The sequence below is a fragment of the Pleurodeles waltl genome, chromosome 4_1 (assembly GCF_031143425.1).
Source record: "Pleurodeles waltl isolate 20211129_DDA chromosome 4_1, aPleWal1.hap1.20221129, whole genome shotgun sequence".
Taxonomy (NCBI): Eukaryota; Metazoa; Chordata; class Amphibia; order Caudata; family Salamandridae; genus Pleurodeles; species Pleurodeles waltl.
The window spans coordinates 59,169,343-59,457,700 of record NC_090442.1 but is presented as its reverse complement, the minus strand read 5'-3'; the positions used below and the strand labels follow the sequence as shown (position 1 = coordinate 59,457,700).

The window sequence follows — 288,358 nt, the reverse complement described above, 5'->3', positions numbered from 1 at the left end:
GCAGAGCAGGCTGGGTGCATTGTGTAAGGCCCTATCCTACCTCAAACGACCTTTCTACAACCGGCCACATCTCTTTCGTCATGTTCCCCAAGCACATGCCAGGGGGTAGGTGTGGCCGTGTGTGGGTAATGACAGCAGTCCTGCCCCACACTACCTATGGGAGGTGACTTATCCAGCCGCTCTGAGGGTCACCTGGCCAAGGGTGACACTGTGTGCCTGGCCGAGGAGGCCATTATTTAACTGATACGGTATGTGCACAACTTTTAATGACGCCAGAAAGATACTCCTAACCACTCCCTCTGCATTGCTGCATACAGAGCTGTGTAATAAATGTTCCAGGATCACACAGTGAGTCATAGGTTAACAGGAACCATTCCCAAAGACAAAAGACTCTATCCAAACCTCAGCCAATCAGCAGTCCTTCCTTGAAATGTTTTGAAATATTAACCCCTTGTGTCACTTCACAGGATGTGTGTTCGGCCTGTGTTTTGTCAAACCTGCCTTTCTTTAGGTCTGGCTTTAGCCAAGACCTTTGGGTTTCCCCTAATTCCTAAATAAACATCTGCATCCACACATGGAGGTGGTTCCAATCAGCCCCCTTCATCCATTGGTTTGTGTTGCTGTCATTCACACGTTGATCCTGCCCACCACAGCATACGTCACAGTGCATGGGATCAGCCCTCTTCACCTAATGGCTCTCTTCCCTGTCAGTGACTGCATTTGGTCTGTATTTGTGTGCACACTCGACGCCAGGGCCTTTTTTGTAGCAGTCACTTATGGGTCAACATCAAATAATGTCACCTTTAGTGCAGACAGTGCAGTTTGTGCACAGGAAGTCACACAGGAGTGGAATCAATGATTCTCTCGTAGCTATTCTTCTAGTAAACACTCGCACACCCTCTCATATTTAATCATTTAATTTACCAGCGTGTGTTTATTGTGATGTATCTGTTTATCTAATTTTGATCTTGCCATAGCTTAATCAAGTTTATGCAAAAGAGAACGCTGCAGCTGTTTGTTGTGAAACTGAATCCCTCTCAGTTATTGTGAAAGCACACAGATCCCTTATCCGGGCTTCCTTCCTGACCCCGCCTGTCAGGGTTAACATTTGCGATCACGTATTTCAAAGCCAACATGAGTGAATGTGCTAATTGGAAAGCTGTGCTGGAAGGCTTGATAAGTCCTCGTTGCGCTAGCATTGCATGCTTGCTTGCATTACACAGGCAGGGAGTTTGGACACAAACATGGCCTCTGTCTGCTCTCTCTCCACACCCACAGTGCCAGCTTCTCCTTAATATAAAATAGAAGGAGCTGTGATTCACAAAGTGCCACTGCTGAGAGCTTTCACTTCTTTGTAATGTGTCATCTCACTAATAGTCCAACTTGGAAGGTTATTTCACTAAAAAGGGAGTAAATGGCATGTCTGTTTCAGAGTGCACTGACAGGCCTTTAGAGTGCCCCTATGTTTACTTTTCTGCCCAGATTGTTTTCTTCTTTTCTGCTGCCATTGCTAGTTCAGCTTTTTATGGAATGGCAAGGAGGGTCATTTCACTCAGCTGAAAGATGGCCTTTTACAAGTCTCTTTTTACTTTTGCTTGGCTCATCAGTGTTTCTGTCGAATGCAACTTAGGTGGCACAGTGAAGCATTTTAGAAACTGGATCCCATGGCTGACATGTACTGACCCCCAGAACTCTGTGATTACCCTCATGGTTACAGGTTCAAATTCATGCGCGGCCACTTAGTCTTTCATCCTTCTGAGGTCAATAGTACCAATGAGTTTTATAACAATACATTTCTGTTATGGATTGCAGAGCAAATTCTCCAGTGTCTTTTTTCAGGCAGGCGAAGTACCACAAGGAAAACAAATAGATCTGGCTTCAATGTGCCAAAGCAGACAAACGCTGGTAAGTACAATGCTATTTATAGTCATTCACACATTAAACCCGGAGATATGGGTACTTCACAAACCATAAAAAGCACTGGCGAAACCACACAATGTGTGAGCTATTTAACATAATAAAAATGTGTATTTGTAAATCAAATGCTCATCGCATGGGGTATCTTACAGCTGAATAATCAGTAGTTACTGATTTCTAATTCATTTTACTGATCTCAGAATGATAGAATGCTGAGTAGACCCGCCTTCGCGCCATCAGAGCATCACTTTTTGCGATGCTTCGGGGCCCTAACCACTTCTCCCTAGCTACAAGGAGGTTGTAACGCCACCGCAACACCCATTGCTTTTGACGCGGCTCCAGATTTACAAGAATTCATAAATCTGAGGCAGGGGCAAAATCTAACACCACCCCGGAGGCGGGGGACACCTTCCTGCACATAAACAATCACACCCCTCAACACAGACAGCCTTGCACTATGGTACAAGGATGCCTGTGTTGGCGCAAGCTGCTTAATTTAGTGCTGGAGCAGGGGGAAATGCAGGGGTGCGCCGTATTTTTGTAAATACGGTGCATCCCTGCTTTTCGAAACTGGTGCAGCACTGCTAATTTCGGCACAGCACTGCGCTGCACCAGTTTCTTGTAAATCTGATTCTAAGTGTTATAAACCGTTCCAAGATGCCTTCCACTGTGTTTACATAACAAGTAATTTCGGGATGCTTTTGTCATTCTTTACACTTTCAGTGTGGCTGACACATTGCTTCCAAATGTATTGGGCATCTTGGAATTGTAAAGTAATCTTGAACTATAGGAAAATAAATGAGCACGGCCAAAGCAAAAAACTCTGGAGCCAAGGTCAGACCTATTGACTTTGACAGTGCTCACTGTTGGTAAGAAAAATGAATGACAGGGTTTAAGTGCAGTGCACATTGTACTCCACGCAGATGGGAACAGCATCTGTCCTGCCACTTGACATCTCTCTAAATCCTGTTAAGTGTTCTCTGTTGGGGGCCTCCGGTAAAATGTGGGTCTGTGATGCTCTATCTGGCCACTGGTCCTCAGGCAGGTGTGTGAGGCAGATCTGGATGGTTAAAAGCTCCACTTTCTCCTTCCAGAGGCAGTGTCAGGGAGGGTGATACAATGACAAGAGGTAACCGGATTAGATCATTTTTCAGCATTGGAAGCTAAATAAATAGCTTTTGTATGAGCCCTACATGCTTGTACTGTGGTATACTGGTGACCTCTTTGTACATTCTGTGACAGTAGGTTCTTGGAGAGACGTTTGTATGTGGTGATGCGAGAAGTTCCTGGAAAGCCTATTATCGTACGATTTTAGTTTTTTCTTGATAATGGCTGGGAAAGTGCTGTGGCTACTTTGAGGGGTGTGTACGCATGTAGGTGTATAAACACACTTGTGAAATAGTTTCTTGGACATGTCTATATGTGTGTTAAAAAAGTGGATTCATGCAGGCATGTGTACACGTACTTATAGTCCTCTGTTGGTGAGCCCTGTGTACATGAAGTTACAGTAGTTTCTTAGAGAAACCTGTGTACACGCTGTTACAGTAGTTTCTGGGTGAGACCTATGTACATGCTGTTACAGTAGTTTCTTGGAGAGGCCAGTGTACATGCAGTGTTGGTGAGCCCTGTGTACATGCAGTTACAGTCCTTTGTTGGTGAGGCTTGTGAACATGCAGTTACAGTAGTTTCTTGGAGAGGCCTGTGTACATGAAGTTACAGTAGCTTCTTGGAGAGGCCTGTGTGGATACTCTTAGAGTAGTTTCTTTGAGAGGCTTGTGTACATGCTGTTACAGTAGTTTCTTGGAGAGGCCAGTGTACATGCAGTGTTGGTGAGCCCTGTGTACATGCAGTTACAGTCCTTTGTTGGTGAGGCTTGTGAACATGCAGTTACAGTAGTTTCTTGGAGAGGCCTGTGTACATGAAGTTACAGTAGCTTCTTGGAGAGGCCTGTGTGGATACTCTAAGAGTAGTTTCTTTGAGAGGCTTGTGTACATGCTGTTACAGTAGTTTCTGGGTGAGACCTGTGTACATGCTGTTACAGAAGTTTCTGGGTGAGGCCTGTGTACATGCTGTTACAGAAGTTTCTGGGTGAGGCCTGTGTACATGCTGTTACAGAAGTTTCTGGGTGAGGCCTGTGTACATGCTGTTACAGTAGTTTCTGGGTGAGACCTGTGTACATGCTGTTACAGAAGTTTCTGTGTGAGACCTGTGTACATGCTGTTGGCTTCTTGTAGTAGTTTCTTGGAGAGGCGCATGTACATGTACTTACAGTCCTTTGGTGCTGAGGTTTGTGTACATGCAGTTACAGTAGTTTCTTGGAGAGGCCTGTGTACATGCAGTTACAGTAGTTTTTTTAGAGGCTTGTGTATATGCTGTTACAGTAGTTTCTGGGTGAGACCTGTGTACATGCTGTTGGCTTCTTGTAGTAGTTTCTTGGAGAGGCGAATGTACATGTACTTACAGTCCTTTGTTGCTGAGGTTTGTGTACATGCAATTACAGTAGTATTTTTAGAGGCTTGTGTACATGCTGTTACAGTAGTTTCTGGGTGAGACCTGTGTTCATGCTGTTGGCTTCTTGTAGTGGTTTCTTGGAGAGGCGTATGTACATGTACTTACAGTCCTTTGTTGGGGAGGCTTGTGTACATGCAATTACAGTGGTTTCTGGGTGAGACCTGTGTATATGCTGTTACAGTAGTTTCTGTGTGAGACCTGTGTACATGCTGTTGGCTTCTTGTAGTAGTTTCTTGGCGAGGTGTATGTTCATGTACTTACAGTCCTTTGTTGGTGAGGCTTGTGTACATGCTGTTAGAGTAGTTTCTGGGTGAGACCTGTGTACATGCAGTTACAGAAGTTTCTTGGAGAGGCCTGTGTATATGTTGTTACAGCAATGTATTGGTGAGGCCTGCGCACATGCTGTTACATTAGTTTCTGGGTGAGACCTGTGCACATGCTGTTAGAGTAGTTTCTTGGAGAAATGTGCGTCCATACTGCTAGAGTGCTTTTTACAACTAGCTTCTGCACATGCAATTATAATTGTTTGTGCAAGAGACCTAGCACATGCTGTCACCATTGCTTAAGTGCACCTACTTACAGCAGTTTCCTGGATAGGCCTCCACAGTGCTGTGCAGGTGGTAGTGATGAAATATCTGTTTGTGCTGGTCCCATGTTTTCTTGGAGTGGTCTGTGTAAGTGATCATACACTTGTTTCTTCGAGAGGCCAGCACATGTACCTTTACACAGTTCGAGGTGTGAGAGACCGATGTGCATGTCAGAGCCCCCCTGCATTGATCCTTTGGCAGGGGTACAGTTATGGTAAGTTTACAGAGTTGGGAATGTACCCTTCTCCGGAGAGCTTTCCCTTATGGGATGGAATAAAAGATCATGTTGACCTTAAAGCCCAGATTTGGAAATTTGCTTACAGGAAGAGATCCACAGGACACTGGGATGGACTGACAGCAGGGCAGACCTTGTAAATTATAGCATACACATATCCAACATCCCTGTCCTCAATTAGACTCAAATCATTATCCCTGGTCAATTCAGGTAAGTGAAATATGGTGTTTGGCATTTACGTTTCTCCAATGTGGCTACATAGCATCCCCAAAGTACCTTTTTAGTATTTGTTCACTCTAGTTATTCTGCATTATTTCTATAGAACATACGTATTATCACAATAGAAACATTACAGCTTCTCGGAAGCACCAGTTTGTCCCTCATTGCAGTGGTTCTGCCCCAAGTGTGGAAACTCGCCCATGACTGCGGGGCTTCTGCCACAAGTGCAGAGGCATTCGTGAATTAGGCCGATAGTGTTTCTATAGTGGCTATATAATAACTGTATTTTACCTATATCATGGGTATATTGCCTCTGTAGTACTTATATAGTAGCTCAAATATATTATATCATTTGAATCTTTTCACTTTAATCCTAATATAGTTTTAGTTACATCAGCACAGTACGCATAAGGTATCACTCTGCCATCAAAACAGGATTACTCCAATAGGTCTAGAATAATTTAAGCAATACAGTATCTCCATTTCACCTTCATATGATTGTTTTTATCTCTATATATAACCTTTAGATATTTCTGTGGTATATCAGTAGCATCCCTCCAAATCTCTGCATTACTTCCACATTATTTACAAAGAATATATTCAGTATGTTTGCATAGTACTGACAAAGTACCAATGAGGTAAGTCTATAGGAATGCTATTGTATATTAGAACATTGGAATGTTGGGCGCTCCATTGAAAACAATGGGGTTCTCCAGGCTTCTAATTGCTGGTAGAAGCCCAGAGCTCCAACATTCCAAGGTTGTTGCTCATTGCTGTTACTCTGAACAAAGGCCTCACGGAGCCATCCCCTCGGGCTCCGTGAGGACTTTGTCTAAGTCATTAGAACATTCTGCCCTCTAATGGCGGAATGCTCTAATACCCTTATAGCCCTCTGTAGTAATACGAAAATGATGTGGATGCTCAAAATTCTTAAATTATTACAGTTAAGTTGTGACGTCATAATGCCTGCTACCAGAGGCAGCAGCCGAGGTAAAAGACAGGTCACAAGCACCCTTATACAACAACAAAAAAGGACTGGATTTTTGTTCCTCTGACCTGATCAGTAGAAAGGAAATTTGTATGGCAATGTTTGTTTTATAGGTCATTAGAGAGAAGATTGTATCTCACTGCTTGTTTCCACAAATTCTAAGTTAGAACATTTTTTAATCTCACTAACGTTATATAATTTCTAATATCTTTGCTTGCAACAAATTAATTACTGCTTTTTGGTACATTTAATTTCATAATACAGATTCTGCTTGTATTCTTCATGTTTACAATAATTCTGTCTCTTTCATATGAAACAAGGATGTCACTGGTGTGACTCTGTAGTATGAGGGATGGCATAACCTCTGCTCTACATTAAAAAGATATTGCAAGGCACCTCAAAGTCCCACAACCTTAAAAAGGAACTCCCCAGTTATTTGCAATATCCTTACATATGGCTCGGGGTATGTAATAGAGCTGAAATATTTGTATAGGTTTCATGTTAGAATTCCTGGAGAGTTAATCTGGATGGTGTTGCCTTGAACTAGAGAATCTTGAATTCTTACTTCCTTTGTATTTCATTTGTATATGTGTTGAATCTTTCACTGTTGGTGGAAAATTCACTAAATCACTAATAAAGTATCTCTAAAGAAACCCAATAGTCTCCAGATTCAGTAGCTCTCTTAAGCGATGGGGCATTTTCAGGTGTGAAGCCTCACATGCAGAACTGATGACCACATCTGTCCTTGTCAGTGCAAGCCTCAATATATTCAGTAGGTCACTAAATAACTGCAAAACACATTTTTTCACCTTTAGTATATTTTATTTATGCAATTTTACACAACACAAGCTTGGCTCAAGAGCATTAGGCCACTTTACAAGAGAACCTGAGTATGAAAAATGTTGTGCCAAGACAGAATAAACAATAAGCGCCACACAATAAAAGCACATGTAGTAAATCGAGCCATCAGAATAAGGCAGTCTGGATAACCAAGTGAGATGTTGAGCAGATGCAAGAGGTAATCAGGCAGAGAGAGAGTGTCTTTGCAAGGGGAGGGAACAGAGACAAGGTAAAGATTTAAAAAAGAACTCACCTTGTCTCCGTCCCTGCCGCCTTGCGCTCCTCTTCGTCTGGTGTCCCAGCATTCACTGGGACAACAGCACAGGCACCCAAGCAATCCTGGAGCTGCTTTCATGCAAAATCTTGCATGAGGATTGGTCTGAGCTGCAGTGACTGCCACTCAGACACAGCCCTGGGGTCTGTGCAGTTTCTCCAGCCTGTCTGTTCGGCACAGCTGGGCTAGAGAAACCTAAGTGAGCATGTGTGTTTGGCCGGCCTCTGGCGGCCAGCCAAACACACATGCGCACTTCGGTGCATGATCCCACCTCCCTCCCACCTCTCATGGACCAGGCCCGCCCCTCCCTGCACTGCTGGCTGTTTTATTTGTCTGCTTCTGGCACAGCCAGTGGGGCGACGCTCCTTCACCATAGTGAAGGAGCCACCCATGAGATTTTCAGTTCTTTTTTGAAGGATGCAAGGGAGAGGGTCATGTGAAGAGCAGGTGGAAGAGTTCCATATCCTTACTGCAATTACCTGGAAGGTAGGAGGAACCAGGAGAAGGGATTCTGCATTCCTCGATTGTCAATAGGCACCAAAGATATTCAGTTTACCAGTCAGGTAGGAGTGAGTGAGCTTAGAGGGCTTTGTCAGTGGCACAGGCAACCTTGAACTGACCTCTTCTTCTTAGAGGGAGACATTGCAAAGTTAGAAGGACAGGAGTAACATAGTCAAATTTCTTTAGGCCTTTTCAAAGAATGGAGCGGAACCAGATGGATTTTTGTGATCCCGAACAGGAGTGTCAGTCAGTCAGAATTTGGTTGTTAAAACAATCACGCGTAGATTCCACCTAAAAGCTAAATATAATAAATGCAAATCATCATTACTCTATTATTTATTATAATTTGTGCTGATTGTTCATTACATTATGATTCTCAATAACATTACCTTATGAGAAAGATACAAACACAATATTATGATAAAATATGCATTTCTTTTAGTGCTGAAAATTAATTGCATAAATTGTATTTTAAACTTCCCTTTACTGCTATCAGAAACCTTCCAATTGCACCAATAACATCCAGATATTTCCTATCAAGAGATCAGATGCTTGTTCACATTCTACAGTTCTATAATTCCCCCCGAAAACATGCTGAAAAAACACTTGACAGTCCAATAAAACATGTGGGTAATCACACTTTGTATTCTGCGCACATGTACACTTTCCATTAGCTCCTGTGGGTGCAGATTTTACAACATTGTATTCATACCATGGATTTACACCGGATCTAAGAGCAAATGCACCAAAATATGGGAACCCATCAGCCCTTACCCATGGCTTTCTCAGAAACTGTATAAATGTTTTGCCACCTAGGTGCTAAATATCCTGTTCCCTAGCACAATATTTAGTCAACATACACAATGCAGCCTTGGAAATATTAATTTCTAGGTTCCTGTCATCTGGTTTTTTTTTGTTAGTTTTCTACATATTTTGTTCAATGTCTTTCTAACCTCTTTTTACCATTTCAATTCTCTGTGTGCGACCTTTTTTTTTACGGAGGCATCCTTCCCTCACCATTCCAGACCAAAATCTTACTACTCCGGCATATGCTAAGTAACTCCATGCAGAAAGCTGCTTCCAGGCCTGTATCATAGTTGATGGAGGTAAATATAGCTCTCTCTTTACACATTTCCCCTCCTCATAATTCCAATCTAGTTTACTTCTAAGGCTTAGGAGTTCCCTCTCCATACTCAAACTGAGGACTGATCATAGCGAGACAGGCTGACACTGTCTTCCCAGTACAGCATTCATAGAACACCTTCAATTTCCCTTGCATACCTATTTCTGTCATGGCCATTATAGCCAAATAGTCTGCACATAAAAGACATGGGACATGTGGGTTTAGGCTCAAGCCTGTGGCTCCTTTTACCATGGTATGTAAATCTGCTAGAACTATGGAGAATAACAGAGGGACCAAAATGCAACCTTAGCATGGACCACTCTCTAAATGTTATTTTCCAAGATGGCGTAGTTTGAGTATCCACTGTCACCCTTGCCCAGTTCTGCCTATGTAGTTCTTGGAGAATTAAAAGTAGATCCTTCAGAATGTTTCAGATTTACTAGGGTGTCCCATAAAAAATGACGGTACACCTAATAAAACACTGCACGAAAGTGTACAAAGCAGCAAATCAGTTTACCTTTTTGGTCTATAGACTTTCTTGCCAGCGCCCACAAACTAAAACAATAAACTAATGTTGAGTGGCCCTCTCGAAAGCCTCCTTGCTCTAGAGGGACTATGTTATTTGTTTGGAGAGGAGTGTGTACCCATATTCAACCTGGAGAGGATCATTGCCTGGACTACAGGCTTCAAATCCTGGTTTGGAATGAATTGTTTGATGTCCCAGAGTACTGTAGGTTGGAGGCAGGCACCAGCGGCATGACGAAACTGGTAGGGCCCTCCTGCAAAAAAACTGGATTCACTCAGACCAGGTGCTGTGCTTAGAGCTGGGAGGCAGTGGGGGGGCCTGGAGCCCAGTGTCCCCGCACCGTGGGAGCATTTGTTACGCCCCTTGCAGGCACTCTTGGCAGAAAGTTGGGTCAGCTGTTGAGGATGAATCCCAGAGATTTCGAGCAGAGGAAAGAACTCCAGGCACTCTTGAATACTTTTGTGGAATTAACAGGAATTATCTTTTCGTAGGGATAGGTTTCAGAAAATGGTGAGTCATTCACTTATGGATTCAGGTCAAGGTGTTTTAGAGTAGGAGGGTGAACTGTTAAATACAGGATGTTGTATGCAAAGGTCCTCAGAGATAGTTCCTACTGTGGTGAAGGAATATGGAACGCTTTGTGTTATATCCCATCATGGAATGGTTTGGGTGTGGAATGGGAGAGGGGAATGTTATTGTACCAGAGAAAGAAAGGGGGCGACTGATCTCTTCTCCCTGCTTTGTCCCTTGCGTAACCGCTGTGCATTCGCCAGGGTTGAATAAAGGAGTTACAACTTTTCACGTTGTTACGAATATCCTTGCGGCACCTACATTAACTAATAGTATGGGAAAAGAACCCTCTGAACCTATTTATTCTTCAATAGCTTGTTTCAAAATAACTCATACAGCAGTGATGAGTTATGAATGCTTTACTCAAAACTGTTATCAGTTAAGGCTATTTATATAAATAAACAATCATTCAGCTGGGAGAAACAAGAAAAATCCTATCATAGCAATCATTAATTAAGAATAGTGAAAGAGTCATGACAGGTTATGTGTGCAAAATAAAGAGCCATCACCAGTGATCATGGAAAGTATAACATGAAGGAATTACATGAAGTAGTTGAGTGAAAGTACCAAAATACATAAACAGTCATAGTCCTTGTAAGCATCAAATGTAAAACAAATGAAAAAGGCAGTCCATTAAGTTTAGCCATAATAGAGGGGAATTATAATAAAAGTTATTTGTGTGCCACTAGAAGGAGATAGTCAGAAATGTGCTGAATGGGCACATGGGGCTCGAAGGTCCAGGTTACGAGAGGCTCAAAGGACAAACCACCAAGTCTCCTGGCTCATGTAAACTTAACGTGTTTCAACCCTGTGAAGGTTTTTAAAAGAGTCTCACCATGACGTTGATTGACATAAGGCCATAATACTATGAAAAGGAATATATTCGTGGGGATGCGGTAAATAACATCCTAACGCCTTCCCTTTTGCGAATGGCTTATCATGGCATGTGGAACAGGCATTGGCAAAGCCAAGAGGTGTCATCTTTTGTCTTTGCTGATGGAGTTCTATTGTCTTTGAAAATGCTTTTTGCCACACTGATCATCACAGGCAAAAAGAAACAAATGTGCGTGCATGCATTATCACTCATGTACAGGTATGTATCAGATGTGGCCTGAGCGTGATGACAAATGCAAGCAAGCATCAATTCTCCTGTGCCTGCATATGACATAAAGGGGGCTCAATTTTTATTTTATTTTAGCGTCCCACCATGACAAATGCCCATCCTGGAGCAGTAAATGTTTAAAAAAATAAACATGCATGAAAGCACATTCTCAAAAAGGAGCTGCCTGGGAAGACATTGCAGCTACCAGAACCTCATAAAAAGTTAAAAAAATTAGGCTGGTAGGGAGCAGTGGAAGAGCAGTGGGTGCGTCTAGCAAGTAAATGCTCTTAAAGAGCAGTGATGGCAAGCACAGAGGGTAAAAAACGCCGAGGGGTGGAGATTAGTTTTTTTTAAAAATAGCAGAGGATGGGGAGTGGTGAAGGAAGCAAGAGTTGAGCTGGGGGTTTGAAGAGTAAAAAGTAGAATATGGGACCTGGGGGTGTGAAGAGGTAAGCAGCATCCAGGGGAAAGGGGTTACAGCAAGAAAACAAATGCACTTCCATAAAGTGATAAAAGTGGGAAAAAAGTATCTCCTTGAATGCAAGCAGTAGAAGGATGCAAGACATCCTATCATGAGATTGGCAAAGAAGCTATGCTCCAGGGAGGAGACAAGGAAGGAAAGCCATCAAATAAGCAGCAAGAAAATGAGATTGAGAATAAAGCCAACCAATGGTAATCAGTTAGCTGGCTCAAATACCTCTGTAACTATAGGCACTGTCCACAGTATGTTTTATGACAACAGCCAGGTAAAGCTGGCTAAGTGCCAGACCTAAAATGGGCATTGAAGTCTGGCTAGGAGCTGACCAGTGATACAAAGACCAAACAGAATATAAAACTGTTACTGGGCCAAGCTCTAAACCTTGATCAGTACCTTGATCTTGAAATGTGGTTATCTGTTTCTCTTTCCTGGTCCTTCATTTGCATGGGGTTCCTGGGAGAGACGTTTGAGGTTGGATCGGAGCACATGTAAATTGAGTGCTTGTGAGTGACAGCACGCGAGTGGGAGGTGGACATCTGCGGTGCATAAACAGGGAGGGGCTTTTGGAGATGGTGGCACCAGGCCCTTGGCTAGCCAAGGGTAGCACAGTACTAGCCACTCAAGGACAGACCGAGACGTCCTCCCCTGTCATGCACCAGAGGGCATAACTGAGGGCAGAGAGTATCATTGCAACTCAAACTCCTAATAAGACAATCAGTGTACAAAGAGTGTCGCACCATCACTACAGGGCCACCAACGCAGACGGTGAGACCTGAGTTAGGTAGAAATTCGGTCTATGATCCAAACATCTTGACACTTGGTGGACCCCTGAGGAACAATCGAGAGGATGCCCTTATACCAGCTCACCAGACTTTGGGCTTGATTTAGATCTTGAAGGACGAGTTACTCTGTCACAGAGAGATTTCTATTTCGTCAGACAGGATATCCGTCACCATTGTGATTGAGTAACTCATCCGCTAAGATCTAAATCAGGCCCAAAGTTTGGTGAGCTGGTATGAGGGCTTCCTCTCCATTGTTCCTCATGGGTCCACCAAGCAAGTGGATTTTTACCTACCTGGGGTCTCACCGTCCTCTAAGATCTAAATCAGGTCCTATGTGACGACCACAAGCACTTCCTCTCTGCTCACTAAAGCAGGTGACTGCACCACCTGGCTCTAACTGGGATCACAGATCTACCAAAGACTTGCATGGTGTAAAACAACCTTGCATGTTTATACTCTGTCTACTCTACACCACAGCAGCCTGCCCCATTACAGACCCAGTTTGCACAGCTCATTTTTGACACCAGGGGCTCAGCTTGTCCTTTATTTAGCCCCAGTCTACCCTGTACCCCATGACCAACTGCAAGCTTCTACAGTTTAGTCCACCACAATTAGAAACACAAAACTCTTTAAGTCATAAAGCATGCCATTTAATTACAAAGAGCATGACACATTAACTACACTATTATGAAAAATTATGTAGTTTTTTAGGTATTTATGTCATTTAGAAACACTTTCGTTCATGCCTGAATAAAAAGAGTAAGAAGGTTTTAAGCCTTCCCACGGAACACAGACCAAGTACTATATAAATACACTGGTCACCATTTTAAGATCTGTTGAGGGACTACTTTTATCTTCATCTGGAGCACTCAAGACGACTACTCATGGTTTACCGAGCTCTGCTGTAGAAGGCTGTAAATCTTGTTATCTGGTCACATTTGATATGCATTCAAAGACTGAGATAGTGCTGCTTGTTTTATATTCAGAACAAGCACTTCCCACTTAGAGCAGCACCTGATTCACGACCGTCGTGCTTCAATGTAATCACGCACTTCCCTCAAGTGTTTGTTGTGACAAAACTCTCTTAACGGTCCGCACTATGCACAATGTTCTTTTAATTTATGCATGTGCTTATGCTTTTTGGGGCATGCCGAGCTTAGCGTCATTGTGTTTTAATTCATGCATTCAAAGACTGTGATTGTGTTGCTTGTTTTACATTCAGAACGAGCACTTCCCATTAAGCGTGCACCGTATTCACAGCCACTGAGCTTCAATGTAATCAAGCACTTCCCTCGAGTATTTGTTGTGGCACATACCCCGCGGACGCTGCGCTTCGCGCGCTGTTCTTTTAATTTATGCACACACTTATGCTTTTTGGGGTACTGTGCGCTTCGCGTGATGGTCTTTTAATTTAGGCTTTTTGAGGCCCAAGCACTTCCCACTTAGCACCGGATTAATTTTTTGTATTTACATCAAGCACTCCTTAGAAGTTCCTGCACCTTTAAATCCTGGCTTCGGCACTCCGTCCGCTTTCCATGGAGCCCCTTTAATTTACAGCAGGGCTTGGGGCACTGCTTTCCTCCCCTCGCGACTCATTTTTTTCTTATGTTAATTTTCTATTCCCTTGATTTCTTCCCTCAAAATGTATTTAGACACAGCTTCTTTTATTTCATTCATTCCCTTTTCCCTGTTCAAGGTTTAGAAGCTTGTTCGCCTCTCAGCATATGCTTGAGCCATATCTTCTGTGCATGCGTACTTTTCCTAAATAGCAAGCACACACTTTCGCTATATAGTGAAATGCCACTGGAGAACAACATTACTTTTGTATGTAAAGTTCATCACAGCACATGCGCAGTTTATGCGGTAGCCAGGTCTAATGGGGGACCTGAACTTACTCAATCGGTATAATATGCTGCATTGCTAAATACTTATATGGTCCCAAAGGCGAAACCTATTGGCTATGGCAATGCTTGTTGTAGCATTATCACTGCTGCTTCAGTCTGTAAAATTGCTGCAGCTTGTCTGTGTCCACCCATGCTTTTCTTCTGTAACTTGTCTGCATCCCTCCACCCTTTCATCCAGCACTCTAACCACCTTTGCACTCATTAGTCAAACATTCACACATGCACTTAGCTAGCCATGCACTCGGTTGATCACTCACTCATTCATCTAGATATCAATCACTGATAACATACAAACTATGTTTTATTTTTCACATTCAAACAATCAAACAGCCACTCAACAACACACTTAAACTCGCCAATCAGTAAAGAAGCACCTTGACTTTTAAAACTGCCAGACCTATTGGCTTTTCCAAAGTTTGTTATACCATGTTCTACGTGTTTTATATTTTCCATGAGTTACCAATGAACTGGAACAGGGGTCTCCAATCTTTTTTTAACAAGAGCTAATTATGCTTAATGAAAATCATCCAGAGCTACTAATGTTATTAGTATTGTGAAAGTGACCACACCAGACACAAGTGGCCACCCGAAGTAAGATTACCATATGTAATCGCCTCAGTCCATCAGGCAAAGTTGCTAGCAGTAATGTAAATTACGCTTTGTCAAAGTAGAATGCCTTTACATGGGCAATACATATCAGCCAGAGCTATCATTTCCCTGTTACCAAGGTATATTATTTGTAATACATCTCCTCAGCGCTCCATGACTTACCTTCAAATTTCAGCTTTAAACACATTTTGGAAATTCAGCCATTTTTTCCCAAAACATCATCTTATAAGTTCTATAAAAATACAAATTTTTCAATATAATTCAGCAAATCAAAGCTTCCAATCTAGTAGGCTGATCTGTGCACAGGAGAGCTACTTACAGGTAGCTGGAGCCTGAACTAGAATTCAAAATCACGTGATGGCCACAGGGCAGTCGCGGCCCGCTTCGCTTGAAAGGAGCGGAGCAGGTGCAGCACACGGGGGGGGGGCAGGGCACCTAAAATGTAATTAAATTAAATAAAAAAATAAAAAAAGTACTTACCTTTTTGGCGCGGTCATGCGCTCCTCTTCCCTCCTTGCTGCACACACAGGCACAGGCTCCCAGCGTCAGGATATGTTGCCAGGCTGGAGAAAGCCTACCGCGCATGTGTGTTTGGCCAGCCCGAGCCGGACGGCCAAACATACATGCGCAGTGAAGGGGAGTGTTGAGCACTCCCCCTCACAGCTCCTGACCCCAGATGCTCCACCCCTTTCACAATGAGGGAATAATAAACTATCATAACAGCAATAAACATTGTGCAAAGTGCGTGGTCCGTGAAGAGAGTTTTGTCACAACAAACACTTGAGGGAAGAGCTTGATTACAATGAAGCACGATGGCTGTGAATCAGGTGCCGCTCTAAGTGGGAAGTGCTTGTTCTGAATGTAAAACAAGCAGCAGTATCTCAGTCTTTGAATGCATATGTATTATCCCCTCATTGTGAAGGTTTTGCAGCTTCTGCTGCTGGCGGGGGCGGGAGGCGATGCTCCTCCGCCCTAACGGAGGAGCCGCCCCTGCCACTGGGGAAGGACCGGACAGGCCTACAGCATCATAAAACAAAAGGAAACTAGAACAAAAGAAAACTAGAGATTAAAGACCACATTAACTTCAGGGACATTCTGTTTAATCTCTTTTATGGTTTGGGAACCCCCCTCACTTTACTAATATACTGGTCCCCTTCACCCCTAATCATTCTGCTCATCCCATTACTGTGGTGCAAGAAGTCACTGTAGAAAGGCACTAGCGACTGAAGGGGGAACATGTCCATCAGCTCTGGTACAGGGTTAATAACACACCCATGCACTAGCATCCCCAGGACCATCATGTGCTACCCCTTTCTGTGGTGCAGATGCACTCTGTGCACTAATTCAGTAGCATCTCTAGGACTATCATGTCCAACCCCCTGCTGTGGTGCAGAAATACTCCATGCACTCATGCACTTGCAACCCAGCACCCTCATGTCCAACCCCTGCTGTGATGTAGGAATTATCATTAGACTAATTCACTAACATCCCAAGAACCATCATGTCCAACCCCCTGCTGTGGTGCAGAATCACTCTGGGCATTAATGCACTAGCTTCCCCAAGACCACCATGCCCAAGACCCTGCTGTGATGTAGGAACTATTACTACACTGATGCACTAGCATTCCTAGGACCCTCATGCCCAACCCCCTGCTGCGGTGCAGAAGCACTCTGTGTCCTAATGCACTAACATCCCAAGGAGCAGAATATTCGACCCTCTGCTGTGGTGTAGGAACTATCACTACACTAATGCCCTAGCATTCCCAGGACCCTCATGCCTAACCCCTTGCTGTTGTGCAGAAGCACTCCATGGACTAATGCACTATCATCCCTAGTACCATCATGTGCTACCCCCTTTTGTGGTGGAGGAGCACTCTGTGCACTAATGCACTAGCATCACCAGGACCATCATGTTCAACCCCTCAAGGACACATGGACTGGCAGGGCAAGAGTCTAAGCAGAGAGTCCAGGGGCTGGCAGTGGAAGTCTTTGATGGCCCTGAGACTCGCAATTGGGAGGAATTTCGGCGCTGCAGTGTTCAACGTGGAGATTCCGTCCCGAGTGTGGAGATTCTGCCACAAGTGAGAAGACTCTGCACTCATAACTTTAAGAGTCATATGTCCCTTTGTGAATCAGGCCCATAATGTATTAATGCGGTTCACAAATGTCTTTGTGGGTCACAATGTACTCTTGGTGCCGCATTACGAATCACTGGGAAAAGGGCATCCTACATGCAAACAATTCACAGTGAGATGTAACAGTGGTCTCTGATTGTGCCAGTGGCTGCACACTATCACCAAAAAGAGGGTACTATCACCGAGAAAGTGGATGCTGTCCATGACAGAAAGCTTCTGCGTTGTGAATGTGGGCTGTGGGCACTGGGGGACACACAGTGGACCGCTGCATGATCCCCCACTGCCCTTCTCGTCACACCAATTGTTTTGTTTCTGAAGTGAATTAAAAAAGCATTGTCACTTTGCAATCTTACCTGTAGGGATGGCAGTCAGGTCTGTTGTCCCTCTCAGGAGCCAGTCCCTGCATTCAAATCCTTCCTGGTGGGTTTCACAAGTGGTATCCAGCCACATTAATATTAATGGGCCAGGAATCAGTGAATCCTGCAGAAAGCCCAGTTTGTGATCTGATGTGTTAGTGCATTCAGCACAGTGCAAAACCAGTAGCAGTGCAAAACCAATCACCAGTCACTTTGCAAAAACACTCACAGTGCAAAATCAATCACTGTGCAAAACCAATCGCTGTTCACAGTGCTAAACCTTTCACAGTGCAAAAGCAATCACAGTACAAAGCAAATCACAGTGCAAACCAATCACAGTGCAAAACTAATTATAGTGCAAAACCAATCACAGGCAAAACCAGAGTGCAAAAACAATTGCAGTGCAAAACCAATCTCAGTGAAAAACCAATCGCAGTTTAAAACCAATCACAGTGCAGACCCAATCACAGTGCAAAACGAATTATAGTGCAAAACCAATCACAAGGCAAAACCATAGTGCAAAAACAATCGCAATGCAAACAAATCACAGTGCAAAACAAATAGTGTAAAACAAAGTATAGTGTAAAACCAATCACAAGGCAAAACAAATAACAGTGCAAAACCATTTGCCAATCACAGTGCAAAACCTGTCGCAATGCAAACCGACAACAGTGCAAAACAAATAGTGAAAAACAAATTATAGTGCAAAACCAATCACAGGGCAAAACCAATCACAGTGCAAAAAATTATAGTGCAAAACCAATCTCAGAACAAAACCAATCACAGTGCAAATTCAATCACAGTGCAAAACCAATCGCCAATCACAGTACTAAACCAATCACAGTGCAAAAACAATCACACTGCAAAACCAATCACATTGCAAACTACTGACAGTGCAAAACAAATCATAGTGCAAAATGAATCACAGTTCAAAACACAGGGCAAACCCATTAACAGTGTAAAACCAATCACCAAATACAGTGCAAAATGAATCACAGTACAAACCAATCCACTGTGCTAAACCAATTGCAGTGCAAACCAATCACTGTGCAAAAAGAACCGCAGTACATGCCCATTACAGTTCATAACCAATCGCAGAGCAAATCAATCGTTGTGTGAAAATAATGACTGCTTAGTAACCCTAAGCACTGAACATCAGGCTGGAGGTGTTTTCAAGATTTGCACCCCGGGTGCCTACTTACGGTGCCACTGCACACACTTCTGCCAACACACTCTTTATCCAGCACAGTTCGAGGCTGTAGGGCTGAACATGCCAAGGGGATTGGAAGAGTGAAGCTCTGGGCTATCCTGCAGTTGCTGCTTCTGCCTGTGAAAGGGTACAAAGACTGAATGTTATTGTGCATTCCTGCTTGAGAAGAATCTCCAAGGGCTTGAACTGAGCTTGCCTCCTGTTGTTAAAGTATCAGGGCCATCAAAGACTTCCACTGCCAGCATCTGGACTCTCTGCTGAGACTCTTGCCCTACCAGTCCCTGTGTCCTTGAGAGGTGAAGCTGGCAGCTAAGAACTGAAAATCCACGCAAAGACCTCCATGTGGGGAAACTTTCGAAGCATCACCCACCTCACCGCTGATAAACGAAGAGCCACCGGCCTCGCGGCTAAAATCGACAAGCCACCTGCATCGCAGCTGGAAGATCAATGCAACTTGGCAAGAGAAAAGACACACAATACCCGCAGCGGCTGCTGTTAATGACGCAAGCCCCCATGCAGCGCAGTTTCTTGACACCGTGCAACATGATTTCAACGCAACATCGATGGAGAATCAAAGCAAAGCCTGCCCGGACCCGACGCATCGCTCTCTTGTAGGAGAGAAGAAACGATGCATGCTGACCCGACCGAAGGAGGAACGATGCACGTTCTTGCTTGGGGGTGAGAAATCGATGCATCGCTGGCCTTTTTCAATGCACACTCGCCCGTGCAGCTTTATTTTGACGCTACTCAGGTACTTTTGTGCGCTAACAGCGTTCCCACTCTTATTCTTTTAAATATTCATATCTTGGCGTGTGTATGTTGGATTTTTGTTGTTTTGGTCTCGTTTTGTTTAAATAAACAATACCTATTTTGCTAAACCTGTGTTGTGTCATTTTGTAATGTTTTCACTAATTACTGTGTGAGTTGGTACAAATACTTTACACATTGCTTCTGAAGTTAAGCCTGCCTGCTTGTGCCAAGCTACCAAGGGGGTGAGCGGCGGTTAGCTGAGGGTGATTCTACTTTACCCTGACTAGAATGACGGTCCTTGCTTGGACAGGGGGTAACCTGCCTGCCAACCAAAGACCTCATTTCTAAAAGGGACATGAGGTCAATGTTGATCAAACCGACACTACACAAACAACAGTTGATTACCTTATATGTAAAAAAGATAAACAGACCTTCCTGTCATATATGATCATTATCTGTTTATTAACAAATGTAGTGCAAATTCATAGTTCAGCAGCTGACATGTTACCATCCGCATCTGGACTTTATCAAGGCTGCAAAATTAAATGTGACTTGAATCAAAGAACTAAATTAAATACACAAGAACAATAGTACCTGCAACACCACAAAGCCAAGCCTGACACCACTGTTTGCCTTCAACCGGCATATAAAAGCCACAATTACTGTTACGTCAAAGGTGATCTTTATTTAACCATGAGAGCTCAGGAGTCTGAGATCACTTTTGTGGACATGGATGCTGGAGCTACCAGATCACATTTTGAAATTTAGTTCTTTGAGCTACAGAAATCCCTTATTTACAGAGCTTCCCATCTTTTACTATGAGGTCTATCACCAGAATCCACTTCAAGTTTCATTATAATTTTATTTGTATTTCACACTCCCTGTTCTTGCCTAAACTTCTTGCCTAAACTCTGTTCAGATGTTGGGAGGACCCCTTGGTAGCACCAAGAGATCACTTGCCACAATCTGTTCTTGCATCCCAGCAAAGGTGTTTCTTTCAGCTACTGAGCTTCCTCAACTACTTGGCCAAGCTGAAGGCTATTCCTTGAATATTACTAAGACTCACTCAACACCTGGCTTGCTACAAAACCATTACCCACCACATATAGCTCACTTCATGACCTATCACGTAGGACGTTTAGTTCTAAAGGAAAGCTCTGAACAATGAACTATCAATCATAGCCATTGTCATTAGAAGTGATGGGAAAACTTAACTTTGACTCTCTTCATGCATAGTCTTTTGCCTTTTTTTTTCTTTGGGTACTTTTCGTCTATCTGCTGAGAGCTTCTATTGGCTAGTTAAACTCAATTATTGTATTGTTCATAGGTGGCAAGAAAAATGCAGAGGATTAAAAGAGCTGCACTTTGGTATCTGTACACAAATGGTGCATGGGCTCCAAATGCTACCCTGCAATCACCTACCACAGCACAGCAAATTAAATATATAAGTAGAAGACATCTCATCCAGAGTTTCAAGTGGCATCATAGGTCCTTTCCTCTCACCCGTGTAGGTGTATAGCACTCCGTGGGGCTTAAACATTAATGGGGAGCTAGTGATAATATTTTATCAGGGATACGGAGCCCATGCACCTTTTTGTGTACAAGTCATTGGTGAATACTTCTCACACTCTCATTATGTCTCTTAATGTGCCTTGGTTATACCTGATACAGACTCAGACAACCAGACTTTATAATTCATCATTGGACTTCTTTCGGCATGAAGCTCGCCAGGGCTATGAACCCTGAATGCTAACTCTTTTCCACTGCTGCTTCTGTGTTCTGTGTTCTGTGTAAAGCTCACAAGTTTTTAAGATGCTTAAACTCTAAAACTATCAGACCGTCCTTTGTACATAGGGGGACTTCGGCAAGGAAGGTAGTGTTAGAAATGGGGTTTCTGGTTGGCTAGGTTATGCATCTAAACCAGGCAGAACACATCCACTCTTCACTGGTTGAGGGAGTTACACATCCAGGATAACCCCTGCTCACCCCCTTGATAGCTTGGCACGAGCAGTTAGGCCTAACCCAGAGGTAATGTGTAAAGCGATTGCACAACACACAAAACACCAAACTCCTTGGAGTAGTCAGGTGCCTTCAGCACAGGTGCTGTGCACATGGCAGCCTTCAGGGCATCAAAAGCGTTCTGGCAAGCCTCTGTCCAGACCACTTTCCTGGGTTGCTTCTTAGAAGTCAACTCAGTTAAGGGGGTAACAATGGTACCATATCCCTTAACAAACCTCCTGTAATATCCTGTGAGACCTAAAAAGGCTATCACTTCAGTCTGGGTCTTGGGAGGCTCCCAAGCCAGAATTGTGTCAATCGTAGGTTGTAGGGGTGCCACTTGGCCACTCCCCACCTGGTGTCCAAAGTACACCACCGAACCCTGCCCTTTCTGATGGATACAACTACCTGTGGATTCCTCACCTATTGAATACCCCCATTGCGCCAGCACTCGACGGAAATCTTCTTCCTAGCTTCTGCACGTCGACGAGGACGTCACAGTTGCCCACGCGACGCCGTCTGACGTCATACAGGCAATAAGAGGTCCTCGCCGACGTGCCTACGTCAGTTCCCTTTTTTCCGTGCCATTCGAAACGGTTATCTTCGAGGGAGCTACTGTTACTGTTCGACAGTTACAGTGTGTTTTTTGGATATATTTTTTCTTTGAGATTACAATGTCGCAAAGAAAGTCAGGATTCAAGCCCTGCCATGAGTGTGGGGGCAAAATGTCGGTAACGGACCCACATTCTGACTGCTTGTGGTGTCTTAGTTCCGATCATGATGTTGACAAGTGCGATTCTTGTCAGCATTTGAATCCTAAGGCCCTGAAAGAGCGCGAGGCCAAGCTTTTTCTGGCGAAGTCGAAAAAGAAGGAAAAGAGACGTCATCGAAAATCCTCGTCACTGAAGTCTCTTCGGCGTCATCGGGACTCCCGGCGTCGTCGAGAATCACGCGCCGGTCGAGTAGGGAGAGGTCTCGGTCGAGGTCACCATCAACTCGACGTCGGAAGACTTGGGAAGTCAGTCCCACTGTCACTCCCCAGCCGTCGACGCCGTTGCCTTCTGCAGCTTCACCGACTTCGCCCGTGTCATCGGGCCAACCACCTTCAGTGTTTGAGGTTCCGCAGCCTCAGATGTTTTCTCCGTCTTTGCAGACGTCGAAACCGGCGTCGGTGTCGCCTTCGAACCAGGCACCCCAGTACCCGGCTTTCCCGGCCCCTGGAGCTGATAGTACCGCATTTTTAAATGCAATGTTTTCCATCTTCCAACAGATGGCTCCAGGTGGTGGACCGGCTGGTACTTCGGGCTCTTTGGCCTTCAACATGGGTGCTCCAGCTCCACTTCGACCAGCACCCTTTATACCCTTTCTCCCCCTGGGGAACGTAGGCTCGGCGCCGGTATCGGCTCCGGTGGCTCCTGAGACTTTGGCTCCGACAGCTTCGGCTCCGGTGGCTTCGATGTTTCAGCCAGTGACGCCGTCTAGACCTACGACTCCGAGGCAGTCTTCACTCCATCCGGTTCCTCGTTCGGCGCCGAAGAGGCCTATGGTGCCTGTAGACCCGGCGTCGGACGGATCCGAGGATCGGCGTCGTTCTTCGATGTCCGCTGATGCCATGTCGACGCCGAGAATAGAGGAGAGGCTGCACTTGAGGAGGCTTGGTCTCCGCCTCCTTGAAGAGCAGGAGTACCAGAGACAAAACCTGGAGGAAGGAGAGATTGAGGACTCTCGTGAGGGTCTCCATGGACTGGACATTGCTAGTGGCCTAGATACCTCTCCCGAGTGGGACTTGTCATCTCCTGGGGAGTACACAGAAGAGGCGGCCACTTTTCATTCTGTTATCAGAAAGGCAGCTAGTTTCCTGGATCTCCCTTTGCCAGTGACTGAAGCCAAGCAGAATTTGTTGACAGAGATGTTGCACCCTGCCTCTACATCGGCAGAACCACTTTTGCCATTCAATGAGGCGCTACTGGACCCTATAATGGAAGTCTGGAAGAAGCCGGTGTCTTCTTCAGCTGTCAATAGATCTGTGGCTAGGAGGTATCGGGTTGCACCGGCTGACCCAGGTTTTCTTACCAGGCATCCAACACCTGAAAGCTTGGTGGTCCAGGCTTCCTGCTCGGCAAGGTCTGCTCCTGGGTCTTTTCCAACTGTGCCCTCGGATAGAGACTCCAAGAAGATGGACATGGCATCCAAAAAGGTGTTCACTTCATATAGCATGGCATTGAAGTCCACCAATTGCTACATGTATTTTAGGAAGGTACATTTATGCCCTGATGGACGAGATTGCATCAACGCATACGGAGGTTCCTCAGGGACTATTAAGCCTGGTATTGGACGCTCAGGCAGCTGCAACTCAGGTTATCCAATCTGGGTTGGATACAACTGACTAGGTTGCTAGGGCAATGGGCACTGCTGTAGTTACGAGGAGGCAGTGTAGGAGGCTGGACTGGCTTGTAGTGAGTACCAAGGGGTACTTGCACCTTGCACCAGGCCCAGTTATCCCTTATTAGTGTATAGGGTGTCTAGCAGCTTAGGCTGATAGATAATTGTAGCTTAGCAGAGCAGCTTAGGCTGAACTAGGAGACGTGTGAAGCTACTACAGTACCACTTAGTGTCATATGCACAATATCATAAGAAAACACAATACACAGTTATACTAAAAATAAAGGTACTTTATTTTTATGACAATATGCCAAAGTATCTTAGAGTGTACCCTCAGTGAGAGGATAGGAAATATACACAAGATATATACACACAATAGCAAAAATATGCAGTATAGTCTTAGAAAACAGTGCAAACAATGTATAGTTACAATAGGATGCAATGGGGAAACATAGGGATAGGGGCAACACAAACCATATACTCCAAAAGTGGAATGCGAACCACGAATGGACCCCAAACCTATGTGACCTTGTAGAGGGTCGCTGGGACTATTAGAAAATAGTGAGAGTTAGAAAAATAACCCTCCCCAAGACCCTGAAAAGTGAGTGCAAAGTGCACTAAAGTTCCCCTAAGGACAAAGTAATTGTGTTAGAGGAATAATGCAGGAAAGACACAAACCAGCAATGCAACAACTGTGGATTTCCAATCTAGGGTACCTGTGGAACAAGGGGACCAAGTCCAAAAGTCACAAGCAAGTCGGAGATGGGCAGATGCCCAGGAAATGCCAGCTGCGGGTGCAAAGAAGCTTTGACTGGACAGAAGAAGCTGAGGTTTCTGCAGGAACGAAAAGGGCTAGAGACTTTCCCTTTGGTGGACGCATCCCTCTCGCCTTGGAGAGTCGTGAAGAAGTATTTTCCCGCCGAAAGGACGCCAACAAGCCTTGCTAGTCGCAAATCGTGCGTTTGGCCTTTTTGGACGCTGCTGGGGCCCAGGAGGGACCAGGAGGTCGCAAATTAGACCTGAAGAGAGAGGGGACGTCGAGCAAGACAAAGAGCCTTCACTAAAGCAGGTAGCACCCGGAGAAGTGCCAGAAACAGGCACTATGAGGATGTGTGAAACGGTGCTCGCCGAAGTTGCACAAAGGAGTCCCACGTCGCCGGAGACCAACTTAGAAAGTCGTGCAATGCAGGTTAGAGTGCCGTGGACCCAGGCTTGGCTGTGCACAAAGGATTTCCGCCGGAAGTGCACAGGGGCCGGAGTAGCTGCAAAGTCGCGGTTCCCAGCAATGCAGCCCAGTGAGGTGAGGCAAGGACTTACCTCCACCAAACTTGGACTGAAGAGTCACTGGACTGTGGGGGTCACTTGGACAGAGTCGCTGGATTTGAGGGACCTCGCTCTTCGTGCTGAGAGGAGACCCAAGGGACCGGTAATGCAGCTTTTTGGTGCCTGCGGTTGCAGGGGGAAGATTCCTTCGACCCACGGGAGATTTCTTCGGAGCTTCTGGTGCAGAGAGGAGGCAGACTACCCCCACAGCATGCACAAGCAGGAAAACAGTCGAGAAGGCGGCAGGATCAGCGTCACAGAGTTGCAGTAGTCGTCTTTGCTACTATGTTGCAGGTTTGCAGGCTTCCAGCGCGGTCAGCAGTCGATTCCTTATCAGAAGGTGAAGAGAGAGATGCAGAGGAACTCGGATGAGCTCTTGTATTCGTTATCTAAAGTTTCCCCAGAGACAGAGACCCTAAATAGCCAGAAAAGAGGGTTTGGCTACCTAGGAGAGAGGATAGGCTACTAACACCTGAAGGAGCCTATCAGCAGGGGAGTCTCTGACGTCACCTGGTGGCACTGGCCACTCAGAGCAGTCCAGTGTGCCAGCAGCACCTCTGTTTCCAAGATGGCAGAGGTCTGGAGCACACTGGAGGAGCTCTGGACACCTCCCAGGGGAGGTGCAGGTCAGGGGAGTGGTCACTCCCCTTTCCTTTGTCCAGTTTCGCGCCAGAGCAGGGGCTAAGGGGTCCCTGAACCGGTGTAGACTGGCTTATGCAGAATTGGGCACATCTGTGCCCAAGAAAGCATTTCCAGAGGCTGGGGGAGGCTACTCCTCCCCTGCCTTCACACCATTTTCCAAAGGGAGAGGGTGTCACACCCTCTCTCAGAGGAAGTTCTTTGTTCTGCCATCCTGGGCCAGGCCTGGCTGGACCCCAGGAGGGCAGATGCCTGTCTGAGGGGTTGGCAGCAGCAGCAGCTGCAGTGAAACCCCAGGAAGGGCAGTTTGGCAGTACCAGGGTCTGTGCTACAGACCACTGGGATCATGGGATTGTGCCAACTATGCCAGGATGGCATAGAGGGGGCAATTCCATGATCATAGACATGTTACATGGCCATATTCGGAGTTACCATTGTGAAGCTACATATAGGTAGTGACCTATATGTAGTGCACGCGTGTAATGGTGTCCCCGCACTCACAAAGTTCAGGGAATTGGCTCTGAACAATGTGGGGGCACCTTGGCTAGTGCCAGGGTGCCCTCACACTAAGTAACTTTGCACCTAACCTTTACCAGGTAAAGGTTAGACATATAGGTGACTTATAAGTTACTTAAGTGCAGTGTAAAATGGCTGTGAAATAACGTGGACGTTATTTCACTCAGGCTGCAGTGGCAGGCCTGTGTAAGAATTGTCAGAGCTCCCTATGGGTGGCAAAAGAAATGCTGCAGCCCATAGGGATCTCCTGGAACCCCAATACCCTGGGTACCTCAGTACCATATACTAGGGAATTATAAGGGTGTTTCAGTAAGCCAATGTAAATTGGTAAAATTGGTCACTAGCCTGTTAGTGACAATTTGAAAGTAATGAGAGAGCATAACCACTGAGGTTCTGGTTAGCAGAGCCTCAGTGAGACAGTTAGGCACCACACAGGGAACATATACATGCACACCTATGAGCACTGGGGCCCTGTGTGACAGGGTCCCAGTGACACATACATATAGGCCACAAACCTATGAGCACTGGGGTCCTGACCAGCAGGATCCCAGTGACACATAACAAACATACTGAAAACATAGTGTTTTCACTATGAGCACTGAGGCCTGGCTATCAGGATCCCAGTGAGACAGTGAAAACAGTGACAAACACCCTGACATACACTCACAAACAGGCCAAAAGTGAGGGTAACAAGGCTAGAAAGAGGCTACCTTCTCACACAACCCTTCCCCAAACGAAGGACAATAAGGCTAACCTTGGCCAGTTGAGACTTTATTGTCTAAGTGGTGATAAGTAGAGAGTAGCTCTGCAATAGACTGGTTACTCCCTTTATCATCCACTATATGGTTACTTCCCTGTGGGGATGTAAACCACCCTGTTTGAAGTTTTTTAGCTAAGCAACAATGTGAAGATGTATTTTCAGAGTTTCTATCAGTAAGTTTTAGTTTAGAGCAGTGGGAATTGTCCACTGAACCTATTTGTAGTGATGGAAATGCCAGACAGGGATGCTGTCTCAGAAAAGCCATAGCTGGGCAAAAACTTTGTCCATCTGGCTGGAAGAGAGAACAGGGATGCTGTTTCTCTTGAGTTGGAGCAGGGCAGGGATGCTGTCCTATGAGCTCCACACTAGGGCAGGGATGCTGTCCTAAGTGTTGTGAGGTAGTGCAGGGTTTCTGCACTAAAGTTTCTCTGGGAGGGTTGGAGGGATGCTCCATGTTAACTAAAATGGTGCTGTTTTTCTCACCAATGTTAGTTATCCCACAGAGAGGTACTTTCGCCTCAGGGAGTCCAGCTTTGCCAGCTGATGATTCCCTTGGAACAGGTGCCACCCCAGGAGAGGTTTCTCCCACCACAGGAATAGTATCCTGAATGGTAGGGTGGTTAGGGGATACTGTGATACCCTTTTTACCTGTTGATGGAGAGGGATCCTGTGTTTTCAGGCCTTCTCTCCTTTGCTTTTTCATTTCACTTGAAATGAGAGGGAACAATTCCTCAGGGATGCCCAGCATGGCTGCATGGGCATAAAACTCTACATCAGCCCAACCTGAGGCCTCTAGGTCATTACCTAAGAGACAGTCTACAGGTAAGCTCGGTGATACCACCACCTGCTTAGGGCCAGTAACTCCACCCCAACTAAACTGAATTATAGCTAAGGAAAGAAACTTAGTGGAGTTATGGACATCAATAATCTTATACTGTTGTCCAATGATGTGTTGATCAGGGTGCACTAGGTTTTCAGTCACCAAAGTGAAACTGGCACCTGTGTCCCTGTAGGCCAAGGCCTCAACACCATTTATTGAAACTGTCTGCCTGTACTTATCCATTGTAAGGGGACAAGCAGCCAGTGTGGCAAGGCCAATGCCACTAGGTGTGACAGAAACTGTCTTGGGAGTGACTACCCCAGTTTCTACTATGGACCCAAAAGTGAACCCAACTACACCCTTTGCTTGACTGTTGCCAGCAGTCCCACCACTAGTACCACTACTGCTAGGGGCACTAGAGCTTGATGTATTAGTGGTGGTAGGCTCAGGGGGTTTACCTGGACAGGACTTATCCCCTGGCCTATGGCCTCTGTTTTTACACACAAAGCACCAAGGCTTTTTAATGTGTGCAGGTTGGGAAGAAGAGGAAGAATTTGTTTTATCCCCACCCTCTGAAGAGTGTTTAAGATTTGAAGTGGGATCTTTGGTTTTACCCTTATCCCCATGCTTATCTTGAGATTTTTCACCATCTTTCTTCTTATTGCCATCTTTGTCACCCCCTGTATGAACTTTTCTGTTCACCCTTGTTCTGACCCATTTGTCTGCCTTCTTTCCCAATTCTTGGGGAGAGGTCAGATCAGAGTCTACCAGGTACTGGTGCAACAAATCAGACACACAATTATTAAGTATATGCTCTCTCAGGATTGTGTTATACAGGCTTTCATAATCAGTAACTTTACTGCCATGTAACCACCCCTCCAAGGCCTTCACTGAATGGTCAATGAAATCAACCCAGTCTTGTGAAGACTCCTTTTTGGTCTCTCTGAACTTTATCCTGTACTGTTCAGTGGTTAAGCCATAACCATCCAGGAGTGCATTCTTAAGAACTTGGAAATTATTAGTATCATTTTCTTTCACAGTAAGGAGCCTATCCCTACCTTTTCCACTAAATGATAGCCATAGGATAGCAGCCCACTGCCTTTGAGGGACATCCTGTACAACACAGGCCCTCTCAAGTGCAGCAAACCACTTGTTAATGTCATCCCCCTCCTTATAAGGGGGAACTATCTTGTGCAGATTCCTGGAATCATGCTCTTTTGCAGGATGACTATGGGGAATACTGCTGCTGCCACCATGGGTATCTAAACCCAACTTCTGTCTTTCCTTCTCTAATTCAAAAGACTGTCTATCCAAATCCAGCTGTTGCTTTTTAAGCTTCAGTCTGGTTTGTTCCACCCTCAACTTATTGAGTTCCCTCTCTAACATTCTGTCATCAGGGTTGGTGGGAGGGACATTTCTAGAAACAGAGCTATGATGGGAATGAACAGAAGGAGACCTGTCCCTTACAGAAGCCACCCTAACAGCTTGGTTAACAGAAACATTACTACCAGTATGGTGAGAATAAATGCTTTTGCTATGATGTGAGACAACACTATTTGTATGGTGTGGTTCATCATCATTACCATCTATGCTAGACTGTCTAGTAATGGGCAGGCTAGGAAGTTTCTTTCCTGAATCTTTTCCTGGGGGAGTCCCTGAATCAGATTGGGAACTATTAGGTACTTTTTCAACAGATGGGGCACCTATGGCCTTATCCTGTTCTCTAAGCATATTAAGTAACAGTTCCAAGGAAGGATTTTTCCCTACACTCAAACCTCTCTCTATACAGAGACTCCTTGCTCTTTTCCAGCTAAGGTTGTCATATGCAAGTTTGGACAGATCAACACTTTGGCCTGTGCCAGACATTTTTAGAGAGAGTTAAAGTGATAGAAAAAGAGAAAAAAAAGTTTTCAGAACTTTTTGGAAAGACAGAAAAAACTTTTTAAACTTTTAAGAACTTTTTGAAAGTTTAGAAGTACTTTTCAGCACTTAGAAAAGAGTGAAAAGAGGAAATGCAAAACTTTTTGGCTATGTGTATATACACTGACCTTGTTTTGTATATTTTTCTCTTATGAAAAGTACAATGACAAGAGTGGTAAGTAGTCTCAAGCACTTATCCCACCACTGCACAACCAATGTAGGAGGCTGGACTGGCTTGTAGTGAGTACCAAGGGGTACTTGCACCTTGCACCAGGCCCAGTTATCCCTTATTAGTGTATAGGGTGTCTAGCAGCTTAGGCTGATAGATAATGGTAGCTTAGCAGAGCAGCTTAGGCTGAACTAGGAGACGTGTGAAGCTACTACAGTACCACTTAGTGTCATATGCACAATCTCATAAGAAAACACAATACACAGTTATACTAAAAATAAAGGTACTTTATTTTTATGACAATATGCCAAAGTATCTTAGAGTGTACCCTCAGTGAGAGGATAGGAAATATACACAAGATATATACACACAATAGCAAAAATATGCAGTATAGTCTTAGAAAACAGTGCAAACAATGTATAGTTACAATAGGATGCAATGGGGAAACAAAGGGATAGGGGCAACACAAACCATATACTCCAAAAGTGGAATGCGAACCACGAATGGACCCCAAACCTATGTGACCTTGTAGAGGGTCGCTGGGACTATTAGAAAATAGTGAGAGTTAGAAAAATAACCCTCCCCAAGACCCTGAAAAGTGAGTGCAAAATGCACTAAAGTTCCCCTAAGGACAAAGTAGTCGTGTTAGAGGAATAATGCAGGAAAGACACAAACCAGCAATGCAACAACTGTGGATTTCCAATCTAGGGTACCTGTGGAACAAGGGGACCAAGTCCAAAAGTCACAAGCAAGTCGGAGATGGGCAGATGCCCAGGAAATGCCAGCTGCGGGTGCAAAGAAGCTTCGACTGGACAGAAGAAGCTGAGGTTTCTGCAGGAACGAAAAGGGCTAGAGACTTCCTCTTTGGTGGACGGATCCCTCTCGCCTTGGAGAGTCGTGCAGAAGTGTTTTCCCGCCGAAAGGACGCCAACAAGCCTTGCTAGTTGCAAATCGTGCGTTTGGCGTTTTTGGACGCTGCTGGGGCCCAGGAGGGACCAGGAGGTCGCAAATTAGACCTGACGAGAGAGGGGATGTCGAGCAAGACAAAGAGCCCTCACTGAAGCAGGTAGCACCCGGAGAAGTGCCAGAAACAGGCACTACAAGGATGCATGAAACGGTGCTCGCCGAAGTTGCACAAAGGAGTCCCACGTCGCCGGAGACCAACTTAGAAAGTCGTGCAATGCAGGTTAGAGTGCCGTGGACCCAGGCTTGGCTGTGCACAAAGGATTTCCGCCGGAAGTGCACAGGGGCCGTAGTAGCTGCAAAGTCGCGGTTCCCAGCAATGCAGCCCAGCGAGGTGAGGCAAGGACTTACCTCCACCAAACTTGGACTGAAGAGTCACTGGACTGTGGGGGTCACTTGGACAGAGTCGCTGGATTCGAGGGACCTCGCTCGTTGTGCTGAGAGGAGACCCAAGGGACCGGTAATGCAGCTTTTTGGTGCCTGCGGTTGCAGGGGGAAGATTCCGTCGACCCACGGGAGATTTCTTCGGAGCTTCTGGTGCAGAGAGGAGGCAGACTACCCCCACAGCATGCACAAGCAGGAAAACAGTCGAGAAGGCGGCAGGATCAGCGTCACAGAGTTGCAGTAGTCGTCTTTGCTACTATGTTGCAGGTTTGCAGGCTTCCAGCGCGGTCAGCAGTCGATTCCTTATCAGAAGGTGAAGAGAGAGATGCAGAGGAACTCGGATGAGCTCTTGCATTCGTTATCTAAAGTTTCCCCAGAGACAGAGACCCTAAATAGCCAGAAAAGAGGGTTTGGCTACCTAGGAGAGAGGATAGGCTACTAACACCTGAAGGAGCCTATCAGCAGGAGTCTCTGACGTCACCTGGTGGCACTGGCCACTCAGAGCAGTCCAGTGTGCCAGCAGCACCTCTGTTTCCAAGATGGCAGAGGTCTGGAGCACACTGGAGGAGCTCTGGACACCTCCCAGGGGAGGTGCAGGTCAGGGGAGTGGTCACTCCCCTTTCCTTTGTCCAGTTTCGCGCCAGAGCAGGGGCTAAGGGGTCCCTGAACCGGTGTAGACTGGCTTATGCAGAATTGGGCACATCTGTGCCCAAGAAAGCATTTCCAGAGGCTGGGGGAGGCTACTCCTCCCCTGCCTTCACACCATTTTCCAAAGGGAGAGGGTGTCACACCCTCTCTCAGAGGAAGTTCTTTGTTCTGCCATCCTGGGCCAGGCCTGGCTGGACCCCAGGAGGGCAGATGCCTGTCTGAGGGGTTGGCAGCAGCAGCAGCTGCAGTGAAACCCCAGGAAGGGCAGTTTGGCAGTACCAGGGTCTGTGCTACAGACCACTGGGATCATGGGATTGTGCCAACTATGCCAGGATGGCATAGAGGGGGCAATTCCATGATCATAGACATGTTACATGGCCATATTCGGAGTTACCATTGTGAAGCTACATATAGGTAGTGACCTATATGTAGTGCACGCGTGTAATGGTGTCCCCGCACTCGCAAAGTTCAGGGAATTGGCTCTGAACAATGTGGGGGCACCTTGGCTAGTGCCAGGGTGCCCTCACACTAAGTAACTTTGCACCTAACCTTTACCAGGTAAAGGTTAGACATATAGGTGACTTATAAGTTACTTAAGTGCAGTGTAAAATGGCTGTGAAATAACGTGGACGTTATTTCACTCAGGCTGCAGTGGCAGGCCTGTGTAAGAATTGTCAGAGCTCCCTATGGGTGGCAAAAGAAATGCTGCAGCCCATAGGGATCTCCTTGAACCCCAATACCCTGGGTACCTCAGTACCATATACTAGGGAATTATAAGGGTGTTCCAGTAAGCCAATGTAAATTGGTAAAATTGGTCACTAGCCTGTTAGTGACAATTTGAAAGTAATGAGAGAGCATAACCACTGAGGTTCTGGTTAGCAGAGCCTCAGTGAGACAGTTAGGCACCACACAGGGAACATATACATGCACACCTATGAGCACTGGGGCCCTGTGTGACAGGGTCCCAGTGACACATACATATAGGCCACAAACCCATGAGCACTGGAGTCCTGACCAGCAGGATCCCAGTGACACATAACAAACATACTGAAAACATAGTGTTTTCACTATGAGCACTGAGGCCTGGCTATCAGGATCCCAGTGAGACAGTGAAAACAGTGACAAACACCCTGACATACACTCACAAACAGGCCGAAAGTGGGGGTAACAAGGCTAGAAAGAGGCTACCTTCTCACAGGCAGGCTTGGCTTCGTAACTCAGGATTTTCCTCGGATGTGCGGTCGACCCTACTGGACCTTCCTTTTGATGGGGACAAGCTCTTTGGTGCCAAGGTGGATTCGGCCTTAGAAAGGTTCAAAGAGAGCAGGGCCACGGCCAAGTTGCTGGGCTTGCAAGCCACTTCTTCTACTTCCTCCAGATTTTTTAGGAGGTTTCGAGGATTTGGTTGTGGTTCCTCCTCCTCCTCCTTTCGAGGGAAATTCCAGCAACCTACCTCTGCTCTCTCCTATAGATCTTTCAGAGGGAGGGGTATGGTCCGTTCCAGGGGAGCCACTCAGCAGCACTCTGCCTCTTCCTCTTCCTCTGGAGGGGTGCAGCAGGGGAAGCAGCCTTAGGCTTCCACCAATTCCCACTCACTCCACTCCTGTAGGGGGGAGGTTACTGAGTTTTCTCCACAAGTGGGAGGTCATAACTTCAGACTCCTGGGTTACCAGCATTGTGAGAAACGGCTATACCCTTCCCTTTCGGGAGTTTCCGCCCCCCATCTCGCCCCGCCCATCTTATTGTTCAGAAGAGCACCTCCTGTTGTTAGAACAGGAGGTTCAAGTCCTCCTTTCAAAGGGCGCAGTGGAGTTGGTCCCAGAGCAGGAAAGGGGTCAAGGTTGTTATTCAAGGTACTTCCTGAGTCCCAAGAAGGATGGTCGGTTGAGACCAATCCTGGACCTAAGGATCTTGAATTGGTTCCTCAAACAGGAAAAGTTCAAGATGCTGACCCTAGCTCAGGTGCTTTTAGCGCTGAACAATGGAGATTGGATGGTGTCTGTCGACTTGCAGGATGCTTACTTTCATATCCCGATACTCAAGTCGCACAGGAAGTATCTCCGTTTTGTGGTGGGGTCGCAGCACTATCAGTTTGCGGTCCTCCCGTTTGGTTTTACTTCAGCACCTCGAGTCTTCACGAAGGTGATGTTGGTGGTTGCGGCAGAGCTCAGAAGGAAGGGGAAAGCAGTATTTCCTTATCTAGACGACTGGTTAATCAAAGCCAGGTCTCCGGAGCTCGTGTTGCATCACCTGCAGTCGACAACCCAGTTGTTGTTCGACCTGGGCTTTTCGGTGAACGTGCCCAAACCTCACCTAGAGCCCTCCCAGCGCCTCCTGTTCATAGGTGCAGTACTGGATACAACATTGAATCGAGCCTTTCCTCCGCCTCAGCGGGTTCAGGACATTCAGGCGTTGGTTCCAATGTTTCAAAGTGGAGCGGTCATTCCAGTCCTCAAGGTCCTATGTCTGCTCGGTCTGTTCGCTTCTTGCATACTGTTGGTCACGCATGCTCGCTGGCACATGAGGGCTCTTCAGTGGTGCCTCCGAAGGCAGTGGTCTCAACACAAAGGGGATCTCGAAGGCTCAGTGAGAATCTCCAGAGATGCTGCCATGGATTTGAAATGGTGGATTGCGGACGGCAATCTTTCCAGAGGAAGGCCGTTTTCGCAAGCTCCGCCTGTGGCCACAGTAATAACGGATGCTTCCACTCCAGGGTAGGGAGCTCATCTGGGGGACCTGGAGATCAAGGGGCTTTGGTCTCCAGTGGAACAGGTGTTTCATATCAATCTGTTGGAGTTACGGGCTGTACGTGGATTTGAAATGGTGGATTGCGGACAGCAAACTTTCTCGAGGAAGCCCGTTTTCGCAAGCTCCGCCTGTGGCCACAGTAATAAAGGATGCTTCCACTCTATGGTGGGGAGCTCATCTGGGGGACCTGGAGATCAAGGGGCTTTGGTCTCCAGTGGAACAGGTGTTTCATATCAATCTGTTGGAGTTACAGGCTGTTCGTCTGGCTCTCAAGGCCTTCCTCCCATCCCTTCGCGGTCAGTCGGTTCAGGTCCTGACGGACAACACTACCGCGATGTGGTATGTAAACAAAAAGGGAGGGGTAGGGTCATACCTTCTCTGCAGAGAAGCTCTTCGGCTATGGTCCTGGGTAAAGGACCATCAGATTTGCTTGGTAGCAAATCATCTGGCCGGAGTCTTGAACGTACGTGCGGACAGTCTCAGTCGCCATTTCTCGGCCGATCACGAGTGACGTCTCCATCCAGATCAAGTCCGGCTAATCTTCCAGATGTGGGGGTTTCCTCCGATAGATCTGTTTGCCACCTGGGAGAACTTGCATTGCCCGTTATTCTGCAGCCTCCAGTATCCGGTACAAGGAGCTTTGGGGGACGCGTTTCAGATAACCTGGTGCGACCAGTTGCTTTACGCGTTTCCTCCAATACCCTTGATTCCTCGAGTGTTGAGGAAAATTTGCCAAGAGCGGGCCCAAGTCATCTTAATAGCTCCGGATTGGCCAAGGAGGGTGTGGTACTCGGACCTTCTCCAACTCTCACTGTGCTCTACGCTCCGTCTCCCTCTCAGGGCAGATCTCCTCTCGCAGTCGCAGGGGCAGGTTTTACACCCCCACTTCCAGAGCCTGCACCTTCATGCCTGGAGATTGAACGGGGCAACCTGAGTTCCTTTTCTCTCCCGCCTGATGTAGTGGATGTTATCTTAGCAGCCAGGCGACACTCCACTAAATCTATCTACGCTAATAGGTGGTCTAAATTTGTGGTTTGGTGTGGAGAGAGGCAGATTGATCCCTTACGTGCTCATTTGTCAGATGTCTTATCTTTTGCTTTGTCTTTAGCACAGAGGGGTTGTGCAGTAGCTACTGTTAAGGGTTACTTGTCTGCCTTGTCAGCCTTTATTTGTCTTCCAGACCAGCCTTCTTTGTTTAAATCTCCAATAGTGCTTAGATTCTTGAAGGGCCTTATGAATAAATTCCCTCCATCTCCTTTTCTTATGCCTCAATGGGATTTGACCTTGGTTTTAACTTTCCTAATGGGGTCCCCTTTTGAGCCTATGCATTCTTGCCCCATAAGATTATTGGTTCCTGGTTGCAATTACCTCTGCAAGATGAGTGAGTGAGTTGCAGGCTCTATCTGTAAAACCCCCTTATACATCTTTTTATGGGGATAAGGTGGTGTTGAGGACCAAGGCTGCTTTCCTTCCGAAGGTTGTTTCACCCTTTCAATTGGCCCAGACAATTACTCTATCCACGTTTTATCCTCCGCCTCATACTTCAAAGGAAGAAGAGAGACTCCACCGCTTGTACCCAAAGAGGGCGCTAAGCTTTTATATAGACAGAACAAAGGATTTCAGGCTGGAGGATCAGCTTTTCATCGGATACGTGGGAAAGAGGAGAGGAAAGGCAGTCCACAAGAGAACACTCTCCAGGTGGGTTGTTCTTTGCATTAAAATGTGTTACTCTTTAGCAAAGAAGGAACCCCCTGATGGTATAGAGCTCATTCCACCAGAGCTAAGTCGGCCTCTTCGGCCTTGGCTAGGGGTGTTCCTGTGGTCGACATCTGCAAGGCCGCAACTTGGTCATCCCTCCATACTTTTGCGAAGCATTACTGCTTGGACTCTGAGGTCAGAAGGGATGGCCATTTTGCACGGTCGGTGCTGCAGGATTTCTTGGTTTGACCATTCAGGCACCCTCCACCGAGTGTGGTACTGATTTGGGACTCTATTCAATAGGTGAGGAATCATCAGAAGAACGAGTTACTTACCTTCGGTAACGACTTTTCTGGTGGATACATTAGCTACCTGTGGATTCCTCACGGTCCCACGGACCTCCCCGTTGCCTGTCTGGTCTAACCAAGTAGTTCTTGAGTGTGCTCCTCTTGGTTTTGAGGACTTGTATATATTCTGTACATATGTTCATATTTATATGTATATTGTTCATATAATTATATATTTGTTTAAAAAAAAAAAAAAAAGGACTGAATTCTCAGAATGATGTGGTTGTTTGGAATATCATTAAATATTTCTATTGTTCTTTCATCTCAATGGCCTATTATTCTCAGGCACGTAAAAAATGTTGGTACTGACGTCGGCACGTCGGCGAGGACCTCTTATTGCCTGTATGACGTCAGACGGCGTCGCGTGGGCAACTGTGAGGTCCTCGTCAACGTGCAGAAGCTAGGAAGAAGATTTCCGTCGAGTGCTGGCGCAATGGGGGTATTCAATAGGTGAGGAATCCACAGGTAGCTAATGTATCCACCAGAAAAGTCGTTACTGAAGGTAAGTAACTCGCTCATTTGGCACTTGCTCGCCTTAATAGTGAGGCCTGCCTTCTGCAGGGCCTCTAACACTCTCCAGAGGTGTTGCAGGTGTTCCTCCCATGTGGAACTAAACACAGCAATGTCATCCAGGTAGGCGGCACTGAACTCATCCAGTCCTGCCAGCACCTGTTTGACCAACCTATGAAAGGTGGCAGGGGCATTCTTCATCCCAAATGGCATCACTTTAAATTGAAAGTGTCCATCTGGTGTAGAGAATGCTGACCTCTCCTTGGCCCCCTCAGTTAAGGCAATCTGCCAGTACCCAGATGTTAAATGAAGTACTGAGGTACTTGGCAGCTCCCAACCGGTCAATGAGCTCATCAGTTCGGGGGATGGGGTGTGCGTCAGTCTTGCTGACCGCATTGAGTCCCCGGTAGTCCACACAGAACCTGAGTTCTGGGGTGGCACCAGGTGCAGCAGCCTTTGGGACCACTACCACTGGGCTGGCCCAAGGACTGCTGGAGTGCTCAATAACCCCTAGGGTAAGCATTTTGGATACCTCATCCTTAATGCATGCCCTGACCCAGTCAGTCACCCTGTAAACCTTCTGTTTAATAGGGGTACTGTCCCCAGTGTCCACATCATGTGTGCACAAGTGTGTGACTCCTGGGATCAGTGAAAACAGTGAGGAAAACTGTCCCAACACGTGGCGACAGTCACCTTGCTGCTCCTCAATCGGGGGGGGAGAGGATCACTCCCTCCACTGACCCATCTTTTTCTCCTGCAGACAGGAGGTCAGGAAGAGGCTCACTCTCCTCCTCTACCCCATAATCTGTCGCAAGCAGCATGGACAGTTCAGTCCGCTCAAAGTGAAGTTTGAGGCGGTTGACATGCAGGACCCTTAAAGGGTTCCTTGGAGGCCGCAAGTCCACCAGGTAGGTGACTTCACTCTTGCGCTCCACCACCTCAAATGGCCCAGTCCACTTATCCTGGAGCGCCCTAGGCTCCACTGGTGCCATCACCCACACTTTTTGACAAGGTTGAAACTCGACCAGAGTGGCATTCTGGTCATACCACCATTTCATATCCTCCTGGCTTGCTTCCAGGTTCTCCTGAGTGAGACTCCTGAAGCGGGCAGTCTGGTTTCTCAAAGCCAGCATGTAACTGAATACATCCTGGGGGGGTTTACTAGGAGCTTTCTCCAAAGCTTCCTTAACCAGACTCAAGGGTCCCCTCACAGGGTGGCCATAAAGCAGCTCAAAGGGACTAAACCCAAGTCCCTTTTGAGGCACCTCCCTGTAAGCGAACAGAAGGCATGGCAAGAGGACGTCCCACTTCCGCCTCAAGGGCTCTGACAGGCCCATGATCATGCCTTTTAAGGTGCGGTTGAATCTCTCAACCAGACCATTACTTTGGGGGTGGTAAGGGGTGGTGAACTTGTAGGTTACCCCACACTCCTTCCACAGAGACTTCATATATGTGGATATGAAGTTGGTACCCGTATCAGATACCACTTCCTTGAGGAACCCCATGCGGGTAAAAACCCCCATCAAAGCACGACCCACCACAGGGGAAGTGATTGATCTCAAAGGAATGGCTTCTGGGTACCGGGTGGCATGGTCCACCAAGACCAGGATAAACCTGTTGCCGATGGCTGTCTTGGGATCCAGAGGCCCCACAATGTCAATGCCTACCCTCTCAAAGGGAGTACTGACAACAGGCAAAGGTTAGAGGGGGAGCCTTACATTTCCTCCCACTCTTGCCACTTGCCTGAAAAGTCTGACAAGACCTGCAATGTGCATCTGAGTACCTGCGCATTAGGGGCCAGTAAAAGTGGGTGACAAACCTCTCAAAGGTCTTGTCCTGCCCCAAATGTCCAGCTAAAGGCACATCATGAGCCAACCCAAGTAGGAAGGCCCTGAAGCACTGGGGTGCCACCAGCATACAGGCTGACCCAGGCTCAGGAACCTTATGCTCACTATACAGGAGGTCATCCTCCCAATAAATCAGGTGTGATCCTGGCTCCTTGCCAGCCGCCTGGTCTGCAGCCTGCTGCCGCAAACCCTCCAAAGTAGGGCATGACTTCTGTGCTGCACAGAATGCTTCCCTGGTGGCTCCCCCCTTCCTGCTGCCACTGCAACAGCTCAGGGACCTCCCCCAGTTCAGCCACCTGTTCCCCTGTAGGCTCCGGGGCGTCACCCTCAGACTCTGCCTCCTCCCGGACCGTGGGATCTTCTGGGGCCGGTTTCCCACGCCCCCTGCCCTTCCTCTTTTTGGCGGTCCCCTGGGCCACTGTTTCAGTCTCCAAGGGCTCTTGATTATCCTGACAGGCTGCTATTGACCGGGTGGATACGCATACCCACCCAGGCAGACCCAACATCTCCAAGTGAGACCTGTGTTTCACCTCCTTCCAAGGGGAATCCTCCAGGTCATTGCCTAGCAAACAACCAACAGGCATGGTTGGACTCACAGCTACCTTAAAGGAACCTGAGACCCCCCCCCCCCATTTAAAGGGAACCTGCGCCACTCTGCACTGGGGCTCTGAGTTGTCCACTGTAAATACTTGGTGAAGTACCCAGGGATCAATCTGCTCTTCAGACACCACCTGACTCCTCACTGTAGTCACACTGGCTCCTGTGTCTCTCAGAGCCTCCACCCTCTGTCCATTAATGGTCACCCTCTGCCTGTACTTCTTAGTGTTTTCAGGCACTAGGGTTCTCTGGACCATCTCACTGTCCTCTAGTGAGACAAGGGTCATCTCAGCTGGTTCCCACCCACCTGAAACCAACTCCTCCCTAAGCGCTACACTGGCCAAACCCTGGGACGGCGCACCAGTGGGTGCCGGTGTACTTTTGGGGCATTTGGGGTCCCTCTTCACATGACCCACCTGGTCACATACATAGCACTTACGTGGGGGACCACCTGCCACTGGCTTCCCTTTGGAGAACCATGGCTTCTTTTCACTGGGGGGGTGGGAATCCTTACCGTGGGAATCAGTTTGGGGCCCTTTAGAGAACTCCCCCTGTTTACCCTTACTTCTGAGAGGGACCCTGCCCACCCTTGGCGTGGTCTCCCCCATACCTCTTTTGGACCCTGGCGCTCTCCCAGAGGTCCGCTTCCTGTGCAAGCTTCCTGGGGTCAGTCAGCTTGCTGTCAATTAGGTGCTGGTGCAGCTCTTGAAAACATAAACTGTACAAGTGCTCCCAAGCAATCAGATTGTAAAGCCCCTCATATGTAGTTACCTTACTGCCCTTCACCCAACCATCCAGTGACCTGCAATAAGAATCAACACATTCCAACCATGTTTGGGATTCCTTCTTCTTGTAGGACCTAAACCTATCCTTGTACTGCTCAGGGGTGAGACCATACCTTGTAAGCAAGGCATCCTTCATATTAGATTAGGTGATATTCTGAGCATCCCCTAAGGCTGTCAGTGTATCCCTCCCCTCTGCCTCAAAGTGCTTCCACAGAGCCGCCCCCCAATGAGCTTCAGGGACCAGATTCATGTGGAGAGCAGACTCATACCCCTTGAACCACAAGTATATGTCATCCTCCCTCTTGTAATCTTTCCCAAGGTCTTTAGGAATGTGCACCCTCCTCTCAGGCTGCACTGTAGGGTTGCTGCCACCATCTCTACTGGACTGGCTTCTATGATCCATCTCTTTCAAATTAAGCTCATGAGCCATCTGTATCTTCCCCTCCTCAAGAGTTAGCCTTCTCTGCTCCAATTGGTACTCCATTTCTGCCTGTCTGTCCTGCAACTCTTCAGGTGTCAGACCCTTGGATGAGACACTGCTACCTGCCCTGGAGACCTTCTCCCTGGACAAAATAGGCCCACCCACAATACCATTGTGTACTGAACACTCTTCCTCTTCCTCCTCATCTCCCTCATCCTCTGTGTGCCCTTCAGTGCTCTTGGCTGTCAACCAGGCCCTCAGCACCTTTTGCAGCTCATCCTTCCTGGATGAGCTCTTAATGGGACAGTCAAAACTTTTACAGAACTGCTTCAACTGAGCCTTGGTATAACCCTCCAATTTCTCAAGGTCAAAGTCAGCTCCAACTGATGCATCTCCAGCTTGGGACATGATGAAGATTAAAAAAAAGTGCAAAGTTCCAAAGGCAGAAAAACAAGTTCCCAAAATCAAGGAATCAGCGATAAAAAAAAATGGAGTAGAATAAAAACAGTCCCAAAGAGAAAAATCAAAAGATCACCAAACAAGTAGTATGTGGTCACGTAGTGGTCTGAGATCACAACAGTAGTGTACACTTAATCACTGTATGTCAAGTACAAATACAAGTCCAAATCCCAACCGCTGATCACCAATGTTAGAAATGGGGTCTCTGGTTGACAGTCAGGTTACCCCCTGTTCAAGCAAGGACCCTTACTCTAGTCAGGGTAAAAGAGAATCACCCTCAGCTAACCCCTGCTTACCCCCTTGGTAGCTTGACAGAGCAGTAGGCTTAACTTCAGAATGCTAGGTGTAAAATATTTGTATCAACACACACAGTAACTTAATGAAAACACTACAAAATTACACAACACAGGTTTAGAAAAATAGGAAATATTTATCTAAACAAAATAAGACCAAAACGACAAAAATCCACCATACACAAGTCAAGTTATCAATAAAAATGCAAAAAGAGTCTTTAAGTAGTTTTAAACACACACTAGCGCTGCTAGTGTGAAAATGTACCTGGTGCGCGTCAAAAATAACCCGCACGGGCAGCTGTGCGTCAAAAATAACTCTGCACGGCGGTACATGAGTCGGAAATCCAGCTGCACAATGATCCAAACACCCCGCAGCGCAGGTTGTGATCTCCCAGCCTCCGTCAGCGATGCTGCACGTCGTTTCTCCTGCTCCGTGCGTCGATTCTTCGGTCACGTTTCCTGCGAGCATCGTTTCTCAGCTGCGGAGCCGGCGGCGCGTTGTTTTTTCAGCCGCAGATCGGATTTGCGTCAATCTTTTCCCCACAAGGCGCTCTGTGCGTGGATTTCCTTGTCTTTAGGCTGCCAGCTTCTCCTTTCAGGGTCGCAGGAACTGGATGTGCACCACAGGGCAGAGTAGGAGTCTCTCCAGAGACCCCAGATGCTGGCAGAGAGAAGTCTTTGCTGTCCCTGAGACTTCAAATAACAGGAGGCAAGCTCTAGATCAAGCCCTTGGAGATTTCTTCTCAAGATGGAAGGCACACAAAGTCTAGTCTTCGCCCTCTTACTCTGGCAGAAGCAGCAACTGCAGGATAGCTCCACAAAGCACAGTCACAGGCAGGGCAGCTCTTCTTCCTCAGCTATTCAGCTCTTCTCCAGGCAGAGGTTCCTCTTGGTTCCAGAAGTGTTTCTAAAGTCGGTGGTTTTGGGTGCACTTCTCATACCCAATTTCTCCTTTGAAGTAGGCATACTTCAAAGTGAAGTCTCTTTTGAATGTGAAATCCTGCCTTGCCCATGCCAGGCCCCAGACACTCACCCGGGGGTTGGAGACTGCATTGTGTGAGGGCACACACAGCCCTTTCAGGTGTGAGTGACTACTCCCTCCTAGCACAGATGGCTCATCAGGATATGCAGGCTACACACCAGCTCCCTTTGTGTCACTGTCTAGTGTGAGGTGCAACCAGCCCAACTGTCAAACTGACCCAGACAGGGAATCCACAAACTGGCAGAGTCACAGAAATGGTAAAAGCAAGAAAGTGGCATTTTCAAACACACAATCTTATAATCAACTTTACTAAAAGCTGTATTTTTAAATTGTGAGCTCAGAGACCCCAAACTCCATATGTCCATCCGCTCCCAAAGGGAATCTACACTTTAATCAGATTTAAAGGTAGCCCCCATGTTACCTATGAGAGGGACAGGCCTTGCAACAGTGAAAAACGAATTTAGCAATATTTCACTGTCAGGACATATAAAACCCATTACTATGGCCCTCATTCTGACCCTGGCGGTCGGTGATAAAGCGGCGGCCAAGCCGCCAACAGGCCGGCGGTCTAAAATATGCAATTCTGACCCTGGCGGGAACCGCCAACACAGCCCGCCAACTTAACACTCCGACCGCCACAGCGGTACAAACAAACAGCGCGGCGGTTCCCGCCAACAGCCCGGCGGCAGACAAAGTACCGCCCACCCTATTACGACCCACCAATCTGCCACCTTTTCCGGGGCGGGAGCACCGCCGATAAGAACACGGCGGAAACAGACTACGAACGGGAAAACGCTCACCTCTACGCACTCCACGCGAGATTCCGGCAGTATGGAGCCAGAGTTGCAGGTCATCCCCGCACTCCTATTCCTGCTCATATACCAGGAGCACGCCCGGCGGCGCGGAAGACATCGGTGAGTACGGCACCTACGACACAGGGGAGGGAAAAGATTACCGGCACACACCCACCCACCCACACCCACTACAACACACACATCAATGCATTCCCACAGATCACTGTCACAACCCACAAACCACCCCCCTCCGAAATAATGCAAAGACCAAAAGAAGAGATCATAAACGGGCAGATATATTGAAATATGGACACCAGTAATCCCAATAAATAAATAAACTATGTACAAAATATATACAGCTACTAAATGTAGTCCAACCACTGTCCGTGGACCACAGGGGTCCTGAGCAAAGGGGCAAGGCCCAGTCCCACGACAAGAACTCCACGGAGAGAACACTGCAGGGGCATCAGAACGAAAATAGGACAGGCACCTCAGGGGGAAGGGAAGGGGGGGCACCTCAGCCACTTGAGTACACGACGCCAGATCCACGAGGGGACTCCATGACCACTGGGCCATCCTGGGGAGAGCAAAGCCACAGTCCATACAGTCCATACAGTGGGTGGCCTGCCCACTGGGCCATCCTGGGGAGAGCAAAGCCACAGTCCAAACAGTCCATACAGTGGGTGGCCTGCCCACTGGCCCATCCTGGGGAGAGCAAAGCCACAGTCCATACAGTCCATACAGTGGGTGGCCTGCCCACTGGGCCATCCTGGGGAGAGCAAAGCCACAGTCCATACAGTCCATAACAGACCCCACTGCCACTGGAGGAGGCAAGTTGGCCAGAGGACATCCTGCAGCCCTTCCCGAGATAGATCCTGCCCTGCCACGTCTGCCAAAGGGCCAGCGGTTCTTGCCCTGAAGGGCCCAGTTCAGCGGTTCTTGAGACGGCGGGGCCCAGCGGAGCGGTGCTTGAGACGGCGGGGCCCAGCGGAGCGGTGCTTGAGACGGCGGGGCCCAGCGGAGCGGTGCTTGAGACGGCGGGGCCCAGCGGAGCGGTGCTTGAGACGGCGGGGCCCAGTTCAGCGGTTCTTGCCCTGAAGGGCCCAGTTCAGCGGTTCTTGAGACGGCGGGGCCCAGCGGAGCGGTGCTTGAGACGGCGGGGCCCAGTTCAGCGGTTCTTGCCCTGAAGGGCCCAGTTCAGCGGTGCTTGAGACGGCGGGGCCCAGCGGAGCGGTGCTTGAGACGGCGGGGCCCAGCGGAGCGGTTCTTGAGACGGCGGGGCCCAGCGGAGCGGTGCTTGAGACGGCGGGGCCCAGCGGAGCGGTTCTTGCCCTGAAGGGCCCAGTTCAGCGGTTCTTGAGACGGCGGGGCCCAGCGGAGCGGTGCTTGAGACGGCGGGGCCCAGCGGAGCGGTGCTTGAGACGGCGGGGCCCAGCGGAGCGGTGCTTGAGACGGCGGGGCCCAGCGGAGCGGTGCTTGAGACGGCGGGGCCCAGTTTAGCGGTTCTTGCCCTGAAGGGCCCAGTTCAGCGGTTCTTGAGACGGCGGGGCCCAGCGGAGCGGTGCTTGAGACGGCGGGGCCCAGTTCAGCGGTTCTTGCCCTGAAGGGCCCAGTTCAGCGGTGCTTGAGACGGCGGGGCCCAGCGGAGCTGTGCTTGAGACGGCGGGGCCCAGCGGAGCGGTTCTTGAGACAGCGGGGCCCAGCGGAGCGGTGCTTGAGACGGCGGGGCCCAGCGGAGCGGTGCTTGAGACGGCGGGGCCCAGCGGAGCGGTGCTTGAGACGGCGGGGCCCAGCGGAGCGGTGCTTGAGACGGCGGGGCCCAGTTCAGCGGTTCTTGCCCTGAAGGGCCCAGTTCAGCGGTTCTTGAGACGGCGGGGCCCAGCGGAGCGGTGCTTGAGACGGCGGGGCCCAGTTCAGCGGTTCTTGCCCTGAAGGGCCCAGTTCAGCGGTTCTTGAGACGGCGGCCGGTCTATGGCCAACTGCTAATTGCCTGGTGGTGCCCTCCTGGGCAGCGGGGATGGTGCTCCTTCACTGCCCACCTGGGCTGTGGGTGGTGGGGCCCTCCTGGCCAGCTGGGCTGGGTCCTCCCTGGGCAGCGGCTATGGGGGTGGTGGGCTCTCCCGGGGCAGCTGTGCCGGTTCCTCCAGGGGCAGCGGCTATGGGGGTTGTGGGCTCCTCCTGGGCAGCAGGCCTGCTGCCTGACCTCTCCGACTTGCTGCCCTTGCCCTCCTTAGTCGTCGGCCTGTGGCCCTTGCCTCCCTTTGGAGCTGTGGCTGGTGACTGTCTCTGGGTGGTGTCCGGGGGGGATGTAGAAGGCGGGCTCCTGCGGCGACCCTTCCGCCTTCTGCTCCTCTTCCCAGGGGGTGGGCTGGCTGTCCCCTTGCTGCTGGGCGAAGACCCAGACATGCGGGCTGGCGGGCTCCAATACCCCTGCACCCTTGTCAAGGGGGCTGCAGGGCTGGTGGTGGCTGAGGTGCTCTTCTTACCCCGACGAGAAGGAGGGGGGGGCTCAGGGTCAGGAAAGAAGTTAGTAGTGGCGAGGAAGAGCTTCTTGGGACAATGGAGAGTGGTAGGTATAGTGGGAATGGGAGTGGAGGGAGAGGATGTGGTTGTAGGTGAGTCACGTTTGCTGTCTTTGGGTGCAGGTGCAGGAGGGATAGGCTGTCGTGAGGTGGATGGCTGTTGGGTGGGTGGGTGGCTGCGTTTGTGTGGTGTGGAAGAGGGGGTGACAGACACAGTGGGAGAGGACACAGGGGACGTGTAAATGGCAGTGGGGGTGGTGACTGCACGTGTGCGGACTGGAGTGGAGGGTGTGCTGGTGATGGAAACACTGGCTGATGGTGAGGTGAATGGAGGTGTGAGTGTAGACGTCACAGGGAGGGAGGAGGGAGACGAGGAGGTGGGGGTCACAGAGGTGGTAGTGACTGTTGGCATGTCTGCATCGGAATGTTGCGTGTGTGAATGTCTGCGTGATCTGTGGTGCTTATGTTTGGATGAGCTTCTCTTGGGTGTTGAGGTGTGTGCAGGCTGGTCTGATGGTGTGGGTGGGACAGGCAGAGGAACAGGAGACTGGGAGGAGGGAGTTAGTAGAGGCAGGCAGGAGACAGGGACAATGGCTGCCGTCAGTGCTGAGGCCAGAGCCTGGAACGATCGCTGATGGGCAGCCTGACCCGAATGAATGCCCTCCAGGTACGCATTGCTGCGATGAACCTCCCTCTCCACCCCCTGGATGGCATTCAAAAGGGTAGTCTGCCCAACAATGAGCGTCCTCACGAGGTCAATGAGCTCCGCACTGAGGGCAGCGGGGGTAACAGGGGCAGGGCCTGAGGTGCCTGGGGCGAAGGAGATGCCTGGCTTCCTGGCAGAGCGGGCACGGGGCGAACGCTGAGGGGCTGCTGGGAGGGCGGAGATGGTGCGCTGGGTGGCGGCTGTACCTGTAATGGCGGGGGGCACGGATGGTGCCACCCCCGCAAGGGAGCCCCCTTCCGAGGACGTGTCCGTGTCGCTGCAGGCTCCAGTCGTCCCCGTCGTGGAGCTCCCCTCGCCCTCCGTCTCACTGGTCCAGTCTGACTCTGTGGCATGGCCCTCCTGGGCCATGTGAGATGCAGCTCCCTCCTGCCCCGATGCCACTTCTCCTCCGCCTGATGATGCTGATGCACACAAGCACAGAAAGACAAACAAAAAGGGGGGGGGAGAGAGAAATAAAGGGATGTTGAGTACATGGATCTCCGGTACAGTTAGCGGACATGACAGACACAGATGCCCCCTGCACTAAGTTGCGCACTTGGGGTCCGCTACGCATTCCGTGGAACATGCCCTACACGCCTAGAGTTGACAACTGCACCCATGGATGACACGGCCCAGGGATGGCTGTACTGACAAACTACTGAGGGTGGTGGCTGGGGACACAGGGGCTTACGGGGGTGCCCAGCCTACAGATATCGCCCTGGCCTAGGGGGACCCCCAGCCCTCCTCCCCCACCCAGACACCTCCACTGCGCGACAACAGAGTAGATAATGCTTGTACTCACCCCCTTGTGTCTGCTGTGCTGCCCTCACGCGCCCATCCAATTCAGGGTAGGCCACCGCCAGGATCCGGAACATCAAGGGGCTCAGTTGACGGCAGGCACCCCGCCTACGTTGGGAGGCCATCCCCAGCAGAGACTCGGCGGTCTTCTTGGTCCCGCGGCGGATGTCCTCCCACCTCTTGCGGCAGTGGGTGCCCCGTCGATGGTGGACCCCCAGGGTCCGGACTTCCTTGGCGATGGCACGCCAAATCCCGATCTTCTCATGGGCGCGGACCTATGTGACACGTACAGGGAGGGAGAAATACCACGTTCAAGTTTGTCAGCATTTTCCTTTCCAGTGGCCCAACGCCCCCCATCCCCGCCAGGCCCCCCGCCATGCCCCCCGCCAGGCCCAACATGCCCCCCATCCCCGCCAGGCCCCCCGCCATGCCCCCCGCCAGGCCCAACATGCCCCCCATCCCCGCCATGCCCCCCGCCAGGCCCAACATGCCCCCCATCCCCGCCAGGCCCCCCACCATGCCCCCCGCCAGGCCCAACATGCCCCCCATCCCCGCCATGCCCCCCGCCAGGCCCAACATGCCCCCCATCCCCGCCAGGCCCCCCGCCATGCCCCCCGCCAGGCCCAACATGCCCCCCATCCCCGCCAGGCCCCCCGCCAGGCCCCCAAGCCAGCCAGTGTCCCCAAATCCAGATTGAATTAAACTCACTTGTTGGTCTGGAGGACCGTAGAGTAGCGCATACTGGGGGAGGACCCCATCCAAGAGTTTCTCCAACTCCTCTCCAGTGAAGGCAGGGGCCCTTTCCCCAGGTGCAGCAGCCATTGTCCCTTCCAGACCGAGGTCACAGCAACACTTGCAGTATAGGTCCTCTCCTGTGAAAGTTCAAGTCGCAAGTGGATAAGTAGATAGAAAATGGCGGTGACGTCCGCGGCGGTGCGTACCGCGGCGGTGCGTCCCGCCACCGCCGGCGCCCTTCGCCATTGGCTCCTGAAACCCATAGGCTTCAATGTTAACCAATGCGGCTTTGCGCCGCGGTCTTCGCCCGCCGCCCGCCGCGGTGTGCCACGCCAGCGCATTGACCTCACATCCCATTGTCACACTTCACAGGTCAGGCAGCCGCCATTTCCAGGGCCCACATGGCTCAATTTCAACTGCGTCACACAGGCCTAGGCCTTGCATAGCCACTCAGACACGCCATTCACTGCATAGAGAATCGTTTACTGTGCTAGCTGTGAGTACGTACCTGTGGGTTGCTTGACTGTGTGCTCCATGTTGTCCTTCCTAGGCACCGTCCGCTGGGTTGGGCGAGGAGACGGATGAATCCTCCCGTGTACCGACCGCTGGTGGACCTGTCGACAATGGAAGAACGCCACATTATCCTGACCTACCGTCTTAACCGTGCCACTATCCATGAACTGTGTGCCCAGCTGGAGCCCGACCTGATGTCCCCCATCCGCCAACCCACAGGGATTCCCCCTCTGGTGCAGGTCATGTCAGTACTCCATTTCTTGGCAAGTGGGTCATTTCAGACAACCGTGGGAATTGCTTCCGGGATGTCTCAGCCCATGTTTTCGAAGGTGTTATCCAGAGTGTTGTCTGCCCTGATGAAATCCGTGAGGAACTACATCATTTTCCCTGAGGTGGGCGAATTGGCTACAGTGAAGGGTGATTTCTACGCCCTTGGACATATTCCCAACGTAATTGGTGCCATTGATGGGACCCATGTGGCTTTGGTTCCCCCAAGAGACAGGGAGCAGGTGTACAGGAACAGAAAAAATTACCATTCAATGAACATCCAGGTGGTGTGTTTGGCTGACCAGTACATCTCGCATGTAAATGCCAAATTCCCAGGGTCAGTGCATGACGCCTACATCCTCAGGAATAGCAGCATCCCTTACGTGATGGAACAGCTACAGAGACACCGTATATGGCTAGTGGGGGACTCTGGGTACCCCAACCTGTCGTGGCTACTGACCCCAGTAAGGAATCCCCGGACCAGGGCAGAGGAACGGTACAATGAGGCCCATGGGCGTACTAGGAGGGTGATCGAACGCACCTTTGGCCTCCTAAAGGCCAGGTTTAGGTGCCTGCATATGACAGGTGGATCCCTAATGTACTCACCTAAGAAGGTGTGTCACATCATCGTGGCCTGCTGCATGCTTCACAACCTGGCTTTGCGTCGCCAGGTGCCTTTCCTGCAGGAGGATGGTCGAGACGGTGGTGTTGTGGCAGCGGTGGAACCTGAGGAGAGTGACGAGGAGGAAGACGACGGGGCTGAAACAGACAACAGGGACAGAATCATTGAACAGTACTTCCAATAGGACACAGGTAACATTTCAAAGATAATTTAGTAAATGTTAACTACTCTCCTGCATCTCTGCTGCCTGTCTATTTGCCCCAGTGTATGATGACTGAGTTTTGGCTTTTCCCTCCCTATTTCAGATCTGGGGTCCCCACTACGAGTCCTGTGCTTCGTTTCCCCATGGACTACAGCTTTGTGGCAGCTGTTTGTTGACTTCACCATGTACAAGGACATATTTGCACTGTCATGTCAATTACAATCTATTGAAATCACAGCCAGACTCCAGATTTTTTGGTGCAAAATAGGTGTTTATTTAAGTGCTCAAAATGGGATGGGTGGTTTCAAGTGGGTGGGGGCTATGGTGAAGGAATGTCCATGGCAGAGTCCAGAGTAACAGTCACACAGGTGCATTGTCCAGAGGCCTGTGGAGAGATGGAGCATGGGCAGTTCAAGGATGGACAGGGTGACAATGTGGGACAGTGGGATGACATCAGGTGGTATCCATTGCTGGCGGGGGTCTTGACATCCTACTCTGTCTTCTTGCGAGATCTCAGGGCCCTCTTGCGGGGTGGTTCTTCTCCTGCAGGAGGTGGGGGTCTGGTGGGCTGCTGCTGTGCGGGGGCCTCCTGTCCACTAGCGCCGGCGGAGGTGGATGGCTGTTCTTGGTCCAGGCTAGTGGCAGGGGCCCTTGGGTGTTGTTCAGTGTCCGCCCTGCTGTTTACGAGGTCCTGCAGCAGCCCTACCATGGTAACCAGGGTGGTGTTGATGGCTCTGATGTCCTCCCTGTACCCCCGATAGTGTTCCTCCTGCAGCGCCTGGATCTCCTGGAACCGGGCCAGTACCGTCGCCATCGTCTCCTGGGAGCGGTTGTATGCTCCCATGATGGTGGTGAGGACCTCGTGGAGAGTGGGTTCCCTGGGCCTCTCCTCCCCCCCCTGTCGCACAGCTGCCCGCCGAGTTGCCCTGTTTCCCTGGGCCTCTGCCCCCTGGCCGGTGTGCCCACTACCACTGCCCCCAGGTCCCTGTTGTTGTTGGGGTGGTGGGTTATCCTGGGTGCCCTGTAGTGGTAGACACACCGCAGATTGACGCGCCCTGGAGACAGAGGCATGGGCCCGCTGGGTGGGAGCTGTGCTGGTGTTCCCAGAGGGGTTTGGGTCTGTAGTGGCCTGGGCCTGTGTGAGGGGAACCGACTGTCCAGAGGTCCCCGATGGTCCGGGCTGGTCATCGGTGTCCAGGTCGACAGAGCTGCTGTCATCGCTGACGGCCTCTTGGGTGGGGGGTGTGGAGAATTCTGGCCCCTCCGCCGCGGTGTGTTGACGGTCGGGTCCTGCAGGGGTATAGAGGTATGGTTATAGTTTCAATGTGTGGCATATGGGTGTATCTGTGGGTTCTCGTGTCCCCAAGTGCTGGCATTCGTGTGTGGGGGCTTTGGTGAGGGTGGCTTGTGGGGGGGATGTGTATATGCATTGGGCATGCTTTGGTGATGGGTGTCCATGCTTAGTGGACGCATGCAGGCCTAAGTTTTGGGATGTGTGGGTTGTGATGGTGAGACATTGGCGGGGAATAGGTGTGCTGGGGGTGGGGGTGAGGATGGTGGTGGGGGTGAGGATGGTGGTGGGGGTGAGGGTGGGGGTGAGGATGGTGGTGGGGGTGAGGGTGGGGGTGAGGATGGGGGTGGGGGTGAGGGTGGGGTTCGAGGATGGGGGTGAGGTTTGGGGTCTGATTTGGCATGCAGGTGGGGGGGAAGCAGCATTGAAGCTTCAACTTACCAGTATCCATTCCTCCGCCGACTCCTGCGAGGCCGTCAGGATGCAGGATGTTCAAGACTTCCTCCTCCCATGATGTGAATTGTGGGGGTTGAGGTGGGGGTCCTCCGCCAGTCTTCTGCACGGCGATGTTGTGCCTGGATACCATGGAACGCACCTTCCCCCGTAGGTCGTTCCATCGCTTCCTGATGTCTTCCCGATTTCTGGGGTGCTGTCCCACTGCGTTCACCCTGTCGACAATCCTCTGCCATAGCTCCGTCCTCCGGGCAATGCTGGTGTATTGTATCTGTGTGCCGAACAGCTGGGGCTCTACCCGAACGATTTCCTCCACCATGACCCTGAGTTCTTCGTCTGTGAAGCGGGGTTGTCTTTGGGGTGCCATGGGGTGGTGTGTATGATGTGTGGGGTGGAGTATGTGTATTTAAGTGAGTTGAGTGTGGTGGTGTGTGTTGTTTGGTGTGTGGATAGTGTGTGGGTGATGGTGTTGAGTGGCTGTGGCTGTTATTTTTTGGATGCTGGTGTCTCGCTCTTGCCTTCTTTCCGAATTTTTTAGCGTAGGGGTTTGTGGGTGATGTGTGTGTGTGTTTTATATTGTATTGTGTGTGTGGGAGTGGTGTGTGTATGTGTATCAGGTGTGTGGGATTCAAATCGTCCAATGTGGCTGAGTTTTGTTCGTTTGTGTGTATTCTGACCGCGGCGGTGTGTCCCGCCAATGGAATACCGCGTTTGAATGACCGCCGCGTGGATTCGTGGGTCGTAATGGGATGGGCGTATTTCTGTTGGCGTGGCGGTGGAGGTTTGGTCACCTCCACCTTTCCGCCGACCGCTGGTCTGGCGGTCTGTTGTGGCGGTCGGATTTTCGGAGGTTTGCCTTCTGCGGGTCAGAATGACCGTGGCGGGTTTCCGCGACCGCGGCGGGATTATGGAGGATTTCTGACCGGCGGTAGGCGCCTTTTACCGCCGAGGTCAGAATGACCACCTATATGTCCTACCTTAACCATACACTGCACCCTGCCCTTGGGGCTACCTAGGGCCTACCTTAGGGGTGCCTTACATGTAAGAAAAGGGAAGGTTGAGGACTGGCAAGTGGGTACACTTGCCAAGTCGAATTTACAGGTAAAACTGCGCACACAGACACTGCAGTGGCAGGTCTGAGACATGATTACAGAGCTACTTATGTGGGTGGCACAATCAGTGGTGCAGGCCCACTAGTAGCATTTGATTTACAGGCCCTGGGCACCTCTAGTGCACTGTACTAGGGACTTACTATCAAATATGCCAATCATGGAGAACCAATTATATACACATTTTGTAAAGGAGCACTTGCACTTTAGCACTGGTTAGCAGTGGTAAAGTGCCCAGAGTAACAAAAACAGCAAAAACAGAGTCCAGCACACATCAACAACCTGGGGAACAGAGGCAAAAAGTTAAGGGAGACCACGCCAAGGATGAAAAGTCTAACAACCTCTGTGACACCTCCACCCTCCCTGTGTACAGGCTGTCTGAAATGTATGCACAAAGCCCAACTGTCACTCTGCCCAGACGTGGATTGGAGTCAAGCTGCAAAAGTCCAGAGTCATAAGCACAGAGAAATGCTCACTTTCTAAAAGTGGCATTTCTATAATGGCAATAACAAATCCACTTACACTAGAAAGCAGCATTTCTCACTACCATTACAACCATACCAAACATGCCTCGCTACCCTTATAGATCAGACAATACCCCCTAGGCATAAGGTAGGGCATTTCCAATTCAATCCTATGAGTGAGCAGCACCCACAGCAGTGAAAAACCAAATAGGCTGTTTGTCACTGCCAGGACAGGCCACACAACCAGGCACATGTCCTGCCTTTTACCTACATAGCACCCTGCCCATAGGGCTAGCTAGGGCCCACCTTAGGGATGACTAACATGTAGTAAAAGGGAAGTTCCAGGCCTGGCAAGTAAATTTAGATGACAGGTCCCTGAGGCAGTAAACTGCGCACACAGGCCCTGCGCTAGCAGGCCTGAGACAGATTTGAAAGGCTACTTCTGTGAGTGGCACAAGCTGTGCTGCAGACCACTGGTATCATTTAATTTACAGGCCTTGGGTATGGGGATACCACTGTACAAGGGACTTCCAGGTAAATTAAATTTGCCAATTAGGTGTAAGCCAATCATACCAAATTTTGAAGGGTGAGCACATGCACTTTAGCACTGGTCAGTAGTCCTAGACATAGAGTCCTAGAGCCAACAAAAAGAGCTTAGAAAAAAGGAGGAAGGCAAAACGTTTGGGGATGACCCTGTAAAAAGGGCCAGGCCCAACAGGTAGCGTTACCTGCAGTGCCACGCCAGTAGACTACCGCCAGCCGTATTATGAAAAATAATACGGCCTGGCGGTGTTCTGCTGGCCGGCGCTGCTGGTGGTAGCAGCTCCCCGTCCCGTCCCCTGCCAGAAGACCCCCTTGATCCAGGTAAAACTTGGGTAAAACATGTGGTTTACCCCAGCATCCCTTGAATCTGACTTTATGATTTGCGTTGAAGGTTGCACAGTAGAAGGGATGGGGTACGCTTATTTTTGTGGGTATATTTGCGTCCGACTAACAATAGCAAGAGTGTTTTCGTAGATCGAAGCTGCCGCTACAGGCCAGTCGTATAGAGAGCTATTGCGCAGAGGACCGGTATAAAGTAAAAGTTTAAAGTAGTGTGTGGCATTAAGATCGAATATTTAGGATGCCAATGTGCAGAAAAGAGTAGAATGTACTTGACTAAGGGACTCATTTAGAGTTTGGTGGACCACAAGCCCTGCTGTAAATCTACAGGTACATTCACAGTTCCCCCACTATATATTTAAAGTCAAGTGAAGCACAGTGTTATCGTTGCTGGAATCTCTGTGTGCAAACCTCTAGGTGGGTGGCACATCCATGAAGGGGCCACCAGGTCACAGTTACAGTTATTCTGCCCTCTGGGGACGGGAGACCCCCACTCATTATCCCTGTGGACATTGGGAGATCAAATGTAGACTGATCCCCATGCAGAGGGAGAAAACAACCTGGCACATCAGGGACTCTAAATTCTCTTTTGAGGAAACACACTGCCACTTTAGGAGTTTATTTTCTCAATACAAAGACGTTTGCCCAGTGGGTGCTTCAAACATGGTGCCCGCTCAGCAAGCCTTTAGTGATGAGAATGCAGCTGTGGCAGCAGGGCTCCCGTGACAGAGCAAAGATCCCTGCCAGGCAGAAGGGGGTCTCTAAATGGGGGTGATGTTCTTGCACCTCCTTGGGAGACCCTCCGACCATCCACCAGCCTCTATGAGACGTTTTTTTGTCTCGTCTTGCACATTACCCAATGGAACATGCTCTTCTTTTTTAATGTGCGGAAAAGTTCCATTAAAAAAGGTGAAGATGAGGGCGTGGCTTCGGGCGTCAAGATGGCGGTCGCACTCTAAGAGTGCTCTGGACCCCTCCGTCATCCGCCCTACGAAGCTGCCGCTATTCACACTACTGGCGCTGCCCTGGGGGTGCCCATCGGCTCCTGGACCCCAGAAATCCCCCCTGGAACCACCTACGGCATATTTGAGCCGTAATAGCACCAGCTGCGGCTGACTCGAAAAATTCAAGATGGCGGCCGGGACCGCGGCGCTCGGCCGAACACGAGGTGGGAGGCTCCCCTGCTGAGGCGGCCGCTCGGTGGAGGACGCCGCAGACGCCGGCCCTGCGATCCGGGGCCCGGGCCCCTTGTGGGCCGATGTGAGGCGAAACGTGTCTGCGGGGAGGAGAGAGGCTCCTGGCGGCCTGGACCCCGCTACGCATCTGCGCGGGGGCCCGGGAGAAGTGGGGGATATCCCAAGACGCAAGGAGGTCTCCTCCGTCCGGATTGAACGAGGCCCGGGAGTCAAGGAGGGGCCGTGAACGCGACTCCGGCCGCGCTCCTGAGGGGAGCTGGCTTGCCCGGCGGCCGTCCCGAGTGGAGGGATTGGCGCCGGGGACACCGACGCTGTGCCCCGGGATCCGGGCCCCGGAGGACTGGACCATGAGCACACGAGCGGCGGCTGAAGGACTCTTGGGGGGTCGGACCCTCTGTGCAGGTATGCGGGGCCCCGAAAGATAAAACTGATCTCAACAAAGAGGCTGCCAAGTGAGACATTCCTGCTCCCAGTCATTGACTTTGAGCGCCTGGGGCGGAGTAGGTGGCCCCCCAGAGATCGCTGGCGTTGGGCCCTGGAAGGCGGGGGAGATCCCCCGCCTCTCGGAAGAAAACAAAGGCACCCCAGCACGAGCTTGGCAGGGAGGGAACTCCCGATCAATACAATACAATACAATACATCACAATGGGCGCTTGAATCCAGGAAAGGACTAACCCCACCATCCTGACTGATACCGAGAGACCTCTCAGGCCCCCTGGGGGCGCAGTGCAGGCAACACTTTTCGACTGGCCCCGGACGAGGGGGAGCCGCCGGAGACGCCCTGGACTGCAGGGAGGGCAAGGAGTCCTGCGAGCCCCCGATGACCTGGAGGCACGAGGCGAGACCCGACGCAATGCTGGGCAGTCGCCTGACGGTGTGAGTTAACGGAGTGGAGAGGATCGGTTCCCGTTGGACCCCGGGGGGGTGATTGGGCTGTGCCCACCAGCGTGTGCTCTGATACCCTGCCGGTAGACCCCCTCCGAGGCGGTCCCCTGTCGAAACGGCCCGGATGCAGGAACCTGGACGAGGTGGATCTGGGTGACAACCGGACACCCCCAACTTCCTGAGACAGAATGGGAAAGGACAAAGCAAACAAACAACCCCCGACCTCCCAGCAAAAGATTGACCAGTTCACGATGCCAGCGGGCCCCAGAAGAGAAGGGGAAACCGCCAGTGGAGGCCCAGCGCTTGACGGAGTGAGCGCCATCCTCCAAGCAATTCAATCGTCGCAATCGGCTGTGGAGACCAAAATTGGGGAAGTGCGTGAGGACATGGGCCTTATCAGACAGGACCTCAGAAATGCAGTGAGCCGAATTACTGAGGTGGAGGGCCGGGTCTCCCAGACCGAAGACGAGCTGGCCGATCTTAAAACGAAAGTGGCCCAGCTACAAACACGTACTAGCGAGCTACACCGCAGTGCCGAGGATGCAGAAAATCGATCGAGACGCAACAATCTGCGTTTTATCGGATTCCCGGAGGGCGCGGAGGAGGATAAAGTATCAGAATTTTTGGAGCGCTGGATCAAGACCTGGATACCAGACCAGGCCCTCTCACCCTGGTTTGCAATTGAACGCGCTCACAGAGCCCTTGCACCGCGCCCCCCTCCGGGCGGCCCGAAGCACCCAATGATCGCACGTTTTTTTAACTTTAAAGATCGAGACAACATCCTTAAAGAGGCGAGACGCTTGGAAGATCTTAAATGGGAGAACCACAAGATCCTGATATTCCCAGACTACACACGGGAGGTTCAGACCCGCCGCCGATCGTATGAGCAAGTCAAACAGAAACTCAGAGCAATGCAACTCTCATACATGCTCCTCTTCCCGGCACGGCTTAAGGTCATCATGGCTGGTAGGGCGTATTTCTTTGAATCTCCGGAGGAGGCATGGGACTGGCTGACCGAGGAGGGCGTTGGAGCCCGAAAGGGAGCCCTGAAACAAGGAGGAGAGCCCGCTCGGGATAGACCCCCCCTTTTGGGGGGACCTCGAAGGAGCCGGAGGCGCACCAGATCTTGGAAAGGGATGCAAGATGGTCTGGCCGCTCCTGGAGGTGGAGGGATGGCTGGAGACTCTGGCTCCCGGGTGGGGGAGATCTCCATCGAGTCCCCAGAAGGGCAGGAACAGATACAAGCCGAGGATGATAGACGTCTGAGCCAGTCCCCGGTGCTTGGCTGAACTGTTACACAGAGTTTTTGCTGTGACACATGGAGGGGATCGGGGAGAACGATCCGCCCTTGCGGGGCCCCTGGGGCGCGTCGTTGGATGACTCGGCGGCCCCCCGGGGTTCGCCAAACAAGATTTGAAGACTTTTCACTTATGATTGCAGAATGATCCGACTGAATGGAGGGGTCCACCACTCCACTCCCAAGACAGTCTTACTGGCTGTTATGTTCTGGTTGGGGTTAGGGGCGACAGATGCTTCCGGGGTGGGAGTATGGGGTGGGGGGCAGTTGGGGGGTGAGAAGTTTGAGTTGGGGTTAGATAGTAGCACTCGGTACAGGTTTAGTACCTCAATGTTATGTTTTAAGCGGTCATCCCTGTTTCCACTGACAGCCACCCAACAAGATATGATACCCGCGCAGCCCACGCCTGGTCCTCACTGACACAAATCATCTCCTGGAATGTAAACGGGCTCTTAGATAAGATCAAACGATCTGCAGTTTTTAACACCCTCCGCAGATACTCCCCCTCAGTGGTCCTACTGCAGGAAACTCATCTCCTGGGAACTAAATGCCCTATGCTCACACGTGGAGGATTTGATAGGGTTTACCACGCAGGTTTCTCCAGGGGATCCAGGGGAGTGGCCATTCTACTCAGCCGCTCTCTACCTATGGTGATAACATCTACGCTGTCTGACCCACAGGGCAGATTCGTAATTGCTTCAGGGATGCTTCACGGTACACCGCTGAACCTTGTATGCGCATACGCCCCCCCCCAGCGGGATTCGACGCCTTCCTACTCTCACTCCGCCAGGTGGTAGCGGGACTCCCCCAGGGAACCACATTGATAGGAGGGGATTTTAATGCTGTTCTGGACCCCAGACTGGATATATCCGGGGACATTACCACTGGTAGGGCCTCTCGGGCTGCGAGTCTTAACGGATGGGTGGAGAGCCTCGGCCTCTGCGAGGTATGGAGAACCTGGCACCCTAAAGAACGTCAATACACACACACATCAGCCGCCCACTGGACACATTCCAGAACTGATTTAATATTTATGCCTGCATTAGACGTCATCGGTGTCACGGGGGCTGATATACTGCCACGAGGGGTCTCAGACCACGCACCTGTACGAGTCCGACTGGGTGGGACGGACCCCACCAGGCACCCATTGTGGCGCCTGAATGCATGGTGCTTACAAGACAACGAATATACCCTTGAAATAAGAGACCGCCTTGCTCAATATTTTGAGTTGAATTTGGGAACGGTCCAGTCCCCAGGTATAATATGGGCTGCCGGCAAGGCCACACTAAGAGGGCATGCCAAGTGTCTTCTTCGTGCACGTGAACGCGCTCGGGACTCAAGAGTGTCTGAGTTGGAGGCTGAGGCGCTGAATCTGGAGCGCCAACAAACGACCTTATCCTCGGCCTCTATTCTGAGGCAACTTACTAGGACCCGAGAGGAAATCAGACATTTGGTCCTTGAGTCAGCAAAACACATTTGGAGAGCATCGGCCGCCCGAATATATGGCTGGGGGGACAAGAATGGAAAACTCTTGCATTGGCTAGCCACACGCCCCCTGGCCAATAGAATCATACCTGAGATTAGAGACGACTCAGGTGCTCTTTCCAAAGCGCCCATCGAGATAGCTCAGAGCTTTGCCTCTTACTATGCACGCCTATACGCAGAGCACCCTCGGCCCACCATTGAAAGGGAATCCCCCCTCCTGAACGACATAACTCTTTCCAGAGTCTCCCAGACGGCCAGGAGCAGTATGGATGAGGCAATTAGCCTCACAGAAATAACCAGCGCGATTGCCAACTTGGCATCAGGCAAGACCCCAGGTCCTGATGGATTCCCACCAGAGTTATATAAGAAATGCAGCGATATTCTGGCTCCACATCTGCTCAACATGTACGAAGAAGCTGAGCGGAAGGGCCACTTCCCTCCTGGGATTGACCTAGCGACAATAGTAGTGACCCCCAAGACACAACCCCCGTTGCAACACTGCTCGGCATACCGACCCATTTCACTCCTGAACACTGAAGTCAAGGTCCTAGCCTCAATCCTCGCCTCAAGACTAAGAGACGCCATACCCACACTGGTGCATCCTGACCAATGTGGCTTTATGCCTGCCCGTAGCACTAGACACTGTATTAGGAGATTACACCTAGCATTGGCACATCAAAAGACCCTGTCTCGAGCCCCTCTGGCTTTGCTTCTACTCGACTTCGAGAAAGCCTTTGACACGGTAGACTGGTCTTACCTCGAAAACGTCCTACAAAGCAACGGCCTTGGGCCCAGATTCCGAGGATTGGTGAAGCTACTTTATTGTAATCCCACAGCACATGTCCAAGTAAACGGAGTAATCTCAGACCCATTCCCTATCGGCCGTGGCACCAGGCAGGGATGTCCATTATCCCCCTTGCTTTTTGCATTAACAATAGAGCCTCTGGCGAAAATGTTAAGGGAAGATCCGCTGATAGAGGGCTGGTCCTGGCCCGTCTGCCAAGAGGACCACGTGGCACTGTACGCGGATGACGTCCTGCTGTACATCTCAAACCCAGCCAAAAGTGGCCCCCGCATTCTACAAATTCTAGATCTCTTCTCGGATGCCTCAGGACTGACCCTGAACCCTAGTAAGTCCTTGCTGGTCCCTCTCCATCAATCTCGAGACTGCATAGACTTGCAGCAAAACATTCCAATACGAAGAAATAGTTTTAAATACCTGGGCGTGCATGTCTCCTTGCTCCCTGAACTAACATGGGAGCTTAACATCACACCATTAACCAAAAGAATAAAAAATGACCTCCAACGTTGGAGTGACCTCCCCCTTAACTTGTATGGGAGAATCGCTCTTTACAAGATGATGGTTCTCCCCAGACTTCTTTACCTCCTCCAGAACTTCCCTTACCCTATCCCCATGAGATGGTTCAGGGAAATGGACTCACAGGCACGCCAATTTTTATGGAATGGCTCCCGTCCTCGATTGGCGCTTAAAACATGCCAGAGGGACGTTTCTGAGGGGGGATTGGGAATGTCCAACATCCATTACTACCACCTAGCAACGCAAATACTAGTGATAAATGATTGGGTAGGGGGTGGATGGACAGATCCGGCGTATCGATTAGAACTTCAGACCATGAGTTATCCAAAGATCTTTGATGCTCTGTATGGAGGCCCGATCTCGCGTGGGACCCCGGAGGTGACCGGGGTGGTGCTGCGGGGTTGGCGGACGGCCCAAAAGGTGACAGGGTGGTGGGGACACCTCACCCATCAGACTCCACTATGGCAGGGAATACACTTAAGAGAGATAGCGAGATTGGAGGGATTCCAGAAGTGGGACAACATTGGTATTTCTACACTAGGCGATGTATGGGATGGCTCACATATGCGCTCTTTTGAAGACCTCCAGAAAATGTTCTCACTAAATAAGACGCAATTCCATAAGTATCTCCAGATCTGCCGCGCCTTGCTGACAGAAATCCGGACAGGGGATAACATACCTGAATATAGCCCTATGGAGGCGAAAGCCCTGATGGGGAGCCTAGGTAGAGGAGGTGTCTCCCAGATATATCGCTCGTTGGTTGCCACCACTGGTGCTGCCATGGAGGGACTCCGTCAGAGATGGGAAGGGTGGGTGGGTCCTATGGAAGAGGTAGACTGGAACGAAGCATTGGCAGCTCCACACACTTTAACGATGACGACTCGTCTCCGTCTAATACAGACTTACTATCTCCATACTGCTTACCTAACACCCGTCGGGTTGTTCAGGGCAGGTCTCCGTGACGCAGCTGACTGTCCACGATGTGGGGACCCAGACGCTGACTTTTTCCACATGGTATGGTCCTGCCCAATTATTAAAGCTTACTGGGGGGCTGTTATCATGGAGATCTCAACGGCCTTACAATCTGACATCGAGTTGACGCCAATGCTGCTCCTATTGGGGATCATGGGTGACACTGGACTGAGGAGAGCGGAACGGACCTTTCTGGGGGTGGCATGCTTAGTGGCCAAAAGAGACATAATGACGGACTGGAAAGCCCAAAACGCACCAGCTTTGACTAAATGGAAAAGAGGAGTGGATTGGTGTGCTCAACGTGAAAAACTCGTTTACGAGGCCAGAGGGTGCCCGAATAAATATGATAAGGTTTGGGGGAAATGGGATGCCACTACACTCAACTTCCCTGCATTGTCGACTGGCCCAGCACCAGAAAGAACCTAAACGGGCTTCCCCCTCCCCCCTTTAAAGGGTGGTAACAAGCATGGGATACTTTACGGAGAGATGCATAATCTTCACACACAGTGTATTGTCTGAGACTAGGGATTGACCATTGTTTGGTGCACGTTGGCACCCAATTACATGTATGTATTTCGCCTTATTTTTTGCAAAACCAATAAAAATGTCTTTATCAAAAAAAAAAAAAATGGTGAAGATAACTACAGAAAGATAGTTATAAAGTAAAAAACCAGATTCCACAAATGCCTCCCAAGGTTTAACAGAATTCTACTTTTAATTATCTACGCATTGATTACGTTAGTTATTTCACAATTTTATGACACAGCTGCACCCAGTGGAATTAAAATGATTTACATAAACATCAAACACGCATATGAATTATTTAATTACACGGTGCAACCTCCAGGCATGAAGTAGAGATCACAGGCTGTGACTTGCAGAATGCTCAGAGAGGAGTTATTGTTGAGGTAGGCACCTGTTCATAGGATTTGGGGAGAGGATGTGACCTCAAGGAATCTAAGCTGCAGAATGGAGAGTTAGTTTAAATGTAAGATAAATTTGTAATTGCTTTCTTTTTTGTACTTCCATAAATATTTATGGATTTCATAGGACAGACAAAAAAGTCAAATCTTGATAACACTTCATGCGATACAATACAACAGAAGATACATGATAGGTCTGGAGGAATGGACGGGAGTACATAGACCAATATTCATAGCATCATTGAGTCGATTGCAGTATAACATAATTATCATATGAGATGAACTTCTAGAGCAAACATACAAAACATGGTCCGGTTGAAAAAGGTGGTACTCAGTGTTTTGCCAAAGAGGAGTTCAGTGCCTAACAAAGTACATAATATACATCTCATAGATGTATTGCAATAGATATCCATTGTTAGAGGAAGACAGGTGGGGGGTACCAAGGAAATCTAATGATCAGACTAGAGAAGTAGTTGAATGTCTCAATCAATCAAACATTTATAGAGCACGGAAAATCATCTGTGAGGGTCTCGATGCACTGTTACAGCAGATGAGAGGGAGAGAAGCTGTTGTTGCATTCCGTAAACCTAACCAGAGTTTGCCATACTCTCTGCAAGATCTTGGGGTTGGTCAGGGCCTCCTCTTGGGAGCTATGGGCCCATTTGAGGTTTGAAATCCAGGCCCAGGATAGGAGGGTAGGTTGTGTTCCAGCCATTGGATGTTGGTCCTCTATCACTGTTTCATGGCGTGCGAGGTTCTTAATTTCAACTTGCAATGAGTATTTACTCCGATCCCCCAGTTGCCCACCTGAGAAGGTAAGCAAACTGGCAACATGTTTAGATGAATGAATTTGTAAGCAAGGCAGCTGATTTTAACAATCATCATTGCTTTCACAGTTTTCATTAAAGAGATAGCAGTAGATGGATCAGAAACATTCCTGTAGAATCTTCTAGAATTAACAGAACATATAGAGAGAATCCGAGAGCAAGGATAGTAAGAAATGTATAAATAAATGTTCAATTAGCACCAACAACTTTAAAGTCAAGAAACCAAAACAGAATAATAAAATTCCCAAACCAATTAGGAGCAAAACAGAAATATGTAACCTGCAAAAAAGTCACCAAAACGATCAAAATTGCATGAGGGACCCGAACCGGAGACATGAATTTGTAATGTTATAAGGCAAAAGTCAACTAGAACAAAGTTCAGCGCCAGTATCAAGTATCCATTCGAAGCTGTGGAGCGCCTAGGGACGGTTTCAGGCAAAGCGCCATGGAGCCAGGGTCAGGTAAACCAAGCAGGGCACACAGTTTAAAGTGTTTACCTTGGGTTTTAGTCTGCTTTTTGGAGCCTTTCTAGCGTATAAGGATACACCTTTGGACTTATTCACTTTTTCAGTTCTCATTATCGACCAGCAGGATGAAGCTGGAAGCTGTACATGGGAAGGGCACCACCAGGCCAGACACCTTTTCAGCAAGGGCCACCTGACACAATGTTCAGCCTGGCATAAAGCTCTGAGCTGGAGAGCTTAGATTGCTTCCCACTCAGGGTTCAGACTTCCTGGGAAAACCTCAGCACTTTGTCCTGGAGCTGGGGAAAAATCCTAAGCCCAACTTTTCTCTAAATTATAGGAAAGTTCCTCCTGCACACTCCTGCAGCCCTCAGGTTTCATGGAAGGCAAATATGCACCAGATCTCTCTCCATCCAATTCTTCTGCAAGGTCCGGTCATCAGTGGTAAGCTGAACCCTCTTGGGGTTAGGAGTCTCCCCGCTTTTCATGTCCCTTTGACATGTAGCAGAGGCAAATCTCTTGAAAGCCGGAGAACAGATCCATTCCATGAACGCCACAAGAGTCAGAAGTCCTTGAGTAAGACCTTTTCTTCCAGCGAGAGCCAGGAGTTCCTGGGTCTTCTTTTTTCCAGCTCCCTTGCAGAGTCTTCTTTCTTCAAGATGTTTTCTTCCCAGGTCTAGGAATGTTGCTGAGGAGATGGTGGTGATGTGGCATTCTTACTGTGCAGCAGTCAGTGGTGGATCATTCCATAAAGTTTCCTGCCTACTTTCTCTCACTTCCTGTCTTGGTTTATTACAAACCTACCTATGAGGCCGAAAACAAGATGTCTGACTCCATACTCCACCTGGATATCTCTGTCCTTCCTCTAACCTCTCCTCTAGGGAGATGAGGTGCCCTCCTCTCTATCAGGTACAGAACTGTTTTTCCTCCACCTGGGGTTGGAGCAAGAATATCCAGGATGACCCTTGGAGTAAATTGTAACAATTCCTTACAGCCTTATTTGACATCTCCAATTTAAATTGTGAAAAATGTACTTTGTTCAGCCAACTGCTCATATCCCCCTTCCCAGATGGGTAGTTTCTACTAAGGGATCACTTGTTGACGTCGCCCCTGCATTTATTGGCTCAAAGGCTACACCAGGGTAAGTTTCCAGCAGGCAAAGATGTCTATAGGGCCTCTGGAGTAGGGCTGAGACGCAAATCAGTTCAAAAATGTTTTCTATGAGGCAGCACAATGTACTCTCTTGCAAAGTTACTTTTCCACAAAAAGTATCAAACACATACCTTCACCATTGAATCATATTTTTTGAAACACCTGTAGCATTCTCCAATGCAGAGATATGAAATAATGCTTTCATTCACAGCTAGGCCTCTTCCTGAAAAATGCAGCTTTACCTAAACAGTGAAAACAATGTTTTGGTAATTATTTGGTGCGAGGGCATAATATATAGGCCCTCAGTACGACTTCGGCAGTCTTGTAAAAAGACCGCCGAAGCAGTGTGAGCCAATATACCGCCAGTGCTGGCGGTATGCTTGGCCCCCTATTATGACATTTCCGCTGGGCTAGCTGTGTCCGTCCGCTGGCCCAGCAGAAAAGTCACATCAACATTGAAGCCGGCTCATAATAGAACCGGCGGCAATGTGGATGTGCAGCGGGTGCAGCAGCGTAATTCAGGCAGTGAAATGCGCGATGGGGCTGTGCCTGGGGGCCCCTGCACTGCCCATGCCAAGTACATGAGCAGTTCAGGGGCCCCCAGGGGCACCCCGAGTCCCCCTTACCGCCAGTCTTTCCATGGCGGTGTTTACCACCATGGACAGGCTGGCGGTTGGGGACTCATAATCCCCAGAGACCGCTGAAGCCTGCTGGTATACTGGAGGGACCGGCGGTATGACCCTGGCGAATGAGCCACGGTCATAATACGCTGGCGGTTTTTACCGCCAGTGGTCCGCCGACCGCCGGGGTCGTAATGAGGGCCATAGTGTGCTACTGTTTATAGTTCTTAGCCCAGTGGGCTTACAAGGGACACTTTAGGTGTGACTTAGCTAATATATATGTTTTTCTACAAGGCAAAGGAACCTTTATCTACCATGCTTCACTGCAGTGTTTTTAAACTGCAGCCCAGCTTGAGCATCATCCTGCTGCTGGCAGTCATATTTGTTTGTCACATGCGTGGGTGGTATACATTCACAATGCAGCCCACACATGACATGCAATTTCCACATTCCTGGTGCAATTTATAGACCAACATGTAATGACCTTACTGGAAAATTAAATGAACAAACTCAGTGAAACAAATTTTGCAGCACAGTTTAGGGTCAGAGCAGACAGTGTAGCACTGAAAAGCAGTGTTACAGTGCCCAGTCATAATACCAATAAAAATAGAGTCCAGAAAAAGAAGAAGAATCTTGGGCGATCATGCAGAAAACGTGACTTTACTTTAGTAATCTCGAAGAAGTGTCATCAAAGATATTTTGTGTCTCATAGGTTTGCAGAAAATGTAGATTTTCCTACAACGGAGTTTGTGCAGAAGGGAGTCATCCACAGAGGTGTAGATGCGCTCATGGTTTTCTACTTGAAACATATGAATATTTCTATTATTCTGCACAAAAAGACGATTGCATATCTCTTCACTTGGTAAATTATACTAGAATTCAACGCATCTGATGCAGCATCCGATGGAATATGCGTTGCTTGTTGATAGCAGCTAATCCTATTTAGCCTTCTAAAAAAAGGTCAGCTCTCTGAGGTTTTATGGTGCTGAAATTGTAACTACCAATCAGACTGAGAATCAGCAGAATGGAACAAGTACACCTTGAGGAGTTTTCCAACAGGGTCCAGACCTCCTCTAGTACAAAGTCTTCCAGACAGGTAGGTCCATCGTTTTGGAGCCTGGATGGAGAAGGACCTATTACCTTTCTGGTGGTCATTCTAGAGTGGGGTGACTAGTTAACATCTCCTATAGAGCAGAGATCATTTATATATCTCCTTCTCTCTCTCTCTCTCTCTCTCTCTCTCTCTCTCTCTCTCTCTCTCTCTCTCTCTCTCTCTCTCTCTCTCTCTCTCTCTCTCTCTCTCTCTCTCTCTCTCTCTCTCTCTCTCTCTCTCTCTCTCTCTCTCTCTCATTAAAAAAAGATCTGACATGTCCAGAAATCAACATTGTTGTGCTGCCCAAACCCCAAAAGATGATGTCCTTTTGTAAGGAGAGTGGTGTTCACAAGTAACCATTTCACATGTCCTTCCATTGCAGGGTTACATCCAGCCCCTCAGCAGGCAGCTGAGCCTTCGGTCTCACAATGAGGAAGCCGAAGCTTAGGAGCGCCTTGATTGCCCTCTTCTTGTCAGGTAAGCGCTTTATCTGATGGTGTAAATATTAACTAGCCTGTACTGCATTTGAGGACTGGATGGTGACAGAATAAGATGCAGGTGGGCTGTGGAAGGGGTGCAACCCTCTGGTTGAGTTTCTAAGTGCTTAGACACACCCAAAAAAGCGCTGGCTTGGGAGATATTGATCTGAGCCGAAAACCACAGTTTAATTATGAACCTTTCAAATTGTTAATTAGAAATAGGAGAAGTACTTATATAGGTGTGACAGCCCAAATGTATATTTAGGCAGATGCACTGGTGCCAGCTATGTCTTCTTCTGGCCCTACCCATGTCACTGCATTCAGTGTTCAATAGAGCTTCTCTTGTGATGCAGAAGGCATCCTCTTGATTCCAGAGTTAAAATTATAATCTAGTCCTCCCTCGCTGAGCACCTAAAGGTGCCCAGATGGGAACCCAGAGCTCTTAGACGCACCCTATCTCCTGCAGAGTACCCCACTGATCCATGCACCCCCCATCACCTTCAGTCTATACCTCTTGCGCCCATACTAACCAACAGCAGCATTAGGATGCAAAATGCACCACTAGCCGAAGACACACAAATCAAGAAAATCAAAATCACCTGAGGGGATGAGACCTGTCTCCATCTAAGCAGAACTGGATGCCCATCTCTTGTCCAAAGCTTCACCTGACAAAGAAAGGACTGAGGGCTTGATTTAGAGTTCCGCTGAGGGGTTACTCCATCACAACGGTGATGGATATGCCATCCGCTGAAATATAAATCCCGTTATATACTTATGGCATCCCTGTACTTTCCTAATGACACATCTCGGCGCTGCAAGATGGCTTGCTGTGCTGGTCTGCATCATTATTTTGTAAATATTCCCCTACGTTTGCCCCACCTGATGCCCAGGTCACCAGCTGCAGCGGCTACAAGGCCATCAGAAGCAGCACAGGCTGCACCTGTGGTGAGAAATTATCCACCTTAAGTGATCAGCAGCAGACCTCGAGCCAGGACATATCCAGACTGGAAATAAAGATATGCAAGCAAGAGACAACTAGAAAATAGACTTTATTCATCTAAGCACCCGGGATCTGATCCCTATCAACGTCAGAAGGGCTCCAACCCAAGAAACTGAAAACATCTCTTCCAAGAGTCCTACCTGCTCTCTCATCACACTATCCTGTTCACCTGCAGCCAGTTGTGAAACGCTCAGGCTCTCCCCTCTGGTCGGCCCTCCATTGTCCTCAGTCGGATCTGCGTTATATGTCACCTTGCGACACACTCTGCTCATCACAGGTGTGTCAGTGCAGAATGTAAATGAATGAAGGTTGCACATGCTCGCGCTGTGACACCTCAGGGCGGCTGGTGACTGTGAGTCAGGACTATAATATGCCTCTTGCATGTTGTTAGGTTTATAAACTCTTTATTGTTAGCAATTGTCATATTTTAAATGTTATTACTGTAAATTCTCTGATTCTTCATTGTGAATGGAGAGGGACAGGGCTGCTCTTTATGACATCACCAGGTGCTACGTCAGTGTGAGCTGGTTAGTTGAAATAATAGTGAGGCCGCACACACTTGCACACTCACTTCCACCTATCCAGAGAAGCACTTACTCACACCCATGAATTCACAAGCACACCCGCACGCACATAATTACACCCACCCATGCATTCACAAGCACACCCGCACGCACATACTTACACCCACCCATGCATTCACAAGCACACCCGCACGCACATACTTACACCCACCCACTCATTCACAAGCACACCCGCACGCACATACTTACACCCACCCATGCATTCACAAGCACACCCGCACGCACATACTTACACCCACCCACTCATTCACAAGCACACCCGCACGCACATACTTACAAACACCCATGCATTCACAAGCACACCCGCACGCACATACTTACACCCACCCATGCATTCACAAGCACACCCGCACGCACATACTTACACCCACCCACTCATTCACAAGCACACCCGCACGCACATACTTACACCCACCCATGCATTCACAAGCACACCCGCACGCACATACTTACACCCACCCACTCATTCACAAGCACACCCGCACGCACATACTTACACCCGCCCATGCATTCACAAGCACACCCGCACGCACATACTTACACCTACCCATGCATTCACAAGCACACCCGCACGCACATACTTACACCCACCCACGAATTCACAAGCACACCCGCACGCACATACTTACACCCACCCATGAATTCAGAAGCACACCCGCACGCACATACTTACACCCGCCCATGCATTCACAAGCACACCCGCACGCACATACTTACACCTACCCATGCATTCACAAGCACACCCGCACGCACATACTTACACCCACCCACTCATTCACAAGCACACCCGCACGCACATACTGACACCCACCCATGCATTCACAAGCACACCCGCACGCACATACTTACACCCACCCACGCATTCACAAGCACACCCGCACGCACATACTTACACCTACCCATGCATTCACAAGCACACCTGCACGCACATACTTACACCCACCCACGAATTCACAAGCACACCCGCACGCACATACTTACACCCACCCATGAATTCAGAAGCACACCCGCACGCACATACTTACACCCGCCCACGCATTCACAAGCACACCCGCACGCACATACTTACACCCACCCATTCATTCACAAGCACACCCGCACGCACATACTTACACCTACACATGCATTCACAAGCACACCTGCACGCGCATACTTACACCCACCCACGAATTCACAAGCACACCCGCACGCACATACTTACACCCGCCCACGAATTCACAAGCACACCCGCACGCACATACTTACACCCGCCCACGCATTCACAAGCACACCCGCCCATGCATTCACAAGCACACTCGCACGCACATACTTACACCCGCTCATGCATTCACAAGCACACCCGCAAGCACATACTTACACCCACTCATGCATTCACAAGCACACCCGCACGCACATATTTACACCCGCCGACGAATTCACAAGCACACCCGCACGCACATACTTACACCCGCCCACGCATTCACAAGCACACCCGCCCATGCATTCACAAGCACACCCGCACGCACATACTTACACCCGCCCACGCATTCACAAGGACACCCGCCCATGCATTCACAAGCACACCCGCACGCACATACTTACACCAGCCCACGAATTCACAAGCACACCCGCACGCACATACTTACACCCACCCACTCATTCACAAGCACACCCGCACGCACATACTTACACCCACTCATGCATTCACAAGCACACCCGCACGCACATACTGACACCCACCCATGCATTCACAAGCACACCCGCACGCACATACTTACACCCACCCATGCATTCACAAGCACACCCGCACGCACATACTTAGACCCACCCATGCATTCACAAGCACACCCGCACGCACATACTTACACCCACCCACTCATTCACAAGCACACCCGCACGCACATACTTACACCCACCCACTCATTCACAAGCACACCCGCACGCACATACTTACACCCACCCATGCATTCACAAGCACACCCGCACGCACATACTTACACCCACCCATGCATTCACAAGCACACCCGCACGCACATACTTACACCCGCCCACGCATTCACAAGCACACACGCACGCACAAACTTACACCCGCCCACGCATTCACAAGCACACCCGCACTCACATACTTACACCTACACATGCATTCACAAGCACACCCGCACGCACATACTTACACCCGCCCACGCATTCACAAGCACATACGCACGCACAAACTTACACCCACCCACGCATTCACAAGCACACCCGCACTCACATACTTACACCTACACATGCATTCACAAGCACACCCGCACGCACATACTCACAGAGTACTCCTGCAGAGTACCGGACAGATCCATGCACTCGCCATCATCTTCAGTCTATACATGGAACCTCTTGGACCCATAATAACCAACAGCAGCATTAAGATGCTAAATGCACCAATAGCTGAAGACACGCAAATACAAAAATCAAAATCTCCTGAGTGCAGGAGACCTGCCTCCATCTAAGCAGACCTGCATGTTTAACTCCTGTCTAAAGCTTCAACGGGCGAAGAAAAGCCAGAGATCTCGGCGGATGGAATACTCCATCACGAACGTGACAGATAGCCTGTGTGCTGCATTATGATCCCATAGGATATAATGGCATCGTAATACGGCAGATGGATAGCCGTTCCTCTCCACCAAGATCTAAATCAGGCCCAGAGTTTCTCATCTTCACGACTGTGGCCCTAGATGGACTCCTCCCCAGGGGGATTATCTGTATTATGGCCCCTGATGTCACTTACTTAGTGACACAGGCTTCAGCACCTGAGCCCATGTTTGTGGTGTTAAAAATAGTTCGAGCATCACTGCAGTTTCTCTGCAGCAAGTTTACTTTTCTTTTGAGACAGCAGAACACCTCTAGTTGTAAACTCTGCAAGGGGAGACAGTCTGGTCGGTTGGTTCAAGAGCCATGGTTTTCACACAAATAATGTTATTCATTTCTAACTTTACATCCTCAGATTGAATACTATCTCAAAAAATGTCTTTCCACTACATTTTGAAAAACCTGCATGAAAATGCTGCCCTTGACTTAAAATTAACAATAGTGTCTCTCTCCTTTCCTTCTGTCGACTGCCACCTCCTTTTACTCCATCCTCTGTATGCCTCTCCTCTCTCGGGGTATAGCCTGCTCCAAGTCATACGCCTGCCTGCTTTCTCCTCTATGAGGGGCACATTGATCACTATTTCATGCAGTGCAGTAAAGCACGACACCTTGCCACGCTGCATGAAGTGGAACTGGCAGGAATATATAGTATTTAACATGATACGGAGCATCCCTGTCCTTTCCTTGCGCTAGATCACAATGTGCTGCCTTGTGAAATGCAGGCCATGGTGCAAGGGTGCCTGCATTGAAGGCAGGATTGCTTTTTGTGCAGGAAGGAGCACTTTCCTGCACAAAAACAATCCTCTGAAGCCTTTTCCTCTATATCAAGAGGAAATAACTAGGAGAGATAAAGATATTTCTCCTAGTTGCGTCTCCCCTGCGAAGGCGTATTATTATGATGCATTCCCAGGAGGATTAGTTATGGTAAATCTGGGAATGCACTAAAATCCTTGCGGATGTGTGGGAACACCCACACTCCACTCATGCAACGCCTCCCTGTGGCACAGTAAAGCAAGGCAGCGGTTTGCATTGCCTTGCGTTATTCCAGATTTATCAAGCCACTCAGAGCCACGCAAGGTGGCCTTGCGTGGCTTGATAACTCTGACTTCGATTTTGCCTTGCCCTTTGTGTGGAGCAAGAGTGATGCAAAACTTTAGATAAAAATGCCCCGAATATATTTCTGCAAATTGCCTGCACTGATTGTCGAAGAGCACAACTCCTTTCTTCCCCGAACCCTAACAATACCTTACCTCCTCCAACCTACCTATTCATTCAACCACCCTTTTCATGAATTCAAAAAGCTCCCACTAATAATCACAGCGTGCTCCTCTTAATTTATTCTACCAGAAAGAAACTGGAGTAAATGCATGGAACGGTCTCCTTGGGAGCACACGCTTAATCCCAATAACCAGATACTACAAGATTAACCACCAACCTTGGTTTCCGGAGCAGTGTGATACTCACCATAAGCTCTTGAATGCTTCATCAGGGTTAGTAAGCACTATCTAAATGCAGTTAGAATACAATCACAAAACTAATGGTCACCAGTGGACATCACATCCAGGAACCCCATCAGCAGACACAGCTGCTGAGAAGAGATCAGCTGGACAGATTTACTAAGGTAGTTTTGGGGGTTAAGACTGTGTTAAAACTGACTTTAGCCAGACGAGCCAGGAAGGTAAGTATTAAGACTGTCCCTAGGCAGGGTAGGGCCTTTCATTCATCACTGTCTGGAACTGAAAGTCTTTTCCAGTCTTTTCCAGCCAGGAAGGACACTCTGTGCTGATACTGACATGAACCATTAAGCAAGAAGGTAAATCAGGCTCAAAGTGTTTTCACCCTACATGAGACCTTCTGTAGTAACTCCGCACACTACCATGTGACCATCAAATGCCTTGTTCCCATAGAAAGGAAATCTCTCTAGTGATGCTGTCAAGGTGCTGTGAGTTTACCTGATGCCCACCCTGTTCAGGTGGTCATTGCTTGGAATCGTCACATAAAATCTGGTCAATTCTTTGCCTCATGTGTCTTCCCTCTAACCCCCTACAGGGTTGCTCGCAGGAACGGAGGGCCGGGAGACAGGTGGAGATGCAACAGCAGCAGCAACAACATCCACAGGTAAAACCACTGTACAGGGCATAACAATGAAATAACTTCAGCACTAACAATAAAACTTGCATCAACTGCACCAAATAAAACAAGCATCCTATTAACTACCACTAGAGCACATGCAACAACTTTCACTGTAACTAATGGAGCAGGTCCATAAGAAGCTCCAACAGATGCTACAGTAGCCGAAACAGATACACTAGACGCAACAACAGCACATGCAACTACGCCGCATGAAAACAGGGCAGCAGGTGAACCACTTGTGATTGCTACCACTGCACCAGAAGCAACAGCATTGGCATTCACTGGATAAGTTTCAGTGACTACACCTACAATCACCTCTCAACAGCAAATGCAATAAGTGTACAAGCAACCACCACAGTAACAGATACAACAGCTGCCACCACTCCTAGTGGACCAGGTAATTCACAAGTCCAAATAACCTCACATGAGAACAATTGTACAGACAAGACAGTAACTAAACCATTGTTCCGTATGATGAGGGCATCTGCATCCACTACACCTGCAACCTCAGGACCAGTCCCTGCACTACCGTGCACAGCATCAGATTCAACAAATGCGCACCTAATAATCACCAACGCAGATACAACACCTGCACAGGCAACTGCAGAACCTACATCTGCAACCAATAAAGCAGCTACAACAGAAGGCGCAACAAGTGCTACTGATCCATCAACTGCACTTGCCATTGCAGCTGGTCATTAATAACATCTGCTGTGTACAGTGCTTAGACATGATAAAAGGGCAATATGAAGCACTATATAAAATCAAGGTTTCACAACGTCGATATGTTTCTTCTGTGACACTAGGAGTTGACCTATTAGATTTACCAATGCTTCCCTGTTTTTTGCCATTGTTTATGAAAACACGGTGACAAATTGAGTAGCCATAAGCGAAGATGCATGGAGGCTATCATTCATGATGATTTGCATTACACTTTATCACAAAAGCCACTCCAAGAGTGCAGTTGTATGTGTTTACTCATGTAAATATAGGTTGGCCATCTTGGAATGGTTTCTATGATAAAATATAACAAAAACCATTGGAAGATGACTGTCATGCAGGTGTGTCATATACACACAAGGGAGGCCACGTCTATTTGTTACGCTTTATTATTCATTTAGTGTATTGAATATGACTCAGCACTCCAAATGCATAAGGGAAGCCACATTGTATTATTGACCATGAAATACAAATAAATGTACCTCCTTCATTATCATTTTAAGTTGTCCAGACATGGTCCTGGATGAGGTTTGTAGCCACTTTGAATGGAAAAAAAATAATAAAGCAGGAGGGCACATTTAAATATCTAAAGAAATAAAAGACTCAAAATTGGACCATCGAGTGCTATATCCTTCCAGGCGTGGGCCTTGGGTTCATGACACACATTGTTGATCTCGGTCTGCTAAGCCATGGTCCTACTACCCTGGGGGTGAAGGGAGTGGGATCTTATAAAGGACAGTATGTTTTAAGCAAAAGTGTTATTGTTTTATTTCCCCTTGAATTGGCATGTGGGATAATGAGATAAAACTACACTACTCTTTGTATGGTACTGGTTTGCAGTCTCATTTTCTGCATGTCAGCACTGAAGAGGAAGCATGAAAGGGATGGTGTTTGACTTACTTCACATGACACTTTTAAGGTCCGAGAGTGGTGGCAACGATAAGATTATATTGGCCAGAAAGGCCTTTTCACCTGTCTCTGCCAGGAAGATTCGCTAGCCAGCCTCCGCTGCAGTTTTAATTTGGTCTTCTAGTTGTAATTTGGTCTTCCAGTTGCAGAGTTTGTGTGTAGATATATTAATCCTGTGTGTGGAGGGTGTGTGTGGAGCCTGTGTGACATGTGAAGCTGTGGCCACACTGGAATCCTTTACCTACATCCTGATCGTACCTGTGATGGAGGATGGAAGGGAGCCCCAGACAGCAATGTCAGCTGCGGAGCCCCTACAGGACATTCCAGGGATCTTTTCTAGTGGGGCAGAGTTTTTGGTGTGGAGGAGTGGAGACAGATGGCCCCCTTGGGGACTCTGCATTACAACTTCTTGCCCCATTGTTCATTAAAAAGCCACCCTACAGGTTAACAGGTAGTTAAGCGGTGCAGCCCCCTTCCTTTATATACATTTGTTAGGGTCTCTCATGACCTTCCTGTAACACCTTATAACAAAGACCATGGCTGAACCAGTTTGAGTAGAATTAGCAAAATTACAAGCTCTGTCGAGAACCAATCTCAGAGCTCACTGAATACACAATTATTGCCCGCACATTTTGTATAAAGATGGTACAGAAACATCCAGCCAGTGTGGCAAGTTTCTCTACCAGAATCTGGAGTCTCCACACCAGTGGTGACTGGGAACCTTCCTATGCTCCATGGCTGGGATACCTAGTGCTAGCTCACCTTGCCAGGTTCAGTACCAGAAATCTGAGGGTTTCGACCAAGACTGTCGGGAAGGGCTCTATGGAATCTGTCTGAGGGAGGGAGCTGACCAACTGCTCTGAAGGGGCAGTATAGGTGCCCTTGCATGAGAGAGACACTTCTTAGAAGGCCTTGAAGGAACCTTGGCAGGATGAGTCAAAATGTGTACTGCGACATCAGGCAACCCTGCCAAGTTTCCTAGGTGCGTGATGTGCTGCTCCATTCCAAGTTTTTAGGTCGAGCCTAGACAGCTCTTGTGTTGTCTCTTCAAGACGTGCTGTATTCAGTTTGTGGGCTTGGAGCCTGCCCACTGCTTCTCATTAGTTTGTTTTAGTGTCATTTTTTGAAAATCCTTGCTTTTAAGTAGATATTTGTTCCCATTTGTCCCACCTTTTCCTTATTTGTTCCCTCCCACGGAGCACACCCCCAGGACTTGTGGCTGTTCACTCGTGTGCATTTAGGCTACTGCTGCACACTATTTTCTTTTGTTTCTGCAGGCGGCATGGGAAGTCTCTTTGGTTGCATAGCTGCTCCTCCTGCGGGATTGAAAACAGGACTGTAAATCTGTTTATTGTTAGTTATACCTTCCCACTTTTACCACTGGCTGTGTATGGGGAAGGGCGGGGCAACAGGTCACATTGGCGGCTGAAAAATATCACAAAAAAACAAGTAGTGCCGTATGAGCTTACCCCTCTGAGCCCCAGTCTCTCTCCGTATCCGCTGATTATGTTTGGGGCAGGCGCAAGGATCCCAGGAAGCAGTTTTACATTAAGGCCAATGCGGCTGTTCCCTCCCCTGTTGTTAATTACCCCCACTTTCCATGTTGCCTTTAGCCTCTCCCTCCCCATGCTGTCTGCTCCCACCCACCTCCTGCTGTTTCACGACATCAGTGTGGGGACACATGTGGTTTCAGGTATACTCAAAACAAAACCCCATATGCAATATCTGCCCTAACACCTGTTCCTTGTATTTACTCTCCCCTTTATTTGGCAAGACTGCTGGAAGTTTCCCATGCTGCACCGGTAGGATTTTCTTAGCGATCAGGGTAAGCTCCTTGATTTAAACAGTGGAGGTCTGACCAGAGCCACAGCTGGGGGCTTATGCGAGTTGACTCTTAAAATTTGTGTTGCTCGTGAAAAATCCGCTAGAACAAGCTCTGCATGGGTATACAAGGAATGATCTCAGAGAGGGAAGAGACCTCACCAAGATGGCTTCTCGTTCACTCCGGAAAGAGTTCTTTTTCCAAGCTATGCTGCTTTGCAAGTAATGCTAATCAACCCTTCATTCTGATGCTGCACCTGCAGCCTTGTTTTGCGATGTTCGATTTTTTAGGGGCGGAGGATTCATATTTGTTTGTGTGATATCAAAAGCTTTGAGCTGAAGTGGTGTTAGGGGCGGCTTCAAATAAAAGTGTGGTGGTATTAGAAACAGAGCAGAACTTCTGCTGCCGAGCCTCTTCCAACCCTCTTTGGGGTGAACATTAGGGTGACTTGCCGGGACAGTCCCGGTTTTTCACCAGCTGTCCTGGCAGAGTTCTGCAAATTTGGCTCATGTCCCAGTTTATAGAGGGGGAAGACTGAAAACAGTGAGAGACACTTTTTTAGGTGTTCTAAAGCTGTGCTAGTTAGCAGCTGTTATACGTAAGCAATTCAACTAACAGGTATGATGCTGGTTTTAAAAGTTACCTCATATTTATTTTCTTAGTGCCTCCTCTGTCTTCCTATGATGATGAGAGCTGTCACTCCGAATAGCTCTGCTGATGTAAAATTTGAGTCCTTCTTCTATTTATGCAACATGTCCAGGTTTTTGGTTCTGAAGATCTGGTCACCACACTTAACATATGCTTGCTAATGCATGATTATTAACCAACATCATTGCAGACCTTCAATTCCCGGGATGCGTTGCAAGCGGGGTGTACACTTTTTCACCTGTTTCTTTACTCCAGCCCTACTAGTGAGGCGTATGTCTCAGCATGAATGTTACTGCTGCCATGTCAAGTAAGTGGTCTCGGTTAAAGTGCATGTGAATATGGATTGTTACTGTCAAAATACTCTCCATTCTTTGCGCCTGGAAGGAGCATGCGTGAAGATCAGTATCTGTGTGTCGCTGCATAAACAAATCCGGCTACAAAGCGTTGATTCCACAAACCATTGGCATGCGCAAGGCTTTAAGTGGGCCAGGTCCTGCCGGTGCGCAGCACCAGCAGTTCTGAAAAGCAGATGCCGAGGCAGATCCCTATCGGGCTCTCCATTTTTGCCCTCACCCTCGGGGAAAAACAAATTGTAGCTCAGCAGCAGTGCCACCATGAGCTGCCTTTGATGTAACTTCAAAGAGACTCGTATTGTTACTTCACAGTCTCATCATTTCAGAACAGAAGCATTTTCAATATTTTATACAACCAAGCCATTGAAGTGCCTTATTTAATTTATGCAACTAACGACCATTGACAAAGCCAATAGTCCTGGCTTGTTGTAGGTGTGATGTTAATTGCTATTTTATACATCTGGAAGCAATGCCAGAAAGAAGCATCAAAATTCCAGTTGGGAGGTGCACTATGCTACCCACAGATTTCTATTTCATGTGTTTTTAAGCCATGCGTTATGAAAGCAGTAAAGAGCTTTGAAGTACAGTATTTTCGGAAAATCAGCTCTTTGCATCATATTTTTAACAAATAAATACGTTCTGCATGGGTCACACATATTTGCTACCAGATGAAGTTTTTCACCTTGCCTCTCAAACCTTCCTTTGAAAACAGTCTCCATTGTCAACCCCCTCCAACCCCCACTAATCTGAGTCTGTCCTCTATGCACATAACCTGGCAAAATTATAAATGCTCTCAAACCCCTGCTCTCACTCTGCTCCTGCACTTTGCCAGCATCTTTGTGGCTTCTTTATCTCTGCGAAGCCCCCATACAGAGGCACCTGTCATTTCTCCTTCTTAAGGAGGCACTTTGGAGATCTCAGACTTGGAGAAATTGAGGTGCTGTTTAGCAGTTTGCTTCATACTTAAAGGCAAGGGTTTGAGCAGCTGCTGCAAGCTTATATCAACTAAAGCATTTCCTGTCAATATTAGAGACAGCTCAAATGGGCAGAGAAATGCAAACACTTTCACAAAAGTTTACTGAAAAAACACGTTAAAAACTGGTAAAATGTCTAAAATTCTACAGATATTAAATGAAACATTTATTAGACTCTCTTTATTTAATACCACTATTTAAAATAAGATACTAACCACATAGAACTTCAGCCTCTGTATACATTTATTTTCCATGTTGCTAATATTTAGAAATTCAAATGAATGCATATTTCTTCCTGAAACATTTAGGCCCTTATTGCGAACCTGGCGGTCTCATGACCACCGGGTTCGCGGTGGCGGTCGGCCCGCCGCCGATTCGACGTCATGCCGGGGGTCATCGCAGCACACAAGGTGATGACCTTCGAGTCTGAGGTGTCCGGGTATGGGAGGATAGAGCTGAAAAAAGGATGTCTATAGCGACACCTGCTGGTGGTTGAAGAGAAATACTCCTGTCTGACAACTTGGTGATTGATGGCTGGTGTTGGAGGCAGCAGAGCTGAACTAAATACCCATAAACATGAGTGTGGTGGAGGGATGGTGGGTCAGCAGAACACCATCTCTGTGTTAGCTTTTAAGATAGACCACCGAGTCACAAAATGGGGGTTGTACAAACAAAAAGGCTTTTTTTGCGGTTGCAAACGGACGATTCTGAGAATTGGGTCATTTGCAAGCATAAAAAAAGCTATGTACATCTGCCCGAAAATGTGTTGACACGGCTTGCTAGTAATCTGCAAACTTGATAGAAACCATTGGTTGACATCATGGGCTCCTTTAAATTAATTGGTTTAACCAGACATGAAGTGTGGATTTTCAGTGCTGCCTTCAGAAGCTATAGTAGTGTACATGCACTGCAGTATGGTGCTAGCTCAGATTAAACCCTGTCGCTCCTTTTATTGTGTTTTTAATTACTCTTCCATGTCCTTAGCCCAGTGCCCTACTCTGGGTGTGACGGGTGACCCCCAACACTGACACCTGAGGATCTAGGGGCAGTGACAGGGGTGTGGGAGTTCCAGAGATCTGCACAAATAGATTGTGATACAGGCATCCCTTATAAGGCTGCCTTTAGGGTACATCAAGCACAGAGATGTCTCTAGAGGCACTGCAACTGTGTCTGTGCCTTGAGGAGGGCAGACGAATGTGGGGTGAACAAGAATGGTGCATTTAAAAGTGCCATATTGCCGTAAGATGACACAGACATGACTGAGTTATCTGCTTAGAAAGAGACAGGTTTTTATAGCCCTTCTAAATTCAAGGTCAACATAGGTGGCCCTTTTCCTTACTGGAAGCAAGTGCCAGCACTGAGCTGCCTGCACAGAGAAGGAAATACCACCAGGAATGTTTTCTTGATGTCCAAACTGATCAGGAGAGGTTGGCCCATCTGGAAGTGTGGAATGGATTATCCTTCTTTAGTTACAACATTGAGGTCTGAGATGGAGGAAGGTGGGTCTGAGCCATTGATAGCTGGTGTGTGAGAAAGAAAGCATCGGATGAGCTGCGTCCTGCAGAGGTAACAAGCGGAGGGCTTTCACGGGTGGAGAGGTGTGTTAGTGTAAACATAGGCGCAGCAGATGTCTGCTGGCTGATTTTAAGATTCTCAGATTCTTATAGGCAAACTTTGTAAATTCAAACTACATGAAATCAACAATTTTGTAGCAATATTGCGATTATCATGTAGAACAAGAAGCCTTAATTTGCTGCTTTAATTGTCCACGACGTTTTGTCCCTGTTTATTCCATCATCAGGACCAAGAATGCACATAGACAAAGGGGTGAGTTCTATATAACTATTTATATTGATTATATAAGTCAAGATGGAAAGGAAATCCATAGAGGGGGCATCCAAGTCTGTCAACTTCATAAATAATTCAGCAATTATTACGTGTGATAATTGCCGAGTCAAGTGGTCGCGCCTATGAGGAGACGAACACGCTTCTTTCTATGGAGCTTTGATTTATTCGGTTCCCCCTGTAGAATTAATTAATTAAATGTGTGGTAAGATCTTGACTTGGCCATAATGAAGTTGATAGACCTGGAAGCCCCCTCTATAGATTTCGTTTCCTATGAATTTGGTCATTTAGGATTCCTCTAAGTGGGGTTTATTAATCTTCGCTCCTCATTCTATCATTGGGGGCCATTATTGTTTTGACCTTTCGAATTACTATTGTTAGAGCGGTCCGTACTAATAATTTACCTGTATTCGGACGCTCTTTAGGCCGATGAATCTTTTGGCTAAGTGGAACTCTCCGTACTCTATATCGATCAATTGCATCAAATCAATAATCAATAACGAACATAAGCAATACCCTGATCAACATAACACTTGACAATTAATCCAGAATACATTTGCGGCGAACCCTGACCTTTCAGTCAGGAATAACCACAGCAGTTTATTCAAAGTTAGTGAATTTATTTCCCTATATTAACAAAGCTAGCACAATATAAATGTGTCTCAACACCACATGATAAACATAAATGAACATTAATAGCTGTCCATAACGGCGAAACAGGTGCAACCTATGTAGCATTTGAATCACAAGGCATTCGATAATAGCAATGCAAATCACTAATACGATAATCTGTAACGAACTAATTGCATACATTTAGTCAGCATAACAAGGTCTCAAATTGCATCGTGCAACAAAAGGAATCCTCGTCTAACCTCAAATTAGCATCGGCATGTGGGACTTCATGCAAAAACAATTTAGCAACATTAATTTAGAAAACTCCTAACTAGGGCTCTTATCAAAATCAGCAGTTGGTTACCTAAAAGGAACACAATGCAATTGTACAATTCCCTTTCATATTTACCAATTACGATCAGCATACAAGGAAGTCTTCGTCTCACAGGTACCGTTTCTCGATCAGCATGGGTACCGTTTCGATCGGCATGGGACGGGGCAAAGGGGCAGGGGTGGACGGGGCAAATGCCTCACGGCGGCAAAGTAAAACTACTACTTCATGCAAAGGGATCAAAGTTAAAGTCTCTAGGGTAAGAATCATTTAAGTCTCTTTCTCTCGATTAGAGAAAGCATCAAAGTCTCTTTCAAAATGGCGTCGCAGCAAAGTGGGCCATAATAGCTACGAAGTCTGCAAAATGGCGGGATGTCCAATAATGGCTGTAATAGCTGCAATGGCAAATGGCTGTAATGTCCGTAATGGCTACCTTCTTCTCGTGCACCTGGTTTAAATAGACAACAGTTCAAATCCAGTAGGGTCTTCCATTGGAGGGTTCATAGGTTGACTTCAAATTGTCCAATCAAAAACAACAGTTCTCAAGCTTTTACTTAAGCATACATTATCCTTGGAGATGGGTACGCAAGTTGCAACATTTTATACCAATTAGCTCACTTTCAGAGCCTCCATTGTCCGCACCTGCAGATCGACCTTGGAGTAAAGAGAAAAATGCCAAGCTGGCACGAAACTTTAAGATAAGCATGTGAACGATCTCAGTGGAAAAGTACAGCTTCAAGCAAAAATACACGTTTATTAGCACATTGGAAAAATACGAGCATCTAAACCGTGAGACCAGGCAACTAGGCCAAAGCCTCCACTAAAGTAATGCTAAGCTAAAACATTTCGAACAAGCAAATCGTAGCATACGTTTATGATTATGTCGGATTAGTGCAATTCTAATACACCACGTTATATAAAGCACGCTTATAAATGTTGGTAAACTACTCTAAGGGCACATTTTGTCCCCGTACAATCTTTATTAGCTCGGTTAAAGTCACACATGATTATTTCAACACTACGTTTAAGCGTTAATAAATCAAAACCTTCATTTTCTGCTTCATCAATCCCTCCTCTGATGACTACTTGTCATCACACCAACCCATGCCCACAAATTTTATTCCATTAAAATTCTGTCAGTTCTCTTTTCCTTTTAATTCCCCTAGTTTTCGCTTTGTATTCTTCTGCCATTCTTTTCATTATTTTCTCTTCCTTTCTTCTTTTAATTCTTTCCATAATCATTATTATTCCCCTCTTTATTCCCCAAATTCCAAATATACAAATCAGTACAATTAATATTCCCTCTATTATTTTTAGCAATATTCCATTCCAAATTCCCCCAATCCAATTTCCCACTGAAGCAAGTCCTTTTCCAACCTTCTCCCACACTCCTGGTTCTTTCAATTCCTTCAAATCTGCACTCTCCTTTGTTAGATTAGCAAGCATAGTTTTAATCTTCACACTATTGTCGGGAATATACGTACAACAGTGTCGTGCACCAAGCATTTTGCAAACGCCGCCATCCTTTGCTAAAAGAATGTCTAAAGCAAGCCTATTTTGAAGCGTCATAGCTCTTTCCGCTGCAAGTTCAGCATCTATCAGGATTATAGCACCTGAAAACTTTGTCAACATGTTATCCACTATAGTAGACAACTTTCTTATTTTGATGGAATTCAACACAACTCCCAATGAAGGAATCATGGCTCCAAATATATCTCCTACCACAGTAGCTGCGGTCTCTCTTTTCTGGATACGATGGGATCCAGATGTCTTTTGAATCATCGATAGGTCATCCAGTTGATAAACCTTTGGGAACACTATACCCAAATAACATCTCCCCCACCATCCCTTTGGAAGACGATAATAGGCATTATACCCACAAATGTAATATACACCTGGAATGACAGGGTCAAGTCCGTTCATCATGAATGTCCATTTGGCCTTAAAGATAAACGTATGTTTACACTCACTCGCTCCTACAAAAATGTTATCATAATAAGATTCACCTCGATATATACAAAATTTCCCTACATGCCAAGCATCTAAAGCAATTCTCCCTTGTGTCTTTATTGCGGCAAAATCATAATTATGTACTGAAGTCCTTTTATGTAGCTCTTTTTCTAATTTCGCATTCATTTGTGCTCTTCTATCATCTGTGCGATCTAAAAAGCTTATTTCTACTGCAGAGAGCGAGCAGGTAAGATTTTCCCTATGAGCGTGAGCCGTTTCAAAAGGTAGCATTGGCTCGAAAAATTCCCTCATTATTTTAGCATCCCAATCTTTAGCAATCTGGCTTAGCTGCGCTATTATAGGAACATAAGCAAAGGTAACATCATAATTTGAGTAAAAATACTGTATGTTAGTTTGACCATAAAATCTAGACATTACTATACTACATGTAATCCCATATGTAAGAGGCATGTGGTGATATGTCACCCCTTCCTTTACTGATGTCGGTATCTGTGTACACACATAACAATCTTTCGCATCCATAGTCTCAACATATTCTGTTAGTAAGCGATAGAAAACGTTATACGAAAGTTCTTTCTTATCGTGCAAGAGTCTCTCATCCAATTCTAGCCTTTTCAATGCGGTTAGTTCAGTGACAGTAACAGGAGCAAGAGTAGAAGCATCAATTTTCTCATTCTCACCCTTACCATGCATTCCAAGTACAATTGCCATTATTATTAGTACACATGCAATTACTAAGCCTATACACACATATTTACAATACTTCTTTCTACTATTTTGCGTCATGATCTGTATAGAATCAGAGAGCTAGAAGCACCTATAAAGAAACTATTTAGCAATTCAGTTACAAAGCTGAATGAGCGCAATTTTCACACAGTTTTCTTCAGGAGCCAAGTCACTTTTCGGTTAGCAGCATTTGTCTCAATTCGGCAATAACTCAGTCTTTATCGGCTTAGCAAATGTCTCATCCGGTTTAGCAATATCTCAGCTGGTTTTATCACTTTAGATTGTAGCAGGCAATGTCATTTATCACCCTTTCAATCAACACTGTCCATAAAACTTTTCTTTTCTATTGGTATCTCTTCTTCTTCGTTCTCGATGCTTAGAGATACAAACTCGTCAGTCCAATCGTCATTGACTGTATATGCCCATTCTGGACCGGAATATCTCCTGTTTGGTATCCTTTTCCTTTTCAATTTTGCTTCTCTTTTCGATTCTGCCTCGCTGGTACTTTCTACTTTTGTCAAGTCTTTTTCTTCACTCGGGGATGGTACCACGACAGTTACTTCTTTTCTTTTCTCTTTCACTTTTGGTCTTCCTCCGTCGTTCAAACTTTCTTCAGTCCTTTGTTTTACTGGTGATATACTTAGTCTCCTCTTTGCACCATGTCCATTTGTTGGACCTGCGACCTTTTCTGTAGAAGTTTGAACTGTTTCGTTCTGTTCTGCCTTGTCCCCTCCTTCTGGGGAATTGATCACGTTCTCTTTTTCTTTTTCTGCTTCTGGGAAAGCCCTCCTCTGATCAGGCTCTCCTGCTTTTTCACCTTTTCCGAGCCCTTCGTCACCGTTACTTTCGTCAGGCTCTGTATCACTTTCAGCTGCTTCAGGTTCCTTGTCACCCTCAGCTGCTTCAGGCTTTTTGCTACCCTCAGCTGCTTCAAGTTCTTTGTCACCTTCAGCTGCTTCGTCGCTGTCTGAACTTTCTCCTTGGTCTTCCCCAAGTGAGTTAGTCTCTTCGTCCTCCAATAATATCTCTCTCTCTTCCGTTTGTGGCTGTTCGTTTTCAGTTCGGTGTTGTTCTGTCTCAGCACTCAGCACTGTTTTATCAGGCACTGGCAGTTTTAGCGCTTCAACTTCCTCATCTGTGGGACACAACACCTTCTTTGTGTGACTGGCGTGAATCCAGTTGGGAACCCCCGCACACTTCACAGCGGTAGTTGTCGTCAGGATCACTTGGAAAGGGCCTTTCCAACGGGGTTCCAGACACGACTTCCTCACGTGCTTCTTTACCACGACCCAATCACCTGCTTTCAGTGCGTGTCCTGGACCTTGGATTGGTGGTAAGGTGGTTGCTTCCACCTGGTGAGAGAAAGAGCGAACCACGTCAGCCAGACCCTTGCAGTAGTCTAACACTATATCATCTGTAATATTCAAAAGCGCGTTTGCGGGAACTGCAGGAAGTCTCATAGCCCTGCCCATGAGAATTTCGTGCGGAGACAATCCAGTCTTTCTATCAGGGGTGTTTCTCATTGACATTAGCGCCAAGGGCAATGCGTCAGGCCATTTCAAATTTGTCGATGCACATATTTTCGCCATTCTTGATTTCAGTGTACCATTCATCTGCTCCACCAATCCTGATGCTTCAGGGCGATAGCTACAATGCAGTTTCTGCTCAATGTTCAGCGCTTCGCAAAGTAACTTTATCACCTCGTTATTGAAGTGACTTCCCCTATCTGATTCTAAAGAGATCGGGAATCCGAAACGTGGTATTAACTCCCTCAACAATAGCTTTGCAACTGTAAGGCTGTCATTTCTACGTGTGGGGTATGCCTCAATCCAGTGACTAAAAATGCACACAATCACCAACACATACTTCAGACCTCCATGCACAGGCATCTCAATGAAGTCTATCTGCATTCGACTAAACGGGCCGCTGGCCCTGCCAATGTGGCTCGCGTTCACAACTGTTCCCTTTCCTGGGTTCATCTGCTGGCAAGTGACACATCGATGGCAAACTGCTTCTGCAGCTTGACGAAATCTGGGGTTAAACCAATCAGTTTTGAACAATCTTATCATGGCATCTCTCCCTAGGTGAGCTAGCCCATGATAGAACCGCGCAAGCTGTGATAAGAGACTGTTTGGCAAAACAAATTTTCCCTCATTCGAAACCCATAACTCGTCTGGTCTCTTTATACACTGTGATTTAATCCAGGAATCTCTCTCATCCTCCCTGACGTTATTCTGCAATGCTTTTAGTTCATCTATTGTATCTACGACCTTTAAGGCAAATGCTTCAGCTGGTTCGAGTTCTGGCTCACTTATCGAATTCCATTCATCCCTGAGTAATATACAGTTCAAGGCACAAAATCTTGCGACTTGATCCGCATATGCATTTCCCAGAGAAACATAGTCCTGTCCTTTTGTATGAGCACTGCACTTTACCACTGCAACTTCAGCTGGCATTTGAATGGCGTGTAACAATTCCCTTATTCTCTCCCCGTTTTTCACTGGGGATCCTGAAGAAGTCAGGAAACCTCTCTGTGACCATAGTTGTCCAAAGTCGTGCACAATTCCAAACCCGTACTGACTATCAGTGTAAATGGTGACTTTCATCAATGCAGACAGTTGACATGCTCTTGTAAGGGCTACAAGTTCTGCTACTTGTGCAGAATAGACTCCTTGGAGCCAGCCCGCTTCCAAGACACCTGTTACAGTACATACAGCATATCCTGCTTTCAAAATTCCCATCCCATCTCTTAGACATGAACCATCAACAAAAACAATTTGGTCATTTTCATCAAGCTTAGTATCCTTAATGTCAGGTCGAGGTTTTGTGCAAAATTCAGTCACCTGAAGGCAGTCATGCTCGACGTCTTCAGCGTTCTCAACTTCAGCATTTTCACCAGGAAGCAAGGTTGCTGGATTCAACGTAGTGCACCTTTTCAGCTGCACGTTCGGTGAGCCCAGAATTATCGTTTCATACCTTGTGAGTCTTGCTCCAGTCATGTGTTGCGTTCGGGAGCGGGTCAAAAGTATCTCAACTGAGTGAGGGACCATGACTGTTACTGGGTGTCCCATCACTATTCCTTCACTCTGAGTGAGGCTGATACCAACTGCTGCTACGGCGCGCAAACACCCTGGGAGTGCTGCTGCAACCGGATCCAAGGTAGCTGAAAAATATGCTACTGGTCTGTTTACGCCACCATGGGCTTGGGTCAAGACAGACAAAGAACATGCATCACGTTCATGGCAAAACAATGTGAAAGGCTTTGTGTAATCAGGCATACCTAAAGCTGGAGCCCTGCACATGCATTCTTTCAATTCAACAAAAGCATCCATTTCATCTCCTTTCAGCTCAATTTGATCCAAGGCATCCTTCTGGGTCAGCTTCAGTAAAGGCTTTGCTAGAGTCGAGAAGTTGGGAATCCACTGGCGACAGTAGCCCACCATTCCCAAAAACTTCCTCACCTCCCTCCTTGTCTTTGGTGGACTCATTTGAAGTACACTCGTTATTCTTTCCTTCATTATTTTCCTTGACCCTTTCTCTATCTGGTGACCCAAGTATTTCACTTTCTTCTGACAGAACTGTAATTTGGAAGGAGACACCTTGTGTCCATTCCTTCCCAAATGGTTCAACAGAGCAATGGTATCGGCTGTGCAGCCACTTTCTGTCTTTGATGCAACCAGTAAGTCATCAATGTACTGTACTAGGGTTGACTCGAATGGCAATTCTAATGCTTCCAAATCTTTCTTTAGAATCTGATTGAAGATTGACGGTGACTCAGAAAACCCTTGAGGAATTCGACACCAACTGTATACTCTGTCTAGGAATTTGAAACAAAAGAGGAATTGGCTGTCCTCATGAAGAGGCACAGAAAAGAATGCTTGTGACAAGTCGATGACTGAGAACTGTTAGACTTTTGCTTATGCAGGGTCATCCCCAGTTTTTTTTTTTTGCCTCCTGCCTCCTATTTTTTCTGACATGTTGCTGTTGGCTTTTCAACTCTGAGCACTTTACCACTGCTAACCAGTGCTAAAGTGCATATGCTCTCCTGTTTAAATTGTGTGTAAGTGGTTTATCCATGATTGGCATATTTGATTTACTAGTAAGTCCCTAGTAAGGTGCACTAGAGGTGCCAGGGCCTGTAAATCAAATGCTACTAGTGGGCCTGCAGCACTGGTTGTGCCACCCACATAAGTAGCTCTGTAATCATGTCTCAGACCTGCCACTGCAGTGTCTGTATGTGTAATTTTACACTGTAAATTCGACTTGGCAAGTGTACCCACTTGCCAGGTCTAAACCTTCCCTTTCCTTACATATAAGGCACCCCTAAGGTAGGCCCTAGGTAGCCCCAAGGGCAGGGTGCAGTGTATGGATAAGGTAGGACATATAGTAATGTGGTTTATATGTCCTAACAGTGAAATACTGCCAATTTCGTTTTCACTGTTGCAAGGTCTGTCTCTCTCATAGGATAATATGGGGGCTACCTTTAAATATGATTAAAGTGTAGATTCCCCTAGAGAGTAGATGGACATGTGGAGTTTGGGATCCCTGAACTCACAATTTAAAAATACATCTTTTAGTAAAGTTGATTTTAAGATTGTGAGTTTGGAAATGCCACTTTTAGAAAGTGAGCATTTTCTTGCTTAAACCATTCTGTGACTCTGCCTTGTTTGTGGATTCCCTGTCTGGGTCAGTTTGACAGTTGGGTTGTTTTTCACCTCACACCAGACAGTGACACAAAGGGAGCTGGGGTGTAATCTGCATTTCCTGATTAGCCATCTCTGCTAGGAGGGAGGGGTGGAGTGGTCACTCTCATCTGAAAGGACTGTGCCTGCCTCTGACAATGCTGTCTCCAACCCCCTGGTGTGTGTCTGAGGCCTTGCCTGGGCAAGGCAGGATTTCACAAGAAGGTGTGAGTCCCCTTTGAAGGAAGGTGACTTCAAAGACTAAAATGGGTATAAGAAGGGCACCCAAACTTACAAACTTTAGAAACACTTCTGGAACCAAGAGGAACCTCTGCCTGGAGAAGAGCTGATAGCTGAGGAAAACGTGCTGCCCTGCCTGTGACTGTGCTTTGTGGAGCTTTCCTGCAGTGCTGCTTCTGCCAGAGTAAGAGGGCAAAGACTGGACTTTGTGTGCCTTCCATCTTGAAGAAGAAATCTCCAAGGGCTTGATGTAAAGCTTGCCTCCTGTTGTTGAAGTCTCAGGGATAGCAAAGACTTCTTCCTGCCAGCACCTGGAGTCTCTGGAGAGACCCCTACTCTGCTCTGTGGTGCCCTTCCAGTTCCTGGGACCCTGAAAGGAGAGGCTGGCAGCCTAAGGACAAAAATACACGCACCGAGCGCCGTGCGGAGGAAAGATCGACGCGAATCCGATCGCGGCTGAGAAAACGACGCGACGCCGGTTCCGCAGCTGAGAAACGACGCCGCAGGAAACGCGACCGAAAAACCGACGCCCGGAGCAGGAGAAACGACGCGCAGCATCGCTGACGGAGGCTGAGATCGCACCCTGCGCCGCGGGACTTTCGGATCGTCGTGTGGCTGGCTTTTTCAACACGCACCGCCGTGCCGAGTTGTTTTCGACGCACACAGCCGTGCAGGGTTACTTTCGACGCACACCGCCCGTGCGGGGTTATTTTTGACGCAAACCAGGAACATTTTCACGCTATCAGCGCTAGTGTGGTGTTACAACTACCTAAAGACTCTTTTTATTTTAAACCTTTAAAAAATCATAACTTGACTTGTGTATGTTGGATTTTTGTCGTTTTGGTCTTGTTTTGTCTAGATAAATATTTCCTATTTTTCTAAACTGGTGTTGTGTCATTTTGTAGTGTTTTCATTAAGTTGCTGTGTGTGTTGGTACAAATACTTTACGCCCAGCACTCTGAGGTTAAGCCTACTGCTCTGCCAAGATACCAAGGGGGTAAGCAGGGGTTAGCTGAGGGTGATTCTCTTTTATCCTAACTAGAGTGAGGGTCCTTGCTTGAACAGGGGGTAACCTGACTGTCAACCAGAGACCCCATTTCTAACATTGGTGACCAGCGGTCGGGATTGGACTTGTATTTGTACTTGACATACAGTAATTAAGTGTACACTACTGTTTTGATCTCAGACCACTACGTGACCACATACTACTTGTTTGGTGATCTTTTGATTTTTCTCTTAAGGACTCTTTTTATTCTACTTCCATGATTTTGCTGATCCCTTGACTGATTCTTTTTACTTCATTGGGAAATTATTTTTTTCTGCCTTTTGGAACTTTGCACTTGTGACCATCATGTCTCAATCTGGAGATGCAACAGCTGGAGCTGTGTTTGAAATGGAGAAACTGAAGGAGTACTCAGTTGCTCAATTGAAACAGTTCCTTAAAGATCTTGACTGTCCCACTGAGAGCTCCACCAGGGAGGGGGAGCTGCAACAGGCACAGAGGGCCTGGGTGACAATCAAGAAGGCTGGAAGGCACACAGAGGAGGAGAATATGGGGGGGGAAGTGCAGAGGATACACAGTGGTGTAGTGGAGGAACCTGTTACGCCTGGGGGGAGGGTCCCCAGGAGGGATGGCAGGGTGTCACCCAAGGGTCTGACTCCTGAAGAGTTACAGGACAGACAGGCAGAGAGGGAGTACCAATGGGAGCTGAAAAAGCTCGATTGGGAGCTGGAAGAAAGGAGGAGGAACTTAGAGATTAAAAAAATGATTTATGCTTACGAGCTTAAATTGAAAGAGCTGGAAGTCATGAGGGCTGAGTCCAGCTGGAATGGTGGCAGCAACAATTGTATATCCAGTGATGCTGCAGAAGTGCACATGCCCAGAGAGGTGGTGCCCTACTTGAAGGAGGGAGTTAACACACGCCAGGAGGTTCAGGGGTATGAGGTAGCTCCAGTGATGCACAGGGTCCCTGAGGTGGATTGGGGAACTGGCATGGGGAGTCATATTCCTACTGGTGGGAGGGACACTCTACTGACTCTAGGTGAGAGTGACAGGGAGAGGGGTTCCCCCCAGGTAGAAGTCTTGGTTAGGGAGTGTGAAAACATCCCAGAAGAGTGTGGGTTGAGTGTCAGGGACAGTCAGGTACTGTCTCACCAGTCTCAGGAGGGTGATGTGGGGTGCTTTTTCAAAGCAGAGTCACTGGATGGTTGGGTGAAGGGTACTTTGGTTAATTCATGCGAGGGGCTGAGTGATGTAATTGCTGGAGAGCATATGTCTAGTCCTTATTTTCCAGAGCTATGCCAACACCAGGTGGAGTGTGAGTTCTCTGACCCCAGGGAGCTTACAATGGAGGCAGACTTCTGGGTGAGTACCAGAGAGTCTGAAGAGGCATTTGGGGGTGCTCCTGAGAGGAGTGGTCTAGGTAGTTCCCAACCAGGTGAGGTAGGGAAGGATTGTAGTGTCCCAGGTAGGTCCCAGTGTAGTGGGATGGGTGAGGGACCCCATGTCCAGTCTCAGAGGAGAGGGAATGGGGATGGGTTGAGGCCCAAGGTGCCCGAGATCCGGTCCCAGGTCCTGGAGGGCTCCATGAGGGAACACCAGGAGGGGAGCCTAGCCTGTACCATAGGGCCATCTGTTGAGGGAGACCCCACAGTGTCAGGAGAACTTGGGGGGGTGGCTGTAGCCAGCGTCCCACCAGTTCTGGTGTCTGGCAGTACCACTCCTAGTGAGGGGGTGCAGAAGTCCAGACAGAGGGTTGAGAGGGGGTTGCGGACCCCAGTGGAGAACCTGGAGGGTCAGGGGTCAGCTCTGAGAGCAGAGCCCCCCATGAATGACCTTGGTGAGACCATTTCTGGGTTGGGGGGAATCCAGACTCTGTCAGATGGGCAGAGGTCAGGGGACCTGCGCCAGCCAGACTCTTGTGTGGCCCTTCGGGACAGTGTGTCCCTTGAGGGGGGTAAGTGTGCCCCCCTGGAAGTCCTGGTGTGCCAGGCAATGGTTCAACCGCAGGGTGGTGACCCTAGGTTGGATGACCAGGTTCAGAGGGTAAACTCTGACCTGGTAGGGGGTAGGTATGCCCCCCAGGAAGTCCTGGTTTGCCAGGCAGTGATCCAGTCTGTGGGTACAGACCCTGGATTGGGAGGCCAGGTTAAGGGTGTCCCCCCTGACCTGGAGGAAGGGGCTACTGCTAACAGTGCCCCTACCATGTTGTCTTCTGGGGGGGTCACTCCTAGTTGGGTGGTTCAGGACCCCAGAAGAGAGGGCAGGGGGAGGGAAGCCTCACCCCTGGCCCTGGTCCAACCTGAAGGTACAGACCCCAGGTTGGAGGATCAGTTGCAGGTTAACATCCCTGCACTGATGGAAGAATTGTGCAGGACTGCTTCTACAAGCACCCTGACAGTTTTTGACTCTGGGGGTGCCGCTTCTGCAGGGAGGGTACAGAGCCCCAGAGGGGAGGACCAGGGTCAGGTTGTCATCCCTGACCTGGTGGAAGAGAGAGTGGTCAAAGGGTGCCAGGCACCTGGGGCTACCACCCCCCACTCTCCACAGTCACAGTGGTTAGAGAGGCCTGAGGTCGGGCTCTCATCCCTGACAGTTGTCTGGGGCCACTGTGGCTTGCTGTCCTGGTGGACAGAGTTGCCCCTGGGGGGGGGGAGGACGAGAGTCACACCCCGGGGGTGGAGTGGGCAACACCACTGTGTTGGCCCTGGTGGTACTATCTGCCCATTGCAATACACCTGTGAGCAAAGTAAAGTTAGTTGTTGCACAGATGGTGTCTGTAGATGTGGAGAAGGGTTCCCCATGGGTTAGCTTAGTGGGCCCTGAGAGTATGGACAGAGGGATCCAACTGGAGTCAGGAAGGCGTAGAACTGGAACATGCCCCTGCTGTTGTGGGCCTGGGTCCCTGTTCTATCGCCCCAATCAGGGAAGTACATCAAGGTATTGATTGTTCTCCCCTGGCTTTAGGCTGGTAGGGGGTCGTGTTAGACTTTTGCTTATGCAGGGTCATCCCCAGTCTTTTTTTTTTGCCTCCTGCCTCCTATTTTTTCTGACATGTTGCTGTTGGCTTTTCAACTCTGAGCACTTTACCACTGCTAACCAGTGCTAAAGTGCACATGCTCTCCTGTTTAAATTGTGTGTAAGTGGTTTATCCATGATTGGCATATTTGATTTACTAGTAAGTCCCTAGTAAGGTGCACTAGAGGTGCCAGGGCCTGTAAATCAAATGCTACTAGTGGGCCTGCAGCACTGGTTGTGCCACCCACATAAGTAGCTCTGTAATCATGTCTCAGACCTGCCACTGCAGTGTCTGTATGTGTAATTTTACACTGTAAATTCGACTTGGCAAGTGTACCCACTTGCCAGGTCTAAACCTTCCCTTTCCTTACATATAAGGCACCCCTAAGGTAGGCCCTAGGTAGCCCCAAGGGCAGGGTGCAGTGTATGGATAAGGTAGGACATATAGTAATGTGGTTTATATGTCCTAACAGTGAAATACTGCCAATTTCGTTTTCACTGTTGCAAGGTCTGTCTCTCTCATAGGATAATATGGGGGCTACCTTTAAATATGATTAAAGTGTAGATTCCCCTAGAGAGTAGATGGACATGTGGAGTTTGGGATCCCTGAACTCACAATTTAAAAATACATCTTTTAGTAAAGTTGATTTTAAGATTGTGAGTTTGGAAATGCCACTTTTAGAAAGTGAGCATTTTCTTGCTTAAACCATTCTGTGACTCTGCCTTGTTTGTGGATTCCCTGTCTGGGTCAGTTTGACAGTTGGGTTGTTTTTCACCTCACACCAGACAGTGACACAAAGGGAGCTGGGGTGTAATCTGCATTTCCTGATTAGCCATCTCTGCTAGGAGGGAGGGGTGGAGTGGTCACTCTCATCTGAAAGGACTGTGCCTGCCTCTGACAATGCTGTCTCCAACCCCCTGGTGTGTGTCTGAGGCCTTGCCTGGGCAAGGCAGGATTTCACAAGAAGGTGTGAGTCCCCTTTGAAGGAAGGTGACTTCAAAGACTAAAATGGGTATAAGAAGGGCACCCAAACTTACAAACTTTAGAAACACTTCTGGAACCAAGAGGAACCTCTGCCTGGAGAAGAGCTGATAGCTGAGGAAAACGTGCTGCCCTGCCTGTGACTGTGCTTTGTGGAGCTTTCCTGCAGTGCTGCTTCTGCCAGAGTAAGAGGGCAAAGACTGGACTTTGTGTGCCTTCCATCTTGAAGAAGAAATCTCCAAGGGCTTGATGTAGAGCTTGCCTCCTGTTGTTGAAGTCTCAGAGATAGCAAAGACTTCTTCCTGCCAGCACCTGGAGTCTCTGGAGAGACCCCTACTCTGCTCTGTGGTGCCCTTCCAGTTCCTGGGACCCTGAAAGGAGAGGCTGGCAGCCTAAGGACAAAAATACACGCACCGAGCGCCGTGCGGAGGAAAGATCGACGCGAATCCGATCGCGGCTGAGAAAACGACGCGACGCCGGTTCCGCAGCTGAGAAACGACGCCGCAGGAAACGCGACCGAAAAACCGACGCCCGGAGCAGGAGAAACGACGCGCAGCATCGCTGACGGAGGCTGAGAGATCGCACCCTGCGCCGCGGGACTTTCGGATCGTCGTGTGGCTGGCTTTTTCAACACGCACCGCCGTGCCGAGTTGTTTTCGACGCACACAGCCGTGCAGGGTTACTTTCGACGCACACCGCCCGTGCGGGGTTATTTTTGACGCAAACCAGGTACATTTTCACGCTAGCAGCGCTAGTGTGGTGTTACAACTACCTAAAGACTCTTTTTATTTTAAACCTTTAAAAAATCATAACTTGACTTGTGTATGTTGGATTTTTGTCGTTTTGGTCTTGTTTTGTCTAGATAAATATTACCTATTTTTCTAAACTGGTGTTGTGTCATTTTGTAGTGTTTTCATTAAGTTGCTGTGTGTGTTGGTACAAATACTTTACGCCCAGCACTCTGAGGTTAAGCCTACTGCTCTGCCAAGCTACCAAGGGGGTAAGCAGGGGTTAGCTGAGGGTGATTCTCTTTTATCCTAACTAGAGTGAGGGTCCTTGCTTGAACAGGGGGTAACCTGACTGTCAACCAGAGACCCCATTTCTAACAAGAACCATTCGGCATCGCAAGGGACTTGAAACATTATCACAGCTGGATTCGGTACTACAGGGCACCATTTGACTATGATGTCATTTATTTTCCTCAAGTCCTGCACGAGTCGGACCTTTCCACTCGGCTTTATTAGTCCCATTATTGGTGAATTACATGGACTGCTTAACACTTCTTTCAGTACCCCCTGTTTTACAAATTCGTCAATAAGTTGGGCAACTTTCATGAGGGTGTCTTGTGCCATGTGGTATTGTGGGCTCTGGGGAAAGATTGCATTGGGCTTTACAGTCACTTTCACTGGTTCCACTCCTTTCATCAATCCCACCTCTTTCCCTGTCATATCCCACACTTCCTTTCCGACTGTTTCCCGTAATTCGGCTGGAATATCTTCTTCAGTTATCATCGGGAAAAGACAAATCAGAGGATAGTCTTCATCGACAGTTTCCATCTCATCCCCCTCTACACTGTCCTCTTCTTCCCCATCACTGCTCGTCTGGATTGTTATTCCTTCGTTCGAACACATGATCGAACAACCCAATTTGCACAATAGGTCTCCTCCTAACAGTGCTATCGGGCTTGAGTCACATATCACAAACTGATGCACCCCTTGATAGTTACCGATGCTGACTGGTACCGGATCTGTTATTGGGTTCGTCAGGTGCCTGTTTGCTACTCCCACCACTTGAACTGTCCTCCCTGAGAGTGGCAAATTTGGTACTTCACTGCTCTTAACAGTTGAACGTGTGGCTCCCGTGTCAACCAAGAATGAAACACGATGACCCATTACTCTTCCCTCTACGTACGGACCCTTTTGATCAACTTCCAAGGATGCTGCAAGCACACAATCTCCTTCCTCTTCTGAGCTTTCACTCTCCCATACATTGTTTATTCCACTCTCACTGTGTAATGGGAACTGTTGTACGGTGCCATTTGTACTCATTACCTGACCCGAGACCTGTGGAGGAACCATCACTTGCTGCTGACTCATTGGTGCCAAAGGTATTTGCATTTGCTGATTAGGTACCATGGGAAACTGCTGTTGCATTGGCTGCATTTGCGTCATCTGCATACGAGGCATCTGCATCTGCTGCGGCTGCATAGGTTGTAATCCCTGCAACTGATTTACGGTCTGAAAATTTGGGTTTGGACCTCTCATTTTCGGTCCCCTCATTGTCTGAAATGCATTGACATCATTGTTTTGCTGACCAACACCTGCACCTGCACCTTCCTGCACCACCATCGGGCACTCGCGTTTCCAATGACCGACAATTCCGCACACGTGACACGGCATCACCTTCTTCATTGCCTGCACACCAGTCACAACAGTGTTCAAAGCCGGACCGTTATTCGCAAAACCTCCTCTGCCTCTGCTTCTGGCCTGTGGCTGAAACGCCATATTTCCCTGCAACTGCGGCTGCGGTTGCGGTACCTGTTGTTGGAACCCTTGCATCCCTTGCAAACTTTGCAGACCTGTCTGAGCTGCCTTAAGCTGCATCATCATCACCTTCTCTTTCAACCTTTTCTGTTTCACTTCAATTTCGTCGCTACAGTATTTCGCATAGTTTAACACCTCATCAATAGGTTTCGACTGCCAACAAATCAAATGCGACTTTATCATCTGACTTATTTCTGGTCTCAGCCCTTCCACAAATCTAAATACAAAATGAAGCATGTCCTTCGCCTCTATTGTCTCCGTGCCACTGTAGTTCTTGAACGCCTTCAACAACCTCTCATAGTAACTATGAATCGACTCTTTAGCCTCTTGGGCCATTCGATCGATCTTCTGCCAATCCACATTTTTCGCGGCAACTTTCGTCTTCAAATGCTCAATCACCTTGTAGTACAAGCTCATCACCATAGGTGATGGTGCACCCGTCTCCCTGTCTCTCTCTGGTTCACTTGTCGGCCAACCTACAGCTCTTTTGCAATCCTCCCACAAATCTGCCGGAACCACAATCTCAAAGAGGGTGTTCAGGTCTTCCCAGAGACATTTTGCAAGCTTCACAAACCTATCAGTCTGTTGATACCATTCAATCGGCTTCTCTCTCAGTTTGGGAAAATCATCCGTAAATGACTGAATGTTGCTTCTGTGCCATGGTACATGTATTAATTTTCCCCCTGCTGTCTCCCTCATTGGTAACATGGTTACTGCCTCGCTACTCTGTGGTCTTTTCTCGTTGAGTTCTGTAGCACTGTCCCTCCTCTTTTCCTTTCTCTTTACCCACCTGCTTTCCCACTTGTCTAAGCACCTCCACACTTGTGCACTCTGCAGCAATTCTCTAAGGTGCGCCTTCATGACTGCTGACCTCATGTGCTCAAAGTCTGTGGTCCCAAAATCCAATCTGTAGCTTCTGCTCAAGTGTTTTGTCTTGTCTATATCAACCCCGTTTTTGTCAGCTATTTCCTGCAAGCTTTTATGTACCTTATTCACTTCCTTCGTAATCCTGGGACATAGATATCTCAGCTCTTCTTCCGAGTAGGACTCTAACCTATTCACACCCATAGTCCCTTCCACCAATTCTTGTGCTTCCATGTTCAACCTGACCCTATTCATATAATCTTCACCCTTCCCACTGGCTGAACTTTGTGTGGAATTCAGACTGTTGAACCATTGTGTCAGCTGTTGCGCATTCAACCCCATCAGTGTAGCATTCACATCGACTGCCATTGATGGTTGCGGCAACTTTTCAGTGTTCGATGTTAGAGGTATTATCAGTGGGGGGCTCGACCTCACCAGCGTTGACTGAGTACATATGGGACTAAACTCCATCAGGGTCCCAGATCCATTTGGCTGAGCCGCTATCGGAGTTATCCCTGGAGTGTTTTCTATGCACCTTCTTTCTGTCCCATTCTGCAGCATTGATCCTTGACTGCTCATACCTAAGTTAGGCTGGCTGTACAAAGGTACCGGTGGACCTACAGTAATGGGTAGTGATATCGCGTCTGGGTTCTGTCCATTTCCCATGTTCTGAGGCACGTTCATTCCCACACTATGGGTCATCATTGCCGGCATGCCCATCTGACTCCCCGTCATCTGAGCATGTGCTGTTCCCCCCTGCATCTGCTTCTGAGGCATCAAAAACTGAGTTGATTCAGCTTGTGCCATGGTTGGATTGTGACCATTCTGTACTCCCCTTACGGTTGGATCTAGAATCATTCCTGCACTGTTGTCACTGCTGTAGTACCCTGGGATCTGCGGCTGATAATTTTCTGCCGGTTTCAACATGGGCATATCTGGATATATTCTCCTAACCTGCGGTATCTGCGGGGTGAACCGTAGACTCGGGTCCTTAGATCCCGATGATGCTCCTGAACTCTGAGTTTCATTATTCTGTACCGATGCCGGAGGGGCAGAACTGGCACTTTGACCTTGTCCACTCTCTGCATAAGGTGGTGGACGGTCGTTCAGCAATTGCATTATTAACTCCTCATCCTCTAACTCCTCTTCTCTTCTCAACTTTTCCTCGTCCTCTCTAACCTTGGAACACCTTCTGTTTGTCTTACAGGTAGCTTTCTTACCTGTCTCCTCTTCTTCCTTAGTAATTGCGGGAAACAATTTTATCCCCTGCAATACATCTGACCTCCACACCTTCTGTGCATTATCCCACCTAGCGTCCGCTAGTGTCTTTTCTACCTTCCTTATCCTGGTCTCGAACTTATTTTGCTGCTGCTGTCTAGCCATTAGTTCCCAAATCGCTAGAGCCTCAAACTGTGCTGGCCTTGGAGGTACCTTCATGTCGTACATCGTGAATCTCAAATTCTCTAGAATCCTTATATTGAACGTCCCATGAATCGGGAATGCTACGCTCCCATGTTTCTCTGTCAGCTTGTGCCATTGCTTTAGCCAAAGGCACGGAGCTACCCCTTTTTCCTCCATTACAATGTAAGCTGGTGTACCTTCGGGCGGCGTCTCCTCTCCTACGCTCGCTTTAATGTAAGACTCCCCCTTCATCGCACTCCTTAATGCTTTAAAGAATTTCATTTTCTCGTCTTTTATTTCACAAAGTTTGTAATCAATGGGTGACTTTAATTCCCGGAATACTCTTCGCTTGCCTTTCCCCTTTCCAATCGAGCCCCACGGACTGCGTCCAATCCGTGCGCGACCCTTCCCTGCAACCAACCGATCCCAGCGCGGCTCCTAGTGACGTCACACTCACACACACTGCGGCTGACAAAGCCTCGCGGCTATTCCTCCTTCACTCAGCTCCTCTCGTAACAACTTCTTGCATGTATCGCGAGCTACCAAAAATTATAAAACAGATCTGTCGGTTTACTACAGGAAGGGTAACACAATCGCTTCAGGACCTTAGGGATTTTTCACTAGCCTCGGCAGTTATTCCATCTTTCTCGGTCCCCACGTTCGCAAGCAAATCTGACCCGCAGACCTACTCTCAACTTGTCAATGATCTATTCTAGTGCACTTAGAATTTTGTCAAAGCCCGAAGTCGAAGTTTCTTTCACTCCCTTAACACACGTACCGACCCGTTGACCACGCCCGATCAACCTACTAAACCACCCAGACCACAACATAAATCAACATACTCCGGAGTCTCTTGACCTCGCAGGGCCCGTCTCAACAACAACAACCACGTGGACCTTTTTATGCACAAAGCGCCACACGCACATGAAGTTCGACGACTTCCCTACTCTCACACTCGGAGTCGCACCTCTGCTATTTCTATGAAGTTCGACGACTTCCCTACTTCTACACTCGGAGTCGCACCTCCGCTATCCTCTAAAAAGAAATAATTCCTCGCAACCTTTTCACTCAAACAATCTGCGGCAATAAGCTGTGCAAGCGCAAAACCCTAGCTTCACTCATACCATCACTAGTACCGCCAACGCTGATTCCACACCTCCGTTCTCTCCATTCGCAAGCTCCGAGATCCCGGGAAAGTCGCGGTGGACCTAGCCCATCATCATTCTGTCAATCAGTTTTATCCAAGAAAAATCTAATTCAACTTCTCAAATGGGGTCTCAAAAGTCGAAACCGTTAATTCAACACCATGTACTTTAAGAGTACGGGGTCCCAAAAGACAAAACCTTCCTCTGCTACCATCTACTGATAGAGCGGTCCGTACTAATAATTTACCTGTATTCGGACGCTCTTTAGGCCGATGAATCTTTTGGCTAAGTGGAACTCTCCGTACTCTATATCGATCAATTGCATCAAATCAATAATCAATAACGAACATAAGCAATACCCTGATCAACATAACACTTGACAATTAATCCAGAATACATTTTCGGCGAACCCTGACCTTTCAGTCAGGAATAACCACACCAGTTTATTCAAAGTTAGTGAATTTATTTCCCTATATTAACAAAGCTAGCACAATATAAATGTGTCTCAACACCACATGATAAACATAAATGAACATTAATAGCTGTCCATAACGGCGAAACAGGTGCAACCTATGTAACATTTGAATCACAAGGCATTCGATAATAGCAATGGAAATCACTAATACGATAATCTGTAACGAACTAATTACATATATTTAGTCAGCATAACAAGGTCTCAAATTGCATCGTGCAACAAAAGGAATCCTCGTCTAACCTCAAATTAGCATCGGCATGTGGGACTTCATGCAAAAACAATTAAGCAACATTAATTTAGAAAACTCCTAACTAGGGCTCTTATCAAAATCAGCAGTTGGTTACCTAAAAGGAACACAATGCAATTGTACAATTCCCTTTCATATTTACCAATTACGATCAGCATACAAGGAAGTCTTCGTCTCACAGGTACCGTTTCTCGATCAGCATGGGTACCGTTTCGATCGGTATGGGACGGGGCAAAGGGGCAGGGGTGGATGGGGCAATTGCCTCACGGCGGCAAAGTAAAACTACTACTTCATGCAAAGGGATCAAAGTTAAAGTCTCTAGGGTAAGAATCATTTAAGTCTCTTTCTCTCGATTAGAGAAAGCATCAAAGTCTCTTTCAAAATGGCGTCGCAGCAAAGTGGGCCATAATAGCTACGAAGTCTGCAAAATGGCGGGATGTCCAATAATGGCTGCAATAGCTGCAATGGCAAATGGCTGTAATGTCCGTAATGGCTACCTTCTTCTCGTGCACCTGGTTTAAATAGACAACAGTTCAAATCCAGTAGGGTCTTCCATTGGAGGGTTCATAGGTTGACTTCAAATTGTCCAATCAAAAACAACAGTTCTCAAGCTTTTACTTAAGCATACATTATCCTTGGAGATGGGTACGCAAGTTGCAACATTTTATACCAATTAGCTCACTTTCAGAGCCTCCATTGTCCGCACCTGCAGATCGACCTTGGAGTAAAGAGAAAAATGCCAAGCTGGCACGAAACTTTAAGATAAGCATGTGAACGATCTCAGTGGAAAAGTACAGCTTCAAGCAAAAATACACGTTTATTAGCACATTGGAAAAATACGAGCATCTAAACCGTGAGACCAGGCAACTAGGCCAAAGCCTCCACTAAAGTAATGCTAAGCTAAAACATTTCGAACAAGCAAATCGTAGCATACGTTTATGATTATGTCGGATTAGTGCAATTCTAATACACCACGTTATATAAAGCACGCTTATAAATGTTGGTAAACTACTCTAAGGGCACATTTTGTCCCCGTACAATCTTTATTAGCTCGGTTAAAGTCACACATGATTATTTCAACACTACGTTTAAGCGTTAATAAATCAAAACCTTCATTTTCTGCTTCATCACTATTATCTTCCTCTTGACTTATATAGAATGCACCACTTTGTCTATGTGCATCTTTGGTCCTGATGATGACCTTAAATAAACAGGATTGAAACGTCATCGACAATTAAAGCAGTAAATTGAGGTTTCTTGTTCTACATGATAATCTCAATATTGCTACAAAATTGTTGACTTCATGTACTTTGAATTAACAAAGTTTGCTTATATGTCAGTTGCTTTTTAATCTTCCTTGCCTTTTGAGTTTCACATGTGCCGGTTTTGGGCGCTGTTCACGAGCACTGTGTGCTCACTTTGTCTTAGTCACAGCACATTGTCTGATAAAAGTGGATGCTATTCTTGTTTTCTTTATGCCTATTGACTTTTTAAATATATCAATCAATCAATCAATCAATCATTATACTTATAAAGCGCACTACATACCTGCGAGGGTCTCAAGGCGCTGGGTAAGAGGGGGGGGCTGCTGCTACTGCTCGAAGAGCCAGATCTTGAGGTGTCTTCTGAAGGTGAGCAGGTCTTGGATCTTTCTTAGGTCGGTCGGGAGGGTGTTCCAGGTGTTGGCGGCGAGGTAGGAGAAGGATCTGCTGCCAGAGGATTTTTGTTGGATGCGGGGGACGGAGGTGAGGGCGAGATTGAAAGAGAGGAGCTGTCGGGTGGGGGTGTAGAAGCTGAGTCTGTTGTTCAGGTAGGCTGGTCCGGTGTTGTGGAGTGCTTTGTGTGCGTGGGTGAGGAGCTTGAAGGTGATCCTCTTGTCGACGGGGAGCCAGTGCAAGTCTCTCAGGTGGGGGGTGATGTGGCTGCGGCTGGGTATGTCGAGGATGAGTCGTGCAGAGGCGTTTTGGATGCATTGGAGGCGTTGCAGGTGCTTGGACGGGATACCTGCGTAGAGTACGTTGCTGTAGTCGAGCCTGCTGCTGACGAGGGCCTGTGTTACTGTTTTTCTTTTTTCGGTTGGGATCCACTTGTAGATCCTGCGGAGCATACGGAGGGTGTTGTAGCAGGAGGAGGAGATGGCGTTGACCTGATTTGACATGGAGAGGGATGAGTCGAGGATGAAGCCAAGGTTGTGTGCGTGGTCAGTAGGTGTCGGTGGGGTCCCCAGCGAAGTTGGCCACCATGAGTCATCCCAGGCTAAGGGGTTGGGCCCAAGGATGAGGACCTCCGTCTTGTCCGAGTTCAGTTTCAGACGGCTGCCTCTCATTCAGTCGGCGATGGCCTTCATGCCCTCGTGAAGGTTAGTTTTGGCGGTGTGTGGGTCCTTGGTGAGGGAGAGGATGAGTTGGGTGTCGTCGGCGTAGGAGATGATGTTGAGGTTGTGTTGGCGGGCCATTTGTGCGAGGGGGGCCATGTAGATATTGAACAGTGTCGGGCTGAGGGATAAACCCTGGGGTACGCCGCAGATGATGTTGATGGCTTCAGATTGGAAGGGGAGGAGGCGGACTCTCTGGGTTCTGCCGGAGAGGAAGGATGTGGTCCAGTCGAGGGCTTTCTCTTGGATCCCCGCTTCGTGGAGGCGGATTTTCAGAGTGTGGTGGCAGACTGTGTCAAAGGCGGCTGACAGGTCTAGGAGGATGAGGGCTGATGTTTCTCCATTGTCGAGTTGGCTTCTGATGCCGTCTGTGGCGGCGAGGAGGGCAGTCTCGGTGCAGTGGTTCCGTCTGAATCCGGACTGGGAGGGGTCGAGGATGTTGTTGTCTTCGAGGTAGCGGGTCAGTTGTGTGTTGACGATTTTCTCGATGACCTTCGCCAGGAATGGGAGCAGGGAGATGGACCGGAAATTCTTGAGGTCTGCCTTTGGTTTTTTGAGAAGGGTGTTGATTTCGGCGTGTTTCCAGCTTTCCGGGAATCGTGCTGTTTCGAAGGAGATGTTGATGACCTTCCGTAGGTGGGGTGCGATGGCTGTGTCTGCTTTGTTGTATATGCGGTGTGGGCACCGTCTAACGATGATCGTGAGTGGATGGAATTCATGGTCTTGCATGTCTCATCGTCGTTGACGTTGGTCCATGAGGTCAGGCGGTTGGTGCGGGTGGAGTCTGTGGAGGAGGAGATTGGCGTGGTTGAGGTGGTAGGGGTGCTGAAGCTGTCGTGGATGTCAGAGATCTTGCGGTGGAAAGTGGTGGCTAGTGCGTCGCACAGTTCTTGGGAGGGTGGGACATCGTTGACGGTGGTGCTGGGGTTGGACTACTTGCAATATACAATTGGCAGCTTCCTTTTTCATCATTTGTTCCTTTATGCTTTTTGTCATTATTTATATTATTATTATTTGATTGATACCCTTTGAGATATTGCTGTTGATACAACATTATTTAAATTCATATCTCCTTCAGTGGATCTGGTAGGTCTCTTTGTGTCCACCTACCCCGGAGGCAGCCACTTCCAGCAGATAAGCCTATGACCTGCCGTAAGCCACAACTGAACAAAGGGCTCTGCCAAGGGTGTGGCAGCAACAACACACCTGCAGGAAGGAGATGGGCGTTTGCCATATCCTGTATCCCTTTTACTGATCTGCTAACAAAATAATAGCTTGTGATTGGCTGGGAGTTTGTCTGACAATACATACAGGCAGTGGACTTCATGGGATGCTTGCTACCTCAAATTAATCATTGTATGCCACCCCCAAGGATTATTTTGTACAATGACTTAATGTTACTATAATGTGTGCTTGCGTGGCAAAGATTGCATCAAGAGTGAGTCTGGCTGTGTGCGCTGGACCAGAGGAAACCAGTTGCTAGACTTTTAGATTAGGCAGGGGGGATCTTGGTCGAGACAAGTTTAGTTTGTTGAACTAGATGTTCCAGTGTTCAGATCTCCCAAAGTGCATAGGTTTCGGCTGATTGTGATGCCAGCTGTAGCAGTGAGGAAGACATCTGTGAAGCCATCTGTGAGCCCGATGTGCAGTTTTTTCTCTTAGTGAACTTAAATGACTGTTTCTTTTTTTGTTTCTTGTATCTAAACCAATTTAGATCAGTCACATCATGTCCATCAGACTCTGACTCTTGGGAGTAAACACAAAATTTGAATCATTGTCAGAGAAATCTTGAGAAAACTTGGAACAATATATTTTCTTTGAAGGAGTATCTATCTATTTAGTAGAAGGCTGGTTATCAGGATGTAGCCTACATCATGTGATGATGGAACACATCCATTTCTGGTACAGGCAACATCGGAAATTAGTGTTGTAGGGTTCCTACAGGATCAAATGTTTTGATTTGCAAGCTTTTTTGAATGTCTTGTTACTACCAACAGGATGGGTATGAGCATGCAAAACAGCTTTCACACTATTTTTAATGAATTTAACAAGTCCCCTATTGACATATTTACTCCATTATGTGCTGGGTCATTAATATATGTCTTAAGTTCCTTTTAAAGGCCTCAGAAATAAACTCTGGTCTACTTCCATATCTACCTCCTCTGTTTGAATTTGATGAATCCGAACACTCGCTATCCATTGTCATAAAACTCAAGTAGCTCATGTGGAGGAATGTTGGTACAGGAATGTCCCCTGCCTGGTGTACAGTGGTGCCCCGCCCTGTGTGCCCAAGCTAGGAGTTTCTGGTATCTCGGCTTTTGGATTTTGCCCCTATCATCACACTGATCGGCCATGTGTGCAGCCTAAAGATAAAGAGTCCATTGCTGGACCTAGCCTAGACCTGGAGGTGTGCGATAAGTGTGCACTCTATCGCAGCGGAGGACTACAATCCCAGTTTCTGAGTGGAGTGTGTTAGGGGTGGCATAGCTTTGTTTTTAGCAATGGTAGAGTGCCAATACCTTTTTTTAAATGTGCTACAAGCTGGAGGACTATGGGCCCATTCATGTACATTTTCATGGTTACAGGGGCAGAGCTCCTCCATTAGGGCGGAGAAGCGTCACCCCCCACCAGCAGCAGGAGCTGCAAACCTTTAAAAATAAAACGATAATACATTTATTGTCATTTTTTTTAAAGGGGGCGGGGCATGGGGATGACGAGCAGTGAGGGGAGTGCACAGAGCACTCCCCTCAGTGCGCATGTATGTTTGGCTAGCTGTCTCGGACCGGCCAAACACACAGGCACACAAGGGCTCTCTCCAGCCCTTTCCAGGCTCCCAGTCTGCTTTGGAGCACCTAGCCAGGGCGCTCCAGCCAATCATAACGCTGCTTTAAGCAGTATCATGATTGGCCGCAGGGTAGTCTGGGAGCCTGCAGTGCAGCAAAGAGCGGCGGAGAGCAGCGGCAACGATCAGGTATGCTTTTTAAAACATTTATATTTTATTTTTGTTTCATCCCAACCCACCCCCGCCCAGCCACTTTTCCAAGTCGCCAGCCGCGACTGCACGGTTACTGTTAAACCTTTATTATAGTGCGAGATAGCGGGTGCATGCATAGGTATAGTTTGTGTGAGGATAGTGTGGCACACTGAATGATTTTTTGAATGAACAAGAGTGCACAGGCCTGTGGATTCTATGTTGGAGGCACCTAGCTTGCTCGTGTGCACAAGGGAGGTCAGAATACTTCCCTAGAAGAGTATTGCTGACACTTCTGAGAAAAGCCACCTGTCCCAGCCGCATCTGGCTCACCTCCTGCTCAGCGAGGGAAGAATATGGACTGATGAGCTGTAGGCATGTCAAGGCCTACTGCAGCCCCAGAACAAGAGTGAGAGACTGAGGGGGTTATTCTAACTTTGGAGGAGGTGTTAATCCGTCCCAAAAGTGACGGAAAAGTGACGGATTTACCACCAGCCGTATTATGAGTCCATTATATCCTATGGAACTCATAATACGGCTGGTGGTATATCCGTCACTTTACCGTCACTTTTGGGACGGATTAACACTCCTCCAAAGTTAGAATAACCCCCTGAGTGTTATTACTACTAAAAACTGGTGACAGGGAGGCTGAGTATGCACTACTACCCACACCAGAGCAAACCTAGAGATAAGAGGGGAGGCTTGAAGGGGGCCTATTGAGAAAGAGGGACAGCATTACCTGGAAGTACTAACCTCACACACTTAGCACGGGTATTTGATCATTTTTGTGTTGGTATGTAGTATTGAGTATGGGTGTGCGGGCAGCTAACAGCGTTTTTGGAACTCCGCGCTCCAAGTAAGTCCAAAAACTCCACTTGCCCTGCCAGCAGAGGGGAGCTCACCTAGTGCACACTGCAGCCCAGTATGGGCTGCACAGCGCAAGCACGGTGGACAAGAGGCCTGAAACAGCAGCTTTCACTGCCAAGGCCCTGGCTGACCAGGCCCGATCCTGCTTTGCGCTTCTGAGATCGGGCGCATTCAGGACTCCGCAGGTCACAGAACTCTGCCTCCACTGAATTCCACTGACTTTTTTTTCAACTCCGCTGAATTCCACGGAGTCGGACTCCATGAACTCTGCCCCTGCTTAGTATTGAGTATTAACCTGTAATAAAGTGTTTTCTTTCTATAATGGTAAGCACTGGGCTAGACAACCACAGAATTGCACTAAGAAGGCTGTGACTGCTCCCGATCATTACCACTGAGAATCAGGTGTTGAAGGGGTTGTACTTGGCACAGTTTGTAGAGCCAGAGTAGTATGGCTCCTGGGACCTCTGAGGCAAATGACCCCAGTGACCCACAGCTGTGGTCAAGTAGCCTCTGCTTGCCCGTGCCCCCCCTCCCCAAACAGAGTTTGACCAGCAGCATCTGTCTTTAAGAAACAAAGGCTTTTAGGAAAATTGTAGGCAAGTATTATAATCAAAAGGAAAGTTCTGCCTCCTTGTGTTAGTGCACTTCACTCTGTGGAGAAAACGCAGTTCTCTGACCGCGACAGCCTTTTGAGACCAGCTGTGGTCTTAGGAAATGCAAAAAAAAGGATGTGACCTTTTGGTTGTGCCTGAGAAGCAGAAGATTAAAGAGAGTTGAGGAGCCGCTCCAGCGTAGCGACCATGTGTCACAAATGTTTGCTTTGGGGAAGCACAGGGGGAAACAAAGGGTTGGGGAAAGGGCCGCAAGCACCCAACGTGGTTGTGAAACGTGAAGAAATATGCCGAAAATAGACAAACCCATAGGAAATTTATGTTGCGGCAGATGTGATATCCATTACCGTTGTGACGGAGTAACCCGTCCGCCAACGTCTAAATCAGGCCTGGAGTCATAATAAGAGAAATATAACAGTTAACCACAGAACCAACACATTGTTGGGTCCTAAGGGCAGTGTCAAAAGGACGACTAAAATAAGAACAATCAACTGGCTGATAAGTTCCAGAAGAAAGCGGAAGGGCTACTAACTAGCTGCATTATTAAGAACCTAATGAATGGAACACCTCTAGAACATATTGCCTAATCTAATGATTTAAAATCATTAAATATATATGTTTATTGTTTCCTATTCACTTTTTTCTGGCTACTATGAGAATAAAGCAAGAAAGTACAACAAATTGAATGTCAGGTCTTGACATAAAATGGCAATTGCAGTTTAAACAACAAAAGTAAACATTCACCTGATTTGTTTTTCTAAAATGAACAGTGCTTAGCAGAACAAGATAGTTATGGCAATGTTCATTCTATAATCAGGGAAGGTAGTTCACCTAATCCTGCATGGTCAACATGTTTCGCGTCTATGTTTGGTCACAAAGTGATCCAGTGACGCTTCTGCGCGCGCAGCAGAGGGCAGGTTCCCGGACACACCAAGGACGAGACACATTCGTTTTCCTTGGTTGATGCTAGCGCAGACCTAGGGAGCCCAATCTCTAATATGGGATGGGCGACTATACTGACCGATTGACTTAGGCATATTCTGTCTTCCACTCTGTAAGTGACTGTACGTGCACTTGATAATATTACTGATATATAGGAGAAGTAGTTTTATAATCATAGGCTTTTTTTGTGGGTCCTGAAGAAGCGTCACTGGATCACTTTGTGACCAAACATAGACGCGAAACATGTTGACCATGCAGGATTAGGTGAACTACCTTCCCTGATTATAGAGTGTAACGGTACATTATTCCCAGTAACACTCTGATATTTTTGTTTTTAATATTGGCCTGAACCCAATTTCTATCGCATTAAAACAGTGGCTTAGGTTCAGAGCTAATTTTAGAGTCTTGTCTTTTGTTCTACACTCTCCATCTCTAATTCAATTCTTTTCCCAGACCTCCGTTGTTAGCAATTTTATTATGGTTGAGTGCCACCCAGAATGCTGGGCGGCCCGCCAGGCATTGCAGCACCAGTCTGGCGAGGAGCAAGCCCGATGATGATACCTGTCACCCAAAAGGGTGCTTGAGGGCTCTCCTGAGTACACTCAGTATAGCTTCGCCACCTCTGATCTCTTTCTTGTTTTCTCTCTGTCGTGGAACAGTGCACTTATTTTGATATTATAGGTTCAGGTCGGGAGACTGTGCACTGGACCAGTAATCTCCCAGTCCCCATTTTTGTTTATAATGTTCATTCTATCCTATTTAATAATCTAAAATAAAGCTCCCGTGCAGGATCGGAGAGGGTATTGATCTCAAGTTGAATGAGGCAATGTGTCCCTACAGGTAGCAGGTAGGCAGCTAAAAAATCAGCATAGTCAATTTAAATAGGCTTCAAAGCAAAAAGAGACTTTGAAGCCTTCTTTAAGTTCAACAGCCATGAACTGAAGGTTTATTGAATAATTAAGGTGCAGTACAGAAGGCAAAAAAATAGTAATAGTCAAAATGAATGATGAATCAGTATTGGAAATCAGCATAAGACTCAATCGAATGCAGCAGTGACAAAAAGCAAAAGTCAGAGTAAAATATCTCTAAGTCCAAATCAAGAGGTAGACTAATGCAAGTCGGCTTTCTAATTCGGAGCAAATCAGACTGCCTCACCTCTAAATTCACTCTAATAGAAAATGCGCAGTGAAAATCGTAGTGTCAGCATCAAAAGGTGATCCTAGATCATTTCACAAATTGACTAATCTGAGTACAGAATACCACACAGAATCATCTAGCACCATGCTAATACCATCCGCGAAAAGTAAAATAGAACAACTGCTTTGACCTATGTCATCAGATGTGTCAGCACAAATCTAGTTACACTTAAAACAATGATAGTCTCATAATGAATAACCCTACTGAAATACAGTTAAGAGAGACTCCAATGCAGGAAAAGGGTTCCTTTGAGAACAGCACACCAACTCAAGGCATTATAACAGTGCACATGTTGCTACATGTGATGAGAGAAGAAATGAAAACAAATATGGCTGCCACAGAAACCAAAATGGAGATGAGGCCTAGTTCGAGCGTAATTTAGTCAAGGACAGAAAAAAATAGCTGTGCAAGTTCGTCATTTTTGTTTTAGTTCAAAAATATTCATCACAGTAGGCGTACAGTTTAATAAAGCAGATTCCTCTTTATCAGTAATGTGTTTATTTTTTGACAGGCTACAGGTTGTTGCAGTAAAGATAGAAACCCTCCCTGTTTCTGCATATCCTCAGCTACAGCATTGTTGGAATCTGATTTAAGTTAAACTGATTCTAATATATTTTGCAACAAATTACTAACTGCTTTTTGGTGTGTTTAATTTCACACTAAAGATTCTACAATTAGAATGCGTGTCTGCAGAAAGACAAAAAGAAACACACCAACAATTTAAGATGTTTATGGGAAGGGTAACGGTGTAGCCTTGTAATATTAGGTCTGCAATACCGTCTGCCTTATGCTACAATTACATTGCAAAGAACATTAGAGTTCCATGGCCTTATTAAGGAAGTGGCCTATGGTCTTGTCCTTCAATATGGTTATCGAACGCCTTGGTGACTTACAATATCATCAAAATATTTGTCAGGGAATAACTTAGTCCATATATCATCTTGTTCTGTAGCTGATAAAAAATAATGCAGTGTTAGCAGCGTAAAATGTTTTGGAAAGCTTTGCAGTCCATACTAAGTAACTCAAATTTATTCAGTACTTTCAAAACCTAATTGTGTGTATTAGTCCATTAGTGCAGCAATAAAGCACTTTCTTTTAATTAGTGTTCTCTTAGAGATTATAGCAGATGCTTTTAGTAATTATTACTGATTTTCACATCTTGATACTGCAGGTGAACATTTGAACACCACTCTACAACTAATCTCAACAACTACAAGAGCTGTAGCTAGCTCAGCCACCTCAGCCACGACCACAGATGCCACAAATAGAACAACAGAAGCTACCACCTCTGAGCCAACAGGTGAAACTACGACATCCATAACCAATGAAAACACCGGTTCCACTAAAGCAATCAATGGGACAACATCAGACACAGTGTCGGAAACAACAAGTGGAACAACAGCAGCTACAACCTCTGAAACAAGAGATGGAACCACAGCAACTACGAGCCCTAAACCTACAAGTGGTACAACAACAGCTACAATATCTAGAACACTAAGTAGAACCACATCTGGAACAACAAAAGTGGCAACGTCTGAGACAACAGGTAGGACAATAGCAGTCACAATCTCTGAAACAACAGGCATCACTGAAACAAGTGAAACCACAGGAATAGCAAGCTCTGATACAAGTGGAACTATAGCAGCTACAATGTCTGGAAAAATAAGTGGAACCACATCAGCGTCAACCTTTGATACAACATTTGGAACAATAGCAGATTCAACCTCTGGTGCAACAGTGCCATCCATATCATCATCAACATCCGGGTCAACAAGCAGAACCACAGGAGGTACAACCTCTAGAACATCAAATGAAACTACCATAGATACACATTCTCAAACAACATCTGGAACCACAGCAGCTACAACCTCTAACAGAACAAATGGAAGCATAGCAGCTACAAACTCTGGAACAACATCTGCAACAGCAAATGTTCCATCTTCTGGTGCAACAGTTGCACCTACAACATCTATAACCTCTGAGACAACAGGTGGAACCACTGCAGCACCAACCTCTGAAACAATGTCTTGGACACCTGCAGCTACAACTTCTAGCACAACAGTTGCAACAATAGCATCTACAACCTCTGGGGCAACAGGTGGAAGCACTGAAACCATAACCCCTGGAAGAACAAGAACAACTACAAACTCTCGTACAACATCTGAGATCAGGGGATCTACTGCTTCGGAGACAACTAGTGCCACTGGAACAACACATGGAATCATAGCAGCTACAATGTATGAATCGACAACTGGCAAAACAGCAGTTGCAGGTTCTGGAACAAAAGGTGCAACAACAGAATCTAGAATGCCAGGGACAACAAGTGGAACTAAAATAGGTACAACCTCTGGAACAACAAGTGCCACTGGAATAACAATTGAAACCACAGAAGTTGCAAGCTCTGGAACAGCACCTATGAACACATCAGTTACAACCTCTGGTATATCAGGAACATTCCCAACATATGCAATCTCAGAGACAACAGGTGGAATGGCAACAGCCCACACCTCTAGAACAATAGACACAGATTGGATAACAAGTGAAACCACTGCAGCTGCAAGCCCTAAAACAACAAGTGGAACAACAGCAGCTGCAACCACAGAAACAGCAGGCATCACTGGAATCACCAGTGGAACCACATCACCTGCAAACTCTGGGACAGCAGGTACTGCTGGAACAACAAACGTGACCACAGTAGCTGCAGATTCTGAAACAATAAGTGGGACCACAAAAGTTACTTTCTCTGGAACAACAGATGGAGTCACAGAAACTACAACCTCAGGAACAATATCTGGGACCACAGCAGTTACACCTACTGGGACGACAGCTATAACCAGAGCATCTACAACCTCTAGCACAACAGTTGAAAAAATATCAACTACAACCTCTGGAACAACAGGTGTCACTGGAACAATTAATGGAACCCCATCAGCTGCACACTCTGAAACAACAAGTGGAGCAATACCAGCTACAACTTCTGGAACAACAAGTCGAACCACTGCAGCAGCAACCACTGGAACAACCGGTTCAACCGCAGCTTCTACAATCTTTGGGGCACAAGGTGGAACAACAGCAATTGCATCCTCTGGAAAAACAGGTTTCACTGGACCAACAAATGGAACAACAGATGCTACAGGCTCTGAAACCATAAATGGTACAACAGCAGCTACAGCGGCTAGCATCACAGGTGAAACCACCACAGCTACAACCTCTGGAACAACTGGCTCTTCCACTCGATCTATAACCTTGGGGACAGAATATGGAACAACAGCATCTACAACCTCTGGAACATTAGGTTTCCCTGGAACAAAAAATGAACCCACAGCAGCTACAAGGTCTGAAGCAGTAAGTGGTACAACCACAGCTACAACATCTGGAACAATAGGTGGAACAACAGCTTCTACAACCTCTGGAACAGCTGGTGGAATCACTACTGTTACAACCCTTGAATCGACAGATGAACCCACATTAGCTATATCCCCAGAAACAACAGGGGAAGCCATAACAGGTGCAAACCCTGGAACCATGGGTGAAACAACAGCAACTACAAACCCTGGAACAAGTGGAACTACATTGTCTACAACCTCCGATGCAACCAGTGGAACTTCAGTACTCACTATCTCTGGAGCAACAGTTGTAACCACAGCAGCTACAAGCTCCGTGTCAACAGGTAGAGCCACAGCAGCTACAATGTCTGTAGCATCAGTTGGAATCATATCAGGTACAAGCTCTGGAGCAACCAGGGGAACCAAAGTAGTACAAAGTTTTTACACAATAGCTGAAACCACACCTGCTGCAATATCTGGAGGAACAGATGTAACTATGACAACTAAAACCACTAAAACAATACCTGCAACTACAGCAACTATAAGCCCTGCAACAGAAAGTGAGATTATAACATCTTCAGGTCATGTGGCAACAGGTAAAGAAACCTCAGGAGCTACAAACTCTGGAACAACAGGTCGAACTAAAGAAGCTATTAGCTCTGAAACAATGGCTACAACCTCTGAAACAACAGGTGAAAGCACAGTAAATACAGTCTTTGGAACATTAGGCGTAACAACAGCAGCTTCAACCCCAGGAACAACAGAGGGAACAACCACAGCCACAAATTATGCTAGCACAGATGAAGCAACAGCATCAGCAACCCCTGGAAAAACAGATGGAACCACTGTAGCTTCAACCTCTGGAAAAACAGGTGGGTCCACAGCAACAATTACCCCTTGAGCAACAGATAGAACAGTAGTTGTTTAATGTCAGATTAAAAGACAACTGCCTAGTTAGCAGTGAAAGCACACACCCACAAATCTCCTGTGGTGCACACAGCCTTAGTGGCTATATCAATGCAACAGATATTTCAAAGGTGCTTCCAGCAAAGAACACCTGATTTCATGTCACACTGACAGCAGGATCGAGACCCCTATGTCACCAATAATATTGCTTCTTTTTGAACACAAACAAATTTCATTATATTCACTTTTTCTTCAGTGTCCTTTGGTTGTGGTTTTTCGTGTCTTCACTCTGCACACACTGCACAATATCGAAACTGAACTCTGCTGTGAACAACCTCTGATTGTGTAACAGTGAAAGTGAGTTCGCACTGAAGGGCCAGCGAAGCTGCACTCTGCTGTGAACAACCTCTGATTGTGTAACAGTGAAACTGAGCTCACACTGAAGGACCAGCGAAGCTGCACTCAGCCGTGAATAAGCTCTGATTGTGTGACATAGGTTGCACTCAGACGTGGACAAACTCTGCCTAGGTGATGGTGAAGTTGAGCTCACACTGCTGAATTGGCAGCGCTCACATATTGTGTCAGTGAATGTTAGCTCACACATACACTACACTCAGATGTGAACAAGCTCTGACTGCAGGAGACTGGGCATTAATTTTCACTCATTCCTCCTAACTGCCAAGTGGAGTGTTTTCTTACAGAGAGGCAACTGTAAAAGATTCCTTTTTGCTTGTGCAGAATGCATTTTTAGCTCCATGATGCATGGCATGGTTGTCATTCAATAGTGCAGAATGCACCATACTCCAAGTAACTTTGACAATTTAGCTGATGCTTTCAATATTGAATTGTGTTTTGTGACCAATTATTACACCTATAAACCACACTTTCCAAAATGAATTGTTTTGTGCAATTCTACCAAATGTTAATATTAATTATTTTTCAAATATTTTGTCCACAGATGTAACTTTTACACCTTCTGCAACAACTACATCAGCTGCCAGCACAGAAGTCACAGCAGCTGAAAATATGGGTGAAACCACAGCAGCATTAAACTCAGGAACAACAAGTGATACCATAGGTGCTACAAGCTCAGTTTCAACAGAAAGAATGCCTACAGCAACAACCTCCAGAACAACAGCAGCTACAACCTCAGGACCAACAAGAGGAACTCCATCAGATGTAACCCATGGAACTACAGGTGTAACCACATCAGCTATAACAGAAGGGCCAACAAGTGGAACCACAGCAGCTACAACCTCTAGAATGACAGGTGGAACCTCAACTGCTACAGCCTTTGAAGTAACAGGCAGAACCACAGCAGCTACAACCAGCGGATCAACAAGTGGAAATACAGCACCTACTATCCCTGTAACAGCAGGGGGAACCATGGCAATTTCAATCTTCGAAACAACAAATGAAACAACACCTACAGCCAGAGGACCAACAGTTGAAACAGCAACACTTGGAACCACTGAAACATCTAAAGGGTCAACACCACCTACAACCTATGCAAAAACAGGTGGATCCACAGCAGTTGTTACCCCTAAAACAACAGGTAGTACCACAGCAGCTACAGCCACCATAGCAACAGGTGGAATCATCACATTTACCACCTCTGAAACATCAGTTGGAACCACACCAGTTATAACCTCTGAAACAACATCCGGCACAGCACCAGCTACAACACCTGGTAGAACTGATACAACCACAACATCTACAATCTCTCAGATAATCACTGGAACCACAATAGCAAAAACCTCTGGAGCAACTGGTGTCATTGGTTCAACACCTGGAACCACAGCAGCTGCAATCTTTGAAACAGCAAGTGCAACCACAGCATTTACAGCTTCTGGAACAAGAGGCAGAGCCACAACAGTTCCCATCTCTGAAACATCACATGGAACCACAAACGTTATTGATGCAGGAACAACATCTGGCACAACATCAGCTAAAATCTCTGGCACCACAGGTGCAACCACAGCATCTGCACACTCAACAAATGGAACAACAGCAGCTCCAACATCTGGGACAAAAGGTGAAACTGGAACAGCCTCAACCTCTGGAACAACATATTGGACCTTCTCAGCTACAGCATCTGGAGCACCTGCTTCAACCTCAACATCTAAAATAGCCATAGCATCTGGAACAACAGGTGCAACTGATACAAGTAGACAAACTGCAGCTGGTAGCTCTGGAACAATATATGGGACCACAACAGCTGTAACCTCTGGAACAACAGCAACTACAAGCTCTAGTACAACAATTGTAACCACATCTACAACTTCTGAAACAACAGGCGGGACCACTGCAGCCACAACCCATGTAACAATCAGTCCCACTAGAACAATAAGTAGAACAATAGTAGCTTCACACTCTGAAGCAAGTGGATCCACTGCAGATACAACATCTGCAACAGATGTAACCACAGTAGCTACAAATGCTGGAACAACAGGTGAAACCAAGGCAGCTACAACCTCTGAGGCAACAGGTGGAACCACAGCAATCACAAAATCAGAAACAACAGGTGGCATTAGAACAACAAGTGGAACCACAGAAGGTACAATCCTTGAAACAAAAAGTGGGGCGACAGTTGAAACCGCAGCAGCTACAACCACTGGACAAGCAGGTGTCACTAGAACAAGTGGGACCACATCAGTTACAAACTTTAAAACGAGAACTGGAACAGAAGCAGCTACAACCTCTGGTACAACAGGTGCAACCACAATACCAACAACCTCTGAAGCAAAAGGTGAAAGCACAGCAGCCAGGATATATGGAACAACAGATGGCACTAGAACAACAAGTAGAACCACAGCAGGTCCAAGCTCTGAAACAACAACTGATGTAACAGTTGAAACCGTAGCTAGTACAACCACTACAACATCAGGTGTCACTGGAACAAGTGGGACAACATCAGTTACAAACTTTAAAACAGCAACAGCTACAACGTCTGGAACGACAGGTGGAACCAGGGCAGCTACAATGACCGGAGCAACGTCCTTGAGAACAGCTACGACCTCTGGTAAAACAGTTGCAACTACAACATTTAAAGCTTCTGAGACAACAGGTGCAGCCACAGCTGCCACAACCTATGTAACAGTCAGTGCCACTGAAACAAGAAGTGGAACCACAGTAGGCTCCTACTTTGTAGCAAATGGAACCACTGCAGATACACCTTCTGGAACAACAGATGTATACAAAGTAGCTACATTTGCTGGAACAACAAGTGAAACCAAAGCAGCTACTATCTCTGAGGGAACAGGTGTAACCATAGCATACACAACTTCAGAAACAACAGGTACCAGTAGAGCAATAAGTGAAACTACAGCAGGTGCGAGCTCTGAAACAACAAGTAGACCAACAGTTAAAACCACAGCAGCAATATCAACTGAAAAAGCAGGTACCACTGGAACAAATGGGTTTGAAACAACAACTGGAACAACAACAGCGAAAACCTCTGTTTCAATGGGTGCAACCACAACATTTACAACATCCGAGAAAACAGGTGGAACCATAGCAACAACAACCTCAGAAGTACTAGATGACAGTAGAACAACAAGTGCAACCACAGCAGGTACAAGCAGTGAAAGAACAAGTGGAGAAACGGTTGACACCACAGCCACTGGAAAAGTAGACATCACTAGAACAAGTGGTGCAACAGCAGCTACAAACTTTGAAACAACAAGTGGAAGAACCACAGCTACAACCTCTGGTACAACAAGTGAAACCACAATAAATACAACCTTTGAGGCAACAGGAGAAACCACAGAGGCTATCATCTCAGGAACAACAAATGGCACTGGAACAACAAGTGGAACCACAGCAGATTCAAGCTATGAAAGAACAATGGGAACAACTGTTGAAACCACAGTACCTACAACCACTAGAACAGTAGGTGTCACTGGAACAAATGAGACTGCATCAGCTGCAAACTTTGAAACAACAACTGGAACAAGAGCAGCTACACCCTATGGTAAAATGGGCACAACCATAACGTTTACAACATCTGAGAAAACGGGTGGAACCATAGCAACAACAACCTCTGAAATACCAGATGACAGTAGAACAACAAATGGAACCACAGCAGGTACAAGCACTGAAAGAACAAGTGGAAAATCAGCTGAAACTACAGCAGATACTGCCACTGGAAAAGTAGATATCACTGGAACAAGTGGTACAACAGCGGCTACATACTTTAAAACAACAAATGGAAGAACCACAGCTACAGCTACAACCTCTGGTACAACACATGCAACCACAATATCCACAACCTTTCAGGCAACAGATGAAACCACAGTAGCCATCATCTCTGGAACAACAAGTGGCACTAGAACAAGAAGTGGAACCACAGCAGATTCAAACTCTGAAACAACAATAGTAGCAACTGTTGAAACCACAGAACCTACAACCACTAGAACAGTAGGTGTCACTGGAACAAGTGGGGCAACATCAGCTACAAAGGTTGAAGCAACAAGTGGAACAGCAGCAGATATAACTTCTGGAACAACAGATGGAACCAAAGCAATTACAAACGCCAGAACAACTTCTGTGACAAGTGCAGCTACATCCTCTGGTACAATAGCTGCAACCACAACATCTCCAGCCAATGAGTCAACAGGTGGTACCACCACAGCCAAAATCTTTGAAACAACAGGTGGCACTCGAACAACAAGTGGAACCACAGCAGCTACAAGCTCTGAAACAAGTGGAACCACAGCAGCTACTACGACTGAAGCAGCAGTTGGAGCCACTGGAGTTACAAATAATGGAACTACCATCACCGGAACAAGTGTGGCAACATCAGCTGCAAACTTTGAAACAGCAAGTGGAACAGCAACAGCTCCGATTTCTCGAATAATAACTGAGAAAACAGCTGCTACAAACTCTGAAACAACAAGTGAAATTACAGCATCTGGAACAGCAGAAGATACAATCTATGGTGCAACTGGTGCAACCACAGCATCTACAATCTCTGGGACAGCAGGTGGCTCTACAGCAGTTTCATTCTCTGGAACGACAGGTGCCACTGGAGCAATAGGTGTAACCTCCACAGCTACCAATTCTGGAACAATAGGTGGAACTACAGTAGGCGCTCACTCTGCTGGAACCACGGCAGCTACAAGCTCTGGAAGAAGTGATGTAACAAATACAGCTGCAACTGCTGGACAAGCAGGAGGGACCACTGCAGCTACGATCTCTGAAACAACAGGTGGGTCTATAGCAAACACAATCACTTGACCAACAGATCAAAAATAGGTGTTCAATGCCAACCTTTAAATCGAGCTTTGATAAAAAAAGGTTTCTTTCACAACACACGTGCATTAAAAACATGGCCACTGTGACACAATTTTCGAACTTCTATTTAGCAACACATTGGCATCTAAATTGGGCCCCAATTTTGTAGATATCACTATTTTCATTGAGTGTAGCTTCTTTTGGTCTTTGTTTTATTTGATTTTTTGAAAACTACTAGTCCATGCTTTCAAAACAGTTTTTTGATATTAGCCTTAACAGCATCTCCTGGTTCTCCCTCTCTGGCATCCTAGTTACTCATCCCAAGATATTATGAACTCAACTCTGATTTTTGGAGCCAAGGTTAACATAAGATTCAGGTTACTGGAAATGCACCAACAAATGCACAAGTCATAAAAATTATGGGCATCGCTCAGTAACATCATAGGAAATTAATATGCACCTCTATCATTACATATCTCTGAGTTTACCTGGAGTGGGTCTGTTTTCCATCCTATGTCAATTTAGGTTTTTGCCTCGGGAGAGTGTTTCTACTTAGTAACATAGGTATATATGTATTCATACCATATGTTTTTGCATTATTCATATTTTGGATCTCAATAATGAATGTATAAATATTTGTTGTATGAAAATCAATGAATTATATATATAAATCAAGTAAAAGTTGATTTGTTGTAGACAAATCACCATACAAGACAAGGCCCTGGACCTGAGTCATTGTGCATGGCTTCAATTGAATGACTAAGTAAAGTGCGTGATTGAGGTAGAAGTTTTTGTTGATGAGGCAATCCTAAAGTAAGTTGTGATAGTTTGCCAGTTTGTTAAGAAACTATTCATCTGAAGTGAAAAAGCACAGCTCATCATGTATTTGACCATTCTTATCTTATTCCTAAAGAAGTATTCATACCTTCCTCTGAAGTCCAGTTCGGGCAGGTACATGATATATGTTCCAAGGTTTAGGAAAGTGGAGTATTTTGTGGCGTGGGAGTTAATCCTCAACATGTAATACTCTTGCAATACCCCCAGAGATGATCCTTGGATGCACACTCATAAATCCTAAGCTCAGTCCTACTAGTGTGACAAAGAGCAGTCAGCCTTTACTAGAGGAGCATGTGTTCAGCATTTCAGAGCACCAACATGGAAGACAAGTAATTCACACGACTCAAAAGAAATCCAACACCAACTTATAAAAATAGAGCTTATTTTTATCTTCTTTTAGACACCAAAACGAACAGAACGGCATCAGTACAACCAGAGCTACAGATTTTAGAAGCAATATTAAATCAGTGCAGAAATGTACATTGAAACCATAAAATTGCAGACAATGAGAAAAATCAATAGTGACAATCAGCCACTTTGAGATCGAGTTACCTGAAACTGTTTTAGGGGTAAGGTGATGTGTGGGCCCTAGGACAAGACCACAACAGTCACTTCAATGTTACCTAGCCCATGCAGTGCGGGAGCAGAGTTGTCCTGGCTGTCCGTGGTGCTGAACAGGAGCCACGCTGGTGCTGGTTTTACTGCTTACACGGTACTGCAAACGTGATGCAAAAACACAGCAGGGGCTGAGTTGTCAAAGTTGTATGTAGGTTGTACGGTGTTTTCTGTAGATACATCGTCGAATGTGGGGGTCGGTTATGGGAACAAGTCTTGGCAGCAGTAAACACAATGGAAAGCTTTGGAAAGTTCACAGAGTCTGGGGGGAGCGACGCAGTTGCCTGACAGTTCGCGGTAGGTGAGACTACAACTTCCAGAAGTCACTGGACCTCCTAGATTTGGGCGATCCCACGGAGGGCCCGATGGTCAGTGAATCTTTGGATCCTGCAAGAGTTTTTACCTGCAGTTTGCAGGGGACTGATGCCACTAGTCCAGGTGAGACTGAGGGCGCTTCTGGCATCCACAGCAGTCCACTGGTTAGGAGTGCCGAGTTTGAGCCAAGGACGAGGGTCGTTCACACAGTTCCAAATCTGTGCCACAGGGACAGAATATCCTTCTTTTGCTATGTTGCAGTGAGAAAAGTCCTGTAGTCTGCGACATGGGTCTCCTCTTGGTCCTTCCTTGAAGTCAGTTGTTTAGATCTAAGGTTCTGGTGTCCGGGGGCTCCCTAACATCCTAGATTTATGGAAGTTAAGGGTGTGGATGCTAGTGGCCAATGGGAAGCTAGTACCTGCAGCAAATCCGCCACTGCAGTGACCACATCTGGAGTGGTGGGTCACATTTCACTAACCAGAACCCTCTATTCTGCCACCCCTAAAATGGCAGAAAACTAAACTTAGTGTACAGACTGCACTGCTCACTCTGGAGATGTGGCCAGCCTTCGGGGGGTATACACTACCTGGCATAACTAATTTGCCCCCTATCGATGAGAAAACGTGCCACACGCAGGAGGAGGGTCTTGTCCTCTTCTTGGGGACAGCACATATGCATATCGGGGGTGCTGTTGCCTTTGAAGGTCACCGCTCTGATATGTCTGTTCACTAGCCCACTTGGAGGGAGGGAGGTTTGACCTCCTTTCTGCCCAAGACTTTGTTTCTGACTCCTGGGAGTGTTTGCACTTCATGACAGGAGGTCAGAATCCTGGCAGCAGGTGTGGGAAAGTGCAGGATGACCAGCCAGAGCACAAAGAAGTTGGATTAACTAGGTGGGCAACTCTACGGTGCCACCTGGGTACATGCCCGCCATCCCTTGACACCAGATTTGTTTCAGGGGAGAAAAGGAATGTTATTTGACATCAAACCGAACATATCTAGGTGGTACCATAATGGAGCTAGCGATTCGACTCTGCCCGTATGCAAGTCCTATGGCCTGGCTATCACTTACAGTGTACTTTAATAGTAAAGTCCTTATAGAGACATATAAGCTTGTGCTTATATGGCTACACCTTACAAATAATGCACCCTACCTCCTGGGCTGAAGAGACTTTCCTTAGACATATTGGATATTTATGTAAGGCAGTGTATTGGACCGTGCCACACATGGTGAGGGCACAGTCAAGTTCGAGCAGTTTGAACTGATCCTGCAGTCTGCAATGGCAGGTCTGCTGTCAGTAGTCTGCTCGGGTCACTCAGCGTGGCACAACCAGTGCTTCAGGCCCTGGTGACCACTTTAACACCCATGCCTTGGGTGCCTCTGGTACCATATACTAGGGACTTGTAAGGGAGTCAAATTACATGCCAATTAGGGATACCAATTCATGTTTACCAATTTAGGGAGAGCTCACAGGCACTAGGACCTGGTTAAAAGGTTCCAGTGTACTGTCAGAGTAAAAAAACAGCATCTATCAGTCCAGATAAGGGCAAAAAGTGGAGGAACATCAGCAAACAGCCCAGTTTTCTTACACAAGGTTTCTGATCTGTAGTTGAATAGTCTGCAACTATTCTCTGTATGCAGGCTCATTGTCCAGGAGCCTTCAAATTCAGCAATGGGGATATACACAAGACGAAACCGTGAATATTTGATTTGATTACATGGCCACCAGATCTGAGTTAAGGTAAAGCTGTGTTATAGGACAGAAGGTATCTGAGACTAGGTGGCTGTGCTTGTATTTAAAAACTGAATTTAAGTCATTGTGATAACCAAGCCGAAGAAGAGAATTTTGCATTAGGCATTTTCTGCTGCATCTTTGAAGGTTGGATAAGTCGCCCAAAGATGGGAAGCTGTGCTCATCCGAGCTTCATCAGAAATTAAAAGTGCAGTGTTTTGGATTGTTATTCAATAACTCTTGGGGGATCCACTCTTTAACGAGTGGTTGTGTGCGGACCAGCATTCGCATGTGATTCTGTAGAGGCCAGATGCAAGCTACTTACAGATTCTAAGTTCAGTTCCAAACAAAGAATTGCTTGAGGAGTGGAAAGCCTTAGGTTGAGTAGGTGTCTGATGTTTTGTATGTAGATAGCATTAACCCCGTTGATCTGTTTGGCTGGAAATACCACTGAGGCATAAAGAAGGAGTGGGAGGAGTTTAGCATTCAAGGCCAGAAACAATGGCATGCTTGCTCCTGTTGGTGGAGAGGCATTTAACTCCCTTGGTGCCTGGAAGCTTTATTTTTTAATTTGTCACTATGATCGGTTCAGGTTAATTTAGAGTTGATTGCAACACCTAGGTACTGGTAGTTACAAGTGACGTCTATGCGATGTTGGGCAATCTGCCAAGCTAGGTGCTCTTCCTTATAGCCAAATGCCAGGAATTTTGTTTCTGAGGCACATAGTTAGAGGTAGGACCAAACCAAGTAACTCTAACATTATTGTTGTTTAATGCCAAGATACCACTAGTTGCTCAACACATTGGGGGTCATTCTGACCCTGGCGGTCGGTGACCACCAGGGTCACCGACCACGGGAGCACCGCCAACAGGCTGGCGGTGCTCCCTCGAGCATTCTGACCGCGGCGGTTCAGCCGCGGTCAGAAACGGAAAGTCGGCGGTCTCCCGCCGACTTTCCGCTGCTCGGGAGAATCCTCCATGGCTGCGGAGCGCGCTCCGCAGCCATGGAGATTCTGACACCCCCTACCGCCATCCTGTTCCTGGCGGGTCTCCCGCCAGGAACAGGATGGCGGTATGGGGTGCCACGGGGCCCCTGGGGGCCCCTGCAGTGCCCATGCCAATGGCATGGGCGCTGCAGGGGCCCCCGTAAGAGGGCCCCACAAAGTATTTCAGTGTCTGCAAAGCAGACACTGAAATACGCAACGGGTGCAACAGCACCCGTCGCACCTTCCCACTACGCCGGCTCCATTCGGAGCCGGCGTCCTCGTGGGAAGGTAGATTTGCCCTGGGCTGGCGGGCGGCCTTTTGGCGGCCGCCCGCCAGCCCAGGGCAAATCTCAAAATACCCTCCGCGGTCTTGCGACCGCGGAGCGGTATTTTGTCGGGGGTAGACTGGCGGAATCACCCCCATAGTGTTTGTTTTGGCCTTGGCTTCAAATGTTTTGAAGTTTGTTAGATGAAATTGACAGTGGTCCCAGGATTCCTGTAAACAGACGATTTGGTGGTTGTTTAAAAAAGTTGTTAAAATAGCCACTCCAGATTTCAGCTGTTGTTGGATGCTGGTGATATTCCAGAATGAGATTAAAAGCATGTTATCAGTATCCTTGATAATGCACCCCTTAATGTTAGGAAGCAAGTGGTGAGCCACTGGTTATTGCAGGAGAACCAGTTGATGGGATAATGAGAGAAACGTCACGTGAGATCCTATTGGATGGTAACATTCGTATTGTCACACACGTTTGTTGGCCTATGTTCGGGACCTTGGACAAAAGTTTAGGTTGCTTAAGCCTTTCCTATCATGTTGTGATTTATTGGCCTGCTGACAGTCTCTGAGAATAGTTGGGCACTTGGGACTTTCGACTGGGGTAATGTGACTAACCCAAGATTCCAAGTCAGCGTGTGTCCCCCAAATTCTGGACATGAATGCAGTGGTTACCTCCTTGTCCCTGGAAGAGCATTGTTGTTGGTCATCCTATCTGTGAACTTGATAATGGTGAGATCATTTGAGTTCATTTTTTTTAATTCCGGGAAGTGATGAAGAATGGTTTACCGAATAAGAATGTCATGAGTCCCTTGAGATTTGTACATTGGACGGAAGTCGATATCTTTGGTTTCTAGAATTTTTGAATCTGCAATTGTGGGAGCTTTTGAGGCTGGCAGTTTATTTGCAGTTGCAGGTGGTTCATGTTTTATGTTTGCGGGTAAGGTTTTCACTCATACTGGATTGCTCCGGAGACACTGAATGGTCAAGCTGGGTTAGCTTCAGCAGTCCAGAAGTAAGGCCAGGTGTTGATAACAAAGATTGGACAGGGTTTTAAGGAACAAGATCAGGCCATCTTTGATAGTTTTTTCTGGGGCTGGAATATGATTGGCTGACCTGAATGTTGTCTCTATGTATAATCATCATCCGGCTGTGAGGCTGAGGGATCAGTAAGAGTGAGTTTATCGGGACAAGGGCTTGTGGGGATACGGCTGACTGATTTGTTGAGGGGGTATCCTGAGCAACACTGACTGATTTTGCAGTGAGATTATTAGAAACTATTTGACTGTAGCTGGGGTTAGTTATTAGAATAAAATGAGAGGACTTTAAGGGAAAGCTTGCATGCTCTTGAGGAATTTTGACATACTCATCATTGTTCTAGATGTGTGTAGCAAAGTGCTGGGATTCTGCTACATTGAATCACGGGAAGGCCTTCCTCCTCGCTGCCTCATTTGTTATCCGAGAACCAGAGGGCTTCCCGAATGATCTAGTCAGATTTTTATTTAACTTTCATAATGTTTTCAGGTGTTGCTAACTCATGTAAGGTTGAAATGTGCAGTGATCCTCCCTTGATTACTTTTATCGTAACTGTTGTCCATTTTATCAGTAATGAGCAGAACTTTAGAGTTGGTTTTAGACAACTGGTTCTTGGTTAGTAGTTGACTTGGTTGTTGGTCCGCAAAGTGATCAGTCTCAGTGTTTTCATAGTCATAAATGGAGTCTGAGTTGGAATTAGAATTAAGCAAGGAATGCTGCTCCTGTAGCCTTGAATAAATAGGGTTGATTTCTACAGCAGCTCTCATGGTTGTAGTGGTTGCATGAGGTTGGGTCTAGGTCAGTAAAATCCTGGCTAAGGGCACCCAGGGACATAGTTAGATTGGCATTCATTGTAGCATCTCCTTGTTCTAGCAATCTTGTAGCAGTTGCTGCTTAAGTTGTTTGTCAGGTGTCTTGTTACCGGATAGACCCACTGTACCCCGAGCCCTGGTGGTGAAAATTATGTCCAAGTTGCAGTTGGGCATATTGTGATGAGTGTTGGAGCAGGTAGCTGATAAGGGGGAGGGGCGGGGGATCACTCGCCCCCCCCTCCGGACAGCGCCCAATGTGCTCCAAAGCCCAGTGGCGTAACAAAACATGAGGGGTACCTCCTGCAAAATACATGTAGGGGCCCCCCTTCTGGCCATCACCTACCACTTTTGCTGAGGCGGCTCCCTAGAGCTTTGAGGGCCGCCCCGGACCACAGGGAGCGGGGGCTTATGTTATGCCACTGCCAAGACTGAGGCTGCTTTAGTGATGAACTGTGATTCATGCGCTGCAGGCTCAGCCCAAGCAGCCTCACCTACAAGACACCCAAGTCTTACCACCCACAATGACACCCGAACCGCACAGATTCCTCACCAGATAGAGGGGGGCACGAGCATTTGGACACCTTGAGGCCACAATGCCAGAGACCAGAACCCCCACGTCAAGACTGCCATTAAGTTGGCTGGCTCCAGGGCCTAAAGGCACATGGCTGTCTTTCTGGGGGCTGTGAACTGCTGCTGCCTCGTGCCCTTCATTCCTTTTTCTTTGGGTGTCTCGAGGTCTCTGGCTCCTCAACCACCAGCATCCTAGCTTTGATACAGCATGGCAGGGCAGGGGCTCAAGGCCCCCGGAAAGGGCAAATGGCCCAGAAAAGCTGGGGGTGAGGGAGGGAGAAAAACTATGAGAACTAAAAAGCATCGATTCCTAGGCCGACCACATATCTGTCCCAACCTTGAAATTTTACTGGAGCTTGATTCTGTGTTCGATGCAGAAGCCTGCATACGTGGCTCCATAATGTAAATTAGCATATACTTTTCAATAAAGCTCAGTGGGTGGAGCATTCACTGATGACATCTTTGCTTGAACACTGTTCTTAGACCCGGCGCAGTCAGCGTAACCAGTGGTCCTTCCATGGTTAATCAAATCAGTCCTTTCTTAGGTTAGGTAACATTTGCATAAAAAATATTATCTGTAAAGCACCATAGAAAAATATATTGAATTAAAGCTGGGCAGTTGTCAATGACATAATTGGTATGGATGACTTCCTTTGTCCATTGGGATCCATTAGCATGAACAAATAGGTGGAACTCTGTTTATTCACTGCCATAAAAAAACAATTGTGGGAATCTAAATGTTTCCCACTGTTGTGGGATGGCCTTGAGAAGCACTTCCTTCCCGTACGGTCCGCTGTCTCGCCAAGACCTGTGGGGACATGATTGAGATGGCTGAATTGCCTCTGACATTTTCCCTACCTCTTAGCTATTCTGCTGAGTATTCATAGACCTGAGGGTTGTCGGAGAGCATGGGTGGCACTCTGTCAGAGCCAATCCCTCATTTACCAGTCAGTGCAGGTCTCTGCAGGCCCATGGGCAGAGGATAAAATGCGCCATGATGGGTAGAGGCCCTCACAGAGGAATAGCACAGAGGATAGTGGTGGGGGGTGGCAGGAGTAGATGAGAATTTTTAGGAATTTCTTCCAAGTTATATTTCATTGGGGGGGGGATTTTCAGTGGGAAAAAGAAAATACTGTTTTCCTTTCTGTATCATAAGCACAAAGGTTATCCTATGACCCATTAGAGCAATGCTCTAATGGTACCCGTAGAAAAATGTTCTTATCTGTTTCTTGAAAACCTGCATCCACTCTATTAATGGCATGCTTCATCATCATCGGGTGTCGCCTTAGTCTATATAAACTTGGAAGGGCTCACACATAGGATATTTCCTATTGGGGCTGTAAGAGATAAAATACCAGAGAATATCATCAGCTCATTGATGTTAGTGTTTAGTCTGTATACCCATCACTGTTCTCCTTCAGGTAGTCTTTTGGTCATGTTCATGTGTTGCGGTGCCTTTTGAATAATGGTCTATGTCAAGTTCTCTTTAGAAAGCACCTTAATCAAAAATTGGGCAATCATCTTGGTTGTTTTGTGGTGACACCTAATATTGTTGTGATGCTCACCTATCCTGATCTTTATTTTTCTGGAGGTTAGTCCTATATATTTAAGACCACAGGCACATGTGATGAGGTATATAAAATTAGTAGAATAACAGCTGGTATGGTTTTGTGGTACCCAAGGTCGACAGACAGAACGTGTCTACATAGGAAACATCTGCATACTGAGGGCAAGTGCCAAAGGGTTTTTGTTTACAGTAAGTAGTTTTTGTACTCTGGTGTATACCAATAAGCCCCCTCAGGCTATCATTAAAAATGTGTTTCTCAAGAGATAGTTTGCTGCAATTGAATAAATGCCAACGTTTTTTGAAAATCTTCTTCACCTCATTAGAAGTGCTGCTATGTGCACTGATGCATATAAATTGTGTTGATTCATCCCTTTGTTTTTCCTCAAGTAAAGTTCCTCTCTGTTTATTGTTTGGACATTTTATAGCTTTTTTAATAATGGGTCATGGATAGTGTCTGTCGAATAGCCTAGTAGCATGGTTATCAGCCTCAATCTCATAGACCCTTAGATTGGTGCAGTTCCTCCTGAGACACAATAATTACCCGAGCTTCAGGTTTTCTCTGATTGCACAGGCATGCACACTGTTAAAATGTAACAGGTTGTTCCAATCAATGAGTTTGTTGTATACTTGTATGTGTAATGTGCAAATGTCAGCCCATATAAGTAGGTCTAAAAGGGAGATTTCTTCATTGCTCATGAAGTGCATGAATCTTAAGTATTGGTTTTGGGAGTTAATCCAGTTAACAAACGCATTTGCCAGCTCTCTGTTGCGGTGCCGTGGGGGTGGGTGGAAACCAAATATTTTTTCCAATTTGGGTGAATGGAAGAGGTATATTTAGAGGATGGTGCAGAAGGGTGTCAGAAGGCAGGGATGTTTTTTACTTTGGGCTTTGGGTGGGAGGGGTAACTGTAGACTTTTGGAGGGTAGGTGGCAGGAGGCCAGGTTTATTTATTTTTAGGCAAGAGTGAGAAGGCCATGTTATGTTTTTTCACCCATTAATCTCTGCTGTATGTAGATGTTGAAAGTGGGGCAGATTACTTTGGGGCCATACATAACATAAAATTACAGATTGATAACAGGAACATCATAGATAACTCAAGAGTTACTCTTATTGTCTATTTGATGTCGCTCAGACCTCACCCTTAAAAACATCCCCATTATTCAGTTTTTTAGAAAACTATGTAAACATCTACACCCGAATTAAAACATGCAGGTGCAAGCCAAAGCCCTTAGCACTTTGTTACTTAAAAGACTTTGCTGACAATAAAAGAACCATCCATAGGCAGTAAAGAATATGTAATTAACACAAAACTCCCGATGACCTCATGATACTGAAATCCCTTTGCATAGTACATAGGCAGCTCATCACATCAGTCAAGGCAGAGTACTGTACCAACACCATAAGTGATGCCACCAACAGAAGAAGAATATTTTTCTAGACAATCAAGCACTGCATCAACCTCATGCTGGAGCCACCTTTTCATCCCCGATTTAAGATATAATGACCATAATTGTTCGTACCCCAGCGATGATATAAGATGTAATGACAGTAGGCTGCGAAAACTACTCACCCACTCACTATGGGGGGGGGGACATATTTTATGAAATTGCGCTATTTTCAGAACCTACTTGCCCCTTCTGGTGAGTTGACAAAGAGCAGGTGTTCAGTCAGAAAGTGGAGGAGCAATAAAGATGCCTTTAAATCATGTTCTTATCTTGTCACGTTTGGTCTGTGTTCAGAGACAGAGGTGAAAATTTGGTTTATCTTCCTACAAGTATTTTACCTCCTGACTGCAAAGTTCCAGGATTTTGTAAGGTGAACTGTCTGACTTGCTGTACAAAGTGTGTGAAATGAAAGGCTGTAGGGTGTCAGATTTTCCTAACACACAACATTTAAATAGCTAAGTGAACTGTACAAACGTTTCTAAATATATTTCAGTAGTTGTGAAAGTCAATGTTTTGTACTAATGTGTGATGAAAAAAATACTTTAATAGGATGAAAACAAATTGGAACATTTTACTTCGTGATGTGCAAATGATAAATATGTTTTTTGAAACCCAATTTTCACAACTTATTGTTAATACAGTATTACTGTTCAATCAGTAATGCTGCAAGTTAGTGGGAAGGGTTTTGGACATTTCATGTAAATTTACTGTCTGTAAATGTGCGGGACCACATCAAGCTTTAGTAGTATATTTATTAAAAGTGAGTGTTTAAACAGAAACTGAGAAATACTCTTGCCCTTATGACAATGCTATTAGTAAACTAAGAGGCAAGTCATGGATCATGTGTACCCAATGTATAGGCAGTAACGTCCCAGAGATGATGTAAGCTAAAACAACCATTATGCTTCACTCCTGAGTGATGATCTATAATATTTAAAAGTAACATTCTATACCCCCGCAGTGATGTAAGGTATTATGACACTAACAGACCACATCTATACTTAAGAATGTTTTGTTAAATGATGGGTCGTTTGTTAGAAAGAAGATTGCCCCCAAACAACGGGAAAGTAGCAGTAAGGACAATGATTAACCATGACTTCTGATTGGTCTCCTGCAGGTGAACCACAGACCAGCACAGCATCTGTAATGCCAACAATGGGAGGAACGTCTGCAACAGGTCTGAGGACCACCACAGTCACAACCACCACCCTGTCCAGAGCAAACACTAAAACAATACACCTGAGATTCAAAAGTCCTAATCCCTGGAATGAACAACTCAGCAACCCTACATCACACGAGTCCCAGGAGCTCAGAGAGCACATTACACGAGACGTAAGAAAAGATTAATTATATATATTGAACCTTACTTTAAATGTCAATTCACATAGCAAACGAGCATTAGGAAAGAAGACCAATCTTGGTTTGCCTATGCTTGTTTGTAGTAGGTATTGGCTTTACCAATATTTCTAGAACCATGGTGCAAGCAACAGCAAAGCTAATTGCAGCAGACAACCACTTTGGAATGTTATTTTGTTTACATCGAAGATGGCCATCTGGTCGCAGCTACATGAATGTGACAGCCATCTTGGAATGGTACAACAAAATAAAATTGTTATACATTTCTAAGATAGCCAACAAGTTGCAAGTAGATGCACTTTAACTGCCATCTCAGAAGGTTGTTTTGTAGACTTCCAACATGGCTCTTACATTGCTAGTCAAGATGGCTGCCACGTTGTCAACAGCAGCAGTAGGGAATATTGGGAAGTGAGCAGGGGGTGGGCAAGGTGGTCAGAAGGGAAGGGAGAGAGTGAGAGATCCTGGGGAGGAAGACACTGAGCAGCAGCAGTGTTTGATGATGGCAAAGTACATGAGGTGGTAGAGTAAAGGGAGAGGTAGGGGGAGTGGGCCAGAGTGACATGAAGGAAAAATATATTTGGGAAGGTTAACTGAAAGTGTGAGCAATGGGAGAGCAACAGATGGAGAGGGAGAAAGTGAGAGAGGAGGAGGAGCAGAACCTGCCCTCCCAGTAAGGGTGACAGGGGAATGCTGAAATGCCACAAAAAGTGTAAAGATAAAAATAGTTCAATCAAAATGCTGATGCTCCTAAGTATTCCAGGGGCATGAGAAATGCAAGAATAGAGAAGAAAGCCAATGAATTAGAAGAAGGAAATTGAATCAGTCATGACAGCTACCCAGCCTTTAGCATGTGCCAGGCCCAAACACACTTCTAACATAAGATTCCTCACCTTAGAAAACTCCCAGGTGCCAAACTACATCTGGAAACTTTTTTAGCAATGCTCCTGCATGCTGCTAGGTGGTGCCGTGCGACTCGGCGATGGCTTTCTACCACCCCAAAACTGATGGAATTTCAGGACATATAAGCGTTACCCCTCCAAGCTGACGTCAGTTCCATTCTTTTCACGTCTTCCAGTGTGGACCTGGAGCGCCACTGCTGCATTTGTCAGCTTCACTATGCTTTCTCAAACATTTAAAAACAAGTGTGCTAGTGAATTATGCCCCTCCTAAAACAACAGGCTGCAGGCCATGTCATTGTTGCAGAAAGCAGATGTCTCCACAGACCCGCATGAGGGGTGTCTCTGGTGGCTGGTCGCAGGGCACTTCTGAAAGTTGTGCAATAAGTGCGCCCTCAAGCACCCATGCACCCAAAGACGATCTGTGATCAGGAGGCAAAGCAGCACATCGCTGAACATAAGAAGAAGTCAAAACCCAAACTCCCAGTTCTGGTTGTGTGCGCGGTCTTGGTCCCAGGGCTGATCTCAGTAGAGGTCTAACTTCTGGTCGAAGTTCACTTATATCCAAATCAAAGTTTAAATGTAAACATAAAAAAGCACAAAGCGGAGTCAACCCTCTCCATGTCAGATGAAAAGGCATGAGGGCACCATGATGCCAGTCGGTCTCCTGTGGGCTTCCCAAAGGCGGATCCTATCCCCAGTTGATCCAGGTACGCCCTGAAGTTCCGAGGCCATTGTTGACACCACAGCAAGTCCAGGCCTTGAAAGGCACCATATTGCATGTCTTCTGAGCTTTTCAGCTCTCTCTGGCATGCCTTCATGCCGCAAGGATAGCACAGGAGTCTCCACTTGGATGATGCGTCTGGCTGGAATGGAACACAGGATATCAGTACGCCTTTCTGCCCTGGCCTCCTCTGCACCAAGTTCTGAAAATGATCAGGAACGAGTGGGCCCAGGTGATCCCAGTGGCTCTGAGACATTTGTAAAAAGAATTTCCGGGTATGAGCATCTTCCCTCCGATCAGGTTCCAACATTCAGAGGATCTCATGTTGCAGCGGTGGGTTCTTCACCTAAAAATCCGCAGTCAACAACTCCTTTCATGGAGATTGTGAGGCAGCAGTTGATTGCGTTTGATATGCCAGCCGAAGCAGTACACATCATCCATGCTACCAGAGGACTTTACACAAAATTTGTTTACACCGGGCACTGGCACAAATTTTCGGTCGATGTGGCGTTTGCAAGACATACCATTTACAAACGAAACTGTTTCATTTTCTCTTGTTTATTTTGTCTTTGGCCCGGCAAATATTTTGGCCTTTCTACATGTGCTGGACCAACCATACTTGTTTCAGTCACCTATTGGGATGCTGTTTATTAAAGACTTGACACACATGTTCCCTCCCAATGTGATTGGGCACACCTGGTAGCAACAATTATTTCATACTGAGTCTTAGGGTGCGAAAAACCCAAGCGAGAAACCTACATCAGCATGTGGGAAAGTGGGTACATGGCACTCCACTTTGTCACTTCAGGGGGAGTACAGAGCCAGCACTCAGCTGCACTGCGCCACCTACTGGTGTGCATGAGCATTGTTGAGTTATTTTCTGGATTGATTTTGGTGCCTGGGAAGTATTCTAAGGTGAAGAATCTACAGGTAGATAGAGTTTCTTCCAGAAAGGGAGTTACCAAAGGTAAATAACGTTTACATTGGTGTCTGCAAGCTGCCCACCAGCACCAGTGTTTGCCAGGAGACTGGTGCCAGAAGTGTGCAAGGACCTGACTCTTACAGACTTGTAATGCTCGGGCTGCACAGTGTAGACCTTGGGACCTTCACACACACATCTACACTATAAAGTAGGGTGAACAAAGTAACCACAAGCTGCCGGCTGTCCATCCACAAACCAATTAGTAAAATAAATGTGACAGCTATTTATGGGCTGTGTGTCAGTAGAAGATCTGTGACTGGACTGATCTGCTGCCCAACAATCACTGCTTGAGACAGTCAGTGTCCCTGACTGATGGGAAATCTGTTGTCCCTTGTCACTCTCTGTGGTCTGAGGGCTGATCTTTCACTGCTCCTCTGTGGGTGAGAGGTGATCTTCCACTGTCACTATCTTGTGGCTGCGGGCCCGGCCCCTGTGTTACTGTCTGTATGTTGGGGGTGATCTCCTGTCCCAGTGCTCTCCTAGAATTAGGACTTATGCCCTGTCCCAGTGCCACTGACTGTAAGTTAGGCGTGATCCCTGTCACAGTCGATCATCTCCCCTCCCAGGGTCACTGTGACCAAATGTTTATCTCTTTCCCAATGTTAATATCAGAAATTTAGGTCTGGCCTCCCCTCTGTGTCTCTGCAAGCAATGTCTATACCTGACCCACACCTCTGCTGCTGTCCAGTTATTTCCTACATGGGGATGTATGATGCCACTATGCCCTGCAGGCATCTCCTCTATGCCCGCTGTCCCTCTGGAGTCAACACTAGCCCTGTCATTAATTTCACCCAGTTCTCAGTGCCCCTGTAATGCTGGCATTACCCACTCTGACCATTCCCCCTCTAATTGCAGGTCTCAATGTAGTACTCCAGATGGTGCACAAAACTCACTTTGACCATATTCTGTGTCTCTTTTCAGCTCACTGCCATTCTGCAGCATCTGTCCGGATTTCAGAGACTGAGCAACATGGTTTTCAGGTAAGAGTTGTTGCTCCTCTCAGCCCATTTAATCCTCCACCTCCCACTGTCAATGTCTAAGAAATGTTTGTTAAAGCGCCCAGAACTCTGATCCTCACTGCTCATGCTTAGTGCCATTTATTCACCAGTATCAAGATTGCTCCAGAACTTACATTCATAGTGTTTCTTTAACACGACTCGCCATATACCCAGAATCCTCGGGTGCTCACTTTCATAGTACATTATAGTACACTGAATAACCAAACCAATTAATTGGTGTTTACAATTAATGGGTGTTTACAATTATTGTGCACTTATTCACAATGATTTAGCCATGCCAAGCATTCCCTAGTAATCAGGTTTATAGTGAACAGATTGACTTTGATGAACAAATGCCCATATGGTTTGGTGTTTACATCCTGCACAGATTTACAAGTTCCCCATATGCTCTGGTAACACCATTTGTAATGCACACATTTCCAAAACCTAGCACGCACTGGAGCTCACACTTACAGTGCACAGATTCATCAGCAACAAAAATGTTCTAGTGATCACACTTGTAGTGCTTCAATTTGGATATATCACCAAGTGTCATCTGAGATATCATGAGTGATGTCATAAAGGATATCATAGAACATGTCCTGAGGGATGTCATAAATGATAACAGAACACGTCATGAGTGATGTCATGTGTCAAGTCATAAGCAGTGCATGGCAGGGGCACAAGTTGGTGAATTTCTGTGTTTTCTTTTAGTTCAGAATGGTAATGTTATCACTGACATAATCACCTAACTATAACTTTACTCGGAGTGAAGCATTACCCTCACCGAAGGAGGTGGGGATCTGATCCCCGTTTTGTTTGGCGCAGTTGAAAATCCTCCACAGAACATACCTGTTGTGTTCAGTTACAGTCTAGATGGGCAGAATGCCCGACAGTCTCTGTCTCAGGGGGTGTGGATTGTCTTAAAAAGTACTGAACATATTTACACCAAATCACAAAAAGCACAATCCGCGGACCACAATCTCTCCTGTTGCCAAATTTAGTGTAATCCCATTCTGCAGTTTTTGCTTTAACCTGCCTCAGTAGTAAGAACTTTAAAAACACCACACTAAACAACAATACATTCGAGCCTACCCAAAATCTCAAAGCTCATACTTCATGAATATTTATTTCTGAATAATATTAAAGAAACGTTTAAATGCTAATCTAAAAAATAAATAATTCAGAAGACATTAAGACTGATAGTTAAATGGTGCAATAATACATATTTAAAAATAATCAAGACAGAAATAAAAAACAATTCATTTTAATATCGAAATACCTTCTGTCACCTAAACACATATCCTAATTCTGTAAAACGCTGACATTACATAATGAGTTAACACACGTAACATCAACAAATGAGCATTTTGTTATAACGACGTTACAGAAACAGTATGTATTCCGAAACTCAAGTTTAATCGTCAATAACCACCCAAACGGCAAGAGCTGATTCACGGCTCCTCCTGATCCAACCAAACTCGTGCCTCAACTGTTGTGCCTGGAACACCGGCATCCCCCAGACTCCAGAATGTGAGTCAAGAAGTCACCGGAATTCCAGGCCTAGCACAATGTTACGAAATAAGGCATTTAACATTATAACATAAACATTATAACACATCCCCCTCCCACACAAAATATCCTAATACAAAACAATGTAGCAAAAGAGTTAAGTGATAAAATCTTTCACCCAGAATGATATAGAATGTAACCTGGATGAAACTCTAGTGATAACTCCTTAGATGTTACCATGAAGTTACCATGAAAATTTCTAGTATCCAAATAACAAAACAATGTAAGAAAAGAGTCAAGTGATATAGTCTTTCATCCATAGTGGTTTAGAACGTAACCTGGATGAAGCTTCAGGACGTGGTGACTCCTTAGATGTTCCCTTAAAATTTCTTCTTTGATCTTGCAAAACAGGAAAGTTGGAGTCTCCTACCACTCCTCTCCACCTCACGATTCTGGACATGCTCCAAGTATCTCCATTGTCCAGAATCACCACATTTCCCTTTATTCCTTTTATGCAGAAAGGGCCCTTGAAGACAGATTTCCCTTTGGTCGTAAAACAAGGGCTCTTCACCAACACCAAATCCCCAACCTTCCACTTAACACTAGAAACACAATGTTTAGCATCAAAATGCAATTTGTAATTGCCTTGATATTTCTTCCTGAGACTGGATGCCATATAAAATTTCTCCTGATTAAGATCAATCTGTGCTAAATTGTTATTAAACCATGCTGGAAACAATTTAGAACAACCTAACCTTCCCCTCATATATTCAAAAGGAGCTATGTTGGTGATGCTGTTCGGTGTGTTACGATACGCCCACCACAAATCCCTTAGGAGATTATTTAAAGGAGTTCTAGTCTCAATAGCCTCTTGTACACAAGCTTTGACCATTCTGTTCATACGCTCTGCTAGACCATTGGCCTGTGGTAAATACAAAGCTGTCTTTAAATGCACAATAGCCAGGGAATCTAAAAAACATTTCATCTCTTGCGAAGTCAACTGTACTCCATTGTCTGTGACTAAATGACTAGGTATGCCCTCCCTAGAGAACTCCTCTTCAAGAAACTCAATTACAGTACGGGTATCTACAGAATTCACACATTTTGTCACTATCCACTTGGACGTATAATCCACCAAAAGCATGACATACTGTTCATTCGCTGGTAAGAGATGGAAAGGACCCATAAAATCAAGACCTAATTTCATCCAAGTTCTCTTTGGAACTTCTACAGGAGACAGTGGTGCTCTCGTCACAACCTTGCTTTTATCATTACAGGCACAACTCAAACAATCCTTCACAACTGCTTCAGCCTCACGGTCCAACCCTGGCCACCAATAAATGGCTCTAAGTCTAGACTTAGTTAAACTCCTACCCAAATGCCCTTCGTGAGCTAAATTAAGGATTTTGTTTCTCACACCCTCAGGAGGTATGGGTTTGCTTCCTCTAAACAATTCTCCTTCACTAAGAGAGAGTTCATTCCTCACATTCCAAAAACCTTTCAAAGAGTCAGGAACGTCCTTATATTCAGGCCACCCCTTAACAATAAATGCTTCAAGATTTTGTCTATCCAAATCATTTACCACAGCCAACTTCCATTCTTCTTCACTGATAGCCATTTCTCTCACCCAGTTGATAGTAATTTCATCCCCTACTTCCTCGTTACTGTCAACTGAAGAACGGGACAAAAAGTCTGCCACAATATTCCTCGGTCCAGGTACATATTCAACAACAAAATTGTACTCCAATAAACCCTCCGCCCACCTTCGTATTCTAGGAGTCAACACTTCATTTTTCTTTGGGGTGAAAATTTGGATGAGGGGCCTGTGGTCAGTCCTCACTACAAAGGGTAACCCCCACAGATAAAATTTAAAGTGCTTGACTGCCCACATACACGCAAGTGCCTCTCTTTCTATGACTGAATAATGTTGTTCTGTCTCTTTAAGAGAACGAGAAGCAAAAGCAATTACTTTATCTTCACTACCCTCCTTCTGAATAAGGACAGCCCCCAATCCTCTAACACTCGCATCAGTGTACAAGTAGGTTTTGGCACACACATCAAAATGCCCTAAGGTAGGCATCTTTCCAATACAACTCTTTACAAACGACACCGCAGTCTCACACTCCTTATTCCAAACAAATTCACAACCCCTTTTTAACAATACTCTCAACGGTTGTGTCACACTAGAAAAATTAGGAATGAATTTGGAATAATATTCTGCCAACCCTAGGAATGACCTCACATCATCTTTGTTCTTGGGCTCAGGATCACGAGTTATGGAATCTACCAACTCCAACTTCGGTTTGATTCCCACACCTGAGATAGTATGTCCCAAGTATGTCACCGAGGTAACTCTAAATTTACACTTTTCTTTTCTAACAGTAAGACCGACCTCTGCTAACTTGCACAAAACTTCTCTTAAAATGTTGTCATGTTCCCTCACTGTTCCACCATGAATCAATATGTCATCTTGAAAACATAATGTGCCAGGAATCCCCCCTAAAATTTCTTCATGATGCGTTGAAAACACGCAGCCACCGAGGCCAGTCCAAAAGGCATCCTCAAGAACTGATAAGCACCCAAAGTTGTTACAAAGGATGTGAGGTGCCTGGACTCAGGGTGCAACACTATCTGATGATAGGCCGAGGATAAATCCAACACACTGAACACTCTGGACCTACCTAGACATGATAACTCTTCAGTAATGTTTGGTAGAGGTTGACGATCTATCCAAATATACTTATTAAGGTCCCTAAGATCAACACACATGCGGATCCGCTTCCCATTATCTTTTGGTGCCAAAACGACAGGGGCTAGCCATTCCGAGGATTCTATCTCCTCGATGACACCTGCCTTTAATAACCTGTCAAGTTCAGCTTTCAGTGGCTCTATCATTAACTTAGGTACTCTCCTGACTTTATGTACAATCGGGGTTACATTTTTCTTAAGAATGATCCTATGTTCAAAGTTTGCCAAACAACCTAATTTCTCGCTAAACACACTTGGGAAATCCTTGCAAATTTCCAAAGATTCGTTTACATCTGACACAACCATAACCTGGTTCTCTGAATTAGGATCCAATTTAATACCCATGTCCCGTTGGTGGCGCCATCCCAGTAAATTATTGCCACGTTTGGCCATATATACCTTCCCTACAGTACTTCTGTCTCGAAACTGAATTTTCATAACTTTGTACCCCACCACATCTATTTTGGCACCTCCATAACTTACAGGGTTGATGTCTGGTTCAATAAGTGAATCTAAAGTCTCACCAAAAATTGTCTGCCAGTTCTTGTCACCAACCATGGTGTATGGAGAACCTGAATCCGCTAGAACAGTAACAGCCTTATTGTCAAGTTCAATGGTACATTCAGGCATGATCACTGGCCCCCCGTCTACCATACTGATGTTGTGTTCCACCAGATCAACCTTTTGCCCAACATATAAAACAACATTGCTAATATCTCCAGTGACAGAATCTATGCTGTTTTTGTCATTGTTGCACACCCTGGCATAATGACCTTTCTTTCCACATTTCCTACACATAGAATTCCGTGCAAAACAATTGGGACTGTTTGCTGCATGACCCATATTACCACAGCGGTAACAACGTAACGATTTACTGTCTCTTTTTTTATCTTGAAAAAATGTTTGCGTCTTATTATCCCTACCAACTCTTAAAACTTCATCTTTTTGAATTCTTGACTCTAGGATAGCGGAGAGACTGTCTCCATCGGAATGGTTCATTTCTTTGATCCAATTACTAGTACTTTCCATGCCTTCGACAATTGCAATTGCTTCTCTCAAATCGGGATTCTTAGTCAAAAGTTTCTCCTGTACTCTTTTGTTGTTAGTGCAACGCACCAGTTGATCACGTATCAGAGAGTCTGTAATCTCACCAAAGTCACAGGTGCGTGCTAAAGTACGCAACGCAGCGATGAAATTGCCCACACTTTCAGTATTGCCTTGAGATCTGGCAAAAAACGTATGCCTTTCAAGAACAACGTTTAATTTGGACTCAAAATGGGTTGCCAACATTGCTACAGACATCTCATATACATCTCTGGGTTCACCATCAGCTCCACCCATGGTCAAAGGTTCAAGACTGTCATATTTATTCCTGCCTTCAATTCCAAGATTGTGTAGAAGAACAGCTTGTTTCCTGGCTGGGGTGAACTTCTCTCCACCTATGGCTATCAGGTACGAGTCAAAAAGATTTTTCCATCGCTTCCATGGAAGAATTGGATCACCTTTGTCCAGTAAAAAAGGAGGTGGTTGAGACATAGAAGGTGTAGCCATGGCAATCAATGAAGTTGAATTAACCAAACAAGAAAAAAAAACAATAAAAATATATATAATTGTTCTTTTTTTTGTTCCTTCTTTTTTTTTATATATAAATATCACAAGAAATTAGTGAGTGACTATTACTTCTAAAAATGCTCTGAAAATGCTCTAAAAATGCTATGAAAAAAAAAACATGCTTAAATCCTCCAACAGGGAAACATGAGACGAGGTCTAGTTCAATTGTTGATGTTAAAAATCCTGCCTAGCAACAGCTGAGGCAGGAAAACAGGTAACGTTGAGCCAATAGCGATGCAATAGAAAGCTCATCAAAATATCATAACTGGAATGGAGAAAGAAAACAGCTGACCGTGACTCTGACTGAAAACTTCCGTCGTAAACAGAAACTGCGCACTCACTTAACAAAAACAAAAGTAGCTTGAGAGAAGAAGCAGAGAAATAAAAATGCGTAGGCCACCAACGAAGTTAGCCGCGCGCGCACGGAGTGCTCACACTTCAATGTAAAGAGCAACGGCGGCTTCGAAATGCCCAGCTTCACAGAAAAATGAATTCTAATACATACGAAAATGTCGATCTCATCGGCGGCTTCGAAATGCCCAGCTTCACAGAAAAATGAATTCCAATACATACGAAGATCACGATCTCATCAAGCTTTAAACATTCCTTGGCAATGGGAGCCGGTCATCAAACATCCGATGTAGCTCAATGTCAAAAATGAGTTTGTGGGTTCTGGGTTGTTAGTCCTTCGTCGCCAGTGTTATAACGACGTTACAGAAACAGTATGTATTCCGAAACTCAAGTTTAATCATCAATAACCACCTAAACGGCAAGAGCTGATTCACGGCTCCTCCTGATCCAACCAAACTCGTGCCTCAACTGTTGTGCCTGGAACACCGGCATCCCCCAGACTCCAGAATGCGAGTCAAGAAGTCATCGGAATTCCAGGCCTAGCACAATGTTACGAAATAAGGCATTTAACATTATAACATAAACATTATAACACATTTCCCACCCAACAACAAGAATAAATAAAAGAAAATAATACTTATTTTTGTAGCTGTAGTCCTGGTAAATGAAATGACAATTAAAAAAACTCCCATAAATGTAATAATAAAAAGAGCCCAAAACAAATGCAAAAATAAAAAAAGACAAACATAGAACATCCAATACAACTCCAGTGATCCATGGAATCCATGCAGACCCTGAAATATAAGAAAATACCAAAAATGCTCCAGGAAACAAAACTAAAAATCAAGAAAAAAATAAGAAATTATATTGATTTAAAAAATGGTTCATAAAAATAAATGTATTTTTCCTTAAATGCATTCTGGTCCAAAATAAAGAGTGATGTCCAGAAATAAATTGTAAGAGAAATTGTAACCCACCCAAAACATTTAACTGTCACATATGACAAATCACAGTAGAAAAGTAGTGGAAACAATATTAAAAATGTGGAAAACACATATAAAATAAATACACATATTAAATTTTAGAATAAGGGCTGCCACAAAACCCTAAAGTAAATAACACACACAAAACTAAGAAAGAACAATTAAAAAAAGGTTTACTAACAAATACTAGATCAACTAACTCTTCACATCTCCCCCATTATTAAACACTTAGAAAATAAGTGTAAAATAGTCTTACCTGAACAAGAGGTCAGCAATGGGAAAGTGCAAAGAAACTCCACAAGCAGCCCAAAATGACGAAAACGGACTACAAAAATCAAATAAACTTAAAAAATGGCAGATAAAAGAAAAAAGAAAATTAAAAAAGGCCCTTCCATAGGAATCAATGTAATTAAAAATATTGTATTTATTAATGTTTCTGAATTAATGAGTAATATGTTAATTAAGTAATTTAGTAGACATGTTAAAAATGCTAGAAGTAAAAATAAAAGTGTGTACACACTGCAACTATATGATGTGAAATATAGTAATTATTTTGCTGTAAGTACATTTTTAGTTGCTAATAAAAATAATTTTTGCAAAAAAATAATTTTAATTGTTCAAAAGTGATATTGAATACAAAGCACTATGGCCCTTATTCCAACCCTGGCGGTCATGGACCGCCAGGGTGGAGGGACACGGAAGCACCGACAACAGGCTGGCGGTGCTTCCAGGGCAATTCTGACCGCGGCGGTAAAGCCACGGTCAGAAAAGGGGATCCGGCGGTTTCCCGCCGGATTTCCCCTGGCCCGGAGAATCCTCCATGGCGGTGCTGCTTGCCATGGGGATTCCGACCCCCTTCCCGCCAGCCTGTTTCTGGCGGTTTATACCGCCAGAAACAGGATGGCGGAATGGGTGTTGTGGGGCCCCCTAACAGGGCCCCATAAAGATTTTCACTGTCTGCTTTGCAGACAGTGAAAATCGCGACGGGTGCAATGACGGGTTCATTCGGAGCCGGCTTCATTGTTGCAGGGTCTTTCCCGCTGGGCCGACGGGCGCCCTTTTGGCGGTTGCCCGCCGACCCAGCGGGAAAGTCGAAATGACCCCCGCGGTCTTTTGACCGCGGAGCGGTCTTTCGACGGGGTTACTTTGGCGGGCGGCATCCGCCGCCCGCCAAAGTCAGAATGACCCCCTATATATTTATTTAAAGAGATGGTTAGAAAATATATAAATTCAAAAAATAGGAAATTATACTTATCAAAACATATGTTGATAAAAATTAATTGATGCAAATAAAATACTATAAGCATTTAAGTTACAAAAAGCAATACAAAATTGCTAATACTTTATTGATATCACATTTAATATAATCCCTAAAAACATAGCAACATTTGAGAAACTTCGGGTGAGGATTGTCCATTCCCACAACAACCGAAACATATTGATGAAAGTATTAGATGCTGTGGAGTGTGATGGGGGCAGATGTATTACTCCCACTCCAAACTTAATCACATTAGAGAAAGTGAGATTCACGCCTGCTGGAAATGGCCTCTCTGCAGGGTCACCACCATACTTTTTGTCTTCCTCCTCTTCTTTTTCTGACCTAATTTTTGCTGGCTTTAGGACTCTGGACACCTCTTACCAGTGCTAAAGTGCACGTGCTCTGTCCCTAAAAACATGGTAACATTGGCTCACACCCAATTGGCATTTTTAATTTACTTGTAGGTCCCTAGTAAACTGCACTACATGTGCCCAAGGCTTTTAAATTAAATGCTATGAGTGGGCCTGCAGCACTGATTGTGCCCCCCCACATATGTGGCCCCTTAACCATGTCTCAGGCCAGCCATTGCAAGACCCGTGAGTGCTGTTTTGCTGCCACTTTGAATTGGCAATTAAAGGTACTTGCCAAGCCTTAAACTCCCCATTTTCTACATACTGTATAAATCACCCCTAAGGTGGGCCATAGGAAGCCCATAGGACAGTGTGTGCTATGTAGGTAAAAGGCAGGACATGAACATGTGTGTTCTATATGTCCTGCTAGTGTAAAACTCTTAAATTCATTTTATACTGCTGCGAGGCCTGCTCCTTTCATAGGATAGCATAGGGCTACCCTCATATTCTGTTTAAGTGGTAGATTCTGATCAGAAAGGGGTAACCAGGTCATACTTAGTATGGCAATAGAAAATCCTGCTTATTGGTGAAGTTGGATTTCCTATTATTATTTTAGAAATGCCAGTTTTAGAAAGTGAGCATTTCTCTGCACTTAAAACCATCTGGGCCTTACAGCCTGTCTCCAATCCACGTCTGGGCTGGGCTGGCTAACAGCTCCCTTGTGCATTTCACCCAGACAACCACAAACACAGGACACTCAGTCACACCTGCACTTATCTGCATAATGAATGGGTCTTCCTGGGTGGAAGGGTAGGGGGCTTGACACTAGGTTAGTGGCCTGCCCTCACACAACAGACTGCCAACCCCCTACTGGGACCCTGGCAGATAGACCTGTACAGAAAGGGAAACTTGTGCACTTCAAAACCACTCTTTGAAGTCTCCCCCACTTCAAAGACAGTTTTGGGTATATAAACTGGGTCCATGAACCCACCAAATCAGACACTTCTGCACCTGAAACTGCAACCTGTCAAGAGGAACTGCCTGGCTGCCCAAAGGACTCATCTGGACTATTTTGCTGAGAAGGAATGCTGCCCTGCTGTTTCCCTGCTGCCTTGCTGCCCTCTGACTCTGCTGAAAAGTGCTCTCCAACGGCTTGGATTGAGCTTGCTTCATGTTTTCTGAAGTCTCAGGGCCAAAAAGACAAAGGGCCTGATTACCACTTTGGAGGAGGGTGTTAATCCGTCACAAATGTGATGGATATACCACCCACCATATTACAAGTCCATAATATCCTATGGAACTCATAATACGGTGGGCAGGATATCCGTCACATTTGGGACAGGTAACACCCTCCTCCAAAGTTGTAATCAGGCCCTTAATCTCTTCAGGAAACTCCTTGTGCACCAAAAATCAACACACAGCCTGCTGGAAACGACGCACAGCCGTTTTGTGACCAATAAATTGCCACACAGCCGAGCCGGAATGACACAGCCCAACATCCTCAGTGAAGAATCAAGGCAGCACCTGCCGTGCGACAGAAAATTCGATGCATCACCTACCACATTGACGCAATGCCTGTGACTTCTTCCCTCATGCCCAGGATTTCCCCATCCCTGGGCATCAAAAAGATCCCCACATTGCAGTGGGGAACCAAGACTGCGCACCGGAAATCGATGCAAAGCCCCTTGTAACATAGAAAAAAACGCTGCATCGTCTGTACCGCATCGGAAAACGCATACCCTATTTTTCCACGTATCTCCTCCTCTGCGGTCTCCGTGCGTGTTATTTTTGATGCAAACCAGGTACTTTGTGTAAACAAGAGACAATTGTTGATTTCTAAGATTTAAGACTCTTTTTAATCTTGCAAAAGTGATATCTCAACTTGTGCTTATTGAATCTTTATCGTTTTGACCTTAATGTAACCAGATAAATATCATTTATTTTTCTAAACCTGTGTGGTGTATTTTTGTGGTGGTTTAACTGTGTTGCTGTATGATTTATTGCACAAATAGTTTACATATTGCCTTCTAAATTGAGCCTGACTGCTCAGTGTCAAGCTACCAGACGATTGTGTGTGACTCACCCTGACTAGGATTCCCCATTGGACAAGGGTGTATACTTCTTCCAACTAGAGACCCCATTTCTAACACCACCCCAATAGTTGGAATAGTTAATTTGTTGGGCAGATTAACTATTCCAACTCCAAAGTTAACCATTTTTAAGAAAGTGTTGGACTTTGGGTGGTGGCAGATTTACAATCCCCATGCCTAACTCAACCACATTGAAGAAAGTGATGATCTTTCAGGGCAACAGATTTACTATTCTCACTTAAAACATGTAGCCATGTTGAAGAAAGTTTTGGACTTTCAAATAGTCACATCTAATATTCTCACTCGAAGTTTAACCACATTGAGTTAGGTGTTGGAAATTGGGGGGACAGATTGACTATTCCCACTTCAAACATGACCACACTGGGGAAAGTGTTAGGCTTTTGGGGGGAAATTTGCTATTCCTCCTCCAAGCATATCTATATTGTGGAAAATATTCCAACTTGAAAGGGTAAGATATACTTTTTCTATTCCAAACTAAACCACATTGTGGAAATTGTTTAGGGGGTAAACTGAACTATTCACACTCATAACTCAATTACAGAGGTGAAAGTGCAGGGCTTTGGGGGTGTTCTAATTTTCTGTTCCCACCCGGGATTTCAAATCATTAGGAAACGAGTAGGACTTTCGGGGTAGCCACTTTACTATTCACATACCAAACTTAAATACATTGAGGAAAGTGTTGGACTGAGTGGGGGGATATTCAGATGTACTATAGGGGTTGGACTTTTTAGGGAGTCTGATTTACTGTGCCAACCCAGAGTGAGACCTTACATCACCCCTAGAGCACCCGTTGAAGGGCGTAGTAGGTGGTAGGCAGAAAGCAGGGCGGGTACACATGGGTATTCCATCCCCCAGTAGTGAAGAACCCCCACATGAGCTTTCCCTACCAAGAAGATTGGCTCTTTTGCATATGTTTTACTAATTCTCTTTTAGTGGCCCCAGGGTCCTGGGCACTTCCCCACTGTAAGTAAAGTGTGAAAGCGTGCAAACCCTTTCTACTATGTTAGAAAGTGGTGGTAACCAAAGTGTCCAGCCTGCCATCGCAGGCTCGTGTGTGCATGCTTGCAAAATAGTGTTTTTGAATATGTTCCACCGGCCATTGCAGGCCTGTGTGTGCGTGCTTACACAATAGTGTTTCAACCTGTGTCCTACCTGGCATTGCAGGCTCATGTGTGTGTGCTTGCACAATAGTGTTTTAACCTGTGTCCCGCCTGCCATTCCCTGCCCATGTGTGCACACTTGCACAATGGTGTTTTAACATGTGTCCCACCTGGCATCTCAGGCCAGTGTGTCCGCACTTGTGCCAAGAGGGTCTCTTAACGTAATGAAGAATATCCATGTGTGTTCTCACTACCTCTGAGATTTTCTCTACCCGTAGGCCAACATGGGGGAATGATTGAGATCACTCCCAACTGCAATAGTGGATTGTAATGGAGCAGCCTCGGGATTTTCCCTATCATTGTGATCACAGTGATAAACCCTTTCACATGGTAAGGGTTTTGTCATTAACAACTGAGAAATGCCACTTCTGGAAATTGAGCATTTCTCTGTTCTGAAGTTTGTTGCATGCCTTTCTACCTGACTCTACTCAACACCCGAGGTTGGGGGAGCACATCTGTGCATTCCCCAGTGACAGCTATAAACATTGGGCGGCAACTGGAATGGCAAACCTCTGCCATTTGAGGGCCTGACTGAATAAATTGGAGGGACAGGTTTTGACACTTGGCGTCTGGGATCCAGATCATGGTCCCACTAAAGATTAAGATCTGCATTCTACAGCCTAATTCAGACAGGACTGAAATTCAAGAGAAACATCTGTGGTTCAAAAAGAGAACCTTTGAACCACCTCGGCTTCAAAGGCACATTACAGTATACCTACTGGTGCCATACTACACCAGGGGAGAGATATACTTGCAAGGACGTTGGAAAGGAGACCTTGGACCGCCAGAGAAATCTGTTGTGCACGAGTAGTGGCACTGCCCTTGGAAGTGTCTATGCACCATTCCTGAAATGGAGCTGGCCTGAGCAGATTGCCTGCTTCTGTGTGGCACCCTGCAGTGTGCACTCCAAGGGCTTGCAGGCTAGCCCCCTTTTCTCTTGTGGAGGTCTCAGGGATATCAAAGACCTCCCACAAGGGACCTACACCTTTGGCTTGTGACAGCTCGCGAGTGGTACCCTCATAGATGCCCACATAGTCTGCTGGATTCTAACTGACAGCGTGGAGTGAGTGTGAATTTAAGAATTGTGCCTAGAGACCTGATTGCCTGGAGTGAGCCCCAAAAATTATTTCCCGCATCTAAGGAATGTGGCATGGATAGTCGGGGTGAAACTGATGACAAAGGAGGGTTTGGGAGCCACGGGGTCTGCATTGTGCTACCAGTTGACCTGCCAGACATCAGTGGACCACATTACTGTGCTGCATGCTTGTATTAGTGTGCTCCATACGGACTTGCCTGATATCCATATCACCACGTATCGGTGCTGAGTAAATGTGTGAGTGTGGAAGGGCCTGCATGAGGACTGCCTGCTAGTGATTACATCAGTTGGTAGTGCTGCTTTACACATTGATTTCTTGCCATCTGGATACTACTTTTGTTATTGGTTCTACCCATGAGGCTTTGGCCCATGGTGCTTCTAAAAGTGATGTCATTATCTATGTGTACGTATTTCTGATATCTTTGTGATCTGGGGTGCATCTTATAACTGTGTGGTATTGCATTACATTAAGTGCCAGGGTGGGCCTAGTTCGGACAACGTATCACACCACATAAAGGGACTTGGGGGGTAATGCAGGATTTCTCCCAAGTGTGAATGCTGCCGATGTCATTGAAACATGGTTGGGCCTAGTGCTGCTAATAATTTTACTAAGTGTGATCTATGCCCAGAAGTTGATTTTTATGTTGTGATAATTAATGTGGGTATTGAATACAAACTGTGTTCACCTACCATATGTGTGAAGTCGGTTTTGTGATGCTCAATTACTGCGTGATGCTTTACACATTGCCTCTGTGATAAGCTTGACTGCTCAGTGCCAAGCTACCCAAGGGTGAGTGCAGGTTATACAGTGAGTGTAATCACCCACCCCTGATGGGAGTTTTAGGTTCTGCCTGGCTGGGGTCCCGCCACAGCTAACCAGAATGGGTTGCCTCTAACGTGCACTTACAAGGAGGCTAGAGGGGATATCAGTCATGTTTGTGGCACAGTAATCCATCCAATCAACATCACACTACCTTTATGGGGATCGATCCCACACGGGACTCACCCCCAGAAAATACTTTGACTTTGGTGACACCCTATCTCCATTCCAGTGCCACAATAATTTTACTGGTGAGAAACCGTTACCAAACTACATATAGTTAGCACACGTCTCTTCCCTACTGAGTTTTGACGGATGGGACATCTCAGGAGCTTCACTTAAGGAATTACAAGAGGAATCCTCACTCCAGAAAACCAATTTTTTCTGCTATATATACTTGTGAACGGCTACCACTCCCTACTTGAAAGAGCCATTGCTGACTTTAACTTACTAGAAGCCAAGCTGATAATAAGTTGCTTTGAAGATAAGAACATGTTCTGACTCTATGACTCATTAGGAAAACACAAAAGAATGATGGACGGAGAAACATTTCAATACACGCACCCCCGGTCACTGATCTCAGTTTAGTCAATAGTTCTTTTGCTCACCATGCCACCCCAGTTGGGACCCAGCAATATGCAAATCAGTCCTGACCCTGTTCCCCATGGGAACAGTCCAGCCGAACTGCCAGGCCAGGTCCTCCCTGGACCAGAAACAAGTATCCTGGGACCAGTTTCAGGGTATCATCCTTCATCAGCCAGGCTAGCTTGAATTGAGTGGCACAGTGAGCACGGGACCCACATCTGGGCATACCCTTCCCACTTAGGGCAACTTTAGCAAAGCAAACAATCTATAACTCATTATTCATAAATTCTCCTGGCATTTATATTATCTTCTTGGAGGCATGGGGGAAGACATAGGACTCTGACTGCAAAGACTGATTCAATGTACTTATGTCTCCCTATAGCTTTTTGCAATCACCTTACAGGACATAAATATTTGCACAGAATCTTCTACTCCATGAACACATGTGGGTGCACTGATAGACTTCTCCTGATATGCCTCAGATTGCCCTTGACTGAAATTTTCAGTAGACACCTTATTTCATACACAATAGACTTCCCAATAATCCAAATAGTCTGGGCTAAAGTCTTTGCTTTTCTTCTGAAGGATTAGCTTGGTGCATCCCACTTTCTCCCAAACGTACCCTTTTACATGACATCATGGGAGCTAAACAATTCTTCCAAGTCTTAGTTCAGCTCCACATTGTCCGGTCCGAAAAGATAATGCAGAACAATCCACCTCTGAAAGATTGGATTTGGGGTAAGAACAGTTGAAGTTCTCAGAAAAAAAGCAGTCTACACTGGACAAAGATGTTCCCATACACACCACAAAATCTGGAATCTATAGAAGACCATCTCCAGATTGACACTGTGACCTGACCACGTAAAAAAGATTGAACCCAGACTTGAACCCCTTTACTCTGATCTCGTAGGTACCTATCTTCATTTTTCTATCTTAATGGTCTTACCAGAGTATTACTAAAATCTTCTGTTCGTTTCTGATGCTTTTGTTTTACCTTCTAAGTTATTCAACTTCATTGTTTTGTAAAACTTTGAAATACCATTAAAAAGATGTATAAAATATAACATTTTCTAGAGATGTTTAGGTAGTTCTGAAAGAACAGGTGGAGATAAACAGCACAATGAAATGCAAAACAACATAACGGAAATCAGACAAGTGTAAATGTTACTAGACACCTTGAAGACCACTGATAATATGCACAGGATCACAGGCGCTTCTATAGGATATCCCTGAGAACTCTCCTATAATAGGAGTGTCTGAAGCAGGTGAGTCATGTTATGGGAGGAAAAGTTCACTCTCCATTTTTCTGTCCTCAGCAAGGGCTCAATCATCACAGACACAGATGTCCTGTTCGATAACACCACTTCTGCGTCTTCTGATAAAGATGTCGCCAATGCTTTGGGAGACAGCATCGTGAAGAACAACAACACGTTGGGAAGCACACCCGTGGACCCAAGCACTATCACAGCTGATGGTGAGTACCAAAACATGATTACAGCACGTCAAGCATGATATTATTGATCAGGACATTATCAATCAGTCCATTATCGGTCAGCACATTATAGATCACGCTGCAGAGTAGACCCTAAGAAGATTGGATCCCATTGGGATGCTCATCCCAGGTGGAGGTGTGTTGTTTTGCACTGACCTGAGGGAGATGCTAATGCAAAATGACTGCATTACATTCATTGCATTTAATTACAAATACATCAAACCTGTAATTTTTGACCTCTCTGGCAGAGTATTTGTACTCCTTTTTTAAGATGTCGCCTGAATGCTCATGGACCCATCACAGACATATTTCTCCATGTTGCATGCTTAGCGCCTAGAACAACTCGCTGTGTGCATCACTGTATTGCAGATATTTGATTATGCATCAATAGGAGCATCTGCCTTTAGTTACATTGTGCATCAATAGGTGCACCTGGGTTAGGCAGATTACACATCAATAGGTGCATCTGGCTTTAGTTCATTATGCAAAAACAGGTGCATCTGGGGTAGTTCTCCTCAGCCCCCTATGTCTACTATATCTGTTGATGTAAGGAGGACACCACATCATCAGGCTTCTTGGCCCCCTATGTCTGCCATACCTGTTGATGCATGGAGGACACCATGTCACCAGGCTCCTCAGCCCCTATGTCTATTATACCTGTTGATGCATGCAGGACAAAGATAATCAGGCTTCACCTGTACTAAGTCTCTCCTGTATAATTTCTTCTGCCATTGATCTACAGTCGCAGCTGTTCACCTGAACCTGTGAGTCTGGCACTAAATAATCCAGCACTGCTTGTCTGAAGGAACCTCTGGCCACAATCAATTGAAAGTTTGGAGCCAGTTCACGATGAACCTCCCATACCTCCCATACCTAGTACCTAATTATTCTGCACTATCGCACATGACATGCTCCGTGCACCTGTTTTACAAGGTACTGTGCAATCTGCAGTACACACAATAATTTGGTAACTGCTCTAGTTGCTGCATGCACTCCAGATATCATGGTTCATCATCACTGAACTGTGACAGCTGAGCTTTGTAGTTCGTATCACAGGCGCTAACGTGTGGTGCTGTAAACCATTTACCACCATCACATCACCACACATCGCAACTGTTCCAGAAGATCCAACTCTTCCTGTCTGTGTCTTCTCACCTATGCCTTCCCTACAGCTGAACTGGCAATCCCAAATTGTTGCCTTTGCTTTGAAGGAGGGGCAATCACTGCAGAAATTCACCAGCGCCCATCCTTTAACTATCACCTCCAGCTCCCTGATGCTGTGCAGAAACCATCCTTTAAATAACATGCTAGGGCCTATGGGTATGTGAGCCATTCACAAACTGCATATTGTACTACGTTTAGTGATTCCTACAATAGTGCTACTAGGGTACTACAGAACCCTATTCACAAACCTACATGCGGAGGTTCTGCCTCCGTTTATGCCTCAGTCTTTTTCTGTGCAGAGATTTCCACCTGACTGCGAAGTACAGCCAAGCTCTTATTGTGTGATGGTGTGCTCCAAATGTACACAGCATTGCCACATAGGCTGCACTCAGATATGAACAAGCTCTGACAGTGATTGTGAATGTAAATACTCATGCAGACAATTCACAAATACTTCTAGCTTATACATGGCTTATAGATCAATAATGCATGATGTGAGTGTACTTGAAAATGAAGAAGTATATTGCATCACATGCTAGGTAACTCTGAACTTTTAGATGGGACTTTCAATACTGAACTGAGTTTAGTGCTATCAAAATTATCCTTTGTAAAAATGAACTGCTGTGGGGCAATTATAGCAAGTACTAATAGTAATTATTATTCCTTTTACAATCTTCACTTAATAGGTTTTCCCTTTAACGCCACTACACCTGCTCCAATGACAGTACCAGCTGCAGCCACATCAGCCACAATAAGTGGAGCCACAGGTGGAACAACAGTGGCAGCAACCTCACGAACACAAGAGATAACAACAGTTACCAGCTCAGGATCAGCAAGTAGCACAACTGCAGCAACATCATCTGGAACCACAGCAGCTACAGCCACTGAACCAGCAGACAAACCTGTATCAGCTATAACCACTGCAGCAATCCACGGACCAACAGTTACTAACACCACAACTACAAACCCTACAGGTGGAACCACTGCAGCTATAACACTAGGATCAAGTAGTGGAACTACAGCCGCAACAATTCGAGCAACAGCCTTTGGAACGACTGGTGGAAATACAGCCCCTAAAACCACTGCAACAGGTGTAACCAGAGGACCTCCAATCTCTGAAAAAACAGGTGACATATCAGCTACAACACAAGGACAAATAAGTGGAACAACACCGCTTACAACCTCTGAAATATCAGATGGGTCAACAGCATCTACAGCCTCTGGAACGATGGGAGCTACAGCCTCCACAACAGTAGGAGGATACACAACAGTTGTAACCTCCAGAACAACAGGTGGAATCAATGAAGCTGCAACCTCTGAAACATCAGGTAGAACAACGGTAGCAACACCCTCAATAGCAATAGGTGGAACAGCAGCAGCTACAACTTCTGGAGCAACAGGTGGTTCAACTGAACCCACAACCTCTGAAGAAACAGCTGGGGTTGGGTCAACAGAACCTACAATCTCTGAAGAAACAGGTGGGTCAACACCTACAACCTCTGGAACAACAGGTGGAACTACAGCTCCAACAACACCTGAAACAGCAGTAGCTACAACTTCTAGAATAACAGGTATAACCAGACCATCTGCAACCCAAGGACCAACAGTTGAAAACATTGTAACTACAACCAGTGAAACTACAGGAGGAACAACAATAGATTTGGTGCAAGGACCAACAAGTGGAGTCACAGCGGATACAATCTCAAGAACAAAATGTGAATCCACAGCTGCCACAACCTCTGGATTAACAGAAAAAAATACAGCATCTACAACTTCTTCAATAATAAGTGGAACTATAACAGCTACAATCTCTGGAACAACAAGGGAAACATCAACTTTAACCCAAGGACCAACAGGAGGAACAACATCATTTACAAGACCTCAAACATCTGGTGAGTTAACAACATTTTCAACCTCTGAAATAATAGATGGATCCACAGCAGCTGCAACCTCCAGAACAACAGCAGGAACCACAGCAGCTTCCAGAACAACAGGTATACCCACAGCAGCAAAAACAACAGATGGAATCACCACAGCTACAGCCTCCAGAGCAACAGATGGAATCACAGCAGCTTCTACCTCCAAAACATCAGGTAGAACCACTGCAGCAATATCCTCTCTAACAGCAGGTGGGTCAACAGCACCTGTAACCTCTGGAACAACAGTTGGGACCACAGCTGCATTAACATCTGGTTCAATAGCAGGTACAACCTCTGTATTCACAAGTGGAACCACAGAGGCTGCAAACTCCATAACAACAGGTGGAACCAGTGCAGCTACAATCTCTGAAACCACAATAGCCTCATTGTCTTTAACAACAGGTAGTGCAGCTGCAGCCACAACCTTTGGAGCAACAGGTGAGTTGACATCTGAGATAGCAGGTGAAACAGCAGCAACATCCCAAGGACCAACAGGTATAACAACAACTCTTACAACCTTAGAAACATCAAGGGAATCAACAGCATCTACAAGCTCTGGAATAACAGGTGGTTCCACAGCATCTGCAACCTCCAGAACTACAAGTGGAATTACAGGAGCTACATCCTCTGAAACACCAGGTGAAAAAACAGCAGCAATTTCTTCTATAACAAGTGGAACAGCAGCAGCTACAGCCTCTGAATCATCAGGTCCAATCACAGCCGCAGCATCCGGTGTAATAACAGGAGCCATAACCTCACGAGCAGCAGGTGGGTTGACAGCACCTACAACCTTTGAAACAACATTTGGAACCACCACTGCTGCATCTGGAAAAACAGCAGCTACATCATCTGTAATAGCAGGTGCGTCAACAGCCGCTGCAACTTACAGAACAAAAGATGTAACCACCATAGCTACAACATCCATAGCAACAAGTGGAATCACAGCAGCTACTAACTCCTCAACATCAGGTGAAACCACAGCAGCAACATCCAGTCTAACAATAGGTGGAACAGCAGCAGTCACAATCTCTGAAACAACAAGTGGAACCACGGCTGCTATAATATCTGGATCAACAGATGCTACAGTCTCTGGAATAACAAGTGGAACCACAGAATCTGCAACCTCTGTAACAACATATGGAGCTACCACACCTACAAAAGCAGCTACAACCTCTGGAATAGCGATTGGAACCATGGAAACTGCAACCTCTGCAATAACAGGTGGAGCCACCACACCTACAACCTCGTTCGCAACAGATGGAATCACAGCAGCTTCTTCCTCAGGCACATCAGGTGGAACCACAGAAGCAACATCCTATCTAACAATAGGTGGAATATCAACAGTCACAACCCCTGGAATAACAAGTGGAACCACAGCAGCTAATACCTCAGCAACATCAGGTAAAACCACAGCAGCAACATCCAGTCTAACAATAGGTGGAACAGCAGCAATCACAATCTCTGAAACAACAAGTGGAACCACAGCTGCAATAACATCTGCAACTGCCGCTATTACCTCTGGAATAACAAGTGAAGCTGTGACCTTTGCAACAACAGGTAGAACCAATACAGCTACAACTTCCTTAGCAACAGGTGGAATCACAGAAGTCATAACCTCTGGAACAGCAAGTAAAACCACAGCTGCTATAACATCTGGAACAGTAGCAGCTACAGCTTCTGGAATAAGAAGTGGTATCACAGCAACTGCAACCTACGCAACAGGTAGAACCACCACAGCTACAGTCTCTATAGCAACAGGTGGAACCACAGGAGGTTCTAACTCTGAAACATCAGGTGAAACCACAGCAGCAACATCCTCTCTAACAATAGGTGGATTAACAACCCCTGGAACCTCTGGAGCAGCAGTTAAAACCGCAGCTGCTATAACATCTGGAACAACAGCAGCAACAACCCCTGGAATAATAATTGGGTCAGCAGCTGTTGCTACTTCCGGAACAACAGGGGAAACAACCACAGCTGCAATATTCTTAGCAACACGTGGAATCACAGGAACTTCTACCTCTGCAATAACAGGTGGAACCAAAGCAGTTTCAACTTCTGAAACAAAAGGTAAAAGCACTTTAGCTCTGGTCCCTGAAGCAACAAGTCATACAACAGAATCTACAATGCCTGGAAACTCAGATGGAACCAGAGGAGCTACAATCTCAGGAACAACAGATCGAACTGTTGCAGCTACAATGCCTGGAGCAACAGGTAGGTCTACGTTTGCTACCATCCCTAGACCACCCAGTCGAGCGCCACACTATCATGACCCCAGTAAAATGAAACATCTATTTAAAACGTTTTCTAACACGTTCATCTTCGTAATGTAAAAAGGTCCATGTAGTGTTACTTGCCTTTGCTTTGGCTCAGTCTAGTTTTTTTACATTTCTATACCTTTTTGAGTTTTTGAGAAACTTTTGGTAAATTCTTTTTATCACACTCTTGTTTTGTATGATAAACATAAAATCACTTCCTGTTTCTCACTAGCAATGTGCATTAGAATTCTTTGATATCAAAACCCAATAATTCTTTACTAATGAAACGTTTATAAAGTGTTTTTTTTATTTATTTACTGTTGAGGATTTTGATTTCAAGAAAAACTAGCTTCAGGGAGCAGGTAGAGAGTGTTCAATTCAAGGACAAAACAGAATGCTACATTGCTGCAGATTCACAAACTCTGCACTGCAACCAAGCTCTATGTATGTGGACAATGCTTCATAGCTCTGCACAGATCCCTGCTTTCTGATGTCCTGTCCATGGACGGCGGGATATGTGGCTGCCAGGAGGGCAGAGGTTTACACTTGTTTGCATGACATGCCCTGTATTTACTGGAGTACATGGGTGTTATAACCTTGTCCACCACATACATATGTGTCATCTACATATATCACATAATTTTTCTCCATGACCCATACGTACGGCCTCACTACCTGAAAAGCTGCATATGTATATTAGTAGCTCTCCACCGTACGAGCACTTATACCCGGGGTTGAGGTATGTTAATGCATAAACAGCAGTTCATAGGGGTTTGGTCTAGCATGGTCAACTCTGCCTTTCATACTTCTGTGGGTAATGAAATGAGTACTAAGTTAGATTTAGTAGTTCTGATTATATGCAAAAACCTTCCATGTAAGAGTCTGTTGATTGAAATGTTCTATAAAAACATTTAGATAAATAGCTGGGTAGTTCTCCAAGTGAAATACTGAGAGCTAACCGCAGATCATTGACAGGTACCCATCTTTAATTTTATGTTCCTTTATCCCCCCTCCCCCCCTCCATAAGCACCACATGCTGACACCAAAAATGAGCTTTTCAAAAGAAAAGAAGTCACGATGGACCCATGCACAATATTTAAAAAGAAATAGGCAAAGCAGGCTTCCCGCTGACCACAGCCCCCATCCCCTTCAAAAGAAGACAACCTCACATGGTGAGATTACACCTTCTCTCTACATATTGGCCTAATTTCTCTCCTTATCTCACGCTTTATTAAATACCAGGGGTAGATTTACTGATGTTCACTTGGGTGCTTGTGCATTTCATCAGAGAGGATGCTGGGAACGGTGGTGTGGAGTGGTGGTGGGGTATTTATTACACAGAGCCCACAGCCTTAGTTGATGCAGGGAGGTATGCCCACCTGGGAGGGTCCCTTCTCTCTGCTGCTCACCCTCTTTTGTCTGCTCTTATGGTCAGTCAGGTCTCCTCCTCCTCTGTACCTGGTGCCCACTGGCACAGTTTCCATGTTCTTTGGGGGGGGAGGGGGTTGGTCCTGCGGTGGGTTGGTCCTGCGGTGGGATGGTCCTGTGGTGGGTTGGTCCTGTGTGGACTAGGTCCTTTGTTTGCTGGGGGTTTAAGACCTTCAGACCGAGGCCCCTAAGGAAGCAGTCCATCAGGGTTGAGGGCACTCTTTGACTTCTAGCTTGGTATCAGATGTATTGGTACAGGCAACACACAACTCTACCGTCCAGGAATCCCACCCCAGGCAGATACAGGCTTTTCAGTATAGTGACATTAGGGGCAAAGCACCTATACAGTGCAGCGGTAACGGCGTATCGCTGTACCTCAGAGATGATGTATAGTAATAAAACAGTAACGCTTCACCCCTGAGCTTCAGAGTGAATTGTTTAATGTAGACAAACTGAGAGCCAGGCACAGGGAAGTAGGACAAAGGGCAGCATTAACCATGAATTATGATTGGTCTCCTGCAGGTGAACTACAAACAAGCCCAGCATCGGTAGCCTCCACTTTAGGAGGGGCAGCCACTACAGGTGTGAGCACCACTTCCGTAACCACAAGAGCCCTATCTAGTGCTAACACTGTCATAAGGCACCTGGCGTTCGTAAGTCCGGATCCTTGGAATGAACAGCTCGCTGACTCTACTTCAAGGGTGTACCAGGAGCGTGAGAAGAACACTACAAGAGAAGTAAGAAAAGACAAAGTCTGACTGTTGAACCTCACTTAAAATGTTCAAACACAAACATGGCTGACCACAAGCACCTGCAGTCTTCAAACAGCCTGATGCTGCAGTGTCCCCTCATACACACATGTCTAAACATCTTTCTGCACACAACATCAATGGGTACGTTGGGGGATGAGCTGTACACAGATATTGTAGAACAGGTAGCCCTGTACTGCATGGCACTGGATAAAGAGACCACAGAGTAGCTATTTCTAGAAACAGTTGTTTCTAAATTGCTTGCTTATGTTAGAAGTTCTGGGCAGACTGAGATATCTGCTGCATCACAGGCAGGGTGATCCTTGAGAGGCCCAGACATGATGTCCCTCAAGCATCCCGGTACCCTCTGTACATGAGCTGTGAAGAGCTGCCTGGGAGGGCCCAGCACTTGTTCACAGGGTGTCTCAGGGAGAGGCTACACCTCAGGAGGTGTCCTGCACAAGGCTGCCTTAGAAACATGTTTACCTTTAATGAACACCTCCTGAAGTGACCTTCAAACAGCAGGGGCCTGGCCCCAAAGCCTTTGATGCAGCCTGGCCTGTGCAGCAATCGCCAGACTGGGTTAACGGTCAGTCTATCCATGGTAAACATCAAACAAGGTGTGTACCCAGCCTGCAATTTATATCCCATACTTGTTATTTTTTAGTGTCACTGTGGCTAAGGGTTGATCTCGTCATAACTAGGCCTGGGAGGAGTTCACAGAGTCAGACTCCGGCTAAGCAGGGTCAGGCAGTGAAAGCTGCCAGGCCTGTTGTGCACCGGCCTGCCCCATGTGGCCGGTGCAGAAGTGGCCTAAAATTGCAGCTTCCCCTGCCTATGACCTTGGCCTGAATTCAGGGCAGGGCCATATGCAGAGAAAGCTGCTGTTTCAGTCCTTGTTTGTGCACCAGTGTGCACAAACAACAAAAGAAAGAGACAAGGACTTACCTGGTTCTTCCAGGGGTTCCTCCTCTCCTTGTCCTGGACGGCGACGAGTCTGCAGAGGCTGTCTCCCTCTGGCCTCTGCTCCTGGGCTCCGGTGTGCGCTGCAGCCCAGTTATGGGCTGCACAGCGCAAGCGCAGACTGTCATAACACTGCATCCCCCAAAGTTAAGAAATTCCAAACCACTTGTCCAGCCCCCTCCCAAGCAGTGCTTTAAATAACAGTGGCACCCCTTGGGGGGATATAGAAAATCACTGCTCAGGGTGTACTGATGAGATTGTTTTTTTCCACTACATATGAAAATCCTGCAAAAAAAACTAGAACCTAATTATGAGTGGCTCATAAATTATGTGCAGTGTGTAAATCCCTATTTAAGCACAGGATGAATAATGTGTTTGGTTTAATTTAATGCAGCTGAAAATGATCAGATGTGCCATTTCACCCAACATTCATTACATTTCGGCAGGTCAAACGTACCGAAATTTGATAGGGGGAAAACATACAGTATTTATCATATAATGTGGATTTTTTGTGTGTTAACTACCAAAAGCTGCATGTTATTCCCCATAAACTCATGTGTTTTTATTGCACGCGATAAATAATGTACCCCATGGTGTCATCAGGGATGATAAATAATACCTCAGCTTGTAATCAGGACCTCAGCAGTGGCTGCTGTGGACAATGCTCCTAGGAGCTCACAGGGACCTTTGACTCCAGGTCTGGCTGTGGTGGCTAAAGGGAACTGCAGACCACAAGAACCAACATCTGTGGGAGCATTTCAGGTGAAGTTACCTTTTTTCAGGTGTGGTACAGGAATGCGAAGCTTACAAAAAAACAACTTTACCCTAAGATTAGGACCTGCTTCCTACAGAGTAAAAACATGTGTGCCCATGTGTGATAATGACCCATTGTCAATTTGTATAGCACAGAAGGGGTCTCAACGCCCAATTTCACAGTTTCACAGTCTGTGGCTGATCACATGATCCAGTGTCACAGTCTGTGGCTGATCACATGATCCCGGTCACAGTCTGTGGATGAGGGAAGATCACATCACCCAGTGTCACAGTCTGTGACTGATCAGTGACTGAAGGCTGATCTCCCAGTGACACTCTCTGTGTCTGAGGACTGCCCTCCCACATCAGTGCTGCTGCCTGTGTCACAGTCTGTGGCTTATCACAAAATCCAGTGTCAGTCTGTAGCTGAACACATGACCCAGTGTCACAGTCCGTGGCTGATCGCATGACCCAGTGTCAAAGTCTGGCTGATCACATGCTGCAGTGTCTGTGGCTAAAAGATGTCATGTGACCCAGTGCTACAGTCTGTGGTTGATCACATGTCCCAATGTCACAGTCTGTGGCCAAGGGCTGATCACATGACCCAGTGTCACAGTCTGCGACTGATCATATGTTCCAGTGTCACAGTCTGTGGTTGATCACATGACTCAGTGTCACAGTCTGATCACATACTGCAGTGTCTGTGGCTAAAGGCTGTCACATGTCCCAGTGTCACAGTCTGTAGTTGAAGGCTGATCTCATGTCCCAGTGTGACTGTGAGTGAGAAAAGATCATTGTCTGTGACATCATCTCCCCTGGGCTCTCTGCCCCTCTGACACTGGCCCCTCTCAGCATCCCCCCTATCCTCACTGCCCCTCTGATGTCTGACGCTGTCCCCTCTCAGCATCCCCACTATACTCATTGCTCCCTGATACTGACGCTGTCCCCTCTCAGCATCCCCACTATACTCATTGCCCCCTGATGCTGACAATGTCCCCTCTTAGCATCTTCCCTATACTCACTGCCTCTCTGATGCTGACACTGTCCCCCTCTCAGCATCTCCCTTATACTCACTGCCTCTCTGATGCTGACACTGTCCCCCTCTCAGCATCTCCCCTATACTCACGGTCCCTCTGATGCTGACACTGTCCCCCTCTCAGCATCTCCCCTATACCCACTCCCTCTCTGATGCTCTCACTGTCCCCCTGCCCCCCCCCTCCCCGTCCTCCCTGCTCTTATATCAGGTCATGTCATCACAAACCACAATTTAACCATGATCTTTGTTTCCCTTTTCAGCTCAGCATCATTCTAAGCAGATACAAAACATTTGCAGGACTGAGGAACACTCTTTTCAGGTAAGGGCTGATGTTTCTAACCCTCCTAATTCCTCGCCTGCAGCACCGCTCACACTGCGGCTTGATACTGCACACCCCTTTTTGTGACGCTGATGTTTTCACATCTCTAATTTGCTTCTTTGCTGCCATTGTTTGTTGACTTCTGGCCTCTAAATTTGTTTCAGTCCATTTAGAGCATCAAACAATAAAAATAAATGATAAGAATGAAATGTGTAGTGCATGCAGTGTACTCTGGTACTCTGGCGCCCCCATTCATAGCAGAGATTGCTACCAACACTGGACACTCTTTGGTACTCCCATTACTAATACCACACATGCCCTGGTACTCCCATTTCTAGTGCACCTGTGTACCCACGTGCAGCGTGCTCTAGTGCTGCCATTCATAGCAGACACTGCTACTCATACAATGAATGCTGTGGAAGCAGCATGCAGCGTGCCCTGGTACTCCCATTCATAGCAGACACTGCTAGCAATACCGTGCATGCGATGGTACTCCCATTTATAGAGCACATTAGTATCCGCGTGCCGTGTGCTCTGGGGCCCCCATTCACAGTTGACACTGCTACCACTACCATGCATGCTCTGGTCTAAGCATGCAGCATGCTCGGGTGCTCCCATTCATAGCAGACACTGCTACCAATACCATGCATGCTCTGGTCTAAGCATGCAGCATGCTCCTACTCATAGCAGACACTGCTACCAATACCATGCATGCTCTGGTCATCCCATTTATAGTGCACCTATGTACCCGCATGCAGCGCGCTCTAGTGCTCATATTCATAGCAGACACTGCCACCAATACCATGCATGCTCTGGTCTAGGCATGCAGCATGCTCGGGTCTCCCATTCATAGCAGACACTGCTACCAATACCATGCATGCTCTGGTCTAGGCATGCAGCATGCTCAGGTGCTCCCATTCACAGCAGACATTGCTACCAATACCATGCATGCTCTGGTCTAGCCATTCAGCATGCTCAAGTGCTCCCACTCATAGCAGACACTGCTACCAATACCATGCATGCTCTGGTCTAGGCATGCAGCATGCTCGGGTGCTCCCACTCATAGCAGACACTGCTACCAATACCATGCATGCTCTGGTCTAAGCATGCTCGGGTGCTCCCATTCATAGCAGACACTGCTACCAATACCATGCATGCTCTGGTATAAGCATGCTCGGGTGCTCCCACTCATAGCAGAAACTGCTACCAATACCATGCATGCTCTGGTATAAGCATGCTCGGGTGCTCCCACTCATAGCAGACACTGCTACCAATACCATGCATGCTTTGGTCATCCCATTTATAGTGCACCTATGTCTGGTGCTTACACTCATAGCAGATACTGCTACCAATATTGTGCATGCTCTGGTAGTCCCATTTATAGTACACCTATGTACCAGCATGCAGCGCGCTCTAGTGCTCACATTCATAGCAGACACTGCTACCAATTCTGTGCATGCTCTGGTCATCCCATTTATAGTGCACCTATGTCTGTTGCTTACACTCATAGCAGACACTGCTACCAATATTGTGCATGCTCTGGTACTCCCATTTATAGTGCACCTATGTACCAATATGCCGCGTGCTCTCGTGCTCACATTCATAGCAGACATTGCTACCAATACCGTGCATGCTCTGGTACTCCCATTTATAGTGCACCTATGTACCAGCATGCAGCATGCTCTGGTGCGCACATTAATAGCAGACACTGCTACCAATACCGTGCAAGCTCTGGTACTCCCATTTATAGCGCACCTATGTACCCGTGTTCAGTGTGCTCCGGTGCCCCCATTCATGGCAGATGTTGCTACCATTACTGTGCATGCTCTATTACTCATATTTATAGTGCACCTATGTACCAATATGCAGCATGCTCTCGTGCTCACATTCATAGCAGACTCTGCTACCAATACCGTGTATGCTCTGGTACTCCCATCCACAGTGCTCTTAGGTACCAGTATAAAGTGTGTTCTGTGCTCCCATTCATACAGACACTGCTACCAGTACCAGGCATGCTCCGGTACTGTTATTTATAGTACACATATATGCCAGCATGAAGCGTGCTCTGGTGCCCCCATTCATAGCAGACACTGCTACCAATACCATGCATGCTCTGGTACTCCTATTACTAATACTGTGCATGCTTTGGTACTCCCAGTTATAGTGCACCTATGTACCCGCATGCAGCACGCTCTAGTGCTCCCATTCATGGCAGACACTCCTACTAATACTGTGCATGCTCTGGTACTCCTATTACTAATACTGTGCATGCTTTGGTACTCCCAGTTATAGTGCACCTATGTACTCACATGCAGCATACTCTGGTGCTCCCATTCTCAGCAGACACTGCTACCAATACAGTGCATGCTCTAGTACTACCATTGATAGTGCACAATAAACAGCACAGTTTTGTATTCAGATTTACAACGCACTGATTCATCAGAACACAGCATGCTATGGTACTTGCATTCATAGTGCACCCATTTAATGAAATACATCAAGTAACATTTAGAGTGCATAGATTCAATAATACTCAACGTGGTTTGGCATTTACGTTAATAAAGCACAGATGCACCAGTATGTTTGATGCTCTGGCCCTTAAATTCATAATGCACGCTTACCAACACCAGAAGTGATGCTACTCGCATATATAGTGAACTGATTATCAAAGGTGAGCTCAGTCTAGCACTTGCTGATCTTGCTGATCTGTCCAAGAGTCTGAGATCTGAGCTGACATGAACACTAACTGATACCCCTGTCCCATGGTCTGTGAGAAGAAGTCATACAAACACTAACTGATACACCTTTCCCAAGGTCTGTGAGATGAACTCACACAAACATTAACTGATATCACTGCCCCAGGGTCTTTGAGATGAACTCACATAAACACTAACTGATATCACTTCCCCAGGGTGTATGAGATGAGCTCACAAAAACACTAACTGATATCACTACCCCAGGGTCTGTGAGATGAGCTCTCACAAACATTAACTGATACCACTGTCCCAGGGTCTGTGAGATAAACTCCCATAAACATTAACTGATACCACAACCCCAGGGTCTGTGAGATGAACTCACACAAACATTAACTGATACCACTGTCCCAGGGTCTGTGAGATAAACTCCCATAAACATTAACTGATACCACTACCCCAGGGTCTGTGAGATGAACTCACACAAACATTAACTGATACCACTGTCCCAGGGTCTGTGAGATAAAGTCACATAAACATTAACTGATACCACTACCCGAGGGTCTGTGAGATGAGCTCTCACAAACATTAACTGATACCACTGTCCCATGGTCTGTGAGATGAACTCACATAAACATTAACTGATACCACTACTCGAGGGTCTGTGAGATGAGCTCTCACAAACATTAACTGATACCACTACCCCAGGGTGTGTGAGATAAACTCACATAAACATTAACTGATACCACTACCCGAGGGTCTGTGAGATGAGCTCTCACAAACATTAACTGATACCACTACCCCAGGGTGTGTGAGATAAACTCACATAAACATTAACTGATACCACTACCCGAGGGTCTGTGAGATGAGCTCTCACAAACATTAACTGATACCACTGTCCCATGGTCTGTGAGATGAACTCACATAAACATTAACTGATACCACTACTCGAGGGTCTGTGAGATGAGCTCTCACAAACATTAACTGATACCACTACCCCAGGGTGTGTGAGATAAACTCACATAAACATTAACTAATACCACTACCCGAGGGTCTGTGAGATAAACTCACATAAACATTAACTGATACCACTACCCGAGGGTCTGTGAGATAAACTCACATAAACATTAACTGATACCACTACCCGAGGGTCTGTGAGCTGAGCTCTCACAAACATTAACTGATACCACTACCCCAGGGTCTGTGAGATGAATTCACATAAACATTAACTGATACCACTACTCCAGGGTCTGTGAGATGAGCTCTCACGAGCACTTGATGCACCGACTTCCTCAAGGTCTGCGGGGAGTTTCTTTGAGGTGATATTGAAATATTAGGCCAGATTGTGCATTTGTTTCAGAACAAGATTAATAGAAAATGGCAAAGTAATGGGTTCTGAAAGGACACCTATGAGCTCTTCCAGTACAGTCAGGGCATGCCAGCCATCTTATCCCATCTCCGTCCCACCTCAACGCAGAACAGTTATTGCTGCCTCACCTGCTACACAAATGATTTGAGACAATTATGTAAAAATGGCACATTTTTCAGCACCACTTTAAATATTTGTCTAAAAAGCAGTATTGTATGCAGGCAGTTCAGAAACATGCAAAACAAGGTGAGATTTAGATCTAAGAGACCAAACATTGTCGAACAAAGCTGGAGAAGGCAGGAGCTGAGCTGAGCAGCATGAACAGTTCAGATTCTTGAAAAGGAAGTTAAATTTCAACCTCTTTGGGCCCATTTTCTGACTTGTCAACAGTACTGTAGAGGGTGCCTGAGATCCTGAAGCAGGGTCAGGGGCTGACTCTCTACCTTCAAAGGACTATGACCACTTCCTCTCTAAAGTGGGCACAGGAAGTGACAAGTGATCCACGGACAACCATAGAGAAGACCAGCAAGATGATAAAATAAACAATATTTAGTAGGGGAGGCGGTAGGTAGTAAACAGCAGTATCTCCAACCCCTGTCTCCTGTCATCTGTGAGGCCCTTGCATGTTTTCTACCTTGCAAAACAATTAAACAAGTACTTTTTCTAGGGTGGCACAACTAACATGTTGAAGCAGTTAAACTGCACATAAGAATACCTAATAACATACCACACCAGCCAGGTTAGTAGTAGTTAGTAGTATGTTAGGTTATAGCTAGTAGTATATTACCGTGATTGCGGATGCTATGGCATTGGACGGGACATTATTGATAAATCAGAGACAATAAGAGTGCACAAGACATGTGAAGTCAGTATCTTGGACTGGATAATTTACTTTTTTCCATTTTTTTCCCCAGGCCCGGGTCAGTGGTAACAGAGACTGATGCTGTGTTCAGTAACTCCCCTTCTCCTGCACCTTCTAACGAAGATGTCGTCAATGCTGTCGGTAACAGCATCATCAGCAACAACAACATGCTGGGAAGCACACCTGTGGATGTGGACAACATCACATCTGACGGTGAGTTCCAAAACCTGTCTAGGCTAATGCAATTATGTAGAAGAAGCTATGATAAATTAGTATGTGCATAAGCTTTCTTTTATCAACTTAAAAGGTAAGTTGGTCTCCAGTGATGATTGGTTCCTGACAGCAGACACAGCTAGCATGCAGCCAGCTGTTAACCCGAATGCTGGTATAGAGTCTGCACAAATGGATACTGTTAATTTTAAAACAACCCTTTTGAATCCTCGAAGGTCCATCCTGTAAATAAACAGTGATTTTTAATAAGAACAAAACAACTTGCTAATAAATCTATCAAAACTTAAAGATATTCCTGCTTGAAAGTTTTCTTAAGATACCATTAGCAAGAAGCAACAGAGAGTTACCAGTTGCTAAGTATGAGGATGTATGCGGGGGATATACATATTGCCAGAGGCGGCTCCTCCGCTATGGCGGAGAAGTGTCACCCCGCCAGCAGCAGCAGCTGCAAAACCTTTACAAGAAAACAATAATAAACTGTGTGGTGCGGCCACGGGCTGTGACGAGCATGGAGGGGGAATGCGCATCACTGCCCCTCCGTGGGCATGTATGTTTGGTCAGCCGTCTCGAGCCAGCCAAACACACATGCGCACTCTGCTCTCTCTAGCCCAGTACTGTGTTGCCGGCCTGGAGAGACCAGGCACAGGCTCCCAGTCTGCCTGTGAGCGCCCACGCCGGGTGCTCCCAGATAATCTTAACGCTGCTCTGACACAGCGCCAGGATTGGCCGCAGGGCCTCCAATGACTAGCAAGAAGGAGCGGCAGCGTCACGGCAAGGCAGGTGAGTTTGTTTTTCTAATTTAATGTTTATTTTGCCCCCCCTCACCCCATCCCCTCATCGCGCAGCGAGCCCCACCTGCATATAGCATAGTCTTAGCTACAAAGATGTGGAGCACTGTACAGCTTTGGGTGTAGAGAAAGGGGCTCACATAAAGCCAGTACAGAGACCAGAAAAGGAAACTGCAAGAGGGGCACAGAAAAGACAGAGAGCTATGGGGGTCACTGAATTCATTGCAGCCCTTCTGCTATACTGTGATAAATGGCCTGTCACTTTACCTCAAGTGCTGGCTCTGCAGCTCACAATGACCCAGAAGATGGCAAATATAGGCACTTTCCATGGATTTGGGATAGAAATGCATTACATTCTTGGGCAAGCAGTGCCCACCATCAGGACCAATCTGCATCGCGATGTGACCTATGTGTGTTAATCATTTCAATGTGTCCTCGCAAGAAGGCTACTAGGTATTGCCTCCTGCCTGATGCTGAATCCAAACCGCATCATCCAGCACCCCATATGGGAAATAAGGACTCCTTCATGACCGGACCATTGAACCTAATCAATAGATATCAGATTATGTTCTAATGTTCAATGATTATGTTCCTAAAGACATAAATAGGGATCAAAGACCTATACCTAGAGGTGGGCTACCTGCCCATCTCCCACAGGCTTTGTCCTGCTCTGCCCAAAAAGCGAGGACCTTTAACAGACCTTGACCGGACAGATCGCTGGTTCTGAGCTCCAGTTCTCGTTGTTAGCCTGCTGCTCTGCAGCTCTGTGACCTGCAGGAAGTGCAATTTTCAATGATTGACGCCCTCCAGATGTTTGGGAACAACTCTAGCTCAGAGGTGCCAGTTGGGCAAAATCCATTGTCAAAGTATCTACATGTAGGATGACCCTCATGACTCCTTCATGGTGCAGATTTGTGACTGGGGAGAGTCTGTGCACCTGTGCAGAGAAAGGCTGATTTCAGAGGCAGGAAACTCTGGGTGTCTCTAAAGGAGCAGGGAATATACTCCAGGACTGGACAAAATATTTCATTGCTCTTTAGCCTGGAAATAAGAATCAAGTGGAATGGCTGCTGTGTAGAGTCTGCCTCACTACACCCCAGGGCCTGAGTCCAGCTGTGCAGTAACACTGTGCCACAGAGGAGGCCTGATCTGCTGCTCAGCCCAACAGAGACTGTGGCAGCAACTGACCTGTGTGACCTGAGGAGACAGTAAAGAAAGTTCAAGGCTGTTGCTACCTAGGAGTGGATCACCTGCGCTCTCTGTCTCTTCTCCTGTTGCTGTCTTGTTGTCATCTTGAGTGCCAATGACTCTCTGTGGTGCTGTGCCACTCTGCTACCCCTGCTGTGGTGCTGACGATGATGGGGGCTTGTGTGCCCGCACCCTCCCAGTCCTCTCAGATGCTAGATTTCAGAAAGCATAGTACCTTTTCCAGTGCCCCAAATCCATGTAACTGTACCTGCAAGACACTTTTGACTTTAATTCCCAAGCAGTGTCACCAGAGCCTCTAATGCCGGATAGAGGAGTGAATCAGGAGGAACCACAGCTGAACAACCAGTAGCAAGATCAGGGGGTCCCTGCATGTGATTTGAGCCAAAGTACCACAGAGTCTGTGCCTATCTTTGAACCAGATGCTGCACTTGGCTAGAGGTATCCTTGCAGGTCTGTAACCTAGGGATCAGCATGCATAATCTTTGTAGAAGCTTGCCAGTGTGACGAATGCAACTAAACTTCCATCATTTACTATATTGTTTTTTGACAAATAAACTTCTAGCTTGTTTTAAGGGGGAAAAAATGCCCCAAAATTATTTTATTTTTTTGTGGTTATATGTGTTCTAATTGAAACCTGACATTCTCCCTGAAGGACAATTTAACTGTAAGCTTTCAGTGTTCAAATTTCTCTGAATGTCAAAGTCTAAAAAGCAGATAATTGGTTATTAAGTGAGCTCCCAGAAAAAATCTGGCTTCAGTGGTTCCATGGTCAGCAGTAATACTTATCAAAATTATTTTCTCAGTGCTTAATTTGAGCCGGTGGTTTCCGATGCTCGTCACTGGCACTTTTCACCACCGGAACCTATGACAGTCTGTCACATGTTGGTGATGTTTAACTTAGATGGGGATGAGCACAACAACATTTGTTTATAAATTCAATATACATTAAAAAATGACTAATACCTGCTGCCCAAGCTCTCCTTATAGCTTTAGCGGGCCTGAATAGTCTGAATTGTCACACTTGTAGGAGTGTGCTGGTTAGTGGTTGTGTTTGTATTGCAATTGGCAGCGTTGGCAGGAGAAGTGTTAGGGGTGAAGGGCTCACCTAACAAGGGCCTTGGCACCTATTTTTATTTACAACTTAAGCATTAGATTTTCTACTTGCATTTGATTATAACAGGCCCAGGAATAGTGGCCTGAAAACATCACATGTACTAATTTGGTAACTCTGAAAGTTGGCTCATGCCCCTTGAACATAGTGGCTTGAAAGCACTGTTCTATCTGCAGTGCAAGTGCTAACTTACGCAGTCGAGGAACAGCTCAGTGACCACCAGCACTGAGACTGTTTTAATGAAATAGAACATGACAAGTAAATCTCTTCACCCAACTGCCCTTCATCTGCCTCACATAGTCCTGTCAGCTCCACCCGTTGGCTCCATACCTACACCTGAGAGGTGAATTAGTGCACCTGGCCCTTCATCTCAAACACCATGGTGTGGTGCAGGAAACATCAATGCACTAATGAATCAGCACCCCTAGATCATCACCTCCATTACTGCAGTCTATGGTTAATGGGGCCCATCCTCTGTTACTACACTCTGTGGATCATGGTGTCCATCCTCTGAAACTGCACTCTGTGGATGATGGTGTCCATCCTCTGAAACTGCACTCTGTGGATCATGGTGTCCATCCCTTTGTTACTGCACTCTGTGGTCCATTATGTCTTTTCCTCTGTTACTGCGCTCTCTAGTCCATGGTGGCCATCCTCTGTTACTGCAGTCTGTGGTTCATGGTGCCAATCCTGTGTTACTGCACTCTGTGGTCCATGGGGCCCATCCTCTGTTACTGCACCCTGTGGTCCATGGTGTCCATCCTCAGTTACTGCTGCCTGTGGTTCATGGTGCCCATCCTCTGCTACTGCACTCTGTGGTCCATGGTGCCCCTCCTCTGTTACTGCACCCTGTGGTCCATGGTGTCCATCCTCAGTTACTGCTGCCTGTGGTTCATGGTGCCCATCCTCTGTTACTGCACCCTGTGGTCCATGGTGTCCATCCTCAGTTACTGCTGCCTGTGGTTCATGGTGCCCATCCTCTGCTACTGCACTCTGTGGTCCATGGTGCCCCTCCTCTGTTACTGCACCCTGTGGTCCATGGTGTCCATCCTCAGTTACTGCTGCCTGTGGTTCATGGTGCCCATCCTTTGTTACTGCACCCTGTGGTCCATGGTGTCCATCCTCAGTTACTGCTGCCTGTGGTTCATGGTGCCCATCCTCTGCTACTGCACCCTGTGGTCCATGGTGTCCATCCTCAGTTACTGCTGCCTGTGGTTCATGGTGCCCATCCTCTGCTACTGCACTCTGTGGTCCATGGTGCCCCTCCTCTGTTACTGCACCCTGTGGTCCATGGTGTCCATCCTCAGTTACTGCTGCCTGTGGTTCATGGTGCCATCCTCTGTTACTGCACCCTGTGGTCCATGGTGTCCATCCTCAGTTACTGCTGCCTGTGGTTCATGGTGCCCATCCTCTGCTACTGCACCCTGTGGTCCATGGTGTCCATCCTCAGTTACTGCTGCCTGTGGTTCATGGTGCCCCTCCTCTGTTACTGCACTCTGTGGTTCATGGTGCCCATCCTCTGCTACTGCACTCTGTGGTCCATGGTGCCCCTCCTCTGTTACTGCACCCTGTGGTCCATGGTGTCCATCCTCAGTTACTGCTGCCTGTGGTTCATGGTGCCCATCCTCTGCTACTGCACTCTGTGGTCCATGGTGCTCATCCTCTGTTACTGCTGCCTGTGGTTCATGGTGTCCATCCTATGCTGCTTTGCCTTCTTAACATTATCAAATATGTTTTCACTGAAGTCTTGCAGTGATGGCTTCTATGCCCCATTTCCCAGAGCTGCTCTGCAGGTGGCACATGTCTAAGCAGCTTTTTACAGCTCAATCCTGTCCATTGCAACAAAACTGCACTGCATAGAGCTGCGAATAAGCATCGGTTTAGCAACAGTGATGCTCAGCTCCCACTTCACAGCCTCTTAGACTGTGCTCTTGTGTAACTAATCTCTCTTGGAATGGCAGCAAATACCAACTTTTAAACAAGTATTTCCTGAAGTCCAATGGGGCTTGTGCATAGAATAAAGTTCACTCCATATCCTGGTTTATAATACAATAATGCAAAACATTACAGGGTCTGAAATTGATGCAAACCTTTGCAGTGCATGTTGGGTTAAACTGAATGTTGAGCTGGTACTTTCAATAATACATTGTATAATTAGTCAATTAGTACATCTGAAAGGAACATTTTGAAACAATGAGCTGTCACTGAGCAAATGTAATAGGTGCTATAATAATTACTATAACGTTATACATATTTTCTCTGCAGGTGTACCCTTTATCCCTTTCACCACTACTACATCAGCTGCAACCACAACATCAGCCACACCCCCTGGAGCTACAGGTGGAAGCACAACAGCTTCAATCTCAAGAACAACAGGCGGAAACACAGCAGCCACAACCTCAGGAGCAACAGGATCGACCACTGGTTCAACAAGTGAAACAACAGCACCACTGGCAACGCCTCAAATAACAGGAGATAACACATTAGCTACAACACTGACAAGAACAGGTGTAACCACAGCACCAATTTCTTCTAGAGGTACAACTTCAGGTGGAACCACAGAACCTACAACCCAAACGAAAACAGATGGAACTACGACAGCTAGAGCAACTGATGGAACCTCTATAGCTACAACTGCTGAAAGAACAGGACGAACCACAGCAGCTGCAGTGTCTGAAACAACAGGTGAAACAGCAGCTATAACCCTAGGAAAAACAGGTGGAACAACACCACTTATAACCTCTGAAATATCGGATGGGCCAACAGCAACTACAACCTCAGGAATAACAGCTGGGTCTCCAGCAGCTGCAACCTCCGGAATAACAGGTGAAACCACAGCAACTACAACCTCTAGAACATCTGGTGGAATCACAGCACTAACATCCTCTGTAACAACAGGTGGAATGCTATCAGCTTCAATCTCTGGACCAATAGGGGGAAGCACAGGTGTAAGAACATCTGTACCTACAGCAGCTACGGCCTCTAGAATACCAGATGTAAGCACCTCAGCTATAACCATAAGAGACACAGTTGGAAGCACTGAAAATACAAACGATGGGACTACAGCAGGAACACCCGTAGCTATAATTCCTGTAACAACAGGTAGAACCATATCTACTACATCCCCTAGAATCACAAGTGGACATTCAGCAATTACAACCAGTGCAACAACAAGTGGAACTACAACAGCTACAATCTCAGATGCAACAGGTGGAACCACAATAGCATCATTGTCTGTAACAACAGGTAAAGCAACAAGAGCTACAACATCTGGAGAAGAAGGTGAGTCAACAGCATCTACAACTTTTGGAACATTAGATGGAACCACAGCATTTTTAACATCTGAAAAAACAGCAGCTACAACTTCTGGAGTAACAGGTGGAACCCAAGCTTCTACAACCCGAAGACAGACAGTCGGAAGCACTGAAACTACAACCTCTGCAACTACAGATGGAACCACAGTACCTATAATACAAGGACCAACAAGTGGCACCACAGCAGTGACAAACTCTGGTACAATAGGTGCAACCTCAGGTGCTCCAATCTATGCAACAAGAGGTGAAACTACAGCAGCTGCAATTTCTGAAACAGCAGCAACAACAGAAGGACCTACAGGTGCAACAACACCACTTACAACCTCTGAAACATCAGGTGAATTAACAGCATCTACAAACTCTGGAATAACAGGTGGGTCCACAGGAGCTACAACTTCTAAATCGGAAGATGGAATCACAGGATCAACATCCTCTGACACTTTAGGTGGAACAACAGCAGCATTATCCTCTATAACAGATGGAACAGCAGTTGCTACAGCCTCTGAAACACCAGGTCCAACCACAGCTGCAACATCCTCTGTAAAAACAGGATCCACAATCTCTGGAACAGCAGGTGGGTTGACAGCATCTAGAAACTCTGAAACAACAGTTGGAAGAACAGATGCAGCAACAGCTGGAATAACAGGTGGGTCAACAGCAACTGCATCTCCTAGAAAGACAGGTGTAGCCACCACAGCTACAACCTCTATTGCAACAGATGGAATCACATCAAAGACTACCTCTGAAACATTAGGTGGAACCACAGGAGCAACAACAACAGGTGGCACATCAGCAGTCACAACCTCCGAAATACCAAGTAGCACCACAGCTGCTATCCCATCTGGAACAGCAGCAGCTATAACATATGGAATAGCAAGTGGTACCACAGAACCTGCAACCTCCCCAAAAATAGGTGGTACAACTGCAACCTCCATAGCAACAGGTGGAATCACAGCAGCTGATATCTCCAAAACATCAGATGGACTCACAGAAGCAACATCCTCTCTATTAGCAGGTGGGTCAACTGCACCTGTAACTTCTGGAACAACAGTTGAGACTAAAGCTGCTATAACATTTGGAACAACAAGTGGAGCCAGAGAAGCTGCAACCTTGGCAACAACAGGGGGAACCACAGCAGCTACAACTTCTGAAACAACAGGTGAAACCATATCAGCGCTGATCCCTGAAGCAACGAGTCAAACAATGCCAACTACAACACCTGAAAACTCAGCAGGTGGGTCAACAGCACCTGTAAATTCAGGAACAACAGTTGGGCCCATATATGCTATAACAACTGGTACAGCAGCAGCTACAACCTCTGGAATCACAAGTGGAACCACAGAAGCTGCAATCTCCATAACAACAGGTGGAAATACTGCAGCTACATTCTCTGAAACTACAATAGCAACATCGTCTGCAAAAGCAGGTAGCAGAGCAGCAGCTACAACATCTGGAGCAACAGGTGTGTCGATATCTGAAACAGCAGATGAAACAGCAGCAACAACCCAAGGACCAGCAGGTATTACAACACCTCTTCCAACCTCTGAAACATTAGGTGAATCAACAGCATCTACAACCTCTGGAATAACAGGTGGGTCCACAGCACCTGCAACCTCCAGAACAACAAGTGGAATCACACGAGCTACATCCTCCGAAACATCAGGTGGAACAGTGGCAGCAATTTCCTCCTTAACAGGTGGAACAGCAGCAGCTACAACCTCTGAATCATCAGGTCCAATTGTGGCTGCAACATATGCTGAAACAACAGGAGCTATAACCTCACGAGTAGCAGGTGGGTTGACAGCACCTACAGCCTCTGAATCAACAGTTGGAAGCACAGCTGCTACATCCAGGAAAATAGCAGCTACAACCTCTGAAATAACAGGTGGGTCAACAGCCACTGCAACTTCCAGAACAATGGATGTAGCCACCACAACTGCAACCTCCATAGCAACAGGTGGAAATCCAGCAGTTTCTTCCTCTGAAACACCAGGTGGAACCTCAGCAACAACATCCACTCTAACAATAGGTGGGTCAACAGCACCTGCAACTTCTGGAACAACAGTTGAAGCCAAAGCTGGTATAACATCTGGAACAACAAGTGGAACCAGAGAAGCTGCAACCTTGGCAACAACAGGTGGAACCACAGCAGCTACAACTTTTGAAACAACAGGTGAAACCATATCAGTGCTGATCCCTGAAGCAACGAGTCGAACAATACCAACGACAACATCTGGGAACTCAGATGGAACCAGAGGAGCTACAACCTCAGGAACAACAGTTCAAACATTAGCATCTACAATCTCTGAAACAACAAATCCAACTGTTGGAGCTACAACCCGTGGAGCAACAGGTAGGTCTGCATTTGCTACCATCCCTAGGCCACCCAGTGGAACACCACAATATAATTATCCCAATAAAATACAAAACTCATTTAAAAAGGTTTTCTAACACTTTAATCTTGCTAATGTAAATGACAGCATCAAAAAAGTGTGTTCAATTCAAGGAAAAACTGAATGCTACATTGCTGCAGATTCATAAACTCTGCACTGCAACCAAGGTCTACACCCTAATTAAAAAAATGTGGGGTGAATAATCAGTACATGCAATGTACAACAACTCACAGGAAGGCAGTATGTGGACAATGCTTCATAGCTCTGGCACAAATTTCTGCAGATTGATGTCCTGTCCCTGGGTGGCGGGATATGTGGCTGCCAGGGGGCAGAAGTTTACCAACACCACATGGGATATATCTCAAAAGCTTGTAATGTTTTTTTATTAAATGACTTGTATTTACTGGACTACATGGGTGTAAATATAACTTTGCCCGTCACATAACACATATATGTTAGACCTGGTATCCTTGACGTAGTTTCCCCCATCTTTTTGCCTCTACTTCATATGTTTTTGACTGTGTGCTGGTCTTTGTTTTTGCTGGTTTTTGGTACTCTGGGCACTTTACCACTGCTGACCAGTGCTAAAGTGCAAGTGCTCCCTGTGTAAATTGTGATTATGATGGGTTATCCCTAATTGGCAAATTTGATGTACTAATTAGTCCCTAGTTAAGTGCACTAGCGGTGCTTGGGGCCTGTAAATCAAATGCTAGTAGTGGGCCTGCAGCACTGATTGTGCCATCCACTAGTAGCCCTGTAAACATGTCTCAGACCTGTCACTGCAGTGTCCGTGTGTGCAGTTGTGCACTGCTAATTCGACCTGGCAAGTGTACCCACTTGCCAGGCCCAGACCCTTACTTTTACTACATATGTCACCCTGAAGGTAGGCCCTAGGTAGCCCCATGGCCAGGGTGCAGTGTATTTAAAAGGTAGGGCATGTTCTGGTGTGTTTTATGTGTCCTGATAGAGAAATAATGCCAAATTTGGTTTTCACTATTGCAAGGCCTATCTCTCCTATAGGTTAACATGGGAAGTGCCTTTAAATATCTTTTAAGTGAAGTTTCCCATTGGGAGCATACAAAGATTAGGAGTTTGAGGTCTCTGAATTCACAATTTAAAAATGCATCTTTTGGTAAAGTTGGTTTTTAGATTGTCAGTTTGAAAATGCCACTTTTAGAAAGTGAGCATTTTCTTGCTTAACCATTCTGTGCCACTGCCTGCCTATGGAATCCACATCTTGGTCAGACTGAGAGATGGGCAGTTTTTGAATTCCCTCAAGACAGTGACACAAAGGGAGCTGATGAGTGCCCTGCATTTTCTGATGAGTCTCCTGGGCTAGAGTGGGGATATGACCTTGTTACTCCTTTCAGATCAGAATCTACCATTCAAACAGTATATGAAGGCAGCCCTAATGTTAGCCTACGAAAGGAGCAGGCCTCACAGCAGTGTAAAACGAATTTAGGAGTTTTACACTACCAGGACATATAGACTTCACAGGCACATGTCCTGCCTTTTGCCTACACAGCACCCTGCCCTATGGGTTACCTAGGGCCTACCTTAGGGGTGACTTGTGGGTAGGGAAATGGGAGGTTTAGGCTTGGCAAGTACTTTTGAATGCCAAGTCGAATTGTCAGTGAAAGTGCACACACAGGCCTTCCAATGGCAGGCCTGAGACATGGTTAAGGGGCCACTTATGTGGATGGCACAATCAGCGCTGCAGGCCCACTAGTAGCATTTTACCTACAGGCCCTGGGTACATATATTGCACTTTACTAGGGACTTATAAGTAAATTAAATAAGCCAATTGGGTATGATCCTATGACACCATGTTTTATGGGAGGGAGCATATGCACTTTAGCACTGGTAAAGTGCGCAGCCTTAAAACCAGCAAAAACAGTGTCAAAAAATGGAGGGAGGCAGGCAAAAAGTTGAGGGTGACCACCCTAAGGCTGTCATGTCTAACACTCACCCGTGCAGCTTTATATTTGACGCATACCAGTACTTTGTGTAAAATAATGCATCCATTGATTTCTATGGATTAAGACTCTTTCAAATTAAAAAAAATCATATCTTTGCTTGTGTATGTTGGATTTTTGTCATTTTGGTTTTATTTGATTTTGATAAATATTGGCTATTTTTTAAACTGGTGTGCAGTCCTTGTTTTCACTGTATTACTGTGTGTGTTGGTACAAATACTTTACACATGGCCTCTGAGATAAGTCTTACTGCTTGTGCCAACCTACCAAGGGGGTGAGCAGGGGTTGTCTGAGGAGTGTAACTCTCTTACCCTGACTAGAGTGAGGGTCACTGCTTGGGCAGAGTACAAACTGACTGTCAACCAGAGTCCCCATTTCTAACAATATATTTTTTCTTTATGAACGATACATAGGACTTCACCCCTTGCAAGACTGCATTTGTATATTAGTAACCCTCCATGCATCGCGCCTTCCTAGCACAAGTGTTCAACCTCAGCACATCTACCCCCTGGTGTTCGGCCGCTTTCCGCCACCTTCCTCTGCACCCACTGCCCACCCTCAAGAAATAAAGACATTTCTAGCCGCCAGTGGCATAACAAAGGTCCCCACAGCCCCAGGGGAGGCCCCTCAGCACAGTACTCTGGCCTGAGAGCTCCTGATTGAGTCTGGTGGGGGGGCACCTCCATGTACTGTGCAGCGGGCCCCCTCATGTTTTGTTACGCCTGCCACTGCCCTCCCCTAAGGCTTACTGTGGAATGGGAGAGGGCAGTAATTTACAGGTAGAGAAAGAGAGCAGTAAAACATTTTTAAAATGCTGAAACCCTGAAGCACCTACAGTGCTGAAGATATAAACCCACTTTACATGGAGTAATGTAGAAGAAAATGGCGGTGCATCCTATGGGTGCTTAGATGAGCTGCGGGCAGGCTTAAGACCATCAGGAATTAATTGAAATTACAAATACCATAGGTCAGTGGGCAGGCAGCAGCACATCTCCAGTGGAACCAGGGAGTGTAGACAAATAGTGGAAATGATGGTCTTAAGTGGCAATAAAGTCCAGTTGTGGCTTCAGAAACAGCACAGTGGGTTATGCTAATGCTGCCTGGATTCAAAGTAATGCTAAAAATTATTTTTAAAAAATAACATTTTTATATTAATTGTAAAGGATTGATGCATACTTATGTGTAATGATTTTAATTAACTAGGCACTTCATCAATAAACCTGAACCTGATAACAAAAGGATCCTGGATTATCAAATATTCCCTAGTCGACCAGAGCAGCAGTGTCCTTCTTGGATCATGGTTTCAGTTGAGGCAAACATGTGACAAATAGACCTGACGTTTACGCAAATATTGTTGGTTTCATTCCTGTGTTCCCATCCTCCAGAGGTATGTGTCGGTGTGGCAATTCTCAGGTAGAGGTTGGAGCACCTGTAGAAATTAAATGACCCATAGATGAGGTCTGGCAGGTCACAGTCAAATTTTGTTGGTGATGCTAATGAACCCAGTTCTTTTCCAGAAGTCTTGAGGCTAATGTTTTGGTCTTTTGAGGACTTGTAAAGTCCCTTAACTTGGGATCTATTAGTTGCACTAGGTAATTCTTCCACCAATATGTGTCTAATGTCCCTTAACTTGGGATCTATTAGTTGCACTAGGTAATTCTTCCACCAATATGTGTCTAATGTCCCTTAACTTGGGATCTATTAGTTGCACTAGATAATTCTTCCACCAGTGTGTGTCTAATGACCTGGGAGTTCAGGGCCAAGATCAGCCCTAAGTCCTGCCCAAGACCATGATATAGAATCTAGGACGTGGAGTACAAATTGCCGACCCTCCATGTAAAGCCAAGTGGAAATGAAAAGGTGGAATGGGGAGGTTCCCAGCTGTTTCCTAAAATCTTTTCAACTCACAGGTGGGAGTAAATTAATACCAAGTGAGGTCAGCAGGGGGTATATGTGGTGCTGGGGAATGTGAGAGGGGCTTTAGTGCACAAACCCAAAGCTTTAGTTGATGCTGGGAGGTATGCCCACCTGGAAGGCTCCCTACTCTCTGCTGCACACCTGCACTTTTGTCTGCTCTGACAGTCAGTAAGGTCTCTTCCTCCTCTGTCGCTGGTGCTCACTCACACAGTTTCCATGGTCTCTCTTTGGTTGTGGGTGAGTTAATGTCCTTTGTTTGCTGGGGGTTTTGCTCCCATCAGACAAAGACTTCTTCAAGGTCCAGGGCAGGACATCGGCTTCCAGCTTTGTTCCAGATGTACAAACATCTCCAGTCTTCACAAGGCCCTCTCCAGGTTTTGCATGCAACAATTATAGAGCATAGTTCCACCTCAGGGATGATGTAAAGTACTATAACAGTATGACTCCACCCCCGAACCTCAGAATGAATTGTTTAATGAGGACAAACTGAGACCTAAGCATAGATGAGTGGGACAGAGGGCAGCATTAACCATGATTTCTGATTGGTCTCCTGCAGGTGAACTACAAACAAGCCCAAAATCGGTAGCCTCCACATTAGGAGGGGCAGCCACTACAGGTGTGGGCACCACTTCCGGAACCACAAGACCTCTGTCTATTTCCAACACCGTCATAAGGCACCTGGCGTTCGTAAGTCCGGATCCTTGGAATGAACAGCTCGCTGACCCTACTTCAAGCGTGTACCAGGAGCGTGAGAAGAACTCTACAAGAGATGTAAGAAAGGATCAAGTCTGACTGTTGAACCTCACTTGAAATGTTTAAGCACAAACATGGCTGAGCTCCAGCACCTGCGGTCTGCAAGAAGCCTGACACCTGCGGTGTCCCCCATGCACACATGTGTAGACATCACTGTTAACATCCCAGAGGGTGGTTGGGGGTCAGCTGTACACAGACATTGTAGAAGATGCAGCCCTGAGGCTGTAAGACACCGAATAAAGTAGAACACCACAGAGCAGCTATTTATTGAAACAGCTCTTTCTCAACTCCTTGTCTTTTGGTAGAAGTCCTGGGCAGACTTAGACGTCAGCAGCATCACAGGCAGGGTGATTCTTCAGGGGCCCAGACATGATGTCCCTCAAGCATCCTGAACATGAGCTGCATAGAGCTGCCTGGAAGGGACCAGCACTTGTGCACAGGGTGTCTCAGAGAGATGCTACACCTCACACGGTGTCTTGGACAAGGCGGCTTTAGAAACATGTTTACCTTCAATGAGGGCGAAAGTGAACACCTCCTGAAGTGGCCCTCAAACAGCAGGGGCCTGGCACGAAAGCCTTCAAAGCAGCTTGGCCTGTGCAGCAATCGCCAGGCTGAATTAATGGTCAGTCTATCCATGGTACACATTGAACAAAGTGTGTGACCAGCCTGCAACTTATATCCCATACTTGTCATTTCTCATTGTCACTGTGGCCGAGGGCTGTTCTCGTTGTGAGCTCTCTCTGTCTGAGGACTGACTTTCCTCATCAGTTCTTCTGTCAGTGACTGATGGCTGACCTTGTAGTGACACTCTGTGTCTGAGGACTGACCTCCCGCAACAGTGCTACTGTTAGTGACTGAGGGCTGATCTCGTCATGACACTCTCTGTGCCTGAGCACTGACCTCCCACATCAGTGGTACTGTCTGTGAGTGACTGTGACTGAGGACTGGTCTTCCAGTGACACTCTCTGTGACTATAAACTGACCTACCTCCTCCTTGCTACTGTCTGTGACTGAAGGCTCCCAGTGACACTCTCTGTGCCTGAGGACTGGCCTCCCACCTCAGTGCTGCTGTCAGTGACTAAGGGCTGATTTCCCAGTGACACTTGCTGTGACTGAGGACTGACCTTCCACATCAGTGCACTGTCTGAGTCTGAAGGCTGGTTTCCCAGTGACACTCTCTGTGTCTGAGGACGGACCTCCCATATCAGTGCTACTGTCTGAGACTGAGGGCTGGTCTTCCAGTGACACTCTTTGTGCCTGAGGACTCAGTTACCCCATCAGTACTGCTCTCAGTGACTGAGTGCTGAGCTCCCGTTTTCATTCTTTGCAATTGAGAGCTGAACTATCTCCTGTCTAGTTGTGGCTGGAATATCTTCATAATATTGGCTGGTGGAGTGTAATCTATGTACACAATTCGGTCTGGGGTGGATTTTAGGAAAGTGCAGATTTGGCATTATCTGCCTAATTTAGACTTTGGAAGATGGGCTACCCCGTCCCGATGTGACTGATATCCCGTCTGTCATATTACAAGTGCCATAGGACAGTGGCTCCCAACCTTTGAATTCTGTGGACCCCCACTTTATCATTACTGTAGCCCGGGGACCCCCACTGAATCTTTAGTGGAATCCGGGGGACCCCCCACTGAGTCATTACTGAAATGTGGGGACCTAAACTGTTAAAATGATTTTATTCGCTAAGCAGTCACGGACCCCCTAAGGAGGCTTTGCGCACCCCCGGGGGTCCCCGGACCACAGGTTGGGAACCACTGCCATGGGATATGATGCACATTCAATAAGGCAGGTGGGACATCCTTCACGATTGTGACCAATTCACCAGACTCTAAAGCAGGCCCTAAGTGTCTTCACGAAACAAGGATCAGTTTCCAGAACTCGCTCAGTAGGAGGGTTCAAGGAAAGTTTGGATTTGACAATGCTTTTATATTCAACATAGATAATTGTGAAGTGGTGGGACCAAATAGTTGGCATTTCTTAATGAAAGCTCCTCTGCTCCATCCCCCAAACAATTAAGAAATGCCAAACCACCTGTCCTGCCCCTGCAGTGCTCTAATGAGCAGTTATCTTCCTTGGGAGGATGTAAAGATTCACTTCCCCAATGTCTTCTAAGGTTTTTTTCAGCTACATAGGAAAAGGCTGCAAAAACACTTCGCAGTGGCTGCTGGGAAGATCCTTTTAGGAGCTCATAGGGGCCTTTAACTCCATGTCAGGTGGTGGTGACTGCGGTGGACCATGGGAACTGAGAACCGTTGGCACATTTTGCATTTGTTTCTTTCCAGCTGTGGTCGATGGATGCAAATTTTATCCTAGAATTAGCATCTGCTTCCTGCAAAGTGATTACTTGTGCATCCGTCTGTACTAATGACCCAGTGTGACGTTTTGTAGAAGGGGTTTGATCATCCAATTTCACAGTGTCGCAGTCAGTAGCTGAGGCTGATTACATGTCAAAGTATGACAAAATCACAAATCACAGTCAGAATCACAAGTCACGGTGTGTCAAAATCTCAAATCCCACTCTGTGGCTGAGCACAGGATCTCATGGACCATTGTCACAGACTGTGGCTGATCACATGATCCAGTGTCACAGTCTGTGGCAGATGGCTGATCACATGCCCCAGTGTCACAGTCTGTGGCTGATCACATGATCCAGTGTCACAGTCTGTGGCAGAGGGGTGATCACATGATCCAGTTTCACAGTCTGTGTCAGAAGGGTGATCACATGATCCAGTGCCACAGTCCGTGGCTGATCACATGATCCAGTGTCACAGTCTGTGGCAGAGGGGTGATCACATGATCCAGTTTCACAGTCTGTGTCAGAAGGGTGATCACATGATCCAGTGCCACAGTCCGTGACTGATCACATGATCCAGTGTCACAGTGCATGGCTGATGGCTGATCACATCTCAGTGTCACTGTCTGTGGCTGAGGGCTGACCACCTATGATCCTCTGTCCCACTGATCCCATGTCCAAGTGTCCAAGCATTATCATCCTAACTTGGACCATGGTTCAGCTGTTGTTTGACAATTTCTTAATTGAAATAGGCTCACTGCGCCCCTGTTGGTGACTTTACTCCCTCAGACAATCTCTGTCTGTACTCACTGCCCCTGGAATACTTACACTACAGACACATCATGTCCCTTTTTTCCTCACTGCCCCTCGGATGATGACATCATCCCTTGAGTGTCTCCCTATAGTTACTGCCTTTAAATACTGACATTGCCCCTTTTGGGCATCTCCCCTGTACTCACTGCCCCTCTGATGCTGACACTGTCCCCCCTCAGCATCTCGCCTGTACTCACTGCCCCTCTGATGCTGACACTGTCCCCCCTCAGCATCTCGCCTGTACTCACTGCCCCTCTGATGCTGACACTGTCCCCCCTCAGCATCTCGCCTGTACTCACTGCCTCTCTGATGCTGACTCTGTCCCCTCTCAGCATCTCCCTTATACTTACTGTTCCTCTTATACTGACTCTGTCCCCTCTCAGCATCTCCCCTATACTAACTGCCCCTCTGATACTGGCACTGTCCCCTCTCAGCATCTCCCCTATCCTCTCTGCCCCTCTGATACTGACACCTTCCCCCTAACCCTCACCCCACTACCTCCCAAATACTCCCTGCTCGTATATCAGGTCATGAGATAAAGCTCTAAGCACAATTTGATCATGTTCCCTGTTTCTCTTTTCAGCTCAGCATCATTCTAAAGAGATTCAAAACATTTGCAGGAGTGAGGGACACTCGTTTCAGGTAAGGGGTGGTGGTTCTAACGCTCCTAATACCTCGCCTGCACCACCGCTCACACTGCAGCTGGATGTGGCACACCCATGTTGTGTGACTGACGTGTTTGTGACCCTAATTTGCTTCTTTTCTTTTATCATCTGTTGAATGCTAGCCTCTTGATATGTTTTACTCCAGTTAAGCATCAAATAAATAAATATAAAGAAAAAGAAAGAAAAGTGTAATGCTCATTCACCGTGATTCACTAATGTCCAGCATGCTTGCGGATCACAATTATAGTGTACAGATTTACACTGAGTCACTAATGCCCCGCATGCTCTGCAGATCACAGTTATAGTGTACAGATTTACACTGATTCACTAATGCCCAGCATGCTTGCACATCACAGTTATAGTGTACAGATTTACACTGATTTACTAATGCCCAGCATGCTCTGCAGATCACAGTTATAGTGTACATATTTACACTGATTTACTAATGCCCAGCATGCTCTGCAGATCACAGTTATAGTATTTACACTGATTCACTAATGCCCAGCATGCTCTGCAGATCACAGTTATAGTGTACAGATTTACACTGATTTACTAATGCCCAGCATGCTTGCACATCACAGTTATAGTGTACAGATTTACACTGATTCACTAATGCCCAGCATGCTCTGCAGATCACAGTTATAGTGTACAGATTTACACTGATTTACTAATGCCCAGCATGCTCTGCAGATCACAGTTATAGTATTTACACTGATTCACTAATGCCCAGCATGCTCTACAGATCACAGTTATAGTGTACAGGTTTACACTGATTCACTAATGCCCAGCATGCTTGCACATCACAGTTATAGTGTACAGAATTACACTGATTCACTAATGCCCAGCATGCTCTGCAGATCACAGTTATAGTATGTACACTGATTCACTAATGCCCAGCATGCTCTGCAGATCTCAGTTACAGTGTACAGAATTACACTGATTCACTAATGCCCAGCATGTTCTGCAGATCACAGTTACAGTGTACAGAATTACACTGATTTACTAATGCCCAGCATGCTCTGCAGATCACAGTTATAGTGTACAGATTTACACTGATTTACTAATGCCCAGCATGTGTTGCTGCTTACATGTAGAAAGATCTTGATTAGCCATTTACCAAGCACAGAAGAAACTAGACCAGGAATTAGCGCAGCAGGAGGACGCCCTGGTTGTTCTGCAGCGTCAAATTGACAATGGTGACGCTCTGGAGGCCGAAAGTCAAGTGGTGCGTGGTCGCATAGGTGTCCTGTAGAGTAGACTAGATAGTTATGTTCGTAAAGATTTTAGGCAGCGATTGCACCGTGAGGGTGATCGGTCTGGGTGTTTGCTCGTCTGGCTGCTTCGATGTGAATGCCCCATCCCCTTGATCTTATCTCTCCAGGGTCCCACCGGTGATAGGATTCTGGGTCAAACATGCATGAATGCACATCTATGGGAGCACCTCAAGACTATATATTCCTCTCCGCGATGTGACGTGAGCTCCCGGATACGTGAATACCTGGATGGCTTTGATTGCCCAGTCTCACGGATGCCTGGGTGATGGAATTGGAGTATGAGCTCTCCCTGGAAGACCTTCAGGAGGCCCTGTGTGGCATGGCCTCTGGGAGGGCACCAGGTCCTGACGGCCTCCCAGTTGAGTTTTACCATGCATACTCCGCAACACTGCTTCCTAAACTACTAGAAATGTTTCATGAGGTGCACAGGAGGGGCGTGCTGCCACAGCAGATGAGAGAAGCATTGATCGTCATGCTACCTAAGGCTGTGTCGTAGTTTGGACTCTTGCTCTGAGCAAGACTGCTGGTCTCAGGATGACAGTACTTTCGTTTGTAGGTGACTAAGGGCCTGATTACAGCTTTGGAGGAGGTGTTAATCCGTCCCAAAAGTGACGTTAAAGTGACGGATATACCACCAGCCGTATTACGAGTCCATTATATCCTATGGAACTCGTAATACGGCTGGTGGTATATCCGTCACTTTACCGTCACTTTTGGGACGGATTAACACCTCCTCCAAAGTTGTAATCAGGCCCTAAGTCTCTTCCTAAAACTAGTTGTAACTGTTGGCCAAACCTTACCGGCTCACTAGCAGTACCTCACCAGAAACACAATAGTAAAAGGTGATTTGTAGCAGTCGCTTACGCATGGACTCAAAGTAAGATATCTCAGGGTTGTCGTGGTTAAACGAAATAACCCTTTTCTCACAGATGTATTATGTCTCATACAAACAAAGGCAATAACACAGATGCAGTGAAGTTATGATAGTTTTTATTTAACATAACTGCCATTTGCGATAAGTTGCATGAACTGCAATGATTAGGATAATGAATATACCAAGCAACAGTATTATGAAGAAGAGAGTCATGGTTATAAAGACCCCCACCATTTTTGCAATATATGATAGGAATATATATATATATATGTACGAGATGGAATATGCCCTAATACCCTAATGAGAATAGGCCTAACCTCCTACCTAAAGGAGAGCTGGGTTTGCTAAACCTAATCTGCCAAAGCAATGTCCATGAGAGGAGCCCCCAACCCTCGTTACCTTGGAATGAGGTCTCTACCTCAGACTCCGTAGGGACACGAAGACTGGGTCAGCGTCTTGACGACTGCAGCATCGGTATCAGCGATGGTGGCGATGCCCTCTGGTCGGAATCCCTCTGATTATCTGTCTGAAGTGTGATGTATTTATATAGATCTACAAGGTCCCCTGACGTAGGTGTATTCCAAAACAATAGATAGCAGGCATGCTTGGGACGGCAATTAATATCAACAATCCCTCGAAAGTATAGAGAGGGAAAATCCCTAAGTGTGAACACCTACTGTTTGTTTGTCTTTCGTGCTTCGTCTTGACGCCTTGGCGCAGTGACACTGATAATAAAACTCATAACAAGTGGCCTAACTATAAACAAGGCCGCCATTTTAAAGGAAATAAATAATTAAATGGACTGAGACAGAGCAAGCTAAGTAGGTTAAAAGTCACTAGGTGACGGGGGCACGAGTTTACAAGCCTACGGCTAAGCTAACTCCTGTTATCCCGTTAAAACAAACTAGGATTCACTACACCCTCCCCATTGCCGTAACAGGTATGATGAAGGTACAGGAACCCAAACGCTAAAAAAGCTACCTCTGAACTAAAAAGCCAAAAACAAGCTAATAAATGATGCTGATAATAAAACAACCGCTGTGTGTTAAAAATATAGTAAAACAAATTTGTCTAAGTATACATACAGAGACGTTAATATCAACCATGACAAGTACAGCAAACGTTTAGTATAATTGCATATTTTGGAATCGGGAAATGGTAGGCAAATTCGTCAAATTATGTGTTATACGCAGGATCTTGAAGAATGTCATCAAAGTCATCAGTCAATGATCTCAAAAATCAGTCAACATCTTCTGAAGTGAAATCTATTGCTGGACGGACAAACGGATCCACAGAGAAGAAGTGAGCCACATTCACCGGTGCATCGATACTCGCTGCAGTGTCCTCATCCATGTTAGATCATATAACGGAAGGCTCATAGGTGGCCTCGCGGAGCAACCTCAGTCTCCAGGGGCATGACCGTGAATGAACCCTCATCGGGGACATCAGCAGTTCGCGGTCCACAGGAGATGTCGGTGCAACAGCAAGACAGACCATAGGCAGATGTTCAAAGAGACACCATATGCAGCGGAAGACCGGTTGTACACACCAGAGTAGAGGCCGGAATGACAACGACCAGTCAAACTCCAGTTCCACCAGCAAAGGTGTACCGAAGATCCGAACCATGCGTTCACGGCACAGTGGGGTCGGCGGGAGTGGCTCCATTGCTCTGTGTTGCTGGAAAGAAACAACCACCGCGAATCAGAAGAAATAGCAGTAGTAGTCCGCCAATTAAAGCCAAAATAATTGGAAAGCCACCAAACACACTGGAAAAGAGAGAATGGATGGCTGATGGGATGACTCCGACGACAGTCTGGAAGATGGACACGAAACAAGACCCGACAGCCTTAAAGAAATTAACAATCCCAGTCGTGCTTGAAGCATTGAATATTCTGGATACCAGCTCTCCAAAGTGTTTGGGGAAATCGGTATTTAAAAAGGATTGTATCTCAGCTGATGATCTCGCAATCTGGAGAGCATACGTCTCTTTTGCGGATGTCAAGGCGACCTGTTTCTGAAACAATAGCGCCTTTAGTCTACTCAACTTGTCATAGTTCACATTAATAGTATCAATGTGGGGCCACATTTCAGATACTTTTATCTCTCGTGTGGGGGGAAACGAAACATGTCCACAACACGTAATGACCTTCGTGACTGAGATTGCGTAGGCAATTCCAGGTCGCAAGCCGCAACAGCTTTCATTGTTCAGTACAACATAACTTCCATTGGAAAGTACATGAAACACTGGACGAATCAAGGGTACAGGAGTACCCTTCAGAAAACAGGCCAAATTCGCGACCCCCGCATTGCAAAGACCGTGAAGAGACACCTGTTTGCATATCATAGAATGACGAATAGCAGTCTCACATTCACTTCCGCTAAGAAAGACCTCCTGTTCACCGTTCAGACATTTATAGTCAAAGGGCAACTCCCACTCTTCCTTAATAAAGCTATCTCCTAGCTGCTCATATCGTCCCACTGCAAGATGTTTCAGGCAGCTCGAGAAACGAAAGGTCGAAATCGGTAAATTAATAATTCCGTGCAAGAGCCAGATAGTTGAAGGACTCCCTGCTACCGTGAAGGGCAACTTATCTAATTTTTCTACTTTGAGCAGGGTGAAACGAGCCTCCCTTTTAGCCATTGTCTCTTGTTCCCTGGAAAAATTAAAAGCAGTGAATAGTTCACTCCCATTAATGTACTTCCATGGAATGTGGCCACTTTTCAGTGTCTGTAATGTCCAACCCAGCTGCATGATGGAACGTAGCTGTGTCTGCCCATGATATAACCGGGACAAGTCAGTCTGAGTGATATCAATAGCAGACAACACTATATTCGATAGTGAATAAATCCAGTTGGACAGCGTATTCATGCCATTGTCGACAACAGCTAATGTTTTTTTCCAAATTCTCCTTATCTAGTTGCCTTAAATGTGCAGCAGCCTCAATCTGGGAAAGTTTCCAAATTTCATTGTACATAGCATACAAAAACCGTTTTGAGCGTTGTTTCCTAGGACCTAACAGAAAATCCTGTAAGTCTATACTATCAGAAAGAGTGTTCAGGTGTTGCTTAACCGCTGTTAACGTGTTGGTCTGCACCCATTGCTGGCACAGCTTACCCACACTGTATGTTGTAATTATACCTGTATGTTGACCTGATATAAAGCGAGGGTCAGGCCTGTGAATGGAAAAAAACCCTGAAGAGTTCAAGAAACGCTTTTGACACTCATCAGTGTCGGTGGGCCATACAAACCATCCGCCGGGACGGGAAAGTGAAGAATTATAGGCACCAGCCTTAACCATTGCATCTAGCCTGTCTTCTGAGACATTAAGAAAGTGTTGCCAATCTCTAAATTTTGTCAGAGTAGGGATACTGGGCATGTTTAGATCTTTAATTTTTGCTAACCCTAGACATGATGTCTGCTCAATAGTGTCATTTAAGAAAATCATTTGCACAGGAATCAGGCATGCTCGTAACAAAGCCTCCCTACCCTGTATCTGCCAATCTTGTGTCCCCCATACACTTTTCAAATCAATAGTGTTTTTCCAATATTCGTAACCCTCAATCGAGAGCCGGGAAACGAAGGGATCTGAATAAATCAGTTTTGTATCTGTTAGCAAAAGTTTTCTAATTTGTGCTGGAGGTATTTTAAAATAATACGATTCTGCTTTCTTTGTATCATGCCCAGAAAAGTATGTAAATTTGTCGCTGTAATACTTTGGACTCCCCACCTGTGGTGTTGAACAATGTTCCCATTGTGTGTAGTTCAAGAGAGGCCTATATCTAGTTGCACGGTGTAGGTAGCGATGTCCCCAGTTGTTACAGCAGAACATTTCCCCATAATTCATTCCAAAAGTGGAATAGTCCTTCATTTCAGTTAGCATGGAATCAACTGTTTGGACATTCCAATCATCAGAGACAACATTAGGTGTAATAACATCAGACATGAAATTTTGAACACGTATGGTATCTGAATAATCTCAGTAGGCCCATATATATCGAATGCAACTCTGTCCCACACAATCCCATCAGAAATTGGTATAGCTATAATATTGACAGGGGACAAATCACGTCGGACCTTATGTGAAGAATGATGTGGTGTTAAAATTTCATCAACTGGCTCCACAGAGGAGCGATCAGCAATATAGTGACCATTAATCAGTAAAAAGAAAACAGTCACGAAACCAATCCATAAAAATAATGCAATAAATGTCAAACAGAACCATAGATAGTTCCATGGGTAAATCAAATAGTTCTTCTTAAGCCATCGATACAGCTTACTACTTATCGAAAGTTTGTCAGTCACTGTTGAGGATGAATCCGAAGAAAAGTCATCAATGTCAATGAAATAGCCAGAGGAAGTCTCTGCAAACACAGGACCTGCTGAATTCTGATCCACTGTTCGTGGAGGATCTTGATAGACAACGTCATTAGTCGTTGAACTGTTCGTGTAAAATACAGCCAAATCCTGAAGCGGGGTGGTCACCGAAGTTGTTACTGGAACCAACAAAAGTTCATTTTCTGCCCTCCCCATGGTCGAGGAAGTGTCTGGAACAGCAGTTGACATAGTTGCATAGTCAGTAGTAGTGATGTTCAACCTACTATGTAGATGGATGTCCTGTTGGGTAATGAGAGGGGATCGGGAACTACCCAAGGGACCTCCTGGTCTACTGTGAAGAATCGGCCTCATGGTGTAATTTGATGTCATCAATGGAGGTGAATCTGTTCGATTTAGAACCAGACAATGGTGGAAGGATGACAGTCCTGGTTCCTTTTATTCCCAAGACCGGTACAGGTGCTCTGTATGATGGACTGAACTCTTTTTTTCACAGCGATCTTCTCACAAACCAGATCCCCAACGTTAGGAATCCAGCCAGTCTAAGTTTTTGCCAATTCCCTTATTCCTAAGGTGGCAGTACTTGCAGATGATTTATCATCACAAAATTGTTGAAGCTCCTGTAAAACAGTGAGACGTTCTTTTATGTCAAATGGTGTTTCTGCTGCCACCATACCAGGGGCATCAAGATCAGGGACATACATAGGTATCCCAAAGAGAACCTCATATGGAGACTTTCCCCCCAAGGACCGCCTTGGCAGATTATTCAGTGCTCTCTGGACCCCATATAGGTGATGTAACCAACTGCGGCCTGAACCTAATACTCGAGCTGTTAAGGACTGCTTTAGATCACGATTCCGCCTCTCCACGACCGAATTTCCCTCGGGATGGTATGGTGAGGAGTAATGGAGTTCAACACCCATCGTTCTCATGGTGTCCCTGAAAGCTTTAGAGGCAAATGCAGGGCCCTGGTCCGAATGGAATGCTGCAACCGCATATGTACCGATAAAGATCAGCAAATCTTTTATAACAGTCCGGACGTCAGCCGACCGCTGTGGCCATACCCACAGAAATCTAGAAAAGGAATCCACAGCCACTAAAATGTATTTGTATGCACCATCAGGCTGTAAGGGACCACAATGGTCCAGGTACACACATTGGAGTGGCTTGTCTGACACTAAGAGGGATGTCTGCGGAGGGCGTTTGATATTTGAGCCCTTAATCTGCTGACAAATGTCACAGCAAAGGACATACTGTTTAGTCCGTCTGCATAGACCAGGCCACCAGTATCGTTTTTGTAGAATTGTTATAGTGGCCTGTATACCAGCATGTGCAGAAGCGACACCCTCGTGTGCGGCTGTAATCAGCTCTAATCTTTGGTCCTCATTGGGGATTACTCGATCACCTACCCCAGGAATCGTTGCATAAGCAACATTCTGTGCACTGATATGGTACGTATAGTTCGTAGGGTATCCTTTTGGAAGGGTCTTGCCTGCAGCCGAAGATTTAACGGCAATCAGTATTTAACTATCCAACCTCGTCCGAGAACGAGTCACTGCAGCCACAGAAGCCGTAGCTACTGATGCTTTGGCTGCTTCATCAGCCAATGTATTGCCGCCAATGTGTATTCCTACACGTTGGTGTCCTAATGTATGAACTACATGGACACATGGTAGCTTATCCTTAAGATCAGCCACCCTTCCCCACAACATTTTGTGTTTAATGGTGTTCCCTTTAGAATCTCTAAACCCGTTCAGTTTCCAATGATTGAGATAATCATTGTATGACTGGACGCAGTAATATGAATCACAGACGATCAAAGTCAGGGATTCCTGGCTCAGTATGTTCGAGCGCTAGAAGAAGAGCCTTAAGCTCGGCCAACTGGGCTGTGCAGTCCCCTAAGGTCTGCGTGTAGGTATTGTGAGGATGGAAAACTCCGTCTTCCATTATCCCGCACACGGCTGCGCAAGTATTGATGTTTAGTACCTACAGCCGGTTGTGCCGACCCGTCAATATAAATGATGGTATTATAACTGTCTATTGGCAAGATATGAAGAGGAGCGGGGTACTCCTGTTCATACTGGAGAAACTCTTGTGTCTGAAGTCTTGGGTCAAACACATAATCAACATCAGTGGCGGTCAGAGACGTTGCCCATTGAATCCAGCGTGGATGTAATGCCTAAGCGTTTGGAACGCTCGCTTTAGTGACAGCCTCTAAGGCCGGCACCGGGGAGACAACAATAATGCGTTTCCCCTGGGCAAGTGGCCTCTCCTTTATGACGGCCATCTGAACTGCTGTCAGAATCTTTTCTGTAGGTGCAAAACGTTTTTCAGCATTGGAGTATAAGTGTGATTTGTATGCTATCGGCACTGTGTCACCCTCATTAAAGGTGACATAGGTAAACCCAAGGGCACCAGCAATTATTCTGATGACCAAACTTGTTTTATTGTCACGTGTGTATAAGTGTCTAGCTTCTAGCATGTCCCGTTGTATGTCCCTAAGGATGTGTGTGTGTTCAATCGTCCATCGTCTGCTAGAAAAGTTGGGCTGAATTAAGTCATAAAGTGGTTTGATGCGTTCTGCATAATCTGTAATATATGTTCTGCCAAAATTAAAGAAACCCAGTAATGACTGTAATTTCTTAAGTGTGTTCGGAGGCTGGAGCTGAGCACACTTTTCTAGGAAGTGCGGGCCAGGCTCTTCCCCTCGTTTGATAGCTCATATCCCAGGAACAATACACTAAGAAAGGCTATCTTGCTTTTCTTAAAATTAAATTTATAACCGAAGTCTGCAAATCCCAAAATGATCCGATCGACCCTCGCAAGATGAATGTCGAGGGCGTCGTCAGTGAGATAGATATCATCCACATAGGACAATGCATCGGAATCAAGCTCGTGCAAAATTGATGTCACACGGGCTGAAAACAGTCCTGGGCTATTTTTATAGCCTTGGGGTAAACGACAAAAGCGTTTCTGAGAGCCAAATGAAAATCCACTTAGGTCCCTGCTTTCATGTGCTAAATTCTGGCAGAAAAACCCATTAGATATATCCAATGTAGTTTTATATTTTTTACGCACTATATTGTTTATCAGTGCTGTGCTGTGGGAATTTTGTATAGCATATATGCGTGTATGACTATTTAAGTGTCTATAATCAACCACTATTCTATATGAATGATCTGGTTTTCCAACGGGAAATAATGGATTATTCATCGCCGATGTACAGGGCTCAATCACTCCCTGGTACTCAAGTTGTGACAGTATCTCCGTCACTGGAGCTTTTGCTTCATGCTTAACAGGGTATTGTGGTTGCGGGTGTAGACCTAACGGTAATAACATGACAAGGAGAGTCCTTGTCCCACCCTACATGATTACGGTATAGTGCAGGTGCCTGCGCTAAAGCCCATTCAGCAGCATAGGCTTTTTTGTCTGCCTCTGGAACAAGATCGGAAAAAGAAGGCAAAATGACATCTTCCCCATGTGGGAGCTTGCGGACATGTTCAGGTGGCCAGTCTCTCTCGGCCAACAGGATATCACTAGTAAGTTCATCCCAAAATATCACACTAATAATGCGTTCCACGTCTCCCTCTATCTGAATTGTTAAATCATAAACCCGATCGGGTGGGAGAACGCGGCCACCCGCTGTCTCAACCGCGATGTAATCGCTAGTTGCTGTCGCATCCAGATGATCTTTCAGACTCTGGCGACATATCGTGACCTCTGCCGCGCTGTCCAACAGAGTCACGCCCCACTTCTTGTTCCTCAACAGTGTTCTCAATACTACAGGCATTTTTAACTGTCAGTGCTGCCACTTTCTCCTTTTTAAATTGTGGCTTTTGCTGAGGAGTCTTTTCTTCTTTTTTAATGGCAGACTGTGGCGAGTCTTTTTTTTCTTTCACGTATTCCGGACGTCGATCTTGACGGCCCCCTCTCTCGCTACGTTTATCCAGTGCGTCCTGAAAGGAACGAGAAGGACGTGAATCAGTATATCTGTCTGGAGTTTTAATGTTATCCCTATTTCTGAGATTATACCTCCTTTCGGAGTACTCCGGATGTGGAGAATCAGCTCTTTTATTTCTCCTGTCTTTGAAATCTTTTTGTTTATCCCAGCGCTTTTTAGAGCCCTCTTGTGCCTGCTTTGTACCTTCCTTATGGGTGGCACTTGGTAATTCCAATTTCTTAGGTTTGGTTCCCAAACTATCCCGTCCTATACTAGTATAGGTATCGGAAATTATTTTCGGCAGCTGTCTCTCTTGTTCCATATTTGGAGTTTCCCGGAGACGCTGGCGTATTGCCAGTGCCACAGCTTCCCCTTTAATATTACTTAGTATGATCAAGGAGACGGCGTAAAAGTTACGCATCAATTTCATCCCTAGATCCAGGGCCGGTGCAGCCCCATGCTCATTTTGTATTTGTTTTAACACTTCCGGTAAATTGGCCAGTGTAGGGGTACCATGTGTGGTAGTATAAACGGCAGCGAAGACTGTACCCCATGTGGCACATTCATCCACTGAGGGAACCATCCCAAACGGCAAGCACATAGTGAGCAGTCTATGTTTTTCCTGTGGCCCTGTATGGGGGAACACAGCTTCCAGCTGATTTGTTTTCTGGGCAATCCAGAACGGTATTTTTTCCCGTTCCGTGGGCACTTTACCCATCATTGTATGCACTGTTTGTGGATTAATCCCAGTAGCCAATTGATAACCACCAGCTACTGGCGGTGCTGGACGCGCTGGTGTAGTGTTCAATGTTCGCATTACGTACTGAACCAATCGTCTATATAATGCCACTAATTCATTATACAGTACCCGTAAATCTGTGATCGGCATATTCTGTATGCCTGGGTGAGGTGTATATGTGGCAAACATAGGCCATGTAGGGCCCTCATTACTTAAAGGACCTAGCCTCACTCTTCGTATTACATGTGGGAGGGCGCCTTCAAACCAGTTCTGATGCTCTTGATATGTGAGCGATATTTCATGATACTGGTATGCTTCGTACCGAACAGGTACATTCGCAATTTCATATGTGTGAAATGTGTGCATTCTTTGGTCAGCCTCAGGAAAGGTGACCCAACAGTAAAATGTTTCTGTTTGATATGCTTCAGTTGCCTCTATTATCAGCGTAACATCCCCGCCCTCTTCTGTAAGGCCATGAGCTAATAAATGTTGTGTAAGTGCATGTCTAGCATTTGCAGGAATATCTATGGTATTAGCCATAGTTGTGTAGAGAAACGGAACATCAAAAATAAGGGAAGTTTTTCCTTTTTATGAGTTCGAGCTCGAACAACCTACAGCTTAATTAGGTGTTACCTGTTCAGCTGAGGGGGATTCTCCCAAAGACCACGGACGTCTCCGTATAATGGTACTTAGGGTACCTGTTGTCTGTGAGACAGTGATAGTCAGGGTATCCGTAAATTAGTGCCTAAACACCATCGTTGGTGGCACCATGTTGTAGTTTGGACTCTTTGCTCTGAGCAAGACTGCTGGTCTCAGGATGACAGTACTTTCGTTTGTAGGTGACTAAGGGGGTCATTCTGACCCCGGCGGTCAAGGACCGCTGGGGCCAGGGTCGGCGGGAGCACCGCCAACAAGCTGGCGGTGCCCCGCAGGGCATTCTGACCGCGGCGGTTTGGCCGCGGTCCGCTGCCCACATGAATCCTCCATGGCGGCGCAGCTTGCTGCGCCGCCATGGGGATTCAGACACCCCATACCGCCATCATGTTCCTGGCGGTTCGCCCGCCAGGAACAGGATGGCGGTATGGGGTGTCGTGGGGCCCCTGGGGGCCCCTGCAGTGCCCATGCCAATGGCATGGGCACTGCAGGGGCCCCCGTAAGAGGGCCCCACAAAGAATTTCAGTGTCTGCTTTGCAGCCGCTGAAATTCGCGACGGGTGCAACTGCACCCGTCGCACCTTCCCACTCCGCCGGCTCCATTCGGAGCCGGCTTCCTCGTGGGAAGGGTGTTTCCCACTGGGCTGGCGGGCGGCCTTTTGGCGGTCGCCCGCCAGCCCAGTGGGAAACCCAGAATAACCGCAGCGGTCTTCTGACCGCGGTGCGGTATTCTGGAGGGGGGAACTCTGGCGGGCGGCCTCCGCCGCCCGCCAGGGTTAGAATCACCCCCTAAGTCTCTTCCTAAAACTAGTTATAACTGTTGTCCAAACCTTACCGGCTCACTAGCAGTACCTCACCAGAAACACAATAGTAAAAGGTGATTTGTAGCAGTCGCTTACGCATGGACTCAAAGTCAGATATCTCAGGGTTGTCGTGGTTAAACGGAAATTACCCTTTTCTCACAGATGTGTTATGTCTCATACAAACAAAGGCATAACACAGATGCAGTGAAGTTATGATAGTTTTTATTTAACATAACTGCCATTTGCGATAAGTTGCATGAACTGCAATGATTAGAATAATGAATATACCAAGCAACAGAATTGTGAAGAAGAGAGTCATGGTTATAAAGACCCCCACCATTTTTGCAATATATGATAGAAATATATATATATATGTACGAGATGGAATATGCCCTAATACCCTAATGAGAATAGGCCTAACCTCCTACCTAAAGGAGAGCTTGGTTTGCTAAACCTAATCTGCCAAAGCCATGTCCATGAGAGGAGCCCCCAACCCTCGTTACCTTGGAATGAGGTCTCTATCTCAGACTCCGTAGGGACACGAGGACAGGGTCAACGTCAAGACGACTGCAGCATCGGTATCAGCGATGGTGGTGATGCCCTCTGGTCGGAATCCCTCTGATTATCTGTCTGAAGTGTGATGTATTTATACAGATCTACAAGGTCCCCTGACGTAGGTGTATTCCAAAACAATAGATAGCAGGCATGCTTGGGACGGCAATTAATATCAACAATCCCTTGAAAGTATAGAGAGGGAAAATTCCTAAGTGTGAACACATACTGTTTGTTTGTCTTTCGTGCTTGATCTTGACACCTTGGCGCAGTGACACTGCTAATAAAACTCATAACAAGTGGCCTAACTATAAACAAGGCCGCCATTTTAAAGGAAATAAATAATTAAATGGACTAAGACAGAGCAAGCTAAGTAGGTTAAAAGTCACTAGGTGACGGGGCACAAGTTTACAAGCCTACGGCTAAGCTAACTCCTGTTATCCCGTTAAAACAAACTAGGATTCACTACAGCTGGAAGAGATCCAGCTGACCCGTGCTCCTAGAAACTGCTGTTGATGTTAAATGTAGATGTGAAGCTCCTCGCTAAGGTCCTTGCAATGTGAATAAGCCGGTTGGTGACCTCGCTGGTAGGGAAAGATCAGTGTGGGTTCATTCCTGGAATAGAGACCCCATTGTCACTGCGGAGTTTATCACATGTTATTCATGAGACGCGTGGGCTCCCTGACCGCGCCGCATTGGTTGCCTTGGACATAGAAAAGGCGTTTGACACCCTCTCCTGGGATTACTTATGGGCCATCCTGGATAGGATGGGCTTGGGTCCTTACTTTTTGTCATAGGTTCATCTGCTCTACTCGTCTCCGCGGGCCCGGGTCCGCACTGGGGCGCTTGTTTCTGAGATGTTCGACATACAGCAAGGCATTCGACAGGGCTGCCCCCTATCCTTGCTAATGTTTTCTCTAGCCATGGAACCCCTAGCTATACAACTACGAATACGCTTACAGAATTGGGGCATACAGGTTGGGGAAACGACACACACCATATCGCGGTATGCTGATGATGCCCTAGTGTATGTTACGGATCCGGAGAGCACAGTCCCTCTCTTATTGATGTTGATGGACGATTTTGGTAGGGTATCGGGACTCCAAATAAACCGACGGAAGACGGTGTTGTTCCCTATGGCGGGGCTTTCTGCGGTGGCTACTTCGGAGTTACCGCGGATGGATTTGGAGTGGGAGACGGAGTTGTTTCAGTATCTGGGCATGCGAGTGACACACTCTCCCCAACTGCAATATGACTTGAATATAGGCCAAGTGATAGATGGCCTCCGAGCCTCTGTCCAATTTTGGACCTCCCTCACACTGTCAGTTATGGGCAGAGTTGCACTCTGCAAGATGATTCTCCTCCCGAGAGGCCTTTACATGCTGCAGAACTCGTTCTGTGTAATGCCATCGCCTCTTTTTCGTCAACTCGATAAGTTGCTTCTGTCCTAGTTTGGGCGGGTAAGCGGCCTAGAGTTCGCTTGGAGGTGCTGAAGCTGGATCTGGTTGACAGAGGACTGGGTCTGCCCGATTTGTATTTATACTATGCGGCACGCTGGCTGCAATATGCTGCCATGTGGTGCGACGACGGCTCTAACTGGGAGAAAGAACTGTTGGATGGCTCTGTTTGTCTGTCACACTTACCGTACTTGCTGATGAGGGGATCTCGGTTGCCACGGGGGATTCCTTTCCTGGTTGCACAGGTGTTGCGGATCTGGGAGCAGGTCGTTGTGAAGGTGTTGCGTAAAGCGCCATATGCGCGCTTGCTTCGGCTGTGGTGGCTACGCCCCTTTTCCAGTGCTGCAGCAACACTAGACTTCGGGAAGTGGCGAGACAGCGGTTGTAATATCGCTGGTGATTTTTACCAAAATAACATGTTTATTACTTGGCATGAAGCGCAATCCCTTTTTGGAATTGACCAAGTTCAGTTTCTGCAATACGCTATCCTCTCGCAGACAGCACATGAGATTTGGACCTCTTTTCCTACTGAACCGATCGAATCCTGCCTTGCGGCGACTCTCGTTGACCCAGGTTGTGTCTGGGGCCTCATTTACCGGCTCTACAGGGCTCTCAAACAAGACAGACAGATAAGCCTTACAGGGGCTAGAGACAGTTGGGATGCTGATCTGGATGGTCCTCTTACAGATAGTGAATGGTCTAGAACTTGTTCCTTGGTGCAGGATGCCAATAGTAATGCAAGATTTAAACTGACACTTTTTCGTTACATTCAGCGGGCTTACCTGACACCACACCGCCTCCATAGAATATTTCCAACGTGCCCAAACAGATGTGCTCGCTGTGGAGTGGCCTCGGCTAATTTTGACCACATGACATGGGTATGTAGTGTGATTCAACCCTTTTGGCTTCAAATAGTGAGGACACTTAGAGAAGCGTCAGCGATTAACATAGAGGCAACTAGGAAACACTGCCTACTTGGTTTAATTCCTCGCCCCAAAAAAGGTCGTAAAATGAATTACAGATTTGCGCAGCTGGGACTCATACTCGCCAAGCGGCGTATTGCGATACATTGGGCGAGCCCATCCCCTCCGCTGCATGATACTTGGTTGGTATATCTTGTTGAGTGGGCGACTGCAGAGGAGTGTCGACTTCGTAAAGTACGTATGGATAAGCACGCAGAGCGTGACCTGGAGAGATGGAGGGGTATGATTGATACCCTATTGGGGATCCCTATGGAGATTACTGGGGACTCCTCAGATGGGGCTGCTACTTGCTGAGATGGGATGATATCATTCATGCCTGGCAACGTTTCTGTAGACTGCTTGAATGTTTTGTGATAATTGGGTGAGTGGGATACCCCACGCTGTCCGCTCCCGCCCTCCCCCTCCTCCCGCCGTGGAATTGTCATTGAAGAATGGATGTTCATTTCTCCTTCTGCATGGCTGCTAGACTTTGTCTGTGGAGTGCGGAGCTGTTGTGATACTTAGCGCCCCCCCCCCCCAAGGTATGTTCTGTTGGTGGGGTCGGTCTAGCTCATGTCTGTAGCTTTCCCCCTGATTTGGATGTAATGTGGGAACTTGGTGGAAATCTTGCGCGCTGGTTTTGCAGTAAAGTGCTCCACACTGTTGCGCATTTGGTGCATGAGCTATATTGGTCCGCAGCCCTGGTATCGTTTGTGTACCAGCAATCGTTCTTGCAGCCATATTGGTCAATTCAATTTACCCTTTTCTGTATCGGTTGTACTCCTGTATCTCTGGTGACTCTCCCAAAGAGTTGATGCAAACTTATGATTACTGTTCTGAAATGTAAAGCTGAGATGCTGTGATATATCCTATGAACAGTGCAGTTTATGTGGTGTTATTCTATATCCATAAATAAAGTTTTTAAAAAATAAAAAACTTTTACCAAGCATGTTTGTGCTTCCATTTATTGTTAGCACATTCATCAAATAACCAGTGTGCTAAGATACTTACAAGTATCATGCACATATTCACACTATGGAGCGCGCTCTGGTGCTCCAGCTTTTAATGCACACATTCACCCATGCATGTCACGCGCTGATGGTCACATTAATAGTGCACGCATTCATGAAGCCCAGTATGCTATGGTGATCATATTCCTAATGCACAGATTCACCAGTAACCAGCACACCCTGGTGAACATGTTTATAGCGGTCCAAGTATGCTCTGGTGGTCACATTTATGGTCCACACAATTAGCCCTAGCAGCATTCTTGTGTGGTTTCCATTACCCATTGCTTTGCCTTCACAATAATAGTGCACATATTTATCACTAGTAGCATGTTAGTGTGCTTTTCATTACCCAGTGCAATTATAGTGCACATATTTGTGTTTTCCATTACCCAGTGCTTTGCCTTCACAACTATAGTGCACTTATTTATCACTAACGGCATTCTTGTGTGGTTTCCACTACCCAGTGCTTTGTCTTCACAGTTATAGTGCAAGTATTTATCACTAGCAACATGCTAGTGTGATTTCCATTACCCAGTGCTTTGTCTTCACAATTATAGTGCACTTATGTATCACTAGCAGCATGTTAGTGTGCTTTCCATTACCCAAGCAAAGGTGGCTCCTCCGCTATAGTAGAGAAGCGTAACCCCACTCCCCCAACCACTCGCTGCCAGCAGCAGCAGCTGCAAACTGAAAAATAAAAATGATAATAAACAATGTTTATTATCGTTTTTATTATTCAAGGAGAGGGGCCATGAGGGATGACAGGGACGGAAGGGGTTTGGTGTGCACTCCTCTCAGTGCACATGTCTGTTTGGCTGGCCATCTCAGGACGGCGAAACACACATGCGCACTGAACTGTCTCCAACCCGGCACTGTGTTGTCGGGTTGGAGAGCAGACACAGGCTAGCAGTCTGCCTGGGAGCGCAAAGGCAGGGCACTGGGGCCAATCCTGACACTGCTCTCATGCTGCCAGCAGGATGAGAGCAGCATTAGGATTGGCCACAGTGAGTGGAGCCAGAAGAGCAGTGTGGTGGTGGTGATGCGTGGGTCAATAACATTTAAAAAATATATATATATTTGTAATGTTGTTGTCTTTGTTTTGTGCCCCCGCCCTGCCGCTTTGCCCCGATAGGAGCCACCCCTGTACCCAAGCATGCTGCTAGTGATAAATACATGCACTACACTTCAGTGGCGGCCGGCAGCTTTAGGAGGGAGGGGGGCGGGTGGGAAGCATACACACACACACTCATTCTTTCACACACACACGCACGCACGCACATCCATTAACAACACTCATAACATTCAAACATCCACGCACGCATTAAACATTAATTTTAAAAGTTCACACACACGCACGCACATCCATTAACAACACTCATAACATTCAAACATGCACGCACGCACCAAACATTCATTTTAAAACATCACACACACACGCACAAACATCCATTAACAACACTCATAACATTCAAACATGCACGCACGCACCAAACATTAATTTTAAAACATCACACACACACACTTACCTCCAGCCTCGAGGTCCCAGGAGGGTTGGGACTGCTGCCTGGGTCAGCCAATGAGGGAAGGCAGCAGTCCCAGCCTCGTCACAGAGTGGGACAGGGTCAGTGAGACTGCTGACCCCACCCCACTCTGTGACGAAGTGTCACTGATTGACACTCGCCCTGGGCGCTTCAGGGCTTAAACTGAAGCGCCCAGGGAGAGTGTCAATTGGTGACGCTTTCCTCGTCACCCAGGGGAGGGCCTAGAGGTATCTTTGCTGAGCTGAGGAGGTCACGCCCATAGGTGCTGTGACCTCCTCAGCCCAGCAAAGTTCAGCTCAGGCACCCAGGAGTCTGCGCAAATCGCGCATGTCTCACTCCTGGCTGTCTGAGCTGAAAATGAAGAGTGTCTGTCAGGCTGACCTTTGTTCAGCCTAACAGACACTCTTCATGAGGGGCAAAAGGTGGTGGGGGGGCGTGGCCCCTCCGCCCTAAAGGACGGGCCACGCCTAGTAACTTTTAAATACATCCACAAGTTTTCCACTGATCATTCATGGTTGCTGGACACAAGACAGTCTTCTGGCCTCCCGGGGAGATGTGTGAACGTCTCCCAGGAAGAAACACAAAGGGCCTACTATTGTAAGAGGAGTCACCTCTCCTTTGCAGGAAGGCCAAATAGGGTGTGAGCCATAATGGCAAGGTTGAAAGCGAAAGTCATCTTTGAAGGACAGATACTGATCACACAGAGTAGGAGCTGCTCTTTTGTTTTCACAGACAGGCTGACATGTTGGGCAGAGAGGGAAAAGCCGTTGCCAAACCATTTTTTTCAAGGGGAGTGAAGCCCCTAAAAAGCCACTCTTCTGGGATGGGCTAGGGAGCTCCACATACCAATATAAGGGTTGTACCATGTTGGAAGTGGGCAGAATATTATATTCTGGGACAGCTGTGTGTCACACTTGACAGGGAGCTGTCATCCGGCTGGAGGGGGATTTGCAGCCCATTGGCTAGTAGCTACTGCATCCCGAGGGCCACCACTGGGCATAAAAGTGGCACCCCTGGCACCTAGACTTCAGACTCTCTGCACTGGCGAGAGGACTGAAGGACTACTGCCCTGCTGTCCCTTGGACCCAGAAAAGAGAAGCTACACCAGAGACTGGAATTCACCTATTGATCCTTCACAGCCCACCTGAGAGACCTACATTGGCTCCGCGTCAACAAGAGAATCACCTTCAAACTCCTCATCCATGCTCACAAGGCACTGCACAACAATGGACCAGAATACCTCAACAGGCGCCTCTCCTTCTACACCCCAACCCGACAGCTTCGCTCCGCCGACCTTGCCCTCACCACCGTCCCACGCATCCGCAGAACAACCACCTGTGGCAGATCGTTCTCACACCTTGCCACCAACACATGGAACACTCTTCCCACCCACCTGCATCAGACCAAGGATCTCCTTACCTTCAGGAGACAACTCAAGACATGGCTGTTTGAGCAGTAGCAACCCCCCAGCGCCTTGAGACCCTCACAGGTGAGTAGTGCGCTTTACAAATTCTCTGATTGATTGATTGATCCTTGGGCTATCACATAGAGGATTGTGGTGCCCTGCTTGCGGAAAGTCATCCTGGAGCCCCAGACAGAAGAGGTGAACTCCAAGAGTCAGTTGGTTGACTTTCTGTTCAGCTCTGAGGAGACAAAAGCTGAAGAAGCCTGCTTTGGCATGTTGGTAGCCACAATCGCTTGATCGTCACTGACAGGTGAAGTGCAGCCTGGGGACTTAGGGCCTGATTTATATTTTAGTAGACAAGTTACTCTGTCACAATGGTGACAGATATCTGGTCCGCTGAAATATAAATTTGATTATTTCCTATGGGATTTATATTTCAGCGGACAGGATATCCCTCACTGTTGTAACAGAGTAACTTGTCAACCAAAATAAAAATGAGGCCCTTAGTCTCAACACTCAAAAGGTGCATCCAAGTCTGCTGGACACAAAAGAGTAGTTGGAGAGCAGTTTGTTTGCCTAAGATGGACACTAGCCTCAGTTAAAGTGAACCGCTGGTAGACCAGTGGCAACTGTTTTTGGCTGTACTTCACCCGGACTGTGAGGAACATTGACCACTTTGGCCATACTCACACTACCATGTTTGTGGACCAAGTGGTGGCCTCAAAAAGGTAATCGCTAAACATATCAGCATACACAGCATCCTTCAGCATACAGAGCATCCTTCAGCATACACAGCATCCTGTATCCGTGACATCAGGACCACTCCATTGATGTCTGTGGCCGTTAGCCCACAGAGGCTGGAGGTAGACTGGAGACTGCTTTGACTGCTAGGTAAATGTCCTGCCAAGTGTTTTTGGCCCCTATGATGTGCTCCCTGCTTGGAGTTGATCACCAAGAGAGGGTCTGAGTAACCAAACACAACTTTAGATAAGCACTTTAAGTGCCCCTAACATGGTAGTTGCCAATGCTTGATTGTAATTTGAGTGAAAAGCAATGATCTACAGTTTGCTTAACAGTTTATATCTCCAGAACCCTCAGGTGGATTTTTTTGATTTTGGGGATCTGAAAAGTAATTTAAAAAATAACATTTAGTTTTATAAATTGGTGCAGGAATACTTTGGGGTTGTGTTACTTCCTTGTTAAGTTGTTTTGGTACTTCTAAATGCTTTGCACATATTCCTTTGTTTACGCCTTACTGCTCGAAGCCACAAATACCCAAGGGTGAGTGAAGGTTTTAAATACAGGTTTGACTGGACCCAAGGCGGGTTTGTGAGTTTATTACATGGTGAGGTCGCACACAACCATACTATATAACAAACCACGTTCCTCACAATACATACAGATCAGTATCATGGACTGGATAATTTACTTTTTTCAATTTTTTCTCCAGGCCCGGATCAGTGGTAACAGAGACTGATGCTGTGTTCAGTAACTCCCCTTCTCCTGCACCTTCTAACGAAGATGTCGTCAATGCTGTCGGCAACAGCATCATCAGCAACAACAACATGCTGGGAAGCACACCTGTGAATGTGGACAACATCACATCTGACGGTGAGTTCCAAAACATGTCTAGGCAAAACTGTCTCAAGGAAGAGTATCTGATCATATCATTTGTGCACAAACTATCTTGTACCAACTTAAAGGGTAAGCCGGTGTCCATTGACAATTGCTTTCCAGACAGTAGCAAAGCTAGCATGAGCCAACGGTTTATGTCATGCATTGAAGGACCTAATGCATGTCCAGGTACCTTAATGTCTGTAACAATTTGTAAATTACTTGGAGTTTGGTATCTTTGGGCTTCCCTCGCACCTCAGCAGGAAGTGAGAGAGCTCACTGAGAGGGAAGCGGAAGTGACGTCACACATCCTTTAACCAGGATGCAGGAAGAGGCTGCAACCCCTGCTTAATGGAATTAAATTGATTTTTAAACAAAATGGCTATTGAGCACTTCAGTAGGAATCATGGACTGTTATTAAGAACAAAACACCTTGCTAATGAATCTATAAAAATGTAAAGAAAATCCTGTTGGAGAGATTTGTCCAGTCACTATTTCCAAGAAGCAACAGAGACCTCCCAGTTGCTGAGCATGAGGATGTGTGTGGGGAGTATATTCATGTAGCACAAAAGTAGCTGCAAAGAGATGGGGCGCTGCACGGCGGTGGGTGTAGAGAAGGGGGTGCGTGTACAGCTAGCATGAAGACAGGAAGAGGAACCTGCAAGAGGGGGGCAGACAAGAGGGAGGAACATGGGGAGCATTCTGCTGCTCTGATAAATGCACTGTTGCATTAATCAAAGGTTTGACCCTGCAGCTGCCATGGGCCCAGGATGCTGCTAATGTAGCCACTGTGCATGGATCTGGGGCACATGCCCATCACCTTCTTGAGCAAACAGTCTACATCAGGTTGTGACCTATTTGTTTTAAATAATTCATGGGTTATAACTGTGCTAAGCTATGTCTCGTGTCAATGTAAGGATTGTCGTGTCCCCTGAATAGAACAACTTTTTAATAACCGTGTCTGCTAATTGAATACTGCATGATGCCAAACATTACTTCATTACATATAAAACTTTCAGTAACGGGGTTACTCAAAAACAGTTGATTTCCTGTGGATCACAACGTCTTAAAATAAAAAAGGATAGAGAGACAGAGTTGCGGATAGACAGACAAGAAGAAGAAAAAAAACTGAGATAGGAAAAGAGGTGAGATACAGAGAAAGTTCACTTTCTAAGGGGGGCCCCTGGACGTTGAGGGCTGTGGCTAATTGCCAAATGTGCCCCTGGCTACGCCTGATGCTGAATCAAAACAGTGCTGTCCAGCACCATATAGGCAACTAACAACCCCTTCATGACTTGCTTATTTGACCTAAGCCATAGGTATCATATTAAGTTCTATGGTACAATATTTACATTTCGAAAGGTGATGGCAGAAGCCAAACATAGGACCCTGTGACCTACAAGGAGAGGCGGTCAGCCTGCCTATCCCCCACATGCCTTGTCCCACTCTGCTGAAAAAGCCTGGACCCCACAAAAGATCTTGGCTGGACAGATCTCTGGTTCCAGTCTTCAGTTTCCACTCTTAGTTGGTTGTCCTGTAGCTGTGTGGTCCTTGCAGGAAGTGCTGTTTTCAATGATTGGCTCCCTCCAGATGTTTGGGAAGAACTCTCCTGAGACTTGTGAGTTGGTTTGAACCCAATGCCAGTGTTTCTAAATATAAGATCACCCACATGACTTATTGGAAGTTCAGATTTGTTATTGGGAAGAGCTCTGCCCACCTGTGCCGAGAGAGGTTGGTATCAGAGGCAGGAAACATTGGGTGTGTCCCTAAAGGAGTAGGGGATATGCTCAGGGGCTGCAAAAATACTTGAATGCTCCTTTCACTGAAGATGAAAATAAAGTGGAATGTCTGGCTTGTACAGAGTCTGCCTCATGTCCAACCAGACCTTTACTGGAGCTGTGCAGAACATGCTGTGCTGCAGTGATAGGTTTCTGCTGTTGAGCCCAACGAAGACCTTGTGACGTAAGGAGAGGAAAAATAAACTCTGAGCCTATTGCTATCGAACAATACATCGCCTGTGTTCTCTGTCTCTTCCCTCCTTTTATCGTCTTGCCATGAGCATGAGGACCAATGACTCACTTTGGTGCTGTGCCGTTCTGCTCCCCCTGCTGTGGTGATGATGATGCTTGCGGACTCCTGCATCTCTGCTCAGCACCTTTGTCTACACCCCTCCAGTCATCTCAGATGTTAAAGCTCTGAAGGCGTAGAACCTTAATCCAGTGCCACAAATCCATGAAGATGTACCTGCAAGGGCCTTTGACTTTAACTCCCATGCAGTGTCCCTGCAGCTGCTATATATAGAAGTGAAGCCGGAGGAACCACAGCAGAACAATCAGTAGCCAGATCACCAGGTCCCTGTCTGTGATTGAGCCAAACTATTTAGGAACCAGATACTGCACTTACGTGGAAGTCTCCTTGCAAGTCTGTAACCCAGGGACAATCATGCATAATACTCGTGGAACCTTGCCAGAGTGGTGAATGCAACTAAACTTCCATAATTAACAAATTTACAGTTCAGCAAATAAACTACTTTGTTTTATAATTCAAAAACTACCTGGACATTATGGGGGTGATTACAACCCTGGCGGAAGGCGGACAACCGGCGGTAAGACCGCCAACAGGCTGGCGGTCTTATCCCAGCGTATTAAGACCATGGCGGTTACCACCATGGTCATCCGCTGGTTCTCCGTTCCGCCCGCCGGGCTGGAGACCTGGGTCTCCAGCCCGGCGTCCGTCACTATACCGCCGGCGGTATTCTGACCCGGCTTACCACCGCGGTTTTCCAGCGGTCTGAACCGCCATGAAAACCATGGTGGTAAGCACTATCAGTGCCAGGGAATTCCTTCCCTGGCACTGATAGGGGTCTTCCCCACCCACCACTCCCACCCCCACCCCGACTCCCTCCCCTACACCCCCCACCACCCCTGCCACCCCCCAAAGGTGGCAGGGCCCCCCTCCCCTCCTCGACCCCCAACATCACTTCACTCATACCCACACGACACGCACGCAGGCACCACCTACACACTCACACGCACACACGCCAACATACATGCCTACATACACACAGACAGGCAGACACGCACACCCACATTCAAACATACACGCACACATCCATACAGACATACCCACAGATATACATGCACTCATTCCCATACACGCAACACCCCCGCAGGCATCCATGCACTCACACACCCCCTCTACATACTCAGACACACACCCCCATGCACCCACACAACACACAACACCCCCCCACCCCCTCCCCTCACGGACGATCGACTTACCTGGTCCGACGATCCTCCGGGAGGGGACGGGAGCCATGGGGGCAGCTCCGCCGACACCACACCGCCAACAGAACACCGCCACGCCGAATCACAGGACGTGATTCGGTGGGCGGTGTTCTGTTGGCGTGGTGGTGAAGGTGGAGCAACCTCCACTTCCCCGCCGCCCGCCAGTATGGCTGTTGGCGGCTCTCCGTCGGAAAAGGGACGGAGAACAGCCAACAGTCATAATACGCCGAGCGGCAAACCGCCACTACTGGCGGTCTTCCGCACGGCGGTAGCTCGGCGGTCTTGTAAAAAGACCGCCAATGTTGTAATGACCCCCTATATGTGTTGCTGGTTATGTGTTTGGCAACTGAACCTTGACATTCTTCCTTCACCACCATCCAACAGTAAGCGTTCAGTGTTCAACTTTCCCTGAATGTTAATGCATAAGGAGATAACCGGCCATTCAGCAAGCTCCCAGCAGGATCTGGCTTCAATGGTTCCAGGTTCAACAGTAATACTTAACACAATGATTTTCTACTTTGTTTTTAGTATAACAGTGGAGAGGATGTGGCATAAGGGCTGCCTACCTTGGATCTGGGGAACCAGGTTCGAGTCTCAGCGTTGGCTCAACATCCTGTGATTCTAGACAAATGACTTAGGGGGTCATTCTGACCCTGGCGGTAAAATCCGTCAGGGCCAACGACCGCGGGAGCACCGCCAACAGGCTGGCGGTGCTCCCATGGGCATTCTGACCGCGGCGGTACAGCCACGGTCAGAAACGGAAAACCGGCGGTGTACCGCCGGTTTCCCGCTGCCCTGGGGAATCCTCCATGGCGGCGCAGCTTGCTGCGCCGCCATGGGGATTCCGACCCCCATACCGCCATCCTGTTCCTGGCGGTTTTGGCTGCCAGGAACAGGATGGCGGTAAGGGGTGTTGTGGGGCCCCTGGGGGCCCCTGCAGTGCCCATGCCAATGGCATGGGCACTGCAGGGGCCCCCGTAACAGGGCCCAACAAAGATTTTCAGTGTCTGCCATGCAGACACTGAAATTCGCGACGGGTGCAACTGCACCCGTCGCACCCCTTCCACTCCGCCGGCTCCATTCGGAGCCGGCATCCTCATGGAAGGGTGTTTCCCGCTGGGCTGGCGGGCGGCCTTCTGGCGGTCGCCCGCCAGCCCAGCGGGAAACCCAGAATACCCGCGGCGGTCTTTTGACCGCGCAGCAGTATTCTGGCGGTTCCAGCCAGGCCGGCGGCGGGGTCAGAATGACCCCCCTTAATCTCCCTGCGTCTACCAAAAAAATGAATATGTCCTTGGGTAACGTAACTGGTGCTCATGTAAAGCACTGAAATACCTTTGGGTCAAGTTCACTCTACGTAAAACCACAAAAAATGTATATAAATAAATAACAGGCTTAGAAATAGTGGACTGAAAACATCACATGTACTAATTTGATAACTCTGCTGTGTTGATGCATGCTAAGGCACCACCACCCCCAGATCATCGCCTCCCATACAGCATCTGTGATACAGAGAAGTACTCAAGAGTTGGCTCTTTCCTTCATAACCATCATATTCAAGCAGCTATGGACTGCATATCCTATGTTGATAAATATTTTTTATCTGATTATGTGTATATTCTACTTATATATAGCTCTTTAGAAAATATGTATTGCTACTATGTCATAACAATAAGCTACACACATACTCTTTAAACCTGTTTAACTAATGTATATTTACTCATGGTTTAAATATGTATATGTATGTTCATATATGTGTGCATATGTGTGTGTATTCATGTGTGTATGTATGTGTGTGTGTGTGTGTGTATATATATATATGTATATGCTATTCTATGCTTACCATTTTCATAGCTTATTGCATAGCTCCTAGATAAGTTGTTATATTAGATACTTATGAATCCCTGCTCTCATTTTATATCACACTTTGTCTACCCATCACCATATGTCATGTCTCTATCAATCTATCCTCAATTCCCACTCTGAATCATCCCAAATCCATTCTACTACTTACATCTCCTGAATAACCCTACCTAAGCTCTTCCCTCCTCTTCCACATCTAACTCACCCAAACCTCACTTTCCTACCATGATCTCCCAAACAACCCTACTAAATTCTCCCTCATCTATCTCACCCTGCTACTATGATCTGCCTAACCCTTCCACAGCCTCGTCCCTCCTCCATCCCCCCTTTACTCATCCCAAGCCTAAATCCTATTATCATAAACTCCCAATTAACACTTCTGGATTCTTCCCTCCTCCACCCCTTCATTACTCCAGTCAATCCAACTAACAAACTCACATATCCGCAGATCAAATTAACTCATAATAATACTAAAACTGTACTCATATTTCCCTATACTAATCCACCACTAATTCCTTTTGGGTTCCGGAGTAGCGTGCTACTGGCCGAAAAGTGTTTGAACGCCTCGTCAGGGGTAGTAAGCGCTATATAAATACTATTACAATACAATGCAATACAATGGTGTCCAGCCTCTCCGGCGGGTCTAATGCGCTCATAACTTTATAAAAGATTTTATTCTGAAATCTTGCAGTCATGGCTTCCAAACCCATTTCCTAGAGCTACTCTGCTGGTGTCATAGGTCTAAGTAGCTTTTACTAGCTCAATACTCTCCATTGTAGCCCAACTATACTGCCCAGAGCTGTGAACAAGCATCAATCTAGCAACAGTGAAGCTCAGCTCACACTGCACAACCTCCTAGATTGTGCTGTGGTGTGATTCAGCTCTCATTGAATGGCAGGGAACATCAGCTGTCAAGTTAATTCTTGCTGTTTGCTAAATGGACATTTACACTCCTAGCCCAGGCTCCTTTCTGCTTGTGCACAGAATACATTTAGCTGCATATGTGACGTGGCTTACAAAACAATAAGGCAAAATGTTACTGGGGCTGAAATTAATGCAAAACATTACAGTGCATGTTGGGTAATTCTGAACTTTGAGCTGGTACTTTCAATAAAAAAGGTGTTTAGTAGTGAATTAGTACAGATAAAGCCACATTTTTAAAACATTAATTGTCTGAAAAAATGTTACAAGTGTTATATTAATTTTCACTTGTTTTCTCTGTAGGTGTACCCTTTAATGCCACGGCACCAACTACAGCAGCTCCAACATCAGCCACAACCTATGGGGCTACTGCTGAAACAACTGCAGCTTTAACCTCAAGAACAACAGGTGGAACCACAACAGCCACAACCTCAGGGACAACAGGTGGAACAACAGCAGCCACAGCCTCAGGGACAACGAGTGGAACCGCAGCAGCCACAACCTCAGGGACAACAGGTGGAACCGCAGCAGCCACAGCCTCGGGGACAACAGGTGGAACCGCAGCAGCCACAGCCTCGGGGACAACAGGTGGAACCGCAGCAGCCACAGCCTCAGGGACAACAGGTGGAACCGCAGCAGCCACAACCTCAGGGGCAACAGGTGGAACCGCAGCAGCCACAACCTCAGGGGCAACAGGTGGAACCGCAGCATCCCCAGCCTCAGGGACAACAGTTGGAACTGCAGCAGCCACAACCTCAGGGACAACAGATGGAAAAGCAGCAGCCACAACCTCAAGGACAACAGGTGGAACTGCAACAGCCACAACCTCAGGGACAACAGGTGGGACCGCAGCAGCCACAACCTCAGGGACAACAGGTGGAACCACAGAAGCCACAACCTCAGGGACAACAGGTGGAACCGCAACAACCACAACCTCAGGAACAACAGATGAAAACACAGCAGCCACCACCTCAGGGACAACAGATGGAACCACAGCAGCCACCGCCTCAGGGATAACAGGTGGAACCACAGCAACCACAACCTCAGGAACAACAGATGAAAACACAGCAGCCACAACCTCAGGGACAACAGGTGGAACCACAGCAGACACAACTTCAGAGACAACAGGTGGAACCGCAGAAGCCACAGCCTCAGGAATAACAGGTGGAACCACAGCAACCACAACCTCAGGAACAACAGATGAAAACACAGCAGCCACAACCTCAGGGACAACAGGTGGAACCACAGCAGACACAACCTCAGAGACAGCAGGTGGAACCGCAGAAGCCACAACCTCAGGGACAACAGGTGGAACCGCAGCAGCCACAGCCTCAGGGACAACAGATGAAAACACAGCAGCCACAACCTCAGGGACAACAGGTGGAACCACAGCAGAAACAACCTCAAAGACAACAGGTGGAACCACAGCAGACACAACCTCAGAGACAACAGGTGGAACCACAGCAGACACAACCTCAGGGACAACAGGTGGAACCGCAATAGCCACAGCCTCAGGGACAACAGTTGGAACCACAGCAGCCACAACCTCAGGGACAACAGGTGGAACCACAGCAGCCACAACCTCAGGGACAACAGGTGGAACCGCAGCAGCCACGACCTCAGGGACAACAGGTGGAACCGCAGCAGCCACAACCCCAGGAACAACAGGTGGAACTGCAGCAGCCACAGCCTCAGGGGCAACAGCTGGAATCGCAGCAGCCACAACCTCAGGGACAACAGGTGGAACTGCAGCAGCCACAACCTCAGGGATAACAGGTGGAAAAGCAGCAGCCACAACCTCAGAGATAACGGGTGGAACAGCAGAAGCCACAGTCTCAGGGACAGCAGATGGAACCGCAGCACCCACAGCCTCAGGGACAACAGGTGGAACCGCAGCAGCCACAACCTCAGGGACAAAAGGTGGAACCGCAGCAGCCATGACCTCAGGGACAACAGGTGAAAAAGCAGCAGCTACAACCTCAGCGACATCAGGTGGAACTGCAGCAGCCACAACCTCAGGGGCAACATTTGGAACCACAGCAGCCACAACCTCAGGGACAACAGGTGTAACCGCAGCAGCCACGACCTCAGGGACAACAGGTGGAACCGCAGCAGCCACGACCCCAGGGACAACAGGTGGAACTGCAGCAGCCACAGCCTCAGGGGCAACAGCTGGAATCGCAGCAGCCACAACCTCAGGGACAACAGGTGGAACTGCAGCAGCCACAACCTCAGGGATAACAGGTGGAAAAGCAGCAGCCACAACCTCAGAGACAACAGGTGGAACAGCAGAAGCCACAGACTCAGGGACAACAGATGGAACCGCAGCACCCACAGCCTCAGGGACAACAGGTGGAACCGCAGCAGCCACAACCTCAGGGACAACAGGTGGAACCGCAGCAGCCACAACCTCAGGGGCAACATTTGGAACTGCAGCAGCCACAGCCTCGGGGACAACAGGTGGAACCGCAGCAGCCACAGCCTCAGGGACAACAGGTGGAACCGCAGCAGCCACAACCTCAGGGGCAACAGGTGGAACCGCAGCAGCCACAACCTCAGGGGCAACAGGTGGAACCGCAGCATCCCCAGCCTCAGGGACAACAGTTGGAACTGCAGCAGCCACAACCTCAGGGACAACAGATGGAAAAGCAGCAGCCACAACCTCAAGGACAACAGGTGGAACTGCAACAGCCACAACCTCAGGGACAACAGGTGGGACCGCAGCAGCCACAACCTCAGGGACAACAGGTGGAACCACAGAAGCCACAACCTCAGGGACAACAGGTGGAACCGCAACAACCACAACCTCAGGAACAACAGATGAAAACACAGCAGCCACCACCTCAGGGACAACAGATGGAACCACAGCAGCCACCGCCTCAGGGATAACAGGTGGAACCACAGCAACCACAACCTCAGGAACAACAGATGAAAACACAGCAGCCACCACCTCAGGGACAACAGGTGGAACCACAGCAGACACAACTTCAGAGACAACAGGTGGAACCGCAGAAGCCACAGCCTCAGGAATAACAGGTGGAACCACAGCAACCACAACCTCAGGAACAACAGATGAAAACACAGCAGCCACAACCTCAGGGACAACAGGTGGAACCACAGCAGACACAACCTCAGAGACAGCAGGTGGAACCGCAGAAGCCACAACCTCAGGGACAACAGGTGGAACCGCAGCAGCCACAGCCTCAGGGACAACAGATGAAAACACAGCAGCCACAACCTCAGGGACAACAGGTGGAACCACAGCAGAAACAACCTCAAAGACAACAGGTGGAACCACAGCAGACACAACCTCAGAGACAACAGGTGGAACCACAGCAGACACAACCTCAGGGACAACAGGTGGAACTGCAGCAGCCACAACCTCAGCGACAACAGGTGGAACCGCAATAGCCACAGCCTCAGGGACAACAGTTGGAACCACAGCAGCCACAACCTCAGGGACAACAGGTGGAACCGCAGCAGCCACGACCTCAGGGACAACAGGTGGAACCGCAGCAGCCACAACCCCAGGAACAACAGGTGGAACTGCAGCAGCCACAGCCTCAGGGGCAACAGCTGGAATCGCAGCAGCCACAACCTCAGGGACAACAGGTGGAACTGCAGCAGCCACAACCTCAGGGATAACAGGTGGAAAAGCAGCAGCCACAACCTCAGAGATAACGGGTGGAACAGCAGAAGCCACAGTCTCAGGGACAGCAGATGGAACCGCAGCACCCACAGCCTCAGGGACAACAGGTGGAACCGCAGCAGCCACAACCTCAGGGACAAAAGGTGGAACCGCAGCAGCCATGACCTCAGGGACAACAGGTGAAAAAGCAGCAGCTACAACCTCAGCGACATCAGGTGGAACTGCAGCAGCCACAACCTCAGGGGCAACATTTGGAACCACAGCAGCCACAACCTCAGGGACAACAGGTGTAACCGCAGCAGCCACGGCCTCAGGGACAACAGGTGGAACCGCAGCAGCCACGACCCCAGGGACAACAGGTGAAACTGCAGCAGCCACAGCCTCAGGGGCAACAGCTGGAATCGCAGCAGCCACAACCTCAGGGACAACAGGTGGAACTGCAGCAGCCACAACCTCAGGGATAACAGGTGGAAAAGCAGCAGCCACAACCTCAGAGACAACAGGTGGAACAGCAGAAGCCACAGTCTCAGGGACAACAGATGGAACCGCAGCACCCACAGCCTCAGGGACAACAGGTGGAACCGCAGCAGCCACAACCTCAGGGACAACAGGTGGAACCGCAGCAGCCACAACCTCAGGGGCAACATTTGGAACTGCAGCAGCCACAACCTCAGGGACATCAGTTGGAACCGCAGCAGCTACAACCTCAGGGACAACAGGTGGAACCGCAGCAGCCACAGCCTCAGGGACAACAGTTGGAACCACAGCAGCCACAACCTCAGGGACAACAGATGGAACCGCAGCAGCCACAACCTCAAGGACAACAGGTGGAACCGCAGCAGCCACACCCTCAGGGACAACAGGTGGAACCGCAGCAGCCACGGCCTCAGGGACAACAGGTGGAACCGCAGCAGCCACAACCTCAGGGATAACAGGTGGAACCACAGCAACCACAACCTCGGGAACAACAGATGAAAACACAGCAGCCACAACCTCAGGGACAACAGTTGGAACCACAGCAGCCACAACCTCAGGGACAACAGGTGGAACCACAGCAGCCACAACCTCAGGGACAACAGGTGGAACCGCAGCAGCCACAGCCTCAGGGACAACAGTTGGAACCACAGCAGCCACAACCTCAGGGACAACAGATGGAACCGCAGCAGCCACAACCTCAAGGACAACAGATGAAACCGCAGCAGCCACACCCTCAGGGACAACAGGTGGAACCGCAGCAGCCACGGCCTCAGGGACAACAGGTGGAACCGCAGCAGCCACAACCTCAGGGATAACAGGTGGAACCACAGCAACCACAACCTCGGGAACAACAGATGAAAACACAGCAGCCACAACCTCAGGGACAACAGTTGGAACCACAGCAGCCACAACCTCAGGGACAACAGGTGGAACCACAGCAGCCACAACCTCAGGGACAACAGGTGCAACCGCAGCAGCCACGACCTCAGGGACAACAGGTGGAACCGCAGCAGCCACAACCCCAGGAACAACAGGTGGAACTGCAGCAGCCACAGCCTCAGGGGCAACAGCTGGAATCGCAGCAGCCACAACCTCAGGGACAACAGGTGGAACTGCAGCAGCCACAACCTCAGGGATAACAGGTGGAAAAGCAGCAGCCACAACCTCAGAGATAACGGGTGGAACAGCAGAAGCCACAGTCTCAGGGACAGCAGATGGAACCGCAGCACCCACAGCCTCAGGGACAACAGGTGGAACCGCAGCAGCCACAACCTCAGGGACAAAAGGTGGAACCGCAGCAGCCATGACCTCAGGGACAACAGGTGAAAAAGCAGCAGCTACAACCTCAGCGACATCAGGTGGAACTGCAGCAGCCACAACCTCAGGGGCAACATTTGGAACCACAGCAGCCACAACCTCAGGGACAACAGGTGTAACCGCAGCAGCCACGACCTCAGGGACAACAGGTGGAACCGCAGCAGCCACGACCCCAGGGACAACAGGTGGAACTACAGCAGCCACAGCCTCAGGGGCAACAGCTGGAATCGCAGCAGCCACAACCTCAGGGACAACAGGTGGAACTGCAGCAGCCACAACCTCAGGGATAACAGGTGGAAAAGCAGCAGCCACAACCTCAGAGACAACAGGTGGAACAGCAGAAGCCACAGTCTCAGGGACAACAGATGGAACCGCAGCACCCACAGCCTCAGGGACAACAGGTGGAACCGCAGCAGCCACAACCTCAGGGACAACAGGTGGAACCGCAGCAGCCACAACCTCAGGGGCAACATTTGGAACTGCAGCAGCCACACCCTCAGGGACATCAGTTGGAACCGCAGCAGCTACAACCTCAGGGACAACAGGTGGAACCGCAGCAGCCACAGCCTCAGGGACAACAGTTGGAACCACAGCAGCCACAACCTCAGGGACAACAGATGGAACCGCAGCAGCTACAACCTCAGGGACAACAGGTGGAACCACAGCAGCCACAGCCTCAGGGACAACAGTTGGAACCACAGCAGCCACAACCTCAGGGACAACAGATGGAACCGCAGCAGCCAAAACCTCAGGGATAACAGGTGGAACCACAGCAGCCACACCCTCAGGGACAACAGGTGGAAAAGCAGCAGCCACAACCTCAGGGACAACAGGTGGAACCACAGCAGACACAACTTCAGAGACAACAGGTGGAACCGCAGCAGCCACAGCCTCAGGGACAACAGTTCGAACCACAACAGCCACAACCTCAGGGACAACAGGTGGAACGGCAGGAGCCACAACCTCAGGGACAACAGGTAGAAAAGCAGCAGCCACAGCCTCAGGGATAACAGGTGGAACCGCAGCAACCACAACCTCAGGAATAACAGATGAAAACACAGCAGCCACAACCTCAGGGACAACAGGTGGAACCGCAGCAGCCACAGCCTCAGGGATAACGGGTGGAACCACAGCAACCACAATCTCAGGAACAACAGATGAAAACACAGCAGCCATAACCTCAGGGACAACAGGTGGAACCACAGCAGACACAACCTCAGAGACAACAGGTGGAACCGCAGCAGACACAACCTCAGAGACAACAGGTGGAACCACAGAAGCTGCAACCTCAGGGACAACAGGTGAAACCACAGAAGCTACAACCTCTGGATCAACGCGTGAAACCACATCAGCAGCATCCTCTGAAATAACACGTGAAATCAGAGTGACCACAACCCCTAGAGTGACAAGTGCGACTGCAGCAGTCATTTTAACAGGAGAAACAAGCAGAACAGTAGCAGTGTTACCAGTATCTATCGGCGGAAACACAGCAGTTACTACTTCTTCGGCAACAGATGGAACAATTGCATCTACAAAAACAGAAGCAATAACTGGTACCTCAGCAACCACAGTCTCTGAAGCAACAAGTGCAACCACAGGTCTCACATTTTCATCCAGTACATTAACAGGGGCTGACATCAGCTCTGGGGCATCACTGGCACCCACAACAGCACCCATATCTGCATCTAGGGCAACAACTGCTTTTGGTGGAAGCTCGATTGCATCACAGGCACCAACCACATCCACCTCAACACCCACATCTGCATCCAGTGCAACAACAGGGGTCAGCGGGAACTCAACACCATCACAGGTGTCCACTACAGGACCCACATCTGTATCTACTGCAAAAACAGCGGCTGGTGGGAGCTCGATGCCACCGCAGGCACCCACCACAGGACCCATATCTGCATCCAATGTAGCAGTGGGTAGCAGTGAGAGCCCAACGGCTTCACAAGCACCCACAACAGCCACCTCAGGATCCACATCTCCATCCAGTGCAACAATGGTGGCCGTTGGGAGCTCAACAGTGTCACGGGCACCCACCACAGTCACCTCAGGATCCACATCTCCATCCAGTGCAACAATGATGGCCGGTAGGAGCTCAACAGTGTCACGGGCACCCACAACAGTCACCTCAGGGCCCACATATGCACCCAGTGAAACTGCGGGGACTGGTGGGAACTCAGCGACATCACAGGCCCCCATGACAGCCACCACAGAACCCACATTTACATCCAGTGAAACAACAGAGGCTGGTGGGAGCTCTACAGTGACACATGCACCTACTACTAGCAGCTCGGGACCCATATCTGCATCCAGTGTAACAATGACAGCTGGAGGGAGCTTGCCACTGTCACAGACACCCTCCACATCCTTCTCAGGAATGACATATGAATCCAATCCAACAACAGGAGTTGACAGCAGCTTACCACCATCACAGGCCCCCGCCACAGCTACAACAGCACCCATATTTGCATACAGTACTAGAGCAGTGCCTGGAAGGAGCTCCATGGCATCACAGGCACCCACTACAGACACCTCAGGATCCACATCTGCATCCATTTCAACAACAGCGGCTGGAGGGAGCACAAAGCCATCACAGGCAGCCACTACAGCCCCCTCAGGACTCACAAGTGCATCCAGTGCAACAATAGGGGCCATCCAAAGCTCAATGCCATCACAGGTGTCCACTACAAGACCTACATATACATCCAGTGCAACAACAGCGGCTAGTGGGAGCTCAGTGCTCTCACAGGCACCCACCATACCTACCTCAGGATCAACATATGCATCCAGTGCAACAACAACATCTGATGGGAGCTCAACGGCACCACAGACACCCACCACAACCACCTCAGGACCAACATATGCATCCAGTGCAACAATAGATGCTGATGAGAGCTCCACAGCTTCAAAGGGACTCACCACAGCCACCTCAGAACCCACATCTTCATCCAGTGCAACAACAGCTGGTGAGAGCTTGACGGCATCACAGACACCCACTACTACCACTTCAGGACCTACATATGCATCCAATGTAGCAACTGTCACTGGTGGAAACTCAACGACACCACAGGCACCCACCACAGCCACCTCAGGAGCCACATATGCACCCATTGAAACAACGGGGACTGGTGGGAGCTCAATGACATCACAGGCCTCCACCACCGTGACCACAGAACCCACATCTATATCCAGTGCAACAACAGAGGCTGGTGGGAACTCTACGGTGTCAAAGGCACCCACCACAGCCACCACAGGACCCATATATGCAACAACAGAGGCTGGTGGGAGCTCTACGGTGTCAAAGGCACCCACCACTAGCACCTCAGGACACACATCTGCATCCGGTGCAACAACGATAGCTGGAGGAAGGTTGACATTGTCACAGGCGTCCTCTGGAATGATATATGCATCCAGTGCAACAACAGTGGCAGGGAGGAGCTCAGTGCCATCACAGGCACCCACCACTGCCCCCACAAGACTCACATATGCATCCAGTGGTACAACAGGGCCTGGAGGTAGTTCCACAGCATCACCGTCTCCCACCATGGGTATCTCAGGACCCACATCTGCAACAAGTGCAACAGCAGCAGGAGGGAGCACAAAGCCATCACAGGCACCCACCACAGCCACCTCAGGACTCAAATCTGCATCCAGTGCAACAACAAGAGCCAGAGGGAGCTCAACACCATCACAGGTGTTTACTACAGGACCCACATATGCATCCAGTACAACAGCAGGAGCTAGTGGGAGCTCAACAGCATCACAGGTACCCACCAAAAGACCAATATATGCATCCAGTGCAACAACAGGGACTGGTGAAAGCTTAACAATATCACAGGCACCCACCACAGCCACCTCAGGAGCCACATATGCACCCATTGAAACAACGGGGACTGGTGGGAGCTCGATGACATCACAGGCCTCCACCACAGTGACCACAGAACCCAAATCTATATCCAGTGCAACAACAGAGGCTGATGGGAGCTTTGCGGTGTCAAAGGCACCCACCATAGCCACCAAAGGACCCATATATGCAACAACAGGGGCTGGTGGGAGCTCAACAGTATCACAGGCACCCACCACAGCCACCTCAGAAGCCACATATGCACAGAGTGAAACAACAGGGACTGGCAAAAGCTCAGTGATATCACAGGCACCCGCCACAGTGACCAGCGAACCGACATCTGCTTCCAGTGCAACAATAGAGGCTGGTGGGAGCTCAACAGTGACAAAGACTCCCACCACTAGCACCCCAGCACACACATCTGCATACGGTGCAACAACAATAGCTGGAGGTAGCTTGACGGATTCAGAGACATCCACCACAACCACCTCAGGAATTACATATGCATCCATTGCAACAATAGAGGCTGGTGGGAGCTCTACAGCTTCACAAAGACTCACCACAGCAACCTCAGAACCCACATCCTCATCCAGTGCAACAACAGCTGATGGGAGCTTGACAGCATCACAGGCACCCTCCCCAGCCACCTCAGGACCCACATTTGCATCTGGTGCAACAGGGGCTGGCAGGAGCTCATCACCATCACAGGCACCCACTACCACCCCCAAAGGACTCACATATGCATCCAGTGATACAACGGGGTCTGGAGGTAGCTTCACAGCATCACATGCATCCACCATGGGCAGCTCTGGACCCACATCTGCATCAAGTGCAACAGCAGGAGCCAGCAAGAGCTTAACACCATCACAGGTATCCACCAGAGGACCCACATCTGCATCCAGTGCAACAACGACGGCTGGTGGGAGCTCAACAGCATCGCAGGAATCCACTACAACCACTTCAGAACCCACATATGCATCCAGTGCAACAACAGTGAGCAGTGGAAGCTCCACGGCATCACAGACCCCCACCACAGCCGCCTCAGGACACACATCTGCAACCAGAGCAACAACAGTGGCCGGTGGGAGCTTGACTGCATCACTGGCACCCACCACGGCCATCTCAGGACCCATGTCCACATCCAGTGCAACAACGGGGGCTGGTGGGACCTCTACTCCATCACTGCTGTCCACCAGAGCCAATTTATCCTCTTCTCAGACAACAGCACCACCTACATGTACAGACGTTGTAAGCCACACACTACAGTTTGAAATTATCAACAGAGAATTTACCCCAAGCATGAGGAATAAGAGCTCATCAGTTTTCCAAACATACAGGAACATAATTGAACTGAAGGTAGGTTTGTCTCCTTCTTTCTCTCTTGGCATCTTCCCCACCCCAACCCTTCTACAGTCATTCTTTTTCCTCTCAACTAGTCTGCCCAAACTTTTCTTTTCCTTCTCCATAGGTAACACTTCCATCAAGGCTGGCTTTAGCACCTGTGATGCCCAGTGCATGACTTCCCTAACTACCACCCTCTAACGGTGCCCCCCATCTATACATAACCCCTTTCTCACATGTATTTAATGGATTTGTAGTGCTACTCATAGAATTATAGGGTGTCAAAGCACTTTATATCACACACACATTATGCAGAGACAGTTAATCAGACACATGCGTAAATCAATGTATAGGAAATGTATCCAGACAATGCTGACTACAAGATGTAGCAATCACAACTCATCCATAGGGGTGGGCATTTGTTAACAGTGCTTGGTCTGGGGAAACACAAATTCAGGATTTACAGCGCAATACAGTGGTTGGGATTGACTGTACTAAATTTATTTCTACCCAAACATACCCTTTTTAGCAAAAAAAGATTGGGGAAAAACATATTCGGTTTTAAATGTATGCCTTGCAGTTTGCATGCAAAAGGAGATTTGTGACAAAAGCACTAACCCACTGAGCTACCTACATAAAATACAATTATTTGATCTGCACGCTTACACATGCTTGGCAGCAGGCGCATTAACCCTCTGCATTACTTTATAATGAATCAAAACTGCAACTCAGATATCTCCAGCAGGAACATTAATTAATAAAGTTATTGTGACATTTTTAGTGCTGCCTAAAAATTGCTGGGAACACAAGGAACTCTCCAGCAAGTGTTTTTAATACTGTAAACTATTTCAAAATGCTGCGGACTGAGCACGGCACCCGCTGGCACCACTGCCCTAAAGTCGGCCTGACTTCCAGCTCAATCATCATCAGTCTCTTTCCACCACTTTTTTCACTCTCCCAATCTCCTCTGCACTCTATCTCTGCTCAAAGACACCTGCAGATTCTTTTCTTCTGCCATGTCTCTCAGACTTCCAGAGCCTTTTCTATTTCACTCGGAATCTCCTCCCACTCTTCTCCCTCCTCCCATGTTCTGTCCATCTCTCCTTTCTCCTTCCCTGTCCATCGCCTTGCTTTCGGTTTCTTTCCTCCACTCTCCCTATCCTTCTCTGGGCTTTAAACACCCCCACCATCTCATTCCCTCGCTCTTTAACACCATCTCTACGCTCTGTGTTTATAGGTAAATATTTTATTAATGTTCAATTAATTAATATCATTACAACACAACAAATAGTTTCCTTCCCACCCCACCTCCCACCCCATATTTTCCCTTGCTCACATGGTCACCCCATAAGAAGCTTGGTTCATCTCCTCTGCTCCCCCAGTTGCCCTGTTCCTCAACACCCTAAATTTAAAAGTCACTATTAAAACCTCATTCCTGACATGCCAATTTCTGCTCTATTATTAGCATCAGGTTTGGACCCCAGTCAGACCTTCCTATGTTGCACATAGTCCCCTCAAAACTTAATATTAATAATTCTATATTAAAATGTAATTTTAATACACCTGAAGGGGTTCCACTCAAACCATTCCCTAATTGCACAATGGTCCAAAGGTGCTCAGTGCTAAATATACGTTTTGGGGGATGATTGTCATACACAATGGAATTTTCCTTTTCAACCTTTCCAGAAGTCCATGTGCTTGGCTGGAACATGATGTGTGCTAAAACCAACCCCTAATATATGCACATCGGGCCTGATTCACAAAGGTAAATTTAGACCTAAAGTCTAACTTTACACCTGAAGTCTAAACTTTAGACCTAAAGTCTAACTTTACATCTTAAGTCTAACTTTACACCTGAAGACTAACTTTGGACCTAAAGTCTAACTTTACATCTGAAGTCTAACTTTACACCTCAAGTCTAAGTTTAGACCAAAAGTCTAACTTTACTACTTTTCGGTATTCACAAATATCTTTAGTACTAGTAAGTTTATTTGTAGCAAACTTACTAGTATCAAGTTACCTTTGTGAATACTGAAAAGTTGTAAAGTTAGACTTTGGGTCTAAGTTAGAATTTAGGTCTGAACTTAGACTTCAGGTCTAAACTTAGACTTTTGGTCTAACTTTGCCTTTGTGAACTGGACGCAGTGTGCGTACATTAAAAGATGATTTTAGCACACAAGGGGGAATTCCTGCTGATTGCCAAAAAGAAGCAAAGTGCTCTGTGCAAAACGTCTGTTATGCTCAAGGTTAACGTTAACACAACGGGGAGGTTCCACTTCAGCTTTTCCGTGATTGCACGAAAGGTCCCAAAGTCTATGATTTCGGCTTTACCACAACTCTGTCTTTGTGGAATGTGGCACTCTCTGCAGTTACTTACTATGTTTCGGCTGTTGTTATGTCATACCGTAGTTCAGAGCACTAAAATAAATGAGCCATGAGAAGCAGACATATGAACCCCAACTTGCCCTGTCTCCGTTCTGTCAAGTCTGCTATTTCGGATGAGTGGAGTTTCGCTCTCTGTCCTCATTCTTCCTATCCCTCCTCCTCCTGTCATGACAGATGTCTTCACGCTGTATCTACCCTCAGTATAAGCATGTCACATCTCCGGCTCCCTGTCTAGAATGTCACTTTCCAGCAGTGCTTAATTTGAGCTGGTGGTTTCCAGTTCTAGGCACCTACAATTTATTGTCAACGTCAGTTCTTATGACAGCCTGCCACATGGTGGTGCTGTTTGCCTTATTTGTTTAGAAGGGCACCAGCTGTTGTTTAATAATTAAATACACATTTAAATCACTAATACCTGACACCCAAACCTATAAGAATAGCTGGGCGGCATGTATTAGATCTTTTATATTTAGTGCCTGTTTTGTCACACTAGAATGATCATGATGGCTAGTAGTGATAATACTGTCATAAGCAGCGCTAGTGAGAGCAATTGGTGCTTCAAGCTGCAATGACCTCCTGACAATGGCCCTGGCACTTCTTTTTTTTAAGAATTGAGCACTGGTCTCCAGAGCCTAGACACTCCCTGCGAGGCATGGGACTGTCTGAGTTTGGGGACGAGAGGCCACAGTCCTCATATGACATGGAACAGGACTCCCACCAAGCTATAGACAGGGGAAATTCCCCGAAGTAGGCATGCAGCGTGATGAGGTGACCTCCCTGTGCCCTTGGCAGCATGGCACAGCTTGCCAGAGAGGTGCTTGGTAGAGCGGGCAATGAACACCATGTAATGAAATAATACAGCCAGAAATAAATAAGGTCAATGCCCAAGGCAAGTGTAGGCATTACTGGGGAAATACATTAAAGATCTTAATACAGACGCAAGACATCAAGACGTATACCAAACTCGAATTACCACTACTCGTTGATAAAGACAGATATATGTGGGCAGAGGAACCTGGCAGGGCTGCCCTTTGACACCACTATTGTTTGCCTTGGCGATGGAACCACTGGTCTGCAAGGCTCGAGGGGGCATCAACTACCAGGGCATTCAAGTCCTCACCCATCACCACTGTATCGCCCTATATGCTGATGACCTTGTATTATTCCTTAATGACCCAACTGGGACTTTGCGCGTGCCAGGGACATGTTAGAAACCTTTGGTTCCTATTCAGGTTTGCGAGTCACTTGGCAAAAATCTCACCTGTTCCCCCTGCAGGCAAACGGCTGCCTTCCTGAAGGATTAAGGGCGTTAATATGGGAGCCCTGCTGTCTCACATACTTAGCAGTAAAAATGTATCATGACAGACAAACCTTATTGGATGGGAACATTGGTTCTGCCTTTCGATCAATACGATCTAGCGTAGAATTCTGGAAGATGCTCCCACTGTCTGTACCAGGAAGGGTAGCATTACTGAAAATGATAGCCCTCCCCTGGTTGCTATATTTATTTTTGATACTGCCCCAATGGATACCTTGAACTATGTTTTGGGATCTGGAGTCCTTGACCACGGGGTTCCTATGGGCGTCTTGCTGGAGGAGGGTGGCCCTCGCCAAGCTGCAGCGCCCATTTGGAGAGGGCGGATTGGTGGTTCCGGAGTTTGAATCCTATTATCTAGCGGCGCAACTCCAATGGTACACTCAATGGATGGCAGGTCGTCAGATGCCGGACCGAGAGATTGGATCATCTGTACAACAGCTTACTAGTCTGTCGGGGGTGTCCATGTGCACGGGTCGCCCCGCGGAGCCTGATACACAGGAGTTTGAGGTTATATGCTATTGTCATACTCCCCTGACATACCGATTCGGTTGTTGAAGGTCTTACCGCATGGCGGAAGCTGGGAATGATTTGGCGAGTTGGAAGATGCAGGAGCAACACGGGTGGGTGATTTATTCCAAACCAGTGTACTCCTTCCATTTGAGGAATTCTGGGCAGAGTTTAACCTTTCGAAGGGACATTTTCTACTGCATAGAGCCATGACGACAACGTTTCTTAATCACTGGCGCACAGGAGCAACGGAGCCCCTCCCCCCCCCACAACCCATGTCAATACATAGTACTATCAGCAGGCAAGATTAGAGCCGTTACCTGTCTCTATAAAGCAATCAGAGGAGAGATAATCCGACCCCTTGAGACCCTTAAAACGCAACGAGAAGAAGATCTGGAGATCCCCCTACCTGAAAGAGACTGGAATGCAATACTTTAACGGGTACTTAAGGTATCCAGAAATGCCAGATTCAGATTGATCCACTATTACAGAAGTCATAGGGCCTACCTCACCCCTGGACATGTTAACAAATATTTCCATTCCACTGACGCAGAATGTCTGAGATGTAGATTAGTAGGGGATAACCTTAAACATATGTTATGGAACTGCCCGACTTTGATGGACTACTGGGAGGGAGTCACAACAGTGATTGCTGACATCATAGATGAAGAGGTGCCCTGCTCAATTGGCCATTGCATAGTCCACTTCCAAAACGAGCCACAAGCAGGTTCCAGGACCTCGCTTTCGTTCTAGCCAAGAAGGAACTCACGAGGAATTGGAAAAACCCCTGGGGGCCCCGTCTCTCTACGTGTTGTGGGGAACTCGAGCTTTGGGTGGGTTATAAGGGGAGGTCTTGCTCCAGGAGGCTTGGAGGGGTCCTGCACCCATTAGACGTGGCGCGAGCCTGGGAGACCTCAACAGAAATGTTAAAGAACCAGAGCAGCACCCCCACACCTCATCACTGGTGGGTTCACCACCACCGCCCCCCTCAAAGAACTGAAGCATTTAAATGCTGCTGACAGGCTTAGCCTATGCAAGCTCCCCACCGGGATATTGCAAAACAACAGAGGACCATCTTGCTCCCTTTACCACCTCCCGCTAGAACATTGATCATGAATCGGTCGCCCACTATCATTATCATCTCCATGCACCTGATAGGACACGACTCACGGAGGAGGGTGGGGATAGGGAGGTTATGGGATGTTTGAGATGCGATGTCACTTTGATTGCTACTTCCAAAGCTAAGAGGACAACTGCATTAAATGGCATTTTCAATCAGCTGCAAATGTAATTGTGACTGTAATGATTTTCCTTTTTCTCACTGATAAAACCTACAATAAAATGTGTTTTAAAAAAAAAGACAGCTATATGAAGTACATGCATGAACATGACATAGTTTTTTCTCGAAAGTGCAGTAAAGAAATGTAAAATAACACCAGTACAGCAGAAGATGCTTCTAAAAAGCCTCTCCAATGTCTGGCTCACGTGCAGCATTACTCCCAAGCATTTTCAGGCACATCCTTCCGGTTAAGTTCCACAGTGACCCAGACTATGAGTGGAGTCATGGAAGGGTCCTTTAATACAAAGAGAAGCAGGGTTGGACTGGCCTATGGGGTGATCAGGCAGTGCCCCATGGGTGGAGCAAGACTCAAACCCAGCTCTCCCTGGTGCTGCCAGCCCTTGCCGCTGCTTCACCCTCTGTACTTCTCCCCTTTCTCTCTTGTGCCCCTTCTCTCTGCCGTGCCCCTACCTGTCTGTGCTTATTTCTCCTATTTGCCCCGAGAGTGTGCACATTTTCTGATGCTTATTTTCTTCTGCTTGCCCCCTGAGTGTGCTCATTTTCTGGTGCTTATTTTCTTCTGCTTGCCCCCTGAGTGTATACATTTTCTGGTGCTTATTTTCTTCTGCTTACGCCCTGAGTGTGCTCATTTTCTGGTGCTTATTTTCTTCTGCTTGCCCCCTGAGTGTGCTCATTTTCTGGTGCTTATTTTCTTCTGCTTGCCCCCTGAGTGTGCACACTTTCTGGTGCTTATTTTCTTCTGCTTGCCCCGAGTGTGCTCATTTTCTGGTGCTTATTTTCTTCTGCTTGCTCCATGAGTGTGCTCATTTTCTGGTGCTTATTATCTTCTGCTTGCCCCCTGAGTGTGCTCATTTTCTGGTGCTTATTTTCTTCTGCTTGTCCCCTGAGTTTGCTCATTTTCTGGTGCCTATTTTCATCTACTTTGCCCACTGCCTGTGCTCATTCTCTTCTCTCTTCTGTTTGCCCCAATTGTGCTTATTTTCTTGTGCTTATTTCCTTCTGCTTTCCCCTTGATTGTGCTTATTTTCTTGTGCGTATTTTCTTCCATTTGACCCCTCTTTGTGCTCATTCTCGTGTGGTTTGCCAGATAGCTGCTGCCTGTCTGTTCTTCCTGCCTCCCACCAAACCCCTCTCTCAATTAATCAAGCTGGCGTAAGTACATAATCTTGTTAATTTTGCGTCACAAGAGTAAAGCATAATTAAAAAAAATTACTCCTGCGTAATTGAAATTTCACCCAGGTTTAGTTTTAATCCAAACAAACACATACATTTCAAGCCTCTGTGACCAGTCTCCCTTGCAGCACTGCCTGCACTGTCATTTTTTACCCTCCTTTCTCGTCCTTTATTCTCCCTCTCTCTCCCCTCCCTACCGCTTTTTCTCTCTCTGTCTTCTCTCCCTCCCTTTCTTCTCATTCTCCTCACCCTTGATATAGTTTACCTGTATTCTCACCTGTACTTCCCCTCTCACACTCTACTCCTCAATCACCATCCTCTCTGCCTCAGGCATCATTCTCTTTTTCACTCTTCACGTCTCTCCGACCCTAGCTTCAACCCATAAGCTAAGCTCCCCTTGATCTCTCACCTCTTAATGCCCCTTTACTCCTTTCCTCTCCTCACTCTCTCTCTCTCACATATCCCCTTTCTCACGCTCTCTCTCCCTTCACTCATTGTTCTCAGCAGACTCCTTCTCTCTTCTTCTCCACTCTTAATTCCTTAGCTCACTTCTCCCATCTCTATTTGTTCTGTTGCTTACTGTCCCACTCAAGCTCTCCGCCTTTCTTCTCCTCAGCCCCCCAAATTACTGCCTCCAGTTTTTACTTGGTGAATGACCTGATACTCATTCAGTGTGTTTGTGACCCACAGGTGACAGAAATTTTTAGGAATGCCTCATATTCCTGTGTCTCCTGTACCCTTGTGGAACTTCAGTAAGTACCCGAAATCTTATCCTGTAGAAGAATTAACTGAACGCTTGTGTTATCTTGTACCTTCCTCGCTTCTTACAGGTGGCAGCGGATGCCTGCTCTTTACAGGCTCATTTCCTCTCTCCTCATTGCTGGGAGCTGAGCTCCCATCGTATCATCTACATTCCTCTGTTCTTATTGGTTGAAGCCGAGGTCTCATCCTTATAGGCTCCCCTCCTTTCTCCTCACTGATGGAAGCCAGAGTCACCTCATTGCAGGCTCCCTTCCTCTCTCCTCATTGGTTGAAGCTGATGTATCTTGTTTACAGGCTCCCTTCCTCTCTCCTCATTGGTTGAAGCTGGAGTGACACTATTAGAAATGGGGTTTCTGGTTGGCTAGGGTATGCACCTAAGCCATTCAGAACCCACCCACTCTAGTCAGGGTGAGGGAGTTACACATCCGAGATAACCTCTGCTCACCCCTTTGGTAGCTTGGCACAAGCAGACAGGCCTATCCCAGAGGCAATGTGTAAAATGTTTGCACAACACACACAACACACAGGATGCACTATCCCCACTACAAAGGAAACACAACACCAAGTTATATAAAAATAGACTGTATTGTACACAAAGTAATTATTAGACCAAACACAACATGTCAGTAATACCCTGCTACTCAAGCAGTTGTCAAAATGTTACATAATAGTTACTCTGCAGAACCACCAGTACTCACATATAACGCACAGGTTACTTATTATTTTGTAACACAAGCAGTAGTCAGGAATCACATTACACAAGAAATGCACTTGTCATAAAAAGATCATAAATGCCCATGTCAGGAACATTATAAAACATATGGCAAGTCATGAAAACATATCGGCGTAGCATGTCCATAAAAGGAACATCAGCAAACATATATGGCACATCATCAGAAGAGACAGGAAAACATAATTATCCATTAAGGTCCATATTACGAACATTTGAAATCATCTGTCCACAAAAAGAGTACCTGTTTAATGATGTAAAGGCACCTCTAGTGCCACGAAGCACAAGGGGACCCACGGTGCTCCTTGCGCTCCACGGGGTCCTCACGCTGACATTAGCGAGGAGGGGGGTGACACGCACCCCCTCTGGTTTTTATATCAGGCCCCTCCTGGGGCCCATGATCTCTTGGGGCCACCCCTGGGCCGCAACTGGCCCTCTAGAAGGGGGCCAAAGCCAGCACAACAATAGGGCAACACAGGGGACCTGGAGGTGCGGGGGCCTCCGGCGAGGCTTCAACCCACCCGCGGTCTCCAGGGGCAATATCAGGGCTCCTTTGGGGGATTGTGAGCCTCTGATGAGGCTTCCTTCCCCCCTGACCATCCACCAAACAGCTAGGGACTGCGATGGGGTGGAGAGCCTTCGATGAGGCTTCCTTCCCCGTCCTGCTTCAAAAGCTTCAGACAGGCCCGTCTGGGCTGCAGCAGTGAGCAGGAACCAAAGTAGGTGCTTGCTTGTGCCCCGGCGGTGCTCCTCGGAGCGTTCTTTGTCCCGGGGGCACAGTAGGAGTGCGCTTGCTCCTTTCTTGCTTTCAGTGGTGCCCTGGGGGTCCCAGGGGCAGCACGACTCTGGTGTGCTTACAAACAAAGCGGGGTCGCAGCGGTGATATCCGTCAGAGACAACGCGCTTCGCAGAGCATGCAACGATGTACTGCCACAGCGCCTCCAAGCCCAAAACACTCAGAAAGAAAGCGCTCTCAAGGCGCTTAGGCTAATTTCTGCAAAGCGCTCTCCAGGCGCTCAATATAAGCACTGCAAAGCACTCTCCAGGCGCTATGTTATGGAATGAAGCACTCCTTGTGCTTTAGGCAGTTGCAGGGGTCAGGGGCCACGCCACCCTGCCCCTGGGGGACAAAGTACAATGGAGCACAGGGCGGCAGGGCCCAGCAGCAGGCCAGGTGGATGCAGGCAAGTGGCAGTTCCTCCAAGTGACCAGGCAGGTCACAGGTCAGCACAGCAGCTGCAGTCCAAGGCGGTTCCTGGTGAGTCCCTCCAGCAGCATTCTGTGTCCAGCTCCAAAATGTCACCAAATTGTGGAGAAAACCTCCCTGTACTTACACTCAGTTTTGCAAGGGTTTCACAAAGGAAACCAGTTACAAGTGGTTCTGGGAGTGCCAGCTCTCTCCTTCAGCACAGGCTCCAAACATCAGTTGTGGGTAAATAACCCTTTTGTGTGAGGCCAGGGCACAGCCTTTACAGATGCAGGTGTGCCCCGCCTCCCCCTTCTCTCAGCCTAGGAAAACTATTCAGTATGCAGATGCACCTCTGTGACACCTCCACCCTCCCTGTGTACAGGCTGTCTGAAAAGTATGCACAAAGCCCCAACTGTCACTCTGCCCAGACGTGGATTGGAGTCCAGCTGCAAAACACCAGAGTCATAAGCACAGAGAAATGCGCACTTTCTAGAAGTGGCATTTCTGATGGATACAACTACCTGTGGATTCCTCACCTAATGAATACTCCCATGGCGCCAGCATTTGACGGAAATCTTCTTACTAGTCTCTGCACGTCGACGAGGACGTCACTTTAGCCCACGCGACGCCGTCTGACGTCATACAGGCAATAAGAAGTCCTCGCCGACGTGCCGATGACAGTTCCCTTTTTTCCGTGCATTCGAAACGGTTATCTTCGAGGGAGTTACTGTTACCTTCGTGGTTACAGTGTATTGTCTGCTGCGTAGTCTTCTCTGCGGTAACAATGTCTCAGAGGAAGTCGGGTTTCAAGCCCTGTCGAGAGTGTGGGGGCAAGATGTCAGTTACAGATCCTCACTCCGACTGTCTATGGTGTTTGAGCTCCGACCACGACGTCTCGACTTGCGATTCATGTCAACACATGAATCCGAAGGCCCTCAAAGAGCGCGAGGCCAAGTTATTCATGGCAAAGTCAAAGAAGAAGGAGAAACATCATAAGAAGTCTTCTTCGCCAAGGTCTCACCGGCGTCATCGAGACTCCCGGCGCCGTAGAGACTCACGACGCCACTCCAGCAAGGAGTCTCGTTCGAGGTCACCTTCGGCTCGGCGTCGGAGGACTTGGGAGGTCAGCCCCACGGTCACGCCGCATCCATCGACGCCGTTGCCCTCTCCGGCGTCACCGACTTCACCTGGTCAGGCGTCAGTGATTGAGGTGGTGCAGCCTCTTGTGTTTTCTCCGGCGTCGCAGACGTCGAGGCCGGCGTCGGGGTCGCCCTCGATCCAGGCACCCCAGTATCCGGCTTTTCCCACTCCTGGAGCCGATAGTACCGCGTTTCTTAATGCGATGTATACCATCTTTCAGCAGATGGCTCCAGGAGCTGCTCCGGCTGGTCCTTCGGGGCCCTTGGCCTTTTCGTTGGGTGATCCTGCGCCTCTTCGGCCGGCACCCTTTATGCCCTTTCTCCCTTTTGGGAATGTGGGCTCGGCGCCGGTGCCGGCGTCGGTGGCCGCTCCGGTGGCTTCGGATGTTTCGGCCCCGGAGGTTGCCCCTCCGTCGAAGTCAGGATTTTGCCCTGTGACTCCGGTTGGTCCATCGGCTCCTGCCTCGGCGCCGAAGCTGCCTGTGGCGCCGGACGCGGCGTCAGATGCTTCTGGAGATCGGCGCCGTTCTTCGACGTCGGCGGAGGCCATGTCGACTCCGCGTATCGAGGAGAGACTTCATTCGAGGAGGCGTGCTCTCCGTCTTTTAGAAGAGCAAGAGTACCAGCGAGTCCTAGAGGAGGGAGAGATTGAGGACTCTGGAGACGGACTGCATGGTCTGGATACAGCCAGTGGGCTGGACACTTCCCCTGAGTGGGACCTTTCATCTCCAGGGGAATATACGGAGGAGGCTGCTTCCTTTCATGCTGTGGTGAGGAAGGCAGCGAGCTTTTTGGACCTGCCTTTGCCGGTGGCAGAGGCAAAGCAGAATTTGCTGACAGAGGTATTGCATCCGGCCTCTGCTGCAGCTGAGCCTCTCTTGCCATTTAATGAGGCTTTGCTGGATCCGGTGTTGGAGGTGTGGAAGAAGCCGGTGTCTTCCTCGGCCGTTCATAGGGCTGTGGCCAGGAGGTATCGAGCTGCACCATCTGACCCTGGCTTTCTCTCTAGACACCCTACGCCGGAGAGCTTGGTGGTGCAAGCCTCCTGTTCCTCAAAGTCAGCGCCTGGTTCCTTCCCGACGGTGCCTGGAGACAGAGACTCCAAGAAACTGGATGCGCAGTCCAAGAAAATATTTTCGTCATGCAGTTTGGCGTTGAAGGCCACCAACGCCACGTGCATTCTGGGGAGGTACATCCATGCGCTGATGGATGATATTTCGTCTTCATTCACGGAGCTTCCCCAGGGTCTTTTGGATGTGGTCTCGGACGCCCAGGCTGCCGCGACCCAGATTATCCAGTCTGGGCTGGACACGACCGACTCGGTGGCCAGGGCGATGGGCACGGCTGTGGTGGCAAGAAGACAGGCCTGGCTCCGAAACTCAGGGTTCTCTGCGGATGTGCAGTCGACCCTGCTGGACCTCCCGTTTGATGGGGACAGACTGTTTGGAGCCAAGGCAGATTCAGCCTTGGAACGATTTAAGGAGAGCAGAGCCACAGCCAAATCGTTAGGACTGCAAGCTCCTTCTTCCTCTGCCTCTTCTAGAGTTTTCAGGAGGTTTCGGGGATTTGGGCGTGGCTCTTATTCCTCTTCCTTTCGGGGGAGGTTCCAGCAACCCGCCTCTTCCCTCCCCTATAGGTCATTTAGAGGGAGGGGGAGGGGTGGGGTCCGTACCAGAGGAGCCTCTCAACAGCACTCTGCCTCTTCCTCGTCCTCTGGAGGGGTGCAGCAGGGGAAGCAGCCTTAGGCTTCCACCGTCTCCCACTCACTCCTCTCCTGTAGGGGGAAGATTACAGCGTTTTCTCCACAAGTGGAAGTCTATCACAACGGACACTTGGGTTCTCGGCATTGTGGGAAAAGGCTACGCCCTTCCCTTTCGGGAGTTCCCGCCCCTCATCCCGCCCCGCCCATCTTATTGTTCAGAAGAACACCTCCTGTTGCTAGAACAGGAGGTTCAAGTCCTCCTTTCAAAGGGCGCGGTAGAGTTGGTCCCAGAGCAGGAAAAGGGTCGAGGTTGTTACTCAAGATACTTCCTGATTCCCAAAAAGGATGGTCAGTTGAGACCAATCCTGGATCTGAGGATCTTGAATTGGTTCCTCAAACAGGAAAAGTTCAAGATGCTGACCCTAGCACAGGTGCTTTTGGCGTTGAACAAGGAAGATTGGATGGTGTCTGTCGACTTGCAGGATGCTTACTTTCATATCCCGATACTCAAGTCGCACAGGAAGTATCTCCGGTTTGTGGTAGGGTCGCAGCACTATCAGTTTGCGGTCCTCCCGTTTGGTCTTACTTCAGCACCTCGAGTCTTCACAAAGGTGATGTCAGTGGTTGCGGCGGAGCTCAGAAGGAGGGGGATAGCAGTATTCCCTTACTTGGACGACTGGTTGATCAAAGCCAAGTCCCCGGAGCTTGTGTCGCATCATCTGCAGTCAACAACCCAGTTGTTGTTCGACCTGGGCTTTTCGGTGAACGTGCCCAAATCTCACCTGGAGCCCTCTCAGCGCCTCCTGTTCATAGGGGCAGTACTGGATACAACATTGAGTCGAGCCTTTCCTCCGCCTCAGCGGATTCAAGATATTCAGGAATTGGTTCCAATGTTTCGAAATGGAGCGGTAGTTCCAGTCCTCAAGGTCCTTCGTCTGCTCGGTCTGTTCGCCTCCTGCATTCTGTTGGTCACGCATGCTCGCTGGCACATGAGGGCTCTTCAGTGGTGCCTCCGAAGGCAGTGGTCTCAACACAAGGGAGATTTAGAAGGTACTGTCAAGATCTCCAGAGATGCTGCTGTGGAATTGAAGTGGTGGATTGCGGGCAACAATCTTTCACAGGGGAAGCCGTTCGCGCAGTCGCCACCAGTGGCCACGGTAATAACGGATGCCTCCACCCTAGGATGGGGAGCTCATCTGGGGGATCTGGAGATCAAAGGGCTTTGGTCTCCAGAGGAACAGGTGTTTCATATCAATCTGTTGGAGTTACGGGCTGTACGTTTGGCTCTCAAGGCCTTCCTCCCATCCCTTCGTGGTCAGTCGGTACAGGTCCTGACGGACAATACTACCACGATGTGGTACATAAACAAACAGGGAGGAGTAGGGTCGTACCTTCTCTGCAGAGAAGCTCTTCGGCTATGGTCCTGGGCAAAGGACCATCAGATTTGCTTGGTGGCAAATCATCTGGCCGGGGTCTTGAATGTACGTGCGGACAGTCTCAGTCGCCAATTCTCGGCAGACCACGAGTGGCGTCTCCATCCAGATCAAGTCTGTTTAATCTTCCAGATGTGGGGGTTTCCTCGGATAGATCTGTTTGCCACTCGGGAGAACGCGCATTGCCCGTTATTCTGCAGCCTCCAGTATCCGATGCAGGGAGCGTTGGGAGACGCGTTTCAGATAACCTGGTGCGACCAGTTGCTTTACGCGTTTCCCCCCATACCCTTGATTCCTCGAGTGTTGAGGAAAGTTCGCCAAGACCGGGCCCAAGTCATCTTAATAGCTCCGGATTGGCCAAGGAGGGTATGGTACTCCGACCTTCTCCAACTCTCACTGTGCCCTCCGCTCCGTCTCCCTCTCAGGGCAGACCTCCTCTCGCAGTCGCAGGGGCAGGTTTTACACCCCAACCTCCAGAGTCTGCACCTACATGCTTGGAGATTGAACGGGGCAACCTGAGTTCCTTCTCTCTCCCGCCTGATGTAGTGGATGTTATCTTAGCGGCCAGGCGACACTCCACTAAATCTATCTACGCTAATAGGTGGTCTAAATTTGTTATGTGGTGTGGAGAGAGACAGATTGATCCCTTACATGCTCATCTGTCACATGTTTTGTCTTTTGCACTGTCTCTAGCGCAGAAAGGTTGTGCAGTAGCTACCATTAAGGGTTATTTGTCGGCCTTGTCAGCCTTCATTTGTCTTCCAGACCAACCATCGTTATTTAAATCCCCTATTGTTCTCAGATTCTTGAAAGGTCTTCTGAATCAATATCCTCCAAAACCATTCGTTATGCCTCAATGGGATTTGTCCTTGGTCCTGACTTTCCTTATGGGGTCCCCTTTTGAGCCTATGCATTCTTGCCCCTTAAGGTATTTGGTTATTAAAACAGTATTCCTGGTAGCTATAACATCTGCAAGGAGAGTGAGTGAGTTGCAGGCCTTATCGGTTAAACCCCCTTATATAACGTTTTATGGGGATAAGGTGGTGTTGAGGACCAAGGCTGCTTTCCTTCCGAAGGTTGTTTCACCCTTCCATTTGGCTCAGACAATCACTTTGTCCACGTTTTATCCTCCGCCTCATCCTTCAAAGGAGGAAGAAAGACTACATCGCCTGGACCCAAAAAGGGCGTTGAGCTTCTATATCGACAGAATGAAGGATATCAGGCTGGAGGATCAGCTGTTTGTCGGATACGTGGGCAAGAGGAGAGGAAAGGCAGTCCACAAGAGAACACTCTCCAGGTGGGTTGTTCTTTGCATTAAAATCTGTTACTCTTTGGCAAAGAAGGATCCGCCTGAGGGCATTAGAGCTCACTCCACCAGAGCTAAGTCGGCCTCTTCGGCCTTGGCCAGGGGTGTTCCTGTGGTTGACATCTGCAAGGCCGCAACTTGGTCGTCCCTTCACACTTTTGTGAAACATTACTGTTTGGACTCTGAGGTCAGAAGGGACGGTCATTTTGCACGGTCAGTGCTGCAGGATTTCTTGGTTTGACCATTCAGGCACCCACCGCCGGGCGTGGTACTGCTTTGGGACTCTATTCATTAGGTGAGGAATCCACAGGTAGTTGTATCCATCAGAAGAACGAGTTACTTACCTTCGGTAACGACTTTTCTGGTGGATACATTAGCTACCTGTGGATTCCTCACGGTCCCACCCGCCTCCCCGTTGCCTTTTTGGTCTCTCCAAGCAATCCTTGAGTGTGCTCCTTTTGGTCTTCAAAGTTGCAATACATTTTGCATGTATGATATTTGTATATATGTGTATATTTATATATAAATCTATATATATATTGGGTATATACATGATTCGTATGTATAAATATATTTATTTGTTTAAAAAAAAAAAAAAAAAAGTTATATTAAATCTACAGCTATTTTATTGCAATGTTGTGTGATTTACAATATTAAGAGATGTTGCTTTGCTCTTTCATTGCATTGGGTTATTATTATTATTCTCATGCACGTAAAAAATGTTGGTACTGTCATCGGCACGTCGGCGAGGACTTCTTATTGCCTGTATGACGTCAGACGGCGTCGCGTGGGCTAAAGTGACGTCCTCGTCGACGTGCAGAGACTAGTAAGAAGATTTCCGTCAAATGCTGGCGCCATGGGAGTATTCATTAGGTGAGGAATCCACAGGTAGCTAATGTATCCACCAGAAAAGTCGTTACCGAAGGTAAGTAACTCGTTCATCTGTAATAGTAATAAAAAATACACCCACACCAGTAAGCAGCATTTCTTACTACCATTACAGCCATAGCAAACATGTCTAGGCCACCCCTCATAAATCAGACAATACCCCGACACATAAGGCAGGACATTTCTAATGCAATCCTATGAGAAGGCAGCACTCACAGCAGTGAGAAACCAAATAGGCTGTTTGTCACTACCAGGACAGGCCACGCTACTAGGCACATGTCCTGCCTTCTACATATATAGCACCCTGCCCATAGGGCTAGCTAGGGCCTACCTTAGGGGTGACTTACATGTCATAAAAGGGGTGTTCTGGACTTGGCAAGTAAATGTAGATGCCAGGTCGCTGTGGCAGAAAACTGTGCATGCAGGCTCTGCGCTAGCAGGCCTGAGACAGGTTTGAAAGGCTACTTCATTGGGTGGCACAAGCAGCGCTGCAGGTCCACTAGTAGAATTTAATTTACAGTCCCTGGGTATGGAGATACCACTTTACAAGGGACTTATATGTAAATTAAATATGCCAATTAGGTATAAGCCAATCATACCAACTTTAGAAGGGAAAGCACCTGCACTTTAGCCCTGAGCAGCAGTGATGAAGGGCTCAGAGTCCTAGAGCCAACAGCAAGGCGTTAGAAAGAATAGGAGGGAGGAGGCAAAAAGTGAGGGGATGAACCTGCCACAAGGGCCAGGTCCAACACTCACCTTTACAGGCTCCCTTCCTCTCTCCTCAATGGTGAAAGCTAGGGTCTTGTTCTGGTGGAAGCTGGGACCTCGTCCTTACAGGCTCCCTCCCTCACTTTTCACAGGTGGAGGCTGTGGTGTCACCTTTACAGGCTTCCTTATTTTGTCCTCAGTGATGGAAGCTGGGGTGTCACCTTTACAGGCTCCCTTCCTCTCTCCTCACTGGTGGACGTTTCTACAATGCAGTCTATCCTCCTCTACTCACTGGTGGGTGTTGATGCCTTTTCTTGACAGGCTTTCTTCTGTCTCTTCACTGGTTTAAAGCTGGTGTCTTGTCCTCCCAGGCACCTTCCTCTCTCCTCACTGATGTAAGCTGGAGAGTCACCTTTACAGGCTCTGTCCGCTCGTCCCACTGGTGGAGGCTGGAGTGTTTTCCATGCAGGCTATCCTCCTCTGCTCACTGGTGGGTGTTGAGGCTTGTTCTTTACAGGATTCCTTATTTCTCTTCACTGGTGGAAGCTGAGACCTCGTCCTTACAGGCTTCTTCCTTGTATCACACAGGTGGGGCTTGAAGTCATCCATACAGTTGTTCAGAGCATGATCAGTGGAATTAATGGGCACAAATACGTGTTATGCGATGGACTCAGAAGTGTGACAAATGTTCACAGTGGTGATGTGCAGTGCCAGGATTGGTGGTGTCCAGGAGCACGACCAGATGTGTGCAGTGCCAGGATTGGTGGTGTCCAGGAACAGTAGTATTTGTTTGCAGTGCCACGATCGGTGGTGTCCAGGAGCAGGATCAGTTGTGTGCAGTGCCAAGATTATTGGTGTTCTGGGGCAGGTTAGCAGTGTACAGGGTCAGTGGTGTTGAGGACAGGAATAGTGGTAATCAAGGGGAAAGCTTAGTGGACTTCAGGGAAGGGTAAGTGGTGCTTAGGATGGTGGTAAGGGCTGGATTGGTGGTGCTGAAGGGTAGGGTTAGTGGTGTTCAGGGCTGGATTGGTGGTGTTGAAGGGTAGGATTAGTGGTGTTCAGGGCTGGATTGGTGGTGTTGAAGGGTAGGGTTATTGGTGTTCAGGGCTGGATTGGTGGTATTGAAGGGTAGGGTTAGTGGTGTTCAGGACAGGATGTGTAGTGTTTAAGGATACGGTTAGTGGTGTTCAGGAAAAGATTAAAAGTGCTTACGGTAGAGTTGGTGGTGTTCAGGGCTTGATTAATGCTGTTGAAGGGTAGGGGAAGTACTGTTCAGGGCAGGATTAGTGGTATTCAATGGCAGAACTAGTGGTGTTGAGGAGAAGTATTAGTGTTGTTCAAGTGTTGGGTAAGTGATAGAAAGAGGAAGGGTTTGAGGTGCTCACTGCAGAATTAATGTTGTTCACATGCATGGTTTGTGGTGTACAGTGCATATTCTTGGGTGCTAAGATGCAACATCAGTAGTGTTCAGGGGTAGGGATAGTGGTGTTCGTTGTAGGATCAGTGATGCTTAGGGACAGGAAATCTGGTACCCAGTCTCAGGTGAGTGGTGTTAGCGGCAGATTTAGTGGTGGCATTTCAGTGCAGTATTAGTTGTGTTCAGGGCCATATTTTTAGTGCTCAGGGGCATTATCAGTGGTGTTCAAGGGTTGGATTTGTGCTGTACAGAGGCAGAATTTATGGTGCCCACGGAAGGGTTTTTCTTACTCAGGTGAAGAATTTGTAGTGTAGTGTGCTGGATCTGGGGTTTTAAGGGGCAGAATTTGCGGTGCTCACATGCAGGATTCGTGGTGTTCAGTGCATAATCTTGGATGCTAAAGGCCAAGATCAGTGGTGTTGAGGGGTAGAGCTAGTGATGTTCATTGCAGGATTAGCAGTGATAAGGGGAAGGTAGATGTTATTCAGCATAAGGTAAGTGATGTTTGGAGCAGATTTGGGGTGGGCTTAAGGGCAGTATTAGTGGTGTTCAGGAACAGATAGGTGTTCAAGAGCTGGATTTATGGTGTACAGAGGCAGGATTTATGGTGCTCAATGAATGATTTGTCTTGTTCAGGAAAGGATTTATGCAGGACTGTGCAATGTCTGGGGTGTTAAGGGGCAGAATTTGTGGTGTTCACACAGGATTAGTGGCGTACAGAAGCACGGTTTATGGTATTCATGGTAAGACGTGTGATTCATGTACACGATTTGTGGTGTACAGTGCAGAATCTTGGATGCTAAGGGTCAAGCTCTTAGTGTTCAGTTGTAGGGTTAGCGATGGTCATTGCATGATTAGTGGTGCTAAGGGTAAGGTAAATGGTGCTCCGCATCGGGTAAGTGATGTTCAGGGGCAGATTTGGTGGTGTTTAAGGGCAGTATCAGTGGTGTTCAGGGCTGGATTATTGGTGTTCGGGGCAGGTTTAGTGGTGTACTTGGCTGGCCTGTTCTTGGTAGTGTGTATGTGGTATTTCTATAGCACAAACCTAGCCAAAGGCAGTGGAGTGCAAGACAGAGTCAAAGGCAAAGATACAGGCAAGGATAGGAGGAAGCTCATTGTGGATTTTTACTACATTATGATGTTCTTTAAAGAGGTGTCTTCACTCTTTCCTGAATTGGATCATCTTTGGATGATGGATACAGGGAGTGTTCCAAATTCTGGGAGTATGGATGGAAAAGGCCTGCTGCCTTCTTTCTTTCTAACACTTCTCAGTCTGCAGTCTGATGGTGTCTTGGCTGAGGGTGTTGCAGAGGCATGGATTTTGTGTGTCATTGTTCCAAAGTGTAACTGTGGGCGTGGAGGGGACTGTGTATATCAGAGCGTATGAATGTTTGGCGTCAGGACACATGGCTCTGTTTTTTGTGAATGTGCCGGTGTAGTGCCAGTCGGTCATGTCAGTGTGGAGTGTGTCCTCACGCAAGTGTGACTCTCCAGACCTTGGTGTCTGTGAGCACGCATGTAACAGAGAGCTCTGGTTCTCGCTGTTCACTTCCACTCACTAGCACTCTTTCTTCTGCAGGCAAGGCTCGGTGAAGGTTCTTCTGCTCATCCTCACCAGCTCCAGCGTCAGCAACCAGGACATCTTCGACACCTTTGACATATTTGTGTCTTCTTTTAACAACACCGGGAAGTTTCTGGAGGAATTTGTGCTGGCTGCCATCAAAGTTGGTGGTGAGTAACAGTGTTAACAGAACTGACACAGTCCTACAATGTGTCACACGATATCAGCTCCTTTCACACTGTCACACTGTGGAGAGACAATTTCATACATTGGGAGAGAAAGCGATCTGGGAACCCCTGCAGAGTGTTTCCAGTGAGAGGAGGCTCGACACAGTTCATGTCCTCTGGAGGGTTTGCAACCTCTCCAAGGCATTAGCACCACCCGTCACAAGCTTTTGTTTGGGTTTTTTGGTAGATGAGTGGGTAAGAGTGAATCTTAAGCTATGGCCATGCCCTCTCCCAATGGGCCTGCCCACTAACAAGTCCCTCCATAACTGGTTACATTAATGGGTATGAGGACCCCGCTACGGCAGCATACACTCCCTCCCCTTTCACATGATAAAAACATTGATGTTGTTCCGGATCCTGGGTGCATTGATGGAGAAGGCCAGTTTCCTTTTTTTCTATTTTGCACACCTCTTCGTTTAACTTTAATGTATTTTTTTGGTGTTCTGGCTGTGGGTGTGCCAGCAGCATACATAACACAATTTGAAACTGAATCGAGGGAGATTGAAAAAATCTGAGGATTTTTTTTCCTCATGGACTTAAAGTGAGTTGGAAGCACTTTTAGGTGGGTGACAGGTTAAATAAAGTCATTTTCAGCTTAATAAACCAAGAATGCCCCAGCTGAATCAGGTCTTTTGGCATATATGCAACAGTCACCAGTGATAAAGATGTTTGCTGGTCATGGTAGCTTTGTAGGGTAAGTAGCTGAATTTTAAGATGGCGCAGAAGGCATAAAAAAAAAGTCAGTAAAAGTAATCTTTCTTCAGGTCCTTGATAAGGCGTGCTGAAGAATGCAGGGTGCACTTACGGGACACCACTGTGAGGCCTAGGAAGCCAGGGAGCTTGGCATTACCACCAACCAGGTGTGAGACTAAAAAGACTAGAATGGTAGTTCTGAAGCTGCTTTCTAGGAGGAATGGTTTCACCTTCTTTAGTAGCAAGAACAGGTACCGGGCTGTCTTGGTTTTCTTGATGATGTGTTCCTTGAAGCTCAGGTCCGTGTGTAGGGTGAATTTAAGCAACTTGACAATAGGTGAGGGTTTGAATCTAACCAGGTCGATATCAATCAAAAAAGTTTGGACAACTTGTTGTTTCTTGTCCTTCACAAAAGGCCGAATTTATGTTGTGTTGAGTTTCAGGTAGGCGCTGGGCATTCAGGCCTGAGTGAGGTGCACACAGTGTTTGAGGTTTTGGCTATCTGAAGCAGAGGAAAAGTTTACATGTAGTTGTATTTTGCTGGAGTATTAGTGACTTCTGATGCCATTATCAGTGAGTAGAGCCCCAAGCTCTACAAAACAGATATGCCTCAACAGAGCCCTAGCTTGTGAAGCCAGAGGCTTAACGAGTCGACGGGAAGGGGTTCATGCTTATGTCACATCATGTCTTTAAAGGTGATGTTTATTTGCCTCTAGCTTCCTTGGAACCACCACCAATAATTCTGTCCTTGCTGACTAATCTCTTTGCAACACAGTCCAGTCTGTCATGCTCAGAGAGCAGGAGGTCAGCATCAGGGATACCTGGTGCCTTGGGCTTCCCCCCACCATAGAATGCTGAGATGTGTCCATGGCAGAGGTGTCCAGTGGTTCTAGGACTTCCTCCAGGCCTTCAGACTCCTGGAATAGCCTATTTGTTCCACCCACAGTGCAGTGAGAGTCTGCAGAGTTCGGCTAATAGGGGGAATTAGGCATGTTGCACTGCTCGTGCTGAATTTTAGTGCCCACAGCTCGTTGCGCATTGCAAAATCAGTGCAAATGGCATCACATGGTGCACAAGAAGGCACTGCTTCAAGAGTTGATTTGGTTGCTGCTCGATTCGATTTTCTACTCGAGCTTCAGCTTTCTGCCCACGAACGGTCATGACTGCCTGCGTTGGAGAAAAATCGCTGGGTGCCCTCCTAGCAACCAAAAATTGTGCTTGCGGCCAAAACTCCTCCAACTCTGCCGGCAGAGCAGAAGTTATCATCCACCCTTTGTAAGTAGTAACATGTCTGGCTAGTGCCATTTGGGAGTAGTACTAGGCATTGACTTGGAGGGGGGTAGTGAGACCCATGGTAGAATCTACATTGGGTCTACATAGAGTAAAATGTCAGAAGTACCGAACTCAGGGGGTTATTCTAACTTTGGAGGAGGTGTTAATCCGTCCCAAAAGTGACGGAAAGTGACGGATTTACCACCAGCCGTATTACGAGTCCATTATATCCTATGGAACTCGTAATACGGCTGGTGGTATATCCGTCACTTTACCGTCACTTTTGGGACGGATTAACACTCCTCCAAAGTTAGAATAACCCCCTCTGTGTCTCTGACAGAACGAAGACAGAGCACACTTAGCTAGTGTGGAATCATTTGTTAAACTGCAGGCATCCATCCTGTATTTCATCCAGGTTTAGAAGAGACAGTCTCCCACAAAAATGGCCAGCATATAGTCAAACTGCCAATACATAATGCCCAAACCAAAATGGCCACCAATTTCTACAGGGGTGGACGTCTGATTTTCTTGCAGAGGGGGGCCCCCAACAGCACCTTATGGTATTTATCCAGGACCCCTCCTCTGTCAATGGCAAGGGTCAGAATGCTCCAAACATCTCAGTGGGTGAGGTGATCTAAAGAGCATTGAGGCTCAGGTCAGATGCTGTATACTGGTGACGACAGACCTCTCCATCCGTGTGCGACAGCCCCTCCTACATGTGTCAAACTGTCCAATGTTGGTGGTGAAGCCAGCAGTAGGATGTTGGATCTGCTGAGCAGGTCACACTGGCTGCAGCACCTCTAACTGGAGTCTGCAATGAAGTGGTGCTACGGGCCCATCATTGCACCAGCTAGCACCTAGTGGATACCATTCAAGCCTTCTTAGCTGCCTCCCTCACTGGGCACACTGCTCATGAAGAACAACCCTTTGGGTCCAGGGCAGATTCCGTGAAATGGCACAGTAAGAGAGAGAGCATCATTGGGGATCAGACACCTTTGGTCCGGCCGACCCCGCACCTGGATCTTGCAAGCATACGTTAATCTATGTTCATTTGCATAGCACTTATTACCATTTCCATGATACCACAGTGAGGTGTGCGAGCCAACAGGAAGAGCCGAGCCAGGTATCTAGCTTGGCTTTAAGAGCCCACCCATGCACAAATCAAAATATGAAATATTTGGCATGTAAATAATGCAACAGAACTGTAAAAATATGGTAAAGTATCTTCAAAATTTTTAAAAGTGTATTTTTCAACCCGTGGTAGCTTTTCACCCTAGTACATCAGATTATATCTCTGCATTGAGAGGCATTTATTAACGGTGATAGATTTGAAATATGAACTTAAAACTATTCCTGACTCCGGCCCTGGCCACAATGCCATTAGTGAAGTAATTTGTCAGGTGTACCCAATATGCGTTTGAGATTTTAAAATAATGAGGGAACTACGTTAAAATCTATGAAATCAAACTCTAGAGGTTTTTGTACAGTGCACATTCTCAAATCACATATTTGAAGGTGCTATCATAGGAGATAATGAAGGAAAAGGAGGCTTAGTGAAATAAAACTTTTGCTTAGGCTCATATCATTTGGCAAAGCAGGGAAGCCATGGGTAATCCCAGGCTTTATGGTTTCGCATTGTGTAATTCAGCTGCTGGATTGGTATATCTTTCTCTCTCCTGACTTTAAATCTTGGTGCATGAGGTTAGACCCAGTTTGACAGGCAGTAGCCACATGGAAGTTTTGTTCTTTTTGGGCAGTAGGGTCCACAGTGACTCACCCACCTTTCATAGACAGGCATGTTTACATCTTTCCCACAATGTTTAATAATAGGTGGAATTCTTTCAAAAGTCTCAGGCACTTACAATCATTTCGGTTGACTTCCAGTCCATGGACCTCTAGGTTGCGTGTCTTCCGATTCAGAAGAGGCGGTGCCTGGCGGTGTGTGCTGGACAACTCCTATTGGAGCAAAGCCAGGACTGATTTGCATATGGCGGCCCTCCTTCTGGAATGGGGCGGTGACTGGCATGGGTCACAAGTGTTGCCAGTGGCTGAGACTTTTGCAAGCATGTCACCCATCACCTTGTGTTGGTTAAAGTGTGGGGGGTGTGCCCAGGTATGGGGGTCCCTTACTCACCATAGATAAGCCTCAAGCTGCGCCCAAAAGGGTCAAACTGTCTGGGTTTCTTGTGTTCCTGTTCAGAGGGATCTGGCCTGACAGATCAGGTGAATTCCAAACAGAGCAGTTGTAGATGAGAACGGACAAGTCACACTGGATGCCAGAGTCACCTTGCTTGTCTCATGGTCACTGCACTACTAAGGGTGGCCATATGCACTGTCAGCACCTAGAAGATCCCCCCTTTGATGCAGTCATGACATCACTAACGTGTTCCCATGTTCTCTTTACAGATATAAATACTGCAAGCAGCACATCAACAGCCTCGCCGACCACAGCTGTCACATCAACAGCTGGAACTACAGACCCTGCAACAACTGGCACTGCCACAACTGGCTCTGCTACGACCAGCACTGCAACAACTGGCACTGCGACAGCAGGCAGTGCTACAACTGTCACAACAGGCACTGCTGCAACCAGCAGCACCCCTCATAGCACATCTAAAATAGACACTTCAACAACTGGCACTGCTACAATTGGCTCAACCCAAGCTAACACATCTACGGCTGGCACTTCAGCAACTAGCACTAATCCAACAGGCATATCGACAACAATCACTACAACAACTGGCACTGTCATGACCAGCACTGGCACAACAGGCAGTGCTACAACTGGTACTGTCACAACAGGCACTGCTGTAACCAGCACTGCCCCACAGAGCACAACTACAACAGACACTTCAACAACTCACACTGCTACAACTGGCACTACTAAGACCAGCACTGCAAAAACTGACACTGCCATAAAAAGTGGTGCTACAACAGGCGCTGTCACAACAGGCACTGCTACAACCAGCACTATCCCACCAAGCAGATCTACAACAGGCACTTCAACAACTGACACTAATACAACTGGCACTACTATGAGCAGCACTGCAACAACCGGCACTGACACAACAGGCACTGCTGCAACCAGCACTACTCCACCTAGCACATCTACAACATACACTTCAACAGCTGACACTGCTACAACTGGCACTGCTATGACCAGTACTGCAACAGCTGGCACTTCCACAACAGACATAGCTACAACTGGCACTGTCACAACAGGTAAAGCTACAATCAGCACTACCCAACCTAGCACGTCTACTGCAAGCACTTCAACAACTGACACTGCTGCAACTGGCACTACTATGACCAGCACTGCAACAACTGGCACTGCCACAAGTGGTACTACAAATAGCGCTGTCACAACAGGCACTGCTACACCTAGCACTATCCCACCTAGAACATCTACAACAGGCATTTCAACAACTGACGCTAATACAACTGGCACTACTATGAGCAGCACTGCAACAACTGACATTGGCAGAACAGGCAGTACTACAACTGGCACTGGCACAACAGGCACTGCTACAGCTAGCACTAGCACATCTACATCTGGCACTGGTACAACCAGCACTCCCACAACAGGCACATCTACAACGATCACTGCAACAACTGGCACTGCCACGAGCAGCACTGAAACAACAGGCACTGCCACAATAGGCAGTACTACGACAGGCAGTGGTGCAATGGGTACTGCTACAAAAGGTACAGCTACACCTGGCACTGCAACAAGAGACACTACCACAGTTGGAACTGCTCTGATAGGAACTGCAACAACAGGCACTGCTATGTCTAGCCCTACCCTAACTAAGACATCTACAATAGGCACTTCAACAGCTGGAACTGGTACAACCAGCACCACCCCAACTAGCACATCTACAACCAGCACATCTGCAACTAGCACTGCAACAACAGGCAGTGCTACAACTGGCACAGGCACAACAGGCAGTGCTACAACTGGCACTGCAACAACAGGCAGTGCTACAACTGGTACTGTCACAACAGGCGTTGCTGTAACCAGCACTGCCCCACAGAGCACATCTACAACAGACACTTCAACAACTCACACTGCTACAACTGGCACTACTCTGACCAGCACTGCAACAACTGACACTGCCATAACAAGTGGTGCTACAACAGGCGCTGTCACAACAGGCACTGCTACAACCAGCACTATCCCACCAAGCAGATCTACAATAGGCATTTCAACAACTGACACTAATACAACTGGCACTGCTATGAGCAGCACTGCAACAACCGGCACTGACACAACAGGCACTGCTGCAACCAGCACTACTCCACCTAGCACATCTATAACATACACTTCAACAACTCACACTGCTACATCTGCCACTGCTATGACCAGTACTGCAACAGCTGGCACTTCCACAACAGGCATTGCTACAACTGGCATTGTCACAACAGGCAAAGCTACAATCAGCACTACCCAACCTAGCACGTCTACTGCAAGCACTTCAACAACTGACACTGCTACAACTGGCACTACTGTGACCAGCACTGCAACAACTGGCACTTCCACAACAGGTGGTACTACAAATAGCTCTGTCACAACAGGCACTGCTACACCCAGCACTACCACACCTAGCACACCTACAAGAGGCATTTCAACAACTGACACTAATACAACTGGCACTGCTTTGAGCAGCACTGCAACAACTGACATTGGCAGAACAGGCAGTATTACAACTGGCAGTGGCACAACAGGCACTGCTACAGCTAGCACTAGCACATCTACAACTGGCACTGGTATAACCAGCACTACCACAACAGGCACGTCTACAACGATCACTGCAACAACTGGCACTGCCACGACCAGCACTGAAACAACTGGCACTGCCACAACAGGCAGTACTACGACAGGCAGTGGTGCAATGGGTACTGCTACAAAAGGTACAGCTACACCTGGCACTGCAACAAGAGACACTACCACAGTTGGAACTGCTATGATAGGAACTGCAACAGCAGGCACTGCTATGTCTAGCCCTACCCTAACTAAGACATCTACAATAGGCACTTCAACAGCTGGAACTGGTACAACCAGCACCACCCCAACTAGCACATCTACAACCAGCACATCTACAATTAGCACTGCAACAACAGGCAGTGCCACAACTGGCACTGGCACAACAGGCACTGCTACAACCAGCATTACCCCACAGAGCACATCTACAACAGGCACTTCAACAACTCACACTGCTACAACTGGCACTACTATGACCAGCACTGCAACAACTGGCACTGCCACAACAAGTGGTACTACAAATAGCGCTGTCACAACAGGCACTGCTACACCTAGCACTATCCCACCTAGAACATCTACAACAGGCATTTCAACAACTGACGCTAATACAACTGGCACTACTATGAGCAGCACTGCAACAACTGACATTGGCAGAACAGGCAGTACTACAACTGGCACTGGCACAACAGGCACTGCTACAGCTAGCACTAGCACATCTACATCTGGCACTGGTACAACCAGCACTCCCACAACAGGCACATCTACAACGATCACTGCAACAACTGGCACTGCCACGACCAGCACTGAAACAACAGGAACTGCCACAATAGGCAGTACTACGACAGGCAGTGGTGCAATGGGTACTGCTACAAAAGGTACAGCTACACCTGGCACTGCAACAAGAGACACTACCACAGTTGGAACTGCTCTGATAGGAACTGCAACAACAGGCACTACTATGTCTAGCCCTACCCTAACTAAGACATCTACAATAGGCACTTCAACAGCTGGAACTGGTACAACCAGCACCACCCCAACTAGCACATCTACAACCAGCACGTCTGCAACTAGCACTGCAACAACAGGCAGTGCTACAACTGGCACAGGCACAACAAGCAGTGCTACAACTGGCACTGCAACAACAGGCAGTGCTACAACTGGTACTGTCACCTCAGGCGTTGCTGTAACCAGCACTGCCCCACAGAGCACATCTACAACAGGCACTTCAACAACTCACACTGCTACGACTGGCACTACTATGACCAGCACTGCAACAACTGACACTGCCATAACAAGTGGTGCTACAACCGGCGCTGTCACAACAGGCACTGCTACAACCAGCACTATCCCACCAAGCAGATATACAACAGGCACTTCAACAACCGGTACTGCTACATACAACACTGCACCAGATAACACATCTACAACCAGCACATCTACAACTAGCACTGCAACAACAGGCAGTGCTACAACTGCCACTTTTGAAACAAGCACTAATACAACCAGCAGTATCACACCTAGTACATCTACAACAGGCACTGCTATGTCGAACCCTACCCTAACTAAGACATCTACAATAGGCACTTCAACAACTGGCACTGGTACAACCAGCACCACCCCAACTAGCACATCTACAACTAGCACTACAACAACAGGCATTGCTAGAACTGGCACTGTCACAACAGGCACTGCTACAACCAGCACTATTTTATCTAGCACATCTACAACAGGCACTTCAACAACCGGTACTGCTGCATACAACACTGCCCCAGCTAGCACATCTGCAACAGTCATTGAAACAACCGGTACTGCTACAACTGGCACTGCAACAACTGGCACTACCAGAACAGGCAATGCTACAACTAGCACTTTTGCAACAGGCACTAATACAACCAGCAGTACTCCACCTAGTAGATCTACAACAGGCACTTCAACAACTGGCACTGCTGCAACCAGCGTTACCGCAATTAGCACATCTATAACAGGCACTGCTACAACCATCATTACACCAACTAGCATATCTACAACTCGCACTGCTGCAACTGGCACTGTAACAAACGGCACTGCCACAACAGACAGTGCTGCGACTGGCACTTTCACAAAAGGCACCGCTACAACCAGCACTCCCACACCTAGCACATCTACAATAGGCAATTCAACTACTGGCACTGCTACAACTGGCTTTACCCCAGCAAGGATATCTACAGCACGCACTTCAACAACTAGCACTACCCCAGCTGGCACATCTATAGCAATGATTTTAACAACTGGCACTGCTACAACCAGCACTGAAACAACTGGCACTGCCACAACAGGCAGTGCTACAACTGGCACTGGCACTACAGGCACTGGTACAGCGGGTATGGCTACCACTCGCACTGCTACAACAGGCACTACAGCAACTAGCACCACCACAACTGGAACTGTTATGACAGGAACCTCAACAACTGGCACTCCTACAATCAGCACTGCCCTAACTAACATATCTACAACAGGCACTTCCACAACTGGCACTGCTATAGCCAGCACGACTCCTACTCTCACATCTATAACCAGTGCTTCAACAACTGGCACTACTACAACCAGTACTGCTACAACTGGCACTTCTACAACAACTAACACCCCAACTAGCACATCTGCAACAGGCACTTCAACATCTGGCACTGCTACAACAAGTAACAGAACTAGTAGCACTTTTACAATTAGCACTTTGACTGGCACCACTAGAACCAGTACTGCTACAGCTGGCACATCTTCAACAACCAATACCCCAACTAGCACAGCTACAACAGGCACTGCAACAACCAGCACTACAACAAGAAGCGCTATGACATCTGTCAGCACTGCAGCTGGCAGCAGCTCAGCAAATGCCACCAGGGGAACGAGTGGCGCCACTACAGCCTCTACCACCCATTCATCCAGTGCCGGTAAGCAGACCCTAATTAAGCCGTAATATTGAGAGTGCCTGTGCAGCGCCTCGAGTGGAGCGCCATGAGAGTTATTACAGTAAGAGTCGACAGAGAATCTTGCAGGGAGCTGAAACTGTGGGGTGATTAATTTGAGCCGGTGGGGGCCACCAGCATTTATTTTTGAGGACCAGAAATTGTTTTCCAGCATCAGACATTTGGCAAGAGGGAGGAAAAAATATAGGAAGCAGAGAAAGTCGGATGGACTGTCAGAAGGGGAGAAAGCAGGAACCTGCAAGAGTGAGATAAAGGGGCAGGTGTGTCTGGTAAGGGGTTAAAGAGCCAGGGGGTGGGTTTAAGACTATGAAGGCCTTGTATGTGGCCAATGTTTAATTGCACCAGCCCAAAGTAGAGCTTCAAGCACCAGCACGCTGGATGAAACCAGAGCACAGTGTGAGGCGCTATCAGCAGAGAGATATTCTCAATGTGAAGTGCACCACCAGAAAACTATCACATATCTTACAGTGAGGAGACAGCAGCAGAGAGACACCTCAGTGTAAGGAGACAGCAGCAGAGAGACACCTCAGTGTGAGGTGACAGCAGCAGAGAGACACCTCAGTGTGAGGAGACAGCAGCAGAGAGATATCTCAGTGTGAGGAGACAGCAGCAGAGAGACACCTCAGTGTGAGGAGACAGCAGCAGAGAGACACCTCAGTGTGAGGTGACAGCAGCAGAGAGATATCTCAGGGTGAGGTGACAGCAGCAGAGAGACACCTCAGTGTGAGGAGACAGCAGCAGAGAGATATCTCAGTGTGAGGAGACAGCAGCAGAGAGACACCTCAGTGTAAGGAGACAGCAGCAGAGAGACACCTCAGTGTGAGGAGACAGCAGCAGAGAGACACCTCAGTGTGAGGAGACAGCAGCAGAGAGATATCTCAGTATGAGGAAATGTCCGCAGAGAGGTCACACGGCAACGTGATATGCTGGAACTGTCACAAGAGCCACAGTACAAATAGTTTATCTCAGACTGAGGGTCTGGCTGTGCAGTCCATCCCTTGATCATACTGACCCCAGAGGTAGAAAGGTGAATGAAGCTCCCAGACGCAACCTTGCATCTGTAGACCTCTGTATTTTATTGAATCCAACTTTTGTCCCTGTGTTCTAACCAGGTGCAGCTGTTGCAACCACCCCTACACCTTTTCTTAGATGAGGCTCGGAAATGAATCTAATTAATCGAGACAAGTTTAGACTTAGCTGCAGAAATTGGGTGTTGACCACTCCCTAGTGCTTGCAATGAAGGGGCTGCACATAGGCAAAGCAGCCAGAGCTCGCTGTGATCTCCACGGTGAATGTGGTAATGGTTTTGAGGTCTGTAAATGAGTCCGATGGGGGCACGTACTGGCTCTGCCCGTATATGGCCTGTTTTTGAATGATGCAGCAGGTTACCTAATGGCGGCTGGTCTTGACGCCCTGAAAACAGCCAAGGATAGAGTAAAAGCCAAAAGTGGGATATTTCACAAACATAGAAGAAGGACTACAATTTTTTATCAACCTTAGTGGTCATCAACATAGAAACACAGACATGGCGGCACCAAGGGAATAAATGAAATGCAACTTTTAAACTCAGTATCACACCCCTTAATCAACTTGCTTTCTGAACTGCTAACTAGTCTTACATTGGAACACATAAAAACGTGTCTCCATTTGCAGTCGACTCTCTCTGAAAACCAGGACATGAGTTAAACTTGCCAAAATCTGGGGACAGGTAGTGAAAAACCAGGAGTGTCCTGGCAAATCTGGGACTCCTGCTCACCCTTACAGCATCCATTGTAGGACATCCTCATTCCTCATCCCTACTTCTTATCCCTGCTTCTCATCCATCATCCCTACCTTCTCATCCATCATACATCATCCCTACTTCTCATCCATCATCCCTGGTTCTCTTCCATCATCCCTACTTCTTCCATCCTACAACATCCCTACTTAGCATACATCATCCCTTCTTCTCATCCCTCATCCCTACTTCTCATCCCTCATCCCAGCTTCTTATCCCTGCTATTCATCCATCATCCCTACTTGTCATCCATCATCCCGACTTCTCTTCCATTATCCCTACTTCTCATCCTTACTTCTCATCCATCATCCTTACTTCTCATCCATCATACATCATCCCTACTTCTCTTCCATGATTCCTTTTTCTCATACCTCATCCCTGCTTCTCAACCATACTTCTCATCCATCTTCCATCATTCCTACTTCTCATACCTCATCCATCATCTCTACTCCTCATCCATCATCCCTACTCCTTAATCCTCATCCCTCACTCATACCAACATATTTTTAGTTTTGTGAAGCACACCTTTGCAGGGATTGGTTGGCAACAGCCAGTCAGAGTTATGAGAGAGGCCTGCATTTTATTTAACTGAAAAGCACCCTTCTCATTGCATGCAATGGGTGAAGACAGAGGAGAGGAAATGCAACTGTCTGTTTGTTTCCAGTGAATTCAAGGCTGTACAACATTTAATTTTATTTAACTAAGTATTTTTCTGTTTGCACAGGCCTCTGCAGGAAGCTCTGCTGGTTTGGGAAATACAAGGAGCCCACAGCTTGGGCCATAAATCAGCTCTTGGAGAAAGGGTTATAGAGGTCATCAACAGTTCAACTGAAAACCTTTCTGGTTTCATATGTAGAAAGAAAATGTTTAAAATCATCTCTGGTGACAGTGCAGTCCAATTCATCCAAACCTTTTCTGGTTTCATTTTTATTTGTAACAAATAAAATGTTTAGATCTGAGGCTGCATTTATCTCTGAAAGCTGTTTCTTTTCTTTTATGAAACCAGAAAGATTTTCATAGCTGTTAAATCTGTATTTTGTGCTATATGTGCAGTAGTGGGGTAGGGTTTACTTCTTTTTGTAATTATTGTATGGCTGCTGAGAATAAACAAAATAATAACATAATAATATGTAGTCTGACAAAAAAGTCATGGTTTCTTCTCTTTTCTCATTGACCGTTTTTGATGTTCTCACAATTCCAGGTGATGATGTATCATCAGAAGAGAATATGCCTTGGTGGGCCATCGTACTCATTGTCCTTTTCAGTGTGGTGATCTGTGTTGTGCCCTTCATCATTTGGGTGGTAAGTAAACTGATTATGCCCAATCAATGATGGAAAACACTGAGTGAGCTGAGCCACCCTCACGCTGACGGTTGGATGAATGAATGAATGAAAAAGGGATTTGTAAACCACACTGAACCCGAAAGTATCAAGAGGCTGTTGATTTAGTAACTGCTCAGTGCCTCGAAGGGCAAGTCTGGATGGTGCAGTCAATCACATCTAGTATGCATGGCATTCCACTGGCTGACTGCAGACTCACCTGGTGGAGAGGGAAGCTGACAGAAGTCTCCAGTGCGTAATCAAGTTACTATGCTTGTATATAAACACTTTCCTCAGGATAATCAAGATGAATAAGGAAGATGTTTGCTTGGAGACCCTTCTATGTTAATTCACCAAATACAGACCTCACATTATGTGCTACACTATCTGTGGTGATACCGCCACAAGGTCTGTTTCATCAGAAAATTCCTAGGGTAAAGGACATCTTTAATCACAAAATTGTGAGTGCTTGACATGACCAGAAAGCAATGACTACTTTTCTACTTGAAATAGAACTTAACCACACAAAATGTGGCCTGGAAGGAAAGCATCCATTAGGCCAAAACAAAGATGACAAGTTCTGAGTTTTCAACTATTCCTGCTTTAGAATAGCCCATCAGGCATACATGTCCCATGGTGTTGCAAGGTGAGAAAAGCACTGATCCTAATACTCCCAGATCAATTCATGGAATTAATTTTGATTTTAGAAGGAGCCAGGCAGGTTCAGTCTGTGGAATACTGTCACCTTGATCCTTGTTAGGGAGTAACACCCTCTCTGTAACTACCTTGCGGTTGATTGACAAATGTGAATCAGTTCTTATAGAAATGTCCCAGGTGAGCCTGCCCTTCTTCAAATAACCTTCCTGCCCCTTCTCTGGTGGCAATGTTCGCTTCACTGTCCATGACAGCATGTAACTTTTAAAGCCCCATCCATCATACACCGTGTTCCACAGGCATCTGCTCTGTCACCCTATTTTCATAGCTATATCTATGATGGGCCCTTGAATTGCCTGGGGAAAATATGTCAGATTCTTACTTTCCTCAAGGAGGATGGCACAATTTTAGCAATGTTACCGATCATTGGATCATGCTTATGCTACACTTACTCCATTTTCCTTGTGTAGCCTAATTATCAAATCCATTGTATCCATGTTTTAGAAAACTATGCCGTGCACCTGGCCACAGGTGTCTGCAAGGTCACCCACGCTTGAGCTTCTTTGTCAAGCTCTGCATTGTCAACAGATGAAACAGTGTGCTATATTCAAAATCCATCTTATGCACCACATATACTGACTTATACAGATTTTATCTTCCTACAAGATCTCTTTGATCCTCATCCATGCTGTCAATAATGCGATCACAGTGTAAGGTGAAACCACATCTTGCCATGTTTAGAAAATCCCTTATGACGAACCAGAGTGTTATTAGTGCAGGCCTCTTCTCCTTGGAATTACCTGCCTATTCAGTTTTGCACTATTTCATATCTCTCAGCTTTTAAGGAAGCATTGAAAACCTTGTTATTTACAAAGGAATGTTAGCTTCCAACAGGATCCTTACCATAATTTCGTAAAGCGATAGTAAACTATTTGGTGATTGAGCACTTTAGGAATAATGAATTGGATTGTTGGTTGATTGGGGCATAAGCCTTCGTCAGGCAGCAACCACAATCCTAGTTAGGGTAAGCTACAAGAAAATCCTGAATTAACCGGTGCTCACTCTCTGGTAGCTTTGCACAGAGCAGTCAAGTTTAACTTATTGGCAGTGTGTAAAATATGTGTTCAACACTTCAAATCATAAAACAGTGAAAACACCACACAAAATTATTCCACACCAATTTAGAAAAATATTTTTGAACCCTGCACAAAAACCAGTTGGGAGAACCACAGATATTGAATTTTCAAGCTTATAGTGAAAAATAGTGCCAAAAAACACAAAGCGCTGTTGGGGATATCTGGGTGCGCCGGACTGGGGAATTGTCACAAGTTTAGGCTGACCACGATGGAGTGTGGGCCAGCTACAGGGACCCATTTAGGCCCACTGAATGGAGTATCTTAAATCCTGGTTGCGGATCGCTGCGTGGATCCGCGTTGAAGATGGATTGTGCAGCCGAGGCAATGCAGCAAGGCTGCAGTGTGAGGTCCTGTTGCGTCGATATCGAGGTTCCCATAGATGGGGCTTGCAATGCAAAGTCCGGTGTCAAGGATGCAATGCTCAGTTGAGGTGATGCGTCGGTTCCAATCAGCAGTGAAGATGCGGCGAGGCGGCTGTCGACACGAGATGCGAGTGGCTGCGCAGGGGAATTCGCACACAGCGGTGGTTCCATAAGCAATGTGCCAGTCTCAAGTTGCCAGTTGCAGTGGCGATGCAAGTCTCTTGCAACTGGTCCAATCCACGCAGCAGCAGCGATGCACAGTTCTCCTCGAAGGTGCGCGGTTCAGCTGAGGAAATGCATCAGTTCTGCTCTGAGATGCGTTGCTCAGCAGAGAAGTTGCGTTGGTTCTCCTGACAAGCATCTTAGGTCCACTTCCAAGGGTCCAGGACTAGGGTGGTACCACTTGGCAGGGTAGACTCACAGATGGCAGAATCCAGGAGCAGATGCATGTAGGTTGGAAACTTGTTATGTCCCTGAGGCTTCAGATAAGGAGGCCAGCCAACTATCCCTTGGAGTCACTCTGGGTTCTGGGGTCAATAGATGCAGGCCCAGTCCTTCTCACCCAGGCAAGAAGACAGCAGGCAGCAGACCAGCACAGCAAAGCAGGAGTCCAGCAGAGTGCAGCCCAGCAGAGTGGCCCTCCTTCAGTAGCACAGCAGCCCTTCATCCTGACAGGGTATCCACAGGTCCAACAGTGCAATGAAGTGGTGGTGTCTGAGGTCCAGTACGTGTACCCAATGGTCACTTTGAAGTGGAGACGACTTCAAAGACATGCCTTTGAAGCCCACAGATGTCCTCCCTTCCTGTCCCACTACAGAGGGTTATGCAGCCCTTTGTGTGTGTGGACAAGACACAGCCTGTTCAGGTATAAGTGAGGCTGTGCCCAGCTCCTCCCACCCATCCTGCAAGAGTTGTCCCATTGTGACACACCTATGCTCCCATCGTGTGTGGCTTTCTAGGAGGAATACACAAAGCCCAACTGCTAGCTATACCCAAACATGTCATTAGAGCTGGACTACAGGCACCAAATGGCTAAAGCAAGAAAACACAAACTTTCTAAAAGTGTCAGTTTCAGAATTGCAATTTAAAATCCAACTTCACCATAAGTTAGGATTTTAAATTGTGATTCTGGAGACAACAGACTTGAAGGGTTTATCTCTTTCCAATTGGAGACTACACTTATAAAATGTAATACGGTAATCCCTATCTTATCCTATGCATTAGTGAAAAACTAATTTGAGAGTTTTTCACTACCAGGACATGTAAATCTTAAAAGTACATGCACTGTCTCTTAAATGCATTGCACCCTGAGTTCTGGGTTGTCTAGTACCTACCTTAGGGGTGACCTATATTTATAAAAAGGGAAGGTTTGGACCTGGCACAATGTTTATTTTGCCAGGTCGACATGGCTAAGTAAACTGCACACACCTGCTCTGCAATGGCAGGCCTGAGACATGGCTAAAGAGCTTCTTAAGCGTGTGGCACAATCATTGCTGCAGGCCCACTCTTAGCATTTAATTTACAGGGCCTGGGTACAAGGGGTACCACTCTACTAGGGACTTATAAATAAATTAAATTTGCCAAGTGGGAACCAACCAATATTACCATGTTTAGGGGAGAGAGCACAAGCACTTTAGCACTGGTTAGCAGTGATTACCAGTGGTAAAGTGCACAGAGTCCTAAAGCTAACAAAAACAAGGTCAGAAAAGTGGAGGAGGAAGGCAAAAGGTTGGTGGGAAGACCACCCTAAGGCTGTTAGGTCTAACACTTAGTAAAAGAGAAAATAACATTATGGTAATGCCCGTATTCTTTCTAATGCACTGGAAATGTTGTAGTTGATTATATCCTGGCAGGAATTCCACCATTACTCCTACTGTTTTAGGAAGCTCTTGTTGAGGCTCCCTTGCTAGGAATGGTCTCATTAGCCATGCACTGGAATACTCCAATTGTCTGATCATAGTTACAATGTCTTCATTAATACTTGCATGCTAGGGGTCTCTCATTGTTCATGCACTGATGATTATGCCCCTACCACACTTCCATGCTAGGAATGCTCCCATTGTTCATGCACCAGTGATTATGGACGTGTTAATCCCTCCATGCTGGGAATGCTCTCATCGTTCATGTTCGGGTGGTTAGGTGCTCACTTATCCTTCCCATTGGTCAAGCACTGGTAGTTACGCAGTTCTTGCTCCTCCCTTGCAAGGAATGCACTCATTTTTCATGCATTGGAGGTTACGCACTCATAGATCCTTCCATGCTAGGAATGCTCTCATCGTTCATGCACTGGTGATTAGGTGCTCGCTGATCCTTGGTTTTGCCAGGTGGTTAAACCCTTTTTGATCCTTCCATGCTAGGAATGCTCTTACACTGGTGGTTATGCCCTCATAGATGGGAATGCTCTCATTGGTCATGCACTTGTGGTTTTGTCCTCATAGATCCTTCCATGCTAGGAATACTCTTGTTGGTCATGCAGTGGTGGTTATGCCCTTTCTGATCCTTCCATGCTAGGAATGCTCTCATTGGTCATGCACTGGTAGTTCTTCCTTACTAGGAATGCTCTCATTGGTCATGCACCGGCTTATGCCCTCATAGATCTTACCATGCTAGGTATGCTCTCATTGGTCATGCACTGGTCATGATGCCCTCATAGATCCTTCTATAGTAGGAACGCCCTCTCTGTTTATGCACTTGTGTTTATGTCCTCATGGATCCTACATTTGTGTTGATGCTATCATTGATCCTTCCCTGTTGAGAATACCCCAATTGCCTGGTCATAGTGACAATGCCCACATTAGTCCCTCCCTTGCAGGAATGTCCTCACTGATCATATCATGGTAAGGCTGTCCTCACTGACACGAACACCACCACCACCTATCCTGTCCTCTATGAATGCCCAACTGATCTTTCAACCTGGGAATTTCCTAAAGGATTCCATAGTACTCAGAATTCTCTCACTGCCCACACACTGATCCATCCATGTTCACCAAGTGACCCTTCCAAGCTTGTGTTGCTCTTCTTGACTCTGTGCTGTGGGGAACGCCACCACTGATCCTATCCTGGCAGGAGCACCCTCATTGAACCTTCAATGTTGTGAATGCCCTTCACTGACCCTATTGTGCTGCCTATTGCAATAGGAATAACATCAGTGATTATTTGCGAGTGGGAATGCCCACATTAATCCAAAACCATTGATCTTACTCATGTGGGCATACCGTACTTGAATCTTTCCTGATGGGACGCCTTGCAGGCCTGGCTCTTCATTAAGGCAGATGTAGGTAGCTACCTCACTATCCCACCACAGGAGGGCAACAGATGATAAGAAAGGGACTCAGAAATGGCTTTATCGATACTGGACATGAGCATCAGAAGGCAATATTGCCTGGTGCTCTCACATCCTTCACTCCAATTCTTCCTGTACCTGTGGAAATACTCTTGTTGATCCTTCCCTACTGGGAATGCCTTCACTGACCTTACCCTTGTTAGAATTCCCTCACTGACCCTCCTCTTGTAGGGATGCTGAAATACCACAGTGGATCCTTCCATGCTAGGAAGTGTTGTACTGATCCAGTACTGGTGGGAATTTACTCACCTGTAGGAATGTTTCTATTCATATTACAGTGCTCATGCTGGTAACCCAGGCCCTAGACTAGTGGGAATACCACCACTAATCTTGCTAGGGTGGAAGTGCTCTTACGGGTTCTTCCTCGATGGGAAAGCCATTATTGATCATCCAGTGATGAGAATGCCCTCAATGCTCTTACTATGATGAAGTGCCCTTAATAGTACTACTGTGCGGGTAATTCCCCCACTGCTTCTATCCCAGTCAGAGTTTTTGCATTGATCCTTCTGAAGTAGGAATTGCCTCACTCATTCTTCCCTGCTGTGAATTTCCTCACTGATCAATTCTTCTGAAAATTCTCTAATGCAATATCGCTATAGTTATTACCGTCAAGAACATGCACCCAATGCTCTTTTCCTAACTTGAACTCCCACACTGAGAAAATGTTCATGAGAATGCCTTCATTGGTTCATTGTAAAAAGAGTGCTTCAATGGTCCTTCTTTGCTTGGAATACCCACAACTCATCCTCCTCTCAGGGGAATTCCCTCATTAGTCCATATCTGGATGGAATGCCCCCTTGATCCTATCTTGAAGACAATTCCCTCGTGTTCCCTCTGTGATTGGAATGTTTCATAAATGCTAACTTATTAGAATGCCCAAATTGGTCCTTATCTGAATGGACTGTCGCATGGATCTTACCTTGAGAATGGCCTCATTGATGACTTCCTGAAGAGAATGCTCAATAGACAGGTCTCTGTTCGAAATAACCACATTCATCGTAAACTGATAAGAATTCACTCCAAGGTCGGAAGGTTCCTCTTACCAAGCTAGAATACCCTCATTAGTCATTTCCTGGATGGAAGGCTCCATTGATCTTTCCCTGGTGAGGTCTCATGGGTCTTTCTCCTGTCAGAATATCTCATTAAACCTTTTCTAGTGAGAATTCCTTCTTGTGCCTGCTCTGATCACAATGTCCTATTTATTCCTATCTGGTGAGAATGCTGTCATTGCTCCTACCGTGACCAAAATGCCTTACTGAGCCTAGCCTGGTCAGCATTCTCTCATTCGTCCTCACCTGGACAAAATATTCCATGAATCTTTCCCTGGTAAGGATGCCCTCAACCTACTGTATTAGGTACAGCCCAGGTTCACATACCTCATGGGGTGGTTATGGTACCTCCCACACTGGTTTCAGTACCTTCGCAGTTTGGTATTGTCCAGATTCTGGTATCTCTTTGGTTGACTATGGTCTAGGTTATAAAAGCCCCTGTCTGGGAATGGCCAGGATCTGATACTTCCTGGGTTACTTATGGTTCAGGGTCTGATAACTCTTGAGTTGGATTTAGGCTAGGTCTGATACCTTCTGAGCTGTGTATGGTCCAGATTTTGATACCCCATCGGTTGGTTATGGTCCTGCTTCTAATGCCTATTGAGTGTGATACCTCCTTGCTCAGCAATGGTCCAAATTGGGTTGGGTATGGCCCAGGTGTTGATACTTTCTGGGTTAGGCATCAGTCAGGTTCTGCTCACTCTTGGGCTGGGTATGACCCATGTCTTAAACCTCTTGGGTTTGAGCATAGCGCAGGTTCTGATAACTCATAGGTAGGGTATAGTCCTGGCTTTGATCCCTCCTTGGTTGGGTTTATTTCACGTTCACATATCACCTGGATTGGGTATGGTCCAGGTTTTGATATCTCCTGTGTTTGGTTTTGCCTGGTTCTGATGCCTTCTGGTTTAGGTGCTGCCCAGAGTGTTATAGCCCTGTGGGTGCGGTCTAGTTTCTAAAACCTCGTGGGTTGACTATGGTCTATTCTTGATTCATTCCCACCATTATGATACTTCCTGGTTTGGTGTGGGTTAGGATCTGATACCTCCTGGCTGGATATTGTCAATGGTTTGAAAAGTCCTGGTGTGGGAATGATCAAGGGTCTGATACATCCTTGGTTGAGTATACTCCAGGTTCATAAACCTTCGGGGCTTGGTATGGGCCCTACTTGGTTGACTACAGCCCAGGTTCTCTGTCTTCATAGGATAGGTATGGTCGAGGCTCTGACACCTTGTGGGGTGTGAATGGTCTAGGGTCTGATCCTTGGTGGATTGTGCACTGTTCAGGGCCTGATGCACTGTGGGTCGAGTTTGTTGCATGTTCTGATACATCTTTGGTTAGCTATTGTCCAGGCTCTGATATCTCCTAGGTTGGGCTTGTTTTAGGTTCTGATACCTTCTGGTTTGGGTATGGTTCAGGTTCTGGTATGTGCTGGGATGGGTTTGGCCCAATTTTTGTAGCTCCTGGGTTAGGTTTGGGCCAGGGTCTGATTGTCCCGGAGTTGAACAAGACCCAGTTTCCGATATTGATAGGAATGGTCCAGGTTCTGATACAACCTAGGATGGGCATGATTCCCCTGAAACCACATGTAAAATGATGCTGTCTGGGAATGAACGGTCCAGGTTCTGATACTTCCTTAGCTAGGCTTGCTCCAAATTCCCACATTTCTTTCCCGCATTGGTAATGCTATACTGTGAAGAATTAATGATGTAACCTGCTCACGGGGATATGTAATTGAAGAAAATGTGTGCTTCTCTCTCCACCATGTCTAGGTTGTAACAAGAACACCCTTTTGGAACAGCTATGTGGTATCTTTGAGACCATCCCCCGTTGCTTCCTGATCTGGACGCCGCACCCTAAATGCTGGCTAGAGGGGGTAAGCCAATGCACGGAATCAATGCTGTGTAAAATACAAAGAATGATGAACTTTTATAAACTGTCCACTATAATTGTTTGCGTCCATATTAGCATACTTTGTATACACAGCAGAGAAAGAAAGGTCTGTGGAATATGTGAAATGACAGACAACTTAAGATAAAGGAAGGATAATGAGAAAACAGATAAAGCGAGGATTAAGAAAAGGAAAGGAAAAAGAGGTGACGAGCAAGGGGAGGGGACCTATAATACTAAGCATAATTCTGTGGTACACCCATCACAAAATGTAAGATGAAGAGAAGGCAGGACCGGCCAGGTATTCCTCACCTGCAGCTCACTGAGAGCAATCACATGTCACACAATAGACAATTCTGACCGCTACAACTGCCTGCAGCGGTTTTGAGCATTGCACATTAAGATCTAGTTTGTCCCACATGTTCCTTTGTTGTATTTAAAGTATTTTTACTGAGTCCATTGGCCTCACATCTGCATACCTAACATTCCCATGACCACTGTGTATGGTGTGAAAGGTGTTCTGCATTTTTCCACTTTACAGCATTATTTTGGGTGCCATTGCTACCAAGGAATCCAGGAGCACAACATCCCTCTTGTCTACGGCTGATATGGAAGGTTTTCAGTAAATTTGCATTTGAATGTTGTGTTAAATATGTGACACATTTTAATTCTATCTAAAGAGGAGCCCCAGTCTCTGGTCAAAGTTACAGTCCTATTTAACTTTAGTACATAAACCAAAGGATACTAGATGTCTCTTCTAAAACCACAATGCTGAAGAAAGAAACAACCCAGCAAAGTTTCTAGCTCTTAAAAGATTGTAAGCTCAAGCCAGGGAAGAGGGCCTCTCGGGATCTAGAGTGTTTTGACACTCCACCCCGGGGGAAAGGGCCTCTTGGGTACCTGCAGAGCATCAGGTCTCAAACCGGCAGAGAGGGTTTCTTGGGTACCTGAAGAGCATCAAAGCTCAACTTCGGAAGAGGGTCTCTCAGGTATTTGTAGAGCATCAAAACTCAAACTAGGGATTGCCTCTCTGGTACCTGGAGAGCATCAAACCTCTAGCTCGGGAACTGGGCTTCTCGAGTACTGGAGAAATTAAAAACTCCTCCTAGGGAAGAAGGCTTCACACGTACCTGAACAGTCTCCATGCTCATGCCAAAAAATAGGGTCTCTCTGGTACCTTGAGATAATCAACGCTCTAGTCAAGGAGGAACGCTAAAATGTATTTATATTTTAAATATCCTAAATAATTTAACCTTATTTATAATGGGGTTTTATTTTAGGTTCCTATCTCGATTGATTTCTATCGGAGCGTGTTGCAGTACCAGTGGGTGGCCAACTGTGGTGCTGGACTTACTACTGCTGATCTTTTTTGGCAGTAGTAACTTACACTTGTAAAGTTGGCTCCAGCCCCTTTTTCATGGAGTGGGTTTTTGGAAGTATACACTTTTGAGTAACTTTACATTCAGAAATGGTGACTAGCCATATAGGAGATAGTGCTGGCTATTGACTCACTAGACTACTCCAAGGCTACTCGGCTGGTTTCACCAGTGTCTTTTATAAAGCATACAAGCACCTATTGGCCCCTCATATGCTGGACGTGTACAAGGAAGCCCTAGAAATCGAGGTGCTTTTGCCTAAGCTCTGGGAAGCAGTTATGACTCTATTACTAAAACCATTCTATGCGGCTCGTACTGACCATTGTCATTGCTAAATTTTGACAACAGAATCCTGGCTAAACTCGTGGCTAATCGGTTCGCCTTATTGCTGGATCAAATTATCTCGCCTGCTCAATTCGGATTTGTGCTGTTCAGATCCACATCTCTTAACCTCTGTATGGTTTTTGCTGCCCTTCATAGAGTATCCCCGTGGTCCCACCCGCATTAACCCTCCTAGATGCAGAGAAGGCCTTTGATTCTTTAGAATGGCCCGTCTTGCAAGCAACCCTCTGCAAACTTGGCATGCTGCGAGGCTTCACCTTCCTGATCATGCTATTATACTCCTCCACAACTGCGCAACTTCGAGTTAACGGCACATTGGCAGCTACCTTCCCCATTACCACAGGGACCAGGCAGGGTTGCCCTCTGTCCTCCCTCCTCTTTATTATCGCCATAGATCCACTCATACGAGATTTACAGGAGAAACACCTGCACATAGGCTTACAATTCAGAACTGGGCCATTTCTAGTCTCCCTCTAAACAGACGATATTCCACTGTTCATCCGACACCCTGCTACTAACCTGAGCCCAGTGCTTACGGAAATAGCCCAATTTGGTGACTTCTCAGGGTTATGGATTAACTGGAAAGAGTTGGAATTGTCCTCTTTTACTGAAGCTGCTCCAGTTAACTCCAGGTTCTCTCTCTTCTGGTGCAGTGACCATGTCAAATATCTGGGTATCTTTATTTATCAAGATAAGGAACAAAAACTCTGACTAAATGACGGGCCCGCCTTGGACAAACTGAACATTCAGATCCGTCTGTGGTGGGTCGCATCGCTCTTGTTAAAATGGTGATACTCCCATGTTTTCTATATCTATTTGTCAACATCCAAATCCCACTTGCAAATTCATTTTTCACCACACTTAAGAGCTCCCAGGGCCGTTTGATATGAGCTGGGAAGAGACTGCAAATACGTTGGGAGGTATTAGCACTCCTGTATGGAAGCGGGGGTTTTGGCGTGCTCACTCTCAGTTTTATTTAACTGCACAATGCCACTATGCATATTACTGGTACCAACCTGACGCCCGACGGCCGTATATCATACTGAAGAAGGAGCTGACCTTCTCCACTCACTTACATTTACTTCTCTCATCTGGCATACCTCTGGATCCCACAGATGTTCAGACACTTGCCAAAACAACCTGCTCTATTCCTCAGTGATGCGCCGGGGGATAATCCTTGGCTCCCACTAACACTGGAGAAACTGATGTGACATACACGCTGCTCTCTCCAACTTTCTACCTTGGGTGACCTTTTCCCAGACAGCCACAAATTTTCTCAGACTGAAGATGCCCGTTTCTCATCCGCAACGTATATGGATCACTTTGTTCTTAGCGATCTGCAAAGTATACAGGGGGCATGAGATATTAGCATGGTCCATTCCCCTAGACCCTAAACTCTCCTTCACATACTGGCTGTGACATTTCTCCAGGTGCTACACTACAGCATCATGCAGGCTTCAGAGATCTCACCACCTCTGGACCCAGTGAATGACTCGAAAGTGCTACACTAGAGAATCCTCTGTGCTGCGGAGATCTCAGAGCTAAGCACTGGCATCTTTGAATGTCTCAAAACGTTACACTAACAGTCACATGGGCTAAGGAGGTCTCAGCACCTCTGGGTCATGTGAATGTCTCAAAGCGCTACCCTAAGCATTAGTCAAGCTGTGGAGCTCTCAAAGGTCTACATCTCTGGATCAATGTGAATGTCTCACCTTGCTGTAGTACAGATTCACTTTGTTTCTGGAGGTCTCAGAGCTATACACTTCTGAGCACTGTGAAGGGCTAGATTACAGCATCATCTGGGCTATGAAAGTCTCAGTGACCCTGGGCCTTGTGAATGTCTCAAAGCCCTATACGAAGTATCGTCTGGGTTGTGGAAGACTCAAAGCTTCACCAACCAGGTTAAGGAATTTCAAATCCAAGACTTAAAATGAAGAGCGAGGGAATATCCATGTCTTGAGTATCTTCCTGAATTTGAAAAGTGGAGTTATACATCTTCGGAAAGGAGGGAGAGTGTTCCAGAACCTGGTTGCAGCAACTGAAGAAGCTCTACTGCCAATGGAAACTCACATCAATGTCTACCACCAATGGAAACTCGTCTCAACTTATGCACAGTGCTCAGAAATGAGTTTTCTGCGTGTAGGCGGTGATTTGGCCTCTAAAACAAAAAACATTTGAAAAGAAGGCAGAGGGTCAACAAGGGCTTGATGAACTAAGCAGAGATGTGAAATAACTCCTAGCTTCACAGGCAGCCAATGCAGTGAGGCCAAGGCCAGTGAAATAGGACCAGCATGCTTGTGTTTGACCACTAGTCTAGCCACAGAATTTTGAAGTAGCAGAAATGTATAAAGTGCATTTGGGGTAAATCAATGTAAATGCAATTACTGTAGTCTAGCCTAGCAGCAATAAACTCCTATAAAATCTGGATCTTGTGGAAACACACAAATAAATGAATAATACATTTAAGAGTGTGAAGTTAAAACAAGCATGAAGTGACCACCACATTGATCTAGTTCAGGTTTCTCCAACAAGTACCTCATGAGCTACTGGTAGCTCTCCAGCTCCCTTTAAGTAGCTCTGCAGTATGCAACCCAGGTTATTAAATGAAGTTTTTGCTTGGCTAAATTAATAATTATCTACCAATATTGAAAAGTGTATATTGGAGATGAAAGTTTGTGCATTTTCAAGACTCATAAGCTGAGGTTTGGGGGGGAAAAAAAGAGTTGAATTTCAAATGAATTTCCAGTACAATCATTCCAACTATTGAGTCTGTGGTGGGGGTGGGAGATAACTGGAATTGCAGTTCCAATTCACCCTTCAGCATGCATGTGCACTTTATAAAGCCATGTGTTATTTTATATTCAAAGCTCATATTTGAGTAATACCTCATGGGAACTAGGGTAATTTATTACATTGGTGTCTGGGGCATTACGTTATGGCTGTTATGTATTACCCATGCAGAAGCCTGACAAATTGATTTTACAATACTGGTGGTAATCTTGCTGATGCATTGAGGAGATCACTGCTGACATTCTTGAATGGCATTGCCAGAAATGTAATCGTGTATGCTGTGGTCACTACTACAACACTAATAATAATAGCAGCACAGGAAGACTTTTATTGAACATAAGTAGTTCTTACTACAGAAAAGGTTGGAGACCTCTGATCTAGTTTCATAATGTCAGACACATGTCAAACGTCATACCTAGATTTTTAGCACAGTTTACTCAAACAGGTTTGTCGTCTAAGGAAGGTGGCCAGAAAGGGAGGTCCCAGACCAAAAAGGATCTCAGTCTTTCCCCCATGGAACTTCAGTTGGTGCTCCACCGTCCAAGAGTCTGATGAAAGGATTTGATTGTATAAGGTACTAACTTCAGTCCTGTTAGAAATGGGGTTTTTGGTTGGCAGTTAGGTTGCCCTCTGTCCAAGCAAGAACCCTCACGCTAGTCAGGGTAAGTCACACACAATCCAAAATCAGCCTGTGCTCACCCTCCGGTAGCTTGGCACGAGCAGTCAGGCTTAACTTAGAAGGCAATGTGTAAAGCATTTGTGCAATAAATCATACAACACCATAGCATAACACCACAAAAATACACCACACAGTATTTAGAAAAATATATAATATTTATCTGGGTATCTTCAGGTCAAAACGATCAAAGTTGCAATATGAATTTGTAAAGATATCACTGAAAAGTGATATAAAGTGTCTTAAGTCTTTAGAAAGTATACAGAGTCTCTTTCAAACACAAAGTACCTGGTTTCTGGTGGAAAATCTCCTCAGAGGGCCACAAAGGAAGAGGTGCGTGGAAAAAGGGTGTGTGCGTCGATTTCTCCCCAGCACACACGGACTTGCGTCGTTATTTTCCACGCGGGGAAGTCGGGCGTCGTTTTCCGGCGCGCGGACAGTCTCTTTCTGTGGGTCGCGGGGATTACCAGATGTCCCGGGTCTGTGCGTGGATTTTCCTGCTTGTTTTCCGGCTGCGCGTCGTTCTGCGGGGCTGCGCGTCGAAGTTTCGATCTCCCGGCAGGCGTCGTGTCGATTTCTCCTGCGGAGTCGGGCGGCGTTGTCCTTGCGAGGCCGTGCGTCAAAGTTTTGATCTCACGGCAGGCGTCGCGTCGATTTCTCCTGCGGAGTCGGGCGGCGTTGTCCTTGCGAGGCCGTGCGTCAAAGTTTTGATCTCACGGCAGGCGTCGCGTCGATTTCTCCTGCGGAGTCGGGTGGCGTTATCCTTGCGAGGCCGGGCGTCAAAGTTTTGATCTCACTGCAGGCGTTGCGTCGATTTCTCCCGGGAAGTCGGGCGGCGTTGTCCTTGCGAGGCCGGGCGTCAAAGTTTCGGTCGTCCCGAAGGCGTTGCGTTGATCAGCGTCGGTGTGCGGCGTTTTTCTTGCCGCGGAACAAGCTGTGCGTCGAAAAGTTCGGCGCACGGAGCGTCCAAGAGGAAGAGTGAAGTCTTTTTGGTCCTGAGACTTCAGGGAACAGGAGGCAAGCTCTATCCAAGCCCTTGGAGAGCACTTTTACAGCCAGGCAAGAGTTCAGCAAGGCAGCAGTCCTTTGTAGAAAAGCAGACAGGTGAGTCCTTTGAGCAGCCAGGCAGTTCTTCTTGGCAGGATGTAGTTTCTGGTTCAGGTTTCTTCTCCAGCAAGTGTCTGATGAGGTAGGGCAGAGGCCCTGTTTTATACTAAGTTGTGCCTTTGAAGTGGGGGTGACTTCAAAGAGTCTCTAAGAAATGCACCAAGTCCCCTTTCAGTTCAATCCTGTCTGCCAGGGTCCCAGTATGGGGTGTGGCAGTCCTTTGTGTGAGAGCAGGCCCTCCACCCTCCCAGCCCAGGAAGACCCATTCAAAATGCAGATGTATGCAAGTGAGGCTGAGTACCCTGTGTTTGGGGTGTGTCTGAGTGAATGCACAAGGAGCTGTCAACTAAACCTAGCCAGACGTGGATTGAAGGGCACAACAAGTTTTTAGTGCAAAGAAATGCTCACTTTCTAAAAGTGGCATTTCTAGAATAGTAATATTAAATCCGACTTCACCAGTCAGCAGGATTTTGTATTACCATTCTGGCCATACTAAATAGGACCTTCCTGCTCCTTTCAGATCAGCAGCTGCCACTTCAACAGTGTATGAGGGCAGCCCCAATGTTAGCCTATGAAAGGAGCAGGCCTCACAGTAGTGTAAAAACGAATTTAGGAGTTTCACACTACCAGGACATATAACTACACAGGTACATGTCCTGCCTTTTACCTACACAGCACCCTGCTCTAGGGGTTACCTAGGGCACACATTAGGGATGACTTATATGTAGTAAAAGGGGAGTTCTAGGCTTGGCAAGTACTTTTAAATGCCAAGTCGAAGTGGCAGTGAAACTGCACACACAGGCCTTGCAATGGCAGGCCTGAGACAGGGTTAAGGGGCTACTGAGGTGGGTGGCACAACCAGTGCTGCAGGCCCACTAGTAGCATTTAATCTACCTGCCCTAGGCACATGTAGTGCACTCTACCAGGGACTTACAAGTAAATTAAATAGTCAATCATGGATAAACCAATCAGTAGTACAATTTACCCAGAGAGCATATGCACTTTAGCACTGGTTAGCAGTGGTAAAGTGCCCAGAGGTCAAAAGCCAACAACAACAGGTCAGAAGAAATAGGAGGAAGGAGGCAAAAAGTTTGGGGATGTCCCTGTCAAAAAGCCAGGTCCAACAAGTCCCCTTTGATCTTAAAGGTAAGTGGAGTGCCACCTGGCTAAATAAACAAGGAGAAGCTGAACAACTGGATAAGAAATGCCAGCTTACTACTGAAAATCCTGCATGTTACAATAAATACTGTACAAGTTCTCCTTTTAGATTACAGGTTTTACATCCTAAAAAAGTTAATAACTGGTGAGGACTTTATAATGAAACCCAGTAATTAACAGGTGCACACATTTCTACACAACTCACAATTCTGACTCCTGCATAAACAAGGGCATGTGCAGGGGTAGGAAAAAACAGAATCACTCATAATTAGGGCATTTGAGTACATAAAAGAAGAACCATTTACTAGACCATTTCTAGATCAGTAGATCTGCATGTCCTTTCTTTGTCCCCAGTACACTGCAAATCAAAGGGAAGAGGTACAGCTGCAAACCAGACAGACACCAGCAGCATCCATCTTGTAGTTCTCTCAATTGCACACGTACAGGAGCTGATTTAATGCCAGTCATGCTGCAGTTATTACCACTCCAGGACTGCTCAGACTCAAGCAGTGGGCTCCCCAGAACTTGCCTTGGCCAAGATCACAGAGCCGTCAGCAGCGTCACCTATCTGCAGTAAGGCTGTATACCCCCAGGGTCCAGGCCTATTGTGCTGCTGCAAGTCTGTGTACACTATTTGTACTGTGGAACACTTATTAACTAAGTTAGATCTACTAAGGTGTGACTATATACCAGATGTTATCAGTTGATTGATGAGGGGAAAAATGAGTAACACAATTATTATAACTATACAAATTGTAATTGGTTTCCATACAGTTCTCTTATATGATCGTAATCAGTTTTTTTTTATTTGTAGCACCACTGGTCTGGGATTGGATGGATTAACATCATGTTTTGAAAATGAATAAGTGGCTAAGCATCCAGAAAAAGGCTTGTGATGACCGCATATAACCGAAACAGTTTCTCCACCTTGATTTCCGACTTGAAGTTCACTGATGTTGAGTTTGGGGAAGGACATTTTTCCTGTAAAACAACATCTAAATGATGAAGATGGAGTTCAATTGCTTTGAAAGGAATGAAGGTTGCTTTTACCATGCCGTTTTAAATACCAAGGAAGAGAGTTTAACAAATATTTTTGTATGTATCATTTCATGTTTTGTTATAATTTATTTAATTATAAGCATCTATGTGTATAAAGATAATTTATATGAAATAAATTAAGATTATTTTAGATACTAAATGTCTTATGACTGATAACAGGCGAGATACACCAGGATAGCGGGAAATGATGAACACAGAATAAGGTTTGTTTCCTCATCTTTATAGATAATTTTTACCTGAAATATTAAATGTTATCCCTGGTGATAAATAGGGTGTTCCAGAATTTTGATCATAGGCGGAGAAATAAATAAGTAGAGTAGGAAAACAGCAGTCTGGGGCAGAGAAGTTTGAAAAGGGAGCGATCAAATACAAATTCTGAAGAAGCAGTTAGGTACAATCTGAGAACAGAGAAGGAAAGAAAGGGAAAACAATGAAAATTAAAACTGCGGAACACAGGCAGTGGATGTTGAAAAAAGATGCAGAACAAGAAAGGTAGCAAATAAAATATTATAAGAAAAAGAATAAGGAGAGAAATTAGCAAAAAAGGGAGAAAGGCGGTGAACATAGAAGATGCAGACAGAAGAAAATTAGGGAGTGGAATGGGTTTCAAAGTGCTGCACCCACTCACCCTTTCACACTATACTCACATAGTGTACCATTCCGCTTAAAGTGAGAAAAACAGTGCCAGATCTGTTCTACTCTCCCTTTGATGCAACACAGAACAGAATCTTCCTTTTGATGCATCATTGCGCAGCAACTTCAGATACTGCGCTGCAATGCGTCATATTTTAATAAAATTTCCCCAGCAAAGAAGCTGTGACATATTGACCGATGGTGCCAGATGCCATGTGGGAGGTGCACCCCTTCCTTCTCAGGGCCAGGTGCAGAAGGACCAAAGATACTGGATAACCAACCCCAACCACTGTGAAGGGGACAGAGAATAAACACATGCACGAGTAATGCAGAGAAAATGGTGTTTGTAGGAATGGCAGTCCATCTTAAATTAAAGAGGTTACAAGAGGCAGCATCAGGAGCAGAGAGAAAAGTGGTGGACAGAAAATGGGGAGGAGGTTAAGTCTACAGCAAGAGGTGAGAGAGAACGAAAGCACAGACATCGAGGGATAGCTGCAGGACAGATGGAGAGAAACAGATCTGGAGACAGAATGTTAGAGGGGACAGAGAAAGACAGTGTGTAAAATAAAAAAATAAAAAACAGGATAGCCTACAAAGATTACAACAAGCGGCAAGAGACCGAAAGCACAGACATGGAGGAAACGCAGCAGGAAGAATAGCGAGAAACAGAACTAGAGACAAAGAGAGTCAGCGTAAAAAGGCAAAAACAACAATCAGGACAGCATATAAAGTCTGTAACAGCCGATCTGCAAGCAAGGCAATCGCTGTTTCAACAGACCAGAGCTTCCACCCTAAATCAGCTGGAGTATAATGCTAAAAACACACAAACGTTTGCCACGTTTATACATTTTTTAAACACAAGTGAATTGAAGCAAGCACACGTGAGAAGAATGCAACTAACTGATCTTCACTAACGAGCAGGTGCCAGGATCTTCTGCTGAGAAAGAAAGCCAGAAGACCTTCACAAACTGATACAGGAGGTGGTACCATTATATTGTAAAATTATCGCGCTGTTGTCCTAATCTTCTGACCGAGGTTATTCTTACCACAGTAAAGAAAATGAGCAGTTGTGCAACACGAAATAAAACGTGGATGCTGAACTGAAAATGATTGCAACATAGGACGCACAAGGATTTTAGTGTTTAGGCTGGTATTAAAGCAACATAGCAATTCATGAATAAAAACGTACCTAAATGTTAAGGCACACATGAGCACTGGCGTTTTCGAAATAATGGTAGGGTATTAAAGTACAGGCATGAGTGAGATGACTTTCTAAAGTGGGGAGGAAGAGAACAAGGATGGAGTGGCGTCTGCACTTACAACACAGACTGGAAGGGACCTTGGGCCAGGTTGGGAGACGAGCGACTGTCCCAAAACAAGATATGTGGAGGGACAAAATTACAACGAATGAAGAAAAGGAGATGCGAAGAAAAAGATTAATGACGAGGAGGAACAGTAACAGAGTGATGGACAGAGAGAGTAAATGTGATCGAGGGAAAGGGATCGAGAGACTGCACATGGAGAAAGACTTCAGATTTACAAATGCATAGAGTGCAGTCGCAGAAGCGATTGCAAGGTACTGCACTAACTAAGGAGAGAGGTTGCACCCAAAGGTAAGTGCGCCTGGACCAAAATGAGGTTGGCTTACATAAAGAAACACTCCCTCAGGAAAGGTCGAGAGGGCCCTGCCCAGCTGCTAGACTAGGGCAGCCTAGACTGCATCAAACGAATAGAGCGCCACCATTAAGTGATTCTTATCAGAGGTGTACCTGTTTTAATGTAGAAACAAACTCAATTCCGCTGGCAATAGCTCTGCCAATGAAGAATAATACAAGTCATAACAACAGTATTGCCTCAACAGTAATGAGGACGGTAAAGGAAGGATATAAGGCTGAGTCAGTGAGCCACGAGGGCTTCAATCTTATGATTTGCATATTATTACAGTCAGCATGCTGCCAAGTACTGAACCCTTCTGTCACCTGTGGTTTTGCCTGAGTGAAGTCAGTGTTCAGGGAGGTAAGGTCGGCCCTTGGTCTGACCGGATGGGTCCTGAGGGTGCAGGGGGGAGTGGAGTGCACAACCGGGCTCACAGATTGATCTTGGGCGGCATGTGCTGCCTAGGGAAGGAGGATGGATGGAGGGGTGAAAAGAGGAGGCTGCTCCCAAGGGCGAGCGAAGAAACGTTTGAGACAGTCCAAGGCAGGGTAGAGGAAGGGAGGAGGGCCGAGAGGCGCTGGGGGGGGGGGGGGGGAGGATGCATCCCGTGCGGTAAATGACTCTGAGGCCTGCAGCAAGGCCGCCCTGCCACTTGCCATCAGCATGGCAGACAAAGAAAGACGGCGAGGAAGAGGGCAGGGTGCACACGGCGAGGGTTAAGGCGCGCAGTGCTACAGTGCACTGGAGAGCAGGCATGCACGGCTGCTTCTCGTGGGGCCCACAGCTCTGCCACCAGAAGCTCTCGAAGCGCGCGCACCATCTTGCTCTTGTCTGCACATGCGCATTTCCGTTTACGCGTCGCCGTCATTACGTTGGGAAGAGGAAGCCATCCTAAACGAGGGAGCAGCCTCGGCAGCCAATAGGAGTGAAATTCGTACTCTTTACAGTGTAAGCACGCAACTTCTGCCCAATCAAAAGCTGTGCTCGGACTAACTACATGTGGGTGGCGGAACAAAAATATAATTCGCCTTATCGCTCTCTTTCAAGGATCAGCGAAGGTATACAGAGCCAGATGTAGCAAAGGGTTTTTCCCATTCTATGTCAATGGGAAAATGTGTTCGTACATATGGCCCATAGTTCGCAAGAGCAGAAATTCTGCGCTTACCTCTTCTGTGAGACTGTCCAGCCACACATTTCCATCTACTTCTCCAGCTACTGCCTACCACTGCCCCATCTTCCTTAAAGTAGCAATATTGGGCTACTTTGGACACCTTTTTGGTTGGCTTTGTGCTAGAGAATGCTCTAAAAATCTGGGAACACTGGCTCTTTATATTTTTGCCTCTCACTCCTGAAAGATCATGTTTTTGTTAGTTACAGCGTCTGTGAGAGCTGTGGTGTTAACCCCTTCTGTGCCGCGGACGTAATGGTTACGTCCTGCGGCACAGTGCTGCTGTGCCCAGGACGTAACCATTACGTCCTGGGCACCCAGCCCAGAGGGAGCGCTAGCGCTCCCTCTGAGGGGTTCCCCCCCACACCCCCAAGGGGCTTTGCATTTCGCTTCCGATCACGGGGAGGAGGCAGAGAGGCTTCAAAGGGAAGGAAATGTATTTCCTTCCCTTTAAAGTCTCTCTCTGCGTTTTGGCAGTCGGATTGTAAAGCAATCCGGCTGTCAAAACGCCCACTAGACACCAGGGATGTCTTTTTTTATTTATGTAACTGACGAAAGGGAGCGACCCCTTGGGGAAGGGTCGCTCCCAGGGGGGGGCATTTTTTTTGAAGGCCTTTTCTGCCCCCCCTGGGGGCAGAAACCTCTAGGCACCAGGGATAATTATTATTATTATTTTTTTGTTTAGTTTTTGTTTTTTGAGGTGGGGAGCGACCCCTTAGGCAAGGGTCGCTCCCCTAGGAGGCAAATTATATTTAGGCCATTTCTGCCCCCCTTGAGGGCAGATTGGCCTATTTTTATGAGGCCAATCTGCCCAAACCACTAGACACCAGGGAGTTTTTTTTTGTTTGTTTGTTTTTCACGTAAGGGGAGCGACCCCTTAGGCAAGGGTCGTTCCCCTGGGGGGCATATTGTATTTAGGCCATTTCTGCCCACTTTGGGGGCAGATCGGCCAATTTTAAGTCAATCTGCCCCCAAGGGGGGCAGAAACCACTAGGCACCAGGGATCTTTTTTTTGTGCTGTCATGCAAGGGGAGCGACCTTGTAGGCAAGGGTCGCTCCCCGGGGGGAGGAGGGGGGGGAATTTATTTTAGGCCATTTCTGCCCCCCCTGGGGGCAGATCGGCCTATTGGTATTAGGCCGATCTGCCCCCAAGGGGGGCAGAAACCTCTAGGCGCCAGGGCAATTTTTTTTTTGTTTGTTTGTTTTTTTAGAGATGGGGAGCGATCCATTAGGCAAGGGTCGCTCCCCTGGGGGGCAAATTGTATTTAGACCATTTCTGCCCCCCTTGGGGGCAGATTGGCCGATTGTAGGTCAATCTGTCCCCAAGGGGGGCAGAAACCACTAGGCACCAGGGATCTTTATTTTGCGCCGTCACGCAAGGGGAGCGACCTTGTAGGCAAGGGTCGCTCCCCGGGGGGTGGGGGCAAATTTATTTTAGGCCATTTCTGCCCCCCTTGGGGGCAGATCGGCCTATTGGTATTAGGCCGATCTGCCCCCAGGGGGGGCAGAAACCTCTAGGCGCCAGGGCAAATTGTTTTTTTTAGTTTTTTTTTTTGTTTGTTTGTTTTTTTAGAGATTGGGAGCGACCCATTAGGCAAGGGTCGCTCCCCTGGGGGGCCAAATTGATTTAGACCATTTCTGCCCCCCTTGTAGGTCAATCTGCCCCCAAGGGGGGAAGAAACCACTAGGCACCAGGGATCTTTTTTTTGCGCCGTCACGCAAGGGGAGCGACCTTGTAGGCGACCAGAACTTTCTGTCACCGAAATGTGAGGAAAACGTGTTTTTTTAGCCAAATTGTGAGGTTTGCAAAAGATTCTGGGTAACAGAACCTGGTCAGAGCCCCACAAGTCACCCCAACTTGGATTCCCCTCGGTTTCTAGTTTTCAAAAATGCACTGGTTTGCTAGGTTTCCCCAGGTGCCGGCTGAGCTAGAGGCCAAAATCCACAGGTAGGCACTGTTTTCTATGAAAAAATGTGATGTGTCCACGTTGTGTTTTGGGCCATTTCCTGTCGCGGGCGCTAGGCCTACCAACACAAGTGAGGTATCATTTTTATCGGGAGACTTGTGGGAACGCTGGGTGGAAGGAAATTTGTGGCTCCTCTCAGATTCCAGAACTTTCTGTCACCGAAATGTGAGGAAAACGTGTCTTTTTAGCCAAATTTTGAGGTTTGCAAAGGATTCTGGGTAACAGAACCTGGTCAGAGCCCCACAAGTCACCCCATCTTGGATTCCCCTGGGTTTCTAGTTTTCAAAAATGCGCTGCTTTGCTAGGTTTCCCCAAGTGCCGGCTGAGCTAGAGGCCAAAATCCACAGGTAGGCACTGTTTTCTATGAAAAAATGTGATGAGTCCACGTTGTGTTTTGGGCCATTTCCTGTCGCGGGCGCTAGGCCTACCCACACAAGTGAGGTATCATTTTATCGGGAGACTTGGGGGAACGCTGGGTGGAAGGAAATTTGTGGCTCCTCTCAGATTCCAGAACTTTCTGTCACCGAAATGTGAGGAAAATGTGTTTTTTAGCCAAATTTTGAGGTTTGCAAAGGATTCTGGGTAACAGAACCTGGTCAGAGCCCCACAAGTCAACCCATCTTGGATTCCCCTAGGTCTCTAGTTTTCAAAAATGCACAGGTTTGGTAGGTTTCCCTAGGTGCCGGCTGAGCTAGAGGCCAAAATCTAGAGGTAGGCACTTTGCAAGAAACACCTCTGTTTTCTTAAAAAAATTTGATGTGTCCACGTTGTGTTTTGGGGCATTTCCTGTCACGGGCGCTAGGCCTACCCACACAAGTGAGGTATCATTTTTATTGGGAGACTTGGGGAACGCTGGGTGGAAGGAAATTTGTGGCTTCTCTCAGATTCCAGAACTTTCTGTCACCGAAATGTGAGGAAAACGTGTTTTGTTAGCCAAATTTTGAGGTTTGCAAAGGATTCTGGGTAACAGAACCTGGTCAGAGCCCCACAAGTCACCCCATCTTGGATTCCCCTGGGTTTCTAGTTTTCAAAAATGCGCTGGTTTGCTAGGTTTCCCCAGGTGCCGGCTGAGCTAGAGGCCAATATCTACAGGTAGGCACTTTGCAAAAAACACCTCTGTTTTCTTTCAAAAAATGTGATGTGTCCACGTTGTGTTTTGGGGCATTTCCTGTCACGGGCGCTAGGCCTACCCACACAAGTGAGGTATCATTTTTATCGGGAGGCTTGGGGGAACGCTGGGTGGAAGGAAATTTGTGGCTTCTCTCAGATTCCAGAACTTTCTGTCACCGAAATGTGAGGAAAACGTGTTTGTTTAGCCACATTTTGATGTTTGCAAAGGATTCTGGGTAACAGAACCTGGTCAGAGCCCCACAAGTCACCCCATCTTGGATTCCCCTAGGTCTCTAGTTTTCAAAAATGCACAGGTTTGGTAGGTTTCCCTAGGTGCCAGCTGAGCTAGAGGCCAAAATCTACAGGTAGGCACTTTGCAAAAAACACCTCTGTTTTCTTTAAAAAAAATGTAATGTGTCCACGTTGTGTTTTGGGGCGTTTCCTGTCACGGGCGCTAGGCCTACCCACACAAGTGAGGTATCATTTTTATTGGGAGACTTAGGGGAACACTGGGTGGAAGGAAATTTGTGGTTCCTCTCTGACTCCAGAACTTTCTGTCACCAAAATGTGAGGAAAATGTGTTTTTTTAGCCAAATTTCGAGGTTTGCAAAGGATTCTGGGTAACAGAACCTGGTCACAGCCCCACAAGTCACCCCATCTTGGATTCCCCTAGGTCTTTAGTTTTAAAAAATGCACAGGTTTGGTAGGTTTCCCTAGGTGCCGGCTGAGCTAGAGGCCAAAATCTATAGGTAGGCACTTTGCAAAAAACACCTCTGTTTTCTTTAAAAAAATGTGATGTGTCCACGTTGTGTTTTGGGGCATTTCCTGTCACGGGCACTAGGCCTACCCACACAAGTGAGGTATCATTTTTATCGGGAGACTTGGGGGAACGCTGGGTGGAAGGAAATTTGTGGCTCCTCTCTGACTCCAGAACTTTCTGTCACCAAAATGTGAGGAAAATGTGTTTTTTTAGCCAAATTTTGAGGTTTGCAAAGGATTCTGGGTAACAGAACCTGGTCAGAGCCCCACAAGTCACCCCATCTTGGATTCCCCTAGGTCTCTAGTTTTCAAAAATGCACAGGTTTGGTAGGTTTCCCTAGGTGCCGGCTGAGCTAGAGGCCAAAATCTACAGGTAGGCACTTTGCAAAAAACACCTCTGTTTTCTTTAAAAAAATGTGATGTGTCCACGTTGTGTTTTGGGGCATTTCCTGTCACGGGCGCTAGGCCTACCCACACAAGTGAGGTATCATTTTTATCGGGAGACTTGGGGGAACGCTGGGTGGAAGGAAATTTGTGGCTCCTCTCAGTTTCCAGAACTTTTTTGTCACCGAAATGTGAGGAAAATGTGTTTTTTTAGCCAAATTTTGAGGTTTGCAAAGGATTCTGGGTAACAGAACCTGGTCAGAGCCCCACAAGTCACCCCATTTTGGATTCCCCCAGGTCTCTAGTTTTCAAAAATGCACAGGTTTGGTAGGTTTCCCTAGGTGCCGGCTGAGGTAGAGGCCAAAATCTACAGGTAGGCACTTTGCAAAAAACACGTCTGTTTTCTTTTAAAAAATGTGATGTGTCCATGTTGCGTTTTGGGGCATTTCCTGTCGCGGGCACTAGGCCTACCCACACAAGTGAGGTATAATTTTTATCAGGAGACTTTGGGGAACATAGATTAGCAAAACAAGTGTTATTGCCCCTTGTCTTTCTCTACATTTTTTCCTTCCACATATAAGAGAGTTTGTAAAAAAGACATCTATTTGAGAAATGCCCTGTAATTCACATGCTAGTATGGTCACCCCGGAATTCAGAGATGTGCAAATAACCACTGCTCCTCAACACCTTATCTTGTGCCCTTTTTGGAAATACAAAGGTTTTCTTGATAGCTATTTTTCACTCTTTATATTTCAGCAAATGAATTGCTGTATACCCGGTATAGAATGAAAACGCACTGCAGGGTGCAGCTCATTTATTGGCTCTGGGTACCTAGGGTTCTTGATGAACCTACAAGCCCTATATATCCCTGCAACCAGAGGAGTCCAGCAAACGTAACGGTATATTGCTTTCGAAAATCTGACATTGCAGGAAAAAGTTACAGAGTAAAACGTAGAGAAAAATTGATGTTTTTTTCACCTCAATTTCAATATGTTTCTTTTTCAGTTGTTATTTTCAGTAGGAAACCCTTGTAGGATCTACACAAATTACCCCTTGCTGAATGCAGAACTTTGTCTACTTTTCGGAAATGTTGCGGTTTCTGGGATCCAGCATTGGTTTCATGCCCATTTCTGTCACTGACTGGAAGGAGGCTGAAAGCACAAAAAATCATCAAAATGGGGTATGTCCCAGTAAAATGCCAAAATTGTGTTGAAAAATTGGGTTTTCTGATTCAAGTCTGCCTGTTCCTTAAAGCTGGGAAGCTGGTGATTTTAGCACTGCAAACCCTTTGTTGATGCCATTTTCAGGGAAAAAACCACAAGCCTTCTTCTGCAGCCCCTTTTTCCCATTTTTTTGAAAAAACGAAATTTTCACTGTATTTTGGCTAATTTCTTGGCCTTCTTCTGGGGAACCCACAAAGTCTGGGTACCTCTAGAATCCCTAGGATGTTGGAAAAAAAGGACGCAAATTTGGCGTGGGTAGCTTATGTGAACAAAAAGTTATGAGGGCCTAAGCGCGAACTGCACCAATTAGCCAAAAAAAGGCTCCACACAGGAGGGGGAAAAGGCCTGGCAGCGAAGGGGTTAAGCTACTGCAAAGCGAAAGAAAACTGGCCTAAGTATTAGTGTGTCTGTATGATGCAGTAAAATGTAAGAGAAATAAATCAACCAATGGCAGAGGGCTAAGTGTAACTGGCGGTTCCAGTTCTCGTAATTACTGTTTAGTAGGTTAAAGTATGGGCTGCAGAACTGCGTGTGGCGCACAATCTACAGGGTTACTCATAAAATATTCTGGGCAGCACCACTAAGTTATTCTGTGTGATTATCCAGAGGAGAGTTGCTTTGAGGGGTGTTTCAAGACAGTGATAGTGTGATGCTGACAGCCCTAAATTTGACAGAGAAAACATGCTTTTTAAAACAAGCTGGACAGTAGATTTCTCCCATGTTTACGGGGTCGTGTGGTACTGTTAATAGAGTAATCACATAAATGTGGGAGAACACTGGTGGTGATGGTAGAACTTGTCAGCTTTTAGTGTGAGTAATATTGATTTCCTGAAGGGAGCACACAACCAACCTGCTGGAAATGACACCTGAACTAGGGTGTGCTTCAAGTTGCAAATATAACAAGCATTCACAATGCAATAGGTCTCGCATTTGCGAGAGTTAGAGCTATTAGCATTGTAAATGCCTAAGTGGATTTTTGTTGCCACATAATTTGGTCAACCCTGCCATATAATTTGGTCCTTTCTTACCACATAATTCCAGTAGCCCTGCATATAACTAAAACACTTCCATTTGCCTCCTTCCTCTATCTGCAGCAAAAAATTAAAATGTTTCCATTTAGCATTCTAATTTAAATCTGCCATGCTAATTCAGATAGAAATGCTTGTTTCCTTGGGGGAAGGGGCAAAGATTTTATTTTGGAGAGAGGAGGGATTAATGGGGATGGCTTTATTTTAGGAGCAAATCATAGATTATGGAACGGGGTGGATGTATTTTTGGAAGTGTTAACTGTAGAGTTTTGAGGTAGGCTTGGCAGAGAGGCTTTAAAGTATGGTGAGGAGCTAACTGAGCTTGGGATAAACATTGACCACGATCAGCGGTGCAGTGCCCATTATTATTTAAGGAGGGCCTAAAAGGGAACATTGATTAGCATGGTGCATGTGCCCATGCCATGCTATGATTGTCAAACTGTACAATATATCCTGAGAGCAACATGGGGGAGAATTGCAAAGCGTGCATGCCAAGAGAACAACAGAAGGGGGGCCCTGGTGTGAATGGAACATACAATGAGACCCCGTGCCCAAAAATATAAGGAACTCTCTAGAAAGGAGCAGGCTGATGGCTTAAGCGTGGCAGAGAGGAGGCAGCAAGAAAAATGCTGACTCCGTGGAATAAAGACTGCTGGACACAAAGATGGCCTGCATAAACCTTGAGATGAGCCAAAGCCTGGCTGGAGATGGACTAGAGAGGAATGAGTTTATGGTAGCAAGTTAAGCTTATCTTCTCTGTGGTGGTTACCAAAAAATGGCTAAAACACGAACTGCGAAGAACCGAACACATTGATCCACTACCTGTTGTTTTCATGTGCCTTAATTTACTTCAATTAAGATAAAATGAAGAGAAATACTTAACCAAATTTTGCTCTGAGGAACCAGTCTGCAAGCAGTGACCAAAATATAGATCATAAATGTGTGGCAATTAAAACTCCTTAGAAATGCTGCGTCTGGTGGCAGGATTATTTACGCAAACAACATCTGAAGGAGTTTGTGGCTAAATGGCACAAGTGTTCAGGTTATTCACTAGGAAGATCACTTTCTTTAAACTGTCAAGGATCTTTGGCTTGCATTTTAGCATCTCTTGTGGTCGGTGCCATGTGCATTCCATTCATTTACACAGCTTTAGAGCGCTACTCCGGTGGCTGAGTTTGCATTATAAACAGAAGAACTCTGTGGAGGGCAGTGGGGGAGGCTCTGCAATTAAAGAGATAGAAGTGAACAAATTCATGGATGAGGGAGGTCACTGATGGATAGGCAAACGAATGGACCAATAATTGACCCAGCAAGGAACGGGTGAATTGCTATTTCTGTTATTCCGAAATGTCACCAAGAAGTTGTCCTTCTCGAGTCTCCATTAACATCGAGAAATAGAGAAAAGAACCAACCCCGACTCTGGACTGTGAGATATGAAAGGACCATGTACACACAAAAATAATTATATGTAGAATTAATGTTGAGGGAAATAAAAAGAGAAAATTGTGGGGGGTGTTAAAGCAAGTGGTGACTGGTGCGTCGGAGAACCTGAAATAAAGGACGTGGAATAAACAGGGGTTGAATGAAAGAACAGAAAGGCATGTGAAACTATGCAAAGGAAATCAAACTGTGACCACATACACGACTAAAGAAAAAAACGTGCTAAAGAAGTAAAATATCGGTGTTCACATGAAGTAGCCTTTCTAAACTCTACCTGTCTGCCTGCTGATCACAGGAGCTCCACCATCCAGAGAATGTAGACGGCACTGGTGATGCACGCATAGGTGTCTCATTCACCCGTGCCACTGTAAATCTGTAAAACATGTGCCGTACAAAAATACAAAAGCACAACGTACAAAGCCTAAACATATCTACGTACATATGGAGAGAACATACAATTTGTAGATAGCATGGAATGAAACAAAGTGCAACTAATGACAACATGTGCCTCGAGGCAAAACAAACACTGTAAATAAAGTTTCTAACCTTATGCTCAATTGCTCACAAACACCAAGTGTAAAAAGCAGTTAGTTTGCAACTAGATGCCAAGTATACACAGGATTTAAAGAGTCATTGTACATATATCCATAAAGCACACACTTTATATGAGTTCAGAAAAAAAGTGTGCGGTTTCAAAGAAACAACTAGCAAATCGTGGCTCTTAATTTGAAAGCTCAAAAATGTAATTATAAATTCAAGCTGAGCTATAGGGGCTCAAAGTCAACTTAACCACAACACAACCTTGTTTGTTGCATTTACTAATGTGAGATTCGGATATGCGTGTATGAGTACTGGGGTGCTCCCAGGTGGCGGTCTGGTATCCATCCTTATGCATGTATGCATGTATACATGTATTTGTAGAACCTGAGGGAGTGCTGAACATTGACGGCGTTAAAGCAGGATGACTTGGAGGATTTTTGGTTGGCAATTTGCTTTTCTCCTTCACAATACTACAGGGTCTGCCATGCAGGTTTTCGGTTAGTAACAGAACCAACACAAGGATGGGTGACTGAATACAGGACCTTTTAGCATAACATATCACTTCCATAACACGTGTTTCACAAATACATGGGTTATGTCGTTTAGTACCCTGTAGTACATCCGTGAAGAGAGTTTACTATTCTCAACTTCGGTGGAGGGAACTGTCGCCTTAAAAATACACTTGCAGTAACCCCCGGAAATCTGACCCCATTAAATATAGAAACCTCAACCAACAGAAGCCTCTCCCACCACCATCGCCCGAGAATAACAATGCATGACAATTCATAACAAGCATTTACAATGCAACGGGTCTCGCGTTTGCTCATGTTAGAGCTGATCGCGTTGTAAACTCCTAACCATACTTTTCACCTATCGGGCAAAAGTGCATTTATGTACATAACCCGAAAAAGTGAAATGAACTATGTAAAGCGCTCGACTTCTGCCAAGCGAGATCGCGGTCGTAAATTAGAGAAAAAGAAGTCCACGAGCCTGATGGAAAACAGCGAGCCTCCCATGTTTTCTGTACTTGGTCGCTGCGCTTGAGGAGTGCTAGCCACCGGAAAAGGCATGACGTATGCGTGCCTTCCACTAATGAAAGCAAGCAGATTTTATTAGGCAAGCCCACGAACCAATAAAAAACACTGACGTGAAGTTGACAGGGCTCCGCGCCCTTTTCTAAATACAAAAGTGTCTCGCTGCGATACGCATGCGGGAGCGCATGCAACGCAGGCTCGACCCTAAAAAGGCACATGTGGTTGTCCTGAAAGCCCACCTAGAACACATTTACAGTTTTAATTATAGAACTAGAAAAGTGATCACATTTCCTATAAAACGTATTCCCTTGGGAGACATGGAACACTAGCAAACCTAAACTGCACCAGTTTAATACTGCCTGCAATTTACAAACTAAACGCCCACCATGGGATGCGCAGTTCACAGAAGTTTCTAGAACGGGATTGCGGCATAAGTAAAAGAAAGTAGGGAGACTAGGTAAAGGGAGAAGCACAGCTGGAAAATAAAATGAAATGAGAACACATTACACTGATACCAATTTACTAAGGATTTAAATGCGGCTGGTTCACCGGGATCCGGACAATTCAAAGATTGTTTTAAAGATGGCCACCCAAGCTGACAAGGTCTTCGGAAGAGCAGTCGGCTCAGATGTTGAATAAAGCACGGGTGGGAGTGGGAATGTGGTGTATGGGGGGGTCGGGAAGGAGGAGCAGTGTTTACAGTTCCTGTTGGAAAAACTGTTTGGCTGTGAGGGCACAAAATAACAAGCATTTGGAATGCAATTGTGTTGTGTTTGCCCGAATTAGAGATCTTAGCGTTGTAAATTACTGACTGGAGTTTTATTGCCAGACATACTGGAAATAACAGGAAGAGAGCGAGCTGGCCCTTGAAAAGACCCCCACTGTTTTTATTATGTTTGCAGAGGGTGCTGGTGGGGAGGAGGGACTGAACAAGCACCCCCACTGTTGAGGTGAAACAGGCAAATGCCAAAAAAAAGTCCCTTACAGAAGAGATAAACAGGACATAGAGTAATTACACAGTACTTTGTGCTGCTCCCAAAGTGAAAAAAGGCAGAACAAAGAGGCAGAACTGACCACTAGCAAGCAATGATTTTTGAAGGACACTGCAACTAACAAATCAAATAGCTTTTCTTCACAGTATAAGTATACTTAAGTATACTACACGTCGAACGCTAACGCTCGACCTAAAAAGGAACTGTTGGACAGATCATCATGAAGAGACTGAGAAGATATAATAGATAAATAACTCTGCCCAGGACTGATGAAGTGCAGGATTCATAGAGTAGGTAGTATTGCAGCAAAATGGGGTTTGCAGATACTGACTTGGTGAAAGCACTTTAAATATTGGGGTGTTACAGAAACTGGTCTTGTTTTGTTATTTTACATGATGTATTATTATGAATACCAGCCTGGGATAGTGCATTACCTACTATGCATTTCCAAATACTGGCAATAGGATATTGCCTTTTAAATACAGGCATTATTCATACTGGCATTGGGATAGTGTTTTAACTACTGGGGCATTATGGACAATTGGCCTGGGGATGGTGTATTACATAATATGGCCTTAACAATGCTGTATTAGAGATTGTCATCACATATTATAGGCATTGCAGATCCTGGTCTAGGGATGGTGCATTGCATAATGTGGCTTTATGGAAACCTGGGGATAGTGCATTACATTTTATGAGCATTATATATTCAGGCTTTACTGATGCAGGCCTGAGGATAGTGCATTACATACTAGGGTATTAGAGATGCTGACTTGGGATGGAACATTTCACTCTGGTTCATTACAGATGCTGTACCAGTTCTGTTGCTTAGTTTGCTGGGTAATTGCAGATAGTGGCCTTATTATCATACATTACATACTGGGGCACTGACTACCATGCATGTTATTTAAAAATAGTGTTGCGTTTAATAGGTTTACAAACTTTATTAAATTGGGACTCTGTATATTTCTGACATTCTCTCGCCATAATGAAGGAAACCGCAAGATGTTTCAAATTTGCTATTTTTTTTCAATAGATAGCCTCTCATATTAGCATTTGTACCTTTTCATCATGTGTCTTCCAGAGGACAATATTAGTTTTATTTTTTACTCTCCCTAAACCATTTTTCTGTGCATGTGCCCTGATTTTATCATTCAGCCCCTGTGATTCAATAATGCCATAAGTGTGGAACAATACTGGGATAGATGTAATGTCTATTCTGGAAGGGAGGGGCTTTTCCTTAAGTTTACCTGGTAAGTCTGCTGTATTCAAGCTAAAGAGTGCTGGAGCAAGGATGCAAACTTGCCTTAGAACATCCAAGGCCTAAGTACTTTGAGACTTTGGACCATTCATAGTGTGCCCTACCTGTGTTTATGTCCCAGTATAAAGTGGAAATAATAGACTTGATAAGTGTCCATCGATGCCCATTGTATATTTCTATTATGATGTGAAAGACACTTTAAAACATTTATAGTTTCATTAATACACTCTACATACTTTTCTGAATTAAATGCAGTTTTGCAAGACGTCACAAAAGCAATCAACACTTCAAATCAGGAATTAAGACATTTTCACTGGCCCAGGCCTCTCAGTTGACCCAAATGCTCAGTAAATAATCTGGCAGAAGAATCTGTGAGAACAGTTGAAGGATAGGACTATGGGTCCATATTTAGTGCCTTTATAAATAGAAGTGTGCCAACACTTCCTTTCTTTGACAACAGTACACTTTCATTTCACAACGAATGATCAAGAGCACAGCATTTTTGCACAGAAGACTGGATGTCAGATTCGTGTATGTACATATGAAGGATTTCTTACATTCACCATATAAACACAAGGGGCACCCGTTAGTAAGAGCTATGAAAGGACACATAATGCAATAAGTTTTTATGACGTGGCACTCGGGTCAGTAGAAGGTTCAGACACAAATTCACTAGAGCAGGGCTAGTTTGTCAGGGTCAGAGGAGATATATTACACTGCACCAGATACTCTAGTTCGGGCAAAAGCCAGTACCACTTCATTAGAGACAGTATTAGTATCAGTTTTACCGCAGTGCAGACATTAAGTGTCCGGCAACAGTGGTTGTTTCGCCTCCTTCACAAACAATCAATTCTCACCCGACTTTCCCACTCCACCACTGTAGTTGGTTTTGCCCTTCTCTCGGTTCCCTTGGTTCTCAGTTGTCTGGATTTTACCTCTTACCCGCCTTGTGTCCTTGCATTGCAGTTTTACTCCTACATGCTCCATCCTTCCCAGTGCTGATGTGGTTATGAAACATCCTTCAGTTCTAGGCTAGTAATCCTGGCCTGCCCTGGGGCTGCTCACGGTTTACTGCCAGCACACATGAAGGAAAGAGGGGGTAATGTGGCATCTGATAGCTTAGACTTCATCTATCACAATGAGAGAAACTCCGACCCCTTCCTATTGGGAATCATTGAATATAAGAGGGGTGAAGCATGTAGATGAGATGCTCATTGGGGGCACCTTCAAATAGTTCCAGGCGCTCAGAGAGGAATTCGATCTCCTCCTATCGATTATTGAAAATATCGCCAGCTAGCTCATTGCCTACCGGTGTCACTTGGCTCCCAACTAGTGGAGCTCCCGGTGTCTCCCATCCTGCAGTACCTGCGGCTATGGACCCAGTTCAATAGGGCAGTCTCTGGTCTCTCTGGGTCTTCATCCAAACCCTACCCTCCGTCCCAACTCTTAGTTTGTCTAGATTACTGTGGCAGACAACGCTGAACAAGCATTACAGCCACGAAGACTAGGGGACAATGCTCTTTGACTGTGATAAAGCCCTCAGGGACTCTCAATTCAAAGTTCTGTATTTCAAGGTCCCCGTGAGTGGCACTGGACCTCACGAACTTGCACCGCACACGGCTCTTGCCCCAGGATGGCTGCTGGAAATGTAAGAGTGACACAACTCATGTACCCAATCTAAACCCCCACACTTGTTGCTTGTTGTCCATGTCTCTGGCAGTGGCCAAAGTATGTATATGACATCAATGGGACAGAGACGATTTAAGGCATGGGCAAAGTGGGCTCTGGGCCAGGGCCCGGCCTTTCTGGGTCCCATCCTTATAGAGTCAGCTCTGTTCTGCCCAGATGACCTTGAGTAATTCTTAAACAGATTGTTTTAAATACCTTTTTCCTTTAATTTATTTACAATGTGGGTGATGTGTGAGAGTCTATTACAGATATTTTCCAGGGAAATGTTGTATTTCCGTTTCATGCACCATCCATAAAAGAGTTTCTTCTAGATCAAAACAGGACCTCAAATATGAGAAATTGAATGGTGTCAGAGAGATTTTTTGCAGTAATGTTACTGAGCTGCTGCTGTGTTACAATATTGAAAACACACTCCACTACCCCTGAATATGAGATGCAAACCCATTTAGAATTTGGACCACTCTGCATGAGCACTGTCGGTGACCTGGCCAAAGAGGGCATGAAAGAAATGAAATTAGATCATACATTTAAAGCTGTTCTGAACAGGGTCCACAAAATACGTGTGGCCCAGGGCCCCCAACCACCTTAAGATGCCCATGACTGGAGATAGCCCACAAGCTCGACCTCCAATAAGTGACTCATTGAAATCCACAGAGTACCTCAACAAGAACAGACCACCTATAAACTGAACGATAAGGTTGAGACGTTTGGGAGTCTGGGGACCTTTCCTCACTGTAGAAGGGATGATCATCTAAACTATATCCCCCTTGTGACTTCCCCA

At 46.9% G+C, this 288,358-nt stretch overlaps 2 protein-coding genes across 2 annotated transcripts; both read left to right on the top strand.

Annotated features, from left to right (window-relative positions):
- Positions 1-58,479: 58,479 nt before the first annotated feature.
- LOC138286983 (pneumococcal serine-rich repeat protein-like) lies at positions 58,480-217,581 on the top strand. Its single transcript, XM_069227347.1, has 21 exons — positions 58,480-58,507; positions 58,608-61,687; positions 73,135-73,203; positions 106,962-107,072; positions 108,320-108,371; positions 110,860-113,886; positions 114,879-119,129; positions 130,461-130,675; positions 134,223-134,281; positions 150,201-150,358; positions 152,227-155,673; positions 160,907-160,965; positions 162,835-162,929; positions 165,942-166,102; positions 166,197-166,274; positions 171,494-174,895; positions 179,385-179,599; positions 183,282-183,340; positions 204,357-204,517; positions 217,384-217,484; positions 217,573-217,581. The coding sequence occupies exons 1-21, from the start codon at positions 58,480-58,482 to the stop codon at positions 217,579-217,581; spliced, it is 18,837 nt and encodes a 6,278-aa protein (XP_069083448.1).
- Positions 217,582-219,668: 2,087 nt separating this feature from the next.
- On the top strand, positions 219,669-270,777 carry LOC138286982 (mucin-22-like). Its single transcript, XM_069227346.1, has 7 exons — positions 219,669-221,237; positions 227,820-227,884; positions 240,759-240,910; positions 245,339-250,621; positions 253,636-253,736; positions 262,068-262,171; positions 270,449-270,777. Exons 1-6 carry the CDS (start codon positions 219,945-219,947, stop codon positions 262,134-262,136), a joined length of 6,963 nt encoding a protein of 2,320 aa, XP_069083447.1. The 5' UTR covers positions 219,669-219,944; the 3' UTR covers positions 262,137-262,171; positions 270,449-270,777.
- The last annotated feature ends 17,581 nt before the right edge of the window (positions 270,778-288,358 follow it).

Excerpts from the sequence above, each read along its gene's own strand:
- LOC138286983 (XM_069227347.1), top strand. The coding sequence starts at position 58,480 with ATGGGTGGAGAGCCTCGGCCTCTGCGAG. Across the intron at positions 108,372-110,859 it reads TCATTCTATAATCAGGGAAG|GTGAACATTTGAACACCACT; the intron begins GTAGTTCACCTA and ends TTGATACTGCAG. Across the intron at positions 166,103-166,196 it reads GGACAACATCACATCTGACG|GTAAGTTGGTCTCCAGTGAT; the intron begins GTGAGTTCCAAA and ends TCAACTTAAAAG.
- LOC138286982 (XM_069227346.1), top strand. The coding sequence starts at position 219,945 with ATGACATCACAGGCCTCCACCACAGTGACCACAGAACCCAAATCTATA. Across the intron at positions 227,885-240,758 it reads TCTCAATTAATCAAGCTGGC|GCAAGGCTCGGTGAAGGTTC; the intron begins GTAAGTACATAA and ends TTTCTTCTGCAG. Across the intron at positions 240,911-245,338 it reads GGCTGCCATCAAAGTTGGTG|ATATAAATACTGCAAGCAGC; the intron begins GTGAGTAACAGT and ends TTCTCTTTACAG.